This window comes from Chelonia mydas, chromosome 1 (genome assembly GCF_015237465.2).
Source record: "Chelonia mydas isolate rCheMyd1 chromosome 1, rCheMyd1.pri.v2, whole genome shotgun sequence".
NCBI lineage: Eukaryota > Metazoa > Chordata > Testudines > Cheloniidae > Chelonia > Chelonia mydas.
Window position 1 is genome coordinate 224,868,307 of NC_057849.1, and position 264,430 is coordinate 225,132,736.

Here is a 264,430-nt window from a genome sequence, read left to right on the forward strand (position 1 = left end):
AAAGTGAATATTACTGTCAATATGTGATGGTTTTGGTCTTACAATATCATGTAAGAGCTTTTTACTCCAAAATTGCAATGTATCTACATTTGGATGATGACTAAACCATTTAACGTCCTCTGTTATTACCCGGACATTTTACCTTCTTCACTCTTTGATTTGTTCTCCGTGCGTAGCTTTTTCGTTATCTGTTCAAGTTAGAAGAGGTTTTATTTTTGTCTTGAATGATGTTGCAAATTTCACCTAAGAGTCAGGATGTGTATATCTTCTTTTACTGCTGCAGAAATCCAAACAAGAAAATAAAACATAACTAATTCTGAATCAAAATGTTCTAGGCTACTTATGAGCTGTGTGGGTATTCATTTATTTATTGTACAAGAGATCTCTGTTCCCTTCATTTACTCCTCAAGCTGAAGAACAAAAATGCAACTAAATGGAATAGGGTAACATGGAATGATGGTCTTGTCATCCCTTCTGCTATTCAATGGAAAGTTTTGGATTATGTCCCTTTAACAATAGAAGGGATGGGGGAGAATGCATTCTGGGCACATGGGAATGGCTGTTGGATTCGGTCAACTGTGAATGAGAGCTGGATTTGGCCAGATGGAGAAAGGAAGTTTAGACTTGAAATTAGACGAAGGTTTCTAACCATCAGAGGAGTGAAGTTTTGGAATAGCCTTCCAAGGGAAGCAGTGGGGGCAAAAGACCTATCTGGCTCTAAGATTAAACTCGATAAGTTTATGGAGGACATGGTATGATGGGATAACATGATTTTGGCAATTAATTGATCTTTAAATATTCATGGTAAATAGGCCCAATGGCCTGTGATGGGATGTTAGATGGGATGGGATCTGAGTTACTACAGAAAATTCTTTCCTGGGTATCTGGCTGGTGAATCTTGCCCATATGCTCAGGGTTTAGCTGATTGCCATATTTGGGATCGGGAAGGAATTTTCCTCCAGGGCAAATTGGAAGAGGCCCTGGAGGTTTTTTGCCTTCCTCTGTAGCATGGGGCATGGGTCACTTGCTGGAGGATTCTCTGCTCCTTGAAGTCTTTAAACCACGATTTGAGGACTTCAATAGCTCAGACATAGGTGAGAGGTTTATCGCAGGAGTGGGTGGGTGAGATTCTGTGGCCTGCGTTCTGCAGGAGGTCGGACTAGATGATCGTAATGGTCCCTTCTGACCTTAGTATCTATGAATCTATGAGTACAAGAGTGAGGAAATCCTATTGTCAGCACCTGTGAGAAGGAAGGAGAACTGCCAGTGGGTGAAAGTTAACAGGAAGCTGATGTGATGAATCTGCTGAGTAGTCATAGGTCAGCACAGGGCAGGGTGGGGAATCTGACAAACTTAATCTGCCGCTGCTCTTCTTTGCCTGCTCTGGAGGGATGTAGGTTGCCAAGATTGGGAGGTTCTATGGCAGTTGATGAGGAGTGGGCCGGGGGTCTTTGGAGGAACACGATGGTTGGTGGCAGTGAAGATTGGAACCCAGCAGGGGCTAGAGTCTTTCGGCTGACTAGCTAAAGAGACTTAAGTGCTTGCCGGAGCCATTCTGCACCTGGTGTGCTACCAAAGGTCGGTGCTTCATGGCACTTCAACAACCTCCCAGGGGAGTATGAAGGCGCTGGGTAAAACATGTGAGGGAAGCAGCAGCAGGGAAGCAAAGGTGCAATGAAGAAAGGAAAGAGCGGGAGGAGAAAGGAAGGAACCAACAGAACTGCATAGAAAGTGGCAGAGAGAGAGAAACACAGCAATAGAGATCTGGCTGGAAAGATAAGTGAGCTCCTGTCCTAACCCAAGGTGAAGCTGAGGTGTTTGTTACAGGTGGGTTAGGAGGACAGCAATAACTATGGGCCAATCCTTTCCCCAGATAAATGGTGCAGAGGGGATGAAACGAACAAAAATCCTGCTCTCTTGGCACAGATTCTATGGAAAGGAGTGGAAGGGAAGGAAAGCATCACTCTCCCAGCATCACATGGAAGGGGCTCCGTGCACAACGAAAGCTCTGCAGGTTTAGGAAGGGAATGATTGAGAGTAAAGGGCCAGGACAAGAGACTGGGAGACAGTAAGAGCACATCTCATGAGGCAGCCATGATGCCAGAGGAGGCAACTTGGGCGGGGGCAACTCAAAGGACCAGACATCTACACAGATATCCCAGCCCCACAGATCTTGGGACTTCCCCAGGTCCAGAGTACCTTAAACCCCTGACCTATGTAGGACGGTGAGTTGTGAACTTCATGAATTGCAACACATGGAGTTTCCTGCTGAACTTTTTCCTGCAGGTTTTTCCATGGAAGGGATGAATTATCTGTATTTCTTATTTTCCAATAAGTAAATTATTTTCTCTAAAGCCCAATCCTTGAGGAAGATGACCTCACAGAAAGAGGAGGAGGAAAACTGTGTAGGTTGGAGATAAATAGGAAAGTTGGGGTCAAATGCTGAGGATTCTTGACTGGATCAGCTGACCTGAAGTCCCTCCATGTGCCTAGTGGGTCCACTGTCCTTCCTGCTAGAACAGCTGGTTCTTGTACACCTTTGCTTTTTCAAGGATGTTGATGTTTGACACTTTGTCTTGCCAGTGGACCTTTACACTAGAGCAAAGACAATACGTTAAAATTTTCAAGTTGTTTGATGTCTGTGGTAAACTGTCCGTGTTTCACACCTGTATAAAAGGGATGCTATCACTGCTGCATTGTATATCGTCGGTTTTGTTGACAGTTTGATGGTATGCTGCTTGAGTATCCCATGGCAGCCTTCTGAAGACCTGGCTTACCTTTCATATTCTATTTGATATTACTTGAGATGGTACTGTCAAGGTAATTAAAGGGACTGATGTTATTTAGGTTTGTACCATCGATGGCTCAGTGGTGGTAGTGGATAAAGCTGGCTGGAAGAGGACTTCAGTTTTTTCCACGCTGTTTAGTTGCTGCTGAGAACTATCAAGGGAAAGCTACAGATCACTTTTACTGTAACTTAGCATTTGTCTACACTGTGCTGCACCGTAGACTACAGAGGTCTGAACTGCATTCCAAAATGTACTCTAACTGCCCCCCTGGGGATGCTACTGTTTGAAACAGGACTCTGTTAATATGAACTAGGTATTGTGGCAAATTGCCGGCACTACGATGATGGGTCTCACGCTTTCTCTTCTTGGGTGGGGGTTCAGGGCACTGTTTCTTGCCCCGGAACTGGGGTATTAACTGCCCCACTAGTGTCCTAGAGGAGGGGAGTGGAGAGGGAGGGACCCGGGCCCGCCCTCTACTCTGGGTCCAGCCCAGGGGCCCTAGGGATAGCGGTAAACCACTAGAACTAGCAGTTCCTTCCCCTGGGCTACTTCCCTCTCCTGCCCTTCAGCTTGTGGGGCTTCCTGCCCTCCCTCTGCACAAACCAGGTGTCTCTTTACCTAGGGTCTTGGTCTTCGTAGCCCACCGCAGCACTTCTCCAAACTCTCCTCTGCTTCCCTCCAAACTGCTCTCTGCTCCAACACCAATCCACTGTTTCAACTCCTCCAAACTGCTCTTTGCTCCAACGCCAGTCCACTCTGCTTCAACTCCTCCAAACTGCTTTCTGCTCCATAGACTCATAGAATCATAGAATATCAGGGTTGGAAGGGACATCAGGAGGTCATCTAGTCCAACCCCCTGCTCAAAGCAGGACCGATCCCCAATTAAATCATCCCAGCCAGGGCTTTGTCAAGCCTGACCTTAAAAACTTCTAAGGAAGGAGATTCCACCACCTCCCTAGGAAACGCATTCCAGTGTTTCACCACCCTTCTAGTGAAAAAGTTTTTCCTAATATCCAACCTAAATCTCCCCCACTGCAACTTGAGACCATTGTCCTTGTCCTGTCATCCGCTACCACTGAGAATAGTCTAGATCCATCCTCTTTGGAACCCCCTTTCAGGTAGTTGAAAGCAGCTATCAAATCTCCCCTCATTCTTCTCTTCTGTAGACTAAACAATCCCAGTTCCTTCAGCCTCTCCTCGTAAGTCATGTGTTCCAGTCCTCTAATCATTTTTGTTGCCCTCCGCTGGACTCTTTCCAATTTTTCCACATCCTTCCTGTAGTGTGGGGCCCAAAACTGGACACAGTACTCCAGATGAGGCCTCACCAGTGTCGAATAGAGGGGAACGATCACGTCCCTCGATCTGCTGGCAATGCCCCTACTTATACATCCCAAAATGCCATTGGCCTTCTTGGCTAACACCAACACCAATCCACTCTGCTTCAACTCTTCCAAACTGCTCTCTGCTCCAACACCAATCCACGCTGCTTCAACTCCTCCTCCTGTCTGATTGAATCAGGGGTTTTTTATCATGTGACTGGCTTTAGGTGCTTTAATTGGCTTCAGGTGCTTAAATTAATCTATAGCAAACTTTCTCCTCTACAGGGAATAAGGCTCACTTCTAGTACTCTCCTGCTGCCCTCTGGCCTGGGCTTTCCTTACTTTTTGCCCCTGCTTTCAGCTTCCCCCCCGACCGGGCCAGATGCTCTCCCCCCTTCTTCCCCCTTTTCTTTTTTTTGTGTTTTTCTGCTGTTGCTTGAGTGCTGGTCGGCTGCCGGCTGGCTGTCAGCCCCCTCCCCCACATCCGCCCTCGGATGCTGCTACCGCTCCAGCTGAAACCCCCTGATGGGGGGGGGCCTGCTGACCCGCTCCCCGGAGGGGTGGAGTGGAGGGACCCAGCCCCCAGACCCAGCCGCTTGCTGTTTGTTTGTGGACCCGTATCTGGCCGAGAGAGACTCTTGTCATCTGTTCCGGCATTCCTGGAATGCTACAGCTGCAAAGAAAGCCCGGAAAAGAAAGGGAAAAAGCCATCTACCGGAGGAACACCGCCCGGGGAATCTACAAATCGCCGTGGAGGGGGCCTTAAGACTGAGTAACTTTTGAACTGTGCTCTCGTGTGCGGAGAGGCCTTGACTGTGTTTGTAGGGACATAGGGGGTGTGGCACGGAGCTGCCCCCCGAACCATCTGTGTCCTCCCAACCTCCACACTACTATCTTCACCACTGCCCCCCTCCACCGTCTTTGCTGGCTGTTTAACATCTGCCTCTGGACTCAGCTGCTTGCCCTGATTCCACCGTGTGGACCAGAAGCACCAGCCAACCAAACAGGGCTCTCTGTACAAGCATACGGTGGTTCATGTGCCCCCCCCCAAATTGTCCACCCCACAGCTTGTCCCTTTTTACCTGACCCCAACTCCTGTTAACCACCTGCCACCGCCCCTGCCCATTGCCTCCCCAGGCTCTAGGGGAGCCCCCCCGGCTGGCGGGAAAGGCCAGGGCAAGAAGAAGGGGAAGGGTCCCGCTAAAACCACCAGGCCCTCCATGGCAGGGGCCACCCCCACTGCTGCGGCCCCGCCACCGATCACGGCATCCTTCCCCGCTGCCTCCTCCACCAGCTCTGCGGGTGTTCCTCCCTCAGCCCCCAGGATGTATGCCCGGGCGGCGGCAGCCCCCCCCCGCCTGCCGCCTCGTCATCTCGCCTGCCCACCACCTCCGCCACCATCAATAGCGGCCGGGGCCCCTTTCCCACCATCACAAGGAAGCACGGTGTCCGATGCCTCCTGGTGCTCGCCTTGCCCCACGTGGAGACCTACGTGCGGGCGTTGGCGAGGGTGGTGGGGCCCTCGGCCATTGTGGCGGCTTCCAAAATGTATGGGAAGGTTCTCTTCTTCTTAGCATCGGAGGCTGCCGCCCAGGAAGCGGTGGATAAGGGCCAGGCAGTGGGGGGGTGTTTGTCCCCCTAGAGCCGCTAGAGGACCTGGGCATCCGCCTGGTCCTGACCTCTGTCGCTCCTTTTCTCCCCAATGCTGCCCTGTTACCCGCCCTTTCCACCCTGGGGAAACCTGTTTCTGTCATCAGCCCTCTCCCGTTGGGCTGCAAGGACCTCACCCTCTGTCACATCTTTTCCTTCCCCCGGCAAGTGCAGCTTCTACTGCCATCGGCGGCGCGTGACGGAGAGGCGCTCGAGGGGTCCTTCCTAGTCCCCCACCAGGGGGCCCGTTACCGGGTGTACTTCTCCACAGGGGAAGCCTGGTGCTACCTCTGCCGGGCGTCGGGGCATGTCCAGAGGGACTGCCCCTTAGCCCGGCAAGGAGGGGCACCTGGGATCCCCGAGACCCGGCAGGACATTGGCCCCGTCATTGCCGACGCCCCTGGCCGCCCGGTACCCGAACCCCCCCCCCCTCCTCTTCGGACCACCACTACTCCCGCTCAGGCCCATGGGGCACCTCCCCTACAACGCCCAGACAAGCGGGAGAGCCCCGCCCTCGCTGCTGACAATCTGGCTGGGCCTATGGAGGAGGGTGTGGCAGAGATACCACCAGGCATGGGAGACAGCCTGAACCAGGGAGAATCCTCCCTCCCTTATGCTGCCCCACCGTTCCCCCTCCAAGTCCCTGAGCCGTCGCCTCTACCCCCGACACGACCCCTGCTAACCAGCCCCCAGATGAAGCCATGGAGGGCCGGGCCCTAGTCCAGGGGAAGCGAGGCAAGCGGAAGGCTCGAGCTCCGCCTCATCAACCCGAAGTGGAGGCCCCCCAGAAGACCAGGAATGGGGGCACGGATGCTGAGCCTTCCGTTTTGCCCACGACTGCGTCCCATCCACCAGTGTCAGCCGGGAAAGTCGTGGCAGCACCGGAGGGTAGTGTCTCCCCTCCGAGACCCTCGAGGAAGCCCCTTCTGTCCTGACACTACCCGAAGCCCCCGTGAACCCCGCCGTCGTGGCGGGTGCCAATGGGGAGAACCCCGGGGCGGCGGAAAGTGTCTTCTCCTCCATGTTCGAGGAGATCGAGGCCCTAGATCTGACCCCGGTCGCCCAGGGGGAGGACGACCTTTTGCCAGCAAACCTCGATCTGGGCGACCTCACTCCACCCCTCTTTTCCCCCTGCTCCCTCACCCTAACTGCTGCTTCAGCTCCCACCTCCGAAGAGCCCCTGAACTCCTCCATCGACCCAGCCACTGATGGCACCCCGCTGACGACCATCGAGCCTGCTCAGGTGACAGCCGGCGCCACGCGGCCGGGACACGAGTCGCCAGGGGCACCTGCCGTTGGTGCGGAGCAAGTGACTTCCTTCCCGGGCGGGGGCCCTACAGAAGATAATCCATCTCCTGATGCTGTGGCTGCTAAATCCACCATAGAGCCCGCGCCTGGTGTCACTGAGAGCTCCCTCCCCACCCCCTTAACCCTCGAGCCTGATCGGGAGGCGCCACCATCCAGCTGCTTGCCTCCCGAAACCCAGAATCTTGCCTCTGCCCCTGCCCCTGCCCCTGACCCTACCCCATCCAGTTTACCTCCTGCAATGTGATCGCTGTCCCCGGGGCTGTCTCCTTCCCTTTTCCAACTGATGACCCCCAGGGAGTGGCCTTTGTGTTCTCCTGCCCCGACCCATTAGGGGCTGCTATTTTCCCTCCACCGCCCCCTATTGCCCAAGGGTTTGAGGCGGGCCTAGAAGCTCCAGCCCATCAGGCACCCCGTCGGGGGTCCGCAACCTGCTTGCCCGTTTTAGTGGGCCACGGGGCTGCACCAAGGGCCCCCCCAGGGGACAATCGGAAAACCGTAACCCCACCCCCCCATGAGCTGCGAGGAGCACTGCGGAAGTTTTTAGAAGATGCCCGTGGCTCCCGCAACAAGGTACAGCTTGCTCTCCAGCGATGGGGGGACTTTTCTCTAATCCTCCGGGCCACAAGGGTCCTCATGGGGGAAGGTAAAGGGACGGGGAAGCAGGATGCCGCAACCTACTGGCGGATCCGCGTCTTCCGTGAACAATTAGTCACCTACGGGATGGGTCAAGGACTGTTGCGCGGCCCGCTGCGGGATGCGAGCGTCCCTGCCAGTGAGGATCCCCCCCGGCCCTCCCCATGACACCCCTCACCATCGCAACGTTGAACACCTGGGGTTGTAGGATGGCTCTCCACAGGTCCCAGGTGCTCTCCTTCCTTCGGGAGGGAGGGTACTCTGTGGTTTTCCTGCAGGAGACCCATAAGGATCCGACCGCCGAAGACAGTTGGTGGCTGGAGTCGGGGGACAGGGTCTACTTTAGCCATTCCACGGTTCGACAGGCTGGAGTGGCGACCCTGTTCTCCCCCGACCTACAGCCCGAGGTGCTAGGGGTCACCAAGGCCGTGCCGAGTCGCCTGCTGCATCTCCGGGTCCGTATGGAGGGGCTCATGGTTAACCTTGTTAACGTCTATGCCCCGACATCGGGCCCAGAGCAGCTGCAATTCTATCAGCAGGTGTCCGCCTTCCTCGGCACCTTAGATTCTCACGTGGTTCTGGGAGGGGATTTTAATACCACCCTTGAGGAGCGGGACCACTCGGAGACCGAGCAGAGCCCAGCCGCCGAGAACACCCTCCGGGAGATAGTCAAACATCACTCCCTAGTGGATATCTGGCGTTACCACCACCCGGATGATGCTTCCACGTTCACCTTTGTCCGGGTGGAGGCTCATTGGTCGCGTCACTCCTGGTTGGACCGCATTTATCTATCACGCTTCCATCTCTCACGAGCCCACTCCTCCAGCATTTGGCTGGCCCCATTTTCTGACCATCACCTAGCCACCATGACAGCCTCCCTCTGTGTGGAGAGGCCGGGGCTGGCATTTTAACAACAGCGTGTTGGAGGATGAGGGCTTCATGACATCCTTCCGGGAATTCTGGCTGGCCTGGCGAGGGCAGCGATGTGTCTTTCCCTCGGCGTGGCGATGGTGGGACCTGGGGAAGGTGCGTGCCCAGCTTTTCTGCCGCAACTACACCCGGGGCACCAGTCGACGGAGAAATGCGGTGATAGAGCAGTTGGAACGGGAGGTCTTAGAGCTGGAGAGGCGTCTGGCTGCCAGCCCCGAGGATCCGCTCCTCTGCGGAGCGTGCTGGGAGAAGCGGGAGGAGCTCCGGGCCCTCGAGGACCATCGGGCCCGGGGCGCCTTTGTTCGATCCCACATCCGCCTCCTTCCTCCCGCTTCTTCTATGCCCTGGAGAAAATGAGGGGGGCCAAGAAACACGTCACCCGCCTCCTGGCAGAAGACGGCACCCCCCTCACGGAACCGGTGGAGATGTGCGGGAGGGCCTGAGCCTTCTACGCAAGTCTTTTCTCCCCGGATCCGACCGACCATAGCACTTGCAGAGTGCTCTGGGAGAAGCTCCCTACGGTCAGCGCGAGCGACCGAGACCGGCTAGAGTTGCCTCTCACTCTGGCCGAGTTCTCGGAAGCCCTCCATCGTATGCCCACTAATAAGTCTCCAGGCATGGACGGGCTGACCGTGGAGTTCTACCGCGTGTATTGGGACATCCTCGGCCCAGACCTAGTCACCGTCTGGGCCGAGTCTCTGCAGAGCGGGGTCCTCCCTCTTTCGTGCAGGCGAGCTGTGCTCGCCCTATTCCAAAGAAGGGGGACCTCCGCGATTTACGAAATCGGCGTCCCGTCTCGCTCCTCAGCGCAGACTACAAAATCGTAGCGAAAGCAATCTCGCTGCGGCTAGGGTCTGTGCTGGTGGACGTGATCCACCCAGACCAGACCTACACTGTCTCGGACCGCAGTATCTTTGATAACCTATTTCTGGTTCGGGATCTTTTGGAACTTGGGTGTAGAGACGGTCTGTCATTCGCCCTCCTGTCCCTAGATCAGGAGAAGGCGTTCGATAGGGTGGACCACGGGTACCTCCTGAGCACTCAGCAGGCGTTTGGCTTCGGACCCCAGTTTGTGGGTTTTCTCCGGGTGCTGTACGCTTCCGCAGAGTGTCTGGTTAAGCTCAACTGGACCCTGACCGAACCGGTCAGCTTCGGGCGAGGAGTACAGCAGGGGTGCCCCCTCTCGGGCCAGCTGTACGCTCTGGCGATCGAGCCCTTCCTCTGTCTCCTCCGTGGGAGGTTGACAGGGTTGGTGCTGCGGGAGCCGGAGCTGCGGCTGGTCCTGTCGGCGTACGCCGATGACGTGCTCCTCGTGGTCCAGGACCCGGGTGACTTGGCGCGGGTGGAGACTTGCCAGGCCATCTATTCGGCAGCCTCCTCCGCCCGGGTCAACTGGGTCAAGAGCTCTGGCTTTGCGGTAGGAGACTGGTGGCAGGCGAGCTTCCTCCCACCCGCGCTTCAGACGATTCGGTGGAGCGCGGGTCCACTGCTCTACCTAGGCGTTTACCTTTCTGCCATGCACCCTTCTCTGCCGGAGAACTGGCAAAATTTAGAGGGCGGGGTGATAGAACAGCTCCGGAAATGGACGGGACTACTCCAATGTCTCTCCCTCCGAGGGAGAGCGCTGGTGCTTAATCAACTAGTCCTGTCCATGCTCTGGTACCGGCTCAACATCCTGGTCCCAGCCCCGGGTTTCCTGACCAACCTCCGGACATCGATTCTGGGGTTCTTTTGGTCAGGAACGCACTGGGCCCCTGTAGGAGTTCTTCATCTACTCCTGAAGGAAGGAGGACAGGGCCTGAAGTGTCTGCACACTCAGGTCCGCGTCTTCCACCTCCAGGCCCTACAGAGGCTCCTCTGTGGTGCAGGCAGTTCGGCGTGGAGCATACTGGCGCACGCCATCCTGCGCCGCATCCGAGGGCTCTGATCTGACCGGCAGCTCTTTTATCTCCATCTGGGAGGTCTTCCGTGAGACCTCTCCGGGCTGCCGGTCTTCTACCAGGACCTCCTCCAGACTTGGAAACTGTTTTCAATGACCAGGTCCATGGCGGCCGCAGAGGGGGTAGATCTCCTCGCGGAGCCCCTGCTACACAACCCCCAGCTCCGTGTGCAGGTGGCGGAGTCCCGCTCGGTGCACCAGAGCTTGATCCTGACAGAAGTCACGAGAGTCGGAGACCTCCTGGACTACGACCGGGGAGACCGGCTGGATCCCCGGTGCATGGGGCTCTCCAGACCTCGTACCCCCTGGCGCGTACTTCAGGAGGTGAAGGCCGCTTTGCCGCCCGCTGCTCGAGCTTACCTCGACTGGGTCCTGCTCGAGGGCCCCACCCACCCTCTACCCCCGACCTTTTAATTGGACCCTTGCCCCGTAGACCCAATCGACCCCCTCACCCCTTTACTGCGAACCGGCTGCATGAACTGCAGCTGGTATGCTTCCAAACCATGCCAAGGAAACATCTATACACGCTCGTGCTCCACACCCTTCACGCCCTCACCCTAGTGTCCCACCCCGACCCAAAGTGGCGAGACCTTCTGCCACCTTTGGAGGGTGAGCAGCCCCGGTGGGCCAGCCTATATTCCACCTTGGTTCCGAGGCCCGTCGGGGACATCAGTTGGCGGCTCCTTCACGGAGCTGTGAGCACGGGCACGTATTTGGCGTGGTTCACCCCCATCTCAGATACTTGTCCCTTTTGCGGTGTGAGGGAAACCCTGGTGCACATATATTTGGAGTGCGCCAGGCTGCAGCCCCTGTTCCGGCTCCTCACAAATCTTCTATTATGTTTTTGTTGCATTTTTCCCCTCACCTTTTTATTTATGCACTCCCCATCTGTGGCCTCAGAAAGTCGCGGGATCTCCTAGTTAACCTTCTCCTGGCCCTGGCTAAAATGGTCATCTATAAAACCAGAGAGAAGAGGTTGGCCGATGGAGTTTCCTGTGACTGTGGGGCCGTTTTCCGATCCTCAGTCCATTCATGTATCCGGGCGGAGTTCCTCTGGGCGGCGTCCACCGACTCCCTTGATGCTTTTGAGGAGCGGTGGGTGCTGTCCGAGGTTCTCTGCTCGGTGTCCCCGTCCGGTTCCCTTTGTTTGACCCTTTGATTGGGGGAGAGAGTAAGGGGCCCCAGCCATTGCTGCTGCGGATACCACCACCTTAGAGGGGTCCTTTCACACGTGGGTGCACGACCCCCCCCCCCCCCCCGGATTGTCCACCCCACAGCCTGCCCCTCTTGTTAGGTGCTTTCAAAGGAGGGAATTGTTGGTGACACTGGGCGTGGCGCCAGGTAACTCGAGGGGGTGGCAGACCTTGAGAGTTGATGAAGCCCCCTCGCTCTGGGCCACCAGGTAACTTGGAAGGGTGGAAGACCACGAGAATCGAGGAAGCCCCCCGCCCTGGGCCCAGGCAAGCTTGAACACTTCCCTCCCCTGAAGCTAATGAGAAAACAGTTGTGATTGGTTGCTGTGTTACACATTGCATATGCTGTTGTTTTTGTTTTGTAAGTGTGTTATGCAAATAAAAACACCTTTTTTTTGCTTCCAAAAAAAAAATCCACTCTCCTGCTGCCCTCTGGCCATGCTGTTTCACAGTACCTTTTTAGTTCACACTAGCAGCACCACATAGGGCAGTTACTCCATTTTGGTGCACTGTGCAATTCACACACCCATAGTCTGCATTGCAGCATAGTGTCGACATACGCTTACTACAGCACAGTCATCTGCAGAAAGGGCTTCATATGTGAGTTCCTCAAGGACTTTTGTCTGGTAGAAAGCTTTTGGAGATTGAAGAGTTTTCCATCAGTTCTGTACTTTATATAGATGCTCTTCTGAAAGTTGACAATTGTGTAATTCAGAATGGCTGTGAAGAAGAAACCAAAGAGGACCGGTGCCAGAATGTAGCTTTGTTTTGAGAAGCAACCATCTGAGAGTACTTGACCATGTCTTCATGGAATTGATGTACGATATTAACGAATTATGTGGGACAGCCAAACTTTTATAGAATTTTTCAGAGGCCATTTCTGCTCACAGTGTCAAACACTTGTTACACAAAAGACAAGAGAAATACAGCTGGAGACATGTATCCACTATATACTTAATTTTGCACATAAGCACGCAAAACTTTCAGTGACAGACACATTACATTTACTGCACATAGGGATGTGCCAGGACACTTTTAGCAAGTCTTGCACTGACTACCTTGCATGCCTGAGGTGGTCCAAAATGGTGTCCTCCATGCAACACGACCTTGCATGTACGGTATCTGCAAGGTCATGTTGTGCGGAGGACGCCACTTTGTTCTACAAAATGGTGTTCTTCATGGCAGCCAGATGGAATCATCCTGCAGGCTGCCTGTTGAACAATGCACAGCTGATTGGGCATGCACAGATGGCATGTCACTGATTGCACAATATTGTAATTGTATACTTAAAATATATACTGTATGCAAAAGTACACATCAAGGCTCTATGAACCTGAACTGCACTGTGAGAAAGGGAGGAGCTCATGTGGGGGATCTCTGGGAGTCTTATTCCTACAGAAGCCAGGAGCAGTGATAATACCTCCAAGGGTGGTAAGTGTGCTTACCTATGGGATATGCGACACTTGATGGGACAGCATGTGCTTCTCTCAGTGCTACAATACATCAGTTAGCTGGTGCTCAGGAGGAGCAGAGCTATAACCATTCCCCACTGAGTTTAGGCATACCTCTGTGGAGCACTGCCAGCAGTGTTAGCTAGTCTCCCTTCCCCCTTGCACTCCCTAGCCAAATTATGGCTTCCCCTCTATACAAGAACACAGATGAAATGGGGCTCACTGTGACTCTTTTCCCTCTGGTAACAGCCATTATACATCCATAATTTTGCCACCAAGATTTCATCATGCTGGAGTAAATTCCATAAAGCTGTTAAAGGTTTTACAGATAGCAATAGAAAATTATTGCTGAAATATGTTTGGCGGATTAATATATTTTACACAATTGCCTATAAAACATATAGAACGGTATCAACAGATGAATAGCAATGAACTTCATTATGTTTAGTGCTTTATATTGATGTTTCCTGGATATTGTAATCTGTGACCCATCATTGCACTGTGCACATATAAGCCAATTCTTGCATGGCAAAGATACCGAGGTAAACTTCCAAGCTATATTCCTATAGTCATCTCACTGGTGTGGTAGGGATAAAATAATAACATAACTCCTTGCAGGACATTTTATAAAGGTTTACATTTGCACAGTTTTGGGGGACCCTCCAACATTCTCAAAACTTTCTGAAATAACAAAAGTTAGGCAAAATGCAACTACCAATTTTAGTAGTTGGATGGAAGAATAATAATTTTACAATACTATGCATGCTTTTTATAACAACACAAAACTCCGATTGGAAGCAGTCAGCAGACTAGCAATAGAGTCGTGAGTAATAAATACATAAACCAGGCTTCAATAAATATAACTCAGTCAATCGTTAGATTTTTTAAAATTTTATTTATTTGTATTACCATAGTACATAGGAGCCCCAGTCTTGGACCAGGAACCCATTGTGGTAGATGCTGTACAAATGTAGAAAAAGACTGTCCAGTTTAGGGCCTGATTCTGATCTCTCATCAGTTTTACACTAGTATGACAATTGATTTCAATGGAGTTACTTCAGATTTACAAAGATTTTAGGCCTCTATCTTGTAAATGCTTACTCATAAGAGTAACTTCAAATCTGTGAATAGACTCATTCAGGTCAATAGGATTCCCTGCATGCATAACCCAAAGTTACTCATGTGGTTTCAGGGTCTGAGCTTTACTGGGAATAACCAGCAAACCTTTACTTTTGCTGGGCCATGATCTTGCAAATACTTGTGCACATATGTAACTGTGTTTCTAGGAGTAGTACCATTAACTTACATTCATAAAGTGTTCCATGTGCGTAAGTGTTTGCACAGGATTGGTCTCTTAGTCCTTATTCTTGTGAGTAAGGGCTGTAAAACCAAGTCCATATGACATAAAGTAGTTGGACTTTACTGTTTACCTTGACCTTTTAGGTCACCTACTAGTTATCATGAAATCTAATAAATTCTGTTACAAGTTGAGTTTATGAAAAAGTAGTTAGAGAAATCAGCAAGTAGTTGAAGTCTAACTATTTAGATTGTTTAAATAAGATTTTATTAAGTCTAATATTTATTAATATAATATTTTCATTTAAAAACCCATGATATAACAAAAAACAACCGCCATTATATACACACTACTAAAACATTGTATTTATTTGGATTTAAACATTTCTGTGCAATGTTTACAATCCAAACACAGAAACCGTGCTCTAGTTAAAGAGCACCAGAAAGTGATACTGACTAGTCTGTTTTCATTGTTCAAACCAAACGTCCAAAAAAAGTGAACAAATGGTGAAAAGTAAATTAGATTTTTTTAATTTGGTCAATTTCAATAAGGAATATGTTGATAGTAACACAAATAAGGATTTTTAAAATAAACATATATCATGATTCTAGTGTTTCCAATAGCTAAGGTTGAAACAAGCTTTTAATTTTATGTCTGCTTAAGACACCTCATTCATAATTGTGCCAAACCAAGAACAAGACACCTTGAATTTCACAGACATGACCTTATGTCAGGGTAGGATAGAATATTTCTGGAAAGTCTAATGGAACTTGGCAAGATTTTTCTTTTCTTAACAGCTTAGATACTTCAGGTTTGATTTAGTAGGTTTGTCTTGGTAGGTATTGGTGTCTTTATTTGGGGAGAAAGATTTCTATAGTTGTTAAAACTTTTATGTCCAAGCACAGCTGGAGCACTGTGGTGTTCTGCCAGTTTCTGTACGTTAGGTTAGTATCAATAAGATTGCAGATTGAAATGACTATCAGGATGAGAGTATTTATCAGGTACTAGTATTGAACTCATTAACGTAGAGGCTGACCACTTAATTAGGTATTTTCTTAATTTTGAGAGTCAGAGATAAAATTATCCTGAGCTTTGTTTGTGGTTTTCAATGTCACTAAGGCTTGTCCATACACAGAAGTTGCACTGGTTTGCCCAAAGAGGAGGTGATGTACTGATTTAGTTAAACTGGTGCAGTTCTGATTATGATCTCTCTTACATTCATTTAGGCTTTATCTACACTAGCACTTTTGTCAGCAAAACTTTTGTTGGTTGGGGATGTGGAAAAAACCACCCCCGACTGACATAAGTTTCACCGACAAAAGCGCTGGTGTGGACAGCGCTATGTTGGCTGGAGAGAGTCTCCCGCCAACGTAGCTACCACCGCTCGTTGGGGGTGGTTTAATTATGCTGATGGAAGAGCTCTCTTCCGCTGGCATAGGACGGCTACACAGGAGACCTTACAGCAGCGCCACTGCAGCAGTACAGCAGTGTAGACATAATCTTAGACTTGCCACTGTTATTTAACAAGCTGAGGGCTTGTCTACACTTCAAATGCTACAGAGGTGCAGTTGCACCTCTATAGCGCTTCAGTGTAGACACTACCTACGCTGTTGGGAGAAGTTCTCCCATCATCCTGGATAATCCATCTCCCCAAGAGATAGAAGCTAGGTTGATCAAAGAATTCTTCCATCGACTTAGTACTCTCTCTAAATGGAGATTTAGGTTGGCTTATGTCACTATGTCACTAAGGCATGTGGATGTTCTTATGGAGACCATCCCTAAGTTTCTATACTCACACAAATCACTACATCATGTCACCTTTAGTTAAACCAGTGCAAGGTGTGCATAGGACAAGTTTCTGGCTGTTGTCAAGGTGATGATACACATGCAGAGCAGAAGGTTGGTTGGGTCATGGTTACTGTGCGTTTCCATACACTTCAATTTTTATTTATTTATTTTTTGAATACAGGGGGACTTAATCTCAACCTTCAAAGTTAGGTTGTGTATGTTTGGAGAAGGCCACCTTATTTTCAAAACCTCCCTCACCCCAGTGACAGCAACTTTTTAAACCTTAACTCCAGATTAACCCGTGTGTTTGTGTGTGTGTTAACAAAATATGTAAGAAACCAGTTTCTAGCCTGTTTAAATTGAGCAAGGTAAAAAACGACCTTGTTGCCATCAGTGGCTGGCAGGTAATTAAACATCTTGGAGCAGGAATGCTGGAAAGCAGCGAGAGAAGAGGAAAGGGAGGCAAGCGAGTGGAGCAAAGGCAGAAGAATCCAAGTGAGTGTCGGGGAAAGGTAAGGACAGAGGGAAGGCGAAAGAGGACAGGATGAAAGCCCGTGTGTGAGAGAGAGAGAGAGAGAGAGAGAAACTTGCCCCCTCCCCAGCCTGTGTTGCGTTGGGACGATCTAATACTCCCCGCCCCTCGCCCCCAGTTCCAGGCCGGGCAAGAGCAGCCCCGCGGCCGCGGTGAGAGGCACCAGTAGCCCCTTGCCTTGCCCCGCAGCCCCACGCGTGCTTGACAGCCGGGGAGCCCGCGGCCCTGGCACCCGGAGAGGCAGCGGGAGGCGGGGCACGGCCCGGCCCAAGCCCCCCACGCCCGGGGGCTCGCGCTGCCCTCTCTCCCCGCCACGGACTTTGTTGTTCCCTCGCCCACCGCGGCGGCCGCGCGGCGCATGCGCCAGACGAGGCGCTTCCAAGTCCCTTTTCCTCCCCCCCCGCCCCCTTTGCTCCATCCGGGCACTTCCGAATTAGCATTGACAGCCGTGGCACAACTTTTCCCGAGGCAAAGTGAAATCAAGGCGCGCACTCTGAGGAAAATATAGTCCCTGCCGTTTTAAGTCCCCCCCTCGTCCCCTCCGGAGGGGCGGGCGCGCTGCGGGAGGCGGCGACTCGGCTCCTGGGCGGAGCGGGGGCCGCCTGGGGCCCCCGGGCGCAGCGCTGACGGGGGGGGGCTGGGGCGGAGTCCCCCCCCCTAGTTTGGCGGAAAGTGAGTGATGAGTCTGTGTCCCTAGCAAAGAGGCAAAGAACTTGCTGTGCAGCCTGAGTAGTTGTTTCTTTCGATTCTTGTTGTGGCTTTTTTTTCTTTTTTTTTCTTTTCTTTTAAATTGCGCTGCTCGGGGTGGGCTTGCCTGAGGGGAGGGGGGGTTGGTTGGTGGCTGCGGAGGAAAAACCAAACCCCCCCCCCCCACACTCCTCCTCCTCCTCCTCCTCCCCGAGAGCCAACGGAACAAAAACAAAAGAAACTTCGCCGGGCTCCGAAAGTGGCAGCAAAGTGCCTGGCAAGTTGCGGGGATGGAGCTACAGAGCTTGCAAGAGGCGTTAAAAGTGGAAATCCAGTGTCACCAGGTAACGCCGCGAGCCCGCGCGGCCGGCCCCGGGGTGCGCGAGCGGGCGGCTGCCCTGGGGGGGGGGGGGATAGGGGAGGGGGTGCGGGCGACCCGCAGGGAGCCAGCCTCGCAGGCTGAGCCAGGCGCGTTTGCTCCTTGTCGCAGGGTCTATCGATCAGGGGAGGGGGGCTGGGAGTGCGAGTGAAGAGGGGGGAGGCTGGAGCTGAGCCTGGGGGAGCCGGCGAGAGGTGCCCCCCCCGCCGCCCCCCCCCGGATCCCCTTCGGAATATCGAACACTTTGCAAAAGTAGTTTGGGAGACTGTTCGGCTGAGTTGTGTGTGTGTGTTGTGGAGAATCGGAGTTAACATTGCGGTTGGTGCTTGTATGTGTGTGTGTTGGAGAGATTAGGACGAGACTTGAATATTTATGAGCTTTGCTTGAAACTGACTCGCAGTGTTTACTTGCCTCTTTGTTCCTTACCCCCCTCCCTTCCCCTTCCCCCCACACACACACACATACACATTTTAAAAAAATCCATTAAACTTGGAACAGTTTCTAATTCCTCCTTTTTTGGGGTGGTTTTTTTTATAGAAACTAGTTGCACAGATGAAGCAAGATCCACAGGTAAATGCAGATCCTTTTTTCCTCTTCTTCAGTATTTTATCTCTGCTGTAATAAGCGCAGTTGTGCCGGGACAGCAGGATGAGAAACTTTATCAGTAAGAGATCTGATTTTGTAGTCTTCACTGAGCTTTTTGACTAAAGAGGGTGTTTATGTGTGTGTGCATGCTTTTGTACGGCGTTGATGAAACGGTTTTGCCTTTGAACAATGTCTAATCTCAAGTTTATTCATGACGGGTTAGTTTACACTTTGCCTTTAATATGCATTTTATTGCCATTTTTGCAGAACGGTGATCTTAAGAAACAAATCCATGAAAGGCAATCAAGAATAGCAGCTCTTAATGAAAAACAAGTAAGGAATAGATCGATTCAGTTCTGTTTCCCCCCCCCCCCATGCACTTTCTAAACATCCTAAAAGTGGCTGCGTTCGCTGAAAAATACCGAGAGCAGAGAATAAAATATCCATTTTCCTAAGTCTACAGTGAGAAAATGTATATTTTCAAAACGAGATCCGTTTCTTAGATCCCTTGCCTGGGGTGGGGGTTATAATAATAGTAAAAGGATAAGCAGTAGTTAAAACGTAAAAAAAAAATAATAAAAAAAAATGAGGCGTCCATTTTGAGTTGGTCGACATGTTTTAGGAATATGGAAAATTCTCCTGTCTTGGGCTACTTTGTGCACTTCCGTGCAATGTGCTGAGCAAGAGAGTTGGGAACAAGGAGACTGGAGCCCAGGTCGGAGCCATTTCTGGTCTCAATTGCAAAACTGATTTTTATTGATCACTTTTTTTGCACTTGTCTTTCTCTTCCCTTGGTCTGATCTGACGTGTTAGCTTTGGATTTGAGTTCACTTAGGCACTTTCACTTTTTAAAAAAATAACCTGTTCCAGTTATAGGAAAATCTGAGGAGGGGAAACAAAACAAAATAGAAACCTTCCTCTCCCTTCCCCCCTCAGAAAACTTTTATTTTTTGTTTTGTTATACACAAGTGACCCCTGTGTATAGTGCAATGTTTGACACCTCCTCAGCTCCTAATCCTCTTTCAGGATGAAAGAAAGTTCTCTATTGTGAGTTTGTTTGGGTTAGATCAGCTGATGGCGAGGAGCTGTGATTGTTAGGTTTCAGCACCACGATCAGATGCCATTGAACACTCCGCAACCCCATGTTTCCTCTGCGCTTTGCAAACGCTGCACACGCACACACACACACACACACAACGACCCACTCCCTTGCCCCCCGCCCCTTCCACTTTCAGTACTTCTAATGCTTAAACCAAGCAGCGGCAGCAGCAGCTTGCAAAGCGAGTCCATGATCTGCCGGATTGAGTCACCATAGCAAATAACTTTCACCGTTCCACCTCCCCCCATCACAACTCCCCACCCCCCACTCTGCAGGATCATGCAGCTTTCCAAAAGCCCCTTTGGCAGCTAGATCCTGCTCCATCACCCCTCTCCTTCCCCCTGGCTGAATCGATCGCGATTCCTTCGGAATGCAGCAGCTCTTTCAGCACCAAAACTTGGAACAGCGCCTTTGGGTTTTTTTTCCCCCTCTCACAAAACAAAAAATCTTCCACCCTAGGAAAGAAACCTCGAGATTTGTAATATTCCTGGGGGAAAGAGAAGGAATTGTGTGTGTGTGTATGTGTGTGTGTGGAGTTGTGGTTCAAGTTGAAAAGTGATCCGTGCATATTTAATACGTGCTCATAGAATGCATGCATGGATGGTGGTGATTATATGCAACCCTTTTCCGCCCAGTTTATTGTAATCAGAATTTGTCAGCACTCTCAATTTGGTAGTGGAAGCTTCCATTTTGTGAAGAAGGGGTGTTGGTTTCTTCCTAACATGGAGAAAAGTCTGCAGAGTTTGAAGGTGGGGGATGGGGCCCCATTCATGCTGAACATTACCATTTTGATTGCTTTGATGCCATTTTTGGAGGGGGAGGGGATAGACTACCCTATTCAGCCTAGCACAAAGATGTTTAATCACTGTATAGAATCAAATCAGATACTTTATTTTTTAAAGCAAATCTGACACTACATGATAGCTAAGGGCTGTTAGTCCTTTTATGCTGTGTAAAACAGCAAGTTGTTGACTCTAACACTACTAGGCTGAGCAGAGGATTTTTTTAAAACAAGGTAACAGCCTTTACTGCAACAATGCATCTTTATGTGTTCTTTCTTCAATGTGGAAATAGTTTTACTGGTTAAGTGGTATTTAGAACATACATTAGATCGTGTTTTGTGTATTGTAGCAACTATTTCAAGGCTGTTTAAATTTTTATGATGATAGTAAATGAGAAGCTATTTATTATGTGACATGCTGGAATTTAGATAAGGCAGAGAGAGATATCTGAAAATACAATTTGAACATTCTGATGCAGCTGGGTGTAGAATATTGTCACCCATCTTACACAACATTTTCTTTGAATCCCAAACTAACTAGTAAACAAGGGTTACATGTTATCTTTTTAACTCCCACTACCCACCCTATTTTCTAAAAATCCCTGTAAAGTGCAAAGTAAATAAAAATAAACGTCAGAAAACAGTAAATATTGGCCTAGTGATTTAAACTAGTATTTTTGTACAAAAGTCGACAGTATTATATTTCTTCTGCTTGTTTTGATGTTCTATGCAACAAGATAGATAGGGTCTAGGTGGTGATTTAGTATGCTCTTGCTCCAGACTGCCACCTCTGGAGGCCTGGTTTGAATCTTTCTTAAGTCACAAATGAAATGAGTTTGGAGGGCTCAGCCTTTGACCATGTCACAAAAATATTATGTAACTTTGCAGATTTTGGTATGATTAGCAATTTCTCCTTAGAAAGTGTCCATCACTGAATTATCAGGTGCTACAGGGTATGATAGAGGTATCTTTAACATTAGTGTAATAGGTGTTTGTCCAATCATGGATCTGTTATTGATTTCAGCCTCTTGCTTGCATGAGTACAACGCCCTTCCCCCCTGCTGCTATACATTTAAATAAACCTTATGAAGCTTGGAGGGGCAGTAGTGATTGTTTCAGTATATACTTTTGAAAACAGTGGGTTTTTAATTTCTTTTCAAACCAGTTGTAGATTTGTTTAGGCACAACTGATTTAGAACATGATAATTCTGGACTTTATTGTGCATGTACTAAATACAAAAGATATTAAGATTACATTTCAGTTAAAATGCACATGTGGATGGTGAAATAGACAGTAAAATGAATAGATGATCACACTAACTACATCTGTTTAAAAATATAACAGTGGGGAGTAGTATCTTTCACTGCCCCAGTCATCAGTTTCCCTTCTGAGCCATTGGAATTTATTGCAACATTTACTTTTTTTTTTTTTTTCAATTAAAAATAAGAACACAGACAAAGTATCCAGACGGATTCAAGTATTTGGGTATGGGTTCAAATGTGCAAAATATAGATTTATGCAAGAAATTGGATTTCAATTTACAACCAAATTAAATTCCTGTATAGTCATCCAGTATTTCTCCTACATTGTCAATGTACAGGAATATGGAATGAAATGTACTTTATAATATTTATTTGAAAATGTTGGGAAAATATTAAAGATGGGGTTTTTTTTAGTGTCACTTAAATCGATACTTAAATTTACCTCTTGCTCAGAAAGGCAAAGTTAGACTTTTCTTACATTAAGTCTACCTGCACATTTTGTACACTATAGTTTTGATGAATTGTAATACCATTTGAGAGTAGGGTACCTCTTCTTTAACAAGATATGATGTGTGAAGACTCCATTAGTTGGTCCAGTGGTTTTACACCTTGAATCCACATCACATGCAGAGCAGCAGTAACGTTTTTATCTAAATTGTCAAGCAATAAGAATTTTGATGTAAATAAAAGAGTAATCATAAGAACCAGGTTTGTTCTTTAAAAGCATGTTTGAGGTACTCTGCTACACATATTTTTGTGCGTTCTGTTTGGCCATGAAGTCAATATGCTGTTTTTAAAAAAAATTACTTCTTAATAACAACACTTAACTGATTAAAAACCAAAGCAAAAACCCAAATCACAAGTTAAACTGTTTCTGACATCAGCATTGGGTGGTAAACCAGGTCTTGGAAAATTAGCAGTAAGGATGTGAAGACTGCTATATTTTTAACTGTGATGAACTCTGAATTCAAACAGCCTGTCCTGGAGCACAGCAGTAAAAATATGTCTTCCTGAAAGACATTATGTGTATACCATTCACTTGTGCATTGCCTCATTTCTTTACCATAATTTACTATCTACATAGAAAATCAACATTAGTCTCAAAGAGGATGTCCCACGGTGGGGTTATTGCTGGTTTGTCTTTTTGTAGTGCATATCTGAAATTAAATCATTGACTGTATTTTGCCATTGGTGACCCCGTCAAAATATCTTCATGGGATGTGTTAGACTTTGTAAAATTAGTGTGCACTTCTTAAGCACAGGGAGTTTGTTGGAGACTCTTCCGTTCAAGATGTCGGCTTTACGTATGTTGTGTCTATCTTTCAGAGGGGTGTTTTTTGATATAGTGAAATCCAAGCTGTGCTATGCCTGAAAATGGCAGCATTGTTTACACATGTTAAAGGGGAAATTATTGACATTTGCTAAAGCTCAGTATTTCATATGGTTGGGTACTTTCAAAATTGTTGAAATAAAATAGAGGTTACAAGTGTCAATGAAAACAGAGATAAGACCTGAACGGGGTTTCCAAATTAAGTAGAACCAAGGTCAAATTCTGCTCACAGAAAGATAGACTCAGAGAGAGAGAGGGAGAACTCTAAACTTATTTTGGTGGCAGTAGGATCCATTTGGATCTAAGGGCCCTATCCAATGCTCATTGAAGTGAATAGAGATTATTTTTTATTTACTTGTATTGAAGTAGCACCTAGGAGCCCTAGTCATGGACCAGGAGCCCACTGTGCTAGGTGCTGCAAAAACAGAACAAAAAGACAGTCTCTGCTCCAGTATTCCTGTTGGATCATGGCTTTGGATCAGGCTCTAAATTGGTGATGAATCTTGAAGTGGAATTTTAAACTTTCCAGTTACGCGTTGAATCTTTAAAATGCAGACACAAGAAGTAATTTAAATGTGGGCTTGACTTTGCAGTCCTTCTGTACACAGAGCTTCTATTGACTTCACTGGGACTTCTGAACAAATGGAAAATCAAGTGAAGTTATTGGATATAAGTGAAGATTAGTTCTGGGCTGGTAATTTAGAAAGCTATAGTTCCTCATGTTTTCCTACAATCTGCTAGTAATTTATTGGTTGCTTTGCTATCTGAGTAAAAAATGACAAATTTACCATCCGCTCCTTGGAGAGGAAATTTGGGAATATAGTTTATGTAAAGGCAATCCTAGCATTCTTCTTTATGCTTTCAATAAAGTTATATGAGATTAGGTGCCCATATTGGGGGAGGGGAGGAAAGGTTGTAAAAAGCATTTTCACAGAGTTTGAAGCACAGCACAAACATACTTGTGGCTTTCTGCTTTGCGTTTGATTTGCCCTTATAAAAACCACTGAAATTGCCAACCCTGAATGTAAACATAGTGCTGAAGGGGATTTTGATCAACATTTGCTTAGTGGCAGTCTGATTGGCAGGTGAAATGTGGTCTTATTCTAGCATTTTTCTTTTACTGTACACTATTCCATACATGTACAGTACATCACTTGGCAGTGCTAAGGGTTGAAAAGTGAATGTAACGTACATTCTAACCATTTAAAAGAGTACACTTTGATATTTTAGCCACTTAAAACACCTGCTGTCAGAACAGTACAATTGATTTCAATTAACTTTGAATTTCTTCAATAAGATGACTCTTATAATAACTCCAGTAATCCCATGATGCCTCATTAGAGGAGCTGGCTATGATGATTATCCCTGTGATTTAACAATTTTTTTTCCTTCTAATGCCTTTGTCTATTCAGAAAAAGGAATTATAGTAACAATACCTTTTTATTTCACATGTAGTCTTACACTAAAGGTACTTGCTACCTGTTACATGTTGTATAATATCTAATTGTACTGCAGCAAGATATTTGTTCTTAAATATCTGATGCTTTGATAGCAAACATATCAGAGAAACTTTTGTTGTATGTGTGGAATGTATTTTGTAGGTACCCTGTGTCACAGAGTTAGAAAGTTTTCAGAGTAGCAGCCATTAGTCTGTATCTGCAAAAAGAAAAGGAGTACTTGTGGCACCTTAGGTCTACGCTGGGGGGGGGGGGATCGATCTAAGATACGCAGCTTCAGCTACGAGAATAGCGTAGCTGAAGTCGACGTATCTTAGATTGACTTAGAAGCACTTACTTCGCGTCCTTGTGGTGCGGGATTGATGGCCACCGATAGACTAGACGCGGTAAATCGATCCCCGATAGATCGATCAGTACCCGCCGATCCGGCGAGTAGTGTAGACGCGGCCTTAGAAACTAACAAATTTATTTGAGCATAAGCTTTTGTGAGCTACAGCTCACTTCATCGGATGCAGTGAGCTGTAGCTCACAAAAGCTTATGTTCAAATAAATTTGTTAGTCTCTAGGTGCCACAAGCACTCCTTTTCTTTTTAGAGTTAGAAAGTGTTAGGTATGTATGCACAGCTGAAAAAGGCCATGCTCCCCCTCACTCTTTTCACAGAAGTTTCATTAGTGGGCCAGATCCTCAGTTCATCCAGATCAGTGTGGCTTCAATGGAGCTATGCCAGTTTACTCCAGCTGGGGATCTGGCCTGTTGACTTCAATGGGAATTCTGCTTGCGGTGACAAAGTAGAATATGGCCCTGTCTCTCCATAGTATGAGACTGGGGAAAGGGTTTTGTAGGTTAATATGAAATCACATTTCCAGTGGGACAGTGCATCATTCTAAACACTTTTTTGTTCAAGTTGAGGAAACCATTTCTCATCTCATTCCATTTGATTTTTTTCAGTTGAAAGCTACAAAGGTACATAAAACCACATTAATACAGAGTTACTTTTAAATGTTTTTATCTTTGCTTTCCTCTTTATGGTAAAGATAACATATACACTGATTATAAAATGATACACTTCCCCCCTCCCTGCAAAATCTGAGGCATCAACACAATTTCTAATCAATAGAGTTAAAGGGTAGAAGTTTGCAAATCAATAAGACAAGGCCATGGTAAATGGTGTGTTTATGACCATGATGTCAAAAAGGGGGCGGTTTCTACATGCGAAGTCGACTGAAGCTGGCAAAGTCTAAAAAAAAACGTGCTGCAAGTCAAGATAAGAACAAAGAAGAACAAAAAAAGAATTGGATTAATTGAAATGCAGATTTGTCTTTCTGCCATTAAAGTAAAGTCAGTTAGTGTAGCCTGACTGAATCATATTTGGTCTGCCTTTTCACCTCCGCCTGTTAAATCACTCTATGTACATTTCCTTTACGTATATCCTATTTGAGGATTTCTTTTTTACTTAAGGTGGTACCACCTCATTGTTTGAAAATGCTCTTCTGAAGATAAAATGTACGTCCTTAAGCGCGTGCGCTCGCATTTGTTTTTGAGTCAGCTACTTATTGTTATGTAGTAGCAATTTCCAGAGTGTCCTATGAAATTGCTGATGCGGCTTAGTTCTAGCTACAGCCTCCCGACTCCCAGTAGTAAGCATCTCTTGAAATCTAATACGTACTACTTTTTTTTTTTTTTTTGCACAGCACATACAGACTGTTTAATATACAAAGAAAAAGGGGAAAAAAATATGCAGCAGCATTTTTTTTTTATTTTTAACTCACAGAATAGTAAATGTGTGGCCCAAGTTTAGGATAGAAATGGACGCACTTGGCTGCTGGGAAAGTAAAACACAAAACTAGGCCTGAATGTGGCTGCAGTAAAATCAATACAAGAAGTAACTCTAGTCTGTAGCATTTTGTCTAAGAACTCTGTAGAAATGATCTGCAGTGCTGATCTGTGTTTTTGAGAAACGGTGCTCTTTTTCAAAGTTTGGATTTAGTCCTAAGAGACTAGGTGTACAGGCTGTGGCAGGAAGAGAGTGTTTACCTAAAAATTTTTCTGATTGCTTACATTTAAGCAACAGAAGCATGTCACTGGGCTTGAAACAGAAATCAAATCTGTATAGTATATAGAAGGTTTTTCTTTCAAGAACTATTTCACTTGATAATGTTGTCCTTTCTTTGTGAGGTAGCTTATCTTGCATCCAGGGAGGAAGGGAAGAGACTCTTTGGGCTAACTCAGTTATTGATAACAGATCTTAAAGATTACAGAAAGTAAAAAAATTATATTGCATTTTGATTAACATGAGTCAAGCGAGAACATTGAAACCTTAGACATGCAACACAGATTAACTTGCATTTTCTGTAATTTTCCATTTTCTGAAGCTCTTTGAATCAGCTAGGATTGCCTAAAGATTTATTGACGAATTGAAGCTTTTCTTAAGTATGAAAAAGATGAGAAAAGATTCCTGTCTCAGAACTGTACAGATTCAAGAGTGTGTGTGCAAGGTCTTTCTTTTTGATATCATTCAGGCAGAAAGCCAATATGCGCATGTAAATGAGCCTGAAAATGTAATTAAAAATATATACATACTGGTGACTGTGATACAGAATTTAATATGAGATGCAGGTTACAAAGTGACAAGTAGCATTTCCTATAATCAGCGATACTAACTCTGCTCTATGATTTATGCATTTCATCTGCTATTAAATGCACCATAGATAAATGCTAGCATTATTTCTTAAAATATAATTTTTCAGCACAGTAAGCAAATGCAAAAAATATCTTGCTCCCTCTTCACCCTCTCCCCTCCAATCCCCCCCCCCCCACTAAAATTCCCACTATCAAGATGTTACTACAGAGAGGAGAAGAATTCTGTAGAAGGTCAGATAAAGGCCTCCCTGATAGCATATCTTTGCCTGAAAGAAAATGTCACAAAATAGACTTATTGGTGTTGTTAATGCATTAAGATCAAGGAAGTTTTGGAAATTGTTAACATATGTCTAGGAATCAACATAGAGATGAAAAACTGGACAAATTGCCAGCAGAAAGGCATAAATAAACTTGGCCTCTTTTTCAGTGTCTGTAGCATAATATTGTTTTGCACATGAAAGGTAAATTAAGAGGCAGATGTCCCCCAGATTCTAAACTTAACAACAAAGACCCAGGCTCTTTTTCCTAAAGTATTCTCATCCTTCTAAAAGTTAGGTCAGAGTGATGAGAAAGTAAAATGTCATTATAGAAATTAACAATTCCACTTTCCAGCTAACAGAGAAGCTACTTTTCAAAGGTTTATTTCTCATTAAACAATAAAAGTGGAACATAAATATGTTTCTGTAAACATCCCTGCAGCCCATAAATATATATAAATGAAGCCAGTCTGATTTACGTTATTTTGTTAACATTCTTTGCTGAGTAGGCTTGGATGGAGTACAACCTCTTCATATAGAGGATCTAATTATAAATACAAGGGACAGAACCAAATAAGCAGTCTTTAAAGGGAAAAGAGTCTGGCAGCTTTGTTTAAAGTGTCCTTTAATGAACTTCTTTAGCAGCTTGTATCTTAGCAACACATTTTATTACATACCAGTGCGGGAGAAGCAGTTTGCAGATGGAGTTGCACACAGTAATTTATTTCCCCCCCCTTCCCCCCCCCCCCCCCTTTTCTCTGTGGTGACTCAACTGGAATGTTCAGACTAGCTTTCTAACACTGATAGCTCACTCTAAATCCCTGATTGGTTCATTTGTATCTGTTCTGTTGTCTTAGTTGATGAAAAAGGCATTTTACTATGTTAAATACATAGTGACTTTGCTTGCTTTTAGAAATAGATGCAGATATGACTATTTTGAACGGGCACAGTGTTTAAAATAAACACAAGTTTGCTTCTTGCAATCCACCTCCCTCCCACACTGTACTTTCTTCTGTGTGCTAACTCATGTACATGGCACTGACCAGTTTCTAGATGTGTTGACTATTTACTCTCAACTCCTAAATGGGGTTATTTTAATCTATTATTCGCTGTGCTAAAATTGAATGGAATCTTATAGGAACATTTACAATCCTTTTTTCTTCTTCTTCTTAATCAGAAACCTACCATTTTAAAATCTAAATACATCAAGAAATAACTGGAGTTATATAAAGCAGTCTGTTACTGTCCCCTTTTTTGGATAATCTGTAATCCTTACTACTTTTTAGATAACAGTCCCTTTTGCTGATTATGGGCCAGATTCTACCAGTTTGTCTTGAATATTCAACTCTGTGAGTAGTAGCTTCATTGATTTCAGTGAGACTAATCAAGTAGTGAGGTACTACTCAACATGAGTAAGGGTGGCAGAATCTGGCCCTATAAGATTTGTTTCTGTTTTAAAGTGGATAGGGGGAGGAGGGGGAAATGCATTCAATAAACAAAAGTAAACGCTATTCAACTAACTCTGAATCTGAACTCTAGAGTCAGATTTTCATCTCATCTGGACAGGTGTAAATCCAGAGTAGCTCGACTGACTTCAGAGGAAAGATTTTGGATTTGCAGTGGTGTAACAGAGATCTGACCCTGGCCTGGATATTTGGAGAGGGGATGAAAAGGAACTAACAAATTAAGACAGAACTCGGGGAACCTAGAGAGGCATTTTGGAAGTAGTGCTAAAGATATTGGTCTTGGAGAAGCTTTTGTAAAATGTCAGTTGTAACAAACAAGTCAGAGCTAATATTCAAAAGATCCTATTAAATAAACCCATTTCACAAAGTCCATTGCTAGTCGCAAGAGGATAATAAATCATTTATGAAGGCCATGGAATTTTTTTTCTTCTTTCCTTCACATTTGTTTAACTGTAAATTCATTCCCAATCGCTTGCAAATCCTTACATTCCTTGAATCCGAAATTAAATACTGAACTTTCTTTTCAGACTAAATGATGCATGCGTTTGACTCTAGTTTTTTCTCTGATGGGTCAAGGGGTAGTTTCTCTTGTCACCTTAGCATTCGAGATACTCCAGCCAAATCAGTAGCATTAAAGTAATCCATTCTACTTGAAAAAAAGATGTACAATACAATGGATGAGCCATCCCTCTTTGAAAATGCTATGATATTAGACCCTAGATAGTGGGCTGTCCTCTGAATCCCAAAGTGATTTAAGTTGCCATGTGATTAACTTATTCTTTTCTTTTTGTGATTCAGTCCGCTGTTTATTAACTTAAATTGGATTGAAAAAAAACTCTAAACTGTGGAATGCATCAGGATCTTGCACAACTGCCAGGATTAACAATGATAGCCTGAACTGTTGAACAAGCGAAATCATAAAATTCACAATATTGTTAGACAAAAGGGATTATGTGCTTTGTGGTAGTTGTATTGGTCTTAATAGAAAGGACCACCATTTTCTAGTACATTTCATATCCCACTATGAAGGATAACATTTACAGAAAGTGTAGCATTTGAAGCTCTTGTCTCACTATCATTGTTTTTTCTGTTTCAGTGTCTGGAATATTTAGGCAATGTGTAAAAGCAGGAGACTTAATATATGTAAAGAAACTCCCTCTGCAGATATTGTAGTAGTGAAGAAGACAATGGAGCATTTAATTGTTTCTCCAAGATTCAGTATCTTAAAGAAACAGAAACCCGTGTATCTGATTTACCAAAGCAAAACAACCATCTTGAATTTTTCTTCTCAATTCAATAAGACAAGAAAATATTCTTGTTTCTAGAAGCACAAGCACTTCCAGAAACTTCTTTAAGTTTCTGAGCAATAGCATGGTAGCTCATTACAGAAGTACTTTGACTGAGGGAAACTTAAAGGAACTTCCATCCCCAGATGAAGCAAAAGACTCATTTATAAACAATGAGTGCAGCAACAATAGAAAGCTGAGTGCATTCTGCATGAATAATATAACTGAGGGTTGTGAAAAGCCTGTGATTTTAGTATGCCAAACCCAGTGTAGGAGTGCAGTGTTCAGCTGATTTCCACCCCCTCCCCCCAACACTCAGGATTCATCCTGTCTCTCCCCCATGCATATGCGCAAACATACGCACTCAGAGAATTAGCTATGATGAATAAAAGAGTGAAGTCTTCAAACTACTGTGCAGGGATGTTGAGGGTTGAAATTACATTCACAAAAATGAGGGAATTCAGGGCTGAGGCTGGAAATCTAGGCCAACACTCCAGCCTTAATGCTTATCTTATGTGTGGAGGAAAAGCCTAAGACATGACTTAAGACTACAGTTCGAATGTCATCCTTTATTTTCAGCTTAGATAGTTTGACTTTCCTTGGCTTTGAGAGTTTAAATCAGAATATTTACATGGGCTCTAGTAGGAACTCTGAGTCCTTGGCATCTCTAAAACTCCAGTCGCTTTTATGTATGCATTTAAATATGCATTTAGACGTCTGACTTTAGGTGTCCAGGTTGAAAATTTTGGCCACAGATTTTTTATCATTACATTTCCTTAATTATTATTTTTTAATGTAGTCCTCCGGAAAGGTACTGGATTGAAGCTCTTTGGGGTAGGGACCATCTTTTTGTTTTATGTTTATACAGCACCTAGGGGTCCTGGACCATGACTGGGGCTCATAGGTGCTGCCACAACATTAATAATAATTAATATAATAATAATTATTACATTGAAAGTACCAGTGGCTAAAGTTTACCCATTGTCAGGTTTACAGCATGAGCACTGGTAGAGCAAGGTTTGCCTAAAACTTCTCTCGGAGTCTGTCTATACTAGGTAAAAAAAGTGGGTGTTTACAAAGTGATAACTAACCTGTTATGGCAAATGTTGTAAAATGCTAATGTAGACAGGGCAAGTTTGAGTTTTACCTTAATTATGCCGGTTGAGAGAAATCCTACAGGGCCCACGCTCATATGTTTGCTATTGTGCTAAAAAGGTACCTCTTTCCCTTTAAAGATGAGAATGTAGCTTTTTTTTTTTAACCAGTTCAGTCCTTGGTGCCTCTTTGCTGCCAAATGTGAAAGTTTTTGTATGATGTGGACAGCAGTGTACTAAGAATTAGACCGAATCCACTAACTCATTTCACATAGATCACCAAAAATTTATCAGATAGTAACAACTTTAGGTTTGCTACATTGATCTGATTCAAAGCAGTGACCGAGAGGTGGAGAGCTTCATAGGTCATGACCAATTTCCTGAGTCTTCTGTTCCTCTGTTATATGTTTTCAAGTGATACTTTTTTTTCCTTTTGAAAATATCTGGGCCTGGATCATCAACTTGTGTAAATCAGCACAGTTCCATTGTCTTCAATGGAGCTATGCCAGTTTGTACCACCTGAGGATATGGACCAGGGGTATAAAAATTCCACCTAATTATACTTAAAGTCCCATTGACAAATTAACCTCATAGCAGCGGTAAGTATGGGCCAGCTCCTGAGACCATTTTTCAGTATTTAAACTAGATTTACTCAGTTCTCACAAAAGCCTCTTTCCACTGATTCAGTGCGAATTTGCTTGAGTAAGGACCTCAGGATTTGGTCTATACTTTGGGGTCATTTTGTAAATAGGAGGTTTTAAAAAGTGATCAGTAGTTATTAAAAAGAAAAAAAAAAAAAGGTCCTGATAATAGGTGATTTAAATATTACCTTTCCACATATTTATTTGACAGTTCACCATAGCTCTGAAAGAGCTGTACAGGTTATGTATTGATTGCAAAGCTTCTCAGCCTTTATAAACTATCATGTAAATACATAATTATGAAGTTTTTAAAATGCATAGTACTCACCAGATTGGGTGAATATGTGACTGAGATTTATTCAAATGCAGATTCTTGACACGATAGACCTCTGAGTCATTATGGTGCATTGGGTCATGGCCCACAGAGAGAATTTTTCCTTCCTAGGTCAATGATCCATTAGACAGTAACAGCTCCTTCAGAGTCATTACAGTATTATCAGTCCGGATGGCCTTGAAAGCAACACTAAGTTTGAATCCATGAACTGAACATCTTCAGGAGATTTTGTTTTTAAATGTTGGATGTTCAATAAGAGGGTCAAGTAACTTGTTTGTTTTTATGCTCCCCCACCTCCTTCAAAGGGAACAGTCAACATTCTCGATTAATGGCTTGCCATTCTTTTTAACAGGGTGGCTTTGAGCTAGAGGAGTGCAAAAAGTTTTTAAATTCTATGGGCCAAATTCTGTCAAATATGAGGGATTTGGCATAGCCACTCCCCCATGTATGTTTTCAAGAAAAGCATAATTGTGCATCCATATCCTAACTGGTGGTAGCTCCTTGCACAGTCCTCTATCTCAACCCCAGCTCCACCCAGGTTACTCCTACTAGACTAGACACATAAATGTTCTGTATTGGCGGCTGTGTACAGGGCTGTTGCTGGATCAAGAGAGTACGTAGGTATGATGCAAACTAAGCCCGAAACCAGACATCTAATGTACTGTGACCTGTTCTCCCAAATCCCTGAGCAAATTCCATCTCAGCACTGGAGCCAGGTACTTGGCATGCAGTACTTGGAGGAGCAGCCTCCAAATCACACACACATTGGATCTGATCTCAGACACATCTCTACAGGTTGGATTAAAGTCACTGTTGGGACAGCAAAGATGTCTCAGCATCCAGGCTGTCCACTCTGGGTGAAATCCTGGCCCCACTGAAGACAAAGAAAGTTTTGCTATTGACTTAAATTGGGTCAGGATTTCACCCTCTGTTTGGGGTATGTTCTAAAATCCACTGAACTCAATGGAAAAATTCCCATTGACATCATATAGGCCACAATAACCCGGTTCAGCATTGGAGGAGTAACCAGGGCTGAAATCAGGAATTGTGTATCTGTCCTCCAGTACTTTGCATACATTTTCGAAGCAGACTGCCCCAAATACTGCTGTGAAGTTATGGCTGTATTTGTATGGAGAGTTCAGCAGTTAATTCAGTAGCAGGTGCTTCTGGTTCATGTAAACCAGAATTTGTCTTTGTGTAGAGAAAAGGCCATATTCTACTCTGTTACACGGGTGTAAATCTGGAGTATGGAAAAACTTGTCTTAAGCGACCACTGAAGGATCAGACAAACTGACTGCTTAACAGAGGTGATGTGCTAATAAAGGAGGAGCTGAATTCCATTCAGCTTGATAGAGTTTTTCCAGATTTACACAGAGCAAAATCTTGCTAAAAGAGTGCCAGGCAATGCTGGAGGAGTGGAGTTTTAAAGTGATTTGAACTAGTAGTGTGATTACTGTCAAAATTACAGGCTTTTTATTTCTTAAAGGGTAACATTCTTCAGCTTATTTTAATTATGGGCTATGAGGGTAGGTCTGATTGATTTTTTTTTTTCTTTACTAGAGTGTCATTACTGGCTTTTCTGAATTCAAAGTCCATATTAAAACAATCCGTTAACCCCCTAGTTGGAGGTTAACAATGTCTCTGCTCGGTAGAGTAATTTTAAACCAAGTAATTTAATGCAAAGTCACTTTTTAACTCCGAGTATGCATGAGCCAGTTTTCTTACCTCACCTGTACACCAAAATGAGATACAGAGCCTTTCTAGAGCAATGTATTAAAGAGACTCTCTCTTTCTTTCAGTCTTCAACAAGCATAAAGCAAAGATAAAGGGTCCTGGAGCTTTTATTGGATTTATAAGTAAATAAATAATTATTGTTACCTCTGCTGTCAGATGCAAGGGATGTTCACTGGTGATCCTATCCCTTGCCATGACCAAAGCTACATAGCAATATCTTCTGTGGATTTTAAGAACTCGTTATGTTGTTATTGCAGGTTTCCTCACCGGACAAACAGGTATCTTTGGAAATGGCACCTCCTGTTAGTCGCTGATGGTAGGACTGGCCCCTAGCAGGCCCCCACGCTCCAACTCTGGTCATTGTTACTGTTGACACTCCTCTGGAAGGGGGATTCCCAGAGGAGAAAATAGAACACCAGCCCCAGGCTAAAATATCTTTTCTTAGTAGTGTCTAGAGGGCCAGTGGATGGTGTGTATCCCATGGTTCTTCTATCACTCAGTGCAGGGCTGCACAGCCCGTCTTCTCCATCCATACAGATCCTGGCACCATGGAGTGCCTCCTGTGGGGTTAGGGTGGGATAGGTGCCGTGGAGGCATCTTAGGCTTATTCCACATGGGAAGGTGGAGATCCAGTCACAGAGGGTCCCCTCTATAAACAAAAGGTGGGGGGAGAATGGGGAAGGGCAGTTACTGCTATATTTTCAAATAGTATGTTAAGGACAAGGGGTGTCATTCAGTCCTGTGCAGAAGGCCAGTACAAGACCTATGAACGACTTAGTTCTCAGTCCTAACAATAAGACGTAGGTAGGATTTAAGGGATGCACAGGCCTTGTGCTGGGTAACTTTCACCCTAGGAGAACTTAACTTTCTTGTTGTTTTAAAGGAAGTCCTCTGGCTCCAGATAATGGGTATTTTATAATCACTTGCTAGGCTTTAAATCTCCTCTTCCATTGCATCCCAGAATCCTGGGTTCCATCCTGCAGCCATTACTTATGTGAGCAATGGCTGCAGTATTGGTTTCCATGGATTTCACTAGCTTGTTTGCAATGAGATGCCAAGTTAAAGGGACACTTATCTGAGACTTAGGTTTACTGTAAAAATGCAACAACAATTTTTTTTTATAATGGAAAAATATCCCCTTCTTTTTGGATACCCAAAGCTTGCAACATTCTCCTAGTGCTGCATGAGAACAAGAAGATGAACCTGGCTTTGTAAACAAAAACAAAACTCACGGGTCCAGATTCATTTTCTGTGCTGAGTGCAATGCTGAGAGCAAACAAACAGCATTCATGATGAAAAATAAGCAAGCTCATAAACACATAGTCGTAGAGGTTAACGCCAGAAGAGACTATCAGGTCATCTAGTTTGAACTCTTGCATATCACATAGCTTTAGTTTTAATAATCTTAGTTGTTGTTAGTAACACATGGAACAACTCAGGGTGGTAATCTGGAAGTATCCCTTTAAAAAAAAAAAGTGTGAGTTCTCTCCATTCAACAGGAGGTAGGACTTCCTAATTAACACCAACAGGACACATTGAGGGGAGGAGGATATGCCCACTGGTATTTGCTTTCATAAGAGCAGCTATTACATCACAGTCTTCTGCTGACCTACTTTGAAAGATTCCCATCATATAAGTTTCTGCTTTCCTACTGCAGCAGGCGCTCAGATACCACAATATATAGTCTCCATATAAACACAGTATACGTTCACCGTTGAAAATCGATCGCACATTCATTTTGATTGGTTTATATTGATACACTTGCAATGTCAGGCAAAATTCAGAGCGGTAAAATTTAAAACAAAAAAAGAGTGGCTTTAAAAAACATATATTGTGGGCCTGTCTTGGGCTAATCTTTTAGTGAAGTTAATAGGAATGCAGGGCTGGGCACCATATTAGCAATCAGGAAGCTGAAGCCTTCCTTTTTCAGGACAGCTTTCAAGGTAGGTCAGATTTTAGACATCACAAACTTGACAGATATCCTTTTAACTCCTAGCAATGTGGAGTACAAATTGACTGGTCAAATCTAATCTTTGGAGAACGATGTGTTTTGCCTGGTTGAAGGAAAAAAATTCCTTTTGTGTGCGTGCGTAATTCTACAGTACTGATTCAGAAATACTGTCATTGCTCTGTTGTAGGCTGCAGTGTTTTGAACCATTTCTGTAGAATATTGCAGTATTTCATTCTTTTAAAAAAAAAAAAATTTAAAGGAAGGCATGTGCAGGCCGGCATTTTAGTCCACCAGTGCTCAGTACATTTCAAGAGTAGATTGTAACTACCCATAATTTTCTTTGTATATAGGACATTTTGCTAGATTGAAAGATCAGTTGCTAGATTCTGTTCAGCTTCTTACACCAAGCTCATCACTGTGGTGAGTGCCTAGATTAACACATTCTGCAAAGGTTTCCAAAGCACTGGATGCTACTTAGTTTACAGGAAAGTTGGAGTTTGTTTTCTTGCTTTTGGTTAATGTTTGCCATTTTAATTTATCAGTGTAGTTTCAGTCCTTGGAATAGCCCTGATACATTAAGGCTAGTATTTCACTCAGTCATGTGAGGGATAAAGGGACGGTTACCTGTGCATATAGGGACAGTGGCAACCCATTAAACTCTGACACTGGTATTTCTTTTCTGCTGCCAGGAAGCACCAGAAGATGGCATGGTTTGTACAGATGCATGTTTGAGAGAGAGCTAGTGAGCTTGTGGAGATGCTGTTAATAATCCAGGGCAGGGTGTTTAAGCACATTGCCAAAAAGAAAAGAAAGGACAAGCGATACTTTGTCTTATCTCTTCTTTCTACCAGTGAGGGACAGTAGTGAAGTTCTTCTTATCCTTTCCCTCAGTTCGGATAGCACAGAAAGAGAAAATCTGATGTAATCAGGGCACAACACGAATGTAAAGGTCAGGATGACAAAAAGGGTACTGATAGTAATGCAAAGAGACTGCACCTTCTCTCAAGAATTTTGAAAATTAAACTTCTGCCTCTCTTTAGAAATCTTGGCAGTTCCATGCTTACAGGCACAGAATTATCCCCACCTCCTCTCCTATCCTACCCCTGCTTCATGTTCAGCAAAATTAAATGTTGCACAAAATGCTTGCCACTAAAATACTATTGACCCACCCTGTGTAGGGGGCCCTGAGTCTGTTAACTTCACTGGGGCTGGGCATTGATTTGTTTAGTTTTTAGCAATCCTAGTGTTTTAAAGGGTTTAAAAAAAAAGTGCTCATTAGTTTGGTGCTGGAGACGGAGGGGGAGGCAGGAAGGAATTTTGCCTCTCTGTGGTGTAAAGGGACAATCAGGTCTTAAAAGTATGTAGCAATTTTGTGTGACTGTTTTAACTCCTCTTCAGTGAGCTGAGATAGCAAATGACTTTTGGGATAATATCAATAAATTTTTAATTCTTATTTAAAGAAGAGACAACTTCAAAAAAACAAACAAACCCAAAAGAAAATACTCATTTGCTACATTTTAAAGAGTAATTTTCAGCTAGAAAAAACTCAGATGAAATGTGGGAGTTTACCTTTCTCTGTATACAGTTGAACCTGTTTATTGTGATGTTTCGTGCAATTGGAGGTCAATAATTTAGTCCATGCAGATCATACATTCATTAATTAATGCTTGCACAACTTTTTCAACTTACAAAGAGCTACATAAATTATATTAATTATTGTAGTAATTCATTCATATATAGTGAGATTCTGTTTAGAACAAAAGCCATGAATTCTTTCAGCACATGGCAATGTAAAATTGCACTTTTTGGCACCCACTGTATTGTAAGAGTCTGGGAGCAGCTTTACAGCTATGCTTGAGAAAGGACATTGATTTTTAAGCCTTGTTCAGCTGGACATGGACCTAAATCAGAACATTGGAACTGAAACTTCCCCTTGAATTTGGACCCAATTCCGGATCCAAACTCTGTGACTTGAGCCATCTTTAATTTTTTGAGGTGGCTTGCTTCATACAGAGCCTGAGTCTGTTCTTGTTTAGTTCGGTGTAAGCCAGGAGTAACTCCACAGAACTAAAATTGGTGTTAGTGATATCAGAATCAGGCTTTATCCTGAATTTCTTGTTCACCCCAAATATTCTTTTTATAAATGGTATATTTGAATGAGGAGGAACTTTGGGATTGGACCCGTAGTGGATCAGATTCTCTGCTGATGATCTCTGTTGAAGCCGATGGAATTGCGCAAGCAGAGCATTTAGTTCAGTTTATATGACTGTATAATTTTCTTTACCTGTGAGAACATTCTGATAAGCATACTCAGTGCACTTATTTCATGTATATGGTGTCAGGGTTCCTTCCGCACTCTGAACTCTGGGGTACAGATGTGGGGACCTGCATGAAAGACCCCCTGAGCTTATTCTTACCACCTTAGGTTAAAACTTCCCCAAGGCACAGATTCCTTTCTTGCCTTGGCATCGCTGCCACCACCAAGTGATTTAACGAACAATCAGGGAAAGGACCACTTGGAGTCCTATTCCCCCAAAATATTCCTCCAAGCCTACACCCCCTTTCCTGGGGAAGGCTTGAGCATATATCCTTACCAATTGGTTACAAAGGGACTACAGACCCAAACCCCTGGGTCTTAGAACAATGGAAAAATCAGTCAGGTTCTTAAAAAGAAGGATTTTATTTAAAGAGAAAAAGGTAAAAGAATCACCTCTGTAAACTTAGGCTGGTAGTTAACCTTACAGAGTAGCAGAAAATTCAAAGAGTACAGAGGGACCCCCCTCTAGCCTTAGTTTCAAAGTTACAACAAAACAGGGATAAACCTCCCTCTAGCAAAGGGAAAATTCACAAGTTGAGAAAACAAAGATAAACTAATACGCCTTGCCTGGCTGTTACTTACAAGTTTGAAATATGAGAGAGTTGTTTAGAAAGATTTGGAGAACATGGATTGGTGTCCGGTCCCTCTTAGTCCTAAGAGCGAACGGCCACAGAAACAAAGAACCCAAAACAAAACCTCCCCCCCAACCAGATTTGAAAGTATCTTTTGTTCCCATTGGTTCCTTTGGTCAGGTGCCAACCAGGTTACTTGAGCTTCTTAACCCCTTACAGGTAAGGAGGAATTTAGGCTACCCCTATGACACGCCCCCCAAATCACGGACGGTGTCGGACAGCCTGTACCACACTGGCTGTGATTTCTTCCTGGAGCTCTAGGAGAAAACAGAGTTAATAAGACACATGCACCTCTAGAGGTACTACTGATTATATAAAAACTAACAATATGTTCCACATTTCAAGAATGATTTTAACCAGTCATTCTGGGAAACTTTCACGGGAGAGTGCATCAGCCACTTTGTTAGAAGCTCCTGAAATGTGTAGTATTTCAAAATCAAAATCTTGGAGAGCTCAACTCCACCAAAGAAGTTTTTTGTTATTGTCCTTGACAGCATGAAGCCACTTCAGTGCAGCGTGGTCGGTTTGCAGGTGGAAACGCCATCCCCAGTGAATGGGCATAGCTTTTCCAGAGCATACACAATGGCGTAACATTCCTTTTCGCTGATTGACCAGTGACTTTACCTCTCAGACAGTTTCTTGCTGAGAAACACGACAGGATGGAATTCTTGATCCGGTCCTTTCTGCATTAAAACTGCTCCCACACCACGCTGGGACGCATCTGTAGTTACTAGGAAAGGTTTGTCAAAGTCTGGGGCCCTTAGCACAGGGTCAGACATGAGTGTTGCTTTAAGCTGGTTAAAGGCCTTCTGACACTCTTCAGTCCACTGAACTGCATTTGGCTGTTTCTTTTTGGTTAGGTCTGTCAGTGGGGCGGCGATTTGGCTGTAGTGCGATACAAATTGCCTGTAATATCTGGCCAAGTCTTGGAAGGATTGGACCTGTTTCTTTGACTTTGGGACAGGCCACTTTTGGATAGCATCCACTTTGGCCTGTAGGGGGTTGATAGTTCCTTGACCCACCTGGTGTCCAAGGTAAGTCACTCTGTTTAGGCCTATTTGGCACTTTTTAGCCTTAACAGTTAGACCTGCCTCCCTTATGCGCTCAAAGACTTTTTGCAAATGCTCCAGGTGTTCTGCCCATGAATCAGAAAAGATGGCCACATCATCAAGGTAGGCAACTGCATATTCTCCCAATCCTGCTAGGAGACTATCTACAAGTTTTTTGGAAAGTGGCGGGTGCATTTTGCAGCCCGAAAGGGAGCTCATTAAATTCATACAGCCCTACATGGGTGATGAAGGCTGACCTTTCCTTGGCGGATTCTTCTAGCGGTACTTGCCAGTACTCCTTGGTTAAGTTCAAGGTAGTGATGAACTGGGCCAGTCCCACTTTCTCCAATAGCTTATCTGTGTGTGGCATTGGATAGTTGTCTGGGCGAGTTACAGCATTTAGCTTACGGTAGTCCACGCAAAAGTGTATCTCCCCATCCGGTTTGGGAACTAGAACCACTGGAGATACCCATGCACTGTTAGAGGGGCGGATTACACCCATCTGTAGCATATCCTGGATCTCCCGTTCTATAGCAGTTTTGGCTTGAGGAGACAACCGGTACGTTTGGGCTCTAATTGAATGAGCATTAGCTATGTCATGGAGTGGTATGCCCGTTCGGTCCGTCCTTGGGCGGCTGAGAACATTGGCGCGAAACTAGTGCACAGCTCCTTGATCTGCTGGTGCTGCATACTGGTGCTGTCCGAGGGTCATTGAGAGGTTCACCTCTTCCACGCCACCGTTACTTTTTCCTTCATAGTAGACACCTTCAGGCCACTCAGCGTCATCTCCTCCCTGGGCTATAAACTGACAAACCTATAATTCTCTGGAATAAAAGGGCTTTAGAGAATTAACATGGTACACTTTTGGCTTTAGGTTTGAGGTAAGGGATGCTATGAGGTAGTTAACAGCTCCCAGGCACTCTTGGACCGTGAATGTTCCTTGCCATGATGCTTCCATCTTATGGGCCTGGAGCACCTTCAAGACCATGACCTGGTCCCCTACTTTGAAGGAACGCTCTCTGGCATGTTTATCATACCAGGCTTTTTGCTCTTCCTGAGCATCTTTTAGGTTTTCTGTAGCAAGGGCTAACGAGGTTCGGAGGGTGTTTTGTAAGTTGTTTACAAAGTCCAGAATGTTAGTTCCTGGAGAAGGCGTAAACCCCTCCCATTGCTGCTTCACCAACTGTAATGGCCCCTTAACCTCGCGGCCATACACAAGTTCAAATGGTGAAAACCCTAAACTGGGATGTGGTACAGCCCTGTAGGCAAAGAGCAACTGCTGTAACACTAGGTCCCAATCGTTGGAGTGCTCATTTACGTATCATGGTTCCCAAAGTTCTATTAAACTTCTCCACCAGGCCATTAATTTGATGGTGGTAAGGGTTGGCAACCATGTGCTTCACCACATGAGCTTCCCAAAGGCTTTTCATGGTCCCTGCCAGGAAATTAGTTTCCAAATTGGTAAGGATGTCGGAGGACCAACCTACCCTGGCAAAAATGTCTGTTAATGCCCGGCACACACTTTTAGCCCTGGTGTTGCTTAGAGCTACTGCTTCTGGCCATCAGGTGGCAAAATCCATGAAAGTCAGTATGTACTGCTTCCCTCTGCATGTCTTTTTCAGGAAAGGACCCAGAATATCAACAGCTACTTGCTGAAATGGAACCTCAATGATGGGGAGTGGCTGGAGAGGGGTTTTGACCTGGTCTTGGGGTTTTCCCACCCTTTGGCATACCCCACAAGACCGGACATAGGTAGAAACATCCTTGCCCATTCCCTCCCAGTGGAATGACCTCCCCAAACGGTCTTTGGTCCTGTTCACCCCAGCAGGGCCACTAGGATGATCGTGGGCTAAGCTCAAGAGCTTTACTTGGTACTTAGTTGGAACTACCAACTGTTTCTGAGGATGCCAGTCTTCCTGGTGCCCACCAGAAAGAGTTTCCTTGTATAAAAGTCCTCTTTCTACAACAAACCAGGATCAATTAGAACAGCTGAGAGGTGGTGGGTTGCTCCGTGCTGCCGTCCAAGCTCCCTGGAGGCTTTCATCTGCTTCCTGTTTGGCCTGGAACTGTTCTCTTGATGCTGGAGACATCAGTTCCTCACTGGATTGTGGACCTGGGCTTGGTCCCTCTGGAAGCGATGCAGGTGATGGGGCTGTTTTCATTGATGGTGAACCGCTCTCCACAGGTGCACTATGTGGTATTTCAGGCTCTGGCTGAGCCTCTTGTGTAGGGTCGTCTGCCGCTACTGCCAGTGCAGGCTCGGTGGTGCCTTCTGGTGTTGAAGTTGTAGACGGGTTTGCAAGCACTGGACTCACTGCTGGCAATGGTTCTAGTGCTCGTTGCTTTGCCAGTTCCGGTTCTGGGACTGGCTTTGGCTGGGTCATTGGGACTGGATCCACTATGGCTGTTGCAGTCGTTGGCAGGGGATCTGGTTCCACCATCTCTGTCTGGGTCTCTGGTAACACAGACGGGGCCCTGGTGGAAGGCTCAGGAACAGGGATAGGAGTGAAAGCTTGCTTAGCCTGGCTGCGGATGACCATTCCCACCCTCTTGGCTAGCTTCACATGGTTGGCCAAATCTTCCCCCAGCAGCATGGGAATGGGATAATCATCATAGACTACAAAAGTCCACATTCCTGACCAGCCCTTGTACTGGACAGGCAACTCAGCTGTAGGTAAGTTTAAAGATTTTGACATGAATGGTTGAATTGTCACTTGGGCCTCTGGGTTGATAAATTTGGGGTCCACTAAGGATTGGTGGATAGCTGACACCTGTGCTCCAGTGTCCCTTCACACTGTAACCTTCTTCCCGCCCACACTCACAGTTTCCCTTCACTCTGAGGGTACCTGGGGGGCATCTGGGCCTGAGGACCTTGGGTGTGACTCTGGTGTAATGAACTGCAATCTGTTGGGGTTCTTGAGGCAGTTGGCCTTCACATGCCCCAGCTTATTACATTTAAAACATCGCCCAGCTGACTGGTCACTGGGGTGAGGTGGGTTGCTGGAGATTGGTGTGGTGGGACAGTAAGGTGTCTGGGTTTTCCCTTGGGATGTAGGTGGGGCCTTGGGTTGCCCCCGGTGATAGGATTTTGTTTCGGGTTGCCCCTTCTGATATTCGCTCCAACTGCTACTAGTTTTTTTCTTTTCTGCCACCTCCACCCATTTGGCTCCAATCTCCCCTGCCTTGATTACAGTTGTGGGCTTCCCATCTAGGATGTACCTTTCTGTTTCCTCAGAAACATCCTCTAAGAACTGCTCCATTTGCATTAGGAAGGGCAACTCTTCTGGAGATTTAACACTTGCTCCTGGTATCCAGGCATCCCAATGTTTCACAATGTGGTAGGCAGGTCGGGTAAATGACATGTCTGGTTTCCACCTTAGGGTTCTGAACCGTCGATGGGAATGCTTGGGTGTTAGCCCCATTCTGATTCTGGCCTTGTTTTTAAAAAGTTCATAACTCTTCATGTGTTTCTTAGGCATTTCAGCCGCCACCTCTGCTAAGGGTCTACTGAGCTGTGGCCTCAGCTCTACCATGTACTGGGCTGTAGAGATGCTGTACCCAAGGCAGGCCCTTTCTAAGAAGGCCTCGGTATCATCGCCTGCCTTGTAGGAGGGGAACTTTCTGGGATGGGAAGCGGTACCTGGAGAAGGATTGCTAGGGTTGTCTGGTATATTCTGCTTAGCCCTTGCCATCTCTAATGCCAGTGCATGCTTCCTCTCTCTTTTCCTCCATAGCATGCTTCCTCTCTTTTTTTGTGGAGAGCCTATTGTGCCTCCTGTTTGGCTTTCTCTGCCTCCATAGCTCTCTTGTGGGCAGCCTCTTTGGCTTTCTCTTCTCTTTCAGCAGCTTCTTTCTTGAGTTGTTTTAATTCGATCAGTCTCTTATGTTCCTTTTCTTTCTCTTGTGCTTCTAGTCTGGCTAAATCCAGTTTTTTCTGGATGCCACTTTCTGTCATCCTAGCCTTTCTGTGTTTAACCTAGCTGTACCCGAGAGTTAGAAAGAAAAAAAAACAACCCAGCTTGTGAATTCCTTTGCTACTGTAACTTGACCCCTCTGCCTTCAGGCAGAGAAAAAAAAAAGAACTCTAACTGCTCTCAGCAAAAACCTGTTTCCAAGCAGCCAAAAGGAAAGAAAAATGTGTCCTTTTAAAATCCTGCTGTGCTTTTGGTTCAAAAATGATCCCACCGCTCTGCCACCATGTCAGAGTTCCGTCCCCACATCTGTACCCCAGAGTCGGGAAGGAACCCTGACACATGGTATGCTGAATTTCACTTGATGTATTAATTGCAATGTGTGATGTGCAGTCATTCTCATAAGAATACTTGAGTTTTACAAGTAAGGCAGTTTCAATTTTTCATGGTATATCTATGTTTTTTTAATGAACAGACGAACAATGTGAGTGTGTGTGGGATTCTAGGGGCAGGTAATTTTGTTTGAATTCTTGACCACAGAGCTAGTTACTTAAGAAGTTGGATAATCATTCCAAACTTAATTGGACTAAGTAATCTGACTGAAATCTTAGACTTGTGAGGCTTCTGGTAGTTCCTGGTTGTTGGCAGGTTAGAAGTGCCACAAAAATAGCCTTTCTCCTGCCATTTTTCCTTCTAGGCTAGTCCAAAACCAGGAACTGCAGAGATATGAGAAAAGAAAAGCTCTTTTTCGAACCATTTAGTTCAACGTGGTTTATATGGCTTGCTTGGACTAGCTAATAGTTATGAACAAACAATGTGATGGGTCATGTTTGCAATTTGATATCTTTGAGCCATTAGTGAACTAGCTGACAACTTTGATACTGCCAAGTGTAAAAAGGGTGCATTGCTGCACAAATTATATTTTCGTAAATTGAAGCTAAAATAATAAATGGGGAAAAAACCCTGCATAAACGTAAAGCTAAAGTTACAACATTACAGTCACAAACTGATAAGAAATACAGCAGTGAAGGTTTGAAAAGCAATGGTAACTCAGCAACATTGCCCCTCCATTATGCTTTATGGTATATATATTTTACAACATAAATACAGTAGTATATTGAAGTGCAGTTCTGCTCTGAGAAGTGACAGTGTGTGTGTAAAACTAGCACCTTTTTACTTGACAGAGCTGCTCTTTTGCTGTGTGAGCTTTAATGATGTAGAGTTGGATTTTCAAAAGCACTCAGCACTGGCCTGTCCCTGCTCTCATTGAAGTCAATGGGATTTTTACTGTTCACTTCAATTGAAGTAGTCTTAGGCCAACACGGAGCGCTCTTGGGAAAACCTACCCATAGCTATAATCTTCCTTATGTAAGTTGTCCCACAAGAAGGCTGACAGCAGAAGCAGCTCCTGTCCCTATCCTGGGGTGTCTGCTCAGTGACGTTCTTATCTCCAGTGGGAGCCATAGATATGTAGTCCCAGGGACTATCAGGCTCGGCAGGGAGAATGTGTCTGGGACAGATGTTCATTAAGTCTACTAACATTGTAGCAAATACTAGATGAAGCATGTGCAGAGGTAATTTTTTTCAATTACTGTTAACTTTTTAATTTTTCTTTTTCTCTGCCAGACTTAGCCAATGCACTAGTCCTCAGTGAAGACTATGGGCCTGCTCCAAAGCTGTCTGATGTCAATGGAAAGACCTCCAGGCCCCATTGACTTCACTGGGATTTAGCTTAGTCCATGGCAGCCAAGAATATATTTTCTTTAACAATGGGGAAAGTGTGTGTATTTTCACTCTCCCAGAATTCCAAAACCATCTGAAGCAGTTTGGTTCATCCTTTAAAAAAAAAAAAAAAAGAAGAAGAAAAAAAAGAAAAAAAAAAAAAAAGGAAAGAGTACTTTCAGCCAAAGAGCTGAAGATTCCAGACAAAGGGTGAAATCCTGGCATCCTTGAAGTCAATGCGAGTTTGCCACTGGTTTCATTGGAGTCAGGATTCTACCCCAAGAGGTGAATGTTTCAAATGCAAAGTTATACACAGGTGCAGATTGGGTTGAACAGATTTTTCATGACATTTTTTAATCAAAAATCACAGAGCAGTCACAGTAAATTTAGTAAAAGTCATGGTTTCAGGATTTTTGATTTAAAAAAAACCATTGTGACAAATGAAATTTGACTGTACCTCATTAAAATTATAGGCCAGCATTCTTCTCCTCTGCTGCGACTGCCCCCTCACCCCACTCAGGGAGCACCAACCACCCACAACAGCTTCCTCTGCCTTGGCACTGCAATCCTATTCCTAACCCGGTGAGGGGGTCTGGAGAGTGAACCTGTCCTGAACTCACCCTGGGCACAGGCAGCAATGGCTGTGTCTTTCAGGGTTGGGTCCAGTTCCTCGCTCTGAGTATTGTGACCTGGCATATGGAGTTGTAGCACTGCTCAGGTTTGACCCAGACACTCCTCTGCCGGGACCAAGGGGCGGCTGGCCCAAATTTGAGGGAGTGACACTGCAACCTGTGCACCAAGTTGCAATGGTATTCGTTCAAATTTGGCCTGACAACCCCCCATCATGACAGCAAGGATGCTGAGCCAAACCTGAATGGCATTGCGACCCTGTGCGCCAAATTGCAACCCCCAGAGCAGGGAGTCAGACCCAGCTCTGCAATACAGGAGCTGCAGGAGCTGCTGCTGTGGGGTGAGTTGGGGCAGGTTTGCTCTGTGACACCCCCTGGATTGTTCCCTCTGCAGCACACTAGTGGGGTGACCCAGCTAGTGCCTTCCTGCATGGAAGTCAGGGACAAACAGAGAAGTCATCGTATCCGTGACATTTTCGCCACTGTGACAAACCTGTAGCCCTAATTATAATGCAAGTTGTTTGGTAGCTTTAACTTCAGAAGGTGCTACAAGATGCTTCCTGCAATACTTGACATTTTTCATTTTCAACGCACTTTAGAAACATTACCTGATTAAATCATATGTACCACGGACACACTAGACTTTAGCAAGTTGTACTTTCATAGTAATTTAAGTAAACTGAAATTGGTAAGAGCCAATAGTCCTGCAGTATTTTTGCTTTATAAAAAATCCTCTGATTTACAGTGTTAAAATGCTCCCATTACAAATTAACTTTCTTTGCTCAGTATTTAATAGCTGTTTCATCTACCTTCAAATGGGAGTTGCAAAGACTTTGAAAAATGGGCTGAAAGGTTGTCTTGGTTTACCTCAATTTCTCTAAGTACTTGTGTGTCCTTTGCTGCTATTTTGCTTAATAAATCCCAACAGAAATATCTGTATCCCTTAGTGCAACTATGCCTAGATCGTTCTTCTTTCTCTACTACTGGAGGAAAACCACCATCACTAAGTGCCCAATACAGAAAAGGAGTGAGTGCTGTCAATTCCCATTGATTTCAATGAGAGTTAATGGCATTCAGCACTTCATAGAAGTTGCTGAGCAACTTGTGGGAGCAGGCCCATGCAGCATACGTAGAATCATAGATATGTAGGGCTGGAAGGGGGACCTCAAAATCATCAAGCCCAGCCCCCTGCACTGTGGCAGGACCACGTAAACTTAGATCAACCCTGACAGGTGTTGGTCCAACCTGTTCTTAAAAACCTCCAATGATGGGGATTCCACAGCCTCCCTTGGAAGCCTATTCCAGAGTTTAACTACCCTTAGAGTTGGAAAGTTTTTCCTCATATCTAACCTAAATCTCCCTTGCTGCAGATTAAGCCCATTATTTTTTGTCCTACCTTTAGTGGATCAGGAGAACTGTTGATCACTGTCTTCTTTGTAACAGCCCTTAACATAGTCCAAGACTCCATCTTTTCTCAGAACTAAACATGCCCAGTTTTTTTAAGCTTTCCTCAGAGGTCTCGGTTTTTTAAACATTTTATCATCTTTATTGCTCTCTTCTGTATCCTCTCCAATTTGTCCACACTGTTCCCAAAGTATGGTGTTCAGAATTGGACATAGTAGTGCAGCTGAGGTCTCACCGGTGCCGAATAGAGTGGAACAATTATCTCCCACGTTTTACATACAGCACTCCTATTAATACACCCCAGAATGGTATTAGCCTTTTTTGCAACTGCATCACGTTGTTGATGCCTATTCAATTTGGGATCCACTATAACCCTCCGATCGTTTTCAGCAGTACAGCCACCTAGCCAGTTATTCCAATTTTGTAGTTGTGCATTTGTAGTCCAGTATTTTGCATTTGTCTGTATTGAATTTCATCATGTTGATTTCACACCAGTTCTCCAAATTGTCAAGATCATTTGAATTTTAATCCCGTCCTCCTGAAGTGCTTGCAACCCCTCCCAGCTTGGTGTCATCCACAAATGTTATAGGCATACTCTCCACTCCATTATCCAAGTCAATAGTGAAAATACTGAATAGTATTGATCCCTGTGGGATCCCACTAGATACGTCATCCCAGTTTGACAGCGAATCATTGATAACTATTCTTTGAGTACGATCTTGAAACCAGTTGTGCGCGCACCTCCTAGAAATTTCACTTGGACACATTTCCCTAGTTTGCTTATGAGAATGTCATGTGGGACTATATCAAAAGCCTTACTAAAATCAAGATATATCACATCTACTGCTTTCCCCATCCACTAGGCCAGTAACCCTATCAAAGAAGGAAATTACATTGGTTTGGCATGCTTTGTTCTTGACAGATTTGTGCTGGCTATTCCTTATAATCCTGCTAACCTCTAAGTGCTTACAAATCGATTGTTTAAAAATTTATTCCAGTCTCTTTCCAGTATCAAATGTAGACTGGCTGGTCTATAATTCCCTGGGTCCTCTTTGTTCCTCCTTTTAAAGTTAGGTACTATGCCCTTCTCCAGTCTTCTGGGATCTCACCTGTCCTCCATGAATTCTCAAAGATAATTGCTAACAGTTCCGTGATTGCTTCAACTAGTTCCTTAAGTACCCTAGGATGAATTTCAGCATGTCAAGGCTGGGCTGTCTGTCCATTTTTGGTTACTGTCCCCAAGAGTTTAGGTTCTATATGAACACAGAAGAGGGCTGCAGCATGTAGCATACACATCAGTGATGTGACATGCAGTCCATGTCTAATGGTATGACATGCCTTTCACTTCACTGACGTGCTTGCAACATGCCACACTGTGCATCAACCACCAATGACATTTGATATAAATTATTTCCATTTGGTTGCATTCTTTCACACATGATGTTCTGTAACAATTCATTAAAGAACATTTATCATTTATAGTAGTAACTAACATTAAGTTTTACATGGTTTGTTACATGAAGAATAATAGAAAAATTCAATGTAAGAATATAATTAATTTCTTTCTGGTACAAATTAAAATCTTCATGTACGTATCAAAGTAATTTACAGTTCCACAGACCTTCAGTGAGTCTCCAAATCCACAGGATGTCCCTAGATGCTAGATTTTTACTTCGATAGCTGAGATAATTGACAGATGTGTACTGTGCAAACTCATGTACCTACCCACACAGCTTCTTTTTAGCATACCCGTCTACGCCAACTCACACACACAGCAATTGTTCCATCTCAAAGCCAGAATAACTTAAATCCCCCCAAACATCTTGGGCCAAATTCTTGCCTGGTGTAATACCATTGAAATTAATGGAGTTGTACAACAGAAAACTCTGCGCTCCCTGAGATTTGGCTTTTAGAGGTGGTCCCATGCTAAACTCCTTGAGCTTTTACTATACAAGCACAGCTAGACTCAGACCAAGATGTTTAAATTACAGACCATGTGGATCAAGTGATATGCATTTTATAAGAGATGGTTGATTTCTGTTGACTCTCAAACTATTGAAGTCCATGGAAAGACTCCCATTGATTTCAATGGACTTCGGATCAGGCCCATAACATCCAATCCAGATTCTGTTGATGTCAATGAGAGTTTTGTCATTGACCTCAATAGTCTGTGAATAAAGCTCTTCAGTGGGCTCAGGGATTGTCCCACCACTACCTGAAGCACGTGATGATGTCTGCTTTAGAGAACATGGATGTGTGGTTATGAGGGCAGAATGTCACCTTTGAAAAGCAACCCTTTAATTCTTCTTGATAGAATTTTTTTCTGTTTTATGAGACTTCAGCACACAAGCAGTAGAAGCCTCTCGCTTGTATAGCCTGCCAATGAATTCTATTTTCTGTGTACTGAGATAACGCAGTTAAGAGTTTTTGCTTTTTAGCTTCATGTTCTCTTGGGCTTTAGTGGCAAAACTCCAGTTTGCTTCAAAATGTACTAAATTTTGTGTAAATGTTGCAAATCGATCTATTTACTTACTACTGAGCCCACCACACTAGTGTAGTCAATAGCTAGAAATATACTGTGTTAATCCTCGTCTACACTGTAAAGTTTTGCTGTCATAGCTATGCCAGTTAGGGGAGTGGAAAAAAATCACACACCCCTACTCACTAGCCCAACAAAACTCCCAGTGTAGACACAACTATACTGACAGAAGAATGCTTCTGTCAGTGTACCTAATGTCATTCAGGGAGGTTCTGTTAATATGCTGAGAGAAAAACTGCTGTCAGCATATGCTTATTCTACACTATGGGGCTATGCTGGCATAGCTATGCTGACCTATTCTCTCTAGTGTAGACATAACCTCAGTCATTGGCTCTCCGGAAATGGTACGCCTTTTAGATCAATCCTTTTCCTCCCCTGATTTATGCTTGGTAGTGGGAGTGGAACTTTAACACTCTACAGCCCAATGACAATCACACCTGTCTACGCCATTTGGGCCTTGATTGTGTGAGGGGCTGATTGCTCCCACTCTTGTTTACTTGAGTGGGAATTGGGGGAGCTCAGCATTTCTCAGGAAGGATGTTCACACCTCACTGAGTTGGGCCCTGAATGATTTTGAGTTGAGCATAAACAATTCTTGGATTTATTAGAGAACATCAGTGCCCATGGCAGCAAAAGCAATAAGACTTGGTTTCAAAGATCCTCAGTGCTTCTGAAAATAAGACCCTCAGATTCCAAAGAACAATTTAAAAATGATGTGAGAGCAGAAATATTTTCTGATTTTAAGAGTACTATTTTCTCTAACCAAATCAGATTTTTTAAAAGTTGTTTTACTCTTTTATTGTATTTGACTCGTTTGATGATCTTGTCACAATTTACAATTCTTGTTATTATTATTCTGTTCAGTAGCCTCCAGGTGCTACTTCTTGTGTGCAGAAAACTTGGCACTTGTATATATTTACTCCTAATGAGGAGCCTTTTGAGAAAATGCATTGATTTCTAGATCAACATCACAATTTTAAATGGCCTTTGTAAGCTCAGTTACAAATAGCTGTTTAGAAAGTTCAAAGTCTAAAATTAATTAAAGACTAAATGTAAGGCACTCTTCGATATAAAATATTTAGTCGTTTCCTTTGTTTTAACACTCTTGCTAAATCAGTAACTAGTGTTAGCAACACATTAATTTGGGTATTGCTTTTTTAAAGGGATACTAAATATTCAAGTTCAGTTCCATTGTTCTAATAGCTGTGGTCCTGTCATTTGCATTTATACGAATGCTGGCTAACATTCTGCGGGGGAATGCTGTGATTTCAAATATATTGTTGACAACATTTTGATATTGTGACATAGAAGCTCAAAACCATGAAGGTGTGCTTTTCTCCAAGAGTCAGGCTTGGTCTGTGCTTAAAACTTATATTGGCATAGTTCTGTCGGTTAGGGGTATGAAAAAACCCACACCCCGACGACATAGCTATGCTGACAAAACCCCCAGTGCAGACACAGCTGTGCCAATAAATGGGTGCTTCTGTCAGCATAGGTAATGTGGTTCAGGGAAGTGGTGTTCTTATACCTGTAGGAAAAACTCCTTTTGTCTGTGTAGGCTGCATCTACTTAGGGGGGCCTATGCCAGCATAGCTATGCCAATTGTGGCTGTGTGTTATATACATGGCCACAGAGTTCCATGCATGGGAAATGGTTAGATTTGTGATAGGGAGAAAATCCCTGGAAAATAAAGTTCCTCTTTTGACAGTCTGATGTTTTCCCCTTTAAAGTCCATACAAGGGTCCCATGGGGCAGGATCAGGCCTCTAGCTTACTCCAGTATCACGTGTGTTAATTTGTGCTATATATTCATGCATGACTGTAAATGCAAAAGTAAACAGTTTGATTTAATTCTTTAGTAACATCATTATCCTGAAGTTCATATGAGCTCCTGGAATTTCCCTTCCAGAATACACAGATCTCTACTACACAATTTCCCTAGAAGGATGACCAGTTGCACTTCAAGGCAAATAAAGGGAAGAAACTGTCCGAAATATACAAGATGGTGCAAATTTGTAGGGAGACAATATCCTGTAATGTTTTATTCAGGGTACAAAAATCTCACATTTGTAAAAGAGTGTATGTTTGTTCCTTGGACATGTAATATTATTTCTATAAAATTTATTATTATTTTATTTTATTTGTATGACAGTAGCACCTAGAGGTCCCAACTCAGATCTGGGCCTCATTGTGTTAAGCAATGTACAAACACACAGTAAGAGGTAACAGAGGCTTAGCCCAGGGGTTCTCAAACTTCATTGCTCCGCGACCCTCTTCTGACCACGAAAATTACGAGACGACCCTGGGAGGGGGGACCAAAGCCTGAGCCCCGCTGCCCTGAGGCCGGGGGGGGGGGAGCAAAGCTGAACCCCAAGGGATTCAGCCCCAAGTGGGAGGCCTGTAACCTGAGTCTTGCCACCCAGGGTTGAAGCCTCAGGCTTTGGATTCAGCCCTAGGCAGTGGGTCTTGGGCTTTGGCTTCGGCCCCAGGGCCCAGCAATTCTAATGCCAGCATTTGGGGTCCTGACTCACAGTTTGAGAACCGCTGGGTTAGCCTAATTAGACAAGAAAGAGGCAGTGTGGTATACTGGATTGGGATCTGGACTGGGACTCAGGAGATCTGGTTTCATTCCTAGTTCCCCCACTGGGATTGCTGGGTGACCTTAGGCAAGTCCCTCGTTGTGCCTCAGTTTCCACATCTGTAACATGGGGATAATGATACTGACCTTCTTTGTAAAGTGCTTTAATAGCTAATGATAAAAAGTGCCGAATAAGAGCTGGGTATTATTACTAAACCCATGTTTATAGGTGGGAAGCTGAGGCACAGAAACTTTAAGTGACTCACCTAGGAAGACTAGCAGAGCTAGGAATAGAATCCAGATCTCCTGAATCCTAGTCTAGTGCTTTAACCTCAAAACCATCTTTACTCTGTACTATTCCAATCGCGTGATTCCCAGTAGCTCTTTAATGGATTTAAGCTGTAGGAAATAAGGCATCAAATAAGGGACTTCCCTTAAAAACAATGGACAGTGCTGGTCACCCACGTCTTTGAGCGGTGAGCACTCCAAACCATTCTACTTTTTCATTGGTGAAATGTGGTAATTAGTGGTGGCTTTGACATAACGAAAATCAGTACAGTACACCTGTCTGCTTGCCTGCTCAATCTCTTAAATTAAAACATTTGAGACCCAAATAGCATTTCTGATGGCATTTTCTACTGCTTTTGTTGCAGTGTGAAATAAATGGAAAAAGCCACTGGCCTCTCCAGACAGCAATAATGAAAAATGAGAACAAAGCTTCATTTTTTATCCTTGCTGAAATGTTTATTTGAAAGCAGCATGGCAAGGTGGTATAGTTTGATTTGATTAGCAAGTCTAAATGTATTAGCAGCAAGACAGAAACTATATTACAATTAGTGATAATTAGTTGCACTGATTACTTCAGACTGCAAAACTGTTTGACAGATGTTTTTCTGTGGCACGGTATTAAAATAAGAGGGTACTTTACCCTTGCCAAAGGTTCTTAGCTTCCTATGTGGCAATACCTTATTCTAATTGCTATTCACTTATAAAGTCTCCATTAGAGCTTTGTAATTAGTTACTTCACAAATTCACATAGCTGTAAAAAAATTACAAATTTATTTTTTTAAGTGAATTTAGTATCTTCAGATGTTGATGACTGACAGCCCTAGAGACGGAAGCCCTCTCCTTCTCCGTGGAACACTGACTGCCTGTGCAGTGCCTGGGCCCTCTTCTCCACCCGCGGATCTGAACTCTGGTCTTCAGGCCTGATTCAAAGCCGACTGACCGTGGAGGGAGTCTCTCCATTGACTTCAGTGGGGTTGGTCCCAGACTCCTGGAGTGAGAGAGTTCAGTCTCCATGTCCACGCAGTCTTTGACCTCTGTAATACGCAACAGGAATGCCTTGAATCATCTGGATTAGTAGCAAAATGACTCGGGGGGTAGGATTATTTGAAGTAAAGCCCTTTAGGGGGCAATATCCCATCGTGATAAAAAGGCCTATCTGAATACATTAGCTAGTCTGGGCCTCACAATGCAGAGAAACATATACAATCAAATTGCCATTTTAGAAATGAACAAGCAGACATGAGAAAGGCAAGACAGGAGCCACATTTCACATGTCTATAACACATCACATTCCTAAACTGCAATCTTACTAAATACTCCAGGTAATTTATAGATACCATTCCAAAGAGAGGTTTCAGAGTAACAGCCGTGTTAGTCTGTATTCGCAAAAAGAAAAGGAGTACTTGTGGCACCTTAGAGACTAACTAATTTATTTGAGCATAAGCTTTCGTGAGCTACAGCTCACTTCATCGGATGCATACTGTAGAAAGTGTAGAAGATCTTTTTATATACACACAAAGCATGAAAAAATACCTCCCCCCACCCCACTCTCCTGCTGGTAATAGCTTATCTAAAGTGATCACTCTCCTTACAATGTGTATGATAATCAAGTTGGGCCATTTCCAGCACAAATCCAGGTTTTCTCCCCCCTCCCCACCCCCAAACCCACTCTCCTGTTGGTAATAGCTTATCTAAAGTGATCACTCTCCTTACAATGTGTATGATAATCAAGGATCGGCCATTTCTAGCACAAATCCAGGGTTTAACAAGAATGTCTGACCACACCACACGATCCATGGTCTACAGCCAAGCTCTGCGATACAACCACATTTGCTCCAACCCTTCAGACAGAGACAAACACCTACAAGATCTCTATCAAGCATTCTTACAACTACAGTACCCACCTGCGGAAGTGAAGAAACAGATTGATAGAGCCAGAAGAGTTCCCAGAAGTCACCTACTACAGGACAGGTCTAACAAAGAAAATAACAGAACGCCACTAGCCGTCACCTTCAGCCCCCAACTAAAACCCCTCCAACGCATTATTAAGGATCTACAACCTATCCTGAAGGATGACCCAACACTCTCACAAATCTTGGGAGACAGGCCAGTCCTTGCCTGCAGACGGCCCCCCAACCTGAAGCAAATACTCACCAGCAACCACATACCACACAACATAACCACTAACCCAGGAACCTGTCCTTGCAACCAAGCCCGTTGCCAACTGTGCCCACATATCTATTCAGGGGACACCATCACAGGGCCTAATAACATCAGCCACACTATCAGAGGCTCGTTCACCTGCACATCTACCAATGTGATATATGCCATCATGTGCCAGCAATGCCCCTCTGCCATGTACATTGGTCAAACTGGACAGTCTCTACGTAAAAGAATAAATGGACACAAATCAGATGTCAAGAATTATAACATTCATAAACCAGTCGGAGAACACTTCAATCTCTCTGGTCACGCGATTACAGACATGAAAGTTGCGATATTACAACAAAAAAACTTCAAATCCAGACTCCAGCGAGAGACTGTTGAATTGGAATTCATTTGCAAATTGGATACAATTAACTTAGGCTTGAATAGAGACTGGGAGTGGCTAAGTCATTATGCAAGATAACCTATTTCCCCTTGTTCCCCCCCCCCCCCCCGACGTTCTTGTTAAACCCTGGATTTTGTGCTGGAAATGTCCCAACTTGATTATCATACACATTGTAAGGAGAGTGATCACTTTAGCTAATCTATTACCAGCAGGAGAGTGGGGTGGGGGGAGGTATTTTTTCATGCTTTGTGTGTATAAAAAGATCTTCTACACTTTCCATAGTATGCATCCGATGAAGTGAGCTGTAGCTCACGAAAGCTTATGCTCAAATAAATTGGTTAGTCTCTAAGGTGCCACAAGTACTCCTTTTCTATTCCAAAGAGAATCCCTTTTCATTTTTGGTGTCCTTTTGGATAAACAGTTGCTGTATCAAGCCCTGAATACATTTCCTGTAACACAACCGTATTCTCTAATTTCTAGGAGCTTTAGAATGAAGTGTTCTGACTCCACCTCACAATGATAAACATTAAACTCTGACTATCATTCTGTTCCTTAGAAATAAAATGATATGATTTTGGATGTCTTGCTTTGGGTGTATGAGCAATAATCCTATTATCAGTCACCCAGAATAAACTGAATTATGATCTCTATTTATATAGACCTATGTGCTGTCTGTGAGCTGTTTGAGGGCAGATAAACTGAAAGCATTTATTTATACATGCCAAACATGTTTGGGGTTTCTCCTACACTTATATCTTATGTTATCATACATATATTTTGCTTGTCATTTGACATCAGGGTTTATGTACTTTACAGAATACCTCCCTATATTGTGTAGACACAGTAAGTCATAGCAAAAAGGGATCATTCAATAGCTATGCAAATAGCTTGTATTTAAGGAATGTGCAACAAAAAACCGAGAGGTTGCATATCTGAAACTGCCCACAATAAATCTTTAGCTATTCATAGAACAACTAGCTGCATAAGAAATGTCTGGTTGCTAATATCATATCAGTTTGCATGACCAGTCACGTCATGCCTATCAGTTCTTTTAGAAATGTGTGCACATTTCCAGCCATGCAAAGTTATGCATATCAAATACTAATTAGGAAAAATAACTTGTGCACCATATTCGGGTGAAGTAGTTTAGATCTACAACACCCTTCAAGCATTTCAGCAAGACAGTGAAGAACTATGTTTTTGATTATAGAATCTTCTGTCTGATGTATCACTTATCTAGGGAGACCAGATGTCCTGATTTTATAGGGACAGTCCCAATATTTGGGGCTTTGCCTTATATAGATGCCTATTACCTCCCTCCTGCATCCCAATTTTCACACTTGCTATCTGTTCACCCTACACTTATCCCTTTTAGCAGCTAAGGTAACAGGATATTGAAGAAGCATCTGTCGTGTGACAAACCTAGGATCATCTGAATGACTTCTACCTTGTAGAATTCTACAGGTAAGTTGTCAGGCTGAAGTGTAGAAACAGGGTAACGTTATAGAGAATAGAAAAGGGTCAGGTAACCTGTGCCATTAAGAAATGTTAGGACAAAATTGTTTACGGAGTTAATTCTCTAAAGGCTTGCTCCTGCCCTCAACTCTCCCTGACTTCAGTGGGAGCAGAGGGCTTTCAGCACTTAGCAGGAGTACTCAGTACATTGCAGGATTGAGCCCAAAGCGCACAGCTGAGCTCCAGCAGCAGTGTCAGCTCTGTTCTTGTACGGGGGGAATCACTGGTTGAGACAATTATATAGAAAATGAAATGAAATAAAATTGAGAAGAACAGAAGAAAGAGAAGGCGAGGAAGCAGGAAAAAGACTGGTTAACTGAAGGGCTGAGCAGAACTCTTCTGTGGTGCTCACTCCTATAATATCTGCCTCCCACCACGCTCAACTGGGAGCTGCTTTTTTCCATGGATCTCAAAGCAGTTAATCACATTTTAATAAAGCCTTATATTCCCCACATGGAGCTACTGTGGGAGATTATATTGATCACCATTGTAGATGGACAAACTAAGGCAGAGATGGTTTAAGCGACATGTCCAAGACTAGACAGGAAATTAGTGACAGAACTGGGAATAGAACTCGCGCAGTCCTGAGTTAGTTCTAGCTGCTAGACAACTCTGTACAGTCTGTGCAATATCTATTTATAAAATCAACAGAAGAGACTCCATTGAAGTAATTATACTTATGCAGATCTAGTGCTGCAAAAGTAGTAACTAGAAATTGGGTAATATCCTTTTAAATAGTTTAGGAGCAGCCTTAATGGGCCTCTCTGTATTCCATTGCAGAAGCTAACAGATCCTAACAGAGCAACAGTGTGTATGTATAGCTAGGCCTTATGTCTGTCTGTTTTTGGCAGTGTACAGGTATAAGTTTTGAAACTGGCTGTCCCAAGATGTATGCTGTAGATGGGGTGAACTATTTGATAATGATTTAAGAAGTGGTTAGAATGACGTACTTGCTGGCAGCATAAATTTGTAGCTATCAGTTCTGGCAAATGTTTCATTGAATGCTCCCAGATACATAGGCTTGGCAGAATTTGATTTTTATTTCTGTGAAATTTAGACAGATGAATCAATGTTTATTTTTAATCATTTCAATTGTTTTATCTATTTAAATTTTGTGAAAAATTATGGTTTTAATAATTGTGGGTTTTTTTAATCAATTTAAATTTTTCAGTTGCAAGATATTATGGCAGTGGAATTGGACAATTATTTAATTGCAGTAGATGTGAAGATTCAAAAAAAGCTTTATAACCAATAAAATACAAATTGTCAACTTCATGCAGTAAATATCCTTAAATCAAACTCTAATAAGTTCTCAAGCAGAATTTTTTTTTACTTTGCCTATCTCTAAATTTCAATTATTATTGATGGGAATAGTTTTTTATTGGTCTCTGTGTATATGGTGAAATCTGTTTACATTTACTTATTTTTAAAAAGTAATACATCCAAGCCTATAAATAAAATATGTATTTTATTCAGATTTAAGAAAATGATTTTATGTTAATAAAGAAGAATTACAGAATTGGAGATGGACTCGCACAGCAACCCTGTGTCTTAACTACTGAAAATTATGTGTGGGTTTTTCATAATTTAGATTCACACATTGATCCAAATTTTATATTAGGGGCCTGTTATAATGGGCTGGATCAAACCCCCTAATCTAAGCATATGAGAATGCTAGTGATAATGATGGAGTTTTAAAATCAAAACCAAACTGCATAATTAGGTCCTTTTCTCCCTTATTAGGCCAAATAAGAGCATCCAGTTTAAACACCCTTCCATCGTAGGCAGTGTTTTCAAAAATCAGGACCTGAATCTGAATTTTGTACCTTGGATCTGTCTTTATACAAATCTGAAGTTTAATGGGTCACTGTTAACTTGAATTCCCTGAAACCGACTCATTTAAAAAATAAAAAATATCTAAAAGAACTCTCTTTAAAAATATATCCTGATTTATTACAAATTTAAGGATTTACAAATAAGGGTTTTTTTACTGCTTCCTTGCTGATGTTTATAAGTGTCTTTTCAGCAGGGGAGAGGAGTGAGCAGAGCAACACCAAACTGGTAGTGTGTGAGATGGAAAGTGCAACTGACCATCAACAAAACACTGAAACTGACTTGACACAAATTACATTCAAATGCACAAATGAAGCAAACCTAAAAAATTAGGAAATGGTTTTCTTTTACTGATTTGCTTCAGTTTTAGTAAGCTGACGTATTCCTGGTAGCTTGAGTAGTTAAAATAATTTGACAGAAATATTAGTTTTGAAGTTCACAATGTTCCATCAGTGTCCCTAAGTACAGTGTTACAGTTCTTACAATATTTTATACAGCTGATCAACTACAGTAAATCTATTTTTAAAAATCGCTTGGTAATTATTGACTAAATAACAACTGTCTTATTAGCTCTAATCCTGACTAATGTGTATATTAAAACATATTTATTGGTGTTCAGTGTAGAATACCTGGTTTGTTAAATTTCAGTTACTGTCACATTCAGGGAATTCTGATTTAAAGTGTTATGCCAGTAGGAGTGGAATGATGCCTGTTATTTAAAAATAACAGGCATCATTCCACTCCTTTCCAATTTCTTTCCCTTCCAATTTCTGATGTGACTTGACATCCATCTTGCTTTGTCAGGCCACATTGGGCGATAGTGAGTCGGGTGAAGGCACACAACCTGATGGAACCAGATGCAATATGATGCCTGTGTCCAGCTGTATCAAAAACCGGACAGATGCCTACAAACAGTCTATATCTATCTGTCTGTATGCAAAAAGAGGATTTAGAAATGGTAAAGCTAACTGTTGGCTGCATAATTTGTTGCAGTGCATGGATGAGGAACACAGCCCAAGTAGCTTTTTTCCAATGCCAGTATCATTTAGTTCGGATAATATAGCCGAAGTCACTGTAGATGATGCAATTACATCTTACCGCCGAACACTCACAGATGCATGCACAAAAGACTTGAATATATTAAACATGCATGTAATATGCAACTGTGCATAGTATTTGTACTTTGCACCAGAGAACTTTCTTGCTGAGAGCTTGTTTGTTTGAGGCTGGGAACTTTTAAAAGCCCCTCTCCATCTCTAGCACAGCAAATCTGCTGGCTCAGTTTTGACAAAGCACAGTGTGGTAACACAAGGCATTGTTGGCTTCAGTTTCCTCCTATGCTTCTTAAACTTTCATCTCAAAGCTTCGTGTCCTCACTTATGCTGCTTCCCAGTTATCAAGGAAATGTACAGGGTATTGTACATTTCCTTGATAACTTGGTAACATGATAACAAATGTATTAGGCCTTTCAGAATTTGATTCGTGCCATTGTTTATGAATCATTCAGTTTGTTTGGTAGGAGCGAAAATGATCTGAATAGCAATTTGCAAAATCTGATTTACGATTTAACTTCACTTAAAAAAAAATAATTAGCACCAATGCTGAGGGCTCTCAACTTTGTGTAGATTTTTTTTCCAAGCGATGAACTTAGTCCCAGTGAAAAGCAAGAGATTAACAGCACAGCAAAACCACAATGTAAAATTCTGCCATATGAGGCTAATTTTCTTTTTAGCTGGCTTTTGGTGTAGTATGTAATCTCCCTACTTTCTTATGTAAGTTTCCTGCTTTTACTGTGCATACATTTCCTTCTGGTGAGTGAGACCCTCAAAATGTGTCATAGCACCCTGCTATTCATGCAGCAGGTGTTGCGCAGGCAATCACAGTCTGTGATTTCTCTGTGGATATATCTTTCTGTAATCCTACTATGAACTAATTCACAGAGCAGTCTGCTTTCTTAGTTCCGAAAGAAACTGAAACCACAAAACCCATCTCACTTGTGACCATAGCCTAGTTAATGACCAGGGTCAAATTCACCCCTGGTGTAAGCAATCAGCTTTTCCTCAGATAAATATGACCCAAAGTTTCTATAGAGCATTAGTGCTAGGACAGTGATACAAAATCACTAGTCTTGTGCATGTTTAAGATAGCTTTGTGCTGCTTTTATGAAATGTAGCGGTTAGCCAGTAGTTACAGAGGCACTCTGGCCCAGATCCTCAGAGATATTGAAATCAGTGAGCCTAAATATTTATTTTCCTAAGTATTTATGTAGTCTCCTTTGCTTTAATATCTGAGCACTTTGCAAGCATCAGTGAATTTATTTTCACCATGAGGTATGGAAGTCTTGTCTCCATTCTACAGATTCAGGAACTCTCACTCTGTAGCCAACGATCCATTTGTTAGATCCTTTTTTCAAAACCTATCTCCTGGCCTACTGTACCTGTGTCTGCAAAAATCTAGGCAATGTATGGAACCTCAACCCCTCCAGGAAGTCTTTTATGGACCTATTCTGGATTGAGGCCCATAGTTTGAAAACTGTAACACTGCCCAATTTCAAGTATCCACCTGGGAGGTGGAGCACCAGCAATTTGTCAGGCCTTTGACCTGGTTTCTACCCAGATTATTGACATTTGGGCTACAGCAAGCCCCTTTTGTATCTCTGTGTACCAACCCTTCTCAGCTTTGAACAGCACTTGTTTGTTAAGCCCCACTTTCCATTTGGTCCGCTTACAAGTTGGCATCTGCAGAGAAACCCTCTGATCTTGGCCTTCGTTTGGTCAGACATTTGTTATGCACTGCAACAAGAAGCTGCCTGCGTAGTGCACATCAAGCAATGTGCCAGTCTTTATCCTTGTCAGCGTTATGCAAATCCACAGTACTGATGTTAATGCTAGTTTGGTTTTTATAGCTTGGTGACAGCAACAGCCCTCAATATTAAACACAAATATACGTACACAGTTACAGCAGTGATTACTGTAGATGTTCAGCTAGTCATAATATTTGCACTTGGGGTGATAAGGAGCTTTGAATGATAATAGCACTATAGTAGGAGCTTGTTAAAGTGACAGGAGCCCTTGTGTCATTATTGAGTTGTGCATTCCTGCTTGCACTCCTACTGTTTTCTCATAAACTATCCCTCTCCGTTTGTGTATGTAACATTCTGAAAGAGAAGCCAGTCTTGCTCAGCCATAGCAGCTTGAGGCTAATAAATGTGGTGGTCTAAATTTCCTGTAGAGCTTGACACACTTTAAGGTAGCAGCGATACTTTGGTGTAGAAAAGAGGAAAGTATTTTAATTTCATGAATCCTTTTTTATTTAGGTCCTGTTTTATTAAAATAAATCTGTCCCTATACAGCAGGGGTCGGGAACCTTTCAGAAGTGGTGTGCCGAGTCTTCATTTATTCACTTTAATTTAAGGTTTCGCGTGCCAGTAATGCATTTTAACATTTTTAGAAGGTCTCTCTCTATAAGTCTATATATTATATAACTAAACTATTGTCATATGTAAACAAGGTTTTCAAAATGTTTAAGAAGCTTCATTTAAAATTAAATTAAAATGCTGATCTTACGCCGCCAGCCCGCTCAGCCCGCTGCCAGCCTGGGGTTCCGTTCACCTAGGCCGGCAGCAGGCTGAGTGGGGCCTGTGGCCAGGACCCCGGATGGCAAGGGGCTGGCAGCCAGAACCCCAGACTGGCAGGGGGCTGAGCGGGGCTAGCGGCCGGGACCCCAGACTAGCAGTGGGCTGAGTGGCTCAGCCCACTGTCACAGCCCACTGCCAGTTGGGGTTCCGTCCGCCAGCTCCTGCCAGCCAGGGTCGTGGCTGCCGACCCCACTCAGCCCGCTGCCGGTCTGGGGTCCCGGCCCTGCCCACATACAGTGGGTACCTACCTTCTCCCTGGTTCTAGCCATTCTCTTCCTCTCTCTCTGCACTGAGCTGAGGGTGGGAGTGCACTGAGCACAGGGCTGGGGGTGAAGGAGCAGGCTGGGGGTTGGGGTGTAGGGTCTGGCTAGGAGCTAGAATGAGGGAGGGGACTCAGGGTTGGGGCAGGAGGTTTGGGTGTGGAGTTCTTACCTGGGAAGCTCCCATATGGTGTGAGGGATGCAGATGGGAATGTGGGGTGGGGGGTGCAGGAGCTCCCGTTTGGTGCTCGGGGTGGGAACGTGGGGGGTGCAAGAGTCTGGGCATGGGGTGTGGGGGGGCTGGGGGTGTGTGAGGAGGGTGTAGGAGTCAGGGCAGAGGGCTGGGGGCATGTGTGGGGGGTGCTGGAGTCAGGGCTGGGGTCGTGGGGGGGTTCAGGGTTCAGGGCAGGAGGCTGGGGGTGTTTGAGGGGAGTGCAGGGGTCCGGGCAGAGGGCTGGGTGTGTGTGAGGGGGGTGCAGAGGTCAGTGCTGTAGGCTGGGGTGTGTGGGGGGTGCAGGGGCAGAGGGCTGGGTGTGTGTGAGGGGAGTGCAGGGGTCAGGGCAGAGGGCTGGGGGTGTGGGCTAGGGTCCTGGGTTGCTCCCAGCCCCCTGCCCAGAGCGGCTCATGGCAGGGGGCTGGAGGGGATTTGCCCTGATTCCACCTCCGTCCCCACCTCTTCTCCGCCTCCTCCCCAGCTCGAGCTCCCTTCTCCCCCTCCCAGGCAAGGGCCATCAGCTGATGGGCGACAGAGAGGGAGAGGAGGAGGAGGGGCAGGAACCCAGCTCTCTGGGGGAAGAGGCGGGGGAGGGGGACCTTGCCTGCCCTGCAGCAGCAGCCGGCAGGACCAAGCTTCTTCACCCTGCCCCCGGGGCGGGGGGGGGGGCGGGGAGCGGGACGGGGCAGGCAGGATTTTTAATGGCATGCTGCTGCCTGCTGGGGTCCCGTTGGGCAGTGGGCTGAGTGGGGCAGGCGGCCGGGACCCGGCAGGCAGCAGCGTGCCATTTAAAAATCGGCTTGCATGCTGTCTCTGGCACACGTGCCATAGTTTGCCGACCCCTGCTATACAGGATGATCAGGTCCTAACAGATACAGTTTTTATATAGCTTGTATTTGCTAATAGAAGTGAAGCTGCTGTTCTGCAGCCAGCTTCTTTGAGCAGTGCCAGCTGTAAAAGGAGCAGTAAGAGCCGGCTCAGTGATACTAGGGCACAGCATGCTTTGTCCTTCTGTTCTTATTTGAATTCTAAGAGGACAGTCACGCCAGTGGAATAGCAAAAGCATCAGCCCCAGTCCCTATCTTTTCCTCCAAGTGCACCCAACTCTGAAAATACAATTTGTGTGATCATACTAGATTCTGTAAAGAGAGTCCCTAGAGAGCAACACCACAGTGAAAGTAAAATTGGTCAGTGAAAACTGGGCACTTTTTATACTGTCAAATGAGTGGAGAAGAGCCACCTCAATTTGTTATCAAGATCTGCTGGATGAACAGATGCCATTGGATGTCCTTCAAAAACAGCCCCCGCCCTCCTTCCCCTCACTTGCATTCGCTGAAGCTCTTTTTTGTAGTCTGGACTTCCAGGACATTTTAATTCTTTCTACTGAAGTTTTATAGACACCCATTTGGACATGTTTGCATAAGTGCTTCCCTTATCAATCCCCTTTTTTGCAGGGTTTCATATTTTGACTGTAAAAACTTGGTCCAGCATGCACTTAGCAAGTGGTTCATAATATAGTCTAATTGCTTTTGTATTTTGGAGAGCATGGCAAAGACACCTATTTCTGTGTCTTATTTTAACTGCTTTGCTGCTGTGTTCAGCTGCTGCCTCTTCATGCTGGAGCTCTTTGAAGCATTTTCCCCAGTGGAGTATTGGGCACTTCAGTGAGGAACAACTGCAAGGAGATGCTGGTCAAGATCTCCAAAAGTGATTTGGGGTTCCTCCATTTTTGGGTGCCCAACTTGAGATGCCTCTAAGGGGCCTGATTTTCAGAGGGTGGGTGCTTAGCACTTTCTGAAAATCAGGCTCCTTTAAGGTGTGTCAAGCTGGCACCCAGAAACAAAATCACCCCAGATCACCCTGATAAGTCACTGAGCTCTGTGAGATTTGCTGCTCTAGCTGCTACTTTAGGCAGCGCTCAGGTGCTTACACTTGCAAGCGTGTTTACTGGGCTCATAGAGTAAGAAATAGCAGGAGAAGTTTTTAAACGTGCCTGGAGACGTATTTACATGACAACACTAGAGATAAATCTGTAAAAACTGTTACGGTCTGCTGGGTATATGCCATTTGTTTAAGCAGAAATGCAAATACATCTTCTCCTGTCATATTGGAGACCTAATGGATAAATAGTACACATTTGGAATTATCTCGAATTAGAACTCCCTCTAGGAAGGCTAACCAGCCAGATTTCATTTCCTGTGAGCTTTCTCTATATGTTACAAAAACCCATAACGACATTCAGGCTGTTTGCCAGGTATCGCACCACCACTTTACCCTATAGTGCAAGTGGTCTCTCTCTCTTGGTATTAAATACTACTGGGATGGGTGCTTTAAAACTAACTGAATTACGATGGATGGATAGACAGATATACAGAACAAAGACTGCTGGAAAAAGTCTTGTCCAACCTCTTCTGCCATATTTGGCTCTACAGTGGCTTTGTAAATAGCAGAAGCAAAGCTCTGCAGTTAATGCCATCTTTGACTAGGAGTTTGTGTAAAAGAAAAAGAGTGGAAGAATCATCATATCATGTTGTTACGACCTGCAGCCCGATCTGCTTGGGAGGTTAGCTATTGATTTAAATGAGAGAAAGATCAGACCTGTTATGCTTTTTATTAATGATATTGGCAGTGGTATGAGTGGAGAATGGCTGGCAATTAGGCTTGGACCAATTATTGATTTATTGTGATTTTCTGTATTGATATTTATTTTCAAGCAGCTAATACTGATAATCCTTCACAGTGCAGAATGGGGCCTCTTTGACCTGTCTTTCTTTTATAGCACTCCAGATGAATCCACTTTTCGTGATCTAACACTGTCCTATCAGTGGTGTGGGATAGATTTTTAGTTTAAAAATGCCTGCTGGCTCCCCTGTGTCTTTCAAATCTTTGTTCATTGGCTAATGCATGAGAATTGCTCCTCCCCCCTCTTCTGAAATGACTTCTGCTTTAAATTTCTGAAGGAGAGAGGAGAGAAATCCTCAACTCTCAGACGGAGAGCCATGATTAATAGTGGTTATTTGTCAGCAGATAACCAATTAAAAGAAAAAATATTTTTCACCTAGCCTTACAATCAATGTAGTATAAAGCCACAGATATAATAACTTGGAACAAATGAAAATATCCATGGTATAAACCCGCAGAATTTGGTTCAAAATCTATAAACATTTAGTTTATAGAAATCTGCGTTAACTCCTTCAAAAACTGCACAGTCTATTGGATGATTCAGATAATCACCATCAGTCCTCCTGAGTGGACAATAAACTAACATTAAACAGCTGCAAAGCCACTATATTTCAAAGTCCAGTAGAGCTGACCACTCGCTTATCTGTTCATGAGATTATATAAAAATATATTCAGGAGTAAAGGAAAGGTATGTTTCAAAAGTAACAGCAACACAACAGTCTCCTTTCAGTTGTAGTGACGTGGCTCATAAAGGAGAGTTGCAGATGGCTGCTTAAGACCCTAAGAACACTCTGTGTGTTTTGGGTCTGTTGAGGTCACTAGACCTGTATCTGCACTTGAACATCAAAACCGTCTGTAGCAGCGGCATTGAGATCACGTGAAATCTTGAGTGCATTCCAGAGGCTGAGAAGCTTCACTCGCCCTTGTGTTTGTTGCGTTCAGAAACAAATATTTGGGGGGGGGGGGGAGCAAAAATAACTCAGTGCCTAGGACTCCTTCCTTTCCTTTTTCAGCAAGGGCATTTTGCTGAAGCATTGCCAAGCCTTGCATTTCTGCCTAATGGAACTTTCTTTGAACCCAAGAAGATAAAGCACTTCCAGTGCTTCCAGTGAATAACAAGAGAGACAAAAAGAGGCTTTCTTTTCCCCTTGGTCAACTTCGCTAGATCTTAAGGTTTTGTTTTTCCATCATTTCTGTTTTGATTAGCATGAAGCATCTCGTTCCACAGTGGTTATATATATATATTTTTTTTTGGAAGAACAAAGACCCCCTTTGACCTGGATTTGGATGCATCTGTGACAGCCTACTTCACTGGATGCCAGCTGAGCATAGTGCATTTAATTGATGAAATAATAATGATGAACCGTGCCTGAACTTGCTCTGACGACCACTTGAAGCAGAAGCTGTAGTAAATCAGGTCGGCATTGCACCCTGGCAGTAGTTGTCCTTCCCTGTTCTTGGTGCATTGAGGCGTTGCATAAGTGTTGAGCTTTGCGTCCCAAACATGTCCCCACAGGGCTCACTTCATTCCCATTTCAAAACTCATCTCCCCTTCCTTTAATTTAAAAGTTGGCCGAAAGAATCCTTTACTCACTTTTGTTTTTATGTGACCCTCCTAACCGCCAGTTGCATTAGGCTGATTAAAACCTAGAGCTTTCTCTTTCTAACTATCTTAATGTAAAGAAAAGCCCGAGTAGAACTGCAAAACAGACTCAATGACAAGGTAATATAACTGTCTGTGTAATAGTTCTTTAGTATGATTACTGCAGCTACAACTTGCAGGTTCTCTCTAACAGCCTAATAGTTCTGCATAACAGCCTCCAAAATGGGACTTTCACTGATGACCAAGGACCTAATCCTCGAATTTTACTCCAATTATGTAAGTGAGTAAGCTTTGCAAATAGGGCCCCAGTTTTTGGTCTCAGTTCTTAAAAGATCATTAGAACATACTGTTGGTTGGTTTGGTTTTTTTGCTTTGTTTTGGCCATGCCTAATTGCCAAGCCCTTTTGCGCTAACATTTTGAAAGAAGAAGTTTGGAAGACAAATACTCCTTCTATAAAGTCTCCCTATGTGTGCTTTGCCATGGAAATTGGTCCATTGTTTTCAGGACCGAGGGTGAGTGCAGACAGAATAAGTACAGGATGTACAAGAAGAAAAGACTTCCCCCAGCCAGCCTTTCTATGGTCTTTGTCAGGATTCAGGCTGTTTGTCCACTTTTTCTTTCTTTTTCTTTTTTTTTCTGGTGCGGTGGGGTGCCAAAATGTATCAATTAATTACAGCGAAGTGTTCAAAGAGTTATTTGATTTGCAAAGAGCAATATTTATGCTCAGATGTTGTCTTATCATGCACAATATAGTGGAAGGGTATTTTAAACACCATTGTGACTGTGTGTGTGTGTGTGTAATTCAAACCTCATTTATTCAGTTAATTAGCATTTGGGATTAAGAAAGGAAAATAGTTTTTTTTTTCTTTTCTACAAGAAACTCAGTAAAGTAATAGGCATTAGGTGAGGCCAGTTTTTTTCAATATCTACTCAGAAATGTTCATTCTACAGGAAATTACATTTCTCCCCAAACTGGTTGGCACTGGACTACCTGAGGCATGCAGTTCTGAATTCCTTGCCACTCAGACCTCCCAATGAGCATGTAAGTTGCGGGAGTTCTGGGAATAGGGAAGACAGGCTTAGTGCCTTAGTGTGTATTCACACAATACTTGCTGAGGGGAGAGGATTCAGAATCATTCAGATGCCTGTTTGCCACACTGACCCGCTTTAGAAAGATTCCCTTTGGCAGAATCTGTCTGTGTGGGAGTGTCAGTGCCAGTTTCCCCACTCTCAGGATCTGTTCCATTTGACAGTATGAGAAGCACATTTCCCCCATACTTCCCTCCCATAAGAAAATGTTCTGTTTTTTGATGAAAGGGGAATACTGTGCGCATGCTCTCAGAGGAAGTGTTGCAAGCAAGACACGAGAAGTAATCCTTCCTCTCTACTCCACGCTGATATAGCCTGAACTGGATCATTGTGCCCAGTTCTGGGCACCACATTTCAGGAAAGATGTAGACAAATTGGAGAAAGCCCAGAGAAGAGGAACAAAAATGATTAAAGGTCTAGAAAACATGACCTATAAGGGAAGATGGAAAAAATTGGGTTTGTTTAGTCTGGAGAAGAGAAGACATGATAAGTTTTCAAGTACATAAAAGGTTGTTACAAGGAAGAGGGAGATAAATGGTTTTCTTTAACCTCTGAGGATAGGACAAGAAGCAATGGGCTTAAAATACAGCAAGGGCAGTTTATGTTGGACATTAGGAAAAATAGAGTGGTTAAGCACTGGAATAAATTGCCTAGGGAGGTTGTGGAATCTCCATCATTGGGGATTTTTAAGAGCAGGTTAGACAAACACCTGTCAGGGATTGTCTAGATCAGTGGCTTTCAACCTTTCCAGACTACTGAATCCCTTTCAGGAGTCTGATTTGTCTTGTGTACCCCCAAGGTTCACCTCACCTAAAAACTACTTGCTTACAGAATCAGACATAAAAATTCAGAAGTGTCACAGCATGCTGTTACAGAAAAATTGCTTACTTTCTCATTTTTATCATATAATTATAAAATAAATCAATTGGAATATAAATATTGTACTTACATTACAGAGTATAATATAGAGAGCAATATAAACAAGTCACTTACACAAACCAAAACTAGAAAAGGAATTCTAAGAGTGCTGAACTGATTATCTTTTCACATACACCTGTTTTATATGGGTGTAACTCCATTCACGTCAATGGAGTTACTCTTAACTAACATCAATGCAAGTGACAGCAGAATCACTCTCTCCATCCATATCTTAAGCACAATAGGTTAGGTTCTGAAGATGTCTTGTAGCCAAGTGTATCACCGTGTGCAGCAATCCATGTGTCACACAAGTGCAGAAATGAACAGGATCTTGTTCTGCTTGTTAGGTTTCCTGAGGTTTTATTGGTATGTGTTTATTAAGCATAGTTCTCCATGTGTTTCTTAAGCATAGTTTTCCAATGCTAACAGAGATCTCACAAAGTATTTGTGTTGGACCCTGACAAATCAACTGGAAAAAGATATTCAAAATCCAAGAGAAAATGGAAAAATATTCAAAGCAGATTATGGGTTGCCACAGCAACATAGCCAATTTACCAACAGCCTTACCATGACACAGCCAAGAAGGCAACTCCAAAGTTGCCAATGTAACTGCCTTTGCAGCTTGACCAAAATATTTAAGAGAAAAGCATCCAAGCTTTGAGTGCCAACAAAAGCAGAAAAGGACCCATAATATTGTGCACTTCTAGAGCACCTTCAAGTTTGGATCTCAAATCTCTTCACAAATATTAATTAATTAGTGCTCTCAACTTCCTGTGAGGGAGGTATAATGATGCTTGTTTCAGAGATCAATAAACTGAGTGGCTTACCCAAGGTTATACAGGCGCAGTTTAACTGTCACTTGAAGCCAATGGAAAGAAAGATTCCCATAGTCTTCAATGGGAGCTAGACTGGGTCAAGAGTGAGCGAGCCACAAGGCTGGCAATTGTAGTCTGGAGTCACGAGTCCCATTCCTGCACTCTAAGCATTAGACAGCACTTCCCAGGGGCTTTTGTAACATTCTTGAATGGAGGTTCTAAAGCCACGGGCCTCAAGTAGGTAAGGTGTATGTCTTGGTAAGAAATGAAGGTCAAACATGCCCACTACAGAACTGCCATTCACACCAGGCTATCTTCACAGAATCATAGGACTAGAAGGGACCTTGAGAGGTCATCTAGTCCAGTCCCCTGCACTCATGGCAGGACTAATTATTATCTAGACCAGTGGTTCTCAACCAGAGGTACGTGTACCCTGGAGGTACACAGGAGGTCTTCCAGGGGTACATCAATTCATCTAGATATTTGCCTAGTTTTACAACAGGCTACATAAAAAGCACTAGTGAAGTCTGTACAAACTAAAATTTCATATAAACAATGAATCATAGAATCTCAGGGTGGGAAGGGACCTCAGGAGGTCATCTAGTCCCACCCGCCCCCCGCTTAAAGCAGGACCAATCCCCAGTTTTTGCCCCAGATCCCTAAATGGCCCCCTCAGGGATGGAACTCAGAACCCTGCATTTAACAGGTCAGTGCTCAAACCACCAAGCTATTCCTCCTCCCGTCAAAGTAACTGGGCTACTCACCTGAGTGAAGTTAAATGCTTCCGTAAGGCTTTGCAGGACTGGGGCCTTAACTAGTATATAGTATACTTAGTCATAATATGTAGTCGGTTACTGAGTTTTGGATTTTTAACATTTTTTAAAAATTATGTTTGTGGGATAAGGATTTTTATTCACAGTAGTATATGTTTGCATTTATTAATTTATTTTGATTTCTTTTAAAATTCCTTAGGAAAGTGTATGTAACATCAAAAATCACACAAGATTCTAACAGTTCCTTACCTAAATTAGTAATCACATATTTCAGATTTTTAAAAATTAAAATTGTATAAAAACATGGGGCACAATAAAATATGGATGATTGACTTCACGTACATAGAGCATGGATGTGCAACAGATAGATGATTTGGGAATCAGGTAATGTTGGATATTGAAATAGTTCTTAAAGTAAGGTTGATGCACTATATGCCCTTTAAAGAATAAAATAACTTCTCATGTTTATATTTGTTTTTAAAGAGACTCTATCAAGTAGTTTTGATCTTTCTCCCGTACCCCCCAATATCTTTAAAAGTTTTCTAAACTTTTATACAAATCAAACAGTTTTGCTGAATTTATTGTTTTATCTTTAATGAAAGATATTTTTTAAAGATCTGGAGTCTAAATATTCCCCATAAGGGCTGAAGCACAACAGTACTGAAACACACAGCATTGTGCTAGTGCATGACGGTCTATAAATAGAAAGGTGAAACTGACCGGTCCAAGTGTTCACTGACTGAGCTGAGTAAAATATAAATAGTAAGCAAATAACATCAGTGGTCAAGATTATTGATGTTACGGAGTCATCTATTGAACTCAGTCAAAATCAGGGCCCCATTGTACTAGGCACTGTATAAACCTATATGAGACAGACCCTATGTCCAAAGAGCTTAAAATTTAAATGCATTTTATTTTAAAAATTCTTTCGTTCTTAATATTCTAAGAGTGGGCAGTGTGGTCTGGTGTATAGATTGCCGGCCTGGGGCTCAGGAGACATGGGTTCTTTTCACCATTCTTCCACTGGCCTGTTGATCACCATGGGCAAGTCATTTCACCTCCCCAGGCCTCAGTTTCCCCATATGTAAAATGGGGATAATGATATTTACTTCCCTGGGTAAAACGCTTTGAGGTTTACTGATGAAAATCTCTAGATAAGAACTAAGTATTATTATTATTTATTATTAATTAATGCAAATAAATACTTATTTTAACCTATTATTTTTAGGTGAACAGAAACCCTTTTAAAATGCTAAGGTCATTTTGTTCAGTCCAGATCACCCCATATATCATTTTTGTCCCATTATATTTTTATTCCATTATGGGCTAGATCCTGCCTCTCGTGTCAAGCCCAAGTAGCCAGGAGATCAGTGGGAGCAGAAGGCAGGTTGGGAATTTTCATCCCTGGAAACCAAAAGCTGCTGCAGCCACCTGCGCTCCCATTCTGTGGTGAGCAATGGCTGATCGATCCACATAATGCTGATTCTGCCTGCTGCACCCCTGCCTTTTCCCTATCCTGATGTGACCAACCTGAACCCAGCTGTGCAGGACTCTGTGACTGAGCTGAGTAAAATATAAATAGTAAGCAAACAACGTATCCCCATGAAAGTACCTCATATAAATCCTTCCTGCACAACAGAACTGCACCATGACAGATCTGTGGCCATAGAAAAGTGATAAGGATTTTAAACATCACAGCCCAAGCCTTGGGTCTGGCTGATCTCTCAATTTAAGGTGTGGTGGGGAGGCAAATCATCACCTTGGTGGAACTGATTCAGGCTCTGAGGCAAGATAGCAGCCTGTGGGCCACTATACCAGTGGGGACTTGACAGAGTGAAGTGTAAAGACTGAATGGCCAGGTTGTGCCTCACAGAGTACCCTTTTCAATTGCTACTATACTGAAGTACATGGATATATTGAAATAAACATCTGTTCTTCTGTTACACTTCCTCACCTGCAAAATGATCAAGTTACTATTTGGCAGGTGAAAATTCACAGGACTGATACCGCTTCTGACGTTTTAACTCATAGTGATTTGTTTTTAAATAGCTGAACTGATAAAAAGGGCGTTTGAATGGACATGCTGGAAGAACTTTAACAATAGTGCAGTACCTGGCATTGGTGAATATTCTAGCTCTTATTTCAAAAGAGTAGAGAGACAGTCAAGTGCTTCAGGGGAACACTCACTTTCTATGATGATACGGAGATGAGTATGATATAAATACCTGGATAGCAGAGGACAGGCTTGCTCACATTTAGGTGAGTTGAAATCATCTGTTGTTGAGCTGAAAGTACCTCTGCAGGCTTGAAAACCAGCTCTATATTTAGCATCTGTTACCTGTGGAGAGCCTTGGAAAGCAATGATGTGGCTTTAAGCTGCCATTGTACACTGGGAGACCCCTTTTGCAGCAGGCAAAGGCTTGCGTGTACTGTGTGCAAGCAGTCTTCTGACAACATGTCTCTCGGCCTCAAGATGCCAGAGGGACGGAGAAAGTACAGTGAATCAGATAAAAAGTTTAGTCCTAGATAATATGGGGGGAAAAAGCTCCCACGAAAATTGTAACTTAAATGTAAAGAAATGGTGCTTCAGGGAAGTGACAAGGAGCTAGTTAATGGGATCCATATCCACAAGTTACAATAATGCCATTTTTAAATTGAGTTTTTGTGGCAGAGCAGCTGAATAAAATTGCTAAGCTTTGCTTCCGTTATGTAGTAAGTGGTGCATGTGGTGTGAAAGACAAGCTGCAGTGTGATAACAGACTATCTCTTCTATGCACAAAGAAGGGTTCTGTATTCTGATTAGCTCAACTGCATGCACTGGTAAATATTGGTCCACACTACTTGGTCATTAGAATGTATTGTATTGGTTAATCAGACTGAATTTGGTAACTTTTTCTGTATGAATTTGCTGATTTGCCATCAGACACTCTTGTGCATTTATTACTCTGTGTCATGTTGGCACAGGACGCAGGATTAGCTGGGAGAGAATGTCATGTGTGAGAAAGGGGGAAAACCCAGCTTTTTTCTTTGCACTAGATACTCAGGGTCAATTCAGAGAGTGAGTGTCTCTAATCTGAGTTTTTGGCAGGACTAGAAATAGAAGCAATGCCATTGCAGCTCACTGATCACCTAAATTCATTTGGAGAAGTTTCGGCTGATCTATGTCAGCACCGACTTAGTGTTGTGGGTTTTTCTTCTTCATTTTGTGTCAGAACTACTCACCTTATTATAAAGAGACACGGAATGCACTGCACAGTCAAATGCTTTGGTGACCTGGCAGTAGAAGGATTGTGAGGAGCACAGAGCATATCAGAGAAGGTGGCTCCAGTACAGGAATTTCCAGAGACCTTTCTCCACTTCTCTAGTTTGCAGAAGTGCACACCTTTGTACTTTTAATTTGGAAGCAGACCTGGTACTTGTCAAAGTGAAACACTGGCAAGAACCAAGCTTAATTTAGGCAGGCACTCTGCAGATTTTCTCCTTTATGGCTGTGCTAGTAGTGCATCACCATCATGATGGCAGGACCCTGTTATTACTGTTGTGGGGCTCTTCTGGACAGAGACTGACACTTGTTCCAACTGTGCTGATAGTTTTGCTATGTGGACTTACGGAGAGTAGGATGAGACAAAACGCTTGTTTCTGCTTGTGACCTAAATCAGGATTTGAACCCATATCTAATTAATTAATTTTCAGCACTGCAATATTCTTTGATGCATACTTTTGACCGTGTAGCCGCTCTCATGATTTTCTCATGACTCTTGTGATATTGGATGTTTGCTTTAAGTCTTAGCTCCAGGAGACAAGTGATTAGGTGAGAATATCAGCTTTCATTTAAAAAAAATAAAGTTTCTATCTCACAGGGTTGTGGAAAGAAGCTAAAAAATGCAACCCAAGTGCACCCAGAAGGCTCAGAAAACCAGAAGGCAAATAAAAAGAACCCCAAATGTATTAAATATCAGAGGGTAGCCGTGTTAGTCTGTATCCACAAAAACAACGAGGAGTCTGGTGGCACCTTAAAGATTAACAGATTTATTTGGACATAAGCTTTCATGGGTAAAAAACCCACGTAAGCTTATGCCCAAATAAATCTGTTAGTCTCTAAGGTGCCACTGGACTCCTTGTTGTTTTTTCCAAATGTATTAATGTTTAAAAATCTCAAGATTTTTAAAGCCAATCTCAGGAGTTGGGAGTGGAGACTCTTGGAACTGGCAATACTGCTTTTATATAGTGTAGTTAGGGGCTAAGTCCCTTGTTGTCTTGTGCCATCGCATACTGAGCCAAACTTGTGTAAAAGACTGACTGCGTGGGGATATCTAGTCCACTTAGTACAGTCCAGACATCTCTTTGAAAGCTGGGCAAGGACCACATTCCTTTGGAGGGAGAAGTTTCAAAAGTAGCTGAAGGCCCTTTGAGTTTCACTTTCTGGTCAGTTTTTAAGACAACACAGAGTTGAAAGTTAGTGACCTAGAAAATACACAAAATCGAGCCTTTTATTTTTCAGTTGCAGTAATAACTACAGCAGTTTGCTATGTGCTCTATTTTTGCCTGTGATGCTCTGAGAAAAATCCTTTCTAAGATGTAATTTACAAAGCCTCCTTTGTAGGAGAGGAAATCTGCAGGTGTTCTTGCTTTTGGAAAGAGTGAGGAGCAGGCCCAACTTTTGCTGACTCAATCACAGGCTCACTTTGTGGCTTTTATAAGATGAAACCTAAACATTAAAGGGCAGATTTTATTACCCCAAGGAATACATTTTTCTGAGAGTGGCCCCGCAGCTTAAAAAAATGAGTAGCAGAATCTGGCTTTCAAATCATTCAGTGTTCACTCATGACTAAATGTTGGCTTCCAAGCAAAGAACAGGTTCCCTAGCAATGCCTTTACTTAATATTCTCATAATCATTTCCCTACCTGGGGTTAACGGTACTTGGTGGCAAGTTTGTGTTGAAGGACTAGGGGCCTATTGGATAGTCTGAAATATATCCACAGTGAATCATCACAGACAATATAGCCAAATATGCCCATAAACATGAACCAATATTAAACTGCTTCATTATAATGTTACATTTGAGGGGGAGAGTGAGTTCAGGAAATCACACCTCATAGCCAACCAAAGGGCTAGATCATGCCGTTAGGGCTAGATCTTCAAAAGTGCCCAATACCCAGTAGCTCCCACTGTAATACTTATGGCCAGATTTTCCATAGACCTCAGCACCCAACGTACTGAGCTTTATTGCAAATCTGGCCCTGATTGTGGGAGTTTTTGAAAATCTCATGCTTAGGTTTACCGCCCTGGAGTAGTAGATTCTCTCACTCATGTTGAATAGTACTCTTCTCTACAACTAGTCCAGCTCCAATCAATGGAACTACTCACAAAGCAAGGGACCACTCAAAGCATGTAGGGATGGCAGAATTGGGCTCAATATAGAGAGACAGTGACATTTCAAACCACTTGTGGCAAATGTGAAGTCAGGTTTTAAATACATTCGTGTTGACTGTAAAGGAGAGCTTCATTCTGGGCTAGATTGCCTCTTGGCCTGCATGCCTGCGGGACACCCCGTATCCCCAGACCTTGGGTATAGCACATACAGGTATAAAATGGCGATATGTGTCTGTTATACGCTCAGTGCTCCCTTCCCAAACATTTGATTTAATTGAAATTAATTATTTCAATTTTATAAAGAGAGAAAAATTGGAGCTGGCCCCAAAATTTAATTTTTGAATTGTTTAGATGAAAAACATGGACAAAATTTGTCTTGGTTTTTTGGCCAACTATAGAGCTGGTTAAAATTTTTGATTTTTTTCAATGAAAAACAGGGATAAATGTCTTCCATGGACAAATGTCTTTCATTGACATTTTCATGAAAAATGTTTCCATTTTTCAACCAGCTCTAAAATAATAGACAGCAAATTATCATAACTGTGCATTCCATAATGACATACGCAACACATGGAATTCCCAACAAGTATATGCAAACATATGATTAACAAAGCAGATTGTTACCCAAATTAATCCCAAAGCAGATTGTTAACCAATTTACTTACAAGAAACAAGAACATATTTTCTGAAACTTTCCCTATCTACCGTTTAATTGCTATGGGTTGTAATTAGGGCTGTCAATTAATCGCAGTTAACTTACGCGATTAACTCAAAAACATTAATCATGATTTTTTTTACTTGCACTGTTAAACAATAGAATACCAATTTAAATGTATTAAATATTTTTGGATGTTTTTCTACATTTTCATATATATTGTGTTCTGTGTTGTAATTGAAATCAAAATGTGTATTATTTTTGATTATAAATATTTGCACTGTAAAAATGACAAATAAAAGAAATAGTATTTTTCAATTCACCTCATACAAGTGCTGTAATGCAATCTCTTTGTCGTGAAAGTGCAATTTACAAATATAGGGGTTTTTTGTCATATAAGTGCACTCAAAAACAAAAAAATGTAAAACTTCAGAGCCTACAAGTCCACTCAGTCCTACTTCTTGTTCAGCCAATCTCTAAGACAGACAAGTTTGTTTATATTTACAGGACATTACAGAAGGGAATTCTGTACAAGATAACGCTGAGAGGCTCAACTTGAGGAAATCTCTCCAGGGACTGAGGATGTGGGGAATGGCTCTCTTCAGGCCTCATCCCACAAAACTGTTTAGTTATTAAAGCACAGAGGGATTTATGTACATTTCATCCCATTGTGCACATCTGCTGACCTTTTGCACCAGAAGGGCCACTTTGGGCCACTTCCTGCCCTTTCTGAAAGCCCATCCCAATGTGATGACTTGGCCTTCACTCTTTACACAAGCAAATCTCCCAGTGAGTGCGGTGGGAATAAGGGCTATAGGATTTGGTCCTATGTCCTTTACTGGCCAGGGCAGGGATGTAGTTAAATACCGAGTAGCTCCATTTCAGCTCTGACTCTAAGCAGGCTTTAAATTTTGTATGCCAGAGGGAATGAGGTTTCCTGGATAGTAGTAACTGTGTAGATTCCATGGAAAAACTCCATTCTTCACCTGCCATTGACCAGCCTTTGCAACAATACTGGTTAAATAGTAGAAAAACATTTATAAGTAAAGTCCGTAGTGCACACTAGGCGGCTCTCAGTAGTAACTGTCCAAGATTCACCCAACTACTACTAACTAACATAATGAGAAGATGCAGCAGAACCATTAGGGGAAAGAATCAGTGTTGCTTTTTTTCCTATGGAAACGGTGCTAAAAATTCTCTCACTCCTCTAAGTTGTCAAAAGGTCAGTAATGAATGTCACAGAAGCTGTTTCTGCTAGAACTCTCCCAACTGTGTAATGGCTTTTATTTAACTAAGCCAGGGAGGTCAAAAAGAGTAGAAATTAACCCTGAACGCCTTGGGCTGTCATTGATACATTAGGTCTTTCTAAATTCAACTGTTCTGCTAGGTGTGTGGGGAACAAATGAAAACATGGTCCTGGAAATCCTAAGTGTAGATACTGTCATGAGTCTCTCACCTGTCAGGTCATGCAGGGACTCACAGCCACTGTTTTTCCTTTTCACTGATGACTAGTGCTCAGAAAACAGTTAAAAGGAAAATGCCTTAGCTATGACAAAATCTGCTCTCTGAAGAGCGACATATGACTTAAAGCTGCAAGGACATTTTGCCTAATAGAGGAACAGCATATCTTTGCAGACCCATAAAAAGTGATAAATATCAATATTTCTGTCATTAAACAATATCGTAACCGAGGCTAAATCGCCACCTGCAATGAGTAAATTAAATATTGACTATTTCATTGACTGTTAGATTTAATTTGAAGCAATCATGCAGGAGCCATAATGGCGCAGAAGATGACTGACTATTTAATCTTGGCTGTCATCCCTGTTAAGTGTTGAATAATGAGAAAAATATGCACTTGACAGAGTAAGGGAGTTGACTTCATCTCGGGTTTCTGTGTCAGGACTTCCACTTCATAAATTTGTAACAAAGCTGTTGGGAACAGCTGTTGAAGCAGCACTCTCCTTCCTTTTAACACAGACAAGATTTGGTAACCTTAGTGCTCCCTCTGACATCCTCAACTTGATTCCATTTCCAAAGTAATTGTTTGTATTGGTCCAGCAGGGGAATAAGACCTTTCTGTCTCTGCACACCCTGCCACGATATACCTCAGCAACGTGGGGCCAGATTCACCCCTCATTTAACTATACTGGCTTCAGCAAACTTGCACTCAAAATGAGAATGGCCCATTATGTTTAGTGTGGTGTGGTATTTACGGTTCAGACAATGTGTTTCTTATATTTTCCTTAGAGCTGCTTTATGAATGTTATTTTATCATCTCTATTAAAAACTATCCTGCTCAGGAGAATGCTCTATTAGCATTTAATAAGAATATTGCTTAAAAAAAGAGAGCCCCTGCTCCTGTGAGGTGCTGAGCACTCTCACCTCCCACTGAAATCAATGACATTTGAGGGGACTCAGCATCTCACAGAATCAGACCCAAAATAATGTGCACGCTCATTTACAAGACACCATGGCTAGTAGCATTTTCTAGCTTTTACTGTCCTAGAGCTGCTATGTTACTGAAAGGACAGCACATCACACAAACAGCACACTCTTTACGAAGAATGGGGAATTGATCTTTTCATTCAGCATGGTGTTCAAAACCCACAGATATGCTAGAATTGAAATAATTTTTTACTTGGGTTTATTATTTTTAATCTCCCCTCCCACCCCTTTACATCCGATAATCCAGGAAACTGCAGCAAACAAAGACCTTTACTCACATGATGATCAAATTGTTCTCCTTAGCATTCATGTTTCTCGGTACAATAAAAGTTCTTTTAGTGTTGGCATTCAAGCCAGTAGCTCTCAGTGGGAGAATGCCACCATTACGATGTATGATGAAAAAAATGTGTACTGCAATGATTAAATTTAAAAAGCAGCTGTCATGTACAAGCAAACACTGAAAAACCATTAAAATGGTTCTGTTTGCCTTCAATATCTTCAGGGTTTTCAACTCTGCAGCATTATTGCCTGGTTAATTGTTTTTCATATAAATAAGGTCTTCCTTTCTGGATGGTCAGCTGCTGACCTCTCACTTTAGACATCTGTAGCATCACAATCTTTGGCCAGGAAAAAAAAGGGTTGAGATGACTTAATTCAATAAAGGTCCCTCTGCTAACAGCCTGTAATCTGACTTTGAACGAATTGCATGCACTACTTATTGCTGTAGACCATGGAGGGGGTCTTTATTGCTACAAATTGCTAGTGTGGTTACTGTTTCAGAGACTTAAAAAATCATGTTTGGTCTTCTGTATTTTATTTCAAGTACAAAGAAGGCCACTCAAAATGTGCTAGAGCCATGGTGGAACAAAGGACACTATTCTGTTAAAGGGGCAGTAGCCCCTGTTTTTCCTAAAATTGTATTGGTATTGCATTATAATTAATACTTGAGGCTAGACTAGGGTTAGCTCTGTCTGTGTACAATTTAGGAAGAGGGTTCAAGGAACAGTTTACAGTTCCCATCCTTGCACTCCCTATTACTAGACTCTTTGTAAGAGGTAAAGAAGTGGTAAGGATATGTAAACCTTCTGCTGAGCCAGCATGAGAGGCATCTCACTGCATCCTGTTAAAGGGTGTAGCCGTGACTGCTGCTGTGTGTGATCCACAGGCACTCCAGGGGACATATTGTTTCCTTTAGCTCCTTCCAGAGGCACAATGATTCTAATTCTGGTCCCATTTACACAGGTTTTACCTGGGTGTAATTCCACTGGGCCAGATTGTGACCCCCTTATTCACAATGATGAGCAGTTACTCACATGAGTAGCCCCTCAGGAGTCAGTGTGAGATTCCTGCTGACTATTGGATTCAACAGGCTTATACTTGGAAGTACCTGTTCATTGTTGTGCAAGCATGTTGACAAGGTGCTAACTGGAGCTTGCCCTTTTCAGTAACTGCTTTGCTGGGGCAAGGTTAAGAATACGTATCTGAGATCATCAAATCCCAAGCATTGCTGGGATGTGCATTCTGTTAGGATGCTCCTGACAAATGTTTAATAAGCCTTGAAAAAAATAACTTAAAGGCCCTAGACAATTTACTAATTAAATGAATTATGTTTGCTAAAGTAAGTATTAGAGATGACAGCAATATTGAAGTGAAACTCAAGTTAATATTGCAGGAATAAAATATCAAGCCAGAAGGATTGCAAGTGCAAAAGTTCAGAATAATTGTTTTGTGTGTCCGGGACATTGCTGGATTTTAAAAAGTTCTCAGCATGCAGTGGTTCTGATTGTTTTGAGCAGGAGACACTGGATGCAGAACACATTTGGAAATCTGGCCATGATGCCAGTAGCATCAAACGGTAAATTTTTGATTTTTGTTTTGTTTAAATACTAAGCAATATGATCAGGCTAATATACAAGAAACTGCCATTGGAAAGATCCTGAGGCAGAGATACAAGGTGAACCCTACCTGTGACGATTTTTAGTATGCTTTCCTCAGTTGACACATATAACATCAATTAAATAGATTCATGCAAGTTCAAAGGCAGCCATTCTGCAGCTTAACCAGGCCTGGGAATTAAAAGACTTATTACTGTAGGAATTCAGCTGCTCATTGACAAGAAAAAAAGCCCATCCTTGCAAAGTATTTGCTTCATACATGAATAAAGATTGCATGGTCATGGATTTGTGGTTTCTTAGGACAGAGGAATAGCAATTCTACAACTATGGCAATCTGCTGCAAACACTTACTGCTTTTATGGATCCATTCCTGCTTCCATTCAAGTCAATGGCAAAATTCTCATTGACTTCAGTGAGAGTAGGATCAGGCTCTATGTTTGTTATTGTTCGACTGATGGCTCCCAGAAATCTATAAAACACACTCTCTTTAGATACAATTCTGTTAAGATATTTAGATTATATGCTGACTGGTATTAGAGATATAACTAAGACAGGCAGACAAAATGTATATAATTTATGGCCTGTATTTCTCTTCTCCTATATTCTGTTATTAAGGAAATTTGCATGAGAATACTTTTTTTTGTTTTAGGAGTTCATCAGGTATTGCTCCTTCTTCCCTACCTGAAATCTTTATAAATCTTCAGGGGATCCCAAAGTATACTGCTGGGTCTGAACTTCCCATCATTTTTCATGCGAAAATCACAGTGAAGTTGATAGAAGTTTTGAGTGTGTGTCAGTGACATGTGGACGTTTAAAGAGGTGCTGACTCCACATTGAAATCCTTGAAGTGCATTTGATGTAGACACAATTATGTTGATATAGCTCGTATTATATGGTTTTAGCACCTTGTTATATTCTTTACTGTTAAAGACATTTGTGTGAAGACAGATATCTTGTTTATGATTGAATCTGCTCCTGCTCTTTATTGCACAGCTGAAGTTATAATCCGCTATTTGTGACATCATAATGCTTATCACTACATATAACTGAGATATTTATTGCCTTTGCACTAATGCTAGGAGCCTCGGTAACAAACAAAAGAAACTGCAATTTGCTCATTTCTGAGCATAAATTTGATCTAGTTGGTATTACTGAAACCTCTTGCCAATGATTCACTTGATTGGGATGTTATAAACAAATGGTTATAACCAATTTAGGAAGGATCAACTAAGCAAAAGAGGAGGATCAGTGCTTATGGATCAGTGTTCTAAGGTGCCATCGGACTCCTTGTTGTTTTTGTGATCTAACACAGTGCTTTTCAAATTTTTTTTCTGGTAACCCAGTTGAAGAAAATTGTTGATGCCCGTGACCCAACGAAGCTGGGAATGAGGGGTTTGGAGTGTGGGAGGGGCTCACGGCTGGGGTAGAGGGTTGGGGTGAGGGCTGCAGGGTGGGGCTGGGATTGAGGGGTTTAGGGTGTGGGAGGGGGCTCTGGTCTGGGGCAGGGGGTTGGGGTGCGGGAAGGGGTCAGGGCCCTGGGCTGGGGATGCAGGCTCTGGGGTGGGGCCGAGGATGAGGGGTTTGGGGTGCAGGAAGGGGTTCCAGGCTTGGGGTGGGGTCAGGACTGGGACAGGGGGTTGGGACACGGATTTACCTTGGGTGGCTCCCGGTCAGCGGAGCAGCAGGGGTGCTAAGGCAGGCTTCCTACTTGTCCTGGCACTGCAGAAGCAGCCAGCAGCAGGGCTGGATCCTAGGTGGAGGCGTGCAAGCGTCTCCGTGCGGCTCTCACATTCAGGCACTGCCCCCCCCCCCCCCAGCTCTCATTGGCCCTTTCCTGGCCAATGAGAGTGTGGAGCCGGTGCTCAGGGCAGGGGCAGTGCACGGAGCCCAGTGGTCCCCCCCGCCTAGGAGCCGGACCTGCTGCTGGCCACTTTCGAGGCGCAGCGTGGTGTCAGAACAGGTAAGGACTTGCCTGCCTTAGCTGGGCAGCAGTGCCAACGGGACTTTTAACGGTGCTGACCAGAGCCACCATGACCCAGTGCCTTACATTCCGCGACTCAGTACTGGGTCGCGACCTGCAGTTTGAAAACCACGGTTCTAACAGATAAAACACAAGATGGGGTACTAGTTGGTGTCTGCTACAGACCAGCAAATCTCACTAGGGAATAGGATGGTGAGCACCGTACAAACCTAACTATAATGTGTAGAGGGAAACAAAGCTGTGTGATCATGGGGAGCTGCTATTGGAGAGACATACGCTGAAGCTTTCATGCTATCAGTACTTAAACATCGCTGGGATTTCTAAATGTAGATGACCATTTCCTAACTCAAAAAGTGTATCCAACATGAGGTAATTTTATATTAGGCCTTGTCTTGACAGATAAAGAGAAACTGATCACAGAGCAAAAAATTAATGGTAACTTAGGTAAAAGTATTCAGGACTTGGTCACATTTATGATTCACAAACAGGAAAAAGTCCAGAACAATGATATATATATATACTTGGTCCTTTAAAACAACCAGTTTAACAAAGATGAAAACAATTATGAGCCAAATAAGCTGGGAGGAAGATTTAGTCAGAAAAATATCAGGGGGTAGCCGTGTTAGTCTCTATCCACAAAACCAACACGGACTCCATGTTGTTTTAGTCAGAAAAATGTGAATGATAATTGGGAATTATTTAAGAACACTTTACTAGGAACCCCAAAAGCCACAATCCCACAATCGACAAAGAAACCCATCCTGGTTAGAAAACCGACCTGGTGTAGAGGAGAAGTGAAGGCAGCTATAAAAAAAATAATATATAACAAATGGAAGAAAGGGGAAGTTGGTAGTAATTTAATATAAATCAGAAGCTAAGAACTGGAAAATTGATAAGGGAAGCAAAAGTCCACAAGGAGAAATCCGTGGCCAGCAGAGTTAAGGACAATAAGAAAGTGTTTTTTAACTATGTTAGGAACAAAAAGAATCCTAACAGTGTTATTCGTTCATTACTAAATGCAAATGGTAGAATTATCAATAATAATGCAGAAAACACAGAGATGTTCAATAAATATATCTTCCTCTCCCCCCAAATACAGAATAGAAATGATATATTCATATAATAAAATAACTCTTTCCATTCCACTAGGATTTCAGGAGAATGTTCTGCATCAGCTACTAGAGTGAGACATTTTTAAATCAGCAGGTGTAGATAACTTGTATCCAAGAGTTTTAAAAGAGTTGGCTAAGGATCTCACTGTACCATTAGTGTTGCTTTTCCGTAAGTCTTGGAACACTAGAGAAGTTCTGGAAGACTGCACAAAAGCTAATGATGTGCCAGTGTTTAAAAACAGTAAACAGGATGACGTGGGTAATAATAGGACTGTCAGTCTGACATCGATCCCAGGAAAGATAATGGAGCAGCTGTTATGGGGTTTGATTAATTAAGAATTAAAGGAGGGTAATATAATTAATGCCAATCAACAAGGATTTATGGTAAATAGATCCTGTCTAACTTGATATCTTTATTGAATGAGATTAGAAGTTTGGTTGACACCTTACAGGATATACATTGTACAGGATTTGTTGCAATGGTCTAATAGTGGCAATATTAATTATATAAATGGTCATGTTTAAATCATACAGCATCTCACTGGGTTAAATCCCTTTGAACTCACTGGACATTTGCCTGAGTGTGGGTTGAGTAAGAATTTTGGCCTATTTGGCCTATTTACTTCCGTGGGAGATTGGCTTGAGTGAGGACTGAGGGCAAGTCTACACTACAAAATTCAGGCCTTGTCTACACCGCCACTTACAGCACTGAAACTTGTAAAGTGGCAGTATAGATAGTGTTAAAGTGCTGGGAGCTGCGACTACACAGTTGCGGCAGCGCTTTAACATTGGCTATGTAGACATACCCTAAGTTGACTTAAGTTATTTCAGTATACAGCCACTGCAGTAATTGAATCGGTTTTGCACATCCACATTAGCTCCTTCTTTTGGGAGTGAGCCTCTTCACCAGGAGCGCTTGCACCCACATAACTGTCAATGTGGGATATTGTGGGGCACTGAGAGCTGGAGCCCCATCACACAGGGCTGACAGCTGGAGCCCCACTGCTGGAGGACAGCCAGAACAGTTGGATGTAAGCAATGCAGTGTCTATACCAGTGGTTCTCAATCTAGTTACCATTGTGGGCCACGTATGCAGCTCTCTATGTGGTATGTGAGCTGCATCCACACAGTATATATACTACCTGTATGGCCCTGAGGATGTCACATGGGCCGCAGCTGTGTGCTGATTGGGCCACAAGTGGCATTCAGGCCATGGGTTGAGAACCACTGGTCTATACTGACACTGCATCAGCCTAACTACATTGACCTAAGCACTACAACTCTCATGGAGGTGAAGTTATTAAGTCAATATAGTGGGCGACTTACATCAGTGGGAGCAACCCTGTAGTGTAGACGCTTCCAGAGTTAGGTTGACATAAGCTGCCTTATGTTGACCTTACTCTGTAGTATAGACCAGGCCTATGTAAAGAGTTCGGGACTTGGCCTTCTGCCTTTACTGGAGAAGAACTTGCACATGGGGAGAAAATATTGATGAACAAAATTACTCATCAGTGAGGAATGGCTGCTCTTATGTATTACATTGCTCTAAATTATTGGGCAATTCCCCAGGGCAAGACCTGCTGTATTTGAGAAGCATTCCCTCCAGAAAACATTCAGGGTTTTTAATTTCATTAAAAGAAATACACCATGCCTGGATTATGTTTCAAGACATCTGATTAATTAATAAATTAGATGAGTTAAAAGGAAATGAAAGTGAAAATGAAAAAAGCATTAAAATATCTGAAATTATCATACGATTAGAACACAATGAAATACATTTGCTGTCTTCATTAGCATAAAGCAAGGATGGTCAGGTTCATTATTTGCTTGAAAGGTGTGAATTGCTGAAAGTGATAATGACCAGTTCTTTTACTTACTGCTGGTTTTAAACTACCAGAGTTGTCACACAGATGAATGTATAGAAGTATTGTTAAAACATCTATACAAAATGTTCCAATGGTCAGTTCAGGCAAAACTTCCATTAATGCTCTGTACTTGGGCAAAATTCCCCTTCAAATCCTTTAGCTTGAGTCAGGACTGCAGGATCAAGCATCAGAATCTCTTTGATTATTCCATGTGGTTAATATGAATTAGTTTATGGAAGGCCAGTGATTGTGAACAGTGGAAGTAGGGACCTGTGTTTCTGCCTAAGTATGTGGTAGAAAACACATGTGATCTGAGGAGTCAGTGCCTCTAAATCAAGGCTGGATGTCTTTCTAAAAGCGATGCTGTAGCTCAAAACAAAAGTTATGGGCTTAATGTGGAAATTACTGGGTAAAGTTTTCTGGCCTGTGTTATGCAGGAAGTCTGACTAGATGATCACAAGTGGTCCCTCCAGACCTTGAAATCTATGAATTACAGGCATCTCCCTAATTTGTGTGTCTTTCAGTCCAGGATTTTGTAGCGGAGCATGTGGAGTTTTGTGTTCCTGGCAATGAGAGAGATTGTTGTTACTTTTCTTTGTGGAAGGTACTGAGATACTATAGTGATGGGGGCCAGTAGGAGAACCGATGATGAGATAAAACAAGCAAGCAAAAATAGGAATTTCAAAAGTAGGAGCTGAAAACTAATGTACTGATTTTCAAAAATGCTGAGCACCCATGTGCCAAACTATGGAAAACATTCCCTCAGAGTCCTGTTTTTGAAAATCATGCCCTTATTTCAGTTCAGAACTTAAGAGAAAACATTTATACTTCCAGGTATGGGTAGAACCAGCTTTCAGTCCTTTCTGAATGTGCTAAAACCAAAACACAATACGACAGAATTTAAGAATGATGCTTTGTGAAATGCTGAAAAATGCTAGGGATTATCAAATTCCACAAAATGCATCCTATAGAGGACAATTCCTAGGAGACCTATTTAAAGAGATTAACATTCCAGCCCCTTTCATACATTCCTGCCAGAAAGTAATAACTTGAGACCTAAGCAGGTTTTAGGATTTTAACTGCAGCGGTTGCAGCAGTGCTAAGGAAACATGCACTGCTTATCTGTAAACAGTTCGACAGATAAAAGCAAGGACGAATATAATCCTTAACTAGTTCTGGAGTCTCTGTTTTTGTGAATACACGTTTAATATCTAGAGATCCTAATTTAAAACCCTGGGCCAAATACTGAGCTGGTGGAAATTGATGTAGCTCTTTGGAAGACAATGAAATTATCCTGTTTTACACCAACCAAACATCTGTCCCATGTTTCTATGAGTTGAGGTTTTTAAAAATTTTTTTTAACATTTTTGGATGTCTTGAGAAAAATTGAGATTTGAATCTCAAACAACACGCATACTTCTGTTCAAAAATCTGTAGTAAAACTTCATGAGATGTATGTGCTGGGGGTGTTGAGAAGGAATGTCAGAGAGAGAGAGAGAAGAAAAGACAGTTAAAATATTGAAAGATTTCATTGTCATGTTTTTGTGTTGATCCTACGTGCTGTTATATAGAGCCTGACGCATCAGAAATGTCCTAATTCTGTTTTCTTTTTAAAGTCCTCAATTACGCTAGAGACATTTGAATATAGCTGGTCAATCAAGGCAGACAATATTTTGTGAAAACAGATATTGTAATTTTCTGTGAAAAATGTTCATCAGAATATTGAATCCTGGTTGAAAAACTGCAAGCATTTTTGTGAAAATTGGAAAACACATTTATAAAAAACCCCAAAAGCTGTCATAATTTTTTTTTTAAGTTTTTGACCATCTGGAACCACCGAGATGGGTTCAATCTAATGGGGTCATAGGCTTGGAATAATGATCATTTACATTACAGTAGCACCAAGAGGCCCCAGTTAAGATCATGCACACATAGTAAGAATCCAGTCCATGTCCTGAAGACCTTACACAAGGCAGACAAAAGGTGCGAGAAAGGAAATAGTAATATCCTCATTTTATACACAGGGAACCGAGGAACTGGCCCTTAATCCAGATTGCACAGAAAATCTGTCGCAAAGATTGGAATTGAACCTAGATCTCTTGAGTTCCAGCCTTAGCCACAAGACCAACTGTTCTAGCAGGGTCTTGGATGGATCATTATTCATATAGTTCCCTCTGTACAATGTGAACTGGATGATGATAAAGATGCTTTTCGGTTCTTATTTTCTACTGGGGAAGTTAAGTGGTCTCTGAATTAATATTTGTTAAAATAAACAAAGTCTTTCTGTATCTGTGACATAGAAACACCCATGGATCTTGACACTCGGAACAAAATTCCAAAGACTCTCCCTGTCCTGGAGCACTGCCTTTTCCCTTTGTTTTTGGAGAGGTGGTTACTGGAATGATGACTATATTGCTAGTTTAAAAGTCTGCTTGGAAGATCCTCTGTGTTGAACAGTTTTTATGATACATGATGATGCCTCAGGACAAAAATATAAATAAAAAGATTCTTGAAGTATAGCAACTTGTTGATTAGATATTCCAGGCCTGCTTCTTGGCTCTGTTACACTGGTGTAAAACAGGGGTAACACGCCATTAAAATCAACGGAGTTACACTGGCACAGTACTAGTGTAATGGAGTAGAGAATCAGACCCTCACATTGGTAAGAGGGTAGCAAGTTGCTAAATTAAAAATCCTGATCCTGTGAGGTGCTGAGCATCTCCTTTATAGCATCATGTCCAGTCAATTCCCATTGGCTTTAATGGCAGTCGTGGGTGCTCATATTATTGCAGGATGCAGCTTTAAATGGGAAGTAAGTTCAGAGTTCTGATCCTTGAGTGTATTGCCATAGGTATCAATGGAACTACTCTTGTGAAAGGGCTGCAGGATTGGGCCCCATATTTTTTTAAGATGTAGGAAAAATGTGACTGATTAGTTATGCTTTTTTCTTGCAACTTTTTAAATCTAAGGTTAGATTTCTAAGGAGGTGAATCTCCATTGAGAATTATTCATGAAAATAAAATACCGCCTCTCCCCCCCCACCCCATTTTCCCTCCCGTAAGAAATTTCTTGTTGAAGAAACACATTGAGAACAATGAAAATGGTTAGAAAGTGAATAAAAAGCGAACTATCGCTAGTTAAAGGGGGAGAAGAAAAGCCACCAGCTTCCACTAAGGAGGCACAAGAAAAATTGCCCTTATAAAATCTTCTGCTTTTAGGAGGCCTTTTAATGTTAATGTAATTATGGGCATTACTTTACATATATTCATTATGTAAAGCTTGTTTGCTGAGGTTTGCTCCTACTGCAGCCCCATGCCCTTAGCCCTCCTCCTCCTCCTCTTGGAAGAAAGATTCTCTGACATTATGACAGGTTCTAGAATGAATGAATGAGAGAAAATAGAAGATATTAAGTGTAGCAGTCCAGAGCACACATTAGCAAGAAGCCTGTCCTAGTGCATTATTGCCCTAATCACTGCTGCGCCAGGCACTCCCATGGAAGGCATGATTTGTTGACAATCCATTTCTCCACCAGAACAAAGATGGCTGCCAGAATGCATTGTCAGGGGAATGCTTTTTTATTCCCCCTCCCCCCTTCCCCTTTCAACTCTTTCCTAAAGGATAATTGGGAGAAGAGTCAGAGAAAGGAACAGCTGGCAGGTTATACAAATGGTTTTAGGGAGGGGTGACTGAGGGGGCTGTATACTCCTTACTCACAAAATGGCAGCCTGCAAAGAGATTTACCAAACATATTCTGGCAGATGGACTTCTGCTTCCAATGACCAAAGACAGATGCATCTCTAAACAACAAATCCACAAGCGCTTGTTGTTAAGGAATTGCCCTTCAGTTGTAATTTAACAAAATAGTCCTTTAAATGTCTGCCTCTGTAGTCTCATGCAGATAGAACTCTGGATTTCGTACATGTTGCATGGAGCTGCTTAAGACATTTGAATTTAATGGTGCAGAATGTTCCCCCCACCAAGGACTGAGTTTTAACAGATTCCTTTAAAAAATTCATTTGGAACACTGATTTCCATCTGACTTGAAAGAGGTAGCTCTGGAGTACCAGAGACTACAACTCTGCTAAACTTTAATTGTGAATCAACTTAGAGGCAGGCAAGAACAGCCTACAGTGTATTTCCACACCCTTGGGTCAGCGTATGGCATCAGGGGAATGATTTATAGCTCAAATAGTAAGACTTTTGCCTTGAGGCAAGCTTGATGTGCATCGTGTGTACAGTCATAAGGGGGCTGAATACTAAACTTTATGTATTCATCAGCTCTTTTTTTATAAATGATCTCAGCAAGAGCAATCCTACCTGTTTGCAGCTAATCACATCTTTTGCTTACATGGTAGCAGTCAGCACGTTATAATATTAGTATAATATTTCTTACTTCTTACTGTTAACGCTGGCGTCTGTGTTTCAGACCTCTAGTTTGGGTCTTTTTTTCTTTTGGATTGTCTTTTTTCACCCATTCAAGATCAGTGAGGTTGTTTAGAGCCATAACAGGGTGGCTTGTTCCATACGGGCTACAGTCCTGGAGCCAGCCAGCCCTGATTACTCAGAAGGCACACCTCAACAGTGATCGCCTGGTTCACCCCTAAAGAGCAGCAGAAAGCAAGGAGGGAAATGCTCAGGGAGCTCAGAGGCTGCTCGGAGAGAGTAGGCTCCAGCAGAGAGTCCTGGTACTGAGATTAAAAGGCAGGAAAGGCCTAAGGAGACTTTATAAGAGGGTAGATGCCTGGACTTAGTCTCCTCATTGTGAACTGTTTTTGGATGGAAATAGAACAGAATCTGCAGAAGTAAGAAGAGAGTCCAGCCAGGTAGTTCTGAGAGTGGCCTGCCAACGCAGGGAAGTGATGCAGACAGCAGACTTGGGGGAGAAGAGAAGCCCTGGGGCTGAGGGTTTTTTTCTCTTTTTTCTGTCAATAAATTAGTCCCCAGGAGAAGGAGCATTATTGGAGAAGAAAAAACTCCTGTGTGGAGTTTTTGAGGAATCAGAAGGGAAAACTGAGGTGAGGGGCTGTCTGCAGGCCTGCCTCAGGCCACGAGCGTTGCCCAGAAGGAAGCCACATATTGAAAGTCTCCAACATCTGTGCCAGACTAGCTGTAGGAGCTCAAATCTAGGTTGTTAGCACAGAGCACAGGAATGTTGCTCTCATACTTTTGGATAAGCTGTTCACTTTGCAAGGAGGAAAGGCTTCCTTGAATTCTTTCTTTGAAGATACTTCAAATTAAGGCCAGAAGTCATGGAAGAGATTTCTCAACTTGGAGAAAATTCTGTGTTTAAAATAATCAGTGCATGAAATGCTATCACAAGAAGCTCTAGAACTTCAGTGTAATTCTCATGCACATAAAGCTCTGCGTGATGGTCACCCTGGCTTTTTTTTTTTATCCTGGCTTCTGCTGACCTAAGTGTTGGCACAGGTAGCAAGTGGACGGAGGTCTGTCAGGGAATAGGGATGATGATGCATCACAGGGCAACTGTAATCTCCCTTCTATTGGGGAGGGTGCATTGTTGGCTAGGAGCAAGTTGTGGCTAGATTGGCTGCAGATGCACTGATTCTGTGCCACTCCTTATCAGATCCCACCAGCATAGCTCCGATGGCACCCTCCATCAGTGGTTCCGCCCCATCAGTGGAAAATCTGAATTAGGGTGGGGGGAAGCTACCTGCCTTTGCTTGGGGTGAATGCTGTCTGGGATTCAAGGGGCTGGCTGGCACCTCTAGGGGTAATTTACATCTGGCTGGCACCTCTAGGGGTAATTTACATCTGCCTGTGCCGGTGCTAACGAGTCAAGCTTAGATTTTGAGGGCAAAGAAGGTGTGGGTTTGGTGTCCGAACGTGATGTTCAGCTTCTCTTCTCTGGAATGCCTTCATCAGGGACTCCCTCACGGAACAAGAAGAGGACCTGGCAACATTTTGCCTGTGGCTTGGAGGCTGCTTCTCCCATTTCTCTTTCTTCCCCATGAGTTCCTTTGAGCTCCTCCTGGAGTTCCCTCATTTCTCTTTCTCCTCTCTAATTTCTGCGCCTCTCCCTCCTTTTCTGTGTCTCAGGATCTATATTTGCTTTCCCTAGCTAATCCCCAGTTTCCCCAGCCCAGTTTGTTACAAGGATGACTGCTTTGCTTTTGGAGGCTCTATGGACAGTAAAAGAGAGGTATAGTGTTTTGACAGGTACCTACGCTTGGAAACTTCATGCGCCCCTGCCCTGGATAGCTACTGAAGAGATTTGGCTACATCTTTATTCTCGGTCCAGCAAGCAAACAATAAACATAATAATTCTTAGCTCTTTGATATGTCATTGAAATAATCTGCCTGTTTTGTAATAATCTCACTCATCTCAAGACAGTGTGATGACAGAAATTAAATATGACAATCCACAAATCTTGTGCCCCACTCATATTGCTGAATACGATAGGCCAACTATAATTTGAGTTTGTAGATCAAGATCGAGGTGTGTTCTGAAATTTGCCTTATAGGACAAAGGGAAGGAAGCAATAATAATGAATAACAATAGTACGTAACTTTTATGTTGTTGTTCTTTTAATCTTCAGAGTGTTTTGCTAACTAATTAATAGGGTTCTAAACAGAACCGTGAAAGATATGGAGACTGCCAAGTATCACAAGCATTTGATACACATGACAGCAATAAGGTTTGTTGCTACTGGGAGTAGTGCTGGGAAGAATGCATGACTAAGGGAATAGCATCATGACCTTCTTTGCACTGGAAGGAATCTTGTTACAGATAAGGTGAGGGATAGCATAATTCATGTGAATAGCTGTTCACTTTTTAAGACTCTCTGCCAGCTCACTAAGAGTTCCCTGCTCTTTCACATAAGGCTGCAGGGATCAAATAGATGGCTTCAAGAGATGTGGCTATCCTGAACAAGGAGAAGAGCTTCCTATCCCCATGCTCCTGAGAGTCATAAGATATTGCCTGCCATGTATGAAAAATCTTATTTCCCCTCCCTCCAGAACATATAGCCAATATCCTAATCTTTACCTGAAAAAACACCCCCATCTGTCTAGGCTATTCAAGTGACATTTACACTTCAGTGGCCTGTGATCACCACTGCCAGGTGCTTCCTATAGATTGTGGAAAAAGAGGTACAAAATTAGCTTTTCCACTCTCACCCCGTATTGCCTAGCATTAAATGATTTTTCAGGCCTCTGGAAGGTGAGGTAGCACTTCAACCAAAACATCATCTCTCTCTTAGAAGACTTCATGATTACATTTCTGCTACCAAAGGACAAAAAACAAGGGTTTTATTCTGGCTATTTCCCAATCTTCCCCACATCAAAAGGCATTTGACCCGTTTTCATACTCAGGTCACTGTCACTAGGGGGACTGTCTCTCATATCAGGACACAGAGTCCTTCCTGCCTTTTGATCTGGGGTTAGTACTGTATGTGTTCAGAATTGCTTAAAATATATTTATCTTTGAGATATACACAAGTTTCTTATGTAATTAGCTGATCAAGAACACTGGAATGGATGTGGCATATAAATGATCTGTTTATTTCCAAGGCATTGAAATGGGCTCTAGGTTGTACATTTAAAGTCCTTAACCAATCAAGAATAAATATTCAGTCTTTCACAAACATTGTTTGATCCAAAACATAAAATGTAAGGAAAGAAAAAGGAAGGCCGCATACAGAAAGTGAAGTTCCATACTCTTCATCTCATGTTGAAATATTATGTAGCTGTAATTAATTTTCACACCTACCCCATACAGATAATAGTGTGTATTCATTCTAAACTTCATTTATATTGCCATGATTTTAACAAAGTCTGAATTTTAGACACTAGTGGCATGTTAGGCTCCTTGACAAAAGCCGAATGCATCCAAAACATTGGTATTTTTTTCTTGCAAATTTACCATCTGCAAGTGAAGCTAAAAGTTTGTTTTACTTACAGTTTTTCTTTTCATACTTATATTCACCACAATAATGTTGAAAGCTAATGGCATGTTTTGAATTTTGTGCTGGGCTCTAAAGCCTGGCCCACACACACTAGTAGTACTAGTTTAACTAAATTGGTTTCTAAATCAATTTATAAAATCATTGCAACCTCCTTGGGTGGGCATTCTTAAAACTGAATTAAGCTAACATGGTACTAGTTGCTCTTAAACCAGCTGAAGAGTATCCTTGCCAGGGAGCTGCACCAGTTCAACTAACATGATTTAGTAACTGATTTAGTTACACTGGTGCAATTTTTATGTATAGACAAGCCTTTGGGTTTATCGTAAATTACTCGCAGTCTCACTTTTTCTCATCAGAATCCAACAGAAGATGACCTTGGTCAGGAAAATGAAACAGAACCAGCAGGTACTGGGGAAGAGCACTTAAAAGATGTTTGGATCTGAAAATATTGAACTAGATCGTTAGATGGTGTAAATTGGTATAGCTCCTCAGCAGGTATAACTGGGTGTACTTTAATGGAACTATGCTGATTTAGGTCAGCTAAGGATCTGGTCCATTAACTCTGTTTTTGTGCCAATGGCTCCACCCTGCACAAAAAAGCCTTAAAGGGTTATGAAGTGTCTACAATCTTAGGTTCACCCCTTTGAGTCTGACTGGTTTGTATGAATCTGAATTCAATCTGATTAGAGCAGATTTCCAAACTTCTCATCCTCAGTCTGTCATAACAAGAGGTGTGTGTAATCTTGTTTTAAGATGCAAGAGGCAGGTGCAAGACATATACACTCACTGTGTTTAGTCTTGTAGGTGCCTACGCCAAAATACCCTGGAGAGGGCGGGGTTTTTAGACCTTGAGAAATTCAGTATTCAACCAAGATCACATTATACAAGCAATCTGGCAGCAGTGTTTTACATCAGCAACCAGGGAATAAGAGCAGGGTCAGACATCTAGTGTCAGCTAGCCATCACTCAAAATTTGAAATTATACAATGTCCAATGAGACCCTCCTTTTTAAACCTTAATACAGAAGGAAGAAGGATACCTTTCCAGACGCTCTCAAATGCATCATCTCAGTGATTTCAAGACTTCATAAACTATTGAACCCGATTTTCTTTGATAAGAGAGAACCTGAATCAAGTGGCCATCAGCTGAACTAGACGCATCAGCATTTTATTTAAGAAAAGGGTTAAGTAGTGCAGTGACAGTAGTCACATGCTTCCGTCACTTATAGAAATTATTTATAAATTACAGAGATTCCATGATTTTAGTAGACTTCTCCAGAGTGATTAGAGAGACAGGGTGGGTGAAGTAATATCTTTTATTGGGCCAACTTTTGTTGGTGAGAGAGAAACAAGCTTTCCAGCTTACACAGAGCTCTTCTTCAGGTCTGGGAAATGTACTTGGAGTGTCACAGCTAAATACAAGGTGGAACAGAGTGTTTAGCATATTTAGCTGTGGCACTCCAAGTACATTTCCCAGCCCTGAAGAAGAGCTCTGTGTAAGCTGGAAAGATTGTCTCTGTCACCAACAGAAGTTGGTCTAATAAAAGATATTGCCTCACCTACTTTCTCTCTCTAATATTCTGGGACCAACATGGCGACAACAACAGGGTGGGACAGATCTAGTTTCCTCCTCGGGTGGATGTGGTTACAGGAGAACTCTCAGATACAATCATTCTGAATGAAAGAACTTTTATCAATTTCAGCTTGGAATTTCTCACTTAAAAGGAGTTACTTATCTTTAAATAGAATGTACTGAAAATAGACTTATTTTCCCGTCTGATCTCCTTTGAGAGTTTGAGCCAGATCACAAATGTCACGGTTGTCAGCAGGAGTTCTGCCATAGATTTCAGTGGGAGCTGCATTAGGCCCTTGGTTTATTGTAATACTTAGAACCAGGCTTACATGGGAAAAGATGCAGGTTTTATATTATGCTCCTGAGGCCTGTGCACCTAATAGTTTTGCCTTGAGGCAAGAATCTTTACTAATCAAGCTATGAATTGCTCTCCTTTTGTCACTCATTGGAGACCTCAAGAGCCAGGCATGTGGATCATTACTTGATGTGACCTTCCAGAGAGTACAGCTGATGGGTAAATAACTCTCCTTTTTACATAAAGAAGTGGCACTGAGATTCTGATGTAACATTAGGATCTTCAATGGGAGAACTTTTAGGTACATAAACATTACACAGGTTGTCATCAAATGCAGTTTGTCTTCAGATGAGATTTATGTGAACATGAATTGGTTCTTGCATAACGGGACTGGACAGTTAACAGCTTTCTTGTTCAGATCCTGCAGATGTTCACTTCTGTAGCCTAAATGTAGAACAGTTTTGTTTGTTTGTTTTTATTTTTTCCCCTCTTGGGAGGAGAATCTTTGTTTTAAGACCTAATTTTACATAAAACATCTTTAGTGTCAGGACTTAATAGAACTGGTAAATCACCATCTAATATAATAATATCCTAGGCTAGTTAGTAAAATTGTCAGAAAATGAAGTAAGCTCTGGTCTTGGAAAGTCCCTGCAGAGCACATATAACACGAAAGGCTGACTAATAAAAATTCTTGTTTGGCTAGTAATTTTTCAAAGCATTAATACTGTAGCTAGTGTGTTGTGACTTCCACCTTTAGCGCCCTGAGTTATTGTAACTCTGAGAACACACTGTAAGTAAGTTATAGATGTGAGCATGTTCATGAAGATCTTTGTTTCCCTTCGTTAAAATGAAAAATTCCAGATAATTAAGAACCTGACTTCTGTTGCTAAGGAGGTATAATGGTTAAAGGTGGATATGAAAAATGACAGAGTATATAAACAAGGACACATACTTTGAGATAAATCTTATGTTCAAATCTATCCTTTTCAGCTCCCACCTAAAGTCGTATCACGCTTCTATAGAAGGCTGCATCATTCTCTCTGAAAAGCAGGTAATATGATGCACAAACCAAACCAAATCTCATTAACCATTATAATTTCCTTTGGTGGTATGTAGTTTGCATTTCCTTGGTAAAGAGCATTAGCTGTCAGGCTTTTTAAATGCCTTATGATAAAAATGCCAATTGCAGACAAGCCAGTCCACTCTCCTTTTTTCTCAATATGCATCAGTCTTATGGGTGCTAACACATTTTTAATTAGATGTTCAGATTTAACTACAGGAAATTAAAGTGTGTAGCTTTTGGAGATTTTAGGGAGGGGAAAAAAGGAGGTTAGATTGGAGTTCTATTGCATTTTTGCCTTTTTTTATTATCTACACAAAATACTAAAGGCTAATGTTGAGATTTTTAAAGCATTGCAGACAACTGAGCCACACATTTTAAGGCAGCGGGGCGGAACTAGGAATAGCATTTTAAAAATTATTTCAGAAATTTTTTTACAAGAGGTTTAAAGTACAACAGTGCTAATTTTGAGCATATGAGGTAAATAATCCTGGGCAGGGTACTCAGCTAGTATAAATCGGCATAGGTCCTTTGATGTCAGTGGAGCTACACCATTTACTCCAGCTGAGGATCTGGCCCTCATTTTCTAATAGTGGACTTGTTTGTGCTCCCACTGCTGTTAATAGGAGTTTTGCTGTTGAGTTCAATGGGAATGGAATTGGGCTGTAATTCACATGCTGATCTCTCTAAGTACACAGAGTCTGAAATCAGTTTTATTTTAACTACCATTGTATGTACAGTAGGAAAACTACTACAGAATTCAGTTCAGCTAATGCTCTCTTTTTAGTGTGGGGGTGGAAATTACCTGAAAAATTGTTTATGGTCAGTGAGCAAGAGATGAGATGAGACCTGAATAGGGCTTTGTACAATTAATTATCTTTTCTGACCATTTGTGTTAATCAGGAGAGCAATATACTGGCATAATTTATCTCTAACTGAGCTTTAAAGAGTTATGTGTAGTCCAAGTCAGAATGGTTGAGCCAAGCAATCCAGTGCTGTATCTTGAGTGCAGTTTTGCTTTTAATTGAATGAGGAATTTATATATTGCAGTTTCACATTACTGTATGTATCATATTTTTTTTTTTTAGTAAACTTTGTACATAGCCTGTTTCTGTCTCTGCCACTGACTTCTTGTTTGACCTTAGGCAAGTCATTTTGGGCCTGATCATGTGGGAAGTTTATGTAAGCTGCTGAGTTCCCTCAACTCTCATCCACTTCAGTGGGAGTTAGATTGCTTAGTGGTTTGCAAACGGTACTCATTACCTTACAGAGTCAGGCCCTCGATTGTTCCTTGCCCAGTTTCTTTATCTGCAATACGGAAATATTAATAATAATAAATTAATACTTGTATACCTCTAATGGGGTGTTGTGAGACATAATTCATTAATATTTGTGAAAAACTTTGAAATACTAGGAAGAAAATCGCCATAATATCGTAAAGTTTGTTATTGTTGTTTTATTATCATTTTGGTACTTCCTATGAACCACACATAACCAGACCATCAAGGTTTTAAGATAATATAGTGCTGCTTCTAGCATTATTTGTTAAATTGGGTATTGACAAAGTTAAATGACAAAGGGCATGACTCTAATTTATACTAAGGCTCCATATACCACTATGGCAGTAAAGAAGCCTTACAGTGGGCATAAATATACTTTAAGGCCCCTTTCTACTGTTAGAGTGGTGCAAATGGCCTTAGTATCAATGAGAATTCAGGCCAAAGAAGCCACATACAAGTTCCAAGAAATGCATTTGAGACAGGTGGCTCACTCTTCAGGGAGGAAAGGGCAGGAGACAGGAATTCTCAAAGCCCATCTAAGTGACACCTGGGTAAGCAGTATACGCTGCAAGACTTTACTACGTAGAAACCCTGCTGCTTTACTGCCATACTTATTGCCTCCAGTCATGTCCCACTGGGTTTCAGTATGCAGAGGCCTTTATCAGGGGCAGAACAAAGGATGACAGGAAAAGGGAAAGGAAAGGCAAGGAAGAAGAGGCATATATCAGGAAGAGACAAAGCAGTTTGAATGTTAAACAGTGGCATTCATGAGGCACAGAGGTTACAATTGGTGAGCAGCAAGCAAAACTCCACACAGCATAATGTGCAATCAAGGTGCCGGGTGAAAAATCAAGCTTACTTGCGGAGAGATTTGTCATAATTATTTCTAAAGAATGGTTTTAAACAACTGTGTATTTGTTTGTTTGGTTTTTTTTGCAATCTCTGTGCTCCCTTTGTGTGAGTGAGATGGAATATGTTATTCTGTATTTTTATTAGTGTCATAATCACAGGGAGGAAATAGGATATGTTGAAGAGTTAATTCTCTCTTTGATGGGATCTTAGGGACAAAACTAGATAATAATTATGAGTATAATGATTATTAGCATTAGAGTGTGAGGGAGATGGGGAGGGGGAAAATTTTTCGCCATTTTTTCACTAAAATTTTGAAAAGTTTTGGAACATTTTCAACTGACTCTCTCTTACTATTCCCAGACAAAAAGTATGTTAAGATGGATTTAAGGTAGAGTATATGTATGAGTAATTTGAGGTAAAAATCATCCCAAGGATGTTGTAATTATCCCCAAACAAGCATTATAAATCCAGGAAATTCAGAGTTCAGGTTAACCTTTTAAAAGTTCCAGTCAAGTTCAGGTTATTTGGGTGCCTTAACTGTGCATTTCCATAATTTAACTCCTTCCTACAGTGACATCATGCTGTAATATTACAGTTAAGCATAATAATATTTGCAGTGTTAGATTACTTTAAACTGAATTTTAAAGACACATTAGATTTTTTTTTCCAGGTCCCCTTCCCCCCCATTGGTGTCACTATAGGATAGAGTTACAGTTGTCTGAGTGCTGCTGTATGGTTCATGCTATTGACTGCAAGTTGAATGGTTCACAAAACCATCACCATCCATGATTGGATTAAGGATGAGGCCCCTAACTTTACATATATAATTGAGACTCTGTGGGTGAGGCTGCATCTCCAGTATGAACCCACACACTGGGTAGTACATTCAGCATGAACTGAGATGGGATCGGGAAAGTGGTGTTATTGTGTTTTGATTTGATGTTAAAGGTAGGAAGTTTTGGCCCCACAACTTGATCTGATAGAGTGAGTACACCTTGTATATGAGTCCTAGCATGGATTTAAGATGGAACTAGTATTGCTGTGAACGTTGCCCTGCTACATTGATGAGGCACTAAGTGAGCAGATGGTTCCCTGAATGTTGGCTCCATAGCCTTTATCAGAGGACACAGGCATTTCCAGTTTTTGGCTATGATAGAGAATTTGGCCAGTTTTTTCCCATCCCTACAAAATCTCCTCTTCTCCATTCAGAGGACTAATTTCATTGGTATATCTCTTTTCACAGAGGGTTTTGACCAGTGCTGTGTATAGTCAGGTTCTTGGGTGTAAACTGAGAGGTTGTTATGCCTGTCTCTGTACACACAATAATTTTTGCTCTCCAAATTCACTACCCAGCACAGACAAATTAAACTTTTCTCTTGATCCTGTACTTCTCTCATGTGAGCTATAATTTTCTGCTGCTTTCTTCACCACTGCTGAGATTTTAAGCTTTATAGATTTAAAGATGGCCAGTGGCCACTGTGTAGCTTATTTTAGAGCAGACACTGAGAAATAATGAAAGCAGATTGCCGAGTGAAAAGGAGCAAAGTGGCTTGACCTGTTTGTTCTAAGGAGAACACTGACAAGTCACTAGGTGATGTCTAACCAAAGCCCAATAGTATAATATTAATATCACCTCCATAAATTTACTCTATACACTTGTACCGGTGTTCTATTTTCTTTCCTCACTGCATTTCAACATTTGGGTTGATAGTGTTAGGGATCGTTTATTTTGTGTCACAACTCCCAGATCTGTTTTCTGCTTTCTGTTCTACCTCACCTTTCCATTTACCTGATATTCACTCTTCAAATTTTTTGCTCCTTGTCTTATTTTGTATTTATTTGTGCTGAACTCCAGTAGCTGTGTTTAGTCCAAATCCTTAAACGATCTCAATCTTTCTGCAACTGATTGCATTGGTGTTTATTTCTTGCATCTCTCACTTCAGTGCAAGTTCTTTGTAGCTTGATCAGGAAGTCTCAGTCTTCTCTGTTAAGTCTGCTTCTGTTAAGCTTGTATTAGCTTGCAGTCGTCCCCCATTATTAGAGAGCCTAAAACTAAAATGTACTTTCGTCCTGATTAGACTTGCTGTTATCCTAGTTTTTCATTATTCTGGTTTATTAACATTGGAAGGCCTGAGAAAAATGCAGTAAGACAATAGAGGACCTTGTAATGTGATGACTCGGATGCAGACACAGCAGGCAGAGCTGCAGAAGATTAGAAATGGTAATACTTGTAATTAGAAATTCTGCAGTGAAGTAATGTTAGTTAGGAACTCACTAGCGGAATCTAAGTACACAGATTAGTCTATATGGTGTGGAAATAATTAAGTCAAGCCAAGTGTTTCACCATAAGGCTATCTCTGGAATCGGACCGTGGGATCGATCCAGGTTTCAAATTCTAGGTACAGCCACAGAAGCCGTCAGCACCCACAGTACATGTGAGTATGCCCCAAAATATAGTATGTGACTGCTCAGTCCCAACTGTAGCATTCCTGAATGGAGTATAGAGCTTCCAAAAGGTAGGTCTCCTGGGACTGAAATCACATGGTCAGTCAGTCCCCCTATATATATTCTAAAAGGCACAGCATAAAAAGCACTAGGGGAGGGACAAAAAGGCGGGGCATGTGACCTCCCCACGTGACCACCCACGTGACTCCTCCCCACCTCGCACTCTCCCTGTTCCCTCCCCATGATCCACATCCATCCCACATTACCAAGGGAGGGGGGTCTGTCCTCCTCTCGCTGCGCCAGACTTCTGCTATACAGACCTCAAGGAACGAGGACTCAGGAGATGCAGCTGCGTGAAAGGGCCGGGCTGGGGGCGGTAGAGCTGTGCCAGTGTAGCTGCTGGTGTGGGGCTGCCCGACAGCCCCATGTTCTGCTCCTTTTGCAGCTGCGGTTCCTGGGAGATCCCAATGAAGTCAATGGGGGTTTGGCCATTGACATTAATAAGAGCAGATTTGGGCTTTTAGATTTTAAAAGAGCAACGCTACAGGGTGTCCTTCAAAACAGGATTGTCTTTCTGTGCATGTGGGAAACTAACCTATACACTTGATACGCCAAGTACTTTTGTAGATGGATGGAAATATTGAAAGACCGTGGACACCTTAGATTACATCGATAAGCTTAAAGATAATAAAACAATTTAATTTTGCTAGTGTACATTAAAAAGCTCTACCTTTCTTCAAGCATTGGAAATTCAGGCTATTAGTTATAAGTTTTGAAGAAAAGGGTGCAGAGTTGTTTTTTATTAGTCAAGCTACAAAAACATACCAATCATTTAAATTCAACTTCATAATCAATCTCTGAGCAATTTGTATTTGCATAAATGATGTATATTGATCTGAAAACTATGCTAAAGCATATCCAGAATCCATTATCAAGTTATATCCTGGTTTCACCTCCACTGAAGATCACTCTATTTTTAAGACTGTAATTGACATAATTAGAAGTATTGATTCAATTTCAAATGCAGCAAGTTAACTGTAAAAGTGCCAACAGGCTTAAAAAATAGTCAATATACTGTTGGTTTGCTTATATGGATGAATCTTAGTTTAGAGTGACCATTTTTTTTTCTTTTTCTTTCTGTGAAGTTTTAAATTGTTTCTCTTATTTTGGATGTGGACTTTACATTGAAATAGTGATGTCCTTCACTTGCATGTAATTTGTTTAGTGTCAGAGTCCTTGAGGGGTCTGTGTATGGAAATGAATATCATAAAATAATTTCTGGTAGCATCTTGGAAGAGGTACCACAACTGGAAAAAAAAATACTGGAGGTAAGCAAATGTCTTCAAGGTAGAAGATTCTGTGGGTATAAAATAATTCTTGAAAAATGGGGCAGCATTACCTTTTAGCTAGGACAAGGAGTTACATTTTGTACTGTTTTATGGCTAAAATCAGGCAGAAAATTCAAGTAGTTATATTCCAGTATTAACCAACAAGCAAGTATGTGTGTGCATGCACGTGCGCAAGTGTATACAGGGGCAGGGGGTGAGTGATACATAGTGGCGCTTGGGTAAGTGTAAAAATCCATCAATAGCACACAAAGGTCTCCATAGCAGAATCAAGGGCCTTGAGTTTACAGTTTAAAAAAAGCTTCTCTGTAAGAAGTCTTTTAATTAACACATTGATTACTCAATTCTTCTTTTGAAGCTGTAGCACAGCAACACTCTTCTTTCACATAAAGCTTTTGAAAAGTTCACTTGATGGCAGTTCTATGTAGTACTTAAAAAGAATGGAAGAAACAGGCAATGTTACTATAGATCTCCCTGGAGAAAATGCCCAATCAATTCATTCCGACAGTGGAAAACAGTGTAGGTTCTTTCAGTGATTCTAAAACTACAAAAGGCGTTTTCAACTATATTTAGAACTCCAGGATCTTTTTTTCCCCCTAGTACACTTAAGTAAAAATCTGAAGCTTACTTTCAACACATTATACATTTCCAGTAAAATGTGCTGTTCCTTCTAAAAATACACTGGCGGAAGGGAACAGAACATTTAGTACCACTTAACATTAACTAAAAGTTGGCTGTATACATAACACTACAAATATCTTTCTGAGGCTGTTGTTTGGAGCTGTTTATGTAGCAAGATGCATGTCTTAATAACAGTTCAGTGTGGGCTATATTAAAGAAGTTTGTACCTTCTCGTGGGACTAGGTTTAAAATTAGTGAATAGTGCTGAGGTAGAGAGAGAAAGAACTTGACTTATGTACAGTTTATCACTGGTGTATAGATCCTTGTTTTGTAATGTTATTGTATATGACATTTTGGTAGGCATGACATTTTGAGGCTTGTCTGCCTTTTTTTTTTCCTTGCTAAATTTAGATCCTGTGTATTTCCCTGACACCCTTTAAAATCAGGTACTGTTTTTTCACAATTGTCAGTGGTCTCCAAAGAAAGATTAAAAAGGACATTAGATACTGCTTTTTCTGTGATTTGGCTCCTGTTTCCTTGGAATTGAGTATATATTAAAACAGTGTAGCATGAAAGCTGCTCTTGGTAGCTCTGCCTTTCATTATTTCTAGTATTGTATTTTGGTGCTTTGGATGTTGTATTAAAAACACAAAGTCCTCTTTGTGAAGGTTAAAGATCCCATGTACATTTTGCAACAGAAGGTTGTTTGGTCCTTGACCATATTTCTTCTTCTCACACTGTTGTGAACTATATCTGTATACCTGGCTTTTGCCATCTGCTCCAGAAGGGGCTCCAGTTCAGTGAGGTGAATGTAAATTGGGCTAAATCCTGAAGGTCTTGCTAGACTGTACTTAGTTCTTTCTTAGCCAAGGCTGAGGCACTCTGATACCATGGTGATGAGCACAGTATAAAATCCTAGTCAGACAGGTATGTTTGATCTTCTCCACAGAGGGCTGGTCACCTCCTCCCCATGCTGTGCTGCCCAGTGCAGTAGTCTGGGAGCTGACCTTGTTCGTGAAGACAGAGGCAAAAAAAGCATTGAGTACATTAGCTTTTTCCACATCCTCTGTCACTAGGTCGCCTTCCTCATTCAGTAAGGGGCCCACACTTTCCTTGACTTTCTTCTTGTTGCTAACATACCTGAAGAAACCCTTCTTGTTACTCTTAACATCTCTTGCTAGCTGCAACTCCAGGTGTGATTTGGCCTTCCTGATTTCACTCCTGCATGCCTGAGCAATATTTTTATATTCTTCCCTGGTCATTTGTCCAATCTTCCACTTCTTGTAAGCTTCTTTTTTGTGTTGAAGATCAGCAAGGATTTCACTGTTAAGCCACGCTGGTCGCCTGCCATATTTACTATTCTTTCTACACATTGGGATGGTTTGTCCTAGTAACCTCAATAAGGATTCTTTAAAATACAGCCAGCTCTCCTGGACTCCTTTCCCCCGCATGTTATTCTCCCAGGGGATCCTGCCCATCAGTTCCTTGAGGAAGTCAAAGTCTGCTTTTCTGAAGTGCAGGGTCCGTATTCTGCTGCTCTCCTTTCTTCCTTGTGTCAGGATCCTGAACTCGACCATCTCATCTCGCACTGGGCAGCACAGCATGGGGAGGAGGTGACCAGCCCTCTGTGGAGAAAGAAGTGGTACGGGACTATTTAGAAAAGCTGGAAGAGCACAAGTTCATGGGGCCGGATGCGCAGCATCCGAGAATGCTAAAGGAGTTGGCGGATGTGATTGCAGAGCCATTGGCCTTATCTTTGAAAACTCATGGCGATCGGGGGAAGTCGGTCGGGGGCTAGATTGTCGGGCTCAACGGGTAGTGATCAATGGCTCCATGTCTAGTTGGCAGCCGGTGTCAAGTGGAGTGCCCCAGGGGTCGGTCCTGGGGCCCGTTTTGTTCAATATCTTCATAAATGATCTGGAGGATGGTGTGGATTGCACTCTCAGCAAATTTGCGGATGATACTAAACTGGGAGGAGTGGTAGATACGCTGGAGGGGAGGGATAGGATACAGAAGGACCTAGACAAATTGGAGGATTGGGCCAAAAGAAATCTGATGAGGTTCAATAAGGATAAGTGCAGGGTCCTGCACTTAGGATGGAAGAATCCAATGCACCGCTACAGACTAGGGACCGAATGGCTAGGCAGCAGTTCTGCGGAAAAGGACCTAGGGGTGACAGTAGACGAGAAGCTGGATATGAGTCAGCAGTGTGCCCTTGTTGCCAAGAAGGCCAATGGCATTTTGGGATGTATAAGTAGGGGCATAGCGAGCAGATCGAGGGACGTGATCGTTCCCCTCTATTCGACACTGGTGAGGCTTCATCTGGAGTACTGTGTCCGGTTTTGGGCCCCACACTACAAGAAGGATGTGGATAAATTGGAAAGAGTCCAGCGAAGGGCAACAAAAATGATTAGGGGTCTAGAGCACATGACTTATGAGGAGAGGCTGAGGGAGCTGGGATTGTTTAGTCTGCAGAAGAGAAGAATGAGGGGGGATTTGATAGCTGCTTTCAACTACCTGAAAGGGGGTTCCAAAGAGGATGGCTCTATACTGTTCTCAATGGTAGCAGATGACAGAACGAGGAGTAATGGTCTCAAGTTGCAATGGGGGAGGTTTAGATTGGATATTAGGAAAAACTTTTTCACTAAGAGGGTGGTGAAACACTGGAATGCGTTACCTAGGGAGGTGGTAGAATCTCCTTCCTTAGAGGTTTTTAAGGTCAGGCTTGACAAAGCCCTGGCTGGGATGATTTAACTGGGACTTGGTCCTGCTTTGAGCAGGGGGTTGGACTAGATGACCTTCTGGGGTCCCTTCCAACCCTGATATTCTATGATTCTATGATTCTATGATTCTAAGTCCCAGACGACTGGAAAAAGGCTAATGTAGTGCCCATCTTTAAAAAAGGGAAGAAAGAGGATCCTGGGAACTACAGGCCAGTCAGCCTCACCTCAGTCCCTGGAAAAATCATGGAGCAGGTCCTCAAGGAATCAATTCTGAAGCACTTAGAGGAGAGGAAAGTGATCAGGAACAGTCAGCATGGATTCACCAAGGGCAAGTCATGCCTGACTAATCTAATTGCCTTCTGTGACGAGATAACTGGCTCTGTGGATGAGGGGAAAGCAGTGGACGTGTTGTTCCTTGACGTTAGCAAAGCTTTTGACACGGTCTCCCACAGTATTCTTGCCAGCAAGTTAAAGAAGTAGGGGCTGGATGAATGGACTATAAGGTGGATAGAAAGTTGTCTAGATTGTCGGGCTCAACGGATGGTGATCAATGGCTCCATGTCTAGTTGGCAGCCGGTATCAAGTGGAGTGCCCCAAGGGTCAGTCCTCGGGCCGGTTTTGTTCAATATCTTCATAAATGATCTGGAGGATGGTGTGGATTGCACCCTCAGCAAGTTTGCAGATGACACTAAACTGGGAGGAGAGGTAGATATGCTGGAGGATAGGAGTAGGATACAGAGGGCCCTAGACAAATCAGAGGATTGGGCCAAAAGAAATCTGATGAGGTTCAACAAGGACAAGTGCAGAGTCCTGCACTTAGGACGGAAGAATCCCATGCACCGCTACAGGCTAGGGACCGAATGGCTCAGCAGCAGTTCTGCAGAAAAGGACCTAGGGGTTACAATGGACGAGAAGCTGGATATGAGTCAACAGTGTGCCGTTGTTGCCAAGAAGGCAAATGGCATTTTGGGATGTATATGTAAGGGCATTGCCAGCAGATCGAGGGACGTGATCGTTCCCCTCTATTCGACATTGGTGAGGCCTCATCTGGAGTACTGTGTCCAGTTTTGGTCCCCACCGTACAAGAAGGATGTGGAAAAATTGGAAAGAGTCCAGTGGAGGACAACAAAAATGATTAGGGGACTGGAACACATGACTTACGAGGAGAGGCTGAGGAAACTGGGATCGTTTAGTCTGCGGAAGAGAAGAATGGGGGGATTTGATAGCTGCTTTCAACTACCTGAAAGGGGGTTCCAAAGAGGATGGATCTAGACTATTCTCAGTGGTAGCTGATGACAGAACAAGGAGTAATGGTCTCAAGTTGCAGTGGGGGAGGTTTAGGTTGGATATTAGGAAAAACTTTTTCACTAGGAGGGTGGTGAAGCACTGGAATGCGTTACCTAGGGAGGTGGTAGAATCTCCTTCCTTAGATATTTTTAAGGTCAGGCTTGGCAAAGCCCTGGCTGGGATGATTTAGTTGGGGATTGGTCCTGCTTTGAGCAGGAGGTTGGACGAGATGACCTCCTGAGGTCCCTTCCAACCCTGATATTCTATGATTCTATGATCTGATGACATCAATGGAAGTTCTTCTTCGAGTGTTTGTTCATGTCCATTCCAATCAGGTGTGTGCGCACGCACATGCACGGTGGCTGGAAGATTTTTCCCCTAGCAGCATCCATCAGGCCGGCCTCAGTGCCCCCTGGAGTCACGCCTTCATAGTGCTCAATATAGAGCACTGCCGACCTGCCACCCCTTCAGTTCCTTCTTACCACCAGCGACGGTTGACTGGAACTTCCCTTAGCCCTTTCTTAGCAAGCGTGTTCTATAGTTATCTGTATATAGTTATGTTAGTATCTGTTATTAGTATTAGAGTTCTTAGTATAGAGTTGTTTTGGGTCGTGTCCCCCCCCATTCTGCCTCCCCAGAGCTGTGGTATGCTGCAGTCCCCGGGGTTTAAAAACTGTGTGCCCTGCACAAAGCGCTATTCACACTCTTCGTGTTTACTGTGCCTAGGGGAGGGCCACCAAAAGGATTGCTGTAAGATCTGCCCCGAGTTCCACCCTAGAACTCTTAAAGAAAGGGAACAGCGGGTTAAGGTGATCCTCATGGAGGCAGCCCTATGCCCCCACTCCGACCCTGGCTCAGGGGACCCGACTTCTAATGCTTCGTCCTTGATGAGTCGTCCCCTGACACCGTCGTCAAGCTCGGCACCGAGAGAGGACTCGTCCTGAGATGCTCGGCACCAACACGGCACCTCACGAAGCCCAGCTGAGAGCAGGCACTGATCCCATTCGCTGGTGCCTCAGAAGAAAAAGAAGCCGGACAGCCGCTCACCTCCATCTAAATCCGGAGAAGTGAGACCCCAGACGGGCCACAGCTCTGGATCCCGTACTGGGGCCATGTTGACTCCTGCCCAGGCGAGGCAGATGAGTCCGGTCCCCCCACAGTCGCCAGTCCCTACACAGCAGCTATGGCTCCCTTCGACGCCGGAAGCTTATCAAGCTCCTAGGGACCTCCTGCACCTTACGCTGTTCTCTTCCCCAAGGAGGGAAGAACCTCCAGTGCTGGGGGACCCACCCCGCCCCCAGGTGCAGTCAAGAGGGAAGCCAGCTATGATGTCCAGGCACTCCCCCTCTCCATGTCCCTCGGCACCGGTGCACTCGGACAGAGAGCCTACCCACTCCCTGAGCTCTCGAGGCACCGTGGCTCAGCTCCTCCATGGTCTTCAGTCTCGGAGACCTCGGAATCAGAGTCTGATTCCTATCGCTCCAGGAGAAGCAGGAGCCACAGATCGAGGTCTGGGAGAGACAGGAGAGAGTCCCAGGCATGGCCTCCGCAGTGGCAGAACCCACCACAGTTGCCCTTCTGGACCCCCTGGGCCTTTCTTCTAGGACAGGGAGGGACCCAAGGTCACCGCTTTGTGGCATCTTCTGTGGCCTCGGCCACCTTTGTCCCACCATTGGCTACGCATCTTCCCTCAGCTCCTGCTTAGACACCAACGCCTCTGACAGCAACACTGTCGTTAACTCCAGCACCGGATTTGGCACCAGCACCATCCTCGGCACCGCTGAAATGCCCAACTTCCATGCCGGCACCGTTGTCGACAGCGACTATGGCATAGGCACCAATGGCCCTGGCGCTGATGCCAGCAATGGGCCCTCCGTCTTTGTCGGCGAAGACAAGTGGATTAGAACTGGTTCCATCGATGGTTCCCATCGTACTGATGACAGCGCCAACACTTGGTCTGGTGTCTGCAGCCTCGGCACCATTGAGCACACCACTGGCACCGACGCTGCCCTGAGAGTCTAGAGACCCCCTAGGGTTAGATGGCAGGGAGCATCCACTCCTTATCAGCGTTTCCTCTTCTTCATCACCTGATGAAGCATTGGGGGGTACAGCCATAGCCCTGGCGCTCAAGGACAACAGGGTGCCGCAGCAGTTGCTGTACTAGGCTGCTCAGGGTCTGGGCATTAAGGCTGAAGTGGTAGTCGAGGAGGCTGATCCCATGATGGACATCCTCACCCCCTCAGGAACTTCCCATATTGCCCTTCCACTTATTAAAACCATTGTGGACACCACCAAGACCCTGTGGCAGACCCCAGCTTCCTTGCCGCCCACTGCCAAGCTCAATGAGAGGCATTATTTCATGCCCTCCAGAGGGTATGAACATTTATACTCGCACCCACCCACTGACTCTCTTGTTGTGGACGCTGCTAACCAGCATGAGAGACAGGGCTTTCAAGGGTCCTCCCCAAAAAACAGGGAGGCTAAGCGTCTAGACCTTGTTGGGAGAAAGGCCTATTCTACAGGGGGTCTGCAGCTCCATATCCTGAACCAACAGGCCATGTCAGCAGGTATTCATATAACACCTGTGTGGCGATGGCCAAATTTACGGAGCTCCTCCCGTCAGACTCCTGAACCAAGTTCTTGGCCGTGGTGGATAAGGGGAAGCTAGTCTCCCGGGCTTCCCTCAAGGCCGCATTGGATGCTGCAGATGCCGCAACTAGGATCATGGTGACTGGGGTAGCCATGAGGAGGGGGTCCTGGATCCAAGTCTCGGGGCTCCCCTATGAGGTCCAGCAAACTATTCAGGACCTCCCATTTGACGGTTGACTGTTTTCTGAAAAGACAGGCAAGACTCACGAGCCATCCTCAAGTTATTGGGCCTGCACACTCCCGCCACACAGCAGAGACACTTCCGACTGCAACCTCCTCCGAGATTCCATCAGCAGAACCGACAGGACGGTTCTCGGAGGAGGAACAGAAGTGGCAGGAGGAGGCAACACCCATCCTCGGCCAGGGCTCTGGTCAGCCCAAGCTGCCCTCTGGCCCTAAACAGGCCTTTTGAAGGTACAGTCGAGGACGGCACACCAGATCAAAAACTGGATCTACCCCGCCTTACCTTTTCTTGCTGACTGTCCCCTTTCTACATGGTCCTGTATCGCTTCGGAACACTGGGTGCTCTGCATGGGAGAGAGGGGATACTCCATCCAGTTCTGTGCCCTCCCACCCTTCCACCCCCTTCCCTATCCCTCTTCAGGGACCCTTCTCACGAGCAACTCCTCATCCAGGAGATGCAGTTGCTCCTATCGCAAATAGGTTCCTCAGGAGCACAGGGAAGAGGGCTTCTATTCCCAGTATTTCCTAATACCAAAAGCCAAGGGTGGCCTCAGGCCTATTCTGGAACTGCGAGAACTCAACAAGTTCGTAAAGAAACTCAAGTTCCGCATGGTCTCCTTGGCCTCCATCATCCCCTCACTAGATCCAGGAGACTAGTATGCCACCCTCTACTTGAAAGACACGTACTTTCACATTGTAATCACTTAGCTCCACAGGAAGTATCTCAGGTTTGTGGTCAACGGTACCCACTACCAATTCACTGTCCTCCCGTTCGGCTAGTCAGCAGTATTCACCAAGTGCATGGCAGTTGTCGCTGCGTTCTTGCGGAGGCACCAGGTACAGGTGTTTCCATACCTCGATGACTGGCTGATCAAAGGCCTCTCCAGGACCCAAGTGGAAACTCAGGTCCCATTTATCAGAGCCACCTTCGACAGCCTGGGTCTACTCCTAAACGAAGCAAAATTGACTCTGTCTCCCATCCAGAGGATAGAGTTCGTAGGGGCAGTACTGGACTGGACCCAAGCCAAGAATACCTGCCACAGGTGAGGTTTCAATGACATAATCCAAGGCGTCATGCAGTTCCCTATCACTACAGCGAGAAACTGCCTGAAACTCCTTGGGCACATGGCTGCCTGTACCTATGTGGTGCAGCACATGAGACTCAGGCTTCGATCACTCCAGTCATAGCTCGTGTCAGTATATCGCCCAGCCTAGGACGATTTGGAAAGGCTCGTAACCCTGCCTCACCCTGTCCTCGACTCCCTCCAGTGGTGGATCAACGCTCAGGAGGTGTGCTTAGGAGTCCCCTTCGCTGCCCCGCAGCCATCTCTGTCGTTGGTGACGGAAGCATCAGACTTGGGCTGGGGAGTTTATCTGGGCGACCACAGAACTCAAGGCCTCTGGTCGCAAGCAGATCTGCATCTCCATATCAGTGTCAGAGAGCTCAGAGCGGTGAACCTAGCATGTCAGACATTCTGTCCTTACCTAACCAGGCAATGTGTATCAGTCATGACGGACAATATGACAGCAATGTTCTATATCAACAAACAGGCTCCTCTCCCCTGTGCCAAGAAGCCCTCATGCTGTGGGACTTCTGTGAAGAACATTCAATTCACCTGAAGGTGTCGTACCTCCCCGAGGTTCAGAACAAGCTGACGGACCACCTCAGCAGGTCGTTCCACAGCCAGGAGTGGTCCCTTTGCCCGATCGTCGCAATTTCAATCTTCCAGAGGTGGAGGTTTCCCCTAATAGACCTCTTCTGCACGTGATGCAACAGGAAGTGCCAGCAGTTCCAAAATGACAGCCCGGGCTCCAGCACGGATGCGTTCCTCCTCCATTGGGGAGGTTCTCTCCTATACGCCTTTCCACCCATACCGCTCGTATGGTGCTGCTCAAGGTGCTGCTCAAGATCTGCAGGGATCGAGCTCGGGTCATACTGATACCACAGGCCTGGCCCAATCAACACTGGTACACATCTCTCCTAGACAGGTCTGTGGGAGCCCCAATTACCTTACCCCTCTCCTCGGACCTTCTCACACAAGATCACGGACGTCTCCAGCACCCGAACCTTCAGTCGCTCCATCTCACGGCGTGGAAGCTCCATGGTTAAATCCGTTGGAGCTTTCCTGTTCAGACCAGGTTAGACAGGTCTTCCTTGGCAGTAGGAAATCCTTTACAAGAGCCACGTAGAGTACCTTGCCAAGTGGAAGAGATTTTCAATCTGGTCGGTGCAGTGCTGTTCGCCCCCGACGCTAGCTTCAGTGCCACACATTCTGGACTGCCTCCTCCATCTGAAGCAGGAGGGTCTCTCGTCTTCTATACGGGTGCACTTAGCTGCCATCTCGGCCTTCCACCTGGGTGTGCAGGGCCGCTCGGTATTTGCTAACCCCCATGGTCAGCTGATTTCTAAAGGGACTCGACAGGTTATACCCTCACATCCATCAGCTAGTCCCTGCCTGGGACCTCAACTTGGTCCTTTCTAGGCTCATGTGGTGGCCCCCTTTGAGCCCTTAGCAACATGTTCCCTGCTGTACCTCTCTTACAAGGTTATGTTCCTGGTAGCAATAACCGCAGCCAGGAGGGTGTCTGAGCTCAGGGCCTTGACATCAGAGCCTCCCTACACCATGTTCTATAAGGACAAGGTTCAGCTCAGGCCTCACCCTGATTTTCACCCGAAGGTTGTCTCACAGTTTTCCATCAACCAGGACATCTTCCTCCTGGTTTTCTACCCTAGACCTCATTCCAGCAGCAGGGAGCAGAGACTCCACTTTCTGGATGTCAGCAGGGCGCTGGCCTTTTACATCGAGAGAACGAAACCGTTCAGAAAATCGATCCAGTTGTTCATGGCAGTGGTGGACAGGATGAAAGGTCAGCTGATTTCATCCCAACGCATCTTGTCATGGCTTGTGTCCTGTATCTGTGAGTGCTACGACCTGGCAGGTGTTCCCGCACCTCTGGTCACTGTGCACTCCACCAGGGTGCAGGCTTCATCTACAGTATTTCCTGGCTCAGGTTCCCACCCAGGAAATCTGCAGAGGGGCGACGTGGTCCTACATACATACTTTTGCCGTGCATTATGCGATTACCCAGCAGGCAAGAGACGATGCAGCCTTCGGATGAGCAGTACTCAAACCAGTGGACAGCTCTGACCCCATCTTCTGGACTTGGCTTGGGAGTCACCTGATTGGAATGGGCATGAACAAGCACTCGAAGAAGAAAAAATGATTACTCACTTCTCGTAACTGTTGTTCTTTGAAATGTGTTGTTCATGTACATTCCAATACCCACCCTCTAACCCCTCTGTCCAAGTAGCCATCAAGAAGGAACTAAAGGGGTGGTGGGTTGTCAGGGCTCTATATTGAGCGCCATGAATGCGCGACTCCCGGGGGCACTGAGGCTGGCCTGACAGATGCTGCTAGGGGAAAAATCTTCCAACCACCATGCACGTGCGCGTGCACACACCTGATTGGAATGGACATGAACACACATCTCGAAGAACAACAGTTACGAGACGTGAGTAACCTTTTTTTTTTTTTTTTTTTTGACAGAGTAGGAATGTCAAGTTTTTGCCCGTCGTTTATAAAGTGTTTTGGGAGCCTTTGGGATGACGGATATTATAGAAATATAAAATATTGCCATTGGAAGTCTTTGTTTATTCCAGAGACCAGTATTTTAACTTTTAAAATATCAGCCCAATTTAAAAAAAATAGAACTCCAGTTTCAAAGAGCTATTCTTTATCCTTTTAATGGTCTTGTTGAAGATTCTTTAGGAAGAAATTAGTACTTAAAAATCAGTTGGGGAAAAGACCTCCTTTGAGGAGGAGTTATTACCTAATATATTGTGCCCAAAGGCCCCAGTGCAATCGTGGGACCCCATTATATGCATGTATAGGACAAAGACCATCCTTGTCCTAACTAGAGATAGTGGGGTTGTCCAGGTCAGCATATGTAAATTTGTCTCTATGATTCCATTATATGATGCATGTTTATAGTGTTTGGACTTGGCTATACTCGAAAGTTAATTTGGAGTAAGGTAGGGTGTGAATTTAGAGCACAGTACCTATTCTGAAATATCTCCATGTGTACACTCTTATTCTAGAGTCCTCTTTGTTTATATAGCTGAATCTTACATGCATGCACACACAAAGATTGCAGCACTGAAATAATAAATCCACTATAAACACCAACAATAGAACTAAACTCATAGTGGCATATGTATTAGCTTTACAGACTGCCATTTTGAATGGCATAAAGACGAGTTCTGTACTGTCGAACATAAACATCAGCAGAGATGGGACATTGCAATTCCAACTGCCATGGTGCAAAGTAGTTGTCAGCTATGTCTAATGCCCTTTGGATGATCATATGGTAGAGGATTACAGGTACGAAAAAGGAGCTATTTCAGGTCCCTATCCAGTTGCAGTAAGTGCAAAACTCTGTAGACATCAGTGGGAGCAGGATTAGGTCCTATATAAGGATGAGACCTACTGAGTGCTTTAATTGATTGCAACCTGACAATTCTGCAGAAGTTCAGTATTTCCTTGCAATGATTTAATTTGTTTAACTGTCACATGTATAAATGGCAGGGGCTATTGGTTTCTTGACAGTGTTGTTGTTGTGATTTTTTCAAGTCACAGCAACATGCAGCATGGACTTGCCTAGCAAAATTTAAGCGGTGTGAAAGGTGGAGCTGGCACATGAAAAGTTACCTCTTATTGTATAGTTAAGAAATTTCCTTCACTATGTTACTTAATCCCAATTTAGACGAAGAAGAGTCTTAAGACATAGCGGCTGTACAGGAGATGCTTGTTTGCAGCAACACTTTGTAAGAGCAACTGCTGCTTATGAGCAACATTTCCCCTGGGAACACTTTTCCTCCTGTGAATTGTCAACACTCCCCATAACAGCAACAGCCACTTAGGAGCAACATAGTAAAAGGGCACCGATATGTTGCTACTTATGAGTGTCTACTGTACTAAAAGTTTACTTGTCAGAGTTCATGACTCATGTAGTCAAAATAAGATACTAAGTTTCTGCCTTCTACTACTACCAGAAGCAAAGAGAGACCAGGCAAAGCAGGGGCACCCCAGAAATTTTTCCCCGGTACACGCTGTCTATCCCTCTGGGGCCATCTCCACTGCAGCTGCTGACCCCCCTTGCCTGCTGAGTCCATGCCATGCTTACTCCCCGCCATCCAGCCTGACCTACCCCGGTGCAATGTCACTACACATCCCTGAAAGAGGACACAGGCTATTGGATGCAGGATGAGGCCTGGCAGGCCCCCACGAGAGAGCCCAGAGCAGGAGCTGGCTCCCTGGCAGCAGCTGGGAACAGCAGTGCTGGCCACCTCACGCACAACTGTGCCCTCTCAGGTTTGGCTCCATGGCTCCTAAGTTGTGATGGGGGACTGGCAGAGCCAGACTTGATGAGTGATATGACCTGGTGCATTGGGATCGCAACACCACTCATTTCATTTTGGCTCTCTGGCCCCTCCTTCGTGACAGAGGGCCAGTGGCCATACCTGAGTGGGACAGTGGAGCAGCCAGTGCTGCTGCTTCTCACAACTGCCAATAGTACACACTGTACATAATGTGCATATGGCAGTGGGTGCCACTGCACGGAGATTTGGAAGATAGCGGCCAGGTCCTAGACAAGGGTCAACAAAAAAACAAAGGAATATCTCCTAAGCTTTTGCCAAGCTGGTCTCTCTATCTCAGTCTCAACTCAGACTGCACATTCACAGAGAATGATTCACAGTATGGCCGATTCCAATTTCTTTGGGGTATAGAAAGCAAAGCATCAGTTTCATTACAGGTGGACCCTTTTCTTTCTTCATCCCACCAGACTCCTTTGCCTGCTTTCTCTTTCCTGTTCACTCAGTCTGAGCTAAAATCAACACTGAGATCAATGAGACAAAATATTGATAATTCTGGCATTTGAGTGTAGGAAGGGATATGGCATGAGATGCCAAAACGAATAAGACAGTTTTCTGTAAAATTCTTACCCTTCACTGATTTCTTATGGTTGGTCTTGATCCTCCTTCCTAGTACAATCCTTTTCAGAATAGTGCAGCTGTTTTCCTGTTGACTCTTGGTATTTGCTTTTTTTCCCCTCCTCCTTCATTAACCAGTATTGTACCATCCTCCTTCTCTTCCTGTCCAAGAGACAAGGGAACCAAGAGCGGAATGGAGCATTTTCATTCTAAAAAGTGATCCTGTAAAAATTGTCTCTTGAGGTTCTGTGCTTATTGTCTCTCAGGGTATGTCTACACTGCAGTTCAACAGCCCCATAGCCTGAGCCCCGCAAGACCAAATCTGCTGGCATGGGCCAGTCTCAGGTATTTAATTGCAGTGTAAACATAGCCTCAGGGACTCAAGATCAAATCTGCTCAGTTTGCGGTTGAAAAGAGGGTTTTCCTAACTGCCAGCACCCTCAGATACATCCTTCTTTCTGAAAATGAAGCTGGTTGGTTTTGTTTTTTTGGCTCACATGTAAGCCACAATAACGGTTCTGCATTTGAAACCTGGATAAGAGCTTCCAAAAAAACATCCAGCTCACTCTCCCCAGCTGTATTGGTTCTGCAGTGCAAAGAGGAATAAAGAGTAGGAAATGCTTATATTTGACATAAAGTAATCATGTTGTACTCTAAATGCACTTAGAAGGCAGATTTTTTTTTTTATTAAGAAGGCACTGTTTTTGTCTAGTCACTTTTTCTAACCATGACAGCACTATAAACACAGTTTAGTTTAGTTGTAAGGCATGTCTGCCCTGTAGCACCCCCTGTACATATTTGGGTTTGGGCTGGGACCCCACAAGGGGGGAGGGGTCCCCCACAAACATTCTACGTCACAGTTTTACAGCCCTACAGCCAGAACCCTGTGAGCTCAAGTTAGCTGACCCGGGCCAGCCATGGGTGTTTAATTGAACTGTATACAATACCTTAAGATACAATCAATCCTTCAATACTAACTCTGGGACCTGAGGCACAAAGCTCCCATTAATATCCATGGCAGGCTCTATGCGTGGAACAAAAGGAGAATATACCACTGAGTTATCAATTGTATATCACAATTGCTTCATTATAATCATGAAGACTCATCAACTGTCTTTTCAGAATTTGTGGTGCTTTATAAAGATTACTGTTTCTGTTAAACCATACCTATTTTTGATAGGCCCTACTTAGTGGTATTTTCACCAGCATAATGAATTTAATATTTTATAGTTCTGGGTATCTTGTGGCTAACTAATGTTGCCAATTCTGATGATTTTATCACAAGTCTTGCAATGTTTGGTACTTGGGGCTTTTTTAAAGTCCAGCTGCTCGAATCAAGAGATTGCAAGAGAATCTCTGCTTTCATTTTAACAAAAATAAGTAAGTTTCTAGGCGTCATGGTGTGGAGAAAAGCTTGAAATGTGAATAATATGTGAAGCAAATGCACCCTGAAGCCTCGGAAACCAGAAGGAAAACAATAAGCACCCCAAATTTATTTTTTTATTTTTTTTTATCCCAGGTTTCAGAGTAGCAGCCGAGTTAGTTCATCGGATGAAGTGAGCTGTAGTTCATGAAAGCTTATGTTCAAATAAATTTGTTAGTCTCTAAGGTGCCACAAGTACTCCTTTTCTTTTTTTAATCCCATGATTTTAAAGCCTATCTTCTGATGGTCGGCACTATAGAAGGAGAATTTATTATTGCTGGGAAGCAGAGATAACCATATAGCCAAATCTCCTATTAAATGGTTAAGTCCTCAGAGATAAAGGAAAGGCTCTTGATTGGTCCTGCTGAGTTTTCCATTTTCCAATTCTGCTCTACAGCCTAGTTTGATGTATCTTGTCATGTGTACTTCTGGTGCTTCTGCTTTTCCTCTCAAGCTTTTAGGATAGGATCATGGGAGGAAGCCATCAAATGATCTTATTGTGTGCTCCCAAAGCAAAGGTTTGGACAGGCAAAAAACTGTGTAGCTTTGGCTTAAAAATAGTACATTTCTTTTCTATCTAGTTTTAAGCACTCATTACCCAAAACAAAAGAATTAGACACTGTACATAAGGCAATTCAACAATTTTAGGAAAAGCTGGGTCCAGTGAATCAGCAGCAAACCCCCAGCACTGAAACCATTCCATTTTAAGTGACTGTAAGAAGGTTTCAGGGAGGGTGAAAACTAGAAGTACATGATGAAAGCATGGTGGAGCTGCCACCTTTTAGAGCTCAGGAGTAAACCCTCTTACTATGTCATGTGCACCTCAGCCAGGTATCCAAAGGCGGGGGAAGTATATAGGACCAAAATATTATCAAGCCAGAAACTTTGTGCCTCCACCTACCACACACCAGCCCGTAGATACATTATTAAACACCAGGCTGTGGGGTGACTTGAAGATCTTTTGGCAGAGTGATGTGGTGCCATGTAACCAGTCAGAGTTTAGGTCCCTAGTGCATAGTCTGGTAAGATGTGACTCTCTGGGGTGCCTCCTTTGCAAATGGATGGAGTGGCACCCACTGATGCCAGAAAGAGATGCATCCAGCTCTGTTCCACTGGCAGGTCAAGATTTACCAATATGTCCCTGCAGCTTCTATCCCACCACCTTTAAAAAGGATCAGGTGGACAGAAAGAGGAAAAAATAAAAATGAAGGGAGGGGAAAAAAACGGAAGAAACAAGACACTATAGTGGGACTTGCTGCTATTGAAAAGATAGTTCACTTTTCCTCTGCCCTTTTAGTTTGTGCAAAGTTTATTGCATAGCAGCACAGATACGTAAAAGATATCATTAGAGACCAATCATTAAAGGGGAGAGAGAGTGCTGTCAAGATGCTCTTTTAATAAAACTGTGTGTATATGTGTGTATTAGCTGTGGGCTATATGGACTAGCTCTTTATGGAGAAACCCATTTTATTTCTCACTGGTTCCTGAATCTTTACACTGGCATTTGGCTGTTTCTTGAAAAGAGAGAGGGTTTTTTTTTAAATAAAATGTTTTATGCTGTTCTTCTTGAGCTGATACACTTTTAAAATAGTCTGTGACTAGCAAAATCAAACCCTTAGCAGCAAATTGTGAAGGATTAAATCTGGGAACATAATATGTCTAGAAACAAAAGGTCATTATTACTCACATTTCTTCTATTGTTGCAGATTTTGTTAATGTTTATCAATTTATTCCTCTTCTTTAGTTTTCAAATGTTTTAAACAGACAACTAGTTTTGGGATTTAAAAGAACTAAGTATCACAGAAATTAACAAAACTTAACATGAATAGATATGTTTTTCTTGATGTTTTCTTTTAAAACATGTCAATGAAAATTAAAAAAAACAACACCCAAATCCAATATGCCTGTACATTCTCAGAGGTGCTGGAAGCCCAAACACAACAGAACTGCATGGAAGTGTGACAACAAGGAAGTGAATTGGACTCTTGTTTATTGGTAATAAAGTATTACTTATTTATTGTTTTCTTTATATTGTAGTAATCCTCAGAGATCCCAGTCACAATTGCGGCCTCACTGTGCTAGGCACTGTACAAACAGATGTGACGATGCGGTCTCTGACATGAAGTGTTAGAGTCTAATCCTGCAACCATTGCTGGGGTGCATGCTTAAAACCATGAATAGTTCCAGTGGAGCGTGTGGGCCAGATCCTTAACTGGTGTAAATTGTCACAGCTCTACTGAAGTCAAACACCTACTTGCGTGCATAACGTTATTCAGTCCTTAGTCTTCATGCTTAGTTCTTTAAACACATGCGAGTAGCCACACTGAGCCAGAGTGACTTCAGAGGAGCTATGACGATTGACACTAGCTGAGGATCTGTTCAGTGTTTCCATTCACATGAGCACTGGAGGACTGAGCCTCAAGGCTTTGAAGGATCAGGACCTAAGATGACAGGTGTCACACAAAGAGTGGGGATAGATGGAATCAATCAAATATATATAATTTTTGCATAAAGAGAAACTCACCAGTCTAGTTTTGTTGCCTTGTCTGAAGTTCAGACAGTTAATACAGTGTTGCCAGATTTCCAAGTCTAATGGTATTTAGTGTTTTTTCTTAAAGCTCCAGCTACGGCAGTCCTGTGATTGTGTAAGAAGCTAAGCTTTCATATTATATGTGTGTGTGTGTGTAAAAAATATTAAGTAACTTTCTAGTTTTCTTGGTTGCAGAAAAAAAATGTGGAAACTTGACCTCTAAAGGCTCAAAACCCAGGAAACAGATAAAATAACCCAGTGTTTGTTATTTTTCAAACTCATGATTTCTAGCTCAATCTCATGATTATTGTGGGGTTCATGTTTTTTAAAACTTTAATCTGGCAATACTCTATAAATGGTGAGAAGTAAATTTGATTACAAAAATACTTTTAGCTTGAATAATTGATGATACTATTAGTTGATCAGCGGAGGAATTTTTTCTCTTGAGTATTGTGTTGGCAGTGTCCCTTTAAGGATTGTTTATAGTCCTCTTGCATTGTAAGACAGTTGGATATCTTAAAATCTGGAACAAGCGAGGATTTGTAGAAAATCTTGGGTCCTTGGCCAATTAAATGGTACCTGGTGTCCCTGGAGTGGGAGCTATCAGCTTCATTCTCATCTCTCTTCTTAATGAATGAATGAAAGAAAAAAAAGATTTCACTAAAGAGCTGTAGACCTTGCACTGTGCTTCTTTACTCTAGTTGCAGAGCTCTATAGGTAACCAACTTTAGAAAGCACATAGGTAGCAATGGAAATAATAGCAATTGATCTCTCAAGAGTTCTATGCGTAAAAGAAATAATTGCACATATTCATAAATATATTCACATAGTATAATCTAATTATGCAATTTAATGTCCCATTTTTTTTTTAAGATTTGCAAGAGTAATACTCCTTTTACTTACAGAGACATGCACACACAAGGCGTGGGGGAGGATTTCAATCTAGTTCTTCATTCATGCACTGGATCAGTTTGAAAGTAATTCTGGATGTTGATTTCCAGGATCGGAGAGACTAGTGGTCTATTTTGAGATTTGGACACTTGATACATTTTGTAAGTCTCTTATTTTGAAAAGTAACTTGACTGCTGCAGCCCCTCATAGATAAGGCCCTACCAAATTCACAGCCATGAAAAATGTGTCACAGACTGTGAAATCTGGTCTTTTGTGTGCTTTTACCCTATACTTTACAGATTTCACAGGGGAGACCAGCGTTTCTCCAACTGGGGGTCCTGACACAAAAGGGATTTGCAGGGGGGTCACAACGTTATCTTAGGGGGGTCGCAGTGTTGCCACCCTTATTTCTGTGCTTCCTTCAGAGCTGGGTAGCTGGAGGGTGACAGATATTGGCCAGACGCCCAGCTCTGAAGGCAGCCCTCTGCCAGCAGCAGCATAGAAGTAAGGGTGGCAATATCATACCATTCAGAGCTGGGCGGCTGGAGAGTGGCGGCTGCTGACTGAGCGCCCAGCTCTGCAGGCAGCAGCACAGAAGTAAAGGCAACACCATACCAGGCCATCCTTACTTCTGCGCTGCTGCTGGCGGCGGCTCTGCCTTCAGAGCTGGGCTCCCTGCCAGCAGCCACAGCTCTCCAGCTACCCAGCTCTGAAGGCAGGGCTGCCACTAGCAGCAGTGCAGAAGTAAGGGTAGCAGTACCGCAACTCACCCTTACAATAACCTTGCAACCTCCTCACAACTCCTTTTTGGGTCAGGAACCCTACAATTACAACACCGTACATTTCATGATTTCAGCAATTTAAATCTGAAATTTCATAATTTTAAAAATCACATGACTGTGAAATTGACCAAAGTGGACTGTGAATTTGGTAGGACTCTCCTCATAGATGATACAAGAGCTGATTTGTAGGCTGGATGATAGATTCTGGACCTTGAAAGGACAACTTAGTACTCAGTTTGCACCCCTCTGGAGAGCATTGGTTTATTTAAAGGCTGAAGTTAGTTGCTAGATTGCTTAGCTTGTTTTTGACTTCATAGATCTGTAAGAATCAGTGAAGAAGCATAAGGTCTGTGTGCCACAATGAAGCATATGGAGTTTGTGCAATATCTCCTTGTGAGGAAAGCAGTTAAATAAGCTGGTGATTCACTGCTCTTTCTTTAGAAGGTTGCTCTTTGCAAGGCTTCTCCTTATGTAAAGAAACCACCTCCTGATGCACACAATCAACTCCCCTCTTAATAACAGATACTCCATTATAACACCCCCAACATTTGGCTCCTTGCCATCCTGTAACTTGTTTTAGACATCTATCTATTGCCTAATGTGATAGCCCACACAAGGAGTTAATTCTAGAAGGAGTACATAATGAGAAACTGCAGCTTTCCAAACTTCTGAAGAGCAGATTAATGAGAAGGAGGGAAAAAACCAACCCTACAACCCCTTCTACCCAAATGACAGGGTTGGAAAGCCCACATCTCAGATTAAACAACTTTGAAGTTGTCTTTTGTTTTCTTTTATGTACCATTTTCTCCTTTGTTTTACCTGAACTGAAGTTGGTATTTATTCTTTCTTGGCTTTGAGGTATATTTGGACATCACATTAGGCTACCAGTGTCTGAATAGCTGAGAGTTACCTCAAAGGCTGGAGAGTGTGCTGAAATTACACATGTACCACACACTCCTGCATATTGCCCTGCAATCCTGCTTCAGTGTTTGGCTCAAACAGTAAGGAGGACAATTTAAAATGCAAAGGTTTGAGAACAATAAGAAACTTGTTACAAATTTTATAAATGTTAAAGACTTGATAGTCCCAGCAAACCTAGGAGGTCCAGCCCTGCTTCCATTTGGCATTGCTAATACTCACGACAAATTCAAATTAGAAATAAGACCAATTCAGATTAAAAATAAAGCATAAATGTTTAACAGTGATTAACCATTGGAACAAACTACCAAAGGAAGTGGTAGATGCTCCATTTTTAAAATTTTTTTTATTTTTGGGGAGGGGGGGATGTTGTCACATCAAGACTGGATGCCTTCTACAGAATATGCTGTAGTCAAACACAAGTCAGAGGTGAAATTTAATGGCCTGTGATTTAGGGGAAGTCAAACTAGATGGTCTAGTTCAATGGTCCCCAACCTTTTTACTCACAAGATCACTTTCTGAATTTAAGTGCAACCCAGGATGTACCCCACCCCTTCCCCAAGGCCCTGCCCCGCTCACTCCATCCACCTTTCCTCCATCGCTTGCTCTCCTCCACCCTCAGTCACTTTCATCGGGCTAGGCCAGGGGGTTGGTGTGCGGGCTCTAGGTTGGGGCCGAGTGGTTCGGAGTGTGGGAGGGGGCTCCGAGGCTGAGTCTGGGGCAGGGGCTTGGGGTGCAGAAGGGGTTGAGGGGTGCAAGCTCTGGGAGGGAGTTTGGGTGTAGGAGGGGGCTCTGGGCTGGGGCAGATTGTTGGGGTGAAGGAGGGGGTGCAGGGTGTGGGCTCTGGGAGGGAGTTTGGGGCAGAGTGTTGGGGTGCAGGAACGGGTGTGGGGTGCTGGCTCTGGGAGGGGGCTTAGGGCTGGGGCAGGGGGTTGGGGTGCAGGCTCCCGCCAGGTGACATTTATCTCAGGCACCTCCCCATCAGCAGCGCAGTGGGGCTAAGGTAGGCTCCCTGCCTACCCCAGCCCCACGTCTCTCCCGGAAGCAGCCAGCACACCCCTGCCGGCATGGCCCCCCACAGCTCCCATTGGCTGGGATTTTATTCTTACATCAAAAGCTGTAAAGACACGTTCTGTGATAAGAGGAAGAGAGTCTCTGAAGACAGTTCACCAATGAGCAATGCATCTTATCAAATGCATAATATAATGCCACAGGCATGCTTTCCTCTGACTCAGCTCATGATAAACTGTTCATTGGATATAGATTTAGTGTAACCATGAAAGGTTCTTTATTTATATACCATTAGTTAATAGAATGGGTTAATTTTACATTAGGCAACAACAACCCACAAGTGCAGATCCGACTGTGCAGTCTCTATGGTGGCAAAATTCCCACTGAAGTCATTGTTAGATGGTTTAACTGAGAGAATTTGACTCTCATGTGCGTAGTGAGAAAGGTGCAAGGTAAAACTGCACAACACTGTTGGTACTAGACACTTAAGCTCCTTGAGCCCCATTCATCCCTACACCTGTGCTGACCCTGGTTCAGGTACTGAGAGGGCAGGCAGTGTGCTTCTCTGATTGGCTGTGGTGAGCTCATTTGGTCCCTGACACAGGCTGAAGCAGCAACAAGTTACAGCAGCCTGTATGAGCCCAGCATCCAGATTAATTATAGTTGCCCTTAGCTGACACACACACAGATGGTGTCACCATCCTTATCTATGGGGGGAAAGATTTCTGGTAGCAGAGGGCTCTTTAACCTACCAGGAAAAGGCATAACAAGATCCAGAGGTTAGAAGCTGACTCTAGACAAATTCAGACAAGGAATAGGATGCAGCATTTTAACAGTGAGTAATTAACCATTGGAACAACTTACCTTGGGATCTGGTGGACTCCATCACTTGATGTCTTTAAATAAACACTTGATTTCTGTTTGAAAAATATGCTTTAGCTCAAACAGACGTTATGGGTTTGATGCAGCTTCATTCTCATTTCTCTTCTTAATGAAAGGTACTGGGTGAGGTTCTATAGCCTGCGTTATTCTGGAAGTCAGAGTTGATGTTTTTAATAGTCCCTTTTGGCCTTAAAATGTATGTCATTCCAGAGTCATACAGATGCCATATCACTGGACCTTTCCCTACATACAGAGGCAGAATTCTAGGGCCAAGTTCCAGGAGGAGCTTGGGTACTGTTGTGACAATTGGTTTATAAGTTCTTCCTACTTACACATTTACCATGGAATTTACCAGGTCAACTTCTTTTCAGTAAAAAATGTTATAAATAGGTGCAAGAGAACCAGACGAAGAAAATGGATTAGTCTAAATCAAGAAGGCCTCGCTGATATAATCCAAGGAGTGTTGAAATTATGCTTGTTAAAAACAGATGATGTAAAGCTGGAAGTTAATGAAGTCAAATTGGTGTGTCAGATATTAGACCTAGCTGGTGCACAAAATAATGAGGGGATGGGCTACTCCATCTACCATTCCCTTTGTAGATCCTTAAAGAAAGAGACTTTTGATGGGGATGAGAAACAGAGAAGAACAGATGAAAGAGAAAAACAAACGGAGGCTACTTGAGCAAACTTCTCCCTCATGGCTGCCACCCCCACCATCTCCTGGGACCCCAGGCCTTCTTTGTCCTTATCCTCAGAGTTGTCCTGACCAGAGCAGGCCAGAAAGAGACATCCAAATGACATTATCACTCTTACCAGCTCCAGCTAAATCCCAAACTCCATCCTGGGGTGAAATTAGATCAGATTTTAACAGCAGCATCAGCAACAGCTTCAGCCCATCTTAACCAAGGGATCTGCCAAATAGAAATAGTCTGTGCCTCACCTTGTTCCTGTTGAAGTCAGTAGGAATCTTGCCTTTGGCATCAGTATGAATAGGATTGTCCCTTTTATGGGAAATACCCTTCTCAGGGACTGTTTGGTTTCCCAGTGAATCGGTGCTAAATGTTTAAAATGAACCCCTGTCATACTGAATGAAGGCAACATAACTGACTTCTTGTGTTCACAAAGGTACCAGGCCCATTTCCCACAGTGTCAGTCACTATAGTTGGGATTCAGTTGAGAGAAACCTGTCAATGTGAGACTTTCCTACTTCAGCAGGGAAAGGGTTAAAGCTGCTGCTTTTTCAATATTTCTGCATGAATAAAATCTGGTAGAAGAAGTTTCTTTCACATTGCCAAGACCTTTAGACATCACATGCAAGATTAAAAAAAAAAAAAAGGGTTGTGGCATCTAATTGTTTATTCGTGATGGTGCGAATGCAAATCTTTGTTGCCATGAACCCGCTCTTGCTTGATTATGTCTTGTTCACATGCTCTTTGCCAGGATACAGTTTGTCTGGATCACTTTGATCCATCTTCTTCCTAGCTGTAAAAATCTTTGTTTATAAGGTCACGCCCAAGCTTCTCAGCTCAGTGTGAGAAAACATGAGAACGTCAACCTTTCTCAAAACTGAAATCCTTCAGGCCATGTGTCATTCTTGCATTACATTGTACTGCTTTCCTAGATAGGTGAGCCAGTATTCTAGGTTGCACCAAAAATTACATGTGTATCTCACATTCACTTCTTAGATATTTAAAGGATCTTTATGTAACCTGATTGCATCATTCCTTATAATTTGTTTTGCATTTTGCCTTTAAATTAAATGTAACTTATAAATAGAGTCTCCCATCACATTCAGTTAGACCAATAATAAAATTACTATGTTAAATTCAAACTAAAAATCTGACAGATTGTCAGAATGAGGAAGAAAGAACATAAGAAGGAAGGATGATCTTCTAGTTAAGGCACTGGACTGGGAATAAGGAAACGTGAGTTCAGTTATTGGCTCTGCCACAAATTTCCTAGGACTGATTTCCCAGTGTAATGCCTAGCTGAGAATCTGTGCATACACATGATTTACATGTCCCACTTAATCTCTCTGTGCCTCAGTTCTTCATCCATAAGGTAATGGTGTTGTAAGGATAAAATAATTAATGTTTTATGAGATGATCAGATGCTGCAGTAATAGTGGCCATCTAAATACCTAGATAGGTAGAACATGATGGAATTTCTGAGATACCATTTTATTTAATCCTGTTTGTGGAGTTCAGAACTCTCAGAATAGCACTTCTCAGATATTTGCATATTATATGTGCTTGCAGTATGTAGGAACACAGAACTGGGAGGGATCTCCTGGGCCATCAAGTCAAGTTCCTTGCTATCACAGGCAACCCCATCATAGAAATGTAGTGCTGAAGGGACCTCAAGAGGTCATCAAGTCCTGCCCCCTGCTGTGAGGCAGAACCTAGTAAACCTATACCACTGGTGTTTGACCACTCTCTTAAGAACCTCCAACTATGGGAATTCCACAACCTCCCTTAAAAGCCTATTTCCAGGCTTAATTACCCTTACATTTACTAATATCTAACCTAAATCTTACTTCTTGTCTGAGCTTCAGTGGATTTAGAGAACAATTGACCATCATCTTCTTTATAACAGCCCTTAATGTATTTGAAGACTGTTACCAGGTCCCCCCTCAATCATCTTTTCTCAGGATTAAATGTCCAGGTTTTTTTTAACCTTTCCTCATAGGTTGGGCTTTCTGAACCTAGTATAATTTTTGTTGCTCTCCTCTGGATTCTCTCCAGTTTGTCCATGTCTTTCCCGAAGTGTGGTGCTCAGAATTGGACACAGTGCTCCAGCAGAGACCTCCCGAGTGCCAAGTAAAGCGGGACAATTACCTCCCGTCTCTGACATACAACACTACTGTTAATACACCTCCAGAATGATATTAGCCTTTTTGGCAGCTGCATCATATTGCTGTCACCTGTTCCATTTGTGATCTATTATAACCCCCAGATCCTTTTCAGCAATACTACCAGCTAGCCAGTTATTGCCCACTTTGTAGTTGTGCATTTGATTTTTCCTCCTAAGTGAATATAGTCATCATGTAATCCCATTCATCATATAAGCGTGTTCATAAATTTATCAAGCTGCATCTGAAAACCAGTTAGGTTGGTTGTCCCTGCTATAACTATGACATAACATAGTGAGTTAAACATAGAGTGGCAGCCTTACTTTTGAATCTTATTTTTCTGTATTTTCACTCAGATTCTTGAAGTTGTTTAAATGTAACTTCTTTGTACTGAATTTGTTTACACAGTCATTTAAAAAAATCTAGAAAAATTGTTAAGGGGAAGAAGCTTCCTCTCTGTCTCACACACACACACACAGCCTCCTATTGATAATTATCCCTTAGCCTAATATTGGTTTAGTTCTGAAAACTGCTGCTGATGCTGGATTAGAAAGTTACGGAGCTGCTTTTAGAGCTTTGGGTAGAGGTACTTTTATGAAATGTTAATACTTTCAGCCCCCTTCTCCACTTGCTCATCCCAGTGTAAACTAAGGGTAATGCCATTAAAGTTCATGGAGTTACTCCCATGTAAATGAGTGGGGAATGAGGTAAAATGACTGTACAGACTGAAGCAGCAGGAGTTTCTTCCAGCATTTTGGCCCAGAAATGCTCCAGGCTGGAGGTGTGCCAAGCAAATTTGCAGTTCAGAGGCATGGGGGAGCTGCAGAAGCATAAGTCGCAGCAGATGACTAAGCATAAGATCTAAGGCGGTGGTCTTTCCTCTGCTGTCTGCCTCCCACGGGAATAGGCACCTTCTCTCCCATTTATGCCAGCAGAGTGAGTGGGCTGGCACTTATGTGTCCCAATGCAAAGCTCCCCACTGGTTTAGTCTATCTTGTCATGGAGTTAGTTATTCATGGAAACAGCATAATTGCTACTCTGATTTTGGGATCAGCACATCATTCTACAGTGGGCAGAAAAAGCCCACTTTTGTTAAGATCACACACCTTTTTTCAGCGTGCATTTCATAAGCCCATATGAAACGCGCAATTATGGCTCTCCATGGTTGTAGATCAGCTATGTGCATATGTGTTGACAGAGCATAGGTTAAACAGCCTTTTTAGACTGTATGTGCTCAGATTTTTCTGATTTCTGCTTGGGTGCCACTGTGAACTTTATTATAGTCAGACCTTTCATAACACAACTTCTCTCTCTCCCCTTATCCTCTAATTAAGAAATCTTTTAAAGCAAATTTTATTTTAAAAGAAAGTGCATCTGAACTGAGAACTTATGTGCCACGTTTCCTCCCCACAGTATGAACTAAGATGACCAAGTAATAAAAGTTTCTTATCTTAGGCTTCATTATAGAAATGCAGATAAAGCCTTAACTGCAGCAATGCTGACGGATACTCCTGTAGTAATAATAATGGGTCATTGTACTGTGCTCACCATAAAACATGTAGGAGCTTCACTTGCTTTCTAGCAACCTGTACCGTAAATGGAAACTTTCTCCTTTATGCATTTAACCTCTGCTGAACTCAGCACTACAGGTCTTCTAACATTTTGCCCTTCTACACATTAGATAAAACACTTCTCCTTTGCATTGTACCCAATTCTTTCTGAAAGTTCTGGTTCAGAAGATAGAATGCATTTCCCTTTATTCCATCACGACACTATTTTCCAGCAAGAATTGTAACCAGTTGAAAAGATATTGTCAACAAACCTGTTTATAGGTTATAATTCCCTTTCCTCCTAAAGTCTCCATTACTTGAAAACAACTTTTCTTTCAGTGCCTTTTTTCTCCCTTCGCATTTGGCCATCACTTCTTGTTTTTATTGAGTTGGCTTTTTGATGCCTCTTGCAGTTTTTGTTTATTTCCTTGTTTGGGCAGCAGTATTTCTGATGATGTCAGTACAGCTCTCAGAACAGTGTTTGTTATTTTACTATTGTTACAAAGCCACTGGCATTGAGGGCTTGATCCAAAACCCATTGGCATGAATGGAAAGACTCCCATTCACGTCAGTGGGCTTTGGATCAGGGCCTGATGTAGAAACTACTGTTTTGTGTAGATTCTAAAAGAAGACAGGTTCTTTGTCTTGGGATAAGGGCAATCAAGAAATGTAGGTTATATTTCCAGCTCTATCATTGACAATACATATAATCTCATTATTGACATACCTTAGCAAAATACTACTGTAAATCATTCTGAAGAGAATTTAGCCCAAGATAGAAAGCTTCCTGGCTGAAGAGCAAATGGGTTTAGACCTAAAAGAGGTATGGTGGAGCAATTATTCCATCTGCACAAGCTGTGCGAGAAAATACTGGAGAATAATGGGATAGTGAGCCATGTTTTTGTGGATGCCAAACATCACATAGAGATCCAACAGAGAATTGAACTTACGACTACTGCTCTAACGATGCACAGCCACACTTGGAGAAGGTGTTACCTTGAAGCATAAAATAAAATTTGTTGCAGTCTCTTGTCTTCATCATCTTCCTATATGCTTGTGAGTCATGGACATTAAGGAAACAGAACATTAAGAGAATTTTTGCCTTCAAATTGAAATGCTACAGTCGATTGTTGTGTGCTAGCTCTACTTCACACAGGACGAATGTGGAAATAATTGCCTGAATTTACAGCATAAAAGTAGTGATGCCTGATATCATTAAGACAATCAGATGAAGAAAACTTGAGTTGCAGGATGTGTGAGTGGGATGAGCTGAAGAAGATTGCCAAAGTGTTGCAGAGACTGGTGCCAGGGGCAAGGGGTTTCCTCAGAAAGTGTGGCTGACTGGGAGGGTTATGGTATGTTGTACGATTGAGGGCTGTGTGTAGACCGCCAAACAAAGAGGAAGATTGCTGGCTAATAATGCTCATGGGTTGTGTTTACTGTTCATTGTGACGTGACATGCTTTGTATTATGAAAGAATGCATCACTGAGTTGCTGTGTGACCTTGAGCAAGTCACTTCACAGTGTCTCAGTTTCCACATATGTAATATTGGGAGACTGATATTTACACACCTTTTGTGAAGTGTTTGGTGCGGGGCGGGTGGGGGTGTCTTCTGATGAAAATTGCTGTATAAGTGAAAAATATTATTAATAATAAAAACATAATTTAATAATCAAGGGATGGATTTTTCTTTTAAATGGATGTTGAGAATTCAGAAGACATTCTCTAATAGGCTATAAACATTTTAAGATCAGTAAAATTTTAAATGTAAATTACTTGATGGAGACCCTATAGTCTTCTAAGGGTAGAAAGGGTAATCTACACTGTGTCCAGGCAATTTTCAGCCTCTCTACCTAGGATGCTAGTTGTTATGGGTTGTGCTGTGGAAAGTGGGTGGTTTTTACACAAGCCGCTGAAGGTTCAGCAGGTGACAGTGAGTATTGATTTCTGCAAACTTTGACTGGATTCGAATTGGTGGTCTAGCGATGAAGGGTGCTCATCACCTTTTACTAGAATCCCTGGGCCAAGATCCATAGACCTGAGGAATTCTTTTTGTGATCCCTTATTTTATCTTTTCACAGCTCCATCATAGTAGATTACGAAACTGGCTAGTCTGTGTATATTTTCTCCCAAGAAGGCCATTGCCATTAGACTTTCCTTTTTGAGTTATTTTTAAGAACTGTGAGTTACTTTAGTTCTTAAAGTGAGAGACTAACAATAGTGGCTAGTGGCAGGAATAAAATGAGCCAGTTTTGTGCAAGCAGTCCCACTTTTTGTTTCTAATGCGCTCCGTTTCCTTTACTGTAACCCCAGTCAAAGATGTCATTTGATCATATTCTCTCAGTTGTACCAAATGATGTGGTAGCTTTGTGATTTAGATAGTTGGGGCCAAACTCATTCATAGTGTTAGTGTTGCGCCCAGGATGATTTTGGACCACAGAAACTAGACCGAGACTCATTTTTTCATTTATGACCTTACCTGGTGTTTGAACTCAGGTCTCTAGAAGTGAAAGGTTAGTGTGCTGACCCACAGCATTCCCTTTTTCCCAGCGTTATGTTTCTTCATAGCAAAAGGCAAAGTTGTGGGGGGGGGGGGGGTTGGGTTTTTTGGTTTTTTTTTTAACAAAAAGCTATGGCAGGGATGGAAATGTGCAAAAAGTAAGCATAGTGAGTCACCAGTCCATTGTTCACAGACCATCATTTTATTTTATTTTTTTGCAGCTGTTCTGCAGAATACCTTTTTTCAATAGTAAACCAGTGTGGCACGATAGTGTACCAGGCAGTGTGTTTGTGTGACGGTATGAGGTAGGGTTTGTAATAAGTGACTATGATTTCATGTACTCCACAGCACACAATGGAAGCATATGGCCCAGAAGTATATTATTCTCACCTTCAGAGATTCCTGTAAACATACGACAGTTATGAAAAAGTTTGCTAAAGCTTCTCTTATTTTCTCCTCTCTTTTCTTTTGTGCCCTTGAATCTTCTCTCTGTAAATCCACAGATCTATGTCTCTTTATCTAAGTACTTTATAGCCCTCGCCAGTGTAATATCTAAGTGCCTCACAAGAACAATCAACAAACAACTCTTTTTCTCTTCTCTGCTTGCAGTAGAAGCTTAAAATCTAGTTTAGATACACACAAACCTTAACTAGCTTCTAGGCTTTTCCAGATCATTTCCATTTTATCTGCGAATTGTATAATTTTTCTCCCTGTTGCCATCTTTATTTGTAAAGATAAATGCAAAGTTACTGCATGGTGTCCTTGCTTTCTCCTTATCCTTTGTGTTTATTTCCCTATTGTTGTTTTGAAGTGGGCCAGTATTTTCTTTCTCAGTCTCTCTTCTACATTCCACTTTCTTTTATATTATTTACTGCTGTTGACATACTCTACATTAGTTACTGCTCATTACTCTCTTTTTGGCCCCATAACAATGCTTTTCCAGTGTTTTAATTTTGTGTTAGTATCTACATTATCTTCCAATAGCCAGCTCCTTTGTTGCTTTGTAATGTACTTTTCCAGCATCAATACATTTCCTTACCTTTATTTTGCTTTAAATATATCCACTTTCATTAGCATTTCACTTAAATTGGAATGAAAATACATTATCCCCTTTGTTTCTTAAATATGTCTTACTTTTCCAACATTTGTTAATTTATTTTTAGAATTAACTAATTCCGATCAGTTGCTTGTACTCTCGCCTTCCTCTTAACTCTCATTTAATAAAATATTCTGTGCACATCCTGTTGTGTCTGTGATCAATTAATCTTCTATGTCTAATCAAGTGGTATTATTATTATTTGTGATTCATAGACTAAAAAAATGTTCAGCATTTAGAAAATCCAGTTTGGCTTGCTCACTGTCACTCTCTTTCTCTCTTCTCAACCCCACCCCCTCTGCCATCAGTTTTTCTGAGTCTCCTTTCTCAACTGTCCATATCCATGGCATCAGACTAAAACAAAACCTCTAACTTTATTTTATGTGCTTAGGACATAAAAAGAGGAATGTCATCTAGTGGTCTGAACACAGGACTGAGAACCAGGAACTCCTGAGTTTTGTAGACCTGACTTTCTATCAAACTTTCAAAAGTAGCCCCTGATTTTGATTGTCCTTAATTTTTGGATCATCCAACTTTAAAACACCTTGGGCCCGATTTTCAGATGTGCTAGGCATCCACATCTCCTGTTGGCTTTTCTGAGAACAGGATTGGGCTCACTGTTATCGCACAGCCTCCAGGTCTGTTGTATCCTTTCTTCAAACTTAGTCAGTAGGTCAAATAGGCACGGCAGTTGTCTTTTGCACTATCCAGAATTTTTCAGTGTTCATCATATATAGCCCCAGATAAAACACACTGCAGCAATCCAGTGAGAAGGTGACTAATGTAAGGAAGAAAGATGAGGGATGGTCTGATGATTAAGGCCCTGGCCTAGGATTATGGAGATGTGGATTCAGTTCCCAGCTCTGTCATTGACTCTGTTTAGACTTGGGAAGGTCTCTGTGTGCCAGTTCCTCATCTGGTAACTGGAGATAATAGCAGTTTCCTACCTAAGAGGTGTTATGAGGATAAATTAAAGTCTGTGAGACGCTCAGAACCTAAAATGATAGGTGCCACAGAGATGTCTAAACAAATGTATGTGTCCCAGAGGAACTTTGTATCCCAGAGGAAAGCTCTTAATTAGGGCCCTACCAAATTCATGGTCCATTTTGGTCAATTTCACAGTCATAGGAATTTTAAAATAATAAATTTTATGGTTTCAGCTATTTAAATCTGAAATTTCACAGTGTTGTAACTGTAGGGGCCCTGACCCAAAAAGGAGCTGTGCGGAGCTTGAAAGGTTATTGTTGGGGATGTTGCGGTACTGCTACCCTTACTTCAGTGCTGCCTTCAGAGCTGGGCATCTGGAGAGCAACGGCTGCTGGCCGGGTTCCCAGCTCTGAAGGCAGCGCTGCAGCAGTAAGGGTGGCAGGGGATGGTATTGTCACCCTTACTTCTGCACTGCTGCCTGCAGAGCAGGGCCCTCAGTCAGCAGTCGCCACTCTCCAGCCACCCCTGAAGGCAGCAGCACAGGAGTAAGGGCGGCATGGTATGGTATTGCCACCTGTACTTCTACACTACTGCTCGTGGGATGCTGCCTTCAGAGCTGGGTGCCCGGCCAAGAGCTGCTGTTCTCCAGCCGCCCAGCTCCGAAGGCAGCGCAGAAGTACGGGTGGTGATACTGTAACCCCTCTAAAATAACCTTGCGACCCTCCCCTCCCCCCCGCAACTCCCTTTTGGGTCAGGACCCCCAGTTTGAGAAATGCTGGTCTCCCCCAGGAAATCTGAATAGTACAGGGTAAAAACACACAAAAGACCAGATTTCACGCGGGGAAACCAGATTTCATGGTCCATGATGCGTTTTTCATGGCTCTGAATTTGGTAGGGCCCTACTCATAATCTACTTGCTAGGTCAAGCTGTAGAAAAAGCTCAGGAGCAGTCCTGTATTCTGCTTCCTGGTGCAGATCTGGGGTCTCTGCTGGTGACTAAGGGGTTCTCTGTGCTGGTTGTCTGTGTGCTGCTGGGTAGCCCTTCTAATTTACTCCTGCCAAGGGCTTCCATAACCATCCAGGGCTGGGGTTGCCAACTTTCTGATGCAGAAAACTGAACACCCCTGTCCTGCCCCTCCTCTGAGGCCCCTGCTCACTCCATCCCCCTTCCCTCCGTCGCTTCTCCCCAACCTTTGCTCACTTGCTCATTTTCACCAGACTGGGGCAGAGGGTGGGGGTGCGGGAGAGGCGAGGGCTCTGGGTTAGGGGTATGGGCTCTGGAGTGGGGCCAGGGATGAGGTGTTTGGTGTGCAGGAAGGGGCTCCAGGCTGGGGCTGAGGGGTTTGAAGTGCGGGAGCGGGTGTGGGGTGCAGACTCTGGGAGGAAGTTTGGGTGTGGGAGGGGACTTGGGGTGCAGGCTCCGGTCGCGCTTATTTCAGACAGCTCCCGGGAAGAGGCGACGTCCCTCCGGCTCCTAGGTGCAGGGGTAGCCAGGGGCTCTGCGCACTGCCCTGTATGCAGGTGTCACCCCCGCAGCCTGAGGTGGGGGCAGCGTGCAGAGTCCCCATGTCCACCCCTGTGCCTAGGAGCTGGAGGGACATGCTGACCGCTTCCAGGAGCCGCACGGAGGCTGCCTGCCCTGCTGGCGCTGCGGCCAACCAGACTTTTGGTGACCTGGTCAGCTGTGGTGACCGGAGCCACCAAGGTCCCTTTTCGACCAGGTGTTCCTGTCGAAAACTAGACGCATGGCAACCCTATCCAGGGCCTTCCTTGCATGGTAGAAGATGCATCATAAATTATTGTAATGTAGTGTATCCTTGGTTTGGGGGAAAATCTGTCAGATTTACCAGTCCACCCCATTTCTTCCCATGATGGTGGGTCCCTGGAGAGCCAGCACAGATGAGCTTTCATGTGGAAAGAAGGAGGAGCACCGTTCCCCCCATTCTCTGTGTTCTCCGGCCAGATCTGCACTCTGAGAATCAGAGGTAAATGTGGGGCTGTAATCCCTGATCCTTATCTCCACAAAAGTATCTCAGATTTCCTCTGCTTTATTATATTAAATAAAATTAGCAAGAGAGATTAGAGAAACAGCAAGATAATACCATACCTTTGGATTGCCAGTCATAATCCAGATGGCCAAGACAGAGTCATGTGACCTAAACTGGGTTTTAATAATAAAGAAATAACACTTGACAAACACTAGCTAATTAATCCTCAGAATACCTTTGTGAGGTCGGAACCTATTATTATCCCCATTTTACAGATTGGGAAATTGAGGTAGAGAGGTAAAATGACTTGCCCAAGGTTGCAGAAGAATACGCTGTCAGAGATGGGGTAGAAGGACCTGATTCCACTCCTGTTTTCCGAAGAGAGCTCTCTCTAAATTTTGCAGCAGGATCTATGGCTTAGGTTCTTTTCTGCACTGAGATCCTCTCAGCGCAAGTTGGGTGGAACTCCCTGGTTATCATGGTGTATCTGCCCTATTTCCAGTTACCTTTACAATGGATTCTGCCGCTCTGATTTGTGACAGCGGGCAGTGATTCCTGAGGTCACTGATTTAGGTGCCTGGTTGTGGATTTAGGAGCTTAACTTTAGGCATCCAGTTTGGGTTAAAGTGTTTTTGTTCGCATCTCCCAACTCCCACCTCCTCTTGTTTTCATCAAAGCCATACTTTGGAGAGTTGGAAAATGGTTTGTAATGCTGATTGGAGCAGTATCATAATAAAATGCAAATATGCCTGAAGTTTGAAAACGGTCATTGTTTCACACTAACATATTGTAACCATAAATGCTGGAGCTCTTGAAATAAAATGTGCCTATAGGAGTCCTGTCTATATGTGTTTTGGGGGTTTGGGAATGAGGCAGGTTTCTGTTTTCTTTGCAACTTATCCAATATTTCTGATGGGAATAGTTCACAACTAAAGCTGTGCCTTCCTTTGGGGGAAACACACCATTTAACTTCTCTCTTCTTTATATATATACCAAGGAACTGATGTTTTGATCCCCTGAGAGGCCCATATCTGTTCACTGCATTTGTTCATTTCAGGAAAATTCTGTAGTAGCTGAAAAGAGAGTTTGCTTGGTTTATTGTGTGTCAAACCTTTATGCTATAGCAATGAAGATATGCATTCACAAATTCAATTTTGAGGGGGGAGGAAGGGATCAGAGAAGGATGATCAGGTCTTAGGGGGAAAAGAGATTCAATAGCTAGCATATCTGAAATTAGATTTTAGAAATTATTGTTTATTTTTAAAAAGGTCTCAAGGTCTTGGGGAAAGTAGATCAGTAGGGAGCATATTTAAAATTAGATTTAATAAATTACTGTAATTTATTACTATTTTTAAATCACATGCAGCAACATCCCTGTTTACCCTGCTTGATAATAGAGGATAGCGCATTTGTAAGTAAAACACACAAGCCTGTGAACTCATATCTTGGGTTGGAAACATGAGGATGCAAACTTTAATGAAATTCAGACATTAAAATACTCAGCGAGGCAAAGAGTGCATGTCTACAGAAACAAAGGGAGTTAGGATATCAAGAAATGTGGGCTTTGAAGCCATTTAGCAAGGCCCTGGATTCCATGATTTATCTAAAAGCCATGAGATGCACCTCTTAAAAAATGCAAATATCTGCATTGCATCTTGTAGCTGTAATGAACAAGTCTTTCACAAAATAGAAACATTCAGCTAGTTCTGGGGCACTTACTGTGGCTTCATATGCTGTGCTGCATGCTTGTGCCCTTTAATCACGATGCCTTTTGTTTTTTCAAAACTTAAATGAGATGCACATGAATGTTTAAATGGTGTACACTCCAGTTTTGTTTTATTTAAAAAAACATGATTAAATAAGCCAATCAAATGCAATCCTCTCGAAGGCTGGGGCATGGTAAATCATGGAAAGCTATGAAGCTGGCAGCCACAAAAGTATGTAAATTTCCTGAGCTGCTAATCGCATGTAGGACTACAGCTTTAGGTTACCAGAAGACCCATGTTACCCAGTGGGGAGCAATTTAAAACACCACAGGGTCTGTTGAGGGAGAATGCCTGTATGCATGCAGATGTATATTAATGAGCTCAAGCTAAAGTTTGCTTTTCTGTAAATTAGGGCTTAAAAGAAGGAAACATTTTAAAGCATTTCATAGATTTTCAAACTAGATATAGTATGTCTCACTGGTCTTCACTATGGGACTGATCCAACCACTGAAGTCAACTGAAGGGTTATTATTAGCATCAGTGGGCTTTAGATCAGGCCTTATCTTAATATTTTCACTGTACTAAAGTTTTTTTGCTGCGATTAAGGGAAAGAATAGTGATCTGTTCATCAAATAAAATCCAAATCAGTCCATCACCCTCAATGAAGATTTTTAGTATAGGCTTACACATATGTGCGTGAGTGTATATAGATTATATTTTGGTTAGTCTGGATTGCAAGTTACAAAAGATCTGTTTCTGACAGGAAAAAAATAGGTAATTAAAAGGAGTAAGAGACAAAATGCCAGCTTGTAGATTTGTTTCCCCTGCAGAAATAGGCGCCCCTGTTAGATTGCTCTTTCTTGATCTGATGTAACAAGAACAGAGAGTCAGCTGTGAATCAAGCGCCTTGTTCTCATTTCCTTGATCATTGACATGGTTTGAGAGAGAGACAGGAGGAGGGATTATTTGTGAGGTTATTAAAAAAAAAAAAATCCAGCTGCCCCTCCTCCTCCCCTCTAAAATGCAGAGATAATTCTAGAACGTTCCATAATATGAGTTTGACGTTTCTCATTAAATATCATCCTCACTCCTTATTTGTTAAAAAGTGCTTTTTACAAGTCACTAAGCAGATAATTTGAAGCTCTGATGAGTGAATTGCCAGTTAGCAATTCAGTGGGAAGTACATTTTTATTTTATTTTTTACCCAGCAGGCTGTGTAATGGTTATAGAAATTAAAGGATAATTGCATTTAAGTGAATTTATGCTTTTACAATCCCACTGTTACTGTTATTAGAATATTTACCACTGTTGAAAATTCTCTCTTCACGTAGACCTGCTAATTCTTCATTCCCAACCTCTGCTGGAAACTAGCCATTTTGAGAGTTTTAGTTGTATCAGATTGACATAAGGGCTAGTTTTTCTGGTGATTTTAATTATTACCCATTACAGTGCCTTTGCACTTAGGTTTCATTTGCGACAGCATTAGGTTCATTCATTTAAAGTTTACATTAGAAATGATCATTAATGACTTTTTTTTCCTTTATTTATGGTTTCAGATTAGGTGCTACATAGTCCACATTTAAAAAAAAACCTCTGAGAAATGTCTTTCTCATTGAGAGATTAAAAGTAAATTTGGTAGTGTACGACGTTTAGTTTCTGTACATGGCAATATACTTCTGCAATATATAAAAATTGCTGATGTGTAAAAGTGCTTCGTAATACTTGTAAAACAGACTTTTATTCCTAACGAAGAGCTCTACTGGAGAGTATCTTAACACAGATCAGAGCTAGTCAGAGCATAGAGAGCCATTATACCTAAATACAAAGGCTCATTCATTATTTGTTGGGTGTTTGTTGTCTCTCTTAATTAAAGACATGCTGGAAAAAAAGGTTTTACAACCTCTTTAGTTTAAGAAGAGAAGACTCAGAAATAGTGAGCCATTTTAATTAATTGATTATTTTTGTGGGGGGAGTCCCTACTCCTCTACTCCAGGCAGCATTTGTCATCCTTTGGCAGGAATGACTAATTTCCTTCGAAATCTCCAATCTGGAGTCATATAGAGTGGCTTCCATTCCCTCCCCCACCCCCAAAAGCTTCTGGTGTTCTGTGTTTGGGGAAGGGAGGGGAGGAAGGTTATATGTTTCTGACCTGCTTTACTGCTTTTCATCTGAAAGTAAATTAATAGACACACTAGATTCCCCTCTACTGTGCTGATTGGATCCTTGTGCCGATTAAATATTGCACACTGATAGAGGGATGCTGAAAGCACTCAGCTGGTAATATGGTATGTACATCAGTGGTACAATAACTGACTTTCAGGTTAACGTCAAACAAAAACCCAGTTTGCTACAGTTTTGATTAGAATGGGTTTTTGCTTTGAATGTAAATCCTTGTGCCCTGCTGTAGTGATGGCTAATTAGCAGAGATCTGATAGAAAAAATGAATGGATTCTTATTTCTAATGACAGTAAGCAGTAAGTTGTCAAAAAAAGGGGAGGGGGAGAAAACAACACACAAAAGGAGACCTTTTTTTCAATAGCGACCATACTTTGTGCCTCAACACACAAACCTTCCTTCCGTTGTACCTTCCTGATCTGTTTTCTCCAAAGGGCAGTTCTTGTTTGACCAAGGATCTGTCACGGCTCTAAAAGTTTATTCCTGCTTTCCATACCCTATGACAGTTCTGTCAGGGTGTTTTTGGATCTATATTCAAGTTCTCATCAGATTTTTCTTTTTCCTGCTGATGAATGCTAGGAGCCAGGAGACAATTCCAGTGAAGTCACTACTGCTTTCCTAAGTATCTATCTCTTTATCTCTCTATCCATAGTTCTTTCTGCCTCATATTTGTCTCCCTTATGCTCTTCAGTCTCTATCGTGGCACACTTGAGAGGGCTGTGATTGGCTCTTGCTTTGTGGATCAGTAAGCAGAAAGAGTGTTAACTCCTCAGTGGTGATGTGCTGGAGTGGGCTCCCTGGGGCCCCGTGGTAAAATTGCAACACCAAATTAAAGGGAAGGTTGGATGATCTCCTGCCTCTGATGGAGTTCACCCTCACTCTCTGGATGCTGTTAAATCATCCCTCCCAGTGATGACCTATCCTTGGGGTTCATTAAAAATACTTCTGTAGTGCAATTCCCCCCCACCCCTTTAGAATGAACCAGATTGCACCAAAATGGCAGGTTGTTTAAAAAATCAAATGGGAAGGAGAGGCTATCCCAGACTCACCTACAAATGCCATTACCCCAGTTCAAATTACAGAAATTGGACAAAGTGCTATATTATCAATAAACTATGGTTCAGGAACAGAGTGTAAAATGTTCCCATCAAAGTTATGGATATGACAGAGCATTTTTAATAATGGGGAAACCAAATAGATCCTTCAGTTCCTCACCCTTCCACTCTGTGAGGACAGCAGCCCTTGGTATTTGGGGTTGTTCACAGGCACAGAGGATATATTTTTATGGGAGCCCGTTGTTGAAATATTGGTAGCACATCATCAATCCCACCTAAGGCCCTATTCCTGCAAATACTTGCATAGATGTATACATCTATTCATGGGAGTAGCCCTATTCACTTCTCTCGGCCCTGATCTACACTAGGACTTTAGGTCAAATTTAGCAGCATTAAGTCGATGTAAACCTGCACCCGTCCACACGATGAAGCCCTTTATTTCGAATTAAAGGGCTCTTAAAATCGATTTCCTTACTCCACCCCTGACAAGTGGATTAGCGCTTAAATCGGCCTTGCCAGGTCAAATTTGGGGTACTGTGGACACAATTCAACGGTATTGGCCTCCGGGAGCTATCCCAGAGTGCTCCATTGTGACTGCTCTGGACAGCACTCTCAACTCAGATGCATGATTGCCATTGCTCTGACGCAGGGAGGGGCGACTGACGACATGGCTTACAGGGTTGGCTTACAGGGAGTTAAAATCAACAAAGGGGGTGGCTTTACATCAAGGAGTATTTCAGGCAGGACTTCACGGAGGGTTCCAATAAGAAACGGTGCACCTAAGTTATTGTTCTTATTGGAACAAGCAGGTTGGTCTGGCCTCTGATTGATACATGACTAGATTTACCTTGCTGCACCTTCTCTGTGAGTGACTGCAGTGTGACCTAGAGGAATGAGTCCCCTAGATGGGGGGCGGGGTTTGCAAATGAGTACAAAACAAATCTGGTCTATTTCTTGTTTTGATACACTCTATGTTTTACATCTTTGACTGGCAGCAGATGGTGCAGAAGGACTACATGCCATCCACATCTCATGGCTACTCGGCAGAAGATGGTACAATAGGACTGCTAGCCATCCTCATCTCTTGCCTGCCCGGCAGAAGATGGTACAAGAGGACTGCTAGCAATCCGTATCGCCTGCCTGCTCACCATAAGATGGTTCAATAGGACTGACTGCAGTACTAAAGAGAATGACCTGATCAAGTCACTCCAAATTTAGTCCCTGCGCCCATGTCTGCCCAGGCGCTCCTGATCGACCTCACAGAGGCGACCAGGAGCACCTCGGACATGACGATGACGGCTACCAGTCCTACTGTACCGTCTGCTGCCATAAGGCAAGGCGTTGCTGCTGCTGTGTAGCAATGCAGTAACACATCTGCCAGCACCCAGGAGACATACGGTGACGGTTACCTGAGCGGGCTCCATGCTTGCCGTGATATGGCGTCTGCACAGGTAACTCAAGAAGAAAGGCGCAAAACGATTGTCTGCTCTTTCTTTCATGGAGGGAGGGAGGCAACGGGGGCCTGACGATATGTACCCAGAACCACCCGCGACAATGTTTTAGCCCCATCAGGCATTGGGATCTCAACCCAGAATTCCAATGGGCAGCGGAGACTGCAGGAACTGTGGGATAGCTACCCACAGTGCAACACTCCAGAAGTCAACGCTTGCCTCGGTACTGTGGAAGCACTCCACCAAGTTAATGCACTTAATGCACTTAGAGCATTTTCTGTGGGGACACACACACTCGAATATATAAAACCGATTTCTAAAAAAACAACTTCTATAAATTCGACCTAATTTCATAATGTAGACATACCCTAGGGCTACTTCTTTTCGTAAAGTTATGTAGGATCATAAGTGTTGGCAGATCAAGGCCCAAATGAATAAGGGTCATTGCTCACAGCTGGGTATCAAAAATGGCAATTGGAAACACATTGAAAAGCATATGAAAATGCATACTGTTACCAAAACCACAAATCTTGAAACATCCCATATACTGTGGTTATTGCCAGAATAAGCATGTGCTTGTGGTCTGTCACTGTTAGAATATTAAAGAGTCAATTGTTCAACTGAGTTTTATTGTGAGAACTGAGTAAATTAACAGAGGTCAAGACCCTCCTCTCTGAGGGAATCTCTATTCAGCTATCTCACATGCAGTGCCTTAGGTTTGTGGCAAATATTAAATTATTAATTGGTAGGCCTTCGCTTTGGTTTTATAATAGGTTACCATTCTTCTGAGAGCTTGACAAACTCTCATACGCAACATTTTTCCTTCTAGGCCAGCTCAGGAAAATAATAGATGTTGCTCTGGAAACAATTGCAATTTTTCATAGCAAAAGTGCATTGTCAGACAATATCATTCTGGAAGGATTACTGGAACAAAGTCTACGTCTAAAGCAGAAGTGGTTACAATATAGACAGCAATGGGCAGTGAATTCTAAGTCCCTTTTATACAGGTCACATCTTAGTTTGGAAACATTAAGGTTTGTTGGCAGGCTTGTTGTATCAGTTTAAAGTCACTGCCATAGGGGAAGATAATCAGTAGCACAGTATATGTTTTAGAATTTGATCACATTCTTATTTAACAATCTGCATAGGTACATGTGTAGATTACTATTGATATACACGGCACATCAGACCTTGTAAGGTTACCAAAAAATGATGTAAACTACAGCAGAGTAAAAGTGGAGAAACTGAAATCTTAACTTACAGTGAATGGTAATATCAACTCCCCAACGCGGGTGTCGGTGCATGTTTGTTCCAGCATCTGTACTGAGACACAATAGCTATTTGCTTTTGCCTGTGGCTTCCGAAAGCAGCATTCTTCAAATCCATCTCTCTCCCCTATTCCCTTTTCTTTAATATGAAACTCAGCAATCTGTTTAATAATTAGCATCTGAGTAGCAGGTAGGAGCCTCACTTATTCCAAATGTCCAGAAATGAGAGTAAAACTCTTGCATTCCTGTTTCCCCCACATCCTACAAACCTTTATGAGCACAGACCTCTGTGGAACACAATTTTTTGCATTTAAAAACAAACATAAAGGGTAAAGCTATTTTGATACATTTGGGAAAAAAATATTAGCACTGCTTTGTATAGTTGAAATCTAAGAAGAGGAATCTGCCATGTAGAATACAGAAAATCATAAACAAGCAGCAGCTTTCCAGCACACTGAAGTGTGTTTGCATGTGACTGGCATACATATCTCAAACTCCAGTTTGCCTCTGGCATCCTGCAGTGAAAATGAAAGTTGTGCTGCTATTGAAAAGGCGCTGCTTCAAAACTGGTGTATTGTGGGGAGTGATATGTGTAGATGAGAAGCAGTGTGCTGCTTTCCAGCATTTAGAGCCAATATTTTTTTTGGCTCCCCTATTATGACCGTACATGTTTTTGACTGTTATGCCCAAAGCATGCTTAGATTCTTATTATTCATCATTCCAAAAGTGTCAGAGAATATGTTATGCTGACTGATTCCCAAAATGCAGATTTTGTCTCTTTTAGAAACAAGAATATTCTTAATTAATTTGGCAGAAATATAATACAGCAAATGTAGGTTTTGTTGGGGATTTTTTTAACCTCTCATACTACACTCTATTGTTTCTGCCAAGATGCCTTTATCAGCACTTCCTGGGGTATAACATTTAAAAAAAAGGTTCTTTAAAAAAGAAAAACCATATGGTTTCTATTCTTTTACCAAAAGAATCTAAGTGAGATGTTTTAGTGTTATTAGATGCATTTTGCATGGAAAATGCAATCAGACACAAATGAAAAATGTCACCTCTTCCAAACAGGTGAGTTTAGCTTTCTGAAACTAATCTTCAGTATCTACCACTCAGATATGTTTCCACATCTAGCTTCTAAAATTCATGCCTTTTTAAACAAATAATTTCAGTATATTCATCATAAGAAGTATTGTTTTGTCCACTTAGTGGAAATATTTGGAATAAGTTGGTTGGTTATTTCAGGTTTATGATAGTGGCAACATTCTTCTCTGCATTTACGTTTCTTAAGGATAGAAGTCAAAACTTATCCTTAAAGGGGAATACAAATATCCCTTTAACAAGGAAAAATTCAGAGGGGTCAACCGTAAGAACCACTTAATGTTTGCTCTGAGTTAGAATTTAAAACAAACAACAAAACTAATCATGTTTCAGCTATTTCTGGTGCAGATATACAAATAGGCATTTTCATCAGTTTATTATGAAAAATAGTGTCAGAAAGAAATTATTAATATGTCTCTCAGTGGGATGTGTGGGTCACCATGGAAAATAAGGCTGATATTAATGTGAATAAAGGAACAGCTAAACATTTTTAATTGTACACAATTTCTGCTTTGTATTGTCTCTATTCTTCCCCTTTGCAGCAAGTTGAAAAGCAATTATTGAGTATTAAACTGTGTAAGGAAAGTATCCTGCTTGCTTCTTAACTTGCTTTTGTTTCCACTGTTGTTCCAAATACTGCATATCTTCAGTTTTGCTTGTTCTGTTGAATTGAGTCAGAGAAAATTTAAAGTATTCTGGTACCTTTTTAAATGTTATATGAGGAAAACAATGAATGTCCGTACGCTTATCGTGAAAGTATATAGCAGAACAGCATATTTGTACGTTTCTGTGATGTGAAGTTTCCTATCCTGGCAATCTAAATATTGGGAACTTCTTAGGGTAGACATTAAAATCCAGTTATAAAATATGACAAACAAGTAAAATGTAGATGCAGGGGACGTATGCTGCTCTCACTTACACTACTGGAAATCCTGGCCCCATTAAAGTAAATAGCACACGGACACACAGGCAGCTGTGAATTGAATTGAATAGAGTGAGGATTTCACCTCCCCCCCACCTCTATTTATTTCTAAGTAACAGATTTATATTGTTGTAACTGAAAGCAGAATTTTGCCCATGGTCTCCATTATGAGCTTTTCATGATATATCACATATGATATAAAATGAAACAATATTACTGCAAAGCTGCAGTCTTAGTCAGAAAGCTGTATCTTACTCTGAATATGAGTGATATATTTAATACAGCTAAAATGAGATAAAGATGAAAACAGGTTTGACACAAGTCTCTTATATCCAGTACTCTGGCAACTATAAAGGCATGAGTATGTCAGCAGAACATGGAATAGTAGAAGACAACCTGATCCAAAAGAAAGTAGCTATTTATAAGTTCTCAGCAATATTAATACCTTTTGACAACTGTGACATTTTTATATGCCTTAAAAAGTAACAGGTTTTTTGGCTTTCACTAGAATGCCTGACCCCAATAGCTTGAAAAATAATGTAAGTTATTTTAAAAAATCTTAAAGAAAACACACATTTAAAAAAATGCGGTGACAACATATGGAAAAGTAAAATGTGTAAATCCTGGAGGAAATCTGAAGAATTGGGAAACTAAAAAGTGTAGGGTGAGACTGGAAGATGTAATGTGGTTTGCAGTGTAATGAAAGATGACAGTTTGAAAATACTGGCTAGCCTGCTCTGAAATCTTTTTATCAATTATTATTTATCACGTGTAGTGATGTAGCCACTAGTCACGGACCTTGTGCTCGGTGCTGTCGAACTACACAACCAAAACCCCTTCAGAAGGTGATTCAGGAGGAATTAAGACAGGTTTCAGAGTAGCAGCTGTGTTAGTCTGTATCCGCAAAAAGAAAAGGAGTACTTGTGGCACCTTAGAGACTAACAAATTTATTTGAGCATAAGTTTTCGTGAGCTACAGCGATGCATCCGATGAAGTGAGCTGTAGCTCATGAAAGCTTATGCTCAAATACATTTGTTAGAAAGAATTAAGCAACTCCCTCCCCTCTTCCCCCCAAACAAACAAACCCACCGGTAAAAATCCACTTTAACAGGTAAAGAATTTGATCAGACAAATAAAAAGCTACACTACGCCAGCGCGTTGTTAACAGCAACCTGGGGAGGGGGAAGAGAATGATACTAAAGATCTGGCCAGCTCGCCTTCATCCTTTCAGAAATGCTAGCGATGGTAGCCGCTGGCTCTGGGTCTCTGTTCTCTCCTGGTGCACAGCCCGGCTCCGGGAGCATGAGGTAGCCCTGAGGCAGACGGCACAGGCAGCCAGGCTCTCGGTGGGGCGCCCCCGGCTGGAGCAGGCGGCAGTGGCAGGCAGGGCTGCTCCGGGTCAGGGCTCCGTAGGGAGGGGGCAGTGCCGCCTCTGGGCTGCTGCCGCAGCGCCCGGGCAGAGCCGGGCTGGCTGCAGATGTTGCCATGCGCTCGCGGCGGTGCCAAGGCGCCCCTCGGCTCCTCTCCGCCCCGGGCCGGGCCGGGGGCCGAGGGGAAGGGGATTGTGCCGCTGCGGGGTCAGGGCCGGTGGTGACGCTCGCGCTTCTCTCTCTCCTTCTCCCTGTGGCAGAAGCTGGCGGTGCGGAGCTGCCCCGCGGCGGTGCTGGTGGGAAGCGGGGGCAGCGGAAACACCAAGCCCGGCGGCGGGGTCCCTGCGCTTCTCAAAGCGCCCGCCGGCGGCGGCGGCGGCAGCCAGAGCCAGAGCCTGGCCATCTCCGTCCTGCCGGCCAAGGCGCCCATCGCGATGGTGACCGCGCACATCAACGGGGGGCTGGGCTGCAGCGCGGCCGGCGTGGAGCCCCCGCAGAGCGCCCCCATCAACCTGCAGACCACGGCCAAGCTGGTGACCGCCCGGAGAGCGCCCGAGCTCGGCTCCCGCTCCCAGGTAGGAGTCGCAGGCGGCCCCCGCTGCGCCGCGCTCTGCCAGCGGCGGGCTCAGCCGGCTGCCTCCGCCGAGTCCGCGGGGCGGGGCGGGGCGCGGGGCCAGGGGCGGGGCTGCAGCCGCTCTGACTGGGGGCTCTGACTGGGGGGCGGGAGGAAGGGGCGGCCGCGTAATCCTGCTGGCTGGGGAGGGCAGGGGTGAGGCAGCGGGGAGAACAGGGCAGGGGTGAGGCTGCGAGAGGTGTGTGGCGTTGGAAGGGGGCCCTGAAGTGGGGAGTGCTGCTGGAGAGAGTAGGGCTGGTCTGTCACAGTGTGGGTAATGGGAGGAGGAGAGGGAGCATAGCAGGGCGCTGAAGTACAGGGAGAGGGGCTGTCTGACTGGTCTGAGATGAGGAGAACGCCTGCGGGCTAATATGACTTGGGGAACAGAACCATGGTGGAGGAAGGTAGCGCTGCCTGGGCTGAGCTGGACAGCAGAGGCCAGCAGGAGTACGGTGCAGGTCAAACCCTAAATTACTGTTGTTTCTGTTTTAAATTTGTTTTCTCCAGTTTGTTTGTCCTCCATGGCACTTTTTTCATGTGTAAGGAAACAGATTTTTAAAAATAATTAATTTTAAGAGATGTGGTGGTGCTCGGCTACTCTGTGTGCCTGTTCAGCCTGAACAGAGACAGGGAGAGATGGAGCCTTCTGAGGAACTGATGTGATTGTCCCTCATGGCACAAGTGTTTCACCTTTCTGGTGTGACAGTGTGGTTCTTCTACCTAGCAAGGTTCAGGTGAGAAACAAGCAGAAACAAAATGTATATGAGCTGACATGCTGCCACGCTGTTTGTTGTACTCTCAGGGCAGTTGGTAGGTTTTCCCATAGCGTTCATTTAATTGAAACACTGCACAGATGTTAAGGAAGAGTTTGCAGAACAAGAGAGAAACCTGGCCTGGTCACTAGAAGCATCCTCACGTCCAAAAACCAAACAAATCACATTGTGGGAATTCTTACGCCAATAAAAGCATATCAAAACAGGGTGAAATGACACTAACAAAGCCTCAGATAAGAGAAAAACAGTAAATGCAAAGTCTGTGCTTTAAACCTGGTGAGATAAGGATGTGAGTTATTACCCTTCGCTCTTATAAGTCAACAGACTCCAGGCTAGAGTGAGGACCCAGTCAGTCCCTGTGAAGAGTGGGAGAGCAGTGGGGTCTGCAGCTACAAAATTCCTTTCTGCACAAAAGGTTATCAGGAATGTCTATTCCCATACCCTGACCTCTCCTTACCCATTACAATCCCAGCAAAGGCTACTCTTAGAGTCTCTTACCAGGGTGAGAGAAGAATAAAATGTGAACTAGAGGAGATATCCTTCGAGAGTCAAACTATAATTGAAGGCACGTGTAAAACAAAAGTGATGCTGGAAAGTCTGAAACTCTCTGAAGTCTATGGGCTGTGGAGCATCACCACAAATGCTGTGGAGAGAATGCCCATCACTTCGCATATTGAAAGACAACAAACCCAGTTGAGTTAACTCACTGATTAGCAAATGGGAGAGCATGTCAGTCCACCTTGGGAACTAAATCCTTCCCTTGTTTATTCTCGTACAACATCATTGACTTTAATAGAGTTAACAGGCTCTGGCAGCAGGGAAAGGGTCTGGCTGCTCCCCACTGCGAGAGCCCTTACCTGCTGCTGGAGACTTTCACTTCACCAGGGAAAGGTTTCAGGAGATAGGAGTCAGCAGGACCCTTCACTGCTATAAGTAGCAGTGTAGACGTGAGAGGCACTGTTTGGTCATGGAGAGCCTGCAGGGTCACGTGTGTAGGGCACTCTACTTGCCTAAAGTGTGTCTCGCTGTCTACAACTGCCATTTATACCCATGCTAGCAGGGTATAAACACTCTACACATTGCCATAAATGTAGACATAGCCTTTGAGTAGTGGGCTTGTGAACTGGTCACCTCTGGCAGGACCTAGGGTTCTTAGAAGGGAAGAATCTTTCCTGGTAAGACTTGTAGCAGCTACAATAACCCCAGGGCTGCCTGCATCCCCCTTCAAAGGGAAGGTTGGCCCTGCCCATCTTCCATACCAGATCCCATTGTGTTTCCCTGTGCAGAGCAGCCCTATGGAACTCTGTTCTGTGCTGACAGGGAGTGTTCACTTGCTCTATGATCTTCCAAACCAGTATTTGTCCCATAGTTATTTATTTTTCTTTCTAGAACAATTTCATTTCAAGCTGAGGTTTGCTGTAACCAGAATAGCAATGGGAACATTGCCCTACATTTGGGACTTGCATTTGCTTCACTGTGTTTGAGCTCTTGCTAAGTGGCCTTCACTGTACAAAGTTTCTTACAACTTTAGTTGTATGATTCTGCATTTCTGATTTGTCAAAAATTTACAGTAATAGAAAGCTATACAATAGCAAGGCTGTGTAGCACTCAGGAGATACACTTAATACTGTAGTATTTACATCCCTTTGAATAAAATATAGTTGACAGGCATGAATAAAAACAGTTACAAATATTAAAAATGAATATATAAAAATGTAAGTTACCTTTGGACCTTGGTTAGTGTGAATGATTGCCACTTCTCTAACAGAATTAAATTGTTCTATGATTCTTTTTTTCTCCAGTCAGAAAAGCCTAGAAAAAGGTCTATTCTTGTTTTACATGCAGAAATTTTGATTCTGTTCCAGAGTAGGAATTTTAGATCAATAGCAATAACACACACCTTAGTTACCAATGTTAGAGCCTCACTTGAGGGTGTCACTATTGGTAGAGTAACCAATGACTACTTCCTTTTTTTAATGGCTCTGAAAAGCAGATTTTCTTTTGAAATGTACAAAGATTGTGAGATGGGGTATAATGACAGCCTTCTGCTGCCTGGGTTAGGGAGGCAAGCTGATAGCAGTAAATGAGATTACTGGCATAGTGCAGTTTTTCCCTCTGTGTCTGCAAAATATGGGAAAGGGCAAGGGCATGAAATATAATGCTATGAGTTTCTGAACATTGGTTTCTGCTGGAAATCATTTAAGGGGATCAGCATGCATGCATGGTCATCTTGAGTGGTATCTAAAGGGGATGAAATGCTAAATGAAACTCAGCAGAAAAAATGGGGCATAAAACGATAAAAAGACCCCTTTCAACCTAGACATGCAATTTTTAAATATAGATAGGATTAAATATAAGTACATTCATTATAACATGTCTGTTTGCACGGCCATGTGTCAGCACTTCCATCATAGGCCCTGGTTTTCCCAATATATTTTAAAATGATTTAGAGACATTATTGATTGTCAGAGAAACAAAATCTACTTAAAACTGTCTAGATAAATATGTGCACAATAACCTTTAAAAGATTCTTTAGACTAGAGATTTAGTATACAATTTATTCCAAAGTAATGGGGGGCCATATAAGTATCATAGATTAACAGATTTTAGAGTAAGCCCCTCAATTTGTTCATTTTATTTCTGTTTCCTAGTCTTGCCTCCACTTTTGGTTTGAAAGCAGGGGCTGGGCTTATTTTGCTGGTCAGGCATGAGGCACAGTAGATAGAAAGCTAATAGTGTCCCATCTGCTGTGGTGGAACATTGCATCAAGTAAGAGAAAATTCCTCCTTTGCAACCTCCTCTAAACAGCCAGGTTTTAGGCCAGAGGGGATCTCAGCAGCTAATGTGGGAGAAGCATAAAAACTCTTGGCTGATGGGAGAACAGGAGGAGCAGACAGCTCTTGGGATCGCAAGCGCTGCAAGTGGAGGGAGGGAAAAATACAATTGGACAAATCACCTAGCCATTTCTTAAGAGCCACAGAGAGGTGGGGGGAAAGGTCTTCTGAGTAGCCCCGTCATTAAACCCCTTTGCCGCCAGAATTAGCTCTTGCCCTGGTAATATATGCTGTATGCTCCTCATGCACCTATTGTAACTCGCAAGGATATCGAGAATTAGAGAAGTTGGCTGCAGGAACATTCAGCCGCTGCCCTAAGGAGCTGGCTCTTCACAGCAGTCCCAGTCTAAGGCTGCTCACAGGGTGGGACTCTGCCCCTACCACTCTGCACAATGCTTAGAAAACATCCCAGCAAGACAATAGACCCCATCCCTCCACACAGTATTAGTGCCTACAAACACAATTGCTGACACACTGTCATGGCTGATTCCCCACTCTGGCACTTTGAGTGCAGAAGGTAGGGGCCCACAAGGATTCTAAAAATTAATACTGGCCACTCCATACTTGTATTAAACTCCCAAAGTTACAGCTTCTCCCTAACTTTGGATGGGTAGGTGCTTCCACCACCCAAGTGCAAAAACCCCTTTGAGGGCCCAGGAAGGTGCACTTGGGAATTCCTTCCTATGGGGTACCCTCAAGACCTTTCACCTCCCCTCCCCCTGGGGAAGAGCTGAGAAAGAAAACAAAGGAAATCAGCTGTTGCCACCAGCTAATTAAACAACATATGCCCATACCTCTTAAAACGCAAAACCCCAATCTGGTTCTTATAAAAGGTACATTTTATTTAAAAAAAAAAAGAAAAGAAAAGAAAAAAAATACATCTGAAAACTCAGGCTATTGCTAGATCTAAAAAGAGCAAGTACAAAAATTAAGAATCAAGAATAGCTTTCTTGAGGCCCAGCTTAAAGGTTACAAGCAAAACAAAAGCACCTGGGGTTAGCACAGAGGAGTCCACAAGCCATAAAGAAATAAAAGAGATAAACCTAATCCCGTCTTCCTAGACCAGTGGTTCAAGTGGAACAAGTTTGGGAACCACTGTCCTGGACATTTCCTGATCTACTTACATATCAGGGGTTTCAAATGAGTAGTTTCTAGGTATGATCTGATAATTTTTCGAACCTGTCCCAAGCCCTTACAACATAGTTCCAGCCCTGTCTCTGCTCTCCGGGAGAACAACACAGACAGACAAAGGAGAATTTTTTTCCCAATTTTAAAAAGTACTAGCCTTCCCATTGGCTCTTTTGGTCAGGTGCCCACTCGTTTCCTTTTATCTATGGACTTTTTAACCCTTTACAGGTAAAGCAAGTAGAGAACAGCTACTAACAGGGATTTTATAGCTAACTGTCTGGCTGGGTGTCCATAAAAGGATCTACCCCACACCTCTTAATTTATCACACACAAGCGCACATAGTCACCAAGTCAGCTTTTAAGTTCATGGCAATCTTTACAATGTAGATCTACCAGGTATCTTAGTCCTGATCCTGCAAGATCTCCTTCTATTCCATTCTGAGTTTTTCTTCTTCAGCAGAATCTGTCAGTCATGTTAAAATCATATAACGCGGATCATTGTTCACAGCTTAATTAAATGAGACCATCAAACTGTCAGATATTTCCAAAGGCTAAATTTGAACTCCATTTTCCAGAGGTGAAAATCTGATACACTAACACACTGCGTCACCTGACTTTGTCTTAACTTTGAATTTTTATGCTTTTCTCACTAGTTTGTGGTACAACCTTAGGTCATATTGTATTCTTGTTTTGGGTTTAGACAGGCACACTGTTACCTAGTTTGTTCAGAAAAATGGGGCTTGTGTTTGTGTAGGTGGATGTTCATACACACTTTACAGGTGTTAGTTTGTGGCATCTATCTGAAAATTTGGCCACCAAACTTGAAGAACTTAGTTCTTCTGCATGTGCAAGCCATTTGCTATGTGTGGGTTAACTTTTAGAATAATTTATTCAGCAATAGGAAGTAATTTTTAAAATGGTTATTATTTCTTAAATCAACTTTAATACTGGTCAGACGCCGTTAGGTATATTGTTTGATGCATACTAGTGAAATTGATGGTATTGTAAAGAACATCCTTTGGTGCTAAATGTCTGCTAAGAAGCATTTAATCAGATTAAGAAAATATGTTTATGTGCTAATCATGTAAAAAATCGTGCACTGCAACTGTCATAAATATAAAGGGAGGGCTAACCACCTTTAAATCCCTCCTGGCAGAGGAAAAAACCCTTTCACCTGTAAAGGGTTAAGAAGCTAAAGATAACCTCGCTGGCACCTGACCAAAATGACCCATGAGGAGATAAGGTACTTTCAAAGCTGGAGGGGGGAAAACAAAGGGTTCTCTCTGTCTGTCTGTGTGTTGCTTTTGCCGGGACCAGAGCAGGCATGCAGGTCAGAACTCCTGTAAAGGGTTAATAAGCAATCTAGTTAGATGTGTGTTAGATTCTGTTTTGTTTGAATGGCTGATAAAATAAGTTGTGCTGAATGGAATGTATATTCCTGTTTTTGTGTCTTTTTGTAACTTAAGGTTTTGCCTAGAGGGATTCTCTATGTTTTGAATCTGATTACCCTGTAAGGTATTTACCATCCTGATTTTACGTAGGTGATTCTTTTCCTTTTTCTTCAATTAAAATTCTTCTTTTAACAACCTGATCGCTTTCTTTTCATTGTTCTTAAGATCCAAGGGTTTAGGTCTGTGTTCACCTATGCAAATTGGTGAGGATTTTTATCAAGCCTTCCCCAGGAAAGAGGGTGTAGGGCTTGGGGGAATTTTGGGGGGAAAGACGTTTCCAAGTGGGCTCTTTCCCTGTTATATTTGTTAGACGCTTGGTGGTGGCAGCAATAAAGTCCAGGGACAAAAGGTAAAATAGTTTGTACCTTGGGGAAGTTTTAACCTAAGCCGGTAAAAATAAGCTTAGGGGGTTTTTCATGCAGGTCCCCACATCTGTACCCTAGAGTTCAGAGTCGGGAAGGAACCTTGACAGTAACACAAATGACTTTTTTATGATTATAACAACACAGTGGGATACTCTTCATATAGTTGTCCTTTGTTTCTTTGAAATGTAGGTGGACATCGTAGGGGGAGGAATTTGGGCAGGAGAGAGGGAAGACATGCACTTCCTGGTAGGGCCCCAAACCCTGCATGCGATTACATGTGGGCAGGCCCCAATGACTAGACAGGTCTCCACATGGGCTCAGGAGTTGTTTTTTGTACACAGTTACTCACAGGGTTGGGGCCTACATTTTTAATTGTCCTAGGGTGAATTTTGTCTTTGGTGAAGAGTGGCAGCTGCTACATTCTTTACTCTCTAGGGTCATGTAGACCCAGATCCAAAAAGGCACTGCCTTAGGGTTTGGGATGCTGAGGGCTTGTCTACACTTACCTGGGGATCGAAGTGCGGCGATCAATGCATCAGCGGTTAATTTAGTGGGTCTAGTGAAGACCCGCTAAATTGACCACAGATGGCTCTCCCGTCGACTCCTGTACTCCACCGGATCGAGAAGAGTAAGGGGAGTCGACAGGAGAACGTCTCCCATCGACATCGCGTAGTGTGGACCCCGCGGTAAGTAGATCTAAGATACATCAACTTGAGTTATGCTATTCAAGTAACTCCAATTGCATAGCTTCGATCAACTTTTCCCTGTAGTGTAGAAAAGGCCTGAGTGTTGCACCTAGAGAACCATAGGAACAACACTATGATCCACAAAGCCTAGGCTTCCTATACAAAGATTGGGGAGAGATAGGCACCTCAGAATGTGATCCACAAAGTCAGCATGCTAGGAGGCAGCTGCCTAAGCTAGCCCATGGGAGATGCTGACAAGAGGGGTGTGTGCTAAGTCCTGCCCCTCTTTTGGAGTTTGGCCAGCAGGAAGATTTCTGTGTCTGATTCTGATCCTCAAACCAGGAAAGGTGGAGGATAGGGGACCTTGAATGAGGGGTCTCCCATGTCTTGGATGAGTACTCTAGTCACTTGGCTAAAGTTTATAAGGGAAAGCCTCCTCCTCCTCTTCCTGTGAATTCGCCTGAGGGGGCCAATCCAGTAGTTGCCCTCTGAGCACCTCTGCCGGATTGGGCCCCTGCACTTGATTTAGGCAGCTGTACACCTGTCTCCCTTGGTTTGTGAATCACTCTGTGACTTAGATGAGAGAGAGGTGTCTGGGTGCCTAGGGTAAGGCAACAGTGTGCATGGTCAGAGCCAGAATTTAGATGCCTAGAGAACTTTTGCTATAAAATTTAGGCACCAGAGTGAGTTTAGGTACCTATAGGGTTAGGAGACAGCCAAGTGGGAGTTTGGTGGGTTGCAGTGGAGCCTAAATATGAGATTCAGGTACATAAGAACCTTTGTGGATCACACCATTATTCCTTAATCTAGCAGAGTTTAGGGATAATAAGTGATTTTCTTACTCTTCAGAATAAAAATAATCCTAGATGAGTGTGATATTTTTCTGCTTTAACAATGCAACAGTAAAGGAAACTATACTGCTTCATTCCAGTTGCGTTACAGATTAGTAATAACATAATCATGGGGAAGTTATTCGGGTTTTGCAGTGTCTGAAGGGAGTAATTTTAATCTTTTTTTGAAAATGAATTTGATGAAAGATGATGGATTGAGCGCTCTAGAGATAAGTTTCTTTCTCCCCCACACAAGCTTCTCCACTCTGTTCTCTCTCAATGTACCTCCACTGTGATTGGAAACCCACGTATTGGCCTAAGCCAGTAGTTCAGCCTTCTTGCCCTTTACACTGTTATGATTATTTATTATTTCTATTACAGAAGTACCTAGAGGTTCCAACTGAGATTTATCTAAGTTATATGGCCAATGTACAGTTTACTTATATGGCACCCATCACTACAGAATCTGAGCACCTCACAATCTTTAAGGGATTAATCATTACCAAACTCTATTACTATTATATCCTGTTTCACAGCAGCACAGAGAGACTAGTTGTCTTGCAGAGGTCACACAGGAAGTTTGGGGCAACACGGAATTGAACCCAGATCTCCTGAGTCCCCAGCTAGCACCCTAACCACAGGAACCATCCTTCTTCTCTGGATCCTATTATGCTGGTGATACAAAACACATAGTTAGAGACAGTTACTACACCAACGAGCTTACAATATAAATAGAGAAGGCAAGCTGGGAGGGGAATCTGAGGCACTGACAGGTGAAGTGACTTGCCCAAGGTCACACAACATAGCCACATCTCATGAATCCCAGTCTTGTGCCCTGTCTGTTGGACTATGCTGATTCTATCTGCTGAGACTGCCCACAAGGTGCTTGTTGTGATGAGGACACCATTGTCCATTAGGAACAGGACTTTGGCACTGAAATAATTTCATAGTAGTAACCCAACAGGTATCCAGTGGAAAGATGACTGGTCAGTACTGATCAGGACTGGATTCCAATCATAGAATCATAGGATTGGAAGAGACCTCAGGAGGTCATCTAGTCCAACTCCGTGCTCAAGCAGGACCAATCCCAATTAAATCATTCCAGCCATAGCTTTGTCAAACTGGGCCTTAAAAACCTCTAAGGATGGAGAATCCAGAACATAAGAATGGCCCTACTAGGTCAGACCAAATGTCCATCTAGCCCAGTATCCTGTCTTCTGACAGTGGTCAGTGCCAGGTGCTTCAGAGGGAATGAACAGAACAGGTAATCATCAAGTGATCCATCCCCTGTTGCTCATTCCCAGCTTCTGGTAAACAGAGGCTAGGGACACCATTTCTGCCCATCCTGGCTAACAGCCATTGATGGACCTATCCTCCATGAATTTATCTAGTTCTTTTTTGAACCTTGTTATGGTCTTGGCCTTTACAACATTCTCTGGCAAGGAGTTCCACAGGTTGACTGTATGTTGTGTGAAGAAATACTTCCTTTTATTTGTTTTAAACTTGCTGCCTACTAATTTCATTTGGTGACCCCTAGTTCTTGTGTTATGAGAAGTAGTAAAGAACACTTCCTTATCTACTTTCTCTACACCAGTCATGATTTTTTAGACTTCAATCATATCTCCCCTTAGCCGTCTCTTTTCCAAGATGAAAAGTCCCAGTCTTATTAATCTCTCCTCATATGGAAGCCTTTCCATACCCCTAATCATTTTTGTTGCCCTTTTCTGAACCTTTTCCAATTCCAATATATCTTTTTTGAGATGGGGCAACCACATCTGCACACAGTATTCAAGATGTGGCCGAACCATGGATTTATATAGAGGCAACATGCCATTTTCTGTCCTATTATCTATCCCTTTCTTAATTATTCCCAGCATTCTATTTGCTTTTTTTGACTGCCACTTCACATTGAGTGGATGTTTTCAGCGAACTATCCACAGTGACTCCAGGATCTCTTTCTTGAGTGATAACAGCTAATTTAGACCCCATCACTGTATATGTATAGTTAGGATTATGCTTTCCAATGTGCATTACTTGGCATTTATCAACATTAAATTTCATATGCCATTTTGTTGCCCAGTCACCCAGTTTTGAGAGATCCTTTTGTAGCTCTTCGCAGTCTGCCTGGGTCTTAACTATCTTTAGTATTTTGTATCATCTGCAGATTTTGCCACCTCACTGTTTACCCCTTTTTCCAGATCATTTATGAATATGTTGAATAGTACTGGTCCCAGAACAGACCCCTGAGGGACACCACTGTTTACCTCTCTCCATTCTGAAAACTGGCCATTTATACCTACCCTTTGTTTCCTAACTTTTAACCAGTTACCAGTCCATGAGAGCACCTTCCCTCTTATCCCATGTCAGCTTACTTTGCGTAAGAGCCTTTGGTGAGGGACCTTGTCAAAGGCTTTCTGAAATCTAAGTACACTAAATGCACTGGATCCCCTTGGTCCACATGCTTGTTGACCCCCTCAAAGAATTCTAGTACATTGGTGAAACATGATTTCCCTTTACTAAAACCATGTTGACTCTTCCTCAACAAATTATGTTCATCTATATGTCTGACAATATTGTTCTTGATTATAGTTTCAACCAGTTTGCCCGGTACTGACGTCAGGCTTACAAGCCTGTAATTGCTGGGATCACCTCTGGAGCCGTTTTAAAAATTGGTGTCACGTTAGCTATCCTCCAGTCATCTGGTACAGAAGCTGATTTAAATGATAGGTTACAGACTACAGTTAGTAGTTCTGCAATTTCACTTTTGAGTTCCTTCAGAACTCTTGGGTGAATACCATCTGGTCCTGGTGACTTATTGCTGTTTAATTTATCGATTTGTTCCAAAACCTCTTCTAATGACACCTCAATCTGGGACAGTTCCTCAGATCTGTCACCTAAAAAGAATGGCTCAGGTTTGGGAATCTCCCTCACATCCTCAGCTGAGAAGACCGATGCAAAGAATTCATTTAGTTTCTCCGCAATGGCCTTATCGTCCTTGAATGCTCCTTTAGCACCTCTATTGTCCAGTGGCCCCACGGTTGTTTAGCAGGCTTCCTGCTTCTGATGTACTTAAAAAAAATTGCTATTACGTTTTGAGTCTTTGGCTAACTGTTCCTCAAATGCTTTTTTGGCCTTCCTAATTTTATTTTTACACTTCATTTGCCAGAGTTTATGCTCCTTTCTATTTTCCTCACTAGGATTTAACTTCCACTTTTTAAAGAATGCCTTTTTGCCTCTCACTGCTTCTTTTACTTTCTTGTTTAGCCACGGTGGCTCTTTTTTGGTTCTCTTACTATGTTTTTTAATTTGGGGTATACATTTAAGTTGAGCCTCTATTATGGCGTCTTTAAAAAGTTTCCACACAGCTTGCAGAGATTTCACTTTTGGCACCGTACCCTTTAATTTCTGTTTAACTAACCTCCCCATTTTTGTGTAGTTCCCATTTCTGAAATTAAATGCTACAGTGTTGGGCCGCTGTGGTGTTTTTCTTGCCACAGGGATATTTAATTTAATTATATTATGGTCACTATTACCAAGCGGTCCAGCTATATTCACCTCTTGGACCTGATCCTGTGCTCCACTTAGGACTAAATCAAGAATTGCCTCTCCTCTGGTGGGTTCCAGGACCAGCAGCTCCAAGAAGCAGTCATGTAAGGTGTCAAGAAACTTTATCTCTGCATCCCATCCTGACGTGACATGTACCCAGTCAATATGTACATATGTACCCAGTCAATATATACCCATTATTATTATTGAGTTTTTTCTTTTAATAGCCATTTCACAGTCACTATCACCATCCTGGTCAGGTGGTCGGTAATATATCCCTACCACTATATTCGTATTATTAGCGCATGCACTTTCTGTCCATAGAGATTCTATGGTACAGTTTGATTCATTTACGATTTTTACTTCATTTGATTTTACACTTTCTTTCACATATAATGTCACTTCCCCACCAGCACGACCTGTTCCGTCCTTCCGGTATATTTTGTGCCCTGGTATTACTGATTCCTTATTATTGATTATCCTTATTCCATCAAGTTTCTGTGATGTCTATTATATCTATATCCTCATTTAATACGAGGCACTCTAGTTCACCCGTTTTATTATTTAGACTTCTAGCATTGGTATATAAGCACTTTAAAAACTTGTCTCCTTTTAGCTGTCTGCCATTACACGATGTAATTGAATGGGACTCGTTTTTATTTGACTGTTTCTGATCAGACCCTGCCTGTATTTTATCATTTTCCATCCTCTCATCCTCGCTAGGACATAGAGATTTTCTATTTATAGATCTTCTCCTAAGGGATGTCCGAACCACCTCCCTAGGTAATCCATTCCAGTGCTTCACCACCCTCCTAGTGAAATAGTTTTTCCTAATATCCAACCTAGACCTCCCCCACTGCAACTTGAGACCATTGCTCCTTGTTCTGTCATCTGCCGCCACTGAGAACAGCCTAGCTCCATCCTCTTTGGAACCCCCCTTCAGATAGTTGTCCTAGAATGGAAAGATTCAATATCGCATCTTCAGTCCCTTGTGTCAACAGTCACCTTGATAACTTTAATGCAAATGTGTTCCCATGTCATGTTTGAGGAGCATTAAAGTAAATCATAGAATCATAGAATATAGGGTTGGAAGGGACCTCAGGAGGTCATCTAGTCCAACCCCCTGCTCAAAGCAGGACCAATCCCCAATTTTTGCTCCATATCCCTAAGTGGCCCCCTCAAGGATTGAGCTCACAACCCTGGGTTTATCAGGCCAAAGCTCAAACCACTGAGCTAGCCCTATAAGGGTGGGGGTGGGAAATTACCCAATGAAACAAATGAAAAAGAACATTTGTTGTGATGTTGATCTTAAACCCTATTGAACCAGGACAAAATTCCGTAACTCCATAATTCAAATTCCTTCCCCACTGTCTTAACAGAAAGCTGAAAAGAGCATGGTGATTTAAGATAATGGATTATAGAGTACTTATGTCAGATTCTGCCTGCGTTCACATCAGCGTAAATGCAGATTAATCTGATGAAGTCAATGAATTTACTTCAGATTTACATATATGGACCTGAGGACAGGATTAGGCCCCACACCTCTGATCTATACTGTATAATGAAATGACACTTTAAAATATGTATTTTTTCTATATAGCATAAGATTATATCCTTCAAGTTAATTAAACCAGTCAGCAATGCTAGTTGCTGTTGATAGGACATTTAAATGTCAGATTCAGAATAATCACTTTTGGTTCCTTACTATAAATGGCTTCCTTTTAAATACCCCAGACAGGCCTATCTGGTCAGTATATCCAAGGTGTATGGTCTTATGCTTTTCCCAGTCTGCATTTCGAGGGTGGGGAAGGGAGGGTCAGTGATGTATTTACATAGCCCTTGGAGGACCATATCCTACAGTCTTTACTCAAGTAAAACTCCCATTAACATCAAGGATTGAATAAAGACTGATTAGGCCCAATTCTGCGTTCCATACACAGCCACAATTGCCAGTGAAGTCAGTGGGACTTCCAGTGCACAGGGCATGCAGGAATGGACTCAGATTGTAACCAGAGAGAGCTGTTTTAATCTACAAATAACTTGAGCAAGAAAATGTAGGGGAGAAATGAGCAAATTTTCTTATTGTGTTCTTCCCAGGAAGTGTGTGTGGTATTTTTTATATATCTATATAACTAGATATATATAAAAGATCATCCACATAACAAAGTTCACAGTCTTTTGTTCAAATGCTTTGAGTTTATAGCTCATTATTGTTTTGAAAAACCCCAAGGAGAGCTTTGATTTACTTTAGAAAACCAAAAAATGCTCTAAAAAATGATAATATACTGTAGCTGTTTCATTGTAATTGGAGGCTGTCTGTGCCTCGTGTAAATTACCAGGCAAGCATTCCTGAAAATGTCAGAATTTTCAAGTTAGTTCTATTTAAAACTGTGGCGCAAGAATGGAAGGGGATGGATAGAATATTTGAGAACTGTGTGGTTCTTGGCTGAAGTGCAGTTTGTAATAATGCAAGATGATCAGGGAAAAAATAATGTCTTAGGTTTTCTAAATTACAGGATACATAAAAACATCCACTTATCCTACATGCACTATTACTTTAATAAAGGCAGCACTTTAGAAAATGAAAGACTTTGGAATACTGCCAACTGTCTTAGTTCTATTTATTGTCAAAAGGTAGATTTTTTTATTATCGGTGGAGGTTGTGGGGCAGTGGAGTGATTCATATGAACTTGAATGCATGACTCCAGGCATATATTATTGGACTGCAGACTACTTATTCATCATCTTTCAGGATGCCAATGTTCATGTTGAAAGCACAAACATGATAACATTTCCTGTAGCTCTTAGAACTGCTTTGCTATGTAAAGCACTGGCAATGGGTATGGCTGTAAAGCACGCGCTCTAACTGTATATTTGAGTGTATATTTAAATTAATTGGAAAACTATACCAGAAAATACTGCTCTTAAATTATTTTGTATAAAAATAGCAGAGAGAGAGAGAGAGATTGTATGTTGTAAATACACAGTGCTGATGAATACTCAAGTAGTTTATGGAAATATCTTAGAAGTCATTCCTGACAGTAATAAAGGCAGCAATTTGATTTCATCTGTGTATAATAAACTGGTTTCACACTGCAGTTAAAGTGGTGGTGATGTTATATTAATATTTATTAGCAGTTATTGATGTTAGTTCAGTTATTTTTTCTTTGTATCACAACCATTTTATAAACTCAATTTAAATTTCTACACAATAGCCAATTAAAAATGTGTGTGTATAAGAGAATATCTGTCACCTGGTGAGAATCAGCAAAATTCCATCAATTGTAGCAAAACTGCACACCAGTTTACACCACCGGAGGATCTAGCCCATTGCATATATTCATCCACAAGCATTCTATCGGTGTCTACGTAAGGATTATTTTCATGGTTGCCTGCTGTTTAATAATATATATTTCTATTTGTTGTTTCTATTTATCCTACATTCAGTAGCTCTTGAGGAAGAGGGATTAGGTATTGCTTACTTTCAGTGTCTTTTGTGATGTGGGCAGGATTTCTGCTTTGCTGGTCAATGTGAGTTGCAGAGACTGAACTGATATCAAATGTAACCACCCTAATTCGTCCAACTTTTTAAAAGAATCAGTGACTCGTCAAATGTATTTCATTTTGTGTATGTGAAAAGGAGAGAGTGTTAGTAAGCGGCTGTGTGCTTTCTTATACTTGCATACCTATTGTCTATAAAATTGCAGCAATGAGGGAAGGGAAGGACTATCTACTAATTAATTATTTTTTATCTTGGGTCTGTTCCTCTTACCTAACTGTGGGGTGTTGGGTTTACTTGCTTTTACTATGGGGCTTGATCTTGCTCCCATTCAACTCACTCCTGTGCAGAGAGCAAACTTTAAATGGCACTTAAACCCTGAAGATGCAAAGGACTTGTGTTGGCCCTTTTGGACTGAGGTGAATTTCACCCGAATTGAATTAGTATTGAATTAGTATGAAAACTGAAATTCCCCCTTTAAATATGCATCAGGTACGATGTAATGTAAGGCAAGTAAAAATTCTTGAACTTTTTACAAACAGGCTTCAGTATCAGGTTTTTCAGTAAATGAGGCCAAATTCTGTAGTCCTAAATTGAGCATAACTCCTAGCTCCCTTTGGTGTCAATGGAAATTATACTTGATGAAGAACTGCAGAATTTCCTATTGAAATCAGTGGGAGTTTTACCACTGACTTCAGTGAGAGCGGGATCAGGAAGATAGGCTGCAATCCAGCAAAGCACTTAATCGCGTGTTTAACTTTAAGTATGTGAGTGGTCTGCTGATTTCAGTGTGATTAATCATGTGCTTAAAATTAAAGGAATGCTTAAGGGCTTTGCTGTTTTGAGATTTAGTCTCTCAGGTTATCCTAGTTTAGAGCCAGTTATGGAAAATCTTGCCTAAAGTGCTGATTTGGGACCCAATTCTTTCCCCCACTGGAAAGGAGTAAATGCCATTGACACCAATGGGAGCTATTTATTTTTGGTGAGGGGAGAATCAAAAACTTGATTATTATTTTGGGGGGTGCTTATCTGTTTGATTGTTGTTAAGACCATACCTAATTCAATTGTAGGTGAATGACAAGATCAACCTAAAATAAATGAGCACTGAAACAAATTATTTACTTTCCTTTATAGAAAGAGAGGTAATGGCTCTTAACCCTTATGTTATCTCAACTTTAAACATGTCAGTGGTCTCATTGAAGTCAGTGTGTCTACTCATGTGCTTAAAGTTAAACACATGTTTAATTGCTTTGCGGGTTGTGGCCTGTGTCCTTGAAGTGCATAGATAATAAAATGGTCCTTTTCATTCTTTGGCCAAATGTTGCCTTTGGAGCTTTGCCCATTGAAGGCAAGAATCTAGCTCTGTATTCAAATTTTGAATCCTTCTTTATCTTAGGATTCATGGACCATAAGACATTCAAACATACCAACTTATTTTATAAAAGACATGAAGTTAATGGAAACCATTTGTTTTTCTTAGCAAGATCCTTATTAAACAACTTTTTCCTGTAACTTCTTTTTGCTTAGCCTATTACTTGTGTTTGCTTTTATTAAACAAAACCACAATCCAGTGTCTGTATCATGAAAATTTGCATCCATGGTGATGGATTGTGATATTACAAACACTTGATTGTTGTCTTGCTCATTGAATCAAGCAACAACAGGAGATTGGTTATATTGGAGACAGCTTTAATTTTAAATTCAAGATCATTGAACTAGCAGTGATAGAAAAGATGATGCCAAAGACTACATGATAGTTGATAAGGTTCAGGTAACATATATTTTCTAAAATATTCTGTGTTTTATTTTCTAAAGTTTGCTGAAGTGTGGCAGTGGTGATTTAAATTCTCCTTACCTGCACTCTTATTATCCCTTAGTTATGTAAAAAACCACTTAATCTAATGTGATCTGCATTTCTCTTTCAAGGATCAATACATTCATTAAACAAAAAGGAAAGAAACATTAAAAAGACGGCTATTCTAGCATAATAGTGCTGAGAAGCCTGTAGAAGTTTGGCAGGGATGCTGGAAGGCAAAGTTTTAGAAGACCATAGGCTATAATCAATTAGAGATTGCCCAATTAGAATCCCACTACTCTGTCCAAGATCTTACAGAGTCTAATTTGTAATGTAACATTACTGCATTTACCTTCTCTTGTAGCCCTCTTTTCAAAATACATAGCAGTGTTAAAAGTTGAAATAATTTGTATTCCATCAAACTGTGTAACTTTTAATATTTTATGTTAGCTACATTTGTTGGTATGATTAAAAAAAACCACAACAACCACCATGAACAGATGGGACTTCTAGTGTTTTGCTTTATCTGCATTGTAAATGTGGGCTTTAAAGGTAAAGTAGATAATGTAATGGCTCAAAATGTTTATGCTTTGTTCTCAAGGGTTGAGAGATAGAAGATCAAATCCTGACTCATCTGGCCAGAGTCCAAGAATTCTTTCTAACTTGACAAATTATTACTTAGACTTGAATTATCCTGCTTCTTGATTTTCTGCCTTCTCTTTCGCTGTATGTTAATGAATTACATGTCACAATGTTTTTCACTAGTCACACATGATGGGGCAAATTCCTCTATATGTCATGTGTGTACATCTGGTGTAACTCTGTTGAAGTCAAGTAGAGTTATGCTGTATTTACACCAAAGTAGTTGATAGCAGAATTTGGTCAAGGACTATGTAATCACATCAGTAATACTTTTACCACCATTTAACAGCTGACTGTAAACAGGTTTACTTGGCTGTAGCTGTAATTAGAAAATGTTATATTACAAAAAAAACCCAATTTTTAAGCATTTTCTCAATCTTTTTTTCTCATTTTTCAATTTTTTTAAAAACTAAAATTGCAAAAAAAAAATAGAATATATAGAATTTTCAGTTTTGCAGGTGGAATAAAATTGAAAACCATGGACCATGTCCTGTCATCAGTTTTTCTGAGTAAAAGTCAATGGGATGGTATGATCCCTGACCTTAAAGTGGCACCATCAGCTTGAAATGTCAGTTTAATAAACAAAAATTAACAATAGTTTCAGGTACTGAATCTGCTCTTAAATCCCCCTGCCAGTTACTGTGGATTTATCATCCTATTGTCCAATTAAAAATAAAAAACACCTTTTATCTCCCCTTTTTGCAGTAGGAAACACCCATAAAATTTAGGCCCAGATCCTGCAATGAGCTCTGTGCAGAAGGACCCCAGCATGAATCTATGAGGAGCCACACTGGGTATGTCTGCACTCAGGACCGGCTCCAGCTTTTTTGCCACCCCAGGCAGTGTGGGGAAAAAAACCAAAACCCAATTGAGCTGCTGCTGAAGTGCCGCCGAAGTGAAAGGGAGTGAATGAAAGACCCGCCGCTGAATTGCCGCTGAAGACCCGGATGTGCCGCCCCAATAACTGACAGAGTTCCGCCCCTTTCTGTTGGCCGCCCCAAGCATCTGCTTCCTTCGCTGGTAACTGGAGACGGCCCTGTCTACACTGCATCTGGGAGCAAGCCTCCCAGCTCAGGTCCACAGACTCATGCTAGTGGAGCTCGTGCTAGCATGAGCCTTGCTAGAATGTCTGTGCATCTGGGCTGGGAGGTTCGCTCCCAGATGCAGTGTAGACATACCCATTGAATTCAGTGAGGCTTTGAGGAGGTGAAGGGTTCTGTGTTTGTGGATCTCATTGCACTATTGGAGCCTAAAAAAGGAAAGTGAATGACTGACCATACAGGAAGATTACTATCTGTCTAGTCTGATCTAATTCACAAAATAAATACACTGAAAACAGAGAAAATATTTTCTCCTAATCTCCTTCAGTTATAGCAAATTTAGGTTCTTGATTCTGCGAACACTTAAGCACTTGCTTAAGGTTACATATATATATAGTCCCACTGAAGTCAATGGGACTACTTATGTGTAAAGTTACTCATGTGCACAAGAGTTTGTAGGACTGGGACCTAATTGAATATGCTGTAAAGCATGGGCTAGGCAGGGACATATGGAATAAGGCTAGCTTTTTATGTAAAACCCAGAGCAAATTCAAGGTCTAGCCCAGTCCTCATTATTTGAGGAAAACTTTCAGTTGAAATTATTAGTAGTTTGTCTTGAGTGAGGAATGCATGATGAGACCTTGGTGTTGATTTTGAAATTAGATCCCCAAAAAAGCAGAAATTATAGTCACGTTTTATACTAAGGATACATTTATAAATAGTTTAGAAATTATTATATAGTAGTGAATATAATTAAATAATTTATAAATGCTTATGTAATAAGTATGTTACAGACATTAATATGTGGTAGAGGTGGCTACAAGTGTGTCAATAGAATGTATGGTTCTAAGCCACTTACTGACCTATTAGACTCTACCAGTTGATTAACCATTTATTGAAACATCTATTAATAATGTATTAAACCTTTATAAACGATTTATAAATAAAAACCCTTAATATAAAGTGTGACCAAAATTATTTGCTATAGTGGTGACTCAGTAGCAATTGCTATAGTTAAGGTTGCAAAATAGTTTCCATTATATCCCCTCTTCACAGGATTCATTGGTCCTTCAGCATTCAGGGAAGGAATCCTTTTGTGTTGAGAATGCCCCAGTGCTAGTCCCTGGAAAGATATCCTAATACACCTGCCTGTTCTGTAGGGGTTTATCTAGGACCATCAGGAGTTAAACAAATGAATTTGTTTTGGCAGGTGGGCCTTGTTAACCTGTCAGCTAGGAACCATTAAAGCCGACCTTGCCCAGGTAGTAGAGAAAGGGGATGATGCTGTATTTTGGACTTTTTACATTTTTCTTATAACTGCTGCAGTTAAATGGTGGGTCTGGGAAATGACATAGAGGAGCCTGTGGTGGGTTTTATGTTTTGTTTGGGTTGTTCTGCTAATGGCCTAAAATAAATGCAGTAGGTTAGGAAGTACAGTAGGAGAGACTTACTTTTTCTTCCTTATTAGCCAGAGGGTTTCTTGCTTTTGTCCCTGGGACAACTGGGAAACTGAGGCTCAATTATGCCCATTTTCACGTGCTTATAACTCTGAAATGAATTTTATTTTATTTTGTGGTGAAGCATGCTTGCTCCCTGCACAAAGCTCCACAATCTTGCAGCCCCATTTTTGCTGAGCTCTCATTCAGTTAATTTAACTAGATCTGGAGTTAAATTCTGCAGAGTTTATAAGCTTTTAAAGCTAACTGGCTCTGCAGTAATGAAATTCACTTCTTTAAAGAAAAAGTAAGTACACTGAGGCCATGTCTTCACTACCCGCCAGATCGGGTACATCGGTACCCGCCGATCTATCTACATTAGACGCAATAAATCGATCCCCGATCACTCTGCCGTCGACTCCGGAACTCCACCAGGGCGAGAGGTGGAAGCGGAGTCGACGGGGGAGCAGCGGCCGTCGATCCTGTGCCGCGAGGACGCGAAGTAAGTGATTCTAAGTTGATCTAAGATACGTCGACTTCAGCTACACTATTCTTGTAGCTGAAGTTGCATATCTTAGATCGATATCCCCCCCCCCACACACACACACCAGTGTAGACCAGGCCTCAGTAACTATTACTTCAGTGTTGTTGGACAGTTGCAGTCAGAGCCTGGAAATACAAAAGTTAAGGATTCAACAGTAATGTAATTCAGCCAAATTGTACCAAAGCAGTCTGCTGTATTTTGTTGTTGTTAGCTGGGTAGCTTAGTATATTACTGGATATTTTGTAAAAGCGATTTTTCTATGAAGCATAGAGGATTTGTTGCATTACGAAATTAACTTTGCTTTGGGAAATTTTAATTTCTGTGTTTCCTGAACTTTGGTAATTTTAATGCTGCAGTTTTAATATTTTTCACATCTATAGGTATAGGATATAGTTTAGGCTAGTTCCCATTGCTCCATCCCAAGACTCTTGTGTTTATGTTCCCAATCTCCAGAATGGATGGGGAATGGCTAATGAAAACCAAAGCAGGGGGCTGCACATGTAACTTTAAGCCACTTTTGTGCCTGTCCTGTGGCTGTCTGGCCAATGGGTGGTATAAATTAGAGCAGTGGTTTTCAAACTGGGTTACACAAGCTCTCATCAGTAGTGTTGGACAACGCACTTTATTTAGTAAGATTTGGCAATCAAAACCTAGCTATATTAGGACCCTTTCTCAAATGGGGGTATGTGTAGACTACATTATTTGGAAAGGGATACGCAACCTAAAAAGTTTGAAAACCACTGAATTAGAGCAACCTGAAGGCTATTTTTATTTATGGTTGCTGGCAACAGCCCTCTTGGGCTATACCTGTGGATGGAGATATACAGGACATAAAGAAGCTTTGACTACAGCCCCTTCCCCTAGTGACCCCCCTGGCCAGTGGTGGCAGAGGGGAAATGGTGGCATAGGAGCTACTACAGAGTCTGTCCTACACCCCAGATTCAACTATGCAGGGCTAAGCTGTCTCTAGAGATGGATTGTAGGGCAAAATCAGATCCACTATACGTACTGTATATGTGTGTTTCCTTATTTCAAAACAGTTGCCACAAAATCTGTGAACAAAGAGGAAATAATCTGAGGCCATTATTCATTAAAAAACTGGAACAGTTTAGTAGTTAAACAGCAAATCTCTTAGGAATCAGCTGAGCAAGAGACTATAGGTGTAATCACAGCTGCTGCATGTTGTACTTGCAACTCAGTGAGACTGCATTCATTTGCTCAGGAAGTGGAGACTTAGTTAATTAAGTTTGATTTCTGTGCAAAGCTTCAAATTGCAGACCAAATATGTGCAGGCTAATGTGGTTCAGTATAGCCAAATATGAGGTTAGTAGTCGGGGTCCTGCTTAATTTCTTTGAGCAAAGCGTTAGCTCATTCCCTTTAATAACATTAGTCCTTCCTCTTAAAAGAGAAGGACTAAACAGTAAAGGACTTCATGGAGAGTTTAAGTTTAATAGGCGAGAGGGAAGCAGTGGTTTAATACAGATGTGGTATAATCATTTACTCCTGAAGTAAAAGGCATCCTTTGTGACTGTGAAACCCAAGAAGCTTATGGACCTTTCTTAGCATCTCTCCTTTGACAGAATGCTGTCTACAATTCTTGGCCCACATGCTGCATTCCTAGGGAAAAGTTTAGGCAGGGCTAAAACTGATAAGAGAGTTCTTTGAGTTTCTGCCTTATTCTTTCCTTAGAAAGGGAGATGTGGGGAGGTAGGAAGGAAAATTAAAGGGTGTGGCCTACCAACCCTGAGGATCCAAGAGGAAGGCAGAAGACAACTTTACAGATCCCAGGTAACTCCTCAGGATGGTCTAGTAGACCTTCCATGCTGGTCTCCTGAGTCCCACCTTTCTGAGTTTTGCTGCCATTGGCTAACACCCCCCCCACCCCCCCCCCACACACACACACTGCATTTATTTAGCCTGTGCCCTAAACTTCCCATTCCATGCCTGAGAGGTCAGGTGAAGGTAGGGAATTATTGCTGATCTCACTACCAGCAGCAACTAAGGGCCTCTCCCACCCGTGGCTCCATATACCCTCCCAAAGCTTCAGGAGCCCTGACTCCACAGAACTGGTATAATGGGTGGATATCTATAGTGTCTAGAAAAATGTAAGCATTCAGGAGAACCAATATTGCCTTCCCTGCCCGTTTGCAGGTTAGAGAAATTTTCTGACACATTTTACTCCCCTCTGCCGCTTGTATTTTTGTGATCCATGAAATCCCAAGAGCATTTCCTGTCTTTTTTTTTAATTCTTCAAACTACAAAATAATGCAATAGGGCGGTGGTGCTGGAACAATATTTATAGTGGAGGCGCCAAAGGCGGAAACCATGTATTTGGGTTGTTATTACTACTTCAAGCCAGGCGGTGCGACAGCACCTCTAGTTCCAGCAATAGGGCACACTGAGCCTCTGAGTAAACACATGTATCACAACAAATACAAACATATTTACAAGATTGTGAATTCAATTTGTGAGAGAGCATGACCTACCAAAATGCTGGTGTGAGATAAAACAAAAAGGGAAAACAGCAATTACTTCTAGGCTTCTAAAAAAAAAATTGGACCAGAGTTTCTTAAATTTCTGTGAAGTCCCAGTCAAACTACAGTCCATATACCAAATATACACTAAATATCTTTATGGTTGCTGAAAAGAAAGAAAATATATTTGTGTGTATGCGACACAGAGAACTTAAATATGTTGTTTTTACTGATGGAGGGTATGAAAAAATAATTGCTATTCAAGTGTTTATGGTAACAGAGTATAGTAGCAAGCTTAGAAACAATGAGCGATCATTGAAGTCAGGTGTAGCAAATTTTAAGTCAAATGAACTCCAAGGTTGCATTTAATACTTGGCATTTATATAAAGCAAGCTCAAGGTTGAATGTTGCATTCAAGTTGTAAAATGAATGCAGAATGGGTAAAAAACCTGCAATTACTTCAGTGAATATCCATTCAGGTTAAGAATTTTCATCTTCGCTGTTGCCATAGCAATCGGTTCTCCTGTCACTACCACATTAAAAATCCATTCTGTAAAACTGTTGTCGCCAATATTGAACATATAACAGACAAAAACATTTTTAAAAAATAGCTCTAGGTGTCTTGTTTGCGACAGGAAGCAGGAGTAGATCTTAGAGATGAATATGTACTTTTAAAAAAAGATTAGTGATACTATAATATATTGTAGGAACACAGCATTTTTGCTGCAGTATTGAACTCAGTATGAAATAGTTTGAAAATAATATAAAAAGGTAGTGTCAGTAGAGCTCAAATATTAAATTATTTTCCTAAAATATAACAATCCCAAATGCTATAGAATTAAATATGTTTTTATTGATGCACTGTAGCAAAGGGCTTTGAAAAGTAAATGGTCATTAACTTTGTTAGTGAATGGGCCTAATTCTTTTCTTGCACCGATGTAACTGTTGATTTCAGTGGTGTTATTTACCCTCGTATAATTCTGGATTTAGAAGAGAATCATGCCCACTAATAATTATACACTTGGGACCTGATCCTATGTTTTTCTTGCACCCAAAACTCCCTTCAAAGTCAACAACAGTTCTGCTTCTACAGTGAATGCAGGATCAGCCCCATAGTTTTAATAATGGATGCAAATATCACAGTTAATAGTTAGAGATGGTTCCATGAATAAGTGTTCCCCAAACTGAGTAAAACCTGAAGCCTCTTTTAATAATATATGTATTTAAAACTTTACAATATAATGGTTGTACCATTTAGCATGGAAATAAAGAAGTTTGTGGTGATCATAGCAGTGTTTCAGTCGCAGACCTAAAAGCCTACACAGTAGCTTAAACAGAGTTCTAATAGACCACACAGTGGATATCTGGGGTGAAAACATGCTCCTGGTGCTTAATCTGATCATCCATATTGGAGGTCTGTGCACTGCTTGGCTGCCACCAGGCTGCTTGTCCTCTTGTTTCATCTTATTTTGTTCAGCCTTTGTTCATCTCTCTGATTCCTTTCTCCCCTCCCTTGTGTAGCTTCCCTTTTCATATTTTTTGTCTTTCACTTGTCCTTTCCTCTCTGCTTACATCTCCCAAGCTTTTGAGAATGGATTGCTTTGAGAAAGTAATTGGTTTAGAACAAGAGCAGCAGTGGAGATGAAAGCGTTGCAACTATTTGCTAAATTATCTCAGTTGTATTAGATTAAAAACAAGATGACTTGTTTTCAAACTTTTCTTGGAAACTTCTCCTAGTCCTTTTCCATGCACATTCTTTGGTTACATAGGAGCAACTGGATTTTTGTTGTTGTTTTTTAAGTCAGTTGTGTCCTACTGTGGCTTTTTTGAGTTGTCATTTTATTACTGAGTGAGCTCTATTTAATTTAGGGACCCGTGCATAAGCTCCTTTCAGTACTCTCTTTGGCTGCTTACATTCCTTAATACCTCTTTAAAGCCTGCTGTTAGGTGTCATTTACCCAAGATATAGAGGCTGCAGAAGGTCACCAATTCAATGGACTTGCTGTGGTTCCTCTGTATGGGCAACTGTGGACTGGTCATGCAAGGAGACCCTCCCTGAAAGCCAGAAAGCTGGACTCTGTTCTGTGTAGGTCACCACAGGGGGGGTTTGAAGCAGGCTGGAGATGTGACCGTAGGATCTGTGACCATGTGTATCCATTAACATCAGTATATGGGAGACATACGGTTTGAGATTCCGTTTCACCCCAGGGTCTAGGATAGTGATTGTGGGTCCACCCTGTGCCCTATGTATAGGCTAGGGTGATGAATTCCCATGCACAAAAGCCTATGATAAGTGCTACTCAGTATAAGGGTTGCCATATCAGGAAATATTTGTGAAAGGTAAATTAGTTTGTCTGTATTTAAAAGTTTCTCTCAATAAAAAAGACCCTAAATCTGGCTTAAACCTGTAATATCAAATCAAAAGAATTCAGGTAAGATGAATAAGGATTCTTAACCTTCTCTCCATTACCAGCTCCCTTCACATACTAGAAGTATATAGCAGTGTAGGTATTTCAGGGGGTCACCAGAAACCCTCACAGACTGCAGATAAAGGAGAGATTTGAAGTTATCTTCGACTTTTATGGTCCTTTTTTATTAAAATGCTTAGAGCTGTAAATGTAGTAATAAGAAACTCATTTATCGTGACAAAAGTGCTGCTATAAACTATTCTGCACTCATAAAATAACCTTTTAAATTATTGTTTCTGCTGGTATCGATAAATTCATACAAAGTGCTTAAAGGTCAGGCATTGCCAGAAAAATGTCTTTTCAGCTTGTTAATTAAAGGTTTATAAGAATGTGCACCAGCTTGCTCTTTTGACAAATGGAGGGGGGGAAGAAGCCCAAAATGGAAGAAAGGGATAGAATGGCAGCAATGAGAGACAAGAGGCTAAGCCCAACCTACGCTCACCATGGAACGTATGGGTTGCTTGTGAGATAGCTGGTATCTCTGAAGGGGAAAAACAAGTTATCCACATTTGTGGAGAGGAGGATCTTGATTACAGTCCTCAAGGAGACAATGTAGTCAAATATTTTTAGCTGAGAGCAAGGGACCTGATTCACCACTCTTACTCCAGGTCTGCACCAAGTTACGTTACTGAGAAACAGGAATAATCTAAAGATGAACCACATCGCCCCATATCTCAGATCTCACTCCTAAACCTCAGTACTTCCATAAGAACTGTGACCAAAATCTCCCCCTTTTATTTTTGTATCCCCCAATCAGCATGGAAGCATTGTTTCAGGTAGCTAGAGTTTGATTCACGACTTTGCTATTCCAGTTTAAAAGGTGTTCAACATGGAACTGGAGTAACACCTGAGGTGAATGAGGCTTTGGGATTAGAACAGGGGTGGGCAAACTTTTTGGCCCGATACCTAACTTTGCCTCTGACCTTCAGTTCTTACATGACAGAATGGAGATGATAATACTAACCCACCTTAGCAAAGGGGTTTGAGATTCTTAGCTGAAAGGCACTACAGATAAGTGCAAAGTATTTATTCTTTATTATTCATGTACTTCTGCTAATGTGCTGACTTGAACTATTTTAATTGTCCAAACAAAGAGAGATAAACAGTAAGCAAACAGCACAAATAGTGAGAAGTAAATTGTATTTTTTAAAATTGTCTCAATTTTTTGTATTCCTTGATGCTATAAGAAATATATGTAAGAACATTTTGGATTTTTCTTCCACCTTCCACGTGTGAGATTTACCCTGGCAACGTCCCTTTAAATATTTAAAACAGAAGTTCTTTAATATCAAAAAGTTGGTAAACCCTAAGCTGCATCTCTTGTACTGAAAATTTCATAACAGAAGAGTGCCATAATTTGTTTTCATTCATTTGAGAGGTAGCAGCAGTACTCTGAGCTTCTTCAGGGAAATAAATCTAGAGCATTTTTTGAGAGTGTAGGTGACAGGACTAATGATAGCTTCATTTGAAAACACAGCCAAAATGTGTCGTCCGTGGATATCAGAGCAATGAACTAAGAATATAGTACAAAGTAGCTTCTGGAGTTCCCCTTTTCTCCTCCCATCCCCATACCACTTTTGACTCAATCTTCCTTGTTGTAAATGTATCAGAACTGCTACTATAATGCATACATAAGTTAAGATGAGGTCCTTTCTCGGAGGAATATGATTAGAGGAAAACTCGAATTTTTGTTACAAGTTTGTTTGTTTTTAAGATCATATATTTAAAGAAGTGCAAGAAAGGTCTTTTCAATATGGAATTTTGTTTACAGTATCTTACTTGTTGACAAGTATTTCTTAAATGACTTTTGTTTAATTGGACTCCTTGTTTCATGTTCAATTCCCAATCCTTTCATTAGCAACACTTTTTATTCTAATCTGGGATGCACTGTTGTGCAGTCTGAAAACCCTTTTGTTGTGTGTTTACTGTGTGTTTTCAGTATATGTAACTGCACGTCTAAAATTAGTTGACAGTGAAAGATGCAACCACTTTGACTCCAGCTCAGAGAAGTGGGGGACTTTTTATATTAACTCGCTAGTAGAGGGTGTGTGTACATCATGGGATCTCTTCATCTTTACTGTAAATGCTAGAACAGTCATGAGCAAGATTTTAGGTGGAGAGGGTGGAGGTCGGCTGCCCTGCACCTTCTGTCATCATTCACAGGGGGGTAAAGTGGGTGTAAAATCAAAAGGGTAGTGTTTAACCCTTTGCATTGGTGTAAATGACTCAGGGTTCAGACCACTGAATAATCAGACTCAGTTGTTGAGGAATAGGTTCCTTTTTAACTTGTCTATTTAATGCTCACAGAAGGTGCTACGTTAACATTATTGGGAAAGGAAATCCCCTGACCACAGCGTGTGCAGCATAGACAGCAGCAGTGCCAGCTTTCCTTTGCCACCCTGCTAATGTACTACACTGTAGCCAATGTACTACCTGCAATTTAGCACTCTTTCTGCCCTTAAGCCGTCTGGTGAGACTACCAGCAAGAGTGCCTTTTGTAATGAGAATGCTTCACCAAGAGAAACTGAACAGAGACCACTAACTCATTTTACCCAGGCTGCTGAATAGCCAATAGGGTTCAATAATTTTTGACCAATGACTTGAAGAGAAACATTCTGTGGTCTAAGATAAATTGTGAATGTCCAGCTGTTTCTAGGTTACTATTTGGGCACTGTAACAAGGTGGTTCATAGTTGGAGTCCAGCCAACCCTGATTACAGAATGTGTCACACCTGAGAGAGGGCCAGGTGATTGCCCTCTAAAGAGCAGCAGGAGGCTATAGTAAAGGGGGGAAGCACAGGAAAGTGTAGAGGGACACAGGGAGTGTGAAGGACTCCTGCAGGGAAGACCCTGAGACCAAAGGTATGTCTACATTGCAATAAAAAAATGGTGGCACCAAATCTCAGAGCCCAAGTCAGCTGACTCAGGCTCGTGGAGGAGGAGCTGGGAGGACAGACTATAAGAAGAGACTGAGACAAAAGAAGAGCTCTGGCTGTAAGAGAAGACACCAGAGCTGAGTGTGGACTGTTGTGTGGGGATAGACTTTATTTTGGGACCCTGAGGATTATTAAAAACTGTGTATTATTAAACCAGCTGCAGGCTGGGGGTTTTGTTATCTCCATGAAAGCCTGTAGGAAGTTCTTAAGAGGCTTGCAAGAGAGGCTTAAAGGGCCAAGATGCCTGCAGAGTGACCCCTGACCACAGTGGGGTCATCAGTAAATGACCACCCTGCTACAGGCACATTATACTACAGAAGTAAGCTCGTTATTCTAACTACAAAGAAGATTGGAGTGGAGGGAGAACCTGAATTGTATGGGAGTAGCTGCTTTAAACTGTCATCTCCTCCGTTCTTGGTTGTTTGAAATGTTGTATGTTCTTTTTCATTTTCACCTTAGAGAGCAGAAGGGCTGGGCTCGCTCATTCCCAGTTTATACTGGCATAAAGGAAGGAGCTGAGTCCCCAGCAATGGTAGAAGGTGGCTACAATTTTCCTTTTTCCCCAGGGCCTGCAGGAGACCAACACCACACACCAAAAGTGCCTAGCACTGGTTGGGTAAGGAGGCTGGAGGAGGTGGTGATTCAGATAATCCACAATACAGCCTCTACTTGTGAGCCTCCATTGGTGCTGCTGTGTGTAATCTGTGTGGGATTACTACAGTGAAAACACTGCCTGATCTTTCCCCTTCTGATGCGAAGGTCTTCACTTGCACATGGAGGTGCAACTTACTCCCACTGCTACAAGGAGATGTAAACTCAGCTCACTGTGTTTCTCTCAAGGCACCATTGAAGCCTGCCATGCTGTTTTTCAGAGGGACATTACTGGGTAGTACTCAAAAAGAACTTGTTCTTGCAGAAATATTGAGAGAGAGAGAGAGAGAGAGAGAGCACTACAGAAACACTGACTCTGCAAAGACAAACTGGTGAACTCCACTGGTCTGTAGGACTCAACCACTCCCAGTTCAAGTTCTAATCTTTTCTGAATAGAGAAAACCCCCACTTTTTTGTAGGGTTAGGAGAGCAGAAGAATGAATCAAAACAAATTTCAGAGGGAGGGGTGTTTCTGATCTCTCATCACAGAAATTTATGTTGCTCTCCAGCCTACTGATAACCAACTGCAATCTCAAAGCATAAAGAAAATAACTGGGTATCAAGTATCACCTCAGTTACCCAATATGTTTGAAGTAAAGCTCATATAGGTTAAAATGAAGGCTTTGTTTATATGAAGAGCCAGGTCTTTTTTAAATGTTGAAAACAATTGTAACACAAATATGAGAAGAATGTATAGGTAGAGTAAGTTTGAGTAGTGGCAACTGACATGTTGGCTCAAAACGAGTGTATCCTGTAGCAGTTTTAGATTACTGATACACTATTGTAACTCCAGAGGTTGCGTTCTGCTTTTGGATTTGATGGGACTGTAACAGATCAGCATATACCAAATTTCATATTTATGGTAAAAATAAAATATACTCTTTAAACTCACTGAACTTTTAAAGGTAGCCTGGCAACGTGTAAAGTAACATCTTTAAACCCCACCTTTTGAAAAACGAGGGCAGCATGTATCTCTTTTCCTTGGATCACTTTTGAAAACATGCTACTGCACAAACAAACCTTGAACTTGACAGGGCACTAAAATACCTTTAAAATAACTAGGATTGTATGCATTACAAGACAAATCCTTCGTACTCAGTATTGCAAAATGTTCCACAAAGACAATAGATCATAATTAAGGACGCTTTTAAGAGAAGATTAAAGAGGTGAAACAATTCTCTGTCTCAGAAGCAGGGAGGGAGAGAGAGTTCCAAATGGACTGAAATGCTACAGTGTGCTACTCCCAACTACGGAGAGTTAATACAGAGAAGAATAACAAACGCAGGGAATAGTTGGGTAGGTTTCAGTCTGTCTATGGAGAGTTTTGAGAGTTCCATTGTTTCAAACCCTGTTCAACTATTTTCTTCTGACAGGCTTTGGGAACTATCACTACAGTGCCCATTAAAGTTCCTCAGGTCAGCTCCTTGCAGAGGTTGGCAGGACAAGGACCAGCAGTGCTACCTCAGGTAACAATACTATTTCAATTTCTTTGTGGAATTATTTGAACTGAACTCCAAATCTGATATTTAATTAGTCTTTTATTTGCCTCTTTGGTGTCCAGCCCTGTTACAGCTAGCACATTCAGTTGACTGAATAAAAACTGAACCTGTAAATTACTGAACATCTTGGCTTCAGTGCTGGTTAAGTAACATGGTTGTGATTTCCCAAGCTGAAAAAAAAACCCACTCGTTTTCTTCTAGGAGTGTGTGATGATGGCTGGGGGAAGGAGGAACACTGGGGTGAAAACAGTGAAAGACCCCAAGAAAACGGAAAAGCAAAATGAGCAATAAATATGCTATACAAAATGAATCTCAAACCTGAAAAGATGCCTACATTGTCCTAAATGAAAAGCTTACAACTCTGTAAATAAAATAAAGGATCAGGGCTGGATTTCCAATTAGACACAGTAGGCACATGCCATGGGGCATTGGCATTCTAGAGGTCTCTTACCTCTCTAAAACTGTGTGCAATGAATGAAGGTCAGCTGTAGGCGGTGGGAGATGGGGTGGGGGCTGAAGATGCTGTGCCTAGGGGTGCATAAATTGTAAATCCAGCCCTGCAAAAGATACAACTAGAGAGATTCTGAATCTATGAACTAGGTAGACCTGTTGTTTCTGGCCTTAGAGACCCATAAACTTAAAGCAAGTAAATTAGTTAATCGAACCTAGCCAGTTACAGAGTTTTCACGGAACAAGCCCAGATATGCTGAGAACACTTTATTGATATTGAACTGGCTGGACAAGAATGAAAGTCTTTTCAAAATTGACAGAATTCTCAACTCAGTTGTCCAGGCTTCTTTGATTTCCCCCTCTTCCCTGCAACTTTCTGTCATTTTAATTGACTGATTTGTGACACAATTAATCTCCTTCACAAAAAACGTTTGGAGTAGAGATCCAGATCTTCTGTTTAACATTCTAGAACAGAAGGAAGGAACAGGACTACATTACATCAGTCACATTTCGGCCTTTTCTTCTGGTGCTGGGTTCAACCCATGATCCAACCTATTTGGAAATCGGTCATGCTGGCTAAGTAATAGGCGGGTTCCACAGTAGCTCCTGAATTGTTCTTTGATTTTTTTCCTTGTGTGGTTTGAGTTCATTATTACGTCAAACGAGATTTCCATTGAGATTCTGATAGTACTTTTCAGCCTGTTGATCAGTCATGTTCTTCTGAAACCTTCAGTTGCTTTTACTAAGTTTTTTTTTACTAAGTTAGTGCCTCTCTTTAGAATCCCTCATTATGTAAGATGCTTGTTTTATTTGTAAAATGCTTGCTTTATTTTGATGAAATTCCTCTTCATGCTCATTGGAAATTTCAGCATACTTATGGTAGTCGGATGCAAATGCAGATATTCATTCTCAGGTGTCATTATGAAGCTGCTACAGTAAATCTCATTTTCAGATAATCAACTAGGAGGCTATGGGTGGCAGCAGAATTTTTGAATTTTCACGGTGTGCTTTACTTTCTCTTAAATAGTGTACAGAACACACACATTTAGAATGATTGCATCTGAAATTCTTCCATCTTTTTAATTGTATTGTTGTTGTCTGAGCAAATGGCAAAGACCTCCATTGGATGTCATCTTCAGCAAGTTGCTTACAATATTCAGCAGTTTTCTTTTCAGATACAGACTTAGCAGCAGTAAGTGGAAATGCATTTTTCCCTCTGTAGCCATTAGCAGGTCATTTCTCATGTCTGAGCAATCATGTAACATTAATATCAGCGGTGGTTCTTTTAATTCTTTTCTGTTGTTTCTTCACATGCATTTAGTAGTAGATCTGTAAGTTAAAGTCTGTCTGGAGGAGTATATTGAGGACATAGCACTTCAATTGTTTCTTCACATTGTTCAGTTTGTGGAAGGCATAAAAGAAGGTTATAGTTTCCTTATCAAGTTTAAGTTTGCTTTTTACTTTTATGGCATAATCACATATTCATTTTTGCCATTTTGGGGTGTCAAAGATGAACAGAGATTGTTAATGTATGAAGATGTTGCTGAAGAGCTGCTGGAAAACCTGTATCAGGGACTTAAATGTATATTACGGTGACAGTGATGGCATCACACATGTCACACTGCTAAGGTCATCAGTGTTCTGTTCTTCTTAAGGAGACAAACTGTCATTCACTTCTACATTTGATCTTGAAGAATTAGAAAAAGCTGTTTTTCTGCATTTTTCTGAGAGGAGCATGAATCCTTTGTATCTTGTTACTTAACTATTCTTGACAATATTAATAGTTTACTTTTGAAGAATTATCAGTTTTCATTAGTTCAGTCCATTCAGTTTTCTACCACTGCTTTTGACTTCAGGCATGTTGAGTCAGACATTCATACATTGATGTTTTATAATCACTGAACAACAATCACCTGTTCTGCAGTATTAATCATCAGCTTTCACACTTACTATAGATAGAATGAGAAACGGGCACATAGTGAATTCATCATTGTGAAAACTAAAGACTGCAAATCAAGATGAGCTAGCCAGGTCTATATAGAACCACATTATCAGATCCCCTACTCATCTTTTGACAGTTTCTAATTCTCCTTCTTCAAGCCATGCCCTTCTCTCCAGCCAGCAACAATTCTGTCCATCCCCCACCCTCCTTAGGCTTACAGGCAGTTCCATAACTTTGTTTCCTAACCGTCATAAAAATAACCTTGACATTCTCAAAACTTCCCTTTTCATTCACAAGTAGAAAGATTAGGCTGGGGTAGTCAATATTATAAATTCATTGTAGAATACAAACAGTGTTTTTTCCTTAGGTCTTCACTAACACTAAAAGCAAGCCTCTTTGGCAGAGCTCTTATATTTTGCTTTTGTTACAAACAAGTGTGGAAATTTCTTCTATAATTTAGGATGTCAGGAATTTTAATCCCCCCTACACCCCCCTTATTCCTCATTTCATATCTTGTTTGGGATTTCCAGTTAAATGACGTGCACTCCTTCATTAAACTGAACTCTTTGTTCTATTCTAGAAACACAGGTTGGGTTTATTTAAAACAAAATACAAAAAAAAAAATCTTTTTCTTGTGTTCTTTACAGCGCGTAGCACAGTGGAGTCCCTGAGTGCATGGGCGGCTCATATTAGAGGCTTGGGAAGGCTAAGCCTTCCCAAAATAAAAAGGCTGGGCAGGCAGGGAGCAAAGGCTGGATGCAAGTCACCTCCCTTCGGAGGCCTGCTGGCCCGCCGCCTTTGCACCCGGGGAGTACGAGAGCTGGACGCTCTCCGGATTCACACCTCCCCCTTGAGGCCAAGCCTCCGCTCTGCCTCTTCCCCTGAGGCCCTGCCTGCTGCTCACTCCTCTCTGCTCCCTCCCTCCCAACCCCCATCCCTCGCAGGAAAAAAGTGATTTGGCAAGCAACAGGGAAGGGGGGAGAAGTGGGCAGAGAGGAGCGAGCAGTGGACAGGGCCTCAGGCGAAGAGACAGAGCGGGAGCAGCAAGAGGCAGAGAGAGGGTGGGACCTTGGGAAGAGCCTGGGCGGGGCCTGGGACAGTGTGGGTGGGGCCATAGGGAGAGGGGAGTGTTGGAGCCTCGAGGGGAAGGGCCACAGTCCAAGCGCTGGTGGCCCCCCCACTTCTGTGGAGCTTCCGGCACTCATGGGAGTAGCCTCACCAATTGAAAAACTCATGCGCTGCCTATGCCCGACTGTGTTCCTGTGTGTCACTACAGTAACAATAGTAATCTGGTAATTTCACAGGCATTTAAGTGACAATTAAAGAAGTACTATATCCAACTAAAATGAAGTGTGAGCAATCTTACAAGGTGATATACTCCCTCAAATAAACATTTCAATAATGGTAGGGACATTAAAATCAAACCTCCAGTTTTGTTTTATTTTTCAATTTAAGATAAATTTGGGCCCAATCCACTCTTATTCAAATAAGTGGAAAAACTCTCATTAATCTGAATGGGAGCTGAATCAGAGTCTGAGATGAATGTCCTGTTTCACTGACTCCTTTTTCCACCTCCTAGTTGAAGGCAGGGATTGGGAGTGCTTTGCTCGTGACATCCTTGGTGGAACAGTGCAGACAGTATCCTAGCAAAGGCCTACAGTGCTCCTATCATTAGGATTAGTGGAGGTGGAGAAACAAGTACACACATACTTCAGATACATTCTGTGTGTATTTCTCTTGTTGCTATGCATGACTGTTGGTGCCTTGCATTTTATATGAATTGTATCTGATATGTTTAATAAGTATATTTTAGTACGGGCTTGCCTATCATTCATTTGAAAGCTCCTTGTGGCAGGAACTGTCTTGTTATGTGTTTATATGGTGCCCAGCACAATGTGGTCTTGGTCTGTGATTGGGCTCCCTAGCCTACTGCAGTACAAATAATATCACATTGCTAACACTGGTGCAGCTCCAGTAGTAGTTAATATAGACAGGGTTGTAATGACCACTAGTTCTTTTGTCATCATGTCATCTAGACCTTCTTTGAGCAGAGGCAGACAATGTAGTGGTAAAAATGCCCACAGCTTCAGAAGCTCTACATTCTCTGGCTCTCCCAGTGGTAGCAACAGTTGGAAATCTCTGGGAAAACAGGTCTAGTGTAGTCATAGCCCAAGCTAGGAGATGGGGCTGTAAGAGAAGAGAAAATGTTACAGATTAGTCTGTGTAAGGGCTCTTTCCGTTTGCATAATAATGAACTCTTTCAAGAGGTGTGAGAAAAAACTCACTACAGTAATTAATTTTTAAGCATAATGTTTGAGGGCTGAACATAAACAGTAGAAGAGTGAAAAAAAATATTTAAATACAAATCAGAATTCAAGAAAACTTGAAACAGGAAAGGAAACCAAAAGAAATGTTTGTTGCATAAAATGTTAAATGTACTTATGCAACAAGGAGAAGATAGTGTTTCACTGTTTGAATCAAAGTGTGATATAATTGAATTGGGTAAAATCATCATTAGAAATTCAAAGGCGAAAAGGACTAGAATCCTGCGAGGGGATCACACACAGCTTTCTGGGACATAACGCTCTCTGTAGTTCCAGACAGACTTGCTGGAATTTTAGTGGAGGTTGAAATGCCTAATCTAACTTCAGGTAACTTAATCAGTATGGCGTAGAACAGTGGCTTGCTCAATTCTTCCAGACTGCTGTTCCACTTTCAGGAGTCTGATTTGTCTTGTGTACCCCAAGCTTCACCTCACTTGCTTACAAAATCAGGCATAAAAATACAAAAGTGTCACAGCACACTATTATAGAAAATTGCTTTCTCATTTGTACCATATAATTATAAAAACCAATTGGAATATAAATGTTGTATTTACATTTCCGTGTACAGTATAAACAAGTCATTGTCTATATGTCGTTTGTACCGACTTTGCTAGTGCTTTTTGTGTAGACTGTTGTAAAACTAGACAAATATCTAGATGAGTTGTACCCCCTGGAAGACCTCTGCGTAACCCCTGGGGTACATGTACCCCTAGTTGAGAACACTAGTGTAGAACTAAACTTAGAACCATGCTGTATTATTTAATATTCACAAATTGTATGCATGCAGGAAAACACGGAAACATATTGCTCCTGCAGCCAGAAACTTGGCTGAAGTTCAACTGAAAATGTAGCCCTTAATAAGTATGAATGTTAATGCATCTAGAAGGCTGAATACACGCTTTTTTAAAGAATTGAAATAAACCACAGATGAGTGCTTCAACAAGAAGGGAGCTGACTTATAACACTAAAGGATGTAGAATTAGGGGTATTGATGTGGGCATACAGTAAAGGACCTGCTTTGATAACCTCTAAACAGTAAGGATCAAATTCTGTCCTCAGATGCATATGTGTGGCTCAGTGTGGGCCTTCCTATGCATTCAAAGACAGAATCTGTCCCTCAGGAAGAAAATAGCCGAAATCCCTGTTAACCTCAGTCCCTAGTCAATCACACTTGGAATGACATTGATTTTAGTTTGCAGCTGTAATGGCAGTTGTCTACTTTACAAAAGAAAAACAGCAATCTAAAATGTCAACAAAATTCAGAGGAAACAGGAAAAAATGACAGTACCAAGCCAAATAATACAGGCAGTACAATTGGATAGAAAATGTACACTTCGTTAACAAAAATCTTGGAAAGTTCATATGAAAATATAGTTTTGTGTGAAAAAGACAAATAAAAGCATTTTTAAAGACAGGACTCCCACCTGACTTCATTTTACCAGCCAACTGCCCAGTCACAAAAAATTAGTGGCAGCAAGTTCTAGCATGAAAGTTATCAGCACCACCTCGATTTCATTAGCAGTGACTTGCTCCTAGAGAAGGAAAACTAAATCAAATAGCTCTGCCTTAGAAATTGAACAGAGGTATCATCTGAGTCTCCCTTTTCACTACAGGAAAGTTATTAGTTAGTAGCAAAATGGGAAATCAAACCCAGATGGTAATACAATCCACTGGATTTTAATATAGCTCACCCATTAAACAATATGTTGAACCACTCCCCAAATTGGAAGGGAGTGGGAGCATGGGAGAGAGAGCTTGCTCACCCCTTTGTGAGGTAGAGTGGGGCACTTGATATTGTTCTGCAGTGACTTCTGCAGCCAATGTATCATCAGTGGCACTGATGGACTCTAAGGAGATTTCCATCAGCCTTCTAGCAAGAAAATAGGTCACCCCCGTATTGGGAATGAACAGTCACTAAACCGAGGGGTTTTTCATTGTCCCTTGAGGCATGCAGAATAACTACTCTTCTGTGTAACCCCACCAGAAAGGGAAAAAATATGTTTGGTTCAGTGGTCACATGCACTTACATGTGTGACTGAAAAATAAACTTTATGTAGGGAATGCTGATTGTTTATTTTGCTGCCATCTTAGACCAAGCTAAAGATTTCGAGGAGGCTTTCAGGGAAAGACGTGCTTGTGTATATGTTGTGGTGAGGACACCAAGATTTCAGGCTTTTGGGGAAACCCTGATTTTAGTGCATGCCAGGCTCTTGTAAATTCATGCAGGACCTTCCTTCTGTGAAACTTCTGAATGTAGGGCTATTGACTTTTTAAAAAAAAATGGCGCCAGATCATCAGCTGGTGTAAATATATTGCAGCACCACTGAAGTTGATAAAATTGCATCCCTTTTCACCAGCTAAGGGTATGATTAGACCATATTACATTAATTTTTATCAGCCATTGCTGTTGTTTTTTGGGGGAGTGTTATCCTCTAAAGCTCATTAAGAATTGAATTGTCCTCTGCTACAAGCACTTTGCCTCTGTGACATGTGAATTTTGCTAAATCCATTTTGAGTCTTTGTTTTTAAGCTGAGTGCAAGGGTGAAGTGAAAATAAAGTGTGACTAACCCCCCAAAGCAGCCTGATATTGAGCAAGAGCCTGATATGAAGCTGAGTACCATCAATTCCATTTGAGATCAGTGGGAGTCGAGTTGGCAATTCACAGGAGGTGCAGAGGATCTCACAGGATCAGACCTCCTGTTATTGCATGAAAAGCAGACAGCTACATACTGAATTCTCATGTCTGGGAACATCTGCTTGGAAAATGCACTCTCCTGCCAGGTAGTGTGACAGATACCTTGGATACGTGAATACTACCACCTAACATCAAGCATTTTCATTATTGTGGCACCACATAAATTCACTAACAACGTAGGTATTTGAAATCATTATATGCAGAAAAAGGTGCATTTCTTCTCCTATATGGTCCTAGTACTGGTAGTCGCATACAATGTTTTGACAGTTGTCATGTATTAAATGAACAATGTTTTTCTTGGAAAAACACTAATTGCATTGTGTTCACCAGTTGCAACTGTTCTCTTCACAACATACATTCTATTTGTTATTTTTTTCTCTCCTTCTCTAAATTTCTTGACTCCTTACCTGTGATGCCTCCTGTAGTATGTACAAGTGCCATCAAGTCTGTGTTAATATTTAGCAGTAAATATATTTTTGAAACAGTCCATGTGTTTAGCAACATATTCCCCACCTCTGTCTTCCTCCAATTCCCACTTTGTTGATTGTCAGTTGCCATAAAAACGTTGTACCCTCCAGAATATTGCTGCTCTGATTATTTAATAGTTCTGACTTCCATCGCCAAAATTTAAACTGCAGTTTCTCAGGGTTGCCAAGGAATTTACACTAGTTTGTTCTCCACTTATTTTCTTCCTGATTGACAGTGTTAGTTTTACAATAATACAGTAGCCGTTTGTTTTTATGTGGAAGTTTAATAGAAATCTTTTAATCCTTTAGTGTAGCTGTTGAGTAGTGCTTTTACTTAGGGGGTTAGCTTCAAAGGGTGGAGTTTGAAGGGGCATCAGAGCAGTGTAGGGTGAAAGGAGTTTTGTGTGTGGAGATCTTTAGTTGGATTGAGCAGCTGTTTAATTTTATGTTGGTTTTGCCCTGGTGTCCGGGATGCCCAGAGTTTTTGCATAGGCCGTCTTTTTATTATTGTAGAAATGAAAATAAATAAATAAATACACTTTCACAGCATTAAATAATCTTGTCTAGGAATATGCTGGGGTCGGTGATTATGAAGACTATGTAGTACCCCTGTTTTATCACAAGGTGGCAGAAAATGTCCAATGTACTGATACTTAACCTTTGTCTTGTGGAATAATAGAGATATTTCAACATGGTGAACCATATATGGAATATTTTTCTTTGGAAAATTCATTCCTTTTAATTATTTGTGCAGAGAGGTTTTATTATGTAGCAAAGTGATATAGATTTGTACATTTTGCACACAAAGTGCTTAATACATATATTGTACTGTGGATAATATGTGATATTAAGTATTACCCTTAATACAATAACCAATGTATGTATTATGGCCATTTTTATATTTAGTTTTTATTAGGTTTTTGATTAAGATACAGTAACAGATATATAAAATGCGATTTAAAATGGCAGAAACAGACATTTCAGATAGTAGTAAATGAAATGACAGTTTTGAGTAAATAAAACTACTGAGCTGATTTTCTTCCAACTTGATTTGTTTTATAAATCTCAGTAAGATTTACACAAGCCAAATCTGAAATCTGTACTATGTCTCGCTGTAGATATGTCCATTTTCTCATATGTATTGTATTCATTGACAAAACAATCCTTTGATGATCCAAAGTGAGGTCATAATCTCAGATGTTAGACCAAGAGGTCAGAATTAAAGTTGAATTTTTTCAGCTATAACTGAAGTTCTTATGAGTGCTCAGTTTCTCAACGGCAAAGTTTCATGAGTGCTAGTTTCATGCATAATTATATTTCTGTAACTGTTACTCTTCCATGACACATGAGTAACCAATCATAGATCTACACAGGACATAACATAGGGAAGAAAAGGCATAATTTTGTGGTGAAAACATAGGAGGATAACCAGAAGATCTGGATTGTATAACAGAGACTTGTCAAGTCGCTTCAGCCTTTGTGCCTCAGTTTCCCCCATTGATAGAATGGGGATAATATCTACCTTATAGCATTGTTGTCAGTGTTGTGGGGCCCAATTTGCAAAACACATGGGCCAAGATGTTTTAAAATAGGAGTTTACCAGTAGGTTCCTAAGTCCATATATATAGGCAGCTGCCTGACTTTCAAAAGTGTTGGTCAGCCAACAGCTCAGCACCTCTGCCTATACATGGAGTTAGGAACTTAACTGTAAGGCTTGTATTTTTGAAAATTTTGGCCTTTGGATTTGTCTAAATTCTTTCATCTGAAGATGTCAAATTATATAAGCCATAGAAGACAGAGACAAGGCTCAGGGAAGATTTATGCCCTATTACATAACCAAATTAATATTTATGATTCTCCGTTACTGAACACTTTTATTTAATGTCATATTTGGCACATAAGAAATAGTATGAGTACCTAATAGATGGGGCACTGGACAGGGAATCTGTTCCTGGCTCTGCCACTGACCTGCTGAGTGACCTTGGGCAAGTCACTTCATCTCTCTGTGGCTCTTGTGTTTCCCGTCCTACCTTGTGTTTGTCTTGTCTGTTTAGATTGTAAGGTGTTCACAGCACTATCATACCCTACTATATGTACAGTGCATAGGTCCTGAGGTCCTGATCACTGTTGAAGCATCTAAGCGCTACCATAATACCAATAATTAATGAGCAGGAGCAAAATATGTGACTGCATGGGGCCTTCTGGGCACTCCTAATATCTTCTGCAGAAAGCATTGGGTATGCCCTCCTGCTTGAAAGCTACAAAAGGGTGTGCTGAAAGATCACGCAGGGTGTTCCAGTAAATCAGGACATTTTCATTTAACTGTTCTCTTATCCTCAAGACTGAAGATAATATAATTGGACTGCCTCTTGTAAGCTAAGGTAGAGTAGCACAAACAGCTGTGTCAAATATGAAATATCATTTTTGTTTCACAGTATGGAAGGTGCAAGCAATGACTGACAAAATAAACAGTCAGATCCCCATGTGTTTTATATGGCCATGTTAATGAATGAGCTAAGGGTAAAGTTAACTTCCTGCATAGCAGTTTAAATTATTTATATTTTGAACCCATACTTAACACATAGTTAAGTATGAGTCATGTTGACAGGACTGCATTAATTTTACCAATGGAAGCAGCATATCACATTAGCTGAACACATTCTTCTGAGATCTTCATTCCTGGTGTCCTTTGTAGGGTATGGGCTGCGCCATCTTCACAGACTTTGTCAGATTCTTTTTTCCCTTCCTTTAGACAAGCCTCTATTGCTATATTAAGTTCCGTTTTTGTTTTGTGAACCTAAAAGAGCAATCTTCATGCTGTTAGAAACTGTGCACCTTTGAAACATAAGTAAAGTCCTTCATTTACTAATCTACCACAATATGACATGCTCAGATTTCATTTACTGTTCCTGTAGATGCATTCACAGAACTCCCTTAATGATCAGTTCCCACCCTTTAATTCATAGCAAGAATATAGTTTCTTTCAGCACAAGAAATTAGGTCATTCTGGAATTTCCATGCCTTTGAAAAGCCTTCGGCCTACTGTGAACAGAGTGGCATTTGTATGGATATCTGTTAATAAAAGTAAAGAATTTACTTATGTCCTTTTATACATGGTTGCAATGACTGGGAAATGACTCAGCCAGGCAGAATTTGGAATATATCTACAAGTAAATGAATCACTTTCTACTTGGACTTGCTTTGCAGTATTTTTAGGCATCTTGCTACATTGCTAATGCAATGTGAAGTGATGTTGGTAGAGTGTGTTTGTATAATTTATTTGTTACTATGTTAGGTTATGTCTAATAATCTCTAATTCTCTATTTATAGGTTAGGCCAAAGACCCTGATTCCAGACAGCCTTCCTATTTCCTCATGCAGAGACCAACTTTCCAAACAGCCTCCTACTTTCCAAAAGGCAACAGTAGTGAGCATCAAAAACCCTAGCCCTGCCCTCCCCACTGCCAATAATACTGTCAGCCATGTACAGACGCCTAACAGCCAATCACAAAGTGTGGCCGAGTCTACATCTATCTCATCACCTCTGAGCAGTGCAGGTGTGGCCTATGCCATTATATCCACCTCCCCCAACAATGCAACTCCTATCAGCACGAGCGCTACCGTCTCTGTGGTCAACGATAGCATCAAAGTGCAACCACTCCTCATTAGTGCTGACAGCAAGGTAGGTTTTGCAATTGCAGTGCATCTTTACATCAAGATCAACAATTATATTGCAGGTGTAGGCAATATATTCCTAGTAGTTTGGAAAGCCCTTTATAGAGTGATGTCAGCTGTTCCTTTTGAAGTGAATAATCAGAAAGCAGTGAAAAAAGTCTTAAGGGGACACATGAAAGATACTAGATGCTTATTAGTATACCTACATTTTTTTCTGGTTCTCTGGGAAAGTAAGTGTATCATTGTGTAGCCTGGCATTTTTGGAACCATTTGATCATCCTTCCTCTCAATCCAATCATAATTAATGAAACTCACAAACTCTCAGCAGACACAAATTTCCTATTGACTTTCCCTTGAATTATAGAAGAATAATGTTAATTATAGAACCCGATTCTGTAGTCTCTTCAATGTAGCACTCTGCAGGGCTATATAAAGTAGCCGGGTGTTCTCTTCTGCAATTCTGGGAAAAGTCCATAAGAGATGAGAGTTCAGGATTTCATAACTGATCAGCAGCTGAACTCCTAGAAAAAAATCCAGTTATGAAATACCTGTTTACTTTTTGCACAGCTGCTAAGCTTTGAAATGCAAGAATTGTGCATCTGTGACACCAGATTCTATTTGAACAAAGACTTGGCATATCCAAAAGACTTCCAGTGTAATTCAGATATTGTATCAGAACCAGCAACCTCTAAAGCAAATGCTCTGTAACCCAATGTAAGTCACAAGACTGCACAAATTGTCATGACAGCAGCATTGCATGTTACAAGGCAGTGTTAATAAAAAAACATGTTCAAAATTCAAAACATGGAACTACTTTGGAACTTGTTGGCAAGACAAGGTCTAATACGCTGACAGGAAAGAGCACAGAAGATAGGATGACTTTTAAGTAAATAAGCAAAGTAGGCATCTTTGGTGTAATTCTCTAGCTAACATAATTTATTTTCCTATTCCTATAATCTGGTTACCAATAAAAAAAAATTTTTCCTTGCGTAAGTACTTGCATTTTTTAAAATGAGTAACTGGAGATCGGATCTATGATGACTGAGTAATATTGATTAAAAGTTAGCAATGAAATAGATTAAAAAGGCCCAGTGGTCAAATCCAATAAACATCATCAGAAAGATGATCTTGGGAAGGTCTCTTATAATCCTTAGGAATTTTTTGTTAATATTATAACGTCACATGGACAGTTTTGTGGTCAGTAATTTGTTCCTCAGTGTTTTTTAATGCAGTCTTGAGATACCGAATCTGCAAAGTATAAGTCTGCTTTGTTGATTCTCAGAATGTTGGTGTTCGGTGTGTTAACTAACATGCACATGTAAGTACTGTGAAGAGCTGTGTAACACTTTCTTTGTGGATGGTGCTGCACAAGAATGAGGTGTAGTTCAGAACGGATGTACATCTTACTGTATTTTTAGACAAATTGAAAACCTACCATAAAACATACTTTTTAGGATTCTGATCTCAGTTACTCCAGTGCAAATCTGGAGTAACTTTATTGATGTCAACAGTTACCTCTCTGTAACTAGGATCAGAATGTAGGCCTGAGTGTACAGCATTTACATCTTTCTTGCTTGTATCTGGAATAAAATAAAATAAATAAATAAACATAAAGCCATTGCCAACACTTTCAAACGTGGATGCCTAAAGTTAGGTCCCTGAATCAATGTCAGATACCTAAATAGAAGTGGCCTGATTTTCAGAGAAGGAGGCACTTGCCGCTCCCTTTGACTTCTAGAAGGAGGTGGAGTGCCTGAGCTCCTGTGAAAAAAGAGATACTTCTCTTTAGGAAACCAAATATAGATTTAGGACCCTAATGTTAATCATCCAAGTTTGAAAATTTTGGCCTGTGACTTTTATTTATTGTCTTTTTAGCAGGTGCTTGACACCGTCCTTCCGCCCTTCAATGAAAGATCTAGGTCAGGTACTCGGCCTGGAAATCTGTTTTGTGTAGTGAACTCTGTTCTCTTCATTTGTTCTTTATTTTGCAGGTTATCATCATTCAGCCTCAAGTCCAGACCCAAACAGAAAATAAAGTGGAAACAAAGAAACCGCCTGAAGAGTCACCTCAGGGACCCCCTGCTACCAAAAAGAAAAAGGAGGAAAATCCAGAGGTGGTAAAACCAATAAAATTTGTCTTTCTTCATAAATGAGATATAAGACTGTTCATTTATTTGGGACCATTTCTAAAGGGCTTTCAGGGTAAATGTAAAATCACTGCATTTGTGCCCACAAATCAGCTACTTGCTTGCCTAGCTACCCAGTTTGCATGTGTAAATAAGGTTAATGCAAGGTAATGCAGTTAGATGCACGTGCACTTTTGGTTGTGTTTTACCAATCTCTAGAAGTTGTCTAGAACACATGCAAGATTTACGGGCCTGACAATTATGTTCATCTAGCCACATTGTGAACCATGTCAAGGTTCCTTCCCCACTCTGAACTCTAGGGTACAGATGTGGGGACCTGCATGAAAAACCCCCTAAGCTTATTTTTACCAGCTTAGGTTAAAACTTCCGCAAGGTACAAACTATTTTACCTTTTGTCCCTGGACTTTATTGCTGCCACCACCAAGCGTCTAACAAATATAACAGGGAAAGAGCCCACTTGGAAACGTCTTTCCCCCAAAATCCCCCCAAGCCCTACACCCCCTTTCCTGGGGAAGGCTTGATAAAAATCCTCACCAATTTGCATAGACCCAAACCCTTGGATCTTAAGAACAATGAAAAAGCAATTAGGTTCTTAAAAGAAGAATTTTAATTGAAGAAAAAGTAAAAGAATCACCTACGTAAAATCAGGATGGTAAATACCTTACAGGATAATCAGATTCAAAACATAGAGAATCACTCTAGGCTAAACCTTAAGTTACAAAAAGACACAAAAACAGGAATACACATTCCATTCAGCACAACTTATTTTATAAGCCATTTAAACAAAACAGAATCTAACGCATCTCTAACTAGATTGCTTATTAACTCTTTACAGGAGTTCTGACCTGCATTCCTGCTCTGGTCCCGGCAAAAGCAACACAGTGTGAAATGTGTACGCTAGCTTAATACATTACTGTTTGTTATCATATATCTATATCTATATCTATATCTATATATATATATATATATCTGGCTTAGGCTGTGTAGTGAAGCTGAATTAACACACTTATTCTGGAAGCGTAGCTTTTGCATTTTCTGATTCTCATTGACTAATGGCTTTTATATCGTATGTAACACTGGTTTTTGCTTTTGATAAATACATGTATATCCACATGAATGAATAACTAAAAAGGGAAACTGGATAAAAGATTAAATATGTTAGATGAACTGCATTTTCTGTGTAAATTAAAATATAAGCCAGAAGATCTGAAAAAATACAGCATAAAGCAGCTATCTCTTTTAACAGGGTTTTTGTGCTTTTAGACTGGATGTACTCAAGTTGGATTATGAATATTTTTGCTGGATTCCCTTAAATTATATAAATTGAATCTGTTTCTAGCTAGCAGAAGTTCAGTTCAGGTGGAATCCAATTCATATTTTGAATAAATTATTGAAAACAAAGTAACTTTGGAACTATAACTTTGAAGGACTATTACAGAATAAATCAATAGTCCTACTAGGAGAGAATTTTTTTGAAGTATTCTTTTTACAATTTTAAGAGGCTCATATAATAAAAAGAGTATTAAAAGGACTGATATTGTGTGATTCCCTCTCAGCGCCTACCACAGATCAGACATTTCACGGCGTCAGGAGGCACTGGCAGGGAGGGGAGAGGAGCGAGGGCACAGCGCGCTTGAGGAAGGGGGCGGAACTGGGCGGGGAAGAGGCAGGGCAAAGGTGGGAAGAGCCGGGGTGGGGGCATAGAAGGGGTGGGAAGAAGCAGGGCAGGGATGGGGCCTTTAGGGAAGGGATGGAGTGGAGGCAGGGCCTGGGCGGAGCCAGGGGGAGCACCTCTCTGCAGATTAGAAACTCAGCACCTACATCCCGGGCCCCGCACCCTCCTAGGGACAGCCCTGCTCTAACAGACACAAATTATGTTAGATTCTGGTTTTTATGTCGCCTCTAGGGTTAGCTCTCCCTCCCCGAAGAGGGAATATAAAACAATGCAGCCAGGGTAGCCAGTGCAGCCTCAGATCCTGGAAAGGCAGGAGAAGGAAAGTGATGAGGCAACTACAAGAATAACTGCTCCTCACTGTGTGATCTCCTCATTCTCTCCCAATGAGGCAGTAAACTGTGGGATGCCTTCTTCAGTTGATTAGAGAGATAAGATGGATGAGAGATATCTTTTATTGGACCAACTTCTGCTGATAAGAGAGACAAGCTTTCAAGCCACACAGGGATCTTCTTTAGGTCTGGGAAAGACACTCCGAGTGTCACAGCTGAATGCACCATGGAACTGATTGGTTAGCATATATTGTAAGGGGCCGTTCGAGGTGGAGTGGCCTGTTAACACCTCTGCAATCATAGGATAAAAAGGAGGGGTTGTTGGGGTACAGATTGCTGTAATAAGCCAGGGGTGGCCAAACTTACCGGCCCTCCGAGACGCATATGACAATCTTCAGAAATTCGAGAGCCGAGGCATGCCTGCTGGGGTTCGGCGGGAGGTCACGTGCCCCCTGCCACCAGATTTTTGCCAGGGTTTTCTGGCTCTGCTTGGTCACATGATGCAGCCAGGCTCTCTCCCTGGAGAGCTGGCAAGATGGGAGCTGCGACTGTAGGGAGAGGCAGCAGCAAATAGCTGGGAGCTGTAGGGAGGGGCCACTGAGGGGAAGAGTGAGGGTGTCCCTGGGTGTGTGTGACTCAAGTTGTTGAGGGGGCTGAATGTTTAAATTGTGCCCCTCCGATCCCCCAGCTATCAGGCACCAGTTGTCTCTGGCAGTAACCTCTAGTCCCACCACCCCGCTGCAGGGCAGAAGCCTGAGCTCCCCCCATCCTGTCTGGTAGGCAGAAAATGTGTGGGGAAAGGCAGGCGTGGGGGGGCTCCTTGAGCTTCACTTTAACTGTAAAAGAGCCACATGTGGCTCGCTAGCCACCGTTTGGACACCATTGTAATAAGCCATGAATCTAGTGTCATAAAGCTTAAATTCATAACTCTACTGGACATTAGAAATCATAGATTGAATAGAGACACTGGATTTATGGCTTATTACAACAAACTTGTCTCTCTCACCATCAGACTTTGGTTCAATAAAAGTTATTACCTCATGCACTTTGTCTCTCTAATATCCTGGGACCAACACAGCTACTACACTGCATTCTTCAGTTGATGACGTCAGTCATTCTAGACCTCGTAAAGTGTATGGCTTACACTCTGGATATACATCTGGAAGTGGTAAAGGAGAAACCTCACAAACTGCTGGACATCTTGCATACATCCATGCTTGGAAGGCTTGTCATGCCTATAAATGAGGGACTTGATGGAGCCTGTGAAAGACCTGTGGCACAAGCCAGCGTCCATTCCAGCTACATCCAAGCAAGCTAGGACTAGGTACCAAGTCCCTTCTGAGGGACTTGAGTACTTTTATTACCACCAAATAGCACGGTCATTTGTGGTAGCTGCAATCCAAGAGAGGTCGAAGCAGCAGGGACTTCTCAAATTTACATTTAGGGAGAGAAATCCAAAGAGACTGGACCCATTTGGATTCAAAGTGTATTCATCTATCAGCCTCCAGATGTGCATGGCTAATTACACAACACTTCTGTCCAAATACGAATACCTGAATTGGACAGTGTCTCAGTTTCTGACAGACAACCTTGAGAATGCAGAGGGGAGCTAACATCATCATGTTTGCAGAACGGCTGATAAACCGCACATCGGCACGGGCCACGCTGGACACCTCTGACAAAGAGGTGCATACTATTGCAGCCTAGCTGGCCATGAGAAGATCTTCCTGGCTTCAGTTTTCAGGGATTCCCAAGGAAGTCCAAACAACAATTGAGGACCCTCCTTTTAAGGGCAACAAACTTCTTAATTCAAAGACTGATAAGGCCCTCTATATCCTTAAGGACGCAAGGGTGACTCTATGCTCCCTGAGCCTCTATGTTCCAGCCCCAAGAAGAAGCAAGCCAAACCAGACTTCCTTCATGCAGTGTTGCTCTTCCCAGTACTGTTAGCAGCCTCAAAGGACATCAGAGCCACCAAGAAGAAAGCAGTTTCCAGCAATGACAACCATCTGCCACTGCACAATCTGTGTCTTCCAGCAACCAGCAGGTTTGACACTCATGTTGAGAGCTTGGCAGAACCATCAGAAGATCTCCTGCCTTCTCTTTCCCTCCTCCGCCTTTGGCAACTGGCTCTCTTTTATTTTTGGGAAGCTTGGACTCAGATCACCTTGGACCAATAGGTCCTGGAAATTGAAACAAGGGGGTATTCTATCCACTTCCAGTTCCTTCCTACATCTTGTCCCCCTTCTCCATTCCTTTTCAGAGATCTTTTTTATGAGATACTGTTAAAGTAAGAAGCAGACTCCCTTCTACAACTGAGAGTCGTGGAGGAGATGCCCTTAGAATTCATTGGAATGGGGTTTTAGTCCCATTATTTTCTCATCCCAAAGAATAAAGGGGATTGGCATCCCATTCTGAATCTTTGACGTTTCAACAAATTGTTTCAAGTTCAAAATGGTGGCTCTGGCCTCCATAATTCCATCTTTAGATCCTCAATACTGGTTTGCAGCTCTCAACCTGCAAGATGCTTACTTTCACCTATCTGTTCATCCAGCCCACGGGTACCTGGTAGGAACATCTCACAACTGGTACAGAGTGTTGCCACAACTTGGTAGTTGTGGCCCCTCATCTTAGGATACATGAAATCTAGATGCACCCATACCTTTAGAACTGGTTGATTCAAGGAAGATAACCCCATCAAGTGATCAATTCAACTCAAATGACCTTAAATTTCTTCGGCTGAAAGTCAGAAAAAGAAATCCATGCTTATTCCCACTCAAAGCCTAGAATTCATAGGAGCTGTGTTAGATTACAGGTCAGCAAGAGCTTACCTTCCACAAAAAAGATTCCAGGCAATAGTAAACCTCATAAACCAACTTCAAGTGCACCCAAAACATCAGTAAGAGCATGTCTTAGATATCCGGGACACATGGCTTCATGCACCAACATGATGCAGTTTGCCAGACTTCACCTACATTCAATGCTAGGGTGGCTGAAATCAGTGTATCAACCCAGCCAGCACACATGAACATGATGGTCGTGGTATCTCGAGACATTCTCTCCTTGTTAAACTGGTGGAGAGACACAATACAGGTGTTCAAGGAAATACCTGTCTCTTCACCTCTTCCTACCAAAACTGCTGTGACAAGTGCCTCCACTCAGACATGGGGTGTTCATCTAGATCCCCTTCAAACTCAGGGCCTGTGATCCCCTCAGGAAGATCATCTGGAGTATATGTCCCAGAGCTCAGAGCCATTTGCCTAGCATGCAAAGTTCTTACCACTAGTCTAGGGATTCACAGTCCAAGTGTTGACAGATAACACCACAGCTATGTGTTCTGGCAAGAGGAAGCAAGATCATCTGTGCACTGTTGGCTCTGCATCTTCTTGGCCTTCACAACGCCTTGGCAGATCAATCTAACAGGTAGTTCTCAGACAACCACAAGTGGCCTATCATAGGCTCAGTGCTGCAGAACACCTTTCACAAGTGGGGATTTCCAGAAATAGACCTGTCTGACATTTCTTCTTTACTGTGGCAGACATTTTGTTCCAAAGGGGGTTTGAGCCTAGGCTCCCTGACAGACACTATACTCATCCATTGGTCACCGAGATGAATGTATGCCTTTCCACCATGATACCAAGTGTTCTGAAGCAAGACGCAAGACTGATGATTTTGATAGCCCAAGAATGGACCCAGCAGTTCTGGTATTTGGCTCTGATGAACCTCTCAACAGAGCTCTCCCCCCTCATCACCTTACCTGCTCTGCCCAGCAGAACAATGGTCAGATCCTTCACCTGGTCCCAGCTTTGTTACATCTGACAGCCTGGATGCTGGCTTGATGATGTCCCCTGAAAGAAGTTGTTCAGCTGAAGTAATCTTTAAGTAGCATTCCTAGTACCTATCTCTAAGCAAAGGTACAACTATTTTAGTCACCAACAGTGGAATCCATGTGGACAACCATAAATCTGGTGTTCTTTGACTTTCAAGTGGTTGGTTTTGCAACCTCTGTAACAGTAATTTTTGTAGATAATCACCTAGGTTTTCTTCAAAGGAAAAAGGTCAAAATCAAATTCTGTTGTATGTAATTGTAAAACCCCTTATCATGCATCATCATCAGAGTTTGAACCTTCAGCATTGCAATACAGATCACTACCATTTAGACTACAAGACTAACCATAGGCACCAACTTCTCTTTGCCTCGTGCATGCTTGACCTCTCCTCCCCTGGCCCCATCCTGCACTTCCTCTTCCCACCCCTGCACTGCTCTCGCCCCACCCCCATTCCACCCCTTCCCCAAAGTCCCCGCCCCACCCTGCTTTTACCCACCCGAGCTCCGCCCCCTTTCCCCAAGTCCCCGCCACTTCCCTGCTTCTTCTCCGCCTCCTTCCCTGAGCATGCTGCATCCCTGCTCCTCCCCCTCCATCCCGGAAAGTCCTAAGCGCCGCCAAACAGCTGTTAGGCAGCGGGGGGGGGGGAGCACTGGGAGGGAGGGGGAGGAGCAGGGACACGGTGCACTCGGGTGGAGGGGAAGAAGCTTGGCTGCCAGTGGGTGCGGCGCACCCGCTAATTTTTCCCCATGGGTGCTCCAGCCCCGGAGCACCCACAGAGTCAGCGCCTATGGGACTAACTATGGCAGCAGGAGAAGGCTGTTTTTCTAGAGGAGGGATGATGGCACCATATGTTGGGTCAATGGGATGGCTGGGGGAAGCCCAACCCAGCACTCTCTTGGCTCCTGCTCCATGTGATGCCCTGGAGAGTGGTGTTAGCTGCTGAATCTAGACACACTACCAGGGGATCTGCCCCAACTTTCCCTCACTCTCCCCCTTAGAAATTGGAGTGTCTCTCACCTCATGTGGTACTCCCAGAGAGAGATAAGATAGGAGGCGTAAGCCATGTGCCAGTATTAGCCTGGTAGGAGAGAGAACAGTGCCTTGTTCATTCCTCCTACCCCACTGCTCTGGCAGCTCTCAGGCATTCTAGCCGCAATTAAGTGGTGCTTCTGCATGGCCACAGGTCTGACTCTTCAGAATGTTCATAGTCAATTATTATTTTGGCAAGCTGCCCAAATTTCTCTGAGGAAAGCAAGTAAAAGAAAGGAAATGGTGATTTTTTTTATAGTTTATAATTCCGCCAAACCTGAAAAGAATGTCATGAGACAAAGAAAAGGCCTCTAGCTACAGGGCTTTCTCCCTCCAAATTTCAAGGGCCTGCTGGAAACAATGGAGGTGTTAGAGCTTCTAAAAAAAGTTGCCAGAATCTGAAGAAACTGTGAAGCAGACAAAATATACTAGTCACTAGCTGTAGGGTTACCATATTTCAGGTTCCCAAAAAGAGGACACTGCCTAGGGAGGGGGTGAGGGGAAGAGGAGTTGTGCACACGAGTGCTTATGCCAGCAAAACTTATGTCGCTCACTCGCAAGCAACAAAAGTTTGACTAGCGTAGACATGGCCTTAGTGAGCTTAGTGAGCTTCCTGTTAAATTAGTATCCTGGTCTGTGAGCACCTTGGCCTTTGACCCCTTTGTTAGTTTAGACAAGGATATCATCACCAGCAAAGTAGGAAGCACCTTCAACCACACTTTTCAGTGTAGGGCAGTAAAGGCTTAACTGTGAATTTCCTTTATTTTATTGATATGTCTCACAGCATAAGGCTCAGAGTGTAGGTTTAGAGTTAATTTCTTTTGTTCCTTGAAAGTAAACTTTAGTTGATTATCATGCATTTATGTAATTAGTGTAATTAGTGCTAACTGCATAATTAGTGTAAACATGTGTAATGACATAAATGGAACATGTAATTACAAAATGAAATGGCTTTGTAAAAATCCTTATTAAACTATGTGGAAAGATGTACTGCACGTTTCCAAAAGCATGGGTCAATATCTGGTGGTACAGAGTACAGAAGGTAGGATTATTTAAAATATGCATTATATATGCACAATGTAAGCACTTGCTCCTTTATTTATCTTAAAAGCACAGAACATAAATAGGAACTTGGATTGAAATTCTGTAAATAAATGTCAATGATGAAAGATTGGAATTCACAATGAAAAATACAGAAAATACAAAAGGACCTTGCTAATTTTTGCTAATGGCCAACAACCCCATTGTGGATTGCTCAATGTTACAAATAAATGAACAAACTCCATAATATACATATATGTATATATATAGTACTTTAATGGATTTTTGTAAATGTAGTTTTAATTGTGATAAGATTTCATAGCATGATGTTAAATGTACAGTAGTACACTTGGTACAAGTAATGAAGCCTTCTATCTCAGGTTACTTAGCTAGCTCCCATTACTGCAGTATCTGAGCACCTCACATTCTTTAATGTATTTAGCCTTACAACAGCCCTGTGAATTGGAGAAATAATATTGTTTCTGTTCTACAGATGGGGATCAGAGACTTTTAAAAGTATGGAGGTGCTTGAAGATGCAGATAGGCACATAGTGGGATTTTCAAAAGCAGGTGTGGCCTAGCTTGCATTGATTTTCAATCTATTTTTGGAAATCTGCATTTTTAAGCATCTATGTATCTTTAAAAATCTGGCCCTAAGTGCTTTGCCCAAAGGAATTGAACCTGGATCTCCCAAAACCAAGACTTGTGTCCTAACTACAGTAACTCCTCGCTTAACATTGTAGTTATGTTCCTGAAAAATGCGACTTTAAGCGAAACAATGTTTAGCGAATCCAATTTCCCCATAAGAATTAATGTAAATGGGGGGTGGGGAGGTTAGGTTCCCAGGAAATTTTTTTTCACCAGACAAAATACTATGTTTTATATATATATACGCAGTATAAATTCTAAACAAACAATTTAATACTGTACACAGCAATGATGATTGGGAAGCTTGGTTGAGGTGGTGAAGTCAGAGGGTGGGCTATTTCCCAGGGAATGCCTTACTCCTAAATGATGAACTAGCATTCGGCTGAGCCCTCAAGGGTTAACACGTTGTTGATGTAGCCTCACACTCTACAAGGCAACGCAAATGGAGGGAGGGGAGACAGCATGGCAGACAGAGACAGAGACACACACCCTGTGTGTGTGAGAGAGAGAGATGCGCATTGCCCCTTTAAGTACTCTGATGCCACTCTAAGTACATTGCCTTTTTAAGTAGGTCAGCAAGTTGAGACAGCAGTTGCTACCAGCAAGCTCCCTCTGTCCTGAGCCCTGTTGTGTCCCCACCTGCTCTTGGAGATGGGGTAAGCGGGGGGCAGGGGGAGGGGGACACCCTGACATTAGCACCCTTCTTCCCCCCTCCCCCCACAGCAAGCAAGAGGCTCCCAGGAGCAGCTCCAAGGCAGAGGAGCAGGAGCAGCACATGGCAGTGGGGGGAGGGACAGCTGAACTGCCAGCAATTGGTAACCTGCTGGGCGACTGCCGCACAGGGAACTTAGGGGAATGGGGAGCTGATGGGGGGCTGCCGGTCCACCCTGATTCCAAGCCCCCACCAGCTAGCTCCAAAGGGCTGCTCTTCCTGCAAGCAGTGGACAAAGCAGGCGGCTGCCAAACAACGTTATAAGGGAGCATTGCACAACTATAAACGAGCATGTTCCCTCATTGATCAGCAACGTAACAATGAACCAACATTAACCGGGACAACTTTAAGTGAGGAGTTACTGTACTGAGCTATGCTTCCTCTTTAAGGAAGTACCCACTCAATTTTTGCTGATAAGTCGGGGAGAAAACTGGCTTGTTTTAAAGAGATGTGAGTTGCGTAAACGGATCACAGTATTATCAGACCTAGGTCCCTGATTCAGCAAAGTACTTAAGCATGTGTGTAATTTTGGCATTAACTGACTGCTTGAGTGGCCACTGAAATGCTTAAAGTAATGCACGCTGTTAAATACCTTTTTGAAGTGGGGCCTAAATATAAAACTGATTTATAGAGCTTGTCAAAAAAAAATATGCACTAAAAGTTTTTTCATTAAAACATGGCCTCTTTAAGAAAACAAAACTTTTTGCAAAAACTTGCTGACAGTGAAATTTTCCATTTTTGGCAATGTTTTCCATGACATTTTTAGCAACATTTTAATTTAAAAAATTAAGATTTTATTAAAACTATATGGAAGAATTTTGGCTGCTGAATACACACTTCTTGATAAATGAAAAAAGTTGATAATTTTAATTAAAATTTTAATTAGAAGTCACAGAAAATGTTGCCAAAAATGTTCATGGTGAATCCTGGAAAATGGGAAAACCATCATAATTTTGAAATTTTTAGCAGAATCAATTTCCTGGGTTTTTTTTCAATTAAGATCATTTCTCACTCATTTCCTCAGTATAGCTTTCTTGCAATATTTTTCCGCACAGTTAAAAGAAAATACTACAGTCAAAACAGTTTACTCCTCCTGTCTACAGAGGAAAGGAACAGAGAGATTGATGCTTCAGTTTTAAACACATTTAAGGGGCTGATATACCATCGAGATGAATGTGAAATGAGAACCTGGATAGACTGAATTATCACTTTTATGGATTAGTGCAGTGAGAATTAGCAATTTTCCATTGTAGCTCCTCAGCTTTGTGGAAAAATGCATAGCAGTGGAGGTAGTGTTTTGAGTGAAATTCAGTTGAACACATCATTATGAAAAAGTGAAGCCCATAAAAATACATATACCATTAAAATAATACTCGTTAAAGAAATACAGCTTGTACTACGGTTTTTGAAAACGAGATTGTCTTGCAGACATCTATTAAGGTCTGACTCTTCTATCCTTAATAGTGAGATAACTATCAGGTCCATTTAATGAATACTGTGCATATGTTAAATAACTATGCTATCGTTAATTCTGTTAGAAAATTTTATTAAAATACTTTTTGTAATAAAAAGTGGAAATTATTTAGCAGGGGTTCCAATCTCAATTTAATTTTAGATTCAAGAGATTGACACTTTGCTCCTCCTCACAATTTAATTTTCAGATAATATCATATGCATTTATGGTTCTGCTATGAGAATTTAATCAAATATTGACTGTTCAAAATTTCTAAGCCTGAAATTAAAAAGCCTATTGAATCACTAAAGGTAAGGTTTATCATGCTGTAAAGTTAACTCCCAGCTTCTCTTGTCAGGTGCTGCTTGTAATTCAAATCTATTGACAAAATTCCCCTCTCAGATCTACACAGTGAATCTCAGATCAGATATTCTGCTTTTCCTTCATGTGCAGGACCCGCACTGATACCAGTTGGTGTTTCATATATGTAGGGAGGGCAGATTATCGGAGTTAAGATTTGTCATGCAAATCTATCAGTTGGTTATATGCCCATCATCACCACAGTAGCTGAAGAGGCAATTTAATCCTATCATCCAGTTTGCCAGTGCTGAGATGCCACTTACCCATTTTTTATCTATGGCAAAAACTGAACCTTGAGCAGACTATGTGGTTTGGCAGAATGAGTATGGATTTGGCAGTCAGGAGCTCCCCAGTTCCAATCCTAGCTCTGCCATTGCATCACTGTGTGATCTTGGGCATATCACTTCACCTTTCTGATAAAGACTTTAAAAGGAACAAAAAGGATAAAGGCACCCCACTCTGCCCTTTGTGCCCCTCATTTGCAGTTTCTTCATGTGTAAAATGAAGATAATAATGCTTACTAGGTCTGAAAATCGGAATTCTCATCACAACTGGAAATTCTGGTATTTCAGCTTTGTTTTCATCCCAAATAGAGACAAAAAGTCAAAATGTGAACATTTTTCACTGAATGAAAACTTTAATTTTCACTTAGGAAATATCTAAATGTTTCGTTTTGATGCTTTTGATCAAAACAAAATGAATCTAAACATTTCATTTGGAGTCAGTTTGACACTTAACTGCACCTGCCTATAGTGCCATGGCACTTCATGGACATTGCAGTTAAGGTGCCTCTTGTCCCCAAGGGCTGAGCTCTCTGATCAGACTGCTACTCTCTTGATTCACCTGCAGTCATGTACCTCCATGCTGCGGCATGTCTTTCAGTTTGGGGAGATTGCCATGCATCCTGGGAGATATAGTCCTGCCAAAGAGCCTGTCCCATAGGGGAAAATAAGGCTATGAGGCACTGTGGGCAGATGTAGTTTAATATCAAAATGAGGGAAAACTAAATAGTTTGGCCCACTTCCACAAATCAAAATATTTCAGTTCATGTCAAAACAATACAAACCAAAATATTACAAGAAAATAGAAACATTTCCTAGGGAAAATTTCAATTTTGCTGAAACTGCATTTTCCACTGAAAAAATCATGTTGATGTAAAATTCCTGACCAGCTGCACTTCTTGTCCACGTACCTATCAGTGTGTTGGGAAGAGTCATTAGTGTATGTTTAGTGATTTGAATGTACATATTATATAAAAATACTATGTATTATTATGGGCCAAATTCTGCTTTACAGCATGGCTCCAACTGAAGTCAGTGGGAGATGCTTGTTTATTATCTGCTGGAAGATGTTGGGTCCAGTTGTAAGGCAACCCTGTGTCTGACTAATTTAGATGTGTGAGATTCTTTCTACAGTGTTTGGGAGGGGCAGACTTTGAATGGCAATAGGAAAACATGCCTAATATGCCTTCAGTAACAGCTAATTATTAGAATATACATAGTGGTGTAAAGTTTAGTGAGTGTATCACTGGCCTGTTTAATTTATAACACGTCCAACCAATAATAATAATGAACTAAACATTTCTCTGGAAATTTTCTAGCATAAAAATAGCAGGATCGGGGTGGAGTTTTGATGATACTGTAAATTCTTATGTTTATATCATTGGATTTTGGTAAACCTATGCTTGTTACCAAGACTCATATAATCATGCATGTGGCATATGTCTGTTCACATGTAACTGAAGAAGATCTTCAGTTTAAGTTCACATTGTTATATATTTATTCAAAAAGTAGAATTTTATAAAATCCCTAAATGGAGTTTATTCTGGCAAAGCTGGCATTTTTTTACAGTTGTTATCATAGGATGCAAAACTGAATTTTCTTAATTTTTCCCTAGAAAATTGCCTTTATGGTAGCATTAGGCCTGGTTACAACAGAACACTTGGAAGGTAAGTATTCATATATTGTTTTACAGTTACACTTTAGTCTGTAATCTCATCTGTTCTCCATACTGTGCTGCAGACAGTAAGAATCAATGAGGAATCTGTCTACAGAAAGCAGAAGGATTTGGTAAAATCTTAACAATGCTCAACTGTCCCATCCTAAAAATAATGGATCAGAGCCTCTGGCTCTTGCTTAGCTCTCTTTGCATGCCTCACAGGGAGCAGAAATTGACTCCTCAGCTGGGACGCCTGGCATAAGGGGTCAGGAGGGGGTCTGGCAAGAATGCTCTGCTCTCAAGCAGTCCCCAGCTGGTAGATGGCCCCTTGAGAACTGTTACGAGTGTCATAGGTTAGAAAACCTAAACTCCACCAAAGCTGTGACCAACGCAGATCTGGGTAGTGAATCAGAGAGCCAATTTGCCAACCCTTTCTGTAGGTAGATTTCCTCCCCTCTCCCAATCCACTTGCTGCACCAGCTAGAAAGCTGGCACAATGGATAATCTGGGCCAATGTCCATCTTTCAGTGTGTGTTTGATCCCTATGTATTCTGTCACCTCTGTAGTCCCATGATCAATCTTCAAAACTAAACTGCAAGAATTAACAGATTTATGCCTCTTTTTCTGTTGTGAAAGTGTAGATGGAGAAAAGTGGCCTGATTTGCACATTTGCTGCAGGTGTGAAATAGATTTTTTGGCAGCAAGGGGAAGAGATCCAAACATTAACTACAAATTTCAGGCAGTGCATTTTTTTCTATAAAAACTTGGGTCCAAATCCACAGCAGGTATAAACTGGTATAGTTCCATCATAGTCACTGGAGCTTATGCCACTTGAGAATCTCGCCTTTGATTTTGCATGATTGAATCATAAATTACTAACTAATTTACTAAACTCCTATCTTATGGCTCCCATTCAGGAAGATACTTAAGCATATGTCTAACTTTCAGCATGCGAGTAGTCTTAGGGCTTGCCTACACATTGGTGTTATGTGCTCTATAGGAGGTGTAATTTCTAAAGCACACTAATGTGTTATGCATTAATTGGTCCATGTAGCCCTGCTGGTGCGCACTAGAGGTTCTCCAGAGGGCTTTAATGTAGTATTGTTTAAAACAGCACTACAGAGCACCCTAGGGAACTTTTAATGCACACCAGCAGGGTTTGCATGGACCAATTAATGCGCATGTTAGTGCACTTTAGAAATCACACCCCGGTAAAGAGCATTACCCCACTGTGTAGACAAGCTCTTAGTAAAATCAATGAGACTACTCATGCTTAAAGTCAGGCACGTACTTCAGTATCTGAGTTAGAGCCCGTGTTACCATTGGAAAATTTGATTTTTATGTATTTTTTAATAAAACCACTCATCTTCCTAGTTCTCTAGTACATTAATTTTTTTTATTCAGTGTATCGGGAGACCGTAACATTTTAATAACAATATCATGCCAAAATATGCAGTATGTTTTCTTTAATTTTGTTCCTCGATTTTCCAGAGTGGCTTTTCTCTTTATATTTGCATTTTAGAAAATCATCCTAGTGTCCTGAAGACTGAAAATTTGAAAGCAGTTTAAAGAAAGTTTAAGATGTCACCTTTCCTAATCCTTAATGGAAATAGATTGAAATGGAAATTAAGAGAGAGCATTTTTTTGCTCATCTCTTATAATTCAAAAGTACAGATGATGATTGCAAGTCTTAGAGATTATTCATGTTCTCTTTTATATTTGAGGAAAATGGGGCAGAATCTGAAATTATGATAAAGTGCATGAAGAGCATCATTTTGAATAATTCTGTTGCCCTTGGGTTTCATTAAAACATGCTAATTCGATGCCACTATGTTGAAAATACTAGGTAGCACCCAATTTTCTTCCTTATACTGTAAGTGCAAAGACTTACATTTTTGAATCTACATACTATTCTAATCCTGCAAAATTAGTCCCTTTAGACAAATTCACTTTTTTTTAATATTCCTACTGCTTCTAAATAAATGGCTCCGTATAAAGTCATTTACTATAGAAAGGGTATTTCTTCACAATTAGTGGTGATTACAACTGTCAAAGAAAAGTACCTCAACAGATTTCACACTCCTGAGAGTTTATTATTTCAATCCTTTGTCATGTTTACTGTTACCAGTCATTGCTGTTTGTCAGGCAGTATTGGTCATTAAATTCAGCTTATTTTTAGTGTGTCTAATGTGTTTAGCAATTTTACGCTTTTGGAAGTAAAAACATAAAGCATATTCAGACTGGGTCATTAAAACTTATTTGATATCATTACTCTATTATGTAATATCTTTTGCCTTCCTTTGTATTGATTTACTTTGTGGTTGAGGGCCCTAGACAACTTATGGGCTGTGATCCACTTCAGCCTAGCAACCCTTCCAGCTAACTTCCAGAAAAGTTTCTTTCCCTTCATTGGGAGCAGCACACTGCCCTGCAGAGAGTCAACCTGAGCCATATGCACTCTCTTTTGAGGGTTTAAGTAGTAAATGGAACACATGAACCTTGTGTTGGATTTTTGTAAGAGGTACATGTCACTCAGGATACATTGTCAATATAGGCTGCATAGACCAATTTACAAGAGATATTCATTGGTGATGGTGGTAGTGGACTGATGCTTCGCTGGGGACAAAGCTGATTTCCAGTTAATGTGTTGCTGATGTATGACACCCACCTAAAGTATTTCTTTTTAGCTTTTTCTTTTAAAAAAAATACACATGCATACTTGTGGCATTGGCGGTGAGAACCAAACATTTCACCAGAGTGGGTCACCAGAGTGCATCCTGGATCCAGCATCAATGACAAAAAGTTGTTACAATCTGGTGACTGGGCATGCCCTGTGGGAGACTTGAGCTTAGTTTTCTCAATCCAGTTCCTACTCAGTGAGTGTCCACATCACCAAAACCCTCCAGCACACTTGTTGGCAACCTCAGCTAAAGCCAAAGGCTGGATGGGCATTTGGGGTGAACTAATTTCTTGCTACTAGAGGTAGCCCCTTATGGTCATGATATCACGACGTTGAGAAAAAGTTTGCACAGCTGCTGCCTGTAAATACATAGACTTCAGTCTCTAGCGTTTTTCACCAGCACTAACAAATGAGAAAAGATAGTGTATATAAGCCTCAGTTTTTCCAGAAGTGACTAGTGATTTTCAGAATTCAACTTGACACGTTTCAGGAGCCTGATTTTCAGAAAGCGCTGAGTCCCCAGAAATGGCGCATCCAAGATTACTAGTTGATTTGAAAAATGAAGGCTATAAAATACACTGGCACAGTAAACATCTTCCTCCATTTTCACAAACAGTTTGCAAAGAATAAAGTGAAATACACCAGGTGAAATCCTGGCCCTATTGTCATCAATGGGGTCAGGATTTTACCCTATCTACATCTTTGTATATTTACAGAGGTATTATGCATTACTTTTCACAGCCAATGTTACTCCTAAATCCCTTTTGGTGTAGGAAAACAAGAGTTTTCCTGTGTTTCCCTACTTCTAAATAGGACTGTGACTTGGTGCGTCTGGAGTTCCAATTATGATGATGACCTTAGAAGGCCTTACTTCTGCCTGTGCCAGTAACAGATACTACATTCTATGCACAAGATCATAATACTGTATACTATGGACAGACAAATTATCAGTCCATAGTTAAGATTGAATTTAGCTTCTCATTATGACCCTGATTTTCATCACCTTCCTAACCTGAGGAAAACAAAACCAATATACAGTAAAATTTCAAAATAGCCCTGTGATTTTTACTGGATACAACTTGCAAGGGATATATGTTTGATATGCTTTTTTTTTTTTAATAACAGATATTGGTAGTGTTTTGAAAGCCATCTGAAGGAGCTTTCTAAATATGTTTCTGAAGGGATCATAATAAAATCTTTTAGTGCAGAGCAAGCCTGTTTTGGAGGAAGATGAAATAAAAATGCCTGTGTTTGAATTTTATAAGAAAGGCTTAGTAATATCAGACCTTGAACTGCAGCAACTATCAATACTGAGGCAACCCAATTATACTGTAGAAACTGAAACTGAACACAATGCCCAAGGCGTTGGGGGCAAGAGCATCTTGCTTAACAAGTTAGATCTACATTTTCCCCTGATGAATGAAAAACACACAATGAACGTTTCTTTCCATGGTTACAGAAATCCAGAGCAAGCGTCAGGAAAGAAAGAGAAGAAGCACAGCAAATCCAGCCTATAGCGGACTCTTGGAAACTGAGGTACTTTATCATGCACTTTTCACCACAGTTCTGTTCTATTCCAATAAAAGGCTTAAGTGCTTCTTATTGCAAAAGTACATATGAATGAGGAACCTCATATGATTGGTGGGGGAGGGGGTATGAAACAAACATGTTTTATCTCAGTTTCTAGGCAACAGCTTTTCACATCCGAACATCATTTGGCTCTAACTGGAACCCTTGTTGATGGTCTGAGCAGAGGCCAAAAAAGGCTAAATAAACATGGGACCTAATTACTCTCTTTCCCATAGAGAAGGGTCTTTCCAGGTCAGGACTGAAGAACAGTGGTGGGTCAGTATGTTGAAACTTGCACTGCTGCTACACATGTAATACTTGTCAGTGAAAAAGCAGAGAAGACTTCATTTTCCAAAGAAGACAATTTAGCCCTTTCACGAGCATTTATTAACTAATGTGCCTATGGGTCCTGTTGATAATAAAGGAACTCTGAAGTGAAACCCTGACATCTAATTTCTGCTCTTTTATTCCAGTACTACCATATTCAATGAGCTTTCGCAGGTGTGACAAAATTTGACCCTCGTCTAGCATTGGATTCAAAGCTTGGGTTATTTTAAAAAAAAAAGTACATTTTGACTTTCTCATTTTGTTCTGATAATGGCAAAATATTTTGAAAAGGTTAAAAGCATTTTACCTATCTTGTAGATTTACTTTTATATCATTAAAATTAATATTTTACTGTAATAAAAGTTAACAAAATGGATCAACATTATTAAAATGAAACATTTTACCATATTAAAATGAAATATGTTGACAAGGAAGCTATTAGACATTATCTAAACTAAATGTTATGATAGTTTTCAATTAAAATTTTTCAGAATCTTTGTTCCACAGGGAATTTGGAAATGTTATCATTCAGTTGTAATTCAGAATAAAAAAAAATTGAAATCTCCCATAGAATGGAAATTTTGGTTTCTGGCAAACTCTACGTATAAGGAACATATATTAGTTTTTCCTGTGTGCTATAAACCAAAGGACACGGATTTTGCTTAACAAATTATCAGTAATGCAGACTCTTAGCTAAACAAACTTTTTGAGATTTCCGGTTATTTTGGCCAGTGTGGTAGAGGGAAGGTAGTTGATTGTTGAGAGAAGGGAACTGGTAAGCAGAATGTAAATGGGTTGTTGAGTGACTTATTTGTAAGGAAGGTTGGTCTTGCAGTTTACGGCAGTGGAGTGGGTTTCAGGAGACCTGAATTCTATTCCCAGTCTTGCCCACAGACTTGCTTTGTAACACTGGGCAAATTGCTTAATCTCTTTCTGCCTCAGTTATCCCTATTACGCAGATGGGGAATGTTGATGTTTCCTTTTCCCCACCCCCTCTGTCTTATTAATTCAAACTGTGAGTCTCTTGCTATATGTGCATATAGTGCCCAGCTCAATGGGGACCTCAGTATTATTTGTATTTTATTTGTGTTGTCTCATATAAGGTCCATTTGGCTTGAAGTGTACTACTACTGGATTGTTTAAAATGTATTTTGCATGGGTTTTTTGGTCCTAACCTGAGCAGTATTTTTGAGAAATTAAATTAACTTGTATAGGGTTGATGAGGAGGTAAATACATTTATTATATCCTTGTTCTTATTAGACTTTATTCTCAAAAGTATATCCTGAAGTGAAGAATAGCATGTAGAAAGAATCTTAAAATGAGAGAGTCATGTGGCTGACCAGCTCTGTCCTCATTAAGAGCTGTCATTAAGGACTGACCATAGGGAATGTCATTCAAATAAAATGGAAGCAGATGGTATTCCTCCAATCAATTAGCTTCTCAGATTGATTTACTAATCAGTGAGCTGAGGTATTTTGTGGCAGTTTTCAGACATTTTGGCGCAGTTTAATTTACAACTGATCTAGTGGATGATCTTTAATTCATGATTGTTTAAATTGAAATTGCATATAAATTACACTTCTTACTTAACCCCTCCCCCAAACTGCCGGAGCCAAGAAAGTGTGCTTCATTGTGCTGTTAACTGCCTTCATTGTGAATATGAAGTTGCTGTTTCAAATTGGACTTCTGTTTCTGCAGCTAAATCTCTGCCCAAAAGCATGTTTGGGGGTTTTATGCTGTGAAGAAATTATTCTGTTCTTCCACCCTGGGTAGTATATTTTTTAAAACAGAAGGAAGGCTATGTTTCAGGCTGAATGTTTTCTGAAGGAACAGATGTCAACTGAAAATTCATTAGCCATCCAGTCATTCATGTATTCTGAAGAGCATGACACTAGAAAGCAGTTTACTAACCACTGAATAAATCATTTGTTAGAAAGAAAACTCTGATTTTCCTGAAAGTAGGTTCAACAACGTACATTGGAGGAGCACAGCACTCTTTGTAAGGTCACAGCACAGGAGCTGGATGGCTCAGGAAAGCAATTACCGTGGATGGAGACCTTTATTCTCTAGACTGCAAACCCAGGTTTCTAGTGACCAATAGCTGTTACCATCTGGTAACTGGTTGGAATGTTATTTGGTTGTCTCAATCAAGTACCTAGAGAACAGGTGTCCATAGGTTTGAAATTCTTTCAGACTGAGATGACCTCTGACACCTAAAGGTAGTGCACATTAATGTTTGGGGGGAAATATTTTCCCCAGGCCTTTGTGTACAGCTTGTAATCAAAATTTACGTGTATCAAATGCAGATAATTGTCACACAAAGTGGTGACTTCTTTCCCCCTCCTGTGGAAAGTTCATCACCAATTCTATCGACACTAATAAAAGTGTTGTCTCACAGCAACAATTTAGTATGTATTTGTTTATGATAAATGTTCTTTGGGTGTCAGGTTTTTTAGTACTGTTTACAGACCCCAGGAACCACTCCTGAAGCCCAATCAATAATGTTGGTAATTTGCATTTACCACTTGTTAATAAAATCTAATAAAGTGGTCTGTAGAAACCTTGCTAGAAGATTAATAATGCAGCTGTATATGGTTTAGCTAACCATCTGAGAAGCCTTAAGCAGAGTATATTCTGAGTCACAGAATTAGCTTTTTGAGTACTGATTATGCATGAAGGAAATTCCTTCGAGACTGATGGTAGAAAAGTATAAGAGAGCCAGAGCTCTTGAGATGACAGTATGGTTTCTTTTCTCTCCCTTTGCAGCGGAAACGCCTTGCATCAAATTATTTGAATAACCCCTTGTTCCTTTCAGCAAGAGGTAAGTATTTTTTAAATGAATACATTGCTATTATGATGTGGTATTAAATATTTATTAGTTGTATTTGTTATTAATTACTTCTAGAGTACCATAGTGTGCATAGCTATACAAGACCCCTGCCCCTTGGACTGTGCAATGAAAATAGATGGTTACACTGCAAAACAAAAGATAAAGTTAAGGAGTCATAAGGATATATAGCATGATCCCCAAAGCCCTGGGAAATCAGTGGAAAGATCAGGTTTCTAGTGTTGTAGAGAAAAAGCAGATGTTAAGGAGGCAGTATTGCAATTCCAAATGTTCAAAAACCATAGGATTAGACTAAAAAAATAAATTAGGGCGTCTTTTCATTCATCTTCTGGTTTTCAGCTTTTAGGGTTCACATTTTCCAACTGTACTCTGTAACTATGAGAGTAGAAACTTAATTTTCAAAGGAAACAGTGAAATTCTCATGTACTCAATGACTCCAGGAGCTGAGCCTTTAAGGAAAACACCAAATTTTTGTAAGATTTCACAATAAAAACAAATTGGCAACACTGAACTAAATTTGGAGAAGAAAAGTAATGGCTCATGGGAAGAAGGAATAAGTGGCAGGCATAAGGGGCAGCATGAGAAAAGGCACAGAACTGAGAGTGGAAAAAAGGGAAGAAAGAGGGAAAGTTGAGGAGAGAGGATTAAACAGAACATAAAAGGAAATAAAAATTGCATTGTAGGGGGGACAGTGCTGTGTAGAACTGAGGATGAGGGGCTTGAATACATTGCAGAACAGGAGAGGAAGACTGTAAAGAGATGTGAATATTTCTTTCCTCTGATGCAGCTGCTACAACTTAGATTCTACTGTTTATACACGATAGTACTTTAGAGGTAGGAAAGGACAGGGACCTTTATCCTTTTTCTACAATAAAAAAAATATTTTAAAGTATTAAGGTGCAATTAAAAGTGCCATTTTAATACAGATGCAAAGTTGTGACCTGCTTTGGTCTTTTCTTCCTATGTTGCTGATATCCCATTTTCCTTACTCTTCTTATACAACTTAATACTGATGCCTGTGTTTCCCTGTAAACACATGCCTAGAGAGAACAACATTAGCTAGGTTACTCTCAGACCCTCAGTAAATCTCCTTGTTTCCTCTGTGTGTCCATGTTTTTAGACAGGTGACAAAGCTTCAGGGGCATGACTGTCACAGAGCTGCTTGGGATATGACACTGTTTTACCTTAATTGTTAGTTATTTTAGTAAGCCCTATAACTATTCTTCCTAATATCTAAAATCCCTGTTGCTGTGCTGAACAATTGCTCCATTGTCTGTCTTAATTACATAGCTCACAGCTTTAGTTATTATATATTTGTATTGTGGTATCACCTAGGAGCCCCAGTGATGGACCCCATTGTGCTAGGTATTGTACAAACACAGAAAAACAAGACAGTCCCTGTCCCAAAGAATTTACACTCTAATCTAATTGTCTCCATTGCATAGCTCACCAACTTGCTTATTATACCAACCTCCCTTTAAAAATAATTCTCAGTTTAGATCATTCCAGCAGGTAGAAGAGGAAAAAGTGGACACTTAGAGTAGGTCAACTTTATTGACAAATGTGAACCAAAAAGGATTTATTTATTTTTGAAAAGCATTGTATATTTGTTAAAGAAAACACAGTGTGCAGGAAACAGCTCTTCCTTTACAAAAAACATAGGAGAGAATGGTGCTTGTGATATTCTCGGTGAAATGTCAATTACTCAGATTTTGTTTATTGGGAAAAATCTCTTAGCTGAAATGAGGTCATGTCCCTGACATGCATCGCCTATATCAAAAACTCTCCAATTATCCACCCCTCTGTTTATCTGAATAGCTTTCATGTGCCCCGTTCATCTGAATAATCGTAGTTTCACTGTGCTCAGTGTGTGTGAGCATGAATACAAGTGGTGCTTTGGACATGTGGATCAAATTCTGTCTGCCATATGTATGTAAACACACACCAGATAATGTGTGATCAGAAAAGGAGCACAAGAAAGAAGTTTCCACATGACTTCCATCTCCTAACCCAAAGAAAGACTACTCCATCAGCTGACTTACAGGAGCCCAGGAGAGAGATTCTAGGACTTCTCAGTGAGACATTGTGCCCAAGTGTTTTGTGACTCAGTAATGGAAATTACAGACTTGCTGTTGTGAAAAAAAACATTAAAGAATTAATTTTTCCAAACAGTTCCTTGAAAAATTCAGTGTATTTTTCAACCACCTCTAACTACTCTTTCCATCAGGCTTGGGCTACAACCATTAAAGAGTCATCTAAGCGATAGCCCAAAACATGACACACTTTTTTGACATGAGCGATTCTGATGTAGAAAGGTTGATGATAATATAATGCCCGATCTTGCAAGGTGTTGAGCACTCTAGCCATGAGTCAGAAAAGCATTTAAACACATGCTTAACTGTAAGTCAATGGGACTACACCTGTACTGAAAAGGTAAGCACCTGCTTAAGTGCTCTGCTGGTTGGGGGCCAGAGTGTTCCGCTTTGGAAGAGTCAAACCTTTAGAGAAAAATTTTTCCTATCTAGTTAAGCATGGACAGTTCCTATCGATCGGAAGTTTAGGACAGACCTCAACTTTTTGGTACTATGAAATTTTTTAACATCTTCAGCATTTAGAGTTTCAGATGCCCGAATCCTGAAACCTAAATAACATACAGCTCTGAATACTAAAACGTTCATTGGTGTTATTTCAAGTGTCACTCTCTCATGTTCACGTTAAAATAACTGGCTATAACCCCCCCTTCTTTCATCATTTGTGTCATGGCTTGACTAAAATTCATTGCACTGATGTGTTGTCCACTAACTTGTTCTCTGCCCTTCTTTCATGTGCTAGCAAATGAGGATCCATGTTGGAAGGTATGTTTAGCAAGATTTGTATATTACCACTGTCTGTCTCATCATCATGTAATACAGTGCTTGCTGTTAATTAGTGTAGTCTCTGCCAGGGTACAAAATTGCAATGTTTCCTTTCCCTTTTTTTCTACCATTTCTGGAATCTCTCCAGTTTACCTAAATCTTTGAGCCATTAAAGCAGAATTTCAGAACAAGTTGAACTTGTGTGCTTTCGTGTTCACAGGTTTTAATTTAATACTTTGTAGAATCCACTGATTGAGAAAATGCTGGTTTAGCTTTGTGGTATTAATAAACATCTAAGAAAAATATTTACTGTTCTACTTGAGTAGATCTCTCTCTGTTAAGGTTACAATCTAGACATTTTTAATAGTGCTTTCTAATATTGACATTTTTGGAGAGGCATTTTGGACAAGAGTAATTTTGAGTTTAGGATCTGATGCTGGATAAAGCTGACATGAAACTTTGTAAAAACGATATTCTGAAAGATGAAAACATGATTATAGAATAAATTTATTTCAATAAATCACTTTTTTTTCCCCTGGAAAACTAGTAGGAAAATTGAGGTTTTTATGTAATGATTCACAAACCATGAGAGCTCCAAAATCAGTCTCTCTTTTATTAAAATGTAGTTAATTATATGAAGAGTAATTAACAGTGCCACCAGATTAGCATAACAATTTACTACATGACATTGTAACTTTGTTAATGAGATTTAGCAATATATAAAATGAACTACAGATAAAGTACTAATCAGTCTTGTTTGAGAAAGGTTTTCATAGTGGATCTGTCATAGTGGATCTGTTTAAATCAGAAAACAATAATTAACAAAATAGAGAAGAGAGGGATGGGGGCCCTCTATAGGAAATTTGTGGGGGGGCATGTGGGAGAAAGTTGTATTCATGCATGTTTCCCTAGCTGCTCTTCAAGGCAGTGTGCATAAGACTTGGAACTGTGCTTTTTTTTTCCCCAGAAACTTGTGCTTGCTTGCTTTTACTGTGGACTTGAAGGACAAGTGAGCCACATATTGACATTGGCCCACTCATCAAAATAGAACTGCACCTGGTGATATATGTGTGTTGGAAGTGACAGTGACACACTCCCAGAAACAGAGAGGAATAATTTATAACATTACAGGCTGGAAACATTAGTTGATTCATATCTGTGTTTGATTGCTGTCTGTGTGATTGTTTGATTATTTCACATTTTTTCTATTTGTTGCAACTCATTGGATTTTGCTTGTTTGTTGCTGATGAGTACAAAATTGTTTGTCTTCCTTCTACAGCAGCGAGGAAGCTTTTGAAAATGAGATATTGTGTTTGAATGGTCTGTCTGGTGAAGTAGTGACTCCAAGTGCTGCTCATGGAAAGTTATGTTAAGAGTTGACTTGACCCAACCTACCCTTTTCTTCTCTTTCAGAATGAAATCCACCACGATGAACACTGTACAGCATGTAAGCGTGGCATTAACTTGCAACCATGTGGCACATGTCCAAGAGCATATCATCTCAGTTGCTTGGACCCTCCTCTTAAAACTATCCCCAAAGGGGTTTGGGCCTGCCCAAAGTGCCAACAAAAGGTAAGTGAGTTGAGGCATGTGTATTGCAGTCATTCCAAGAAAAGGAAAAAGGAGAGAGTGAGTTTGTACATCATAATTCTAGAGGCTGTTTCAGCCTACGATACTAGCTAAGGAGACAAGATTATCAAAAGTAATACAGTAGAACCTCAAAGATACAAACACCAGAGTAAAGGACTGACCAGTCAACCAGGCACCATGTGAAACCGGAAGTAACCAATCAGGCAGCAGCAGAGACTAAAAAAAAAAGTCAAATAATCTACTGTGCCTGTTTTGCATCTTAAAAGTAGGCTGGCTGGGCTGCCTGTTCCCACCTCACCCCCACATGCTGGGCAGCCACTTACAGCTAGGAGGTGAAGAAGCTGGGACTGTCAACCTAAGGCAGCCAGAGCCAACAGAGCAGGAGCAGTGCTGGGGTCTGTGCCACTTTCACCCCTTCCCCCTCTACCCCCCACCGGGAGGTGGACATGCTGTTTTTACCCACCCCCATTCCCCAGCTGGGAGGGGGACACGTTTTCTCTCTCTCTCTCTCTCTCTTCCGGGAGGGGGACAAGCTTGCAAACGCAGTCCAATCCAGAAAGAAAGCTGCCAGAGCTTTGTGGCCTGAAGTGTCAGCTACTGGATCTGGAGCCTGAACTGTGCTTTGTTCAGAGTTACAAACATTTCAGAGTTACAGACACAACCTCCATTCCTGAGGTGTCCATAACACTGAAATTCTACTGCATTGAATTCTTCGGTAATTTGCTGCTTTTGGTACCTGGTAGTTTCACAGTACTGGTCTCATACCTTACCTTACATTTTTCCCCTCCTGATTTCATGGTAAGATTAAAAATGGCTTTTCATTTCCTTTACGTTTTTCTTCTCTACAATAAAAACCACCTGTACGTACAATTGCAAAGCAAGTAATGTAGTTCTTGCAGATGGAGGAGACAGTGTCATGCACAGACAATGCACCAGAGGATCTGAAGGTTATAAGGAGAGTACGCCATCTTCTTTATAAGATTTATCATATGCAGCTATTGATAATCATTTTATAAATGCAATTCTAACAGTGTTCACACAAGCCAAATGATTAGCACCAGGTTTGTAAGAACTGTAAATCAATGTTGCTAAATTTCAGAATGAGCAGGCTTAATTTTTGTTCCTTAGAATTCTCTGCTCTAGCCCCTAGGAAAAATTTCTATTTAGTTTCTTTGGACATGTCAAAGAGAATTGCTGGTCTATATTTACATTCAGTGGAACCAGCCTATCTTCTCTTTCTCATACCCAATACAATTGGCCATGTTAGATCAGAATGATGATACATCAAGTCCAGTATTCTATCTCCAGTATTCTAATAGGTAGGCAAAATACCTCTAACTGTCCTGGAAACTGTGTAAGTCTGTATGAAGGGGGCTGGAAAATAATTCCTTTGGTCCTCTGTGGTGATGATCAAGTGTGAGATTTGAAAACCCCATCCTAGCAATTATGTAGTAACACTGTTTATAGTGAAGTAAAATAAAAGTTACAGAATTTTTCCACTGCATTTCAGTTTACAACTTATAATTCCAATTATACCATTTTTTGTAATAGTAAAGTTCTTTTTGTGGGGTGAGTGGGAAGACGTTAAGAGTGTGTGTGTGTGTGTGTGTCTCTCTCTCTCTCTCTCTTTGTGGATTACTAATTTTTGTTGCTCCCTGGATTTATAGGTATTAAAGAAAGATGAAAATGTGCCATGGACTGGAACTCTGGCTATTGTTCATTCCTATGTTACTCATAAAACAGGTACAGAATGGCATGATTCCTGATAAGAGGCTCTCTAGTCCCCAGTTTCACCTTTAAAATGGGAAAAAGAAAAGGAGTACTTGTGGCACCTTAGAGACTAACGAATTTATTTGAGCATAAGCTTTCGTGAGCTACAGCTCACTTTGAAGTGAGCTATAGCTCACGAAAGCTTATGCTCAAATAAATTCGTTAGTCTCTAAGGTGCCACAAGTACTCCTTTTCTTTTTGCGAATACAGACTAACACGGCTGCTACTCTGAAACCTTTAAAATGAAAGTGACTGTCTAACTCAGAGGGCATAAATTCATGTTAGCAAGATGCGTGGAAGAGCTAAAGCTCCATAAGATCAGGGTTGTAGTGCCTGCCAGTATTACTAAATGCTTTTCATCCCAGCCCCCTGTTCTCACACACATAATTTTCTGTAACATTTACCTTTCAGCTGAAGTTTTCGATGTTCAGTCATGGATTGAAGATTAATTTGTTCTTTTAAAAAGTTTGAAAGAAAAGAAAAACTTTGGAAGAGACAAAAACATACATTTTTTTCAAATTGGAGAAAAATTCTAAAGTTGAATGAACAATTAATAATAAAACCTTTTTAATGTCTATTCAAAAACATCAAATTTTTTGATTTGACATTTCATTTAGAAACTGGTCATTTCCATTCAGTACTTTGTCTTGAAACAGTTTTGATTTTTTTCAAAACAACCTTTTAGCCATTTTCTAAATTTGTGTTTGTGTTTTCCTTTTTTCGGCCAAAACTGTTCACTAAATTTGACCCTAATTCACAAGTAGTTTTGGTGCCCCCCAAAATGCACTTTTTGGCAAATTTACTGTTTGCAAACATTTTAAGACAAGCTCTAATTCTAATTACACTTTAAAGTACAAGGCCAGTGTAAAAATTTCTTATGACTGAAAACATGAAACTCGATGTGAACATAGTCTTTGATAAGAACTAGTGCCTTTGCTTTAACAAGTATTGGTTTTGATTTAATAAAGACATGACTGTCTGAAATTTTGTACCTAGCATTTGTGAGAAGAAATATCCTTAAATGAATTTGTGTAGCCCTGAGCAGGTAGTTTAATCTCTTTGCCTTAGTTTCCCTATCTATAAAATAGGGATTCTATATCCACCTCAAAGGTGTGTTGTGGAATAATGTCTGTCCTCTGCTTGAACCATTTCAAAAGTGATAGAGAGTTGTCTTATGTGCAACTGGAAACTCAGTTTCTCTGGCTATGCATTTTGAGATGGGACGGGGTAGACCTACGCAGTGCTCCATCTAGAACACTTAATCCTATTCTCATGAGTCAGTGCACACCATTTCTTCAGTCTGTATCTTAACATTTACATTCTAAACCTTATTGTTCTACAGTCAAAGAAGAAGAGAAGAGAAAATTATTAAAGAAAGGCAGCGAGCTGAAGAGCGAACATAGACAGTTGGAAGAGAAAGAGAGACTTCTCAACAATGCGGTTAAAGTAAGACTCCAGACTGTGGGGCATACTGTCTCCTACAGAATTGGTTATAAAGCGCTTATGCTTGAAAAACTGAGATTTGATGGCTGGGAAATGAGTTATGCTCACAAACTATGCATGTTCAAGTGTGAATAGTTTCTTTACAAAGAAACATATATGGGGTCTCTTTGTGGGGGTGTGGAGGTGAGCAAGATACACTGGCAGGTTGAGGAGCAGAAGGAGGCAGTGGCAGATCTGTTATTGGAGCACTTCTCCACTCAAATCAGAATACAAAATTAAACGTATCCTTTGTCCCATTCTATACACAAGTCAGAGCTGTATAACTACAGTATAGCACTTCCCATCTTTCACAAGAAAGATCTGTGCATGACCAGCTGCTTCAGTGCCAAGAGCCTGCATATCCGTCCAAAAGAATGAGGTAAGGCAGATATGACCATCGTCACCACTCTCAGAAGGTCTAGTATCATAGCAGTGTTCTCGGCATCTCCTACAGGAACTAGAACCAAGTGTTGCTAGGGGGGGTCACCCAAGCATACCCTGATTCCAGGTATGCGTATACACTACTTCTACCAGTCCCTGCCACTCTAGAGAGTGTTAGCCTGAATTCAGAACCCAAATTCCTAGCTGCTGTGGACATCAGGACTTACTTGAGGCATGGCTATCTGACCACAACCCCGCCCCCAAACTATAGCACTACTAATAATAAGAATCTGCTTGTTTGTTTGTAATATGGTGTAAATACATATTTTAATCTTCTCTATCCCGAAAAATTAAAGTGGCAGTTGCAACAGTAACTGGTCAGTACTTGTTCTACCGTTGCAGTTATCCAGGAGAGGCATGTTAAATATTTTATCACGTTTAAAACAGAGTGGAAGGAAAAGTAATAACTTATTAAAAGACATCACAATGGGAAGTACTGCCTTTAACTGTGCATAACCACCATCAGCACTAATGGAAACTAACACATGCACGGAGAGAGGTCTCTGTAGGGTGGAATGTTCTCTAGTGGTTAGAACAATGGAGTGGATTAGAGATTTCAGAATGAAAGAGAGTTGAAGCTAGCCCAAACTATCGTGTGTATGTATGCATAAAAATAACTGCTATTGAAGTCAATGGGAGTGGTGCAGAAGCAGAATTAGGCCCTTTGAGTGGGAAGCAGTCTCTCTTAAATGGCAATTTTGGCCAATGATAATATTTATCCAATCAAAGATGCTTGGTTCCTGAGATTTAGATTAACTAAAAAAGTAAATTACCAATTGAATTAAGTGGAAAACCCCATACACACCACATGTGACAGTGATATTGTTATAAATTGCAGACCTATGCATTTATTATTCACCTTGGACTACTTCACATGCCCTCTAATCCATCTCCCCCAGGGCTTATTCCAAAATCCCAAACCTCAGGTGTTTCCTGCTTCCCAAGAATGTTCTCCCCTAAAACTATTCTGGACCAAGGCCCATGAGAGACAATATGCAGACCTGGATCAGTAACTTATTTGGGTCTCATGACCTATTGGAGAGAGAAACAGGAGCTTTCATCCATTAAAAGCCAGAAATACCCTTCCCAGTAGGATAAGACTTCTGTTTCTAGCCATGGTAGAACATTAAATAGTGGCCCTTAAACTAACATTTTATACCTGAAAAATATTTGAGGTTGTCTTTAGAAGTTGTTACTGGCATCCTTGTTACTAAATTGCCTGGATTTAGGTAAACAGATTTAAAACAAACACCACTTTATTTAATCTCCCTAAAATGGACTGTGAAATGTGTGCCACATACAACGTACATCAGAGTGTAGTTTGACCTGAAGGTTTTACTGAAGTCATTTGAGAAGACTTACAGTGTTATTGGTGGCTTTGCCACTTTCGAGTAATGTGGCCATTGTAAATCCATGCTAACAAAATCTGTAGACCGTCATCACACGATCATGTGTTCTTCCTATCTTTCAACAGGATATGGTCAAAAGCGCCCTCAGTATATACTTGATCTTAGATGAATATTGTTGCTAAGATCATTGGTGCATATAATGCATCACTTACCATTACTTCATTAGTTATACTTGTGTTTCTGCTATCTGCAAAGGAGAACGTAATTTGTTTGAGATGGACATGTTCTCCAGACATGGAAAGCATTTTTGGGGAGATGTTTGATGCCAATTTGAATGTATTCTCAGTCTCTCCTTTCCTCTCCCCATCTCTCTCTCCAACAGAAATGCTTAGAGCTAAAAAACAGCCTGTTGGCCCAGCAGAAAGGGACTCAGTCATCGCTGGAACGTCTCAAAACTCTCATTAGACTGATACAAAATGAGCAGATGATTCAGGTTACCATGACGACAACCACCACCTCCTCCCTGCTAACTGTCCCCTGGATCAAACCCTCATCGGCCTCTGCTGCCAAGCACAAAGCCTTGCAGCAATCACAGGGTAACAACTGACAGAGCTGTCTGGGGAAAATGGAAAAAAAAAAACTTTATACACGCGCAAAGGAGAGATTAAACTGAAACAACGGGAAATGAAGGAAACAAAAAACAATCTCATTTTTTACACATGTAGAACTTAAGCCAATCAGTCCAGTTTGTAGGTCACTCTGGCAGCAACTTCTCACAGAGCAGATTTTGCTGCAGTTTTGTATTTGCCAAGACCTTCAGTGCTTATGAGATTTGTTTTGTTATGTTGGCCTTAATGTATTTATGAATAAGAAGGAAAAGAAATAGTATGGCTGATAGAAAGTGAAGTATCCTTTTTGGAGGGCAGACAATTTTACAAGTTTGCTTTAAAGGGAAAAATTTTAAATACAAAGAGTTAGTAAACTAGTAGGGAGGTAGCTGGGCTTAAAGCTGTTTGCGGGAGGAAACTGGTAATATAAAAAGAGCCGGAACTACTTAGGACTTGACATGGATTCTTAGCAAAGTGAACAAGGTCTGCCTCACTGATTCAGGTGAACTGAAGATGGGCCGTTTGACAAGAATGACGTCATGGGACGCTCACAGAGCCTTTAAAACAAAAAGATCATTTTTTTCAGTATTATAGCTGAATTGCAGATATTTAAATTAAAAACCTGTATGAAGTTAGCGTTTCTAGTAAAATATTGAAGTATTTTCATGCTGATGCTTCTGTATATGCGTTCTGAAGTATTTAAAGAGGTATGACTGTAAAATTCCTTACTTTTTTGCAGGTCCTTTTTACTTATTTTGCTATTGATGTATTTTTCTCATGGAGTTTTTGTGCAAGATTTAGCATAAACCATATAGTGGATAGCTTTGGCAGGTTGGGTTCAGTTTGGTTTTATTTTTTTTGGTTATGTTTTGAACCTTTTTTTTTTTTAAATAAAAGCAAATAAAGATTGATTTTCTTTTATTGCCAGTACAGATAATATGCCAAAAAATAATTTTACATTTTTGTACTGCGTTTTTATTGTAAAAATAGGTAACATGGAAAAAAGCTGGTGGGGTGTTTGTTTGTTTGTTTGCAGGAATATCTGCAAAAATGGTACAGGAAAAAAAACTGCCTCAAGGGGTTGTTTGTCATATTGGATAATAGCAAGAATTTTGGGGGAAGGGTGGACTGTGGAAGATTAAGGGTTTGCTGGGGTTTTGCAAACTTAATTCCTTTTTAAATTTTGTTGATTTGTAACACATTTGAAAATGTTTAGTATTAGTCTGAGAAAATCTTAGAGCTCCTGCTTGTTTCACTAGTGAGTCTTCCTGATACTACAAGGGTCAGTCTGGCGCCTTCGTAGGCCACAGGCCTATCCTGTAATCCTGAGGCCTACCTCGGAAGTTAGTGATGGGCAACCCCTTTTCCTCTAACAATGCAGAGTTTCACACAACCACTGATTCCATTCTCCGATCCTTTAGTTACTTAGCACAACAGGTATGAAACAAAACAAAAGCAAGGAACCACTAGAACATGACACACAGCTAGTCTCTCACATCAGCATATGACATGGTGCCGAATGTCATTTTTTTTTAAATGAGGGACTGGCCTTTTCAGTTGCCCATCACTAGGCAGCACATGGTCCCCTTCAACCATTTTCACAACTCCGGGAGAAACTGTGCAGTACTATACAAATCTATTTTAATACACTTAACACTCAGTTGAACAAGATTTTTATATTCTTTTATTGATGAACAAAGTGAATTAAGTAAAACACAATTGTTATACATTGATTATTGTATGCCAATTATGCATTCTAATGTGGCTTGCAATGTAAGTGTTTTCAGGTTTAATGTTTTTTTTTCTTCTCAGACAAATTTAAAAAAGGAAAATATGGAAGGTTGAACATGTGAAGAATTTCTGAAGACGTGTCTTGGACTGTTAAAAGTAGTTATTTTGAAAAGGGGACTGTCCAGTGGATAGTGTGCATAGAAAAAAAGTGTTTGTCTTAAATATGCCAATGTAGTTTTACTTCTTTATGATGCATTAAACTTGACTGACAATTTAATAGTGGTGTGGATGGTGTGATATTCATTCTTTCAGAAATACAACCTGCCTCAATCCTTCAGTCCCTTCTCAGACCAAACACCCCCAGAGATCAAGGGAAACTCACAAACTTTAATGTAATCTCCTCCATCCCTTTATGAATTATATGTATTGCAGTAATGAACAGATACCCCACTTACAGATTAGGACCCCATTCTGCTAGGTATAGTGCCTAATAAAAACAGACAGTCCCACTCCCTGCAGAGAGTTTACAATCTATGTAATCATTTTTCCCTTCCACTACCTACACTCTTGTTTCTGCTTTTCTTCACCATTCTTTGTGGTACTGAGCCTCATTCACACCTTGGTTCACCTTCACTGGTCTGTAACCTCTTCTCTCATTCTTATTTTTGCCCCCTTTTGAGAATATCTACATCATTTCAGAGTCATCCTCCAGTGGTGTCTCCATCAATCTCTTGCTTGGCTTCCCATTTCCCACATGCTTTTGTTTTCAAATACCTTCTATGAAGCCACATCTAAATCATTCTTACTTCCTTCTTATTGTTAGTCCCCACGCTCTGCCTTACTTGACATGTTGTCCTATGTGTTGTCTTGTCTCTAACTTGTGGCCATATTTTAATGCCCTTACCTTACGTGATTGAGGTGAATGGGGGCACGGTACTGTACAAGTAGGTAGAGTGACAGACTTTGTACATTTGCAAATCATAGTGTCCATGTAGCAATTAAGAACTGTGGGATGGGGCCTTGTATTGAGATTATCCATTTTCTAAATGACTGAAGAAAAGATTATTGAAGGAGGAGAGAGAAAGGCGACACTGTGCTATAGCCCCACAAAGACATATTATTACAATCGTGCTGGCGTGCTAACAGAGTGGGACATATTATTGGCACTTCTAGGTGTGGCAGATTGGACAGACATGATTTTTAACTGGCTCTTCAGCCTCGTACTGTGTCAGTGTTTAATTTCAGGCTGTTGTGACCATGGAAATGTAGAACTATTGCACTGTTTCCAGGTATTTTTTCCTATTATTTTCTTCCAATCCTATGAGAAACCTCTGCCCCCAAACAGAACCAGAAGTCTTTTTTAATGACCATCAAAATTCTCCCATAATCTTACCCTATAAAGTCAGCACTGTACTAGTTTACAGGAGCCAGTTACAGTGCTCTGCATGGTACCTTAATTAATATGGATGCAAGAATGTGCTAGCCTTTAATCTTTAGTAATAATTCAAATGATGGTGTTGGCAGAGAGCTCTGTAGCAGGTACAGTCGCCTCAATCTAGCAGGCCCTGGCACCAAACGCTGGCCTTTGAAAAGGATTAGAAACTGAATGTTGGGGTCCTCCTACCCCACTGAAAGTTTTTTTAAACAGAGCAGGTTCACAGCATTACAATATTTTATTGTAATGTGTGCAGGACCTCTTCAGAGCCTGTCAGTTATGTTACAGAGGGATCTGATCAGCAAATAGCTATGTCAGAGAATGGTATTGTGTCCAGTCTGACATGAGAACAGCCATACTGGGTCAGACCAAAGGTCCATGTAGCCAGGTATCCTGTCTTCCAACAGTGGCCAATGCTAGGTGCCCCAGAGGGAGTGAGCAGAAGAGGTAATCATCAAATGATCCATCCCGTCGCCCATTCCCAGCTTGTGGCAAGCAGAGGCTAGGGACACCATCCCTCCCCATCCTGGCTAATAGCCATTGATGGACCTATCCTCCATGAATTTATCGAGTTCTTTTTTTAACCCTGTTATGGTCTTCACCTTCACAACATCATCCTCTGGCAAGGAATTTCACAGGTTGTGCGTTGGGTGCATGTGACCATTGTACCTCTCTAAACATCATTTTGGCTTCTTTGTCTGAAGGGGATACAAAGTAACTTCTGTCCATTCAAAATGAATTGAAAGCAAATGTGGAAATCATGTACCAGCGTGGTACATACAGCAACAGCTACTGTTCTAACTGCACTCCGGTTGAGAAGTTACTTGGACATTTGTTTCCTTCCGTATGTGTCCATTTCTGTAGTAGTATGGCAGTGGGGCCATGCAGTGTACCCTGTCCCAAAGCAGCCAGTACAGTTACGTTTTTGTAACCAGATAGCATAGTTTACAAAAATACTATGGGCACAATATTACATCCGGAACCTCAGCTAAGAGAGTGTCACCTTGTAGTGGCTAATCTACATGAGACTGCTCCTCTATTTAATTTACTATGTCACGTATTAGGGACACATGGTTTTTAACTCATAGGTTCCCAGGTTCAAACCCTGCTGTTGGTCCAAGCAGGGTCAGTTATGCCTGGTTCAGAAAAAGAGTCCAGTGACAGCATGGGTAAAGGCACAGACTTGAAAGCAAAAACATTCCTTGTGGGAGCAGGCATGGCTGGTGGTTAAGAACTAATGGGGCTCAGCCACAGCACTATGCGAAGTGTGCTGTGGGACTGACACACGTCAGGGTACAGTCACACGTGAAGCTAGTGGGGCACTCCTGCTGGAACAGAGCTGCTCCTAAAGGCTGGAGTAGCCTGACCCCCACCCTAGGACTTCTGCCCTCAGGGAGCTGAAGGAAAAGACGTGCAGGCCTCTGTGAGGCTCGTTCAGATCCCATGCACATAGTCCCTGTTGCTCCTGCTTTTCCTGCCCCAACACCTTGCATGTGCGTATTTGGCCGCAGGCGATTCTGACTCAGGCGCTGGGCTTACTGGTTCTGAAGGGATACGTGCAGCAGCTGAGGGTAGAAGGTGCCAGAGGTGTCAGACTAACAGGGTGTGGTTCTCATCTGCTAAGCTTAAATAGGAAGGGTGGTCGGAGGAGACTGAACTGGCAGCAGTTGGAGGGGAGAGCCCTTTCATGGTTTGGCAGAGGGGCAAGATTGGACGCGGTAGGTGTGAGTGTAGTGGGGAATAGACTCAACTGGTGAATGAATGAGGTTACGGATGTACTCATGGTGTGGGGGGGCATGCGGCGGATCTTGAGAGTAGGAGAGAACACTAAATTGTCAGAGGGATAACCACTGTGGTCTCCCACCCTCCCTTGAAGTGGTGCAACCTTTTCATCCTGAATGCTCAAATGGGAGAGGAAATGAAGAGGGCACCATTTTTTCTTCTTAACCTCCCTTCCCCACAACCACTGCTCTGAGTATCTTCTCTGACTCCGGTGACACACCAGGGTACAGTCCAGACCAGTGTGTCACCCCTGCCCTGCAACCATGGGTGCCTACAATGCCTTACTGTAGTAGCTCCCACCTGGACCACTCACAGTCTTCCAGCATGCAAGCCACATCCTGAGTGTCTGCATGTGACTGCAGCCTGCCCAGCCCCACTTGGGTTAAACACTTGTTCTCACCAGCTTTGGTTAGACGGAAGGGTGACCTCAACAGCCCTCTCCTCCCCCACTCTGGACCCTACTTTCATCCCCTCCCCCAGTAAAAGGAGACATTGGTACTGGGATATTGTGAGGACAACTCCATTAATGTTAGTGGGGTGCTCAGATACTATAGAAGTACCTACACAGATGGAGCCAGTCTTATCCTGTGTAAGCTACAACCACGAGTGAGGATCCCAACCTGTTTATAGTAGGTTGTAAGATATCTGCATAGAATCCCAACTCTTATTGCAAGTCTCATGCACTTAGGTGTTTTTTCTTAAATCCCTAGCTCCTGGATCATGTGACTATAATTTTTTTGTAAATAAATTTCTAGCTTGAAAAGGTAGGTTAGAGTGGATCCTAAAAAGAACTCAAGTGTTTAAAAAGGGTGGCGGGGGGAGGGGGAGGAATCACACACAAGTTCTAGTTTTAGGCCAATTTCAGGGCATGCCTAACTCTCACGATTTATGACACTTGGGGCTAGTAGTATTGCAACCTCATCACATTGCTACCATCAGTTGTGTTTAAAGCCCTGCATAAGGGTGCCAAGACAAAAACAAAACAACTCCAGTGACAGGAGTTTCATTTCTCTACGTCACACGCAGAAATACCCAGAGTACTTTAGTTTTCTATCAGTTTGATGGCCTATTAATAACAGTGAAAAAAACTTTTAAAACAGAGTCTGCAGAATACAGAACAAAGTGTGCTGAGTAACAGATGCTTTGTATATTTACGGGGGGGGAGGGAGGGCTTTATCTGATGTGGCTGTTGCCACTCATTTCAGACGAGTCCTATTCACTTTAATCAGATTTTACAACTGCAGCTCATTTCACCTGAAAAATGAAACCCAGGCGGTATCTGACATCAAGCACAAGAGACTGATTGGTATAAGCAGAAAATGCCAGACTCTGCCTCTGTAAGCCACTTTTAAGTTAACCAGGGTGAATACCATTAAAGGTTAGAGCTTTTTATTAACATTAAATTGTCATGATGGAAACTACTACACAGACTATGCAAGCACATAAAAATTCCAGGAGAAAAAGATGGCATTGGGCTTTGAATTTGTTGTTTGCATTTTTATTGAAGGATAGTAGGTGACTTTGTTGTTGTTCAAAAGCCATAGAAACACTGTACTGGCACTTTGATCATCAGTGTTACTCATTAAGCAGTTACAGCTCAAATTTTCAATCATTTTTGCCATTTCATCTGTGGGATTTGGAAAGGACTTTCATCTCCCCCAGCCCCATTCATTCACATAGGAGACAACTAGTTAAGAACAATTGCAATTCTAATGCTGTCAGACGCTGCCTTGGTATTGTAATGTATGGTAAGCGTGGATAAGCTGAGGGGAAACTTAGTGTGGTTCATTCCTTTATGGTTGGTATCTTCCATAAGAAAAACTAGAAATGATTTTAATTAAGCACCCTGTTACTACAGTGGCACTAGTATCTCTAGGATTCACTGCAAACTTTCAGTTATAAAGGCTGCCAGCTAGAAATCAATTCTAATAATTAAATCTCACCCTATTTCCAAAGGATGATGGGAATTTTCAGAGGCACAAAGGTCAGTCAGTCACCCAACTCCAACTGAAAGGGCCTCACTTCCCTTGGGGGTGGGGACAAAACCAAAACCAACTAACACTATAGAGTTGGCAGAGGTTGAAGGAACCCACCTGGAAACCCAATGCACTTAAGATCCAAGCCCAGGGCAAACATAAGGCAACCATAGGAGTTAGACAGAGAAAAAAGCCTTTGTGATATTGCATCATATCTTGATATTGCATCATAATATCTGGCATCTCTGCTAGAATTATAACTGGGAACAGCTGCCCAGAGACAGAGGGTGAGCTTCACAAAGAGAATGAGGCACCTAGCTGCCCACTGAGGCACCTAATACCCAAATTTAGATTTCCAAAACCCCCAATCCACTGCAGCTTACTCCTGTATGTTCCTAAATTCTCTCAGCACATACATTTCTGCCACAAATCCCCATGGCACCTAAATATTTGCCAGAGGACATGCACACAGCCACGTACATCCTGATGCTGCTGAGCATCTTAGCACCTACACGTTTATGGGATTCTCAAACTGAGTGCCCCGTTGCCCCCATCTATTGGGTCTGATCCATCGGGTGTTCTCTGAGCACATCTAACGCCATACAAAACATAGCCAAGGAGGAAATGGTGGTGTGCCCTACCCTTTTTTGCAATACCCAGGGGAGAACGCTAACCACTAGGCAAGTTGAAGATCTGTGTTCAGATCCCAGCTAGGGTTGCCAAGTTTCTAATCGCACAAAACCAAACGCCCTTGCCCTGCCACTTCTCCAAGCCCCTCCCCCACTCGCACATGACCCCTCCCTCTGTTGCTCACTCTCCTCCACCCTCACTCGCTCATTTTCATGGGGTTGGGGTGCAGGAGAGATGAGGTCTCCAGGCTGGGGCCAAGGGGTTTGGAGTGTGGGAGGGGGTTCTGAGCTGGGGTAGGGGGTTGGGGTGCAGGAGGTGGTGCGGGCTCTGGGAGGGAGTTTGGGTGCAGGAGGGGCTCAGGACTGGGCAGGGGGTTGGAGTGCAGGATGGGGTTTGGGGGTGGTGCAGTGCCAGCTCCAGGAGGCGCTGACCTCAGGCAGCTTCCGGGAACCAACAACAATGTCCCTTGGCTCCTAGACACAGGGGTGGCCGGGGGCTCCACGTGCAACCTCTGCCTGCAGGTGCCACCCCCACATAACCCCCAGATCCTGGCCAATGGGAGCTGTGGAGCCCCTTCCCCCCCATGGTCATCCCTATGCCTAGGAGCTGAGGGATGGTGTTGGCACTTCCATGGAGCTGCGCAGAACCAGGTAGGGAGTCTGCCAGCCCTGCACCAGCCAGACTTTTACTGGCCCAGTCAGTGGTGCTGACCAGAGCCACCAGGGTCCCTTTTCGCCTTGGTGTTCCGATCGAAAACTGGATGCCTGGCAACTCTAATCCCTGCTTCAAACCAGGCACACTCAGGGGGCTTGAATGCTGGTCTCCCATGTCTGGCATGAGTGCGCTAACCTCTTGGCTATGAAGGTATTTTGCAAGAAATAGCTGACCTGGCTGAGGGACCTAATTAGCCAACCCAGAATTAGGCACCTTTGAGGGGCAGGGCTTGGTCCCACCCCCCTCAGGATTGCCTATTGGCAAGCTTAGACGGCTCTCTACTTAGCTTGCTGGCTTCTGTGAATGCCCCTTCTGTCGCCTAACTCTCCTCATGGGGAGCCAGGCACCGAACTCATGGTTGTGGAGTCCACTGGGTGGTAAGTTGGGCATTGCAATGCTAAGCCTGTCTCCTTTGTGGGTCTAGCTCAGAAGTCTTGTTTCTGTGACAGCCTGTACCCTTATGTTTTACAAGACTATAATAAACTTTGTACAAAGTGTGCCTTGTGACAGAGCATTTGAAAGTCCATAATCTGTAGCACATTATTGTCCTGGTAATATATGTGTGGCAACATTGTATGTAAAGTTATAGAATTCTACTTTATAAGACATGTTCCAAGTCTGGGGAAATAGCTTCAAACCAATTCCACAGAGACAAAAGGCTAGTCAGCACCTCAGCCAAGTGTCAGGGTAATCCAGTGGACTGTCTCGCTTGTCAAGTTAGGTGTTAGTTTGCATTTTACCTTTTACTTCTTTGTAACCGATTCTAACTTTTATTCCTCCTTACTTGTAATCACTTAAAATCTATCTTTCTGTAGTTAATAAACTCGTTTTATCTAAGTCAGCATATTTAGATTGAAGTGTTTGGGGAACTCCATTTGAGATAAAGTTTTTGCATATCATTTTGTATTAATAAATACATGAATAAATATAGACTTTATATGAGCTTGTGTTGTCCAGGAGGGTACTGGGCAGTACAAGAGACACACTGCTGGTGTTGCTCTGCAGTATAATTCAAGGGTGACAGGTTGGCCAACTGAAGCTCTCTTGCAGGGTAGCTGGACGTAATTTACATGCTCGAGGCTGTGTGTGAGCAGGCCAGGAGTGGCTGCTCTCACACTGAAGCAGTGTAAAAGGCACCCCAGGTTGTAGAACTGAGGGACACAACTGCCCAGATTATCCCCTGGGGTTGGCATGTCACACTGCCATGGCCTGAGCATAGGACAGGGAGCTAAGAACTGAGTTAGAATACCAGTACTAACACTGACTTCAGGATGTTGTGCAAGTCACTTAGCGCTGCCTCAGTTTCCCCATCTGTTAAACAAGTTTGGAACATATTTACTTATCTTAGAACTGAGATGCGTAACTAGAGGATGGTGGTACATTGCATTTGTCACAGACAAAAAACAAAGTATTATTACATTTTAGATTTTTCCTTGAACTTTTACCTAAAATAAAGTGGGACGAACTAGAAAAGGAAGACAGACTAGAAGTAGCAGCTCAAGGAAAGGGACTAGTTTTGGAGGATATTTTTGTGTTTGTTTTTAAAGTTGTTCTTTCAGACCTCACTTACAGTCATTTCCTATTTTGAAATTGCATCGACTGTGTTCGCGCGCACACACACACACACACACAACCCCGTGCTCAACTGGAAGTATCACTCTTAAGGCAGTGACACTTTCTGAAAACTTTCTGAATGCTACGTCATTTCCCAGCCAGGCCAGTTGTTCAGCTCCCATTCTTCAGAAGCCACAGTGGAGAAGAATCACACACACATACACACACACACATTTTAATTGCAGGCCTGTCAGGTGAATCTAGGCACCCGTCTAGATTTACTAGGGAAGCTGCTTGCCTGGGTTTGAATCACCGCTGAGTGACACTTACGACAGCTCTTGCAGAAAGTTGGAATTCGTTTCTGGCTTGCATGAAAGCACTGAAAGTAAGTGATGCATTATCAATGTGAATCTTGTGCTCCTGCACATAAGCTAATACGGTATTCCAGCATGATGGTGCTAAGCCATTTTAAGGCCTTGCAGCAGGAGAGACTGTGTATATCAGTCCATTTTTACTTCAGTAAAATGGAACAGTCAGAGTTTCAATCTTTTCTTAAGCTTGTGGCTAGACAAGAGAACATTTAATGGATTTTTAGCTGATGTTCAGAGCATGTTTCAAAAGGGCTGCTAACAACGTTACAAAAGCAAGTGGGGAGCGAAGACACTTCCTTTCTCTTTGATTTGCATTTAAGTAAGGGCGGCAACAGTGCTGTTATTTATCCTGGCAACGCTTTGCGCTGGTATCCGCTAGGTGAACCCAAGGTTGCTTAAAGCTTAAAGGTATTGAGGCTTTGCACTGCTCCGAACAGCAGCATCACTCACTGTCCAGTGGACTTTTCAGTCTCAGTTTGGTTTCTGAAAATCCCTTCCTTAAGCACCTGACAGCTGAGCAGAAAGCTGCCTAAGTTAGCCAGGAGTGAGATGCCAAAAAGACAGGAGCTTAAGTGCCTGGTACTCCAGGCCGATGGGCCAGTGACAGGCACCGCCCTCTGCTCAGGACCCTCACCCACAAACCCTCTCCTGCAGTTTGACTTCTGGATTCAAGAACAAATTAAGTCTTCCCTCCCCTGAAACACCTAGTGTGTCCATTCTTCTGTCTACCAGAGTCAAGGCTCCTGCAGCGCTATGTTTTGCACTGAAGCCTAACGATGCACAAGTAAAGCATGCAGCGTTGTAGTTATGATGGTCCCAGGCTAGAAAGCTTGCCTCTCACCAACAGACTGGGGTCCAATAAAATATATCACCTCTCCCACCTTGTTTCACAAGCGTCAGGCTTTTTGGATTTCTTCCTAATAAGAAGTAACTGCTGGGATTTAATCACCATATGAAATACTGGCCAAGATTTTCAAGCTGGCTTCCAAAGCCTGCATTAGTCTGAATGCTTCATTTCTGGGTTCAGACGAGGGTTACACATGCAAGTTTCTGAGTCATCAGCAGAGCCTGACCCAAGACTTTCAGCAACACAGCACCGACCTTTTCCACAGGTGCTAAAGACATAACCTGCTACCACTGCCAGGAGTTATTTCCCATATGCACTAGCTAGTGGCGGTGGGGTGGGACAAGACATGTTACTCACGTTTAAAATCTGTCCCATTGTACTCTCCATGATAACCTCATCTGGTGATAGAATGATCACACTTACTATTCCTGCAAAGACAGCTTTGTGGCTGAAATATTATATAGAGGGAATCCTTAAAGCACACTCATTTGTCCCACTTTGGGTTTTAATTTTCTCACTCCACCATTTTTGTTCATGTTGCTGGTCACAGAATGCGCTGAGCCATTGCTTGTTAAATAGGATTTCCCCCCCTCACCACACACAGACAACTATCATTTGTATTTCAGTCTAACTACACAAGACAAAAGTATTGCTATCCCTTTTCTGTGGCTAGGAAACTAGGAGCAGAGAGAGAGTAAGTGACTTGGCCAAGGTCGCACAGGAAATCTGTGGCAGAGCAACTTTTTAACAGCAAAAAGGAGAGATATTGGTCTATCATCCTGCATTTCCAACTGTAATTACAGAACAAAGTGATGGCAAATTTGGCCCCATTCTTCTCTCCTGCCAGTCTGAAACTGATACAGCTCTAGTGCCAGTGGGAACACTCCTGATTTATACTGAGCTGAGGAGAATCTGGGCCATTGCATCCAATAACAGGGCTCATTAAGATGACATTCACTTGCTCATTGCTGCTGTTACTTTTGGGGGGTTCCCCATCAGTGGTCTGATGGAGCTAGCTGACGCTGAGGACTTTCACAAAAAGAGCTTTTGTTTTCCTTGACCCCCAGCAAAAATGTCAATAGCTGTCACCCAGAGGCTTGTGAAAAGATCAGATCCTTTTGATGCATACTGCTGCCAGGAGGATGTACTCTATCTCCTCTCCACCCCCACTGCGCTAAGGGGCAGAAAAACAAATTGCCATCAACTCACAGGGTTGGAGGTCAAGAGGCCTAAGTTGGTTTTAGGGGTGGTGAAATGCAACAGGCCAAGGACAGATTATATTAATTAAACTGGTTTGAAATTTGATTTGCTGTCAGATGGTTTAACTGTGTGCAGCCTAGAAACAGGGCTATGGAAAACCAGAAAGGGATTGATTTTATATATTTTTTCACAAAGCAAAATCAGTCCATTATTGTCAAATTTGACACATTTAAGGCCAAATGTGCAGCTTCTGTGAAATCAACAAGGGTGTAACTAAGAACACAATTTGGCCCTACTGTAGAAAAAATAGTGACTAGCATTAGCTCTCAGAGGTGTTTTTACTCAGAGGCAAAAGGTGTTCAGACCTGGCACATGAGGTCACAATCTGTGAAACCAGTTTGTTTCATAAACTAAGCATAAAGGGTCCTTTTTAAGTTATGACACTGTGAAGAGAGAAGCAGTTAGTGTGAATGGGGACTAGGGGAAATGGAAGGAAGAGTTAAGTATTTAAAAAAAATAAGAGAGAAATTCAGTAGGATTTAGATGATAAACCTCCCAGCTCTGAACTGTCCCTGATTTTGGAGTGTTCAGAATCTAGACAACTCCTTCTCACTCTAAAAGGTCACACCAAACCCATGAATCCAAACACACCTGAACCTTGGGGGCTTTGAAATCTGTATTTGGATCCACATTTGGTGTCTTGGTCCCTTCTCAAGGAGGACTCTCTTAAAAACTGAAATATTGCAGGCCATTAAGCAAAGTATCTTTTGTTTCTGTCCTGGGGCAAGTGTCAAGGTGTGTGAGACAAATTCACAGTGACCAAGTTGGCATATTTTTATATATATTAGTTGTTTTCTGTTCCTGTGCAGCAAGTATCTTCTTCAAAAAATTGCATCCTCCAAGAAGAAGGCAGGTTTCATGGCTCAGGGACTGCCTAATGAGTAGAAGTGGAAGGTTTCTATTTGTACTGGTAAGTGTTAGCAAACATCGATTTCACTGTACACACCCAAATCAACAAAAAATAATCAAAATTTACAGCGAGGCAAAGTAAGGAAAATGCTGCTTGAGAACTTTAATTTAAGGATATTGACTTTGTATATTTTGACATGTGATGCTGACAAGTTGTATTTTCGTGGGTATAAAGATTTAATTTTCTGAATCACAAAGTCTACGGTCGTTAAAGAATTATTGTCTGACCTCTCTGTTGGCTAACTCCACCACAATTTCCCACAACTGTAAAAACTGATAAAAATAAAAATATGCTTTAGAAAAAATCAATATCTGTCAATTTATGAAAAAATAAAAAAAGTCAAGTTCTGCCAAGGAGTTACAATGCACCTTTTAGCTTTGTGCTGAAGGGTCACAGCCATCCTAGGTTAGCAGCTAACCAAAGTTGTCCAGTAGAACAAGTTGGAGATCTCAGTCCACTTCTTCACAAGACAAGAGGTACGTCACCAGACTCTGATGATAGTGCCTGGGAGTCTCAGCAGGGAGACTGTAACAGAGTGCTGGGAACCAACAGCTGAGCCAGCACTATGGTCACTTAAACACCAATTAATTCCCCCCTAGGGTGGATCTGATGGGGCCTAATTAGTGGATTCAAGTGAGCTGGGGGGAGGACTAATGAGCAAATTGGCCCATAAAAAACAGGAAGTATAAGGTGGCACATGAAGGATGTGCAGGGGAGAGAGGCAGGCTAGCAGAGCCAGCCCCTGGAAGTCTCTCTAGGTAGAGAGATCTCGCTCCTCAGTTATTTGCTGAGGAGAAACTGAAACTGTAAATAATTATGGTGTATGGGTCCGTGAGGTAGTAGGAAGAGCAAGTGGAAACAAACTGCACTGGGGTGTTTAACAACTGAAGGTGTCAGAGTCTGTGGACAGAGCAAAAGCAAGGATCAGGACACCGTCTTGTTACAGAGACCATTGCCTGAGTACGCATTGCTATGTCATCATTCTCTCTCACCAGAGTTGGCCTGCCCAGGTCTAGGCTGAGCCATAGTGGCACAGCATTTTGTACTGCCCCTGACCATGCTACTTGCTCTTCAAAGAACGAAGAGGGTTCAGGCTTTAGGGCTGTCAGCGCAACACTAAGCTCACACAGACGCATTAAAATTCCACACAATGCATCTGCATTCACCCCTCATTGCCCCTGTGGAGCAGCTGCACTGACTGTTACAAACAGTGCAACGGGTTAATTATCCACAGGAGTAGCACGGCTCAGGGCACCATGGTGGGACGGTGATTGTTTTACATGTCACAATAGACTCATAGAAATGTAGGGCTGGAAGGGACCTGGAGAGGTATTCTAGTCCAGCCTCCCCCCCCACACACACACTGGATGTAGAGTGCTTTGCACTTGTCTTTATTCAATTTCATCTTGTTGATTTCAGACCAATTCCATGAGGTCATTTGGCATTCTAATCTTGTGCTCCAGAGTGCTTGCAACCCCTCCCATTTTAGGGTCAGCTGCACATTTTATAAGCACACTCCCCACTCCATTGCCCACATCACTGGAAAAACAAAACACAAACAAACAAAGTGTTGATTAGCATCAGACCCAGGACAGACTCTTGCGGGGCCTCACTAGATACAGCCTCCCAGTTGTAACAGCAAGCTACAGAGAACTACTCTTTGAGTAGGGTACATAACTAGTTCAAAGACCCACCCTGTAGTAATTTCATCTAGACCACCTTGTCCTAATTTTCTTATGAGAACGTCATGGGGGGTGGACGTGGACTCTGTCAAGAGCCCGACTAAAGTCAAGATAAGTCCGAGCCCACATCTGAACATTGAGCTTGGCTTGGAATTCGGGGGCTGGAGGGACTTAACACTTCTAGGGAAGGGGGAAAAGTATTGCAGTCGTTTTGAGGGACCTGATCGCCTTCTGCTTGTGTCCACCAAATAGTTATTCTGGTCTGCATTGGCCAGCACAGGGAGGGTTGATCCACTGTAGCTCCAAGGCAGAAGCTTGTCTTCAGGTGACAAAAGGCCCAGCTGTGTGTGTGTGTGTGTGTCACTCTCTCACACACACACCCCCCTCACTGAGAGCAGGTTCAGGCCTACAGTTTGCCTGTAGTGACTACAGAGCACACGGTTGTTCCAAGCAGTGTGCTCAAGGGCAGGCCTTCATCTTACATCAGAGACCACTTCATGACCGCCACAGCAGTTGCAGAGGGATCTGAGGCTCAAGAATAAGCAGTACCACATGATAGGGGGTTAAATGTCATTCTACTCACATAGTCTATGCGCAACTCCTTCACTGTCACTAAGCCTTTGGAGCAGATTGCTGTTCAAGTGAAATCCTGGCCCTGTTGACATCAATGGTAAGTCTCCCATTAACTTAATACGGGGCCATGATTTCGTCAGGTGTATAAAACGGTTAGGAGCTCTAACTTGTGCCTGCTTGGCCTACCACTCCCATGACTCAGATTCCTTGTCAGCCAGGCTTACTGCTCTGTTTGGCAAAGTCATTTTGGGGAATCAGTGGGACAAGCTGTGGCATTAGCAACTCCAAGGTAAAGGAGGCAGAGTCTGGCCCTTTATGAGAAAGTGTGTTGATCTACTTTTTCCTGGCATATGGTCCAGATTCTGATTTCAGTTACAGCTGTGTAACTGTTTTGATGGTGTAAGAGTGAAATCTAGCCTGCAGCAGAACTGTCATCCTCAAGGATTCCAATATTTTGTTTTCCTTATTCACAAGACAAAGTGAAATGCAAATTATGGGCCAAATTCTAAAGTAAAGCTGTTATAAATCCAGATTAACGCCACAAACTTGCCAGCATTTTCACCTCTTTAGCTGAACAGAGCTTTACTGTGTGTCTGTAAAATAGTAATGCTAGATTTTTCAATACACAGAACCAAGCAATAACAAAATGTATTCAGGTGGATAAACAATACATTTTAAAACTGCCTGTTTATTAGTTAAGTTCAGTGCCCTGATGGAAGTTCAAATGTGGTCAGTAATCGTCCATGAAATTTGTGTTAAAAAAAAAATCTTGAACAACAACAACAACAACAACAAAAGTAGAAATAAAATTAAATTTATTGCACAAACTCATCAAGCCTGGAAAGTCCAGGTAAGATCAACACTTCCTTAGTCACTTACACCAACTCTCTCTCTTCTCCCCTTCACCCACTCTTGCTCTGACTGGTAACATGAGCTAAGGAGAGTTCCAGGCTACAGTTTTGAATTGCTGGGCTATTGCTGATTTGTCTCCAAACTGCAGTGTTATTTAAATGTCGCTTTTTGTCGGTGAATGTATTATGTGGACTGAGATAACTTAAAAAAATACTACAGCCTAATAAGAATTGAAAGGAACATTTAAAGGCCTCATAAACATGAAATAATAATGGGGAAAAAAAATCAAAGCTTTTAATTTCATTCTAAATACTTCACTTTCACACTCAAATTCTTATCAAAGATAGGCAGATATGACTTTGCCTCTAGGGGGTCTCTAACTCAGTTTCTGATTTGCATCTAGTCCACAAATTTCACTTCAAAACAGCAGATGTACATGGTAAAAGTAGCTGCAGCAGAACCAGTTCTACAACAGACTAAGGAATGGTAGCCATGTCTAATATTTAATACAATTGTCAAGCTGTATAAATATTTCCATCTCTGCTGTGTTTACAAACAGGAGTTTGAACTTGATCAAGAACATGCATCTATAAAATTCAGATGTGATCAAGAAAAATCCAGGTCTCTTCAGAATAGAAAGAAATCAGGAAAAACACTAGACATTGTCTTTTAGGTTATTCGAATACTGGGCGGGTGCAGATATGATTTATAAATAGAAAGGAGCTCAAGTTGCAAAATTCAAACCTAGATTAAGAACACAGACAAGTTTGGGGACTGTCTGGACTGGAGTTAGCCATTAGATGAAACTCAGATCTTGATTTTAATCCCATTGTCTCCTCTCCCTCCTCCGCCGCCCCCAACAAAATAATGTTTTGGTTGGTTCGGGTCTGGTTTTTAGTATGGGCCCTGTTTCGGTTGCAATAAGTGATCTGCCAGGCAGACAGAGCTGTAGGGGGGAAGAGAAGATTTTTATTAGTGATGCTGAGTGGCCAGTGATACGTGCAGAGGTTCGAGCGGTTTATGTGGCAGCAGCATGGGTTCAGTTTGCATTCCTTGGCCCCTGGTGAACACTGAACTAAAACCTCTTCTAAAACTTGACCCTCTCTTTCTCCAATTCCACTCCTCAGCCAACAGGACCGGCTGTTATTTCTCAGCAATACCAGATGGGATTTGCAAATTTTGTGAGGTGAATGGCGGGTAGTTGTGAAAGCAGCCTTCACTGGCTATTAGAGCAGGGTGAAAGATTTAAAAAAAAAAAAATTGCAAGAAGTGACCATTTTCCATTTTTCTGTCTTTCAAACGTACCCATTTTTAAAAAACAAATTGTGAATGTTTTTAAGAACCCCACTATCAAAATTGCTACAGAAAATTTTCATTTATCAAAAATTCATGTAATTGAAACGCAACCATTTCAGTGCTGCTTTTGATCAACATTTTAATGAAACATTTTTAAAAATGAGAAAAAAGTTAAGTTTAGTGCAATGTCTCATTCCCTACAGAAAAGTTGTGTCAATGAAATACGGTTTCTTTCAAAGAAAAGAAAAATTCTGCAGTGCCTCTGGCAATACCTGAGCCAACAGCGAAGCTCCTACATGTCATAAATAAGGCTACAATTGGGTCACGGAACCTGTGACTTCCAAAGACCTCTGTGACTTCAGCCCGCGGCCGCTGGGAGCTGCAGGATCCCGCTGCCTTCCGCGGCAGTGGGGGGACCCAGCAGCTCCCCACCACCGCGGTAGGCAGCGGGACCCCCCCAGCCCCTAGCTGCCCTCGGCATGATCGCCACAGCTCCCCGCTGCTGTGGTGTTGATCCCCGCAGCCCTCCACCACTGCAAACGGCAAGGGGACCCCCACAGCGCCCAGCCTCGGTGGAGGGGGACCCTGGAGCTCCAAGCCTCCAAAGGTGGTGAGGGCCCTGGAGCTCCCAGTTGGCCATGCAGCTTCCTAGAGGCTTTCCATTTTGTCATGGATATTTTATTAAGAGTCAGGGACTGGTCACGGGCTCCCGTGAATTTTTCTTAATTGCCCCTGACCTGTCCCTGACTTTTACTAAAAACATCCGTAACAAAATCTTAGCCTTAGTTATAAATGTACTGGCTTATATGTATGTCCACAACCTCCTCCTATTGGAAGGAACATGCCAGGCCTTTTCCTGTATATCTAGCAGTCCCCTCTACCTGCCAAGCTAGCGGAACTGCTTTTTATCTCACCAGTTCCAAGCTTCTCAAAAGACAATGGTCATTTGTTGTATTCCAAATGCCTCATTCAGACAATTAGCAGAGAACTGAGGTATCCCTGAAGATCACTTCAAGATAGTCCCAAAATAACCCATTTACCAACTAGTGCACAAATAGGACTTAGGAAGCTGCATTTACAGGAATTCCACCACCGCGTTTACCAATGACTGCAGTGCAGGACTCTTTCCTGGTGTCCGTGGGCAGGAAGGACAGTATCTGCAGGAATGAGAATGCCCATAGCAGCAACACCCCCAGTTCAGAGGTAACTTTCCAGCTCAGTCTGGCTGCTAGTCACCATATGGCAATGAGTCACAAAGAGACAAACTCGCAACCAAGGCACTCATCCTCATGAATGAGGGTTCAAGCTACAAGTAAAGAATTTCTTGACACCAACCATTTCTCCAAGGAGCATAACTGGATTATATGATCAACTGGAGATTCTTGCTCCCATGGACAGGATTAAATTGAAACCCAAATTCAGGGTCAGTAAGGAGGCTTCGCCCAGGGCATACAGCTGTTTAACCTAAGGGTGTGCATGGAGTGAGGTTCACTGTTCTTCTGAGCAGGGACCATTCATTAGCATCAGGCGATCTTAATGCAACGATGTCATTGCAGAACTATAAAAAAAAGGCGTATGCCCAGAGGAGCTGACACTTCTGCCTCTCACACTAGACCATATGTTCCTCTCCCCCAGCCATCTCCAGCCTTGAGAGAAGACAAGCCCTTGTTGAGCTGTATGTAACGTAACCAGGGCGAGGGAGGGAGGAAGAGTAGCACAAATGTTCACCCACTGCAACGGTTTGCTATGGAGACTCATTTGTATTACAAAGTACAAGTGTTAGATGGGACTAATTTCTCAGTATAACTGAAAATATAAGACAGCTCGGTACTACAGAGGGGGCCAAACCAGAAGCAGTGAGTGAGGCAACTCACATTTTGAGGATGCGCAGATCCAGATCTAGCTTTTGTACCTCAGGCCCATCTGTAATTAATACCAGTTATCTCCAGCAGCAGAAAGACTTAACATATGGGACATGCATCTGTTTTCCCAAGTTAGGGACAAGAGGGGCTCCGTGCACTCTCCTCCTCTATAGGGCAGCCATACTTTGGGCCAAGATAGAGCATCCAGCCACTTTTAAAAGCAAACCCAGTTTTTCTGTAGTGCTGAGGGAGCAGGCTGTGCTGAGACTACGTCAGGCCACTTGGCTGAACAGACTCCTGTGTGAGACTTTTGTGGAAAGCCTCATAAAGGTAAACCTGCGAAGCAAGGGCCATGTTCTCATGCAGTTCCATGTGCTGAGCAATCCCACTGAAAGTGGTGGGGCTATTTCTGGGGAAAGGCACCGTCTGGCCCCAAGGAGGAAGACAAAGGAGATCTCACCACCTTACTCTGGGCTCCCTCTCAAAGCCGAGGGTTAGGGTTTCACTGGCCCCTCAGGGCAATGGCAGGGAACTAGGAATGGCCAGTGGGTTTGTCAAGGCTGATTCCCCACTTTGGCACTTTGAGTGCAGAAGATGGGGCGCCGCAAGGTCTTTAAAAATTAATACTTGCCACTCCAGGCTTGTATTAAACTCCCAAGGCTACAGCTTCTTTCTGAGTTTGGACTGGTAGATGCTGCCACCATCCAAATGCAGAACCCCTTTGAGAACTCAGGAAGGCGTACTTGGGAATTTCTTCCTGTGGGGTACCCTCAAGCCCTTTCATGCCCTCTCCAGGGAAGAGCTGAGAAAGAAGGAGAGGGAAGGGGGGAGGGGAAAGGAAATCAGCTCTTGCCACCAGCTAATTAAAACATGTGCACAAACCTCTTAAGACACAAAAATCCAATTCTGTTCTTTAAAAAGGTAAAATTTATTCATAAAAAAAGAAAGATGATACACCTGGAACTTAGGCTTTTGCTAGATTTAAGAAAAAAAACTACAAGGATTAAGCATCAAGAATAGCTTTCTTGAGGTCCATCTTAAAGGTTACAAGCAAAACAAAATCACTTGGGTTAGCACAGAAGAGTCCATAAGCCATAAAGAGATGAACCTAATCACGTCTTCCTAGTCATTTCCTGATCTACTTACATATCTTGGGTTTTAGATGATTAGTTTCTAGGTATGATTCTGATGGGTTTTCATACCTGGCCCAAGATTCTCACAGCATAACTCTGCCCTGTCCCCTCTCTCTGGGAGGACAACCACAGACAGACAAAAGGGGAGTTGTTTTTCAATTTTAAAAAGTTCTAGCCTTCCCATTGGCTCTTTTGGCCAGGTGTCCACTCCCTTCCTTTTACCTATGCATAGCAGTGAGACTTTTTAACCCTTTACAGGTAGAGCAATTAGAGAACAGCTACTAAGAGGAATTTGATAGGTATTAGCTGGCTGGGGGTCCATAAAAGGGAGCTACCCTACACCCCTTCATTTATCACAGGATTTAATGGAAAACTCACCAGGACAAACTTTCTGCCCTAGTGGCTACACTTTCCAGGCTGAATGCTACGGAAAAACTTGGAAACTTCTTAGTGGGGGGATGGGGGATGTGTGGAGAAACAGAATAAGCTGAGATTAGCCTTGGTGTTTGGAGGATCCCAAAATGTCAAGAGGATCAAAGAGCTGTGGGCTATAAAGGGATCCAAAGGCCACCTTGACAAGCAGGCAATTCCAAAGGTCACCAGCATGATCAAATTCTGTCCTCACATGCATGCATCGGGGGCTGGTCAACTGAAACAGGAGCCAAGCACATGTGCTACGGGCTTTTGGAAAGTGAGAATGCAAACTCACCGGGACAGAGCCTCAGCTGGTACAAGCCAGTCTAGCTACCTCGGTGTGCACCAGCTGAGGATCTGGTCCACTATTGGAGGGGAAGGCGGGGGGGCAGAGAAAGATGAATGTTGAAGCCAACCAAATGGTTTGGAGAAATAAGCCAACAGAATGAAAAATGCATCCGGAGACTATTTCTTTGAATCCCTACATTCTAAACTATAATCAAAGCCCCACATGCCCATGAGGCTGAGTAACAGCACTGGTCTGCGCCACAGAAGTGCATTCCACCACCTCGGAAGCTGCTGTTTAGGTCAGTTAGACTATCTGGCTATTTGTCGGAATTGTTACTTTTTCCTCTGACAGCCTCTTCATGTTCTATGTCAAAAACGATTTTCAGTGGCTGCCACTGCTACGTCTTCCGAATTCCTTTTTGTGGATTTCCTCCTTAACACTCTGGGAACCATCTGTACTCAGATGCACTCAGGCATCTCACCAATCTCTCCTTCCCTCAGACTGACATACACATGGCTAGATCCTCCGATCGTTTTATCGTGGGCTGCCTCATGCACTCTGCATAATGAAATCAGAGCGTGATGGGGCAGCTATGAAGGGAAAAAAACCTCCATCAGTGACTGTAAAGCAGACACAAAAATGATTTCACAAAGTACATGTAATTCACCTCCTACAGCTTTAGCAGAAAGGACTGTACCACCCTTTACTTAACTGGGGAAGGCCTAGCCTAAAAACCAAACCAAGCCACATACTATTCAATTAATTTAACTATAGTACTGTTTAAGGTCTTAATTCAACAAGCTACATAAGCACATGCATTGCTTTAAGCACTGACTTCAATAGGACTGCTCATTTGTTTAAAGTTAGGTGCATGCCTAAGGACCTTCGTGAACTGGGGTGCTAAGGTACCCAAACACTTCCTAGTTGAACTGGGAAGACCATTAGTTGGCACCTATTCAGCATAGCTAAGGGAGAACAGCGCCATTCTTATGCCTGATCACGTAAAGAGCTTAGTGTTTGCATCACTCAGTGCTGAGGGTTCTCAGCACCTTTAAGGAGGAATTCAGCCCCTTCGCGGGGTAACGCCACAAGAATGCTGAAATCCTCCCATAACTGCTCAGGTAGATGACTATTAATGGCGTCCCCATGAAGTTAACAATGGAGAAACACTCTGGAGCCAAGTGTGCCCGCACAGCAGTTGTGCCAACTTGTGCTCACCCAGTGCATAAAGGACCACACCTGACATCCACATTCAACTCCTCCAGCTTGCAGCACCAGCGATGTCCTGATTCACTTTCTGGATGTGGTGATTTATCCCTGTTCGTTGTTTAAAGAGTCACACGTTCAGGGGAGACCAGATTTTTTTTTTTTAAACCATAAACCATCGCACTGGTGAAAGTGAATTGGAGTGAACAGTTTCAGTGAGGAGGCTGATGTGCAACCAGGAAGCCCTCTGGCAAGCTCATTTAAGCTCACTTAAACGTCATCTTTAACAAATTAGCCTAGGGATAAAGCACAGCAATCAAATGCTTTGTAGGTGGCTTCTCGACATTGGCCTCCTAAAAATGTGAGATGCTTTGAGCTACCTGGAGAAGGTGCATACACTCTGTCTCATTCTCACATGCTCATAGCCTGAATTAGTGTTTATAAATCCTTCATTAGTACTGTATTTGTAAACCTAGAGAACACTGGGCACAGAATAAAAAATAATAAAACTATAGCTCCTGTCCTGAAGAGCTCACAACCTAACACCAGTGGTTTAATTCAGCATGAAAAAAAGCAGCACTATTAATAGTCCTTTTATAATTCAGAGTGCAGTGATGATAGTGATAATGGACAAGTCAATTAGCCACTTACACCTGGGGACTTTTAATTGTTACCTCAGTGGGAAACAGGAAACCATGGAAATCTGCCACTTCCCTGATTAGAACCAAAGATGATAACTTAAGGTTCGATACCATCCCAGGCAGGGAATTTATTCTTTCCCTTCCACCCCATTCTTTCTAACCTCACTTTTGGAATCACTATGTGAAATATCAGCCTGATCTTTCAGTTTTCAAGCAAAGCTCCATTTAAGTCCACAGGAACTTTGACACCACCACCACTTCATTCTGAAGCTTCAAGATCTTGATGTTGTCCCCCCTGTCTCCCACTCCTTGCAAAGTTTCACAAGTTGCTGCATGGACTGAGAACTCAAAAGTTTTCCTCAGAGCCCCTTTCTGCTTCTCACATATTTCACTGAACTTCTTTGTGAAGCAGAGATAGTAGTCTTTTAGGTAGAATGTTAATTGTGATAAGTGTTAACTGAAGGTATACTAGCATGAGATTAATCTCTCTCTCCCCAGCTCACTCCATTGCTGCTATTACATGAATTATCAAAGGAGTTCTTTGAAGGAGCAACTCTTACAATTTGATAATGAATCTCATGATATTTCAGGGTTGTCTTAAAGCCGCAGCTCCTGGAGTCTTGTGATTTAAGAGAAAGTTTTCATTTAAGAGAGAAAGCATCTAGCCTTCACAATTGCAGAGAAAAATTTGAAAGCGTGAACTCTTAACAGCTCAAAGGCAAGTACAAAAAACTCCAAAATTAATTATTTCTTAAGAAGTCTTATGCTTTGTAATCCAGTTGGTGGCCTGACTAGTGGTTTTTGAATGCTTGGGGTTGGCAGTAGTGAAGGAGCTCTCCCTGGGAGCGGCAAACATTTAAGAAATTCATTACACATTGTCATAAATATAAAGGGAAGGGTAAACACCTTTAAAATCCCTCCTGGCCAGAGGAAAAACCCTTTCACTTGTAAAGGGTTAAGAAACTAGGATAACCTCGCTGGCACCTGACCACAATGACCAATGAGGAGACAAGATACTTTCAAAGCTGGAGGGGGGGAGAAACAAAGGGTCTGGTTCTGGCTGTGTGGTGCTTTTGCCGGGGACAGAACAGGAATGGAGTCTTAGAACTTAGTAAGTAATCTAGCTAGATATGTGTTAGATTCTGTTTGTTTAAATGGCTGAGAAAATAAGCTGTGCTGAATGGAATGGATATTCCTGTTTTTGTGCCTTTTTGTAACTTAAGGTTTTGCCTAGAGGGATTCTCTATGTTTTGAATCTAATTACTCTGTAAGGTATTTACCATCCTGATTTTACAGAGGTGATTTTTTTTTACTTTTTCTTCTATTAAAATTCTTCTTTTAAGAAACTGAATGCTTTTTCCACTGTTCTTAAGATCCAAGGGTTTGGGTCTGTAGTCATCAATGCAAATTGGTGAGGATTTTTATCAAACCTTCCCCAGAAAAAAGGGGGTAAGATTTGGGAGGATTTTGGGGGGAAAGATGTTTCCAAACGAACTCTTTCCTAATAATAATAATACTGGTGTTAGACGTTAGACTGGTGGCAGCGAAAGTCCAAGGGCAAAGGGTAAAATAGTTTGTACCTTTCGGGAAGTTTTAACCTAAGCTGGTAAAAGTAAGCTTAGGAGGTTTTCATGCAGGTCCCCACATCTGTACCCTAGCATTCAGAGTGGGGAAGGAACCTTGAAACACATTATAAAGGATGCAGCAAATTATATTAATTAAAACGTACCAATTGTCCAAAAAGCACCTGATAGCACTGGTGAAGTTGATAGTGGCCTATCCTTTGGCTGAATAAAATATCAGACCCTCCTAATAGTAGGAGCTTTCTGTAATGTATACAGGGACTGGAGCTTTTATACTAGGGAAGAAATGTGTGACCCTTGACCCTTGGCCTGTGTTGTTCTGGGAAATGTGGTTTAGGAATCAGGCATCCATTTTGTTCTGGGTGTTTGCATTGGTTAATTCTTTTTTGTGTATTCAAATAGGGGTGATGAGTTACCTGCTCAGTTTGCGTCACATGGGAGTAAATAGCTTTGGGATTTTTCCACTAATTTTAACTCTATTAGGTGATTGGTTAGGAGTCTGCTGAACCCCTACTGTACAATAGGCTGGGTTAGGCTGACTGCCTGCTGGAGAATTCACCCAATAAAATCCAGATACTGGTGGAGACAATACAGAGATGGAGGGAGAAGCCTGCCTTTAGTTTTTATGCTTTTTGTGATGCAGTTGATAGGGAGCAACTTACACTAGAAGAGCGCTAGAGTTTGATGTTTTGCTTAGTTTCTCCTTTTGAATCATTTTAATGTTTTATGTATGGGTTCTGCAGTTTGTCTAGGGGAACATGTTACTTAACAGAGCAACATCAAAACACTGTGCTCCTACCCGGTATCCTCCTGTTCCCTACAGAGCACACTGGGCAAGCCAATGTATTGAGGCTAAAGGGCTAGGGGCACCGTTTCCCTTCTCTCATCTGTTTTTCCCCATGGGTTCAGAGTCCGACTGTAGAAACCTTGTGCTGTGTGTGTCACCAGAATCAATTTTCAATCACTTATGATTTGCTTAGAGTTTCTTCCTGCAGACATATGAAACCCATGGAGCTTACCCAGCTGTTCCTCTTTCACACCTCAGACAGGGAGCGTCTCTGAACAAAAGTTCAGGCCAGAGCTTCACGTGCTGAGAATTGCTGTAGCTCCATTGAAGTCCATGGAGCTATGCTGACTTACACCAGCTGATGATTCACAGATTCCAAGGCTAGAAGGGACCGGTGCAATCATCTAGTCTGTCCTCCTGTATAACACAAGGCACAGGACTTCCCCAGTGTGCCCCTGTGTATGTATTCATACCTGACTGGCTCAATAATATCTAAATTAGGCCCCAATCCTGCAACTGGATCCATGCTGGAGAACTCTGATGCCCACAGACTCCCACGCAAGGCAAAAGGGCTATGCACAGCTGGAAGGGTCTACCTGCATAGTAGATCCAACTACAGTAATGCTCTGACCCTGACTTGAGTGGGGGCTCTGCAGAGATGCAGTAGACAGCCCACAAGCTACAGGATCAGGCCTTTAGATTGTAAGCTGCTTTAAGGAGGGACCATGTCTCTTAAGCACCTCACCCAATGGGTCCAGATAATAAATAATAAACAAACAGTTCTTAAAGACTGAGAAACACTATATCAAGATATGGAATTTTGACCCAAAAGGAAAAATGCCAAGAAGAGTATTATAAGCCACCAACTAAAAGTGGGGCTTTACAACAGGCTGTTAGCCTAACCTGCTCAGATTTGCCACTCAGCTTTATCCCCTTCCTGAACCACTGGGGAGTGAGAGTGTTGTGTTAAATGTGACCCCGCACAGAGCTGCCAGCAATAAAAAAATTAATAGCAATGTTTTTGGAGGAGGCATGGACAAATGCCAGCTTTTCATTTTGTAATTCTTTTTAATTCTGTTTTTCCAAACGAGTACAGTGATGATTTCTCAGTAAAGAGTCAAACTTCAGCTGTTTTTGAGAGACTTCTGTGCTAAAACCCATCCACAAAACGCTCATTAAAAAAACCTTTATTTCAAGAGTAAAAATAACACTTTCTGCCCCACTGTCCCAGCTCAAAAACAACTGACTAAATCCTACTCCAGCTTTCCAAAAAGGAAAAACAAAAACCAGTACTGGGTTGAAAGCAAGCATGGAAAGGGGAAAATAGGCTTAAAATGGAGGTAAAAAATGTAAGTTAAACTACAACCGTAAACACACTCTCTCTCTCTCTCTCTCTCTCTCACTATGGCCCCTCTGCACCACTCTGGCAGTGGTTTTTATTGGGGGAAAATGGAATATTTATAAAGGAAATTTCTGCAGGAAAGGTCCCTTTGAAACTAACCGTATTGTGCTTTTGTTGAAAACTGAAAAAATTGGGGGAGGAGGGTGGCTGTAATGTTTCAGTTTTCAACAAACTTTTGTAGAAAATTTTTGAGGAAAAGAAATGTTTTTCATTTTCCTCAATATATATTTTTTTAAAGGAGCAAACATTTCCCAACCAGCTGTAACATACCAGCATCGCTGGCCCCAAATCCCACTGAGCACTACTTGGCCAGACCTAAGTACCATATTTATACACATGTAACTATATACACAGACACGCACGCAAAGTACAGGTCATATTCAGTGTTCCCAGGGATTTGTTTATATACTCAAACCACTAACGTGGGATGAAGAGAAGAGCAGAGTGGCATGTGAGAAGCCATCATGCAAGCCCATGGTAAGTTCTAGGTAGCTAGCATAGACATGCTCCGGAAAGATTAGTTGCTTTTGAGCAGAACATTTCTTTAAGCTAAAAATGTAAAAGCCAAGAATTATGACAGACCGAGTTCCTCCAGCTCTTGTCAACAACCTGTGGAGATTAAAAGGCTGTCAGAAAGCTATCCACTGAGGCGTCAGAATTGCTTTCTGAAGTCATTCTGAATTAAAACCTAATGATAGTTTTCTTTGATAGCTCTTTTTAGTGGAGTGCAGCTGGAGGAAAATCAGCCAAAAGGGGAATTCAATTTTTTTTAAATAATTAATTTTGACTTTCTTTATCGTATGATTTCTGGGTATCTCAGTTGTCTTTTTAATTTCTCTCTGTACAACACGAGGGAGGAAATCTTTGGTGAATGAAATGACTGGTACATTTTTCATTCCCTCTCCCGGTACTTTGACAATGTGTTTACATTTCCTTAGCAATCATTTCTTGTTCCTCCCTCCACAGACTCAATAAATAGACCATAAATGATGGTGGGATTTTGGCTGGGGTAAAATGACCAGTTTAAATGAAGAGGCTTGCTTTCTAACAGTAATGTTGATAGTGCTGCTGGTGGAGGTAATAAACAGAACAGCTCAACATGTTGCAGATAGCATGGTGTAGAAAAAGATGCTTGAGTGTTTGGTTTTTTGATTACCACAGTTCCAACTATTTCCCCCCACTCTCAGCACCTCCTAAAGATTGTGGGGTTTTTTTCCCCCATGGTTAAACCCTCATTTGGGATTTTTATTTTCAGAATCAATTTTCATTGCAATGCTTTGTTTTATGCTCTATAGTGTGTGTGTTTCTGATCCAGTCTCCTCCTGATTAGAAGGGACAGGTTTGTTCTTTTGATTATGAAGGCAGCAGGGCCAGCTGGCCCAGAAGACAGACAGCTGCCAGGCCGGGATGCTGCGGCAGGTAAAAGAACCAGCCCCTGTTCCAACTTGAAGGATTCTGCTGGGAGAGGGCAGAAAGTGACAGTGTCTCTTGGCTGGACTGGAGGGCAGCCACAAACACAACCCATTTGCTGGAGCACAGTAGGAACGTGACACCTTGTGACAATGGCTTGGCAACAAAGGGTCTCCTCCCACTCCCAGAGTTGCTGACAAGTGATCATTCCACCTGCTCGCACCCTCTCCCACCCAATTCCTCTCGGGTTTTTTCTTTCAGCTCACATTCATGACCTCACTGATGGCAGCACAAAACCCCTCCACGATGCCCTTTGGAGATCCTGCTTTATACCTAGTTTGACTGCTGTCCACCGGCTGGGGGTGGCTCGTAAGTGTGAGAGAACAGAACTTTTCATAAGAGTTGGACCTAGATTGTGGCAGTCCCATATGAGATAAGAATGCATACCTGAGCATTATCAGAACTAAATGCAAGACTTGCTTCTTCCGCTTAACTTTCCCTCAGTAAATTCTTGTCTCTCTCATGCTAACACACACCCACACTTGTAAACATATTGAGTTATTTTTTTTACAGGCTGGGAAGGAAGAGAGAGAAGGAGAAGAGAGAGAGATATTGTTTTAGTTTTTAAATGACTGGGTGGTGACCAGATGCTAGCGTGCCACAAGCCATGTAAGTATCTTGATAGTCACATGAAAGCTAATGGCCCAATTTTCAAATATGGGCACTGATTAGCAGACACTGATCTAGAGCGTACCAATTTTCAGGTTCCCAACTTTAGATACCTAGGAGTCTCAAGTTGGGCACCTCAAAACTGAGGCACAGAAAATTAGGCCCACTTTTGAACATTTTGGTCTAAAAGTGTCTTGCCCCATGGTTCACTCACAGTAAGTGTCTCAGCCCACAGTAGGTGCAATGATCCTTTCAGTTTGCAAACTTTTTTTTGTAAATACTAAAAAACATGGCCACCTCTTATTGGTGCTTGCACATCCTCTAGTATCCACCCCAAAAGTGTTAGATTATTGAAAAAATAATTATTTGCACTCTTTAATTGAGGTTCTCCATGCACTTTATTAACAGGTCTGAATTAAATTCCCCAGCATCCCTGCAAGGTATTTCCTTAATGCTGCAGGGAAGAAAACAGACACGGACAGTAAGAGATGTTACCTATGTGACAGAGTGAGCCATTGAAAGAGTTGGGGAATGGAATGAATGTGGTTCCAACTCTCAGCCCCCCGTTCTAGCCATTAGAATATGCTCCTTCTCACTATTAATGAGAACCTATGAAACAAGTCTGGTAAGAGCACTGGCAATTGGTTCCCTCATATTAAGAGGCTTTGTTAAAACTTCTCTGTCTCCAAGGCAGACTGAAATGAAGGGACAATTGAAAAGGGCACTGGAAGGGTCTTCAAGCTAATCTGTTCATCCCATTAGGTAATTCATATTGGTACTGAAAATAGTTAACGTTGTTTAAGTGTAAACATATCTACAAGGAAATAAGTTCGTAAATGTCTATCTAAAATAGTACTAGGTGCAGAGAGCCTTCAGATTTGCCCCCCACGCACAGCTTCAGATCATTAGTTTAAAAAACTCTAATGGCTCCTTATTGTCCTGAGGTGGACTCTGGGACATGTTCATGTGCAGATCATTAACTCAAGGGGTATGTTGAAGTTCACCATATCAAGACCTGCTGTGTTGCAGGTAACATCAACCCACCCATTATTGACACAATAGACTCTTGCTGTGGCGATGTGGCAGATGTATATTTGCATTAATACTTCATATTCATTATCTTTACCATTATTTTTAAATATGCACCATGTACTATTTTATACAATGTTGTCATAATGCACAGTGTACCACAGCAAAAAATCACCAACACAATCAAATCTTGTATCCTGTTTTACAATTATAACCTCCCTTTCTTACTTCTTAGCATATGTGCAATGTGCCTCAGGTGGCACGTGATTGGGATTCATCACCGAATTTGGTCGGCTGGTTGGATCATTAGCTTCCCCGGCCCGGGCCAGTTACTCTCGGGGAGCTCAACATGAATTCAATCTATGCCCCCTCTCCTTTCTTACTAAGAAATATTGACTGGAATGCACAGGTTTTGTGGTATTTGCAGTAAACGGTGAGCTAAGATGGATGGTCCTTTATACTTTTCCTACCCAGATGCCAAAGAGTTGAATTAGTAGAGCTGGTGAGGAGTTTTTCTGGGATTTTTTTTTTTTTTGTTGGGAAAATACTGATTCATTGGAACGGAAAATTTTTGCAGGAAAGGATCAAATTTGATGCCTTTTAAATGGAAAAATGTTGACATTTTTTAAAATGAAAAATTCTAGTTTTCTGGTTTGAAATGACTTTTTGCTTAGCCCTTTAATCTAATTATAGTCAATTATATATATATATAGCCACCTCAAACCCCATTTGAAATATTTCAGTTGACCTGAACCAATAATGTTTTAGGATTTTCATTTCCCAAAAAGTTTTCAAGATTGACTTTTCATCCAATTTAGTACAGGAAAAATTTTCAAAATCTTGAAATATTTCATGAGATCCAAAAACCTTTCCCTGGGCAGCTCTATTCATTAGTAGTATTCTTTCAATTTATAAAAAGCATGAAAGAGAAGCCTAGCATCCTATGTGATGTAAATTACAAGGGGAAAAATTCTCCCCAAACTCTCTTCCTAATAAATCTCACTTCCTCTTCATGCCCCTCCCTCCTCCCAAAGCCCAAGTAAATAGATACGTTTTGCTGCATTCCCGGAAAGTCAGAAGACCCAGGCCGTTCTGGACCAAGTGAGGAGCAGGTTTCAAAATGGGGAGCCCCTCAGGGAGACTGTTCCACTGCCAGCACCCCCTTTTTTAAATTGAAGGGACTCTGGTCTGTGCATCTCCATTGATTGTAGCATGACATGGGGAGAGAGGTGGTCTCTCTCACATAGCTAGGTCCCAAGCGAGTTAGGGCTTTATAGAGGTCAAAGCCAACTCCTTAAACTCCCCCAAGAAGCCAATAGGCAGCCAGTGCAGATCCTGATGCACAGAAGTCAGGTGCTCAAACTGAGACATCACTTGAAAAGCAGACTGCGGTGTTCTGCAACACGGTCAGGATCTCACTGCATAGCCCCACGTGGAACACACTGCAGCAATCCATGCTTAGGCTGCATCAATAGCACAGCTGCTTCCATATTTCCAACAGGATGCTTGTCATGATTAGTTCACTCTGTGGATTAAATGTCAGTGAAATTTCACATATTAAAGAAACGCAGCATTCCTTTAGTTCAATAAAACAAAGACGCACAAACACACACAGAACAGCGGAAACAATTACTAGGTCAAATGTAGTTTTCCAGCAGCAGTGAGGAGATTAAATTAAAGGCTTCCACCAGGAAAGAGTGTCTGGCATGTTGTTTCTGGTAGATTGGAAACTCTTCGAGGCAGGGACTGTCCCACTCTGTATGGTTTTTACTATACCTGGCTCACAGGGGTATGGACTGTCCTGAAAGATAGTTCCCAGCCACACTGAAAGTTAGAGTAGTGCAGCGAATACTGGACTAGGACTCACAGACCTTAAGGCCAGAAGGGACCATCATGATCATCTAGTCTGACCAATGCAGGCCACAGAACCTCACCCCCCACTCCTATAATAGACCCACAGTGGTGCAAGCAGAATTCATTTCTTACCAGTATGCTGCAGGGAAGACCATGTGACCCCCCACGTGACTTCTCCCTGTCCTACCCCCAGCCCGGGGCTCCGCACTCTCCCCCTCCCCTCCCCATGATCCATGCCACGTTACCGAGGGGTGGAGGAAGGGTGGCTGGGCGGGCTCTTTCCTCCTCCTGCTGCACCAGAGACTTCTGAACTGCAGGGCTCTCCTGGGAATTGCAGCGGCGAAAGGAGCAGAATCTGGGAACTGCCCCCAGCCCTGTCCTCCTGTGGGGCTGCTGTACAGACCCCAGACAGGACTCAGGAGACGCAGCTGTGTGGAAGGGCTGGGGGCGGGGCTGGGGAGCAGTACAGCCGTGCTGGAGGAGCTGCTGGAGTGGGGTCACTCAGCGGCCCCATATCCTGCTCCTTCTGTCTTTCTGGTATAGTGTAACGGCTATAAATACCTTACTGGTACAGTGTATTGTATTGTACTGCCTTACTTGTACCACTGTAGACCCATAACAGCTGGCTGAGTTACTGAAGTCCTCAAATCTTGATTTAAAGAGTTCAAGTTATAGAGAATCCACCATTTACACTACTTCAAACCAGCAAGAGGCCCAGGCCCCATGCTGGAGAGGAAGATAAAAAACCCCAGGGTCTCTGCTAATCTGATTCAGGGGAAAATTCCTTCCTGCCCCCCAAATATGGCAATAAGTTAGACCCCAGAGCACATGGGCAAGACCCACTAGCCAGACACTTCAGAAAGAATTCTCCGTAGTAACACAGAGTATTTCCCCATCTAGTGTCCCATCTCAGGCCATCGCAATAGCAATTGTGGCTGGGCTATATGCCAATGTAGGCAAATCTCATCATACCATCCCCTCCAGAAACTTATCATGCTCAGTCTTAACGATCTAGGTTCTGTTCCAAAACTCTGCCACTGACCTGCTGTGTGACCTCGGAGAAGTCACGACACTTAGCTGTACCTCTGTTCCCTTCGCTCTGTGTCCATGATGTCTGCTTAGACTGTAGCGGGCATGACTTTTCTTGTACTCCGTGTTTATACAGTATCTAGCACAATGGGCCCCCAATCTTGATTGGAACCTAGCCCCTACTGTAATGCAATTAGTAAATAATAACAATAATTAAATCCTAGAAGAAACACCTAATTTATAACGATCCAAACAGCTTGTTCTCCAACATGGTGTTTTCACAGTATAGGCCCTATACAGCTGCTGCACCAGGCGTGTAGTTCTATTAACTTTCAAACGGTGATTATTAAAAGAAGCTGTGATACTGGATCATGTATATGGTGTGGTATTATTATTGCCTTCCTTATAGGAACACACCTGGTTTCAGCTCTTGTGAGTGATGGATACAAATCCCCTGCTTATTTGCACCCTTCTGTAAAGATCTTTTGATGTAAAACCATAGTGGCATTATCTTACTTTAATGTTATTTTTTAACGTAATAGATTTGCTTTTTCCTTGTGCGTGGGCCATTTACCCATCAGGGCTGTGAGTTTGCACCTTGGAAGGATTTGCTGCCGTACTACTTGAGAATGCAGCCTCAGCCACGAGGCAAAGACTGGAATAAAGATTTATTCAAGGTTCAGAACAGCAGAGGTCTTCTAATCCATCTACAAAGGTATACGTGGTTTCTGGCTTATTTGTTTTACTCTGGTGTTAAATGCTCCATGAAGAACATACAGTACGTAAACAATTGGGGCGACCAGCTGCCAACACTTGGTAGCCCAGTTAGTATGAGAGGCTGCTGTACAGAGAGCAGGTGGGAAATAAATCCTCTTTTCAGATCTGTTATGTGGAAGAAGGGGAATACTGACAGCGAAAGAATGCATTGGAAACCCCTTCTTCAGCTATATGCCAGGGTTTAGAATGGAAAACGACGCTGCCCGGTGTGATATTGTTTCCATTCTGGGCACGGTTGTTAAATATAATATTAGCTTTACTGGACTCATCAGCTGTGGTTGCATTTCAACTATCTACCAATGTGATACATTTTCGGGAGGCGAGGCAGGTTAGGAAATAGGAAAACAGCTTTTTTCATTTATTTTTTTTTTTACACGTATCCCAACAGCGCTGGGATATTATTAAATACAAAAGTGTAACCTATTTCTCAGAAGCATAACCATCTGTGTGTTCCAGAGATGGTGAAACATGTTTTGGGCAATTTCATACTCATTCGAACATTGTGATTTCAAATTTCCTCATGGAATTAAACCCCGTGTAGTTTCAGTTCCATTTATCCACAGTCGTACAGCAATGGTGAAAGGCCGAGTGGCCTCTTCCCTTGTACGTCCAAAATGGAGAAGGTGAACTGAATGGGTGTGTGAAGAAAGCAGCAGATGCATTAGGAACATTATTAATAGGAAGTCAAATTAAGCATCTGTGTAAGGGGAGTGTGGGTGGAGCAGTGGAAGCAGCCTGGTTAATCACATAGGTCTGGAAATAGCAAAGAAAAAGTTTGGAAGCGACAGAAGAGGGATTTAGCGGTGGGGTGGGGGGGGGGGGGGAGGGGGGAGAACAGGCAACAGCCCTGAGGAGGGATGGGGAGAGAGAGTGAGCATGTTTCTTTGGAAGCTGACAACAGAGAAACACACAGGGTGGATAATATCTGTGTCTGGCACTTCTAGAGTTTAGTATCTAGGGTGCTGGGTGCAGTAACAAAAAATCTGCCCAGAAGAATGACCCCACGCAATTGCTGTAGAAATTAAGTTCAAACACTGAAGACGATGCAATCTGGTGCATTTTACAGATGCTTTTTATTGCCCCATTAATTAAGGGGATAATGTTTGTGGTGAAGGAGTAAGGAGCAATAAACTGCTTTTGTGAGTGATTAAAGAGAAGCCAGAACATTTGAAAGCGCAGCAGCAGTTTGAGAGCACACGCCAGCATTGGGACACATTAAAAACCCCTCACAAAAGATGGCCAGGTGGGGATGCCCGATTTCATGTAGATTTAAAAGTTCGGTCACTTTGTTGGACTTCCCATTGATGTCACTGGTGACAAGGGAGCTTAAAGTTAATAACCATTTGAGGACAGAAGCAAAAGTGAACTACTCTTTGAGGAAGTGGCCTGGATAGAAATAAAGTAGTACAATGTCACATAGAGGGGGTGATTTTGAGAAGTGGAGTCCCATTCTGCTACCAGAAGTATTTGCGTAAGCCAACATTTGCATCTGAGATGAAGTGTAGGAACAATTCCTAGCACATTGACATGTAGGGGTTACACTTAGTCACTCACTCATCTACGTCGTGTGACTAGCTCCAGCAAAATTATTGCGCCTTCAAAATGAGAGGCCAGTGAGAAATCACAGCTGTAGCGTCACTGGAGTTTTCACTGTCCTGTGAAAAACGACTGCTAGTATTTTTCTGGGCTGCAGTTAGCGGAGTTACTTCTCTTGAATTCAAATGATTACTAGAGCCAGGGCCGGCTCCAGGCACCAGCATTCCAAGCAGGTGCTTGGGGCGGCCCTGTGAAAGGGGCAGCCGTCCCTGTGCCGTCAGGGCGGCGTCTCATCTTTCCGCGGCAGCGGCAATTCGGCGGCAGCCCTCCAATATCTCCTCTTAGATTAGTCGGCTCTAAAATATTGGAGGGCGCGCTGCATACTCATATTAAAGCTGGTTTGCTAGATGCACAGGAACAAAGACAAACATGAACAAGATCCTCAGCTGATGAAAATCAGCATAGTTCCAATGAAGGCAATGGCGTTACGCCAATCTACCCCAGCTACAGATCTGGCCTCATTCATATGGCGCATATATTCTACACAAATACGGAGCCTAATTCTCTGCCAGTGTAAAACCATTGACTTTCGTGGAGCTGCTCTTACGCACTTACTCAGGGCTGAATTTGGCCCATTACCTTAGTTAGATAATATGTTTTAAAACTGAACAGAATAAGAGGGGGAAATTGATTGGCCAGGAGAATGCCAACAAAACCAGACAACCTTATAGTTTGGCCAGTGCTGGCAATAATCTTGCTTCTTGAAAGGTGTAATAAAGGAAAACCCACTTTTTTTCAGTTTTGAAGACACTTCACTTTGTGCTGCAAAATGCTTTCAACGCAGGTAGATATTCAGGAAATAAAGCAGAACGGCGGAGCCTTGTATTATTGTATAAATTCTACTTAGTCACCTGGATGGGGGAGCAATTGCATATTTCACATTTGAATAAAATATCTTTAGATTTTTCTATTAGAATCATTACGGTATGGGTGGGTGAATATATCAATATTTGCAAAGCTCTGAGAGATTCTCCAATGACAGATGTTCTACAAGTGCAATGTATTATTATATACTATACACAGAGAGACATAACCGATATAGTAATGCGATCACTCATACTTATGATCATTAAGAATTATAACAACTCCTTTGGTTAACGGCTCTGTTCTATCATTTCACGTTTCTGTATAGATTCTGGACAGCACATAAGTCACCTTATTTCTAGGAGCATTTAATAATCAGACTAATCCTGGGAACAATTTTAAACTCCTAATAGCTCAGTAAACTAGACTGTGTAGGCAATTTATTCTCTGCATATTGTCAGTACAGGTAACACTCCATTTCTCATTTCATGAATGCATTTTATTGTTTTAAACTGAAACCCAGCACGTGTTTCCAACAGATTATCTCCATAATCATTTCCTTTTTGCTATGAAAATGATCTGAAAATTGTTCTTTGATGCAAGGGAAGAGTTCGCAAGGGCACGCTGTACAAAAGCTGGAATTGTGCAATTACCATTTGTAAAGAGAAACTGTTATCAAAGTAACTGCAGGGGACATCTCCAGGAATCCTCTTGGAGTCAGGAAATTTGAAACATACATTTTTCTAACATGAATTTCACTATAAACCCTTCTGAATAACGCATAAGATTTGATTTAACATCATAGTTAATTCTGATGTTCAGTCCCAGATAACAGGGGTTCTGAGGGCAGATTACCACACCTACACACCTTTTTAGCAACTGAACTGGGCAGTTGTTGCAAGTCTTTTGACGTCAAGGTGCCTTCTGTCTTTGAAGGATCCTCCCTAATGACAATGCTGAAGCATAACAGTCCTGCCAGGTCTACACTATAAACTTACACTGGTATAATTACGTTGCTCAGGGATGTGAAAAATCGCAGCGGTACATAAACTATGCCCAACGGCATAGTTGCGTCTTCACTAAGGGCTTGGCTACACTTGCGAGTTAGGGCGCATTAAAGGAGCCCCAGGCGCACTGGCTCACTACCCGTCCACACTGGCAAGGCACGTAGAGTGCTCTGACTCAGCGGCTAGAGCGCTCCTGGTACTCCACCTTGGCGAGTGGAATAACGTTTGGTGTGCCTCTGCTGGAGCGCCGCGGCGCCAGTGTGGACGCCCTGGTCTGTTAGTGCGCTCTGATCGGCCTCCAGAAGTGTCCCACAATGCCTGTTCTAGCCACTCTGGTCATCACTTTGAACTCTATTGCCCTGCCCTCAGATGACCAGCCTTCAGATCCGCCCTTGAAATTTTCTGGAACTTTTTAAAATCCCCTTCCTGTTTGCTCAGCAAGGCGTGGAGTGCTCTCAGCAAATCTTTCCAGGTGACCATGCCAGTACAGAGTAATGGCGAGGTGCTGGACCTCATCAGTGTTTCGGGGGAGGAAGCTGTCCAGTCCCAGCTGCGCTCCAGCTGTAGGAATTACAATACCTTCGGGCAGATATCAAGGGACATGCTGGTTAGGGGCCATGACCGGGATGCACTGCAGTGTAGGGTTAAAGTGAAGGAGCTGCAGAATGATTACCGCAAAGCCCGTGAGGCAACCAGCCGCTCTGGTGCTGCCCCTGCAACCTGCCATTTCTACAAAGAGCTGGACCCGATACTTGGGGGCGACCCCACCTCCACTCCGAGTAGCACCATGGACACACAAGGTCGACAGCCCAGTTCAACAAGGCAGGAGGAAGAGGAGCAGCAAAGTGGGAGGGAGGGCGCTGAGGCGAAGGAAGACACCCCGGAATCCCTAGATGAATGCAGCCAGGAGCTGCTCTCAAGCCAGGAGGAAGGTAGCCAGTCGTGGCAGCCGGTGCTTGGGGAAGGACAAACACCAGAGGAGATGCCCAGTAAGCGGCTTTTATTTTGGGAAGGAAGTTATTCGGTGCAGGCTCTTGGGGCGAGGAGGGTTAGGGCTGCATGCATGCCTAGATGCAGAATAGGGTGTTGATGTGCTCTCTCACATCGCAGTAACTGGCCTCAGTGACCTCTTCAAAGGTCTCATCCAGAACTTGGGCAATGCACTTGCACAGTTTTCTCGGGAAAGCGACTGTGGTCCTTGTCCCAGTAAGGCTAACTTGTCCATGCCACTGTGCCGTGAGGAAGGCTGAGTATGATAACAGGACATACGCAAATCTGTGATTGTACTTGTCAAGGTTCCTTCCCCACTCTGAACGCTAGGGTACAGATTTGGGGACCTGCATGAAAAACCTCCTAAGCTTATCTTTACCAGCTTAGGTCAAAACTTCCCCAAGGTACAAAATATTCCACCCTTTGTCCTTGGATTGGCCGCTACCACCACCAAACAAATATTGGTTACTGGGGAAGAGCTGTTTGGAAACATCTTTCCCCCAAAAATACTTCCCAAAACCTTGCACCCCACTTCCTGGACAAGGTTTGGTAAAAAAGCCTCACCAATTTGCCTAGGTGACTACAGACCCAGACCCTTGGATCTTAAGAACAATGAACAATCCTCCCAACACTTGCACCTCCCCCTTTCCTGGGAAATGTTGGATAAAAAGCCTCACCAATTTGCATAGGTGACCACAGACCCAAACCCTTGGATCTGAGAACAATGAAAAAGCATTCAGTTTTCTTACAAGAAGACTTTTAATAGAAATAGAAGTAAAGAAATCACCTCTGTAAAATCAGGATGGTAGATACCTTACAGGGTAATTAGATTCAAAACATAGAGAACCCCTCTAGGCAAAACCTTAAGTTACAAAAAAGATACACAGACAGAAATAGTTATTCTATTCAGCACAATTCTTTTCTCAGCCATTTAAAGAAATCATAATCTAACACGTACCTAGCTAGATTACTTACTAAAAGTTCTAAGACTCCATTCCTGGTCTATCCCCGGCAAAGGCAGCATAAAGACAGACACACAGACCCTTTGTTTCTCTCCCTCCTCCCAGCTTTTGAAAGTATCTTGTCTCCTCATTGGTCATTTTGGTCAGGTTCCAGCGAGGTTACCTTTAGCTTCTTAACCCTTTACAGGTGAGAGGAGTTTTCCCCTGGCCAGGAGGGATTTTAAAGGGGTTTACCCTTCCCTTTATATTTATGACAGTACCGTTCCCCACCCCACCCCCTTGCCCTTTCTGTTTCCCAAGCAGTTGTGTTTCTTTTCAATAAATGGATTTTTTGGCTTTGAAAACATTCTTTATTATTACATAAAGTAAAAGATACCTTAGCCCAGGAAAGCAACAGGCATGGCCAGTCAGCGTAGCAAACACAGATTCCTACTAACATTGGAACCACTGCACTTCACTCCTGTGCAGGGCACCAGAAATTACTGGTGGCTTTCAGCCTCAAATTGCTCCCTCAAGGCATCCCTAATCCTTGCAGCCCCACGCTGGGCCCCTCTAATAGCCCTGCTCTCTGGCTGTTCAAATTCACCCTCCAGGTGTTGAACCGCCGAGTTCCATGACTGAGAGAATCATTCACCCTTCCCTTCACAAATGTTATGGAGGGTACAGCACGCAGATATAACCGCAGGGATGCTGTCATCGGCTAGGTCCAGCTTCCCATACAGAGAACGCCAGCAGCCCTTTAAACGGCCAAAAGCACACTCCACAGTCATTCTGCACCGGCTCAGCCTGTTGTTGAACTGCTCCTTGCTGCTGTCAAGGCTCCCTGTGTAGGGTTTCAGGAGCCACGGCATTAACGGATAAGCAGGGTCTCCAAGGATCACAATGGGCATTTTGACTTCCCCTATGGTGATCTTCTGGTCTGGGAAAAAAAGTCCCGGCTTGCAGCTTCCTGAACAGGCCAGTGTTCCGAAAGATGAGTGCGACATGCACCTTTCTGGGCCAGCCTGCGTTAATGTCAATGAAACGCCCACGGTGATCCACAAACGCCTGGAGAACGATAGAGAAATACCCCTTCCGATTAACGTACTCGGAGGCTAAGTGGGCTGGTGCCAGAATTGGAATATGTGTGCCATCTATTGCCCCTCCGCAGTTAGGGAAACCCATTTGTGCAAAGCCATCCACGATGTCATGCACGTTACCCGGAGTCACGGTTCTTCTGAGCAGGATGCGATTAATGTCCCTGCAAACTTGCATCAACACGATTGCAACGGTCGACTTTCCTACTCCAAACTGGTTAGCGACCGATCGGTAGCTGTCTGGAGTTGTCAGCTTCCAGGTTGCAATAGCCACCCGCTTCTCCACCGTCAGGGCAGCTTTCAATCTCGTGTCCTTGCACCACAGGGCGGGGGCCAGCTCATCACACAGTCCCATGAAAGTCGCTTTTCTCATCCGAAAGTTCTGCAGCCACTGCTCCTCATCCCAGACTTGCATGATGATGTGATCCCACCACTCAGTGCTTGTTTCCCGAGCCCAAAAGCGGCATTCCATGGCGGTGAACATGTCCGTGAATGCCACAAGCAAACTCGTGTCATATGCGTTACTCGAGTCGATATCCTCGTCGAAGCCCTCACTGTCACTTTGGATCATAAGGAATAACTCGACTGCCAAACGTGACATGCTGGTGAAACTCATCAGCATACTCCTCAGCAGTTCGGGCTCCATTCCCGCAGACCGAAAGGGAAGACAGAGCGCGCAGTACAAAAACTGTTGGAAGATGGCACCAAATGTGGACGGAAGCACAGGGATTGCTGGGATGGCAAGCGATGCATCATGGGGCATTGGGACAGGACCCAGAATGCCCCCCCGCTCCCTTACCATAAGCCACAGCGCCAGAATGGGAAGAGGTGCTCTGTGGGATAGCTGCCCATTATGCACCTCTCCCAATGTCACTGCAAGTGCTGCAAATGTGGCCACGCCAGCGCGCTTGCAGCTGACAGTGTGGACAGACTGCAGCGCTTTCCCTGCTGCGCTCTCCGAAGGCGGATTTAACTCACAGCGCTCTACATCTGCAAGTGTCGCCAGGCCCTAAAGCTCTACACACAGCTCTACACACGCCAGGCTCTAAAGCACAGCTGCACCGGTGCAGCATTTTAAGTGTAGATCTGCCCAAAGTCAGTGAATGGCTGGGAGGGGGTAGAGCCAGCTATCACCTACCCCACTTTTCACTGCTGCCAGCTGAGAAAAAGTGACTAGAAGCGGGCATGTACCATCACCAGCGTGAACACTCCTCATAATCAGGAACAGTATTACATTTTCTAAGCACTATCAAATTGTTCAAACTGTGAGATATCGTATGATCTTGTTCATAGAAATGAAACAATCCTGGAATCAGAAACTCCATTCTGTACTTCAGTTGGTAAATGATAGAAGCCAGCGATCTCTGAAAAATGATCATTTACAAAGACTAAAAGGAAAAACTGCCGTTTGGTATGTGACAAATATGTAAAACAGATTCACTCTTTAAATCGCTCTCGGTGCCTACGAGCAGATAAAGTAGCTAAAGCCATGCACACTGCAGGTACTTTTACTTGTTGCTAGGCACCAGCCACTGATTCACACAGTAAGAGATCAGTTTCTGAGCCACACAGTCAAAGATCAGCCAAATGATGTAGCATATACCAAATCCACTTTTGTAGGAGGCAGTGGACCTCTGGGGAACAGAAAACTAATGCAAGGAGTCAGAAAAAACAACAACTTTCCTCTAGACCCAGTGCTTCTCAAGCTATCTGATGTGGGGGACTGGCAATTTTTTTTCCCAGCAGACCGGCAGCCGATGGCTCGCAGACTGGCACCGGTCCGCGGGCCACCACTTTGGAGTAGCAATGCGCTAGGGTGAATTGCTGCTGAGTTAGCAATCTATTCTGGCTAGGGCTCTGCTTTCACTATGCAGTAACTGATACTGGGATACTTCTGTCACTGTTTTCTAGTGCTGTACAAAAAGAGAGCCAGAGAATGTGGTGAAATCCTAGCCCCACGGAAGTCAATGGCAGAGCTCCCATTGTCTTCAGCAGAGTCAGGATTCACCCCAAGGTGTTTTGGTACGGTATTTTGCCTAGACTCCTCTCTACTTAAATCACTGATCAGTGCAACGTTCCCCAATGTTTGAAAACCATTAGTACTGTACTGGAAGTGCC

At 42.4% G+C, this 264,430-nt stretch overlaps 1 protein-coding gene and 1 long non-coding RNA gene across 18 annotated transcripts; both read left to right on the top strand.

Moving 5' to 3' along the window:
• Positions 1-17,295: 17,295 nt before the first annotated feature.
• Positions 17,296-224,187, top strand: PHF21B (PHD finger protein 21B). 17 transcript variants are annotated; one of them, XM_037914548.2, is made up of 17 exons: positions 17,306-17,860; positions 18,433-18,465; positions 18,748-18,813; positions 34,121-34,141; positions 146,995-147,309; positions 177,819-177,911; positions 189,154-189,504; positions 191,489-191,611; positions 204,618-204,669; positions 208,799-208,875; positions 212,003-212,057; positions 214,917-214,939; positions 215,907-215,948; positions 216,353-216,511; positions 218,197-218,272; positions 219,642-219,745; positions 221,954-224,187. In XM_037914548.2, the coding sequence occupies exons 1-17, from the start codon at positions 17,807-17,809 to the stop codon at positions 222,176-222,178; spliced, it is 1,869 nt and encodes a 622-aa protein (XP_037770476.1). In that variant the 5' UTR covers positions 17,306-17,806; the 3' UTR covers positions 222,179-224,187. The 17 variants fall into 17 exon arrangements, with proteins under 17 accessions (XP_043393781.1, XP_037770520.1, XP_037770486.1 ...); XM_037914598.2 differs by lacking the exon at positions 34,121-34,141 and adding an exon at positions 96,886-96,946 and having other exon boundaries at positions 17,820-17,860; XM_037914592.2 differs by lacking the exon at positions 177,819-177,911 and having other exon boundaries at positions 17,304-17,860.
• Positions 135,122-146,006, top strand: LOC122464016. The gene is made up of 2 exons (XR_006287850.1): positions 135,122-135,680; positions 135,959-146,006. It is a non-coding gene; the product is annotated as an uncharacterized LOC122464016 (long non-coding RNA).
• Positions 224,188-264,430: the final 40,243 nt, after the last annotated feature.

Bases quoted from the DNA above. Each gene is read 5' to 3' on its own strand.
- PHF21B (XM_037914548.2), top strand. From the start codon at position 17,807: ATGGAGCTACAGAGCTTGCAAGAGGCGTTAAAAGTGGAAATCCAGTGT. The intron at 204,670-208,798 runs GTAAGTATTCAT...CCATGGTTACAG, and splicing joins TACAACAGAACACTTGGAAG to AAATCCAGAGCAAGCGTCAG. The intron at 219,746-221,953 runs GTAAGACTCCAG...TCTCTCCAACAG, and splicing joins TTCTCAACAATGCGGTTAAA to AAATGCTTAGAGCTAAAAAA.